Here is a 288,358-nt window from a genome sequence, read left to right as displayed (position 1 = left end):
ATAAAACAAACAGTGGGAAAAGCAGACACCAGATTGAGATTCGTAGGAAGAATCTTAATCAAGAGCAGCTCATTCACAAAGGAAGTGGTTTATAAGGCACTGGTTCGAACGGTTCTTGAGTATTGTTCATCAGTATGGGATAACTGCTAGGTAGAACTGATACAAGAGGAAGAGGAGATCCAAAGAAGAGTGGCGCGTATCGTTACGAGATAGCTTAGCGGGCCTGAGAGTGTTATCGAGATGCTCAACAAACTCCATTGCCAGACAATTACAGCAGAGGTGTTGTGCTTCGCGGATAGGTTTACTATTGAAATTTCGAGAGAGATCTTTTCGGAAAGAGTCGGACAACATATTATTTCCTCCCACATACACTTCGCGTAATGACGGCGACGAGAAATTTCGAGAAATTACAGCTAATACAGAGGTTTATCTACAATCATTATTCCTACACGCTATTCGGGAGAGGAACAAGGAAGGGAGGATGAGTGAGAGCTACCATAAGTACACGCCACCACACATCATTAGGTGACTTGCTGAGTATGAAAGTAGATGTAAAGGAATTATAATTGTTATGTCACGGAGGAGTTGTGTATAAGTGGATTCATATAATATTCTCCGTCTTATAAATGCTAAAAATGTGTGTAACATCTTATGGGAGTTAACTGCTAAGGTTGTCCCTAAGCTTACACACTACTTAACCTAAATTATCCTAAGGACAAACACACACCCATGCCCGAGGGAGGACTCTAACCTCCGCCGGGACCAGCCGCACAGACCATGACTGCAGTCTCCGTCCTATAAATCCAACTGCACCCTTGAGTTTTTACTAGTTTAATAAAATTTGTAAACTGCATCCGACACTCTACCCTCTCATCAAAAAAAAAAAAAAAACCTGTTAACGAATGACATGCCAAGGTATACGATATTCACATTCCAGTATGATGAATGTCTTTCCCCAAAAAGCTGTAGGACTGGTCTACAGTAGTTCTGTTTCACTGGTATACAGGTTGCACTGATACGTGACTATTAATTGATACTAACCACAACAGCGCAAAAAACTGTCCTAGGTTATAGAGTGACGGTGCTTGTTTTAATCCTGTATTTTACATTTATTGCATATTTTCCTTATTTTTCGCATATTTTCCATACGTGTCATAGCTTGTCAGATATACTGCATTCTTGTACGCAATGAAGCGACACATACTATAAAGTCTCAATCTATCTACAGTGTTTATGGCAACTGTCAACACTCACAGGAGACCCCCGCCCCCCATAATCGACACTTCACAAAAGCAGTTTCGGCTAGTGTCGTCCAGACATCCTACTATGCTTGGAATACATTTGGCACAGCAATATGATCAGAATGACATGGGAACGTTGAGCTGTTGCTAGTGCATCGCAGCAAAATAAACATGTCCCTCAGTCTTGGTTCCATCGATAACTTAGGGTGGATCCAAACCTAGTAAGTTGACAGACAAAGATATTTCTGCATAGTTTACTGATCTATCAATACCAATGATCGTTAAATATAATCAATAAAAGGTAAAAGAAAGAAAAACCATGGCAACGTACCTAAAGAGTTATTGTCGGTGAACCTACGTATTATCTCTAATATCCCCTTTTGTTTTATTTCGAGATGTATGAGAGTAAGTGATATAGTGAAATGTTGCATCTGTACAAACGATTTGCTTCTGGCTACGGTCCATGTTTGGGATGTATAGCACACATACAACAATCTACAGTTGCTTTTAGTACTTTCACATGTGAATCAAGCCTTTATTGATTTTTCCCACAGTTTAATTGAATCGTTCTTCATGTCACGTAGTTTGCTGTATGTCTATTAGTCATATTTTGTTAAGTACAGTGATGCTGTGTAGGGTACCCCCTGATGTCATTAGCAAGTGTTTCATTACAAAACTACAGTATTTTATGGCCTATACACTTCCTCCTGATTTTGAAATGGAATTTGCTGGCTAAGAATATCGAGTACTCCAGAAGAGCAGTGTAATTGGATGTATAACGTAGATTTCCACGTGCCTTACATTCAAATACCTGAAAAAACTGGAGATGGAAAGAGTGTAGCTCACAGCCTCTTTTTCATCTCGAAGAAGTGTACTTCTCACAGCCAACTTTCGTGTTTATATTATTGCAGAATGACAGTATCACTATATACTCGTTTTATACTCGAAAGGAGTACTCCTTGGCCATTTCCACTTTCTAGCAACGGTGTATTTGTTGCAGTGTGATGATTGTCAAATATTAAATCATAAGATGCAGACAGAGTGATGATGACAGAGTGCTTATGCCAAAGTTTATTAATAAACTATGAAATCACATATTAGTAATGCAGCGACGCGTTTCTCTTAACAATAGTTTATTTGTCGCGCTGTGGGAGTTGCTCATTCTCATACGTAAGGAGCGGGTACTTATGGAAAAATAGATTGCAATTGTAAATAGCTATGACAGGTGGAGTGCTTACAGGAAATGCCCAATATTTTGCTGCTAATAGAGTGAAATTAAGATACAAACTTGATGGTGGCAGTTTTGGACCTTCACTGTCCTAATATTAGCTGCCATTTTTAAGTAGTATAAAACTTTGTCACAAAAGTCACCTATGGGACTGATGTTTTCCGCAAATTTTGCAGCAAATGCCGTAACATCATAATATTATGGTAATTCAGCTGAACACTGTAAAGTGAAAGCGTGTATCTTGTAAATTATGGTAATATTTGCCGTCATTTTTTAAACTGGGTAACTCTGCTGCTGGGGCTCCATGATCCTTCTTGTCCCTGCAGTGTACAGAATAGGAATGATGAGGACCATGCATTTGATCTAGAAATAGATGGAGGAGGAGAGGGAGGGGGAACTAGATTCCTATTGCTCCAGAAAGATAGGGGGGATAAGGGTGACCTTGAATGTATCACATACAACAATTGCTTCAGGTGTCCCTGTGCAGAAGGGTATGGGGGTGACCAGGAAGGTGGCTTGATCAACTGTCACATGTGTAACATGATAGCCCAGACGCCTTATCTTATCACTGAACTTGCGATATGATCGTTATCCGTCTTTGAATCTGCAATGTTCCGTTACCATAAGTCTCTAACAACTGGGGTATGGCAGATATCCCAGAGTTTGCCCACTATTGACTGTTTCATTTGAAAAGCGATTAGCGCCGTTAGCATGTAGCCCATCTTACAGACGAGGTCTGTTTTTTGATGCAGGTTTGTAATGTTCTCACGATCTGATCGATAAGCCAAAGCCTCACATCCTCTGGTACAAAATTCTACCATCTTGCTGCATGCTGGTTTAGTAACTAAAGTACGCACATTAGCTATGGCTACGAAAGCCTGGTGGCGCTCAACGACTCATAACTATGGAAATCTGGATTCGACCAACCCCAGCTTAAGCGATGAAAAATGAAGTCCATAACTCCCCGAGTAAAGCCAAAGGCCTTGGACATAAGCATACTACTTTCCACAACCCACTTGTGCAGCAATAAACCACACGTGCCGCAACATGGCTGTCCGGTCAGTGACCAACAAAGTTACACAATGTACGACACTGGGGCGGTGTTACGGCAAACGACGTACGTGTCACCTGCTGAGAGCACTCAGCAACAATCCCGCACTGACTCATATAAATTTTAGCCGTAGGGAAGGCTCGGGATGGAATCAGCGAGTCTTCGAGTCAGCATACGCTGTAGTGCGGCCTTACGGCGTGAGACCACCATCGGACAACTGTAGTCCTGAAAGGACCGCCTGCTGGTGTACAACTGCAGGGACGTTGGGTGAAAGTTGAAGTCAGACCGTCCCAGCCGCGCGATCCACTCGGTGCCTGCCGAACCCTGATATCCCCAGCCAGGCGATGAGACCGGTATTTGTACCCCTGATGATAAAACGCATCTTATAATAAGTGTGTTAATTTTTCTCTTCTTCTGGTAAATTCTTAAGATGAACCAATTACTGAGTAAAGCAAAATGTTCCATAAAACGTGTAATATACAGGGTGGCGCACGAAATGTGCTACCATTTTGTTTTTGGATATAAACTTTATTGTCAATACAATCTGCAACGAACATATACTACAATGAAGAGCCGTCCATGGAGATTTGTTCTAACTCAGCACATGCTCAATATGTCCACCATTTCGTTTCCTAACTTCCTTCAAACTAACACTGAAGTTAGTGGTTACCCTACGGTACATTTCTACCGTAATTTCACTGCAAGTTTGAAGAATAAGCCTTCTGAGCTCCATTAAATCACGTGGACGTTTCGGGAAAAATTTTTCTTTTGGGTACCCTCAAAGAAAAAAGTCACATGGATTGAGGTCTGGACTGTTGGGGGGCCAATTTTGTCCGTCATTGAAGCGACCTGGAAACCTGAGTGAAATGATCCGCATGTCGAAATGCTCGTGTAAAAACTCCAACACACTGTTTGCAGTATGTGGCCTTACTCCACCTTGCATGAACCACTGCATGTTGAAGGACAAGGCAGTAGCAAGAAGCTGTGGAATGAAGCTATTGCGAAGCATGCTCAAATAACGCTCGCTGTTCACAGTTTATTCAAAGAAAAAGGGTCCATTGAGTCCATGACTGGAAATTGCTGCCCACGCTGTAATCCTCGGAGCATAATGTTGTCGTTCATGAAGCACTTGTTGGTTTTCAGTGGCCCAAAAGCGTACATTTTGTTTGTTAACCACACCGTCTAAATGAGTTGAGAGTTTCTTCCCTATCCTCCGCCCACTGAGCAAACAGTAGTCTCTGCTGCTTGTGTACTTCAGTGAGCTTCTGTGCACAGATCATCTTGTATGGGTACATATGGAGGTCACTTTTAAGAATGCGTTGAACGGAGCATCTGGATAATCCCAGTTGCACTGATGCCTTTCTAGACGATATCCCAGGACTTCTCTGTACAGCAACTCGTACCGCTTCAATATTCTCCGGCGAACAAACATGCTTAGGCCGAGGTCCCTTCGCTTCCAATACTGTTCCTTCCTGTAAAAATTTATCGTACAACCTGTGGATGGTCTTCTTGCAAGGGATCCATCGTGTGTTAAGCTGTTGTCGAAAACGCCTCTGAGTCAAAACAAGGCTTTTAGTTTCATGAAAAAGTAACACAATTGCCGATCGTTGCTGTGTCTTCCATTGTCAGCCATTGCTGCTTACTAGTCTCCTAGCGGTAGTATCGTGAATTAAACGTCATTTCGTAACTCATTTGTTTTTCCAAGCTCTGCTGGTACTACTGTAGAGATCCCAGCGGGATATCTAATGTGCGTCTTAAATTGTGAAAGAAACAATTGGTAACATATTTCGTGCGCCACCTTGTATTAAAAACCAATCAGTTCTTATTAAATGAAGTGCATAAACATTGCAAGGGAGATGTTGAAAAAGACATTCTTTGTGACATTTTCATTTTTATTGAAACTAAATATTGTATAAAAGACGACTTCCTCTTCACGTCTGTCACGTCCACTGTTACAGACGACATGACAGGAGGTATGTTTCTAGGGCTCTCTGTGTATTGTCCTATTTATTGAATAACTGACTTTAAACAAATAGGACTACAAGTCATTTGTACAATCTTATAGCTGACCACGTTAATTTATGGTGTGAGATTTTCTATACTTCAGATATATGTGTCAGGATACTGCACTCATTGTTCGAGAGTAGAACAACTGATTGCTAATCGCGTTGTGTCGTTTAAATAATTACTTTCATACAGAGTCCAAGCTGCATATCTTTTTCTAGAATTCTGAACAAATTGTATGTACATGTATCAAAAATATTTCCTTTGTTACATGTAACACGCTGAACACGACACCTGGCGAGAGAAAAGTATAAAGACCAATCTGAGGAGAAAGAGAACATTAAAAGGAGTCATAATATGCATGTATAAGACATCCAATATATTGTCGAGCATTACAAAACCGCCGGCCGCGGTGGCTGTGCGGTTCTAGGCACTTCAGTCCGGAACCGTGTGACTGTTACGGTCGCAGGTTCGAATCCTGCCTCGGGCATGGATGTGTGTGATGTCCTTAGGTTAGTCAGGTTTCATTAGTTCTAATTTCTAGGCGACTGATGACCTCAGAAGTTAAGTCGCATAGTGCTCAGAGACATTTGTTGAGTCCCATAGTCCGCAGAGCCATTTGAACCATTTTTGAACCATTACAAAACCAAATTGCAGCCATCGCCACAAGCAACAAAAATACGAGATACCAGCTTCCTTGATTAATTACTTGCTTATTAATTTCAATAAACGTGAGATTTATTGTAGGCGGATAATATCCTATCAAAATTTTCGACTTGAAATTTAAAGGATCTGTAACTGAATTAAGTGTTGCATGTTCAAAGCTCGTGGCATTAAGATGACCGCTTATGGACAGAGAGTAGCTAAATGTCGGCGCTACGGCGCTACTTCTCTCTCTCTCTCTTATTTTTATTTTTTTTATGTGGCGCGCTTCTGCTGGAAAATTCTGTAAGAAATCCAATTACTGATAATTGCTTTGCTCACACGCATGCACGCTCCGGTAAAGTTAATGACATATTTTTTTAAATTTCTAATTTTGTTATGACGAAAATTGACAAAATGAATAACATAGAGCACGTGGTGAAAGTAAAGGCTAAAAGAATGTCGAAAATGGTAACATCGTGCGGCATAGCGTCAAAATTACAGACACGACCGCCATTGAGTTTGAGGAACAATACACCCATCCCCAGTAGTTCAACATTCTGCAATATCAGATCCTCTTGTAAGTTATGCCAGTATTAGACCAAATGATGTGGGCTATTATTGATAGAATTCACGTGACATCAGTAACAAACTAAATGAACATGGCAAAAGACAGTCCGATCAAATTAAATTAAGACTTGATCATGCATCAAAAGATCAAGCAGATCAGATAAAAGTAACGCTTGACCAGATAGAAAAAGAACAGTGACATCAGATTAATGAAAACTACTCGAATACGTACGGAAACAGGAGGGTTTAGGGACACTTCGAAATTTCTGTGTAGCAACTTACCAAACAATTTCAAAATATGGTCATGGAACAGGAAGTCAAAATCAAGGAACGTTTTGATGGACAGCGTCAAGAATCAAAAATGAAGTTCCTTTTCGGCTGCGGACACAGGAAGCCCACATAAATGAATCACTTAGTAGCGAATTTCTCGTGGCTGGACAGGCTGTACGCCAAGAAGTGTTATGTGAATTCAGCGCATCGAAAGATGTTGTAAATAGTGATCTAAAACAAATTAAAGAAGAATTAAAACACGAAATACACAATGGCGCGAAAAGTAAATGCCCAGGCCAGTCACATGCGGCAAGAATTAGCCATGACCAAAGGGACCATGCATGAGTCATCTGCGCTAAGCACATACGCCGGAGGCGTTGTCGGTGATTTGCATCTGTGTGACAGACAATACAGAGAAACAGCGTGACTGGTCAGTCCATGTACGAACACTTCATTCAAACTAATAGGCAGAGGACCGCCTTTTTCAACTATCCTGTTAGAAGAAAGCCTTCTGAAACACTGACAGTTTGAGAGGTTTCTGCCGGAGGAGAAATCACCACACCCAGTCCTTTTCATGAGAGGATTCAGATGTGTATTGCCTCAATCCTGGAACGACCAACAAAAATCAGTAACAACACACATGTTACGGCCAAAGCCCGAAGACCCGCCAGATCGCTAATTGGCCGGGCATTTCGCACTTTGGCTGAGAGGATTGGCCAAAGTCCTGTTACTTGAAAGAATCGGCGTACATTCGACTTTGGCCAGCCATTTCACGAATTGACCTGAGACTGCTGGCCAAAACGCGATGTGATTGCACATACGTCGGGAAATCCCTGGCTAAATCGCACTGCGTACTGTGATGAGGCAACAATGTGCGTTAGGTAGCACTTGTCTTTCTTTCAGTGTTAACTGTGCCGTGCACGTGGTAGCTGCTACTTTTCGGAGAAGGTCCTGCCTCTGCGCCTTGTTTTTCTTCCTGGTAGATTGGATTAATTGTGAGTATTGCAACTTTTTCTGGAATTTTTGTTTGTGGTATTTGTGCATTTTTCAGATGTGGTTAGGAAACGTCGGTTAACTAGGTGAGTTGCTTTTTTGTTTGCCTGTTTTTTTTTTTAATTTATTTGCTCCCACTTCTTTCATGTGTGAAATTTCATGAAATGTGATGTAACGGCCCCCGCTCCACCCCACTTCACTTGTGCTCTACCATGGCCCTTTTAAATAAACAACATATTTACTAAACGTACTTAAAGCTTGTCTTTCATGTATTACATTTTTTTTTCTGTGAAAGTGGTCCAGTAAATGATAACTAAATTATTGTGAAGTTTATTTTAAGGAGTTTAAGAAAATTATTTGTTTGGACAGCTGCCAAATGGCTGTCTATGATCGCGGTTTTTAAAAAAAATAATTTGTTCAAATAAGTTAATACAAATTAGGTGACGATACTACCTGCCCTAATTCCTTACTCACTCTATCGGCACTCGTGTGTTTCCTCTACGGTAATCGGTGTAAAACACTCTAGTAAAAACCTTAGAACATACACGTAAACTGAAAAGCTTTTTATTTGTTTAAAAACTGATTAAAAACTTTAATAAATCATGTTTTTATTGGCAGGCTATATTAAATACTTTTTTGACACTTTAAAACGCCTTGCTTTAAACGCAGCAACCCCAAGTATGCCCTAGTATTCATGTTTGTTGCCGTCGGACAGACCGACAAAAAGGTTCTTGGAAGTAGTAGGCCTAACCGTTTTAGCAGCGCTAAAGTGTTGACCTTTTACTGATGTAGACAAACGTCACTGAACCTTACTATTCCTATGAAAGACAAAATTGTTTGTATCGCCTTCTGAGCCTTATCGTTACATACCTTCTCAATATCTAAATTTATATGATCACTAAGAGATTTCTTGTCAGTGAACTTGAGCTTAGTTTCCTTTCGCAATAGATTACCCTCTCTCTGGGACGTTTGTTTCAACTTGTTACCAGGTCAACTAACACACACATTATAAAAGTTTTGGTGCAAATTCATTTTAAATACAATAACACACATTTGTGAGTCGCAGATTTTCGTGACTGACATGTGCGAAATCGGCTGCTCTGGGAGGGAACCTTCCAAATGAAATCTGCCACTTGTGCGGCACGCCTTTCAGATCGGGGAATCCTGGGCACACACACGTATAATGCATTCAGTTCAAATTACAGTCTTCATAAAGGCTGGTCTGTACTTCAATATTGTCTGTGCTCATGATTAATTTTATAAGCAAAATGTTATCTTTTATAATAATTGGGTTTTTCTGCATTAAAAAGTTAAGCGAGATTTTAATTGCCCTCCACCTTTAAATGAGATTTGGTGGGGTTTTGCCGGACTAATATCCTCCATTTTGAGCTCACGTAATTAGTGGACGTGCGCTAAATCAGTACTCGATCACACCGGTACTAATTATTTTGTAGTAGGACCTAGGCTGATCACATGTAATACACTCCTGGAAATTGAAATAAGAACACCGTGAATTCATTGTCCCAGGAAGGGGAAACTTTATTGACACATTCCTGGGGTCAGATACATCACATGATCACATTGACAAAACCACAGGCACATAGACACAGGCAACAGAGCATGCACAATGTCGGCACTAGTACAGTGTATATCCACCTTTCGCAGCAATGCAGGCTGCTATTCTACCATGGAGACGATCGTAGAGATCCTGGATGTAGTCCTGTGGAACGGCTTGCCATGCCATTTCCACCTGGCGCCTCAGTTGGACCAGCGTTCGTGCTGGACGTGCAGACCGCGTGAGACGACGCTTCATCCAGTCCCAAACATGTTCAATGGGGGACAGATCCGGAGATCTTGCTAGCCAGGGTAGTTGACTTACACCTTCTAGAGCACGTTGGGTGGCACGGGATACATGCGGACGTGCATTGCCCTGTTGGAACAGCAAGTTCCCTTGCCGGTCTAGGAATGGTAGAACGATGGGTTCGATGACGGTTTGGATGTACCGTGCACTATTCAGTGTCCCCTCAACGATCACCAGAGGTGTACGGCCAGTGTAGGAGATCGCTCCCCACACCATGATGCCGGGTATTGGCCCTGTGTGCCTCGGTCGTATGCAGTCCTGATTGTGGCGCTCACCTGCACGGCGCCAAACACGCATACGACCATCATTGGCACCAAGGCAGAAGCGACTCTCGTCGCTGAAGACGACACGTCTCCATTCGTCCCTCCATTCACGCCTGTCGCGACACCACTGGAGGCGGGCTGCACGATGTTGGGGCGTGAGCGGAAGACGGCCTAACGGTGTGCGGGACCGTAGTCCAGCTTCATGGAGACGGTTGCGAATGGTCCTCGCCGATACCCCAGGAGCAACAGTTTCCCTAATTTGCTGGGAAGTGGCGGTGCGGTCCCCTACGGCACTGTGTAGGATCCTACGGTCTTGGCGTGCATCCGTGCGTCGCTGCGGTCCGGTCCCATGTCGACGGGCACATGCACCTTCCGCCGACCACTGGCGACAACATCGATGTACTGTGGAGACCTCACGCCCCACGTGTTGAGCAATTCGGCGGTACGTCCACCCGGCCTCCCGCATGCCCACTATACGTCCTCGCTCAAAGTCCGTCAGCTGCACATACGGTTCACGCTCACGCTGTCGCGGCATGCTACCAGTGTTAAAGACTGCGATGGAGCTCCGTATGCCACGGCAAACTGGCTGACACTGACGGCGGCGGTGCACAAATGCTGCGCAGCTAGCGCCATTCGACGGCCAACACCGTGGTTCCTGGTGTGTCCGCTGTGCCGTGCGTGTGATCATTGCTTGTACAGCACTCTCGCAGTGTCCGGAGCAAGTATGGTGGGTCTGACACACCGGTGTCAATGTGTTCTTTTTTCCATTTCCAGGAGTGTACATTCGATTCCAATTTTTCGTACCATTCTTCCGCAGGATGCCCCATGGCTGCTTCACATGGGAACGATATTCACAATGAAGGTGGCATACATGCAAATGCAGAAACGACATTTGGATGAAAACCAGGTTCCTGGACACGATGCTGCAAGGAAAAAGCAAATAATTGCGGAATAATCACAAGAGATAGACCCCGTTCTTTTATAGAGGATGTTAAACAAGCCAAAGCAAAGCAGAGAAAAGATTTTGTTGACTTTCGTCGACTAAGAAAATATGAAGTTATCGAAGTTGACGGAAAATAACTTATTACACAACAGTCTTATTTTGTATTAAGTCCATACAGAGGAGGTCTTCGAAATATTGCTCGATATTCACTTGGAAATATGACATGGAGGTCTCACACGGATGGAGAAGAAACTGCAGTTTAAGGACAGAAACGGCAGCAAAGAGATCATTACTTTGTATCTTCGCTTATGCAAGACTTCTCAGATTTAATTGTCTAATCCAAAGAAAGGTTTAGTATTCAAACCTCTAATATTTGAAGAATTTAATTCAAAATGCCAGATAGATTTGATAGACATGCAAAGTAGCCCTGACGGGGAGTAAAAGTATATGCTCAGTTACCAACATCAGTTAACCAAGTTTATATTACTACGACCGCTGAAAAGTAAAAAAGAAGAAGTTTCTTACCATTTGCTTAACATCTTTATCACTATAGGTTCTCCAAGTGTGCTGCAGTCAGATAATGGTAGAGAGTTTTCGAACCAAGTTATAAATGAGCTAAAAAGCATGTGGCCTGAAATGAAACTGGTTCAAGGAAAACCCAGACAGAGTCAAAACCAAGGTCCATCGAACGGGCCAACCAGGATGTACCAAATATAATAATGACGTGGATACAGAAAAATAGCTCAGAACATTGGGCTGCGAGTCTTCAATTCATGCAGTTCATGAAAAACCATTCTTTTCATCAAGAAGTTCAGCAGTCGCAATACGAGGCACTGTTTGGCTATAGAGCAAAAGTGGGGCTGAGCACTTCAAATCTGCCTAAAAAAATGATTGATAACGCAGTGACAGAGGAAGTCCTTGACAAAGTCGAACAAGAAATGGAAGATGCTATAAATGTGGGGACTACTCCCAGCAATGAAACTGCCGTCGTGGACATCGAACCATCAGAAACTCGAGACCAGTTACGTGACAATAACGAAGTGAAAATATTCTGTATGGTTTGTGAACAAGAATGTGTAAGTAGGCTTTTTAGGTTTTCTTATTGGTAACGCCACGTAGCGCTCCGTGCGAAAAAATCACTGGCTGTGCCGTGTGCAGTCTGTGGCTGGTTGGCATTGTTGTAATACTCGCCATTGTAGTGTTGGGCAGCGGCAGCTGGATGCTAACAGCGCGTAGCGTTGCGCAGTTGGTGAGCCGCCAGCAGTGGTAGACGTGGGGAGAGAGATGGCGGAGTTTTGAAATTTGTAAGAATTGATGTCATGAACTGATATATATATATTATGACTATTAAAGTAAGTACATTGTTTGTTCTCTATTAAAATCTTTCATTTGCTGACTCTGCTTATCAGTAGTTAGTGCCTTCCGTAGTTTGAATCTTTTATTTAGCTGGCAGTAGTGGTGCTCGCTGTATTGCAGTAGTTCGAGTAACGAATATTTTTTGTGAGGTAAGTGATTTGTGAAAGGTATAGGTTAATGTTAGTCAGGGCCATTCTTTTGTAGGGATTATTGAAAGTCAGATTGCTTTGCGCTAAAAATATTGTGTGTCAGTTTAAGCACAGTCGTGTATAATTTTTCTAAGGGACGTTTCAAATGTAGTGCAACTCGTTGTTGTATATCCTGCGGCAAAGATGTGGATGTAATTTGTGGAAGAACTAATAAAGCAGAAGAAGGATATGGAGGGAAAATTATTTGCAAACTGTGTTATAATAAACAAGAAAGCTGGAAGAAAAGGGAAGAAGATCACAATAAGTTGCAAGCATAAGGTACAAAGATGCTTAAAAATGCAGTTGCAAAATTTCCACTTGCAAAAACTCGAAAACAATGTTTGAATCAGTATACCAGATGTTGAGAGAGATAGCGGAGATGCCAGAAGCGTTCTTGCAGCTGTAATGAAAGTCAGAGGCACTTTCTACATGCTGGGAACAGAACGAGGTGTTTTCAAGTAACTATATTCCAGAAACGAGTTCTCTATTCTGCACGAGAAACTGCTTACTCTGGAATCCGTGGACAAAGAAGAAAAATCGTTACGAACCATGTCGTCTTTAGAGTCACTAACCAGTGGTGAAAGGTACAATCGATGCAACTGCTTTACCAAATGCGCCGCAAATCGGTGCAATTCAGAAATAAGAAAATATTGTGTAATTGCAAGTGTCATAAAAGCATAACTTGTTGTAATAAGTGAATATAGGTTGTGTTAAAAAAGGTTTGTAAAGTGAATGGATTTTATGAAGTTTATATTTTTGTAAGTGAGATTGATAAAATAAATTGATCGTCTACAGCATGAAATTTTACATTTCCATTCACTCTTTATTTATCTTCCGATTCTGGCCGATCTGCCTACGCCACTTCGCACACTGGCTGACCAGAACTGAAGAAAATATCGGACATTATCCCGTCAATTTACATCGATGTTGTCCGTCTCCTTACTTACACAATTTGAAATTGTTCAATCAAATCTGCTGGGATTCTTTCTTCGGAATTTGGCCGATAGGTCGTAGCCACTTCGCGAATTGACCGGCCGAATCCCGAAACCAGGAAAAGGTCGGACATTGGCGGACCAATTTAAAACGACATTGGCCACTTTGTGATTTGGACGGCCAGTTATTTCTGGCTTTGGCCGTAACATATATACAAGGAGATGCCACTCTATGGGCTATAGAAACAGCAGAAATATGTTAAACGTATGAAAAGTTCGAGAAAGTCTTGTTGCAAATGTTTATGGAAATATTTTGAACGGTATTTGCGTAAGACGAGATATTGGATGATCCCATATCACACAATGACGTAATAAAATTACTAAAATCGAAATTACTTGCAAATTTCAAAGAGAATTAATGCGTGCACAGAAGTGGACCTGGAACGGTTTATGTTGGTTCTCGATTCGCTAGACCTCATGCATGGGGATTTAAAGAGCAGTTCTGGCAATGGCGCTGTTCAACAGGTGACAGCCAGCAGAGCTCACAACAATAGTGGTAGGAATGTGAACGTACATGGCAGTGGTGTGCAGCAACACGGCTAATATATAAACATGAACAGACCGCGGAATTGAAACATCACCATGTACCATAACAACATGAAGAAAAATGATGGCAGGTATAAACCTGGGTTCAGTAACCATCCACAGGTAACGATAACGGGAACTGAAAAAAACAGACCAAGTGATGCGAGGGGCAGCATCGAGTGAATAACGCAGGACCACCCCAAGTAAACTACCGAACACGGGTTACAACCTATCTTAAAAATAATCCGAACTGGCCGAAACCTGACAACCAAAACTGGTGGCCACCTGAAAACTAAGCTATGCGATAGTGGAGGTGTCGGCTCCACCTGGCCCCTGATGGGGTCAACAAACTAGGAGCGATCGTACTCAGCTCTCCGGTTCATGTCTCGGGGTGGAGTGACGATGGTTGATGTGACACAACATAAATATGATGAGGTACAGTGATGACTTAGACACGTTTGGTGAACTACGCCAAGACCGTGAGGCATGTAAGAAACTGACAGAAGAAGTATTACAAGCTGCTGTTGATGCGATGATGGAAGGGATTCCCACTATTGCTGTTGTGGATATAGATGCCATGATTAATGTTATGGCCAGCAGCTTCCATGAGCAGATCAGTGACACAGAAAGCATATTCACCTTGATAGTGCAGAGCTACAGAATTTTTGACGCTACTGGCACGAACCACAAAACCTAAAATGGCACGCGCAGATTGAATTAAATTTGGGAAACAGAGCAATGAAGTGCATATTACGAAATATGAAAGGATTATCTGATAGCTGCATAATAGAATTGGAGGTTCCCCGTGAAAGAAACTGTGTCATTGATCTCTCACGTGGCAAAGTGTATTTTCACTACTAATGGCGAAAAAGTCATTGTAGGTTTATTAAAAACAAAAGCAGGACATGGCAGATATTGTCAGGGTGAAGCTTCTGTATAATGACGATGTACAGTCTGACTGTTTTAATGGAACAAGGTCATGCAATAATAACGTGAGTGTGAAATCCAACACGTGGTGCGCCGGCTGCTGTGGCCGAGCGGTTCTAGGCGCATCAGTCTGGAACCGCGCTTCTACTAGGGTCGCAGATCCGAATCCTACCTCCGGCATATGTGTGATGTCCTTATGTTAGTTAGGTTTAAGTAGTTCTAAGTCTAGGGGACTGATGACCTCAGATGTTAAGTCCCATAGTGCTTAGAGCCATTTGAATCAACACGAGGTGAGTTAAAAACAAGGTTGCAGAGATGCATTAAAACAGTGTAGGGCAATCACGACGCCTAACCCAGAATTGTTAAAGGTTGTCAACACAATATCTACCGCCTATTTACTTGCCCCACCCCATGGATGAAGCACTAAAGTGCAAAGAAAGAGGTAAGGAAAATATGTAGCGCAGGATGGCGTTGCCGCAGTGTATACACCGGATGCCGTGAGATCACCGAAGTCAAGCGCTGATGGGTGTGGCCGGCACTTGGATGGGTGGCCATCCAGTCGCCATGCGCTGTTTCCATTTTCCGGGGTGCACTCAGCCTCGTGAAGCCAATTGAGGAGCTACTCGACCGAATAGTAGCGGCTTCGGTCAAGAATACCATCTTACGACCGGGAGAGCGGTGTGCTGACCCCACGCCCCTCCGATCCGAATCCTCCTCGGAGGATGACACGGCGGTCGGATGGTTCCGGTAGGCCACTCGTGGCTTGAAGATGGAGTGCTTGTAGTGCTTGAAGGATGAGAAGGAAACAAAACATAATAACTCTACCAGCACAAAGACTTGGTAAGTTACGTACAGTAGCATAATATCTTTATACTTCTTACTTTATGTTATTTAATATGGTGTTTTTGTACCGATAAGTTGTAAAATAATCAGAGCTGAAATTGTCTGATATACAATACTCTTAGGTATAAGAAATTTGTATAGATTAAAAGGAAAAGTCAAAGACATGAATACATAATAGTTATCACAAGTAACGACAAGATCGTAGTAAATATTAAGACTCAAAGGATAGAAATGCATAATACTAAAAAGAACTACACCATCTAATTTATTTTATAAATAAGCAGACAAATAGTGTAGTCACTGCATGTTCAAACTATTTTCTTGTGTTTTGTAGTATAAGATTTACCTCCATATTTAAGTTTATAAAGGGTCGCATACTAGATGTGAAGACGGAGCACTACTTTCACTAATATTAATTTGTCATACACAGATGAAACAGGATGTTGAATGTACAAACATGATGGTGAACAATTACTGGTAGTGTGACGTGCAGTTATTAGCTAAGAGCGAGGAGTCAGAGGTTAATGAACAATATAGGCCGACTTGATATTAATGAAAAAATTTACTCTTGTCAAACCTGTAGTTTTGAATAACTAGAGTAATGAAGAAAACAACCTCCTTGACATAAATAAGTAAATACAAATTAAATTAAGGCCCAGTAATACCGACAGAGCACCGTGTCATTCTCAGTCCACAGACAGCACTCGATGCGAATAAGGAGCGGCATGTGGTCAGCACACCGATCTCCCGCCAGTCTACGAGACCGGAGGCGCTACTTCTCAATTAAGTAGCTCCTCAGTTTGTCTCACGAGGGCTGAGTGCACCCCTATTGCCAACAGCGCTCGGCAGACCGGAGGGTCATCCATCCAAGGACTATCCCAGCGTAAGGCCGTTGGCTCAGTAAGTAAATACAGGCTGCTGTAACTAAAACTCTGCATGAACAAGATATCTAAATAAGAAAGAGAAAAAAATTACCTGCAGTTAGTAAGTTACTACTTTCTGAGTTTTTACTTTTACGTGAATGCAAATTCGAATGTATGAAAACAGATGGGCCATGAGGGTCTTCGGTAAACCTTGGAGTCACTGACTCTCATCGCGTTGGACTGGCACATTCGTGCTATCGCGATGGTTTCTGTGTGTTTCGTTTTGGTGTTGATCTACGTTCGTTAATCCTGCAGTAGTAAAGTCGTTAGGCAGTCATGGGGACGAACAAGGATGTTCCACTAGACTTGAATGGCTCTGAGCACTATGGGACTTAACATCTCAGGTCATCAGTCCCCTAGAACTTAGAACTACTTAAATCCAACTAACCTAAGTACATCACACACATCCATGCCCGAGGCAGGATTCGAACCTGCCACCAGCTCGGCCACCAGCGGCCGGCTCCCACTAGACTTGACATAAATAAAGAAATGTTTGTATTCATACATTTAAATCGAGAAAATGAAAAGCTAAATAAAGGAACCCACGAAGACAAATCCGTACGTATCAGGCCCATGGTCGCATGCGGAAGACATAGAAATGGCTGTACAGATGAGAAACTGTCAATATAAATAGTAATGTTAAACTGCTAAGTGTGAACTGTTTATAAAAACTTAAAGGTTATTGTAAATAAGAATGAAAAATTCCGATCCATTGGGAACATAGAACAAAGAGAGCCCTAGTACCATGCAAATACATAAAACGCTAAGTGTATACTAAAGCACAAAAAATGTGTTGCATTGTGTGCAAGAATGTAACGCTAAAGTACACGTGTTAAAGAGCGAAAGACAACTGTAGATGCTCACATTAGTGATAGACACAAGTGATATATGAGCAGTGACACATGGAACTAGAACGAAAGTATGTGAAGGGGTGCCTTGCCTCGTGTGATCTCGAACAGTCAAGTGGTGAAGTGTGGAGCAAATCCAATGGCAGATTCTGCAGCAGATGGAATCTTCAAGTAAAGTAAAGAAAAGTAAAGTAAAGTAAAGCACTTCCCAGGTAGCATCTAAGTTTCTTCTGGGATGTAAGCACCACGCATACGAGTGACAACGCAGCTCAGCGGCGAGTGCTATCACCCACCGCGACAATACGGACGGCAGTGACAGTCAATTGTCACTGTACGCGCGTGAACAGTGCAGTTATGAACTACCAGGAAACTGTGATTAAAACCTACCATACGATGACACTATGAGAAGTGCTTGTGTTGATGACACTAATGAATGAAAAAAGTGTGTAACGTCTAGCGATAAAAAGAAGCTGTTGATGTGTAAATAAATATGAAAGAAAACTAATCATACTGATGTGAACTGAGACCCCAGTAACCAATACGGACCGAGTAAATAAAAGCACACACTATAAAAACAACCATTGTAAACTATTGTGCAACAAAAAGGCGATATATTTTTTGTGTACGGTAATACAAACTACGTACTGTAGAGAGCTGATATTGCTGTACATCTGTTGCAAGTAACCGACCCCGATAAGAGGTCGTTCTGGTAGTTGAGATCAACCGAGCGATCCTGTCGACGATAGAACGCGACTCTGAAGTGCTGGGAAATGCGACCGTCCGACAGCCGTCTCGCCCAAAGGCATACGAGAAAGACAGGGCGTAGCGCTTACGTCACAGCACGTGACGCTACAGGTCTTACGACTGCAAGCAGCCATCTTCGGCAGAGAGCGAGTACTTATTTCAGACTAGTTTAGTAATTCTTGACTGCGTGCTTAAATGCATCCAGGTTCTCGACAGCACATGATAGTATTGTGATCTTTAGTGGGTACCTTTTCAATAACGTATTGGTTTCTCGTCGGCTCTGCACGGAGCCAAGCGTTCGCGAAGTGTGGCGAACAAGCCGACTAGCGTGACTTCATAAGTTCGTTGCAGGGCCTGTATATCTCGTTGGTCCCGGTCTCACCTTGCTGATGTCACTCCAGTCTACCTACCCATGACGCTCATCACACAGCAAACAATTTGAACTTTTCATCGCCAGATCACTCTTATAAACAATGGTTCTACAAAACAATAACTACGTGAACTAAATTTGAAAAAAAGATTCCATAGTATAGTCAGACTGAAACATAAACTTGTAATAATGTTCGATTGCAAAAATTTCAAAGAAAACAGTACGAGAACTATTGCATTTATTAAAAATTTCAGAAATGAACGGTGAAGCATGACAGAGTGTGAAGATACACTAAAAACACTTATATAAAATGTTGTGTATGATATTTCATGAAATAAATGCCCACACCTTTTCTTATTCATAACAAGTTAATAAAATTAATGTTTATTATTTGTAATTTTTATGTAATTATGTTAATAATTCAAAATCTTTGTAATCAGAAATTATTCAGAACGAGCGAATCGGAAGGTTCGGATCGGAGTTCTATGGTCCATTTTGCCTGTCACACATCCGAATAGGCGAACAAAACAAAATATCTATTTGAATGACAGCTACAACAATTCTGACCTTCCTGAGCGAGCCAATAAACGCTCGTTTACTACATCAAAAGTCATGTCTCTTAATTTGTAAAACAAGGTGCACCTGGAATAAAACATTTGTAAGTGAATAAAAAAGCTATACTCCATCGTTATTAGTTAACTTCAGCTGAATAAGGAAGTAAGGTGCTTGCGAGCCATAACTTTCAGAATTCGTGAGGGCAATGAAGTGTAGCTTATAATAAGTGTGTTAATTTTACACTTTTTCTTTTTGTAAATTCGTAAGCTGAACCTATGTAAAGAAAAATATTTCATAAAACATGAAACATATTAAAACCATTATGCAATGTAGCCCATAGGAACTACAAGTGAGAAGTTAAAACGGCGTTATCTGTGACTCTTTCATATATTTCAGACAAATATTGTGTAGAAGAGGACTTCCTCTCTCGTCTGCCACTTCAGCTTTTATAGACAACTTGAGGTGTGTTTCCAAGTCTGTCCGTACTATTTATTGAATAATTAGTACTATTTATTGAATAATATTCAAATGGTGTCTGCAAGTCATTTGTAGAATCCTGTAGCTGATTACAATAATCTCGCATCTTGCCGTTTAAATATTACTCTCATACAATGTCGAACCTGCATATCCTTTTTTATGTCCAATCTAGTCCTTGTTAAAAGATTGTCGTCCAATCTGATACTTGTCAAAACATTTTCTACGTGGAAGTCAAAACAATATTTTCGCGCTCAAGGAATACTTTGGAACAAAGAGGATGTAAAATAAAAAAAATAAGAATAAAACATTAAAAAACGCAACTGGTGCGTTACATCGTCAAAATCCCTAGCTGGCTGGAGGGTCCTCCAACGTTTTCAGCTGGCGAGGGATACAGCTACATTGCTGGCCCAGGTAGGTTTTGGCGAGCACGGAATCAAGCAGTAGAAACTTTTGCCGTGTACAGGCTGGCAATGTCTTGCTGAAATGTAAGCCCAGGGCGGCTTGCCATGAAGGGTCACAAAAAGGGGCGTAGAATATCGTCGACGTACCTGTATACTGTAAGGGTGCAGCGGATGGCAACCGAAGGGTTTCTGCTAAGAAAAGAGATTGCGTTCCAGACCATCACGCATTGTTGTCGGGACGTATGGTGGACGACTGTCAGGGTAGCGCTCCACCGCTGTCCAGAGCTTCTCCAGACAAGTCTTTGCTGGTCATCGGGGTTCAGTTCAAACCAGACCTCATCACTGAAGGCAATTCTACTCCAGTTAACGAGAGTCTAGGCCGAAGACGTGTCTAGATTCGCCCCGGACAGTGGTGGGACACCAACCTGTCACCCACCACACGACCCGACACCCGGGAGTGACGGTATGCGGTGCTACTTCCTTTTCATAGCAGGACCCCTCTGGTTGTCGTCCACGGTGAGAGGTCCGTCAACGATGTTAGACACCCAATTTTATTGCCCTTCGTGTCAAGCCATTTTGTGCTTATAGTTGAGAAAGATGGTGTCCGCCCTCACACGTCGAGAGTTTCTACTGTTTGTCATCGTGCTTGCCATATCCTGCCTTGGCCAGCGAGATCGCCGGATCTCACCACAATTAAGAACGTTTGGAACGTTATGGGCAGATCCCTCCAAACACCTCGTGATTTTGACGATCTAACGCGCCAGTTGGACACGAATTTGCACGATATACTTCAGAAGGACGTCCATAACTCCATCAGTCAATGCCAAGCCGAATAACTGCTTGCATAGGTGGACCAACGTGTTATTAACTTGCTCAATTTATGAAGCTCTTTCTTTTGGATAAATCATCCAGTTTTTCTGATATTGTAATCATTTATCCGTTTGGATAACTCTTTCGTAGTGCGTCGTTTATTTGTTTTACAGCGTACATCAAAAGCAGAAGGCAAATGCGATCGCATCTGTATGGTAAAGATGGAACCTGACGAGGTTATTCAAAATGATTCATTTTTACTTGGAGTATGGTAGACTGGTGACTGCATCGTGCCCTCGCGCTTATGATGTATCTTTCCCGATGCAAACAATTATTAAATACATTACATACGTTTTTGTACCACATAAACAGTTTTTCAAATTTTATTCTGCCGGTAAGGAATTTTTAGTTGCAGTGTCTACGCTCCCGCCACTTGCCTTGATTGAGTAGATTGCTTTCTCGCCTGGTTAGCAGCAGAGCAAGCCCAAACCGCCGTGTCAGCATCTAACACAGATCGCACCACAGACGGGCTGGGAATGCTTACAATGCTAGGTGACTGCTCCACAGCCACGCTGGGTGTAGCGTCTGCAGTCGACTCTACAGTACAGCTGCGTGGACTGTGTGATTGACACCCATCATCCTGCACCCCCCTGATGTGCGCTCATGTCTATTATCGGAGACTTCTGAAAAAAAAAAACCAGAAGGTTGTACAGTCTTCGAGCAGCCCATAACGTCCTGCCCACCTACTTGTTCCAAAAGTCATGTTACCCTTACATCAGGGATGATATGAACAGTACCCTCCTCCACAAGCACCCTGTTATAGAATGATAATGTATCTCCAATTTATATAACATTTGAAGGCATGTCTCTTTTCCATTGTGCTCTGTTTGTGATCTGAAGTCATACAGATGTATTTGTGGTCTAGTAAATGAAATTACGCATGTTAGGTTTGTCGACTAAAATCATCGATTAATAAAAGAAAGGCTGACAGTTTTACCTAATATAATTCTACAAAAGTACTTTCTTCTACATATCGCCTAGACTGCCTGAAACTGATTTGACCAAGAATAATCATTCCTGAACTTTGTTCAAGTTAGTAGAAATGATTGAATTTCATCAAATAACGAAATCTAAAGAATATGTCACATAGGTGTTGAAACATGTATGAGCACTTTTGAAAAATTACAAGAATTAAAAACACAGAAAATGTCAACGGCAACGTCCAGTATCAGCAAGAACATTTTAATATCTTGCAGCGAAGGATTAAATATTACTGGGAAGCTGGTAAAATATTTAGGAAAAAGACTGCAAGTTCTGATGATTATATTCGTGGACTTTTACTTTTATCTCTTATAAATTTTTTCAAGAGGCTTTAATAAAATTTTTGATATAATAAATAGAAACTTTTTGGAAATAAGGTAGCTGGTGTAAGATCAGAAATGGAATGTATGTCACGAGAAACAATGAGTAAATGAATCAGCTAGAGAAGCTAAGATTGATAGAGAAGATTTTTTCTTTTTTAAGTTGATGAGTGCCAGTGACACTCAATAGGGTGAGTGATGGTGGTAAGGGTCCGTTGGGGCCCAGTGAATATACTGACGAGCGAGAAACAATACTTCATTTGATTCAGATACACATTACATTTTTATCAATGTGCAAAAGACATGCCCGACTCCAGTGACCCAGGCCGGCGAAGGCTTACAGGTGACGGCTTCCGCCCAGGTGAGAAGGCCAACGTCAGCGCCCCACGATGCTGGCGTCAGGCAGACCTTTAGCTAATGGCCTGACAGTAGGCCATAACCTTGACGTCAGCAGCGTTCCATTTTGTGCTATGACGGCGGCCTGCAGTGGCGGACGCCCGCACATAACCGGCTCAGGCTCGGCTATGACTGCTGCCAAAGCGTGTGGAGACTGCAGCGCACAGGACATGACCCGCTGACCCCTGGCAAGAGTCCGACAGAAGTTGCCATAGACAGATGGTCAGCGGTGCTGCGGCGCCAAGTTCTGCAAGGAGACTCAGCACAGGAGGGGTTTGGTTATCCAAACCAGATGAGTGATTCAACCCTCCACTGAACACAAAGAAACCGATCTAGCTGTTCTACAGCCCGCCTCCTTAGCTGAGTGATCACCGTGGCACACTGCCATGCACCGGCCTGGGTTAGATTCCCGGCCCGTTCGAAGATTACATCCACTCTGTGACTGAATGTTGTGTTCCCCTCATCGTCATTTCATCCTCATCGACATGCGAGTCGCCCAATGTGGCTTCAACTGAAAATATTTTGGTTTCGGTGGGCGAACTTCCCCAGGTGGGGAGTTCTGTCCATCAATGCCATACTGTCATTTCATTTAAACTCTTCTACGGGTATGGAGGGCCTAATTTTACACTTATCACACATTGGGGGATGACCCGCATTAAATACCTCCAGTGTTACTAGACCGAATGTGCGGCTGTTGTGGTGAGCAGCAGACTGCAACCTCACTGGTATTTAGCTTTTGGTTAACGCCCTAAATAAGAATACACAGTTTGATCTACCCAAATTGGTGCTCTGCACATACATACTTAACACACATTTCAGAACTGCCAAGGACAGAGTCCTCAAGTAACTCAAATTACTAGGGACTGAAGTATTGCCGACGATTATAATTACATATAACGGTCTGTAATTTATATCCCGATTGTTCCAGCAGTTTTGTACTTGGAAATACATAACGCAACGTGTATGTGTCATTCTAATCACAGTAAAATAGTGAGGTAGTTGCTGAAGGTGTTGAAAAGACAAGTGGCTGACGCTCTAGCACAGAGCACAACAGAGGCAGCATTACTGTTTCCAAGTACATAGAGGACTGCAGCAGAAAATTATGTAGGCTCAGTGGAAGTGTTCCATCAATGAGAACTTTTGGTGATGTCCGTCTATTGCATCTGGCACAACACGCCACAGATGAAGCTTCTGGCAGGCCGGAGTGGCCGAGCGGTTCTAGGCGCTACAGTCTGGAACCGCGCGACCGCTACGGTCGCAGGTTCGAATCCTGCCTCGGGCATGGATGTGTGTGATGTCCTTGGGTTAGTTAGGTTTAAGTAGTTTTAAGTTCTAGGGGACTGATGACCTCAGCAGTTAAGTCCCATAGTGCTCAGAGCCATTTTTTTGAGTCTTCTGTGTTTAATTGTGTCAAGGCTGCCCATCTCGACATGCACATTTAGTCCCGTCCTGGATCGTTTCTCCGTGAAGGGAGCCTATAGCAGTGACTCTGTCACAGAAGGAGACTTCCCCAGGTGACATTAAATCAAAAGCTTGTCTGCCATCTCTCGTAGCCACCGCCACGCAACAGTGAATTCAAATCAAAATCTAAAATCTCGACAACACTCAACTATGGGCACCATCGATTCTGACGCGGGATTAGAGGTTTTCGTCAACAGCCCTAAAAACAACATGATTGCTATAATATGGTAACAAGTAGCGACAGACGCGGCGGAGACGTCGCCATCGTTGCGGTCCCAGTCCAGGGAACTATCACAGCCAACAGCAACCCAGCGTCTGGCCGATAGCGTATGCTGTGTTCCTTCAGAGCACAACCGGCATTAAGTCGGAATGACTTATATCTATGCGTTGACTGCAGGGAAACGAGATCTAGCGTTTAAGAGGGACACTGGAGATTCAAATATCGCTTTGCAGTCCAAGGGGACACAAAGTTTTTGGGGCATTAGACTCGCGGAAAAGTGCTGCTGTTCTATAACGACGATACTGAATATGGATTCTGAATTTCGCATTTTGGTATTTGTGTCATTTTTCTTGCTAAATTGTGCTTTTTATAATAGCCAGTGCAACCAACTGTTGTCCAGTTTGCTGAACCTTACATTCGCTAGCTGTTCATTCAAATATTTGATTGTCTTACTATACATCTTTGTTATATGCTTCCCTAATATTTTGCTTGCAAACTACACTCAAAATGGGAATTGGATTGAGCAAATTAGTTATATTCTTTGATTTAACAAAAGGCTGACGCTGTAATTTTGCGTATGACTCAAATGTCTCTGAGCACTATGGGACTTAACTGCTGAGGTCATCAGTCGCCTAGAACTTAGAACTACTTAAACCTAACTACCCTAAGCACATCATATATATCCATGACCGAGGGAGGATTCGAACCTGTGAACGTAGCGGCCGCGCGGTTCCAGACTGTAGCGCCTAGAACCGCTCGGCCACTCCGGCCGGATTTTGCGTATGTTAGAGCATTATGGCATCAGGGCTAAAGGCCATAAGCGGTTCTTTTAGTAAGTGAAAATCGGAAACAGAAGTTTATCCACCGGAGTGAACAAGCAGGAAAAATTTTATTAAGCCTTGCATGTTGTAAATTTGTATGTCACACAGAAACTCAAATAACCACTACAGATTTCTAAAAAGCCTTAATATTATAAAATGTCACAAATGTTGTTGTGATAGACTTGGAATCTTACGTGATGGATCATGCAAACGGTGTAATGTATAACATGAGTCTACAGCTTACAGAGAACAATTTACTATTTAACCGCAATAAAACAAAGTACGTACATTTTCTGTCACAGAACTCTTGTAAAAGTGATATTTTTCTGTCGCTACAAGATCATGAGAGCAGGAGCAGAAATACCGAACGTTTTAAATTTTCAGGACTGGAAACAGTGAAAAAGTTGCGTCAGGCTATAGCTCTCAGCTGATTTTCCAGTATAACTACAGAGCGGCAAGTTAATTGTTTATCTTTTTCTGTGTTTTCCTCGTATTATATTTATTAAATTTCGTACGTGTTTTTATGTTTGAGAGGTTTAATTTTGCTGTTTTATAAGTGTAAATTCATTCAGTCTGTAGCGCAGTAGTTGCTCACTCAATAGCTCCTGAACGCATCAGAGCACAGTAGTGACTCATCAGGAGTGTAGCAAGTAGCATATCTAGAATTCTGTCTGCTTCTATAGTTCACTTCTTCAGTTAGTCTTGCTACGATGACTAAGATGTGTGCATGCCATGTGCGGACGCAGGAGGAGCTGGCCGCAGTTTGTGAACAGCTGAATTCGCTTTTCGCTACGGTCAGTCACTTTCAGGCTGCTGTCACGGGGTGTAACGGTGGTGGAGAATCTGGAGCGTCGCATGGAACACCTAAGTTGTAGCTTGTTTTGCCCATGGGCCCTGTTTCTGAGGTATATCCTAGTGCACCCGACACGGTGGATCTTCCCTCACAGCAGGATGAGAGTCAGGTAGTAACGCGTTAGCGTCGGTTGAGGCGGAGGGCCGATATGGAGACTGGCCGCTTGGCCTCGCTCATACACCCTGTGAGAGGACAGGTGGCCGTTCCTTCAGCAAGGTCCCAGCGGGCACACGGGGGGAGGGGCTTACAAGTTACTGGGAGCTTCAGCGTTAGGCGGATTATGGAGCCCCTTAGGCAGATAGCGTTAAGGGCTGGAAAGAAAGCCAATGTGCACTCGGTATGTTTGCCGGGGTTCTCATTGGAGACGTGGAGGCGGCCTTGCCTGCGGCTATCAACCGTGCAGGTTGTGGCTGACGTCGGCACCAACGACGCCTGTCGTAGGTTGGGAGATCATCCTCAGTTCGAACACGCGGCTGGCGGAGGTGGATGAGACCGCTGGCCTCGCACGCAGTGGACGAGCAAAGCTCGCAGTTTGCAGCGTTGTTCTCACATCGGGGTCTTTTGGTTTGGAGTGGAGGGTCTCAACCAAAGGCTATGTCGACTCTATAACTGTCTTGGCTGCAAATTTCTAGATCTGCTTTATCGTGTGGTGATTTGTAGGACTCCCCTTGATAGGTCAGTGGTGCACTACACACAGGAAACAGCTACTCAGGTAGCAGAGTACTTGTGGAGTGAAAATGACGATTTTTTAAAATTAGGCAGTCGTTTGAGGTGCTCTTATGAACACTCGCCAGTCGATGTGCACTAAAGGAAGTCCTCGGCGTTTGGAATAAAGATACTTCAGCTGTCATAATTTTATCAATAAACTGTTGACGTATTCGTAATAAAGTTCCCGAATATACTGCCCTCCAAGTTATTCTTGGGACCGAGAACTGGCTGAAACTTGAAGTGGAAAGCTCTGAGATATTTAGCGAGTAGTGGACTGAATATCGGAAAGACGGATTAGAAGCCATAGGAGAGGGAGTGTTCACTGCAGTAGACGAAATTATTGTCTCTATTGAGGTCAAAGTGGAGTGCGACAGCGAAGTTATTCAGTCGCATATAACAGGTAGGTGAAACCAAGTTTATTGCTGGATGTTTTTACCGGTCACCCGATACTGCTGTGATAGTTCTAGACACATTCAAAGAATGTATACGGTCAATAGCGAGCAAATACCCAGCTCATGCAACACTAATTGGAGGCGATTTTAACCTAGCAAGTATAGACTCGGATGTCTATGGATTCATTGTGGGGGTTGCAGACAGACATTCATGCAAAATACTTCTGAACACATTTTCTGAAATATGTCTTGAGCAGCTAGTTCGGCAGCACACATGCAATGGAGATATCATAGAGATTGTAGCTACAAATAGGCCAGACTTTATCGACAATATGAGTATAGAAACGGGGATTAGCGATCATGGTGTCATTATAGCAACTATGATTACGAAAGTTAATTAATCAGTCAAGAAGGGTAGGGGAGTGTTTCTGCTATATAACAGATAAGCAGTTATTAGCATTTCACTTAACGGTGAGTTGGCATCACTCAGTTCTAATAAGATAGATGTAGAGGAATTGTAGGCAAACTTTAAACAGCCTGTAAATTGTGGTATGGGGGGTGGGTTATGTACCTAGTAAGTGGATAAAAGAGGGAAAAGATACACCATGGTTTAATAACGAAATTCGGAGGATGCTGAGGAAGTAGAAGCTGTCGCCTTCTCGATCAAAAGGGAACGCACAAATGACGGCAAGCGAAGGTTAGTAGAGGTTCGTGCCTCAGTGAAAAGATCTATGTGCGAAGCATACAACAAATACCGCCGTCACACCTTAGCAGAGAACCCGAGAAAATTCTGGTCTTATGTAAAATCGCTAAGCGATTCGCCTTCCACACCACAATTCTCACATGCTCGTTCTATCTCATATGGCTTTGCAACGTTACCGCCCAGATACTTAGCGTTCAACAGACTCCCGTATGGACGACATAGAAATAAATATCCATGGCGTAGAGAAACAAATGAGAGTGGAAGGCAAATAAATCACTAGGTCCGGATGGAAACACAGTTCGATTTTAAGGAGAGTACTCTACGGGATTGGTCCTTACCTAGCTTGCACTTATCTCGAATCTCTCACCGAGCACGAAGTCCCAAGCGACTGGAAAAAAGAGCTGGTGACTCCAGTATATAAGAAGGGTAAATTACAGATCAATACCCGTAACTTCTGTTTTCTGCAGAATTCTTTAACATATTCTCAGTTCGAATGTGATAAACTTTCTTGAAACTGAGACGCTTATGTTCTCCAATCAGCATGGTTTTAGAAAGCATCGTTCGTGCGTTACACAGCTTGCATTTTTCTAACATGATACACTGCGAACTATGGATGAAGGGCAACAGGAGAATCCTTATTTCTAGATTTCCGAAAAGAATTTGACACGGTGCCCCATTGCAGGCTATTACCGAAGGAAGCATATGGAATAAGTTCACAGGTATATAAGCGGCTGGAAGACTTCTTAAATATTACCTTCTCGTGAACGGCGAGTGTTCATCAGAGAGAAGGGTGTCGTCAGGGATGCTCCAGGGAAGTGTGATAGGACAGCTGTTCTCTACATACATAAATGATGTCACGGACAGGGTGGGCAGCAATCTGCGGTTGATTGCCGATGATGCCTTGAAGTACGGTAAGGTGTTGAAGTTGGGTGACTTGAGAAGATAACTTAGACAAAATTTCTAGTTTGGTGTAACGAATGACAGCTAGCCCTAGCTGTGGAAAAATGTAAGTTAATGCGGATGAGTAGACAGATCAAACCTGTAATGTCCTTTAATTATCGGGGCGGTAACGTTGCAAAGCCATATGAGATGGAACGAGCATGTGATAACTGTGGTGTGGAAGGCGAATCGTCGACTTCGGTTCATCGGGAGAATTTTAGGAAAGAGTGGTTCACCTGTAAAGGAGATCATATACAAGACGCAGGTGCGACCTATTCTTGACTACTGCTCGACTGTTTGGGATCAGTACCAGTTCGGATTAAAGGAAACAATTTAGAGGCAGGCTGCTAGAGTTATTACCGGTAGGTTCGAACAACACGTAAGTTTTATGGACATGCTTTGAGAACTCAACAGGGAATCCCTGGAGGGAAGGCGACGTTCTTTTCGAGAAACGCTCTTGCGAAAATTTGGAGAACCGTCAATTGGAGCTGACTACAGAACGATTCTACTGTCGCCAACATACACTGTGTGTAAGGACCACGAAGGTGAGATACGAGAAATTAGCGCTCATACGGAGGGATGTAGATAGTCGTTTTTCCCTCGCTGTATTCGGAAATGACTAGTAGCGGTACAGGATTCCTTCCACCATGCACCGTATGGTGGCTTGCGGAATATCTGTGTAGATGTAGATGTAGATGTAGAATTAGACGCGTCAAATTCGGGGTCTTGCATAGAAGTTTAGCGCTGCTAACTTCACTATAACAAGCGAAAATTTGTTTGCTTTATTTCTGTACTCTATAATTTCTCGTGGTATCGTGTTTCGTAACAGATCTGCGCATTCAAAAAAGATAATCATAGCTCACAAGAGGGCCATCAGAATTAATTGTGGTGTGAGTTTACAATCCACATACAAGCAGTCTTTGAAGTGCGTTACAATTTCATCTCCCCTCTGGCTGCACTTCTCAATTACTGACTCCACGTGCTGTTCATGACGGGGCAATTAGTACCGACCACCCGCCGTGTCACATTTCTTCAATGTCGTCGTTTGAATCTAGTATGGAGAGAACGGGGTCAGCAAGTCGCTGTCCATGCGATTGTCAGCTTTTCAGACTTTGGAGCATCACATGGCTAAGTGGACATCATTACAGTATACAATATTCTACTTCTAGAAGGGGAGCAATTTCTTTCGCATAATCTCTATAGAACTCAAAAATTTCATCCCGTCTAGACGCATGTACTCTGTTGAGCGATTTTATTTGTTTTTTTATCTCGCGATTACTTATCTCAGTATCTGCCGGGTGTGTTAGTTTAGTAGAAGATTTATGATTTCGCTCTTACTAATCGGTTGTCTAACTCGCTTCCAGAAGTAGTTTTCAGAAAAGACGTTTAGAACTAGTTCACATGAATCGATGTCCCAGATGACTGTTTTAATCTCGTCACTCTCTCGTTCCATACCTGGAAGATTGAAATTTCTGCCCTATTGCGTTAGAATGACCAGAAAATTTACCTGCGATATTCTCGATGGCTCACTGAAGCCTTCTGTCACTACCGTTTTTCAGGTAGATGGTCTAGAAAAGCATTCCATTGGGGTGTTTGACTTGTCTTTGACACTTAACTTCACCCATATGGAACTGAATGACCAAAGGTCACGATGAAAGAGACACCTTTGAGGGTGTGCCGAGTATGCCATTAGAGGCGGCTATGTCTCCAATATAGATACAAGATCTGACCAGTCTGTTACAGACAGTGACCGTGGAATGATATAACTGGTGCTAGACTCATACCTACATCTACATCTGCAACTACACATACATAAAAACTCGACACACCACCGTACTGTGCGTTGCGGAGGGTACACTGTAGCACTAGCGGTCATTTCCTTTCCAAGGCAGGGCGAGAAAAAAGCGAATATCTATATGCCTCCGTATGAGCTAAAATTTCTGTTATCTTCATGGTCATTACGCGAAATGTACGGTGTCGGCAGCAGAATCGTTCTGCAGTCAGCTTAAAATCCCGGTTCTCCAAATTTTCTCAAGAGTATTCCTCAAAAAGAATGTCGCTTCTTTTCCACGGATTTCCAGCTGTGTTCCCGAAGCGTCTCCGTAACACTTGCGTGTTGTTCGCACCTACCAGTAGCAAATCTAGCAGCCAGCCTCTGAATTGCTTCGATGTCTTCCTTTAATCCGACCTGGTGCGGATACCAAAATCTCGAGTAGTACTCAAGAAGGGTTGAGTGTTATCCTTTACATATGAACCACACTTTCCAATGATTCTCGCAATAAACCGAAATCGTTTATTCGCTTTCTCCACTACAGTCCTTACCTACTCGTTCCATTTCATATCGCTTGCCAAGGTTACACCTAGATATTTAATCGGCTTTACGGTATCAAACAACACACTACCAATGTTGTATTCGATCATTATGGTTTTTTTTCCAACTCATCTGCATTAAAGTATAAGTTTCTTCATGTAGAGCTAGCTGACATTCATCACACCGTACAGAAATTTTGCGTAAGTGATCTTGTATCCTCCTACAGTCATTCAACGATGACACCTTTCCATGCACCACAGCATCATCAGAAAAAACCGCAGATTGTTGCTTACCCTGTCCGCCAGATCATTTATGTACATAGCAAAGAGTAGCGGTCCTATCACATGTCCCTAAGGCACTCCTGACGATACCTTTTTCTCTGATGAACACTCACTGTCTAGGACAACGTACTAGGTTCTGTTACTTAAAAAGACTTTGAGCCACTCACATATCTATCTTGTTTGATAGAGAAACGTTTAAAATCGCTCAAAAGAGGAAAGACCGCTGGACCTGATGGGATACCACTTCGATTTTACACAGAGTACGCGAAGGAACTTGCCCCCCTTCTTGCAGCGGTGTACCGTAGGTCTCTAGAAGAGCGTAGCGTTCCAAAGGATTGAAAAAGGGCACAGGTCATCCCCGTTTTCAAGAAGGGACGTCGAACAGATGTGCAGAACTATAGACATATATCTCTAATGTAGATCAGTTGTAGAATTTTGGAACATGTATTATGTCAGAGTATAGTGACTTTTCTGGAAACTAGGAATCTACTTTGTAGTAATCAGCATGGGTTTCGTAAAAGACGATCGTGTGAAACCCAGCTCGCGCTATTTGTCCACGAGACTCAGAGGGCCATAGACACGGGTTCCCAGGTAGACGCCGTGCTTCCTGACTTTCGCAAGGCGTTCGATACAGATCCCCACAGTCGTTTAATGAACAAAGTAAGAGCATATGGACTATCAGACCAATTGTGTGATTGGATTGAAGAGTTCCTAGATAACAGAACGCAGCATGTCATTCTCAATGGCGAGAAGTCTTCCGAAGTAAGAGTGATTTCAGGTGTGCCGCAGGGGAGTGTCGTAGGACCGTTGCTATTCACAATATACATAAATGACCTTGTGGATGACATCGGAAGTTCACTGAGTCTTTTTGCGGATGATGCTGTGGCATATCGAGAGGTTGTAACAATGGAAAATTGTACTGAAATGCAGGAGGATCTGCAGCGAATTGAAGCATGGAGCAGGGAATAGCAATTGAATTTCAATGTAAACAAGTGTAATGTGCTGCGAATACATAGAAAGAAAGATCACTTATCATTTAGCTAAAATATAGCAGGTCAGCAAATGGAAGCAGTTAATTCCATAAATTATCTGGGAGTACGCATTAGGAGTGATTTAAAATGGAATGATCATATTAAGTTGATCGTCGATAAAGCAGATGCCAGTCTGAGATTCATTGGAAGAAACCTAAGGAAATGCAATCCGAAAACAAAGGAAGTAGGTTACAGTATGCTTGTTCGCCCACTGCTTGAATAGTGCTCAGCAGTGAGGGATCCGTAGCAGATAGGGTTGATAGAAGAGATAGAGAAGATCCAACGGAGAGCAGCGCGCTTCGTTACAGGGTCATTTAGTTATCTCGAAAGCGTTACGGAGGTGATAGATAAACTCCAGTGGAAGACTCTGCTGGAGAGACGCACAGTAGCTCGGTACGAGCTTTTGTTGAAGTTTCGAGAACATACGTTCACCGAGGAGTCAAGCAGTATATTGCTCCCTCCTACGTCTATCTCGCGAAGAGACCGTGAGGATAAAAGTAGAGAGATTAGAGCTCACACAGAGACATACCGGCAATCCTTCTTTCCACGAACAATACGAGACTGGAATAGAAGGCAGAACCGATATAGGTACTCAAGGTACCCTCCGCCTGACATCGTCAGGTGGCTTGCGGAGTATGGATGTAGATGTAGAACTATTCCGTATGCTCATACCTTCGATAACAGTGTACAGTGGGGTGCGGTATCATATGCTTTTCGGTTATCTAGGAATATCGAATCTACCTGTTGCCCATCATCCATAGTTTGCAGTGTATCATGTGACCAAAGGGCAAGCCGTAATTTACAGGTCCGTTATTTTGCCTTTCTTACAAACAGGAGTCACCTGCGCTATGTTGGAGATTACACAAGAATTTGACTTTCCGAATTTAGTTTTCAGAACTCAGAGACAATGTTTAAACATGCGCGAACAGCAACATAGGACGACCATAAGTGTTTGAGGAAAGGCTGTCATGCTGCCTTCGCAGAGCCTTAAGGGGCGATCGACCGTCTGCTGTGATTCAGATCGCTACTGATGTCAATGCGGGTTGTCAGGAATTCATTGCCACCAGCACTTTTGGAAATAAATGCTTCGTATAAGCTTCAGCAGCCGAAGATCGATATAAAATTCAGTGCCTCAGCGCTTTCTCCTAAATTTTGGCCAGTGATTTGGCGGAGCTGTAATTTGGACTCATATGAAAAGGTATCCATCGTGATTATGGTCGCATGACCCCAATTAACAGACTTTGGATTCGAAATGGTAGTTGGAGCAAGACGCATGGGACAATCCATATCGGAAATCGTTAGAGGATTCAATATTTCGAGGTCCACAGTGTCAATGGCCTACTGAGAATGCCAGATTTTAGCCATTACCTCTCACCAAGGATAACGTTGTAACCGACAGTCTCGTTTGCGTAGAGTTGTCAGTGATAATAGACAAACTATAATGAGTGAAATAACCGCAGAAATCAATGTGAGACGTACGACTAAGGTAACCGTTAGGACAGTGTGGCGAAGTTTGACGTCAATGGGCTACGGCAGCACGCCACCGACACGAGTGCGTTTGCTAACAGTACGACATCGCCTGCAGCGCTTCTTCTGGGCTCGTGCCATATCGGTTGGACCATAGGGGACTGGAAAACCGTGATCTGGTCAGCTGAGTCTCGATTGCAGTTAGTAGGAACTGATGGTGGGGTTCGAGTGTGACGCAGACCTCACGAAATGATCGACACAAGTTATTAACAAGGCACTGTGCCTGTTGGTGGTGACTCCATAATGGTGTGAGCTGCGTGTATCTGGACCGTTGACTGGGAATGGTTACGTTTGGCTACCTAGAGACCATCTGCAGCGTTTCATGGACTTCATCTTTCCAAGCAATGATGGAGTTTTTATGGAAGACTATGCGCCAAGTCACTGGGCCAAAGTTATTCGTGATTGGTTTGAAGAACATTCTAGACAATTCGATCTAACGATTTGACTACCCACATCACTCGACATGAATGCCATCGAACATGCATGGAACATAATATAGAGATCAATTCGTGCACAAAATCCTGTACCGGCAACAGTTTTGCAGTTATGGACGGCTATACAGGCATCATGGTTCAGTATTTGTGCAAATAACTTTCAACGACTTGTTGAGTCCATGCCACGGCGAGTTGCTGCACTACACCGGGCAAAAGGAGATCCAACGCAATATTAGGGGATATCCTATGACTATTGTCACCTCGGTGTATAATAAATTAAAACTGTTTTTAGTTTATTGTTAATTCTTCCGGTACAGCATTTTATGGCGTGTAAAATACCATACAATCCTAGAACTGTTTATATAACATGTAGACATTTAAGGCCTACTTCGTCGCTCGTACACAAGCTTTTACCTTGAAACAGAAAAAGCGCTTTTACAATGAAACGAGCGATACTGGCAAATCAGCTGAGTTTCTTTAATGTCTGAATAATTTTACCTGTCTAGAAAATGGAAATTGATTTTAGTTTCCAATAGCTGCTATTTAAAAAGTGCTTAACTTGTTATTGATTTTTCACAATACCTCTAATTAATTTGTTTCAGTTACTGATTACCAGTATGTAGTAAAATAAAAATGTAACAGATCGACTTTTAAATGAAGTACTGATAAGATTTTCTGGGTAGCAACGCTTTTAAATCTCTGTCGAATATTCGTCCTGGGGTACACGACCGTTTTGTACCTTATATTGCATTTTCACATTTAGAAACCTCACAATTTCCCAGAGCAAATTTGTAATTTCAGAAACAAGACTGCCACACATAAAAAATGCGGTCATTTAAGAATTTAATGAGAAAATATATTAAACTTCAGAGCTAGAGGCGAGGTTACGAAAAGTGTACCCAAAAGCAATACTCTCCCTTACGTCATGAACTACGCGTTTCAGACGTCAAATCTAAAAAAAACTAAACTAAACTCCTCCCGATGAGACCATGAAGGCCCAAAGGTACCGATCGGCCGCCGTGTCATCCTCAGCCCACAAGTGTCACTGGATACGGATACGGAGGGGCATGTGGTCAGCACATCGGTCTCCCGCCGTATGTCAGTTTCCGCGACTTCTCAAAAAAGTAGCTCCTCAGTTTGCCTCACAAGGGCTGAGTGCACCCCACTTGCCAACAGCTCTCGGCAAACCGGATGGTCACCCATCCAAGTGGTAGTCCAGCCCGACAGTGCTTAACTTCGGTGATCTTACGGGAAACCGGTGTTACGAATGCGTTAAGGCCGTTTGCACGTCGTATCTAGAAAGGATTAAGAAATATGAGTTTATAGTATATTTGGCTGTCACCTCAGATGGATAAGAAATTTCGGCATTTGCCACAGACAGAAATAACAAAAGGCTCAAAGAAATGGGTCTAAGCACTATGGGACTTAACATCTGAGGTCATCAGTCCCCTAGAACTTAGAACTACTTAAACCTCACTAACCTAAGGACATCAAACGCATCCTTGCCCGCGGCAGGATTCGAACCAGCGACCATAGCAGCGCGGTTCCTGACTGAATCGCCTAGAACCCCTCGGCCTCAGCGGCCGGCGCACAAAGAAAGAAAGACAGATCTGTAAAGGAAATAGCGTACTTAGGAACCCATGATGATTCTTCGTCTGTGTTTCAGTCTTGTGATAGATTTTAGAGTCACGTGAAGAAAGCCCACTAGAGACTGCGGTAAGCAGATTTCGGCATTTTCTACTGTTTTCCTTGTTGTGAGACATGAGGTTGTGTTATACGAGTTCTAACATTTAAGAACTGCATCTGTACTACTGTGCAAAGACAAGTTGTAGTTTAATGTTGTTACCAAAAATCGCGAAAACTGCTGGACTAATTTACTTCAAATTTTTACAAGATACTCTATGGAAAAGAGCGCTCAACTCCAAGAAGGAATTATGCAACACAAACGAAAATTGATATGCATGTTTCTGTATCTGAAAGATGATATCTAGTTAACTTTCACGCCAGTTGCATGAGAGTGGCGCTAGTAGCGCCACAATGAGGACGCAAATCACGTTTGCTACAAGTACACGCTGTAATGGTCATGAGCGTTAGTTACCTTTTGAGATTTGACATGGTAAGTTTATATACGTCAAGAACGCCTTTAAGGCAACACAGAGGCCATTATCATCGCCTCAGTGCGTTTGAACCAGATCGTGTGATAGGGCTACGCGAAGCTGGATGTTCCCTTTGCAATACTGCCGAAAGACTTGGCAGGAAAGTTGCAATTGTACGTGACTGCTGGCAGCGGTACTCACGAAATATACGGTCCCAAGAAGACCGGGCTCCGGGACGGCCACGTGGCACTACGGGAAACAAGTCGGTTACTTCAAGGACATCTTCGAGGCAGACGCCCACTAGCGTACATTCTCCTAACTCCGAACTATCGCCATTTGGGACTTGAGTAGTGTCAAGCTAGAGCTCATTGGAGGGAAGGATGGAGGTCTGTTGTGTTTTCTGATGAAAGATAGTTCTGCCTCTGTCTCAGTGATGGTCGTGTGTTTGTCAGAAGGAGGCAGTTTGAGGGCCTGCAACCAACCTTGCTGTGCCCTGCACACACTGGATCTACACCTGGATCTATGGTCTTGGGTGCTATTTCGTATGACAGCAGGAGAACTCTCCTGTTTATCCCACGCACCTTAACTGCAAATTTGTACGTCAGTTTGGTGATTCGACCACTCGTGCATCCATTCAAGAGGTGTTCTCCGAAAGGGTGACGCACATGCTGGCATTCATCATTCTGGCAGTTACACCGATTGTTAATGTATCAACATTTCACATTTGCATTGGCTTATCTCGCGCTTACGCTAATCTGTGATCTTGCAATGTTAATGACGTAAATATGCTACCAAGACACATTTATTTCCGAAATTTCATTACTCTAGATGAATTATATTTTGGTGTTGCGTTTTTTTCATTTCAGAGTTTTGTAGGATATTCTAATACACGTTCAGACACATAGGTTACACATTATTAAACTATATTTGGTATATAGGTATATATACACTAAATGAATGAGAAAGTTTGTTAACAAAAATGTCGAAAACTTCTTAACGAAATTACCTCAGATTTTTTTAAAGATACTCTAATAAACGTTCGCACGGACATGTGCTACATCTGGTACATAAAAATTCTACATCTTTTATACTATATAAAAATAATTCGTTGTTTAACGTTGTTACCAAATAACTCGAGTAGATATTGTTGGGTTTATTTCAAATTTTTAAGACGATGCCCTAATAAATGTTGAGATGAACATCGGTTACACAGTTTTTAATATATACGACATATAAATCTTTATTGCTACATAAAGAAAAGTCGTTGTTTTAAGTTATTACCAAAAATGTTGATAAGTTCTTGATCGATTTACTTCAAATTTTGACACGATGCTCTAACAAAACATTCGGACGGACATAGGCTACGTATTTTTATTGTGTGTAATACGTAAAGGTATACACAATATATTAGCAGGAAACGTTGCTACAAAACATCTCGAACATATCTTTACTAATGTACTTCACATTTTCACAGACTGCTATAATAAACGTTCTGATGGACACAGGCTATATATTTCTTAAATGCAGGTGACGTATAAATCCTAGCTAAATGTAGCTATACTTGATGTATAACGACAAGACATTGATGAAAGTTGTTACCAAAAGTCTCGAAAAGTTTTTGAGCGATTTACTTCAAATTTTAACACGGTACTCTAATAAACGTTCGGATGGACATAGGATACACATTTTTTAAATATATATACGGTACATAAACACGTATGTAATACATAAAGTAGAAAAGTTGTTTCTAAAAATCTCGAAAAAATATCCTCCAATTTGTTTCCTATTTTCACACGATACTCCAATGAACATTCGGACGAACATAGGACACAAATTTTAATTTTATTTGTCATAAAGGGGAAACGTTGTTAGCAAATATCTCGGAGAGTACTTGACAAGTTTATTTCAAATTTCTACAAGATTCTTCAATAAAGATTCGGACAGGCGTTGGCTGTATATTTTTTAAATATACGTTATATATAAATGTACTTTTAATATATACGGTGGGAACGTTATTAGCAAAAATCTCAAAAAGTTCTTACCATTTTACTTCAAATTGTTACATGATACTTCGCGAACATTCAGACGACCGTAGGCGACATATTTTTTAAACAACTAAGTACAGACTTTCTGTAGAAGCCAACTGCGAGAAATGAAATACTGTGCTGTGAAAATAAGCGGTTTCGTTTTCTTTCTCGCTGTCAGTTTTAACTTAGATATCATGGCATTTAAACTATTTGACAGATTGTTTCTTCCGCTTATTTTCTTTCTCGTTATATATAATTTTAACAAAAATTGTTCACGGAACGGTGTGCTGTTTTGTTTCTTCGTAACAGTCAGTTTTAAGAGGATAGAGGAATGTTGTATAAATGGCTTATCGACTTATGTTTAGATCACTAGTATGGCATCTGAATCATCAGAAATTTGGCAATCCTACCAGCACACAGATGAAAAGTATGAGAAATACTATCACTGAAGCTAATATCCTCACAGACATGCACTAATTTCAAGTGATTTGATTTCCCAATCGAGGTATAGTTTACAGTAAACATAAACAAGGGCCAAGGTCAGAGACAGAGGGGAAGAGGAGATGGACAGAGACGGGTAGAGGGAGAAAATGGACAGAGAGACAGAGAGAGAGAGAGAGAGAGAGAGAGAGAGAGAGAGAGAAAGGGGGCGATGGACAGAAAGAGAGGTGAGGAGGACACAATGAGATAGAAGGAGGAGGACATGGGCAGTAAGAGGAGAGGTGGGAAGTGAAGGCGATGGAAAAAGAGACGAGGGTAGAGGCGGAGATGGACGAAGAGAGGAGGGAGAAGGAAATTATTACGCATATACCACTTCCATAAATAATTTGCAGTTATGAAGCATTACCTAGTCCGCTAGAAATATCTAAATTGTACGTTAGGTGAGATTAGGCTAAGTTGGAAGATATTGTTCATTTTCCATTACAGTATTTTATAGTGAGCAAAATTCCACATACTTTTAAAATCAGTCATACAACGTTCGGACCGTTAAGCCATATGTTGTCGGTAGTACATCATCTTCTACCTTGAAACAGGTCTGCCTCCACGGAACATGTAATACACTCCTGGAAATTGAAATAAGAACACCGTGAATTCATTGTCCCAGGAAGGAGAAACTTTATTGACACATTCCTGGGGTCAGATACATCATATGATCACACTGACAGAACCACAGGCACATAGACACAGGCAACAGAGCATGCACAATGTCGGCACTAGTACAGTGTATATCCACCTTTCGCAACAATGCAGGCTGCTATTCTCCCATGGAGACGATCGTAGAGATGCTGGATGTAGTCCTGTGGAACGGCTTGCCATGCCATTTCCACCTGGCGCCTCAGTTGGACCAGCGTTCGTGCTGGACGTGCAGACCGCGTGAGACGACGCTTCATCCAGTCCCAAACATGCTCAATGGGGGACAGATCCGGAGATCTTGCTGGCCAGGGTAGTTGACTTACACCTTCTAGAGCACGTTGGGTGGCACGGGATACATGCGGACGTGCATTGTCCTGTTGGAACAGCAAGTTCCCTTGCCGGTCTAGGAATGGTAGAACGATGGGTTCGATGACGGTTTGGATGGACCGTGCACTATTCAGTGTCCCCTCGATGATCACCAGAGGTGTACGGCCAGTGTAGGAGATGGCTCCCCACACCATGATGCCGGGTGTTGGCCCTGTGTGCCTCGGTCGTATGCAGTCCTGATTGTGGCGCTCACCTGCACGGCGCCAAACACGCATACGACTATCATTGGCACCAAGGCAGAAGCGACTCTCATCTCTGAAGACGACACGTCTCCATTCGTCCCTCCATTCACGCCTGTCGCGACACCACTGGAGGCGGGCTGCACGATGTTGGGGCGTGAGCGGAAGACGGCCTAACGGTGTGCGGGACCGTAGCTCAGCTTCATGGAGACGGTCGCGAATGGTCCTCGCCGATACCCCAGGAGCAACAGTGTCCCTAATTTGCTGGGAAGTGGCGGTGCGGTCCCCTACGGCACTGTGTAGGATCCTACGGTCTTGGCGTGCATCCGTGCGTCGCTGCGGTCCGGTCCCAGGTCGACGGGCACGTGCACCTTCCGCCGACCACTGGCCTCCCGCATGATCACTATACGCCCTCGCTCAAAGTCCGTCAACTGCACATACGGTTCACGTCCACGCTATCGCGGCATGCTACCAGTGTTAAAGACTGCGATGGAGCTCCGTATGCCACGGCAAACTCGCTGACACTGACGGTGGCGGTGCACAAATGCTGAGCAGCTAGCGCCATTCGACGGCCAACACCGCGGTTCCTGGTGTGTCCGCTGTGCCGTGCGTGTGATCATTGCTTGTACAGCCCTCTCGCAGTGTCCGGAGCAAGTATGGTGGGTCTGACACACCGGTGTCAATGTGTTCTTTTTTCCATTTCCAGGAGTGTATTTGCAAGTGACCTCAGTGTCTTTAATGTCTTAAGGGGGGTAGGACGTCAAACATGACGACTTGGAGTAGGAGAGACACCACAGGAAGTTTTAATTTCCACTGTCTATACTTTTAAAAATAAATTCATAATAGTTTGTCAGAATGACCAGAAAGGATTCAGGATTTACACTTATAGTAGTGGAAGTTCAAAAATATAAGAACATAATTTTTTTTTACATTTGTATTTCACCTTTTTTTCACTTACCATTGACTGCATTTGTTGTTATAGGTACACTTTTCTTCATAAGTAAGGGTGATTCTTCGATGAATTTAGCACAGCATACGTACAGGTGTATGAAACTCTAGAATGTTCCAAATCTATTAAAAACTGTGGTAAAAATTGAGATAATTAACTATAAAATTTGAGTTTTTTCTAAACATGAAGTTTAAAATGTAACAGCACATTCATGTTTTCATAAATTAAATAATTTCTAGAGTTTCATACACCTGTAGGTATTGTTTGTATGCTGTACAAAATTCATCGAAGAATCTCTCTTACTTACGAAGAAACGTGCACCTATAGCAACAAACGCAGTCAATAGAAGTGAAAAAATGATGAACTTTCACATGTAAAAAAATTATTTTGTTATTTTTTTGTACTTCCACTGCTATGATGGTGAGTCCTTAATCCTTCCTGGTCATGCTGCAGAGTTTTATGAATTTATTCGTAAATGTATAGACAGTGGAAATTAAAATGTCTTGTGGTGTCTCTCCTGCTCCAAGACGGCCCGTTTGACGTCCTACCCCCTTAACAGTTTTAAGTTTTGAAAATGGAAATTTGTATTAGATTTTAATAGCTCCTATTTAAAAATGTATTTAACGTGTAACTGATTTTTGATAATACCTCCCCTTAACTTGTTGACCTTGTTGTCCCTTGGAACACTTTCTAACGTTTGGAAAAACCTTTACATCTTCGAGTAATTTTTGTAGTTTCAGAAAAATAGTGAATACTGTTATTTAAAAATGAAGTAAGAGAATATATTAAACTCATATTAAAGAACTGGCTAGGAGGGACAATCTGAAATGTGTATCGAAGTACTCTTCCCTACCATCACACTCTATTTAATTATGTATTCATAACATTAGTAATTCTGAAAAAAAAAACAGTTTTTTGTTTTATCTGATTTTGGGAGGTAAAGATAATACTCATACTTCAGTGAAGAATGTCGGTGAAAGAAAAATTAATTCTGTCTTGTGCAGTTTTCATTACTCAGAGTCGAGTGCTCCGGTAGCAGGAATGCGACCGCTTCGGGGGCAGGGGCCGTCCTTAAAATGAGAAGTGTGTGGAGCGGCTGGGTGCGAGGTCGAGGAACTCGGCGCGCGCTGGACAGAGACGTTATTGGTAGGCGTCAGGCGGCAGACGGAGACGCGCGAGCTGTGACGTCAGGCCGTGCGGCCGGCGCGCCGTATCGACGCGAAGCGCCGCGCTGCGCTGCCAGCAGCGCACCTATCGATTGTACTTTTGCGCGAGTTGCGGCCAGCATCCGACCCGCTGCCTTCTTGCGAGGACGAGCGCTTACGCTCGTGTTAGGGCAAGTAGTTCGGTGTGACTGTTTACGTATCGACCTAATTTTAGACGTTGCTATGTGATAAAAAGCCCCAAAAACGAAACACCGCTGCTCCCGGTCACAACTTCTTTATTTACCGTCATTTTAAAGCATTCCTTCCTAGAAACTCTTGCCGTGCTTCCCATAGGCTGATATCACGAGCTGCGGGAAACTTCTAGTACCCTGCTCTTCTCAACCCAAGAAACTTACCATTGACGCCTGTACCTATTGCCCCAGCACTCTCATAAGGTCATCGACAGTATACTCTCCCAATGCACACTTAAACTAACAGCTATCTTTTCATATAAACCACGTTGGCTTTTGTCTCAACTTTCTTTCTGACTAGGACTATCTTACCCGCATCTTATTCCTGCAACTCCACAACGGTAAAAATGTTATAAAAGTGTCTGATCTTGTATGACATTCAGATCTTCTTTTCAATCTAGAGACCTATGCAGCGTCAATAAATAGCTTCCGTCACTGCCACTATCCAATGTTCAAATGTGTGTGAAATCTTACGGGACTTAACTGCTAAGGTCTTCAGTCCCTAAGCTTACACACTACTTAACCTAAATTATCCTAAGGACAAACACACACACCCAAGCCCGAGGGAGGACTCGAACCTCCGCCGGGACTAGCCGCACAGTCCATGACTGCAGCGCCTTAGACCGCTCGGACTGCCACTATCATTATTGTTGTTATTGTCATTGCTATTATTATTACTGTTATTTTTAGTGACAGAAGCAGCAGTAGTACTGCACAGGTACTGTTAAAATTAACTTTTTATTTCATAATGAGTATTATTCACCCACATTATCAGTGTAGGTAGTCATTTCATTTTAATACTATATTTAATTTTAAAATGTTAAATCGTATGTAACAATGATGTAATCAGATACTGTACATGTGAAATCTTCGTACAATGTAAGAGAGAGCCAGATGAACCTAATCGGATCAGGTTGAATAAATAAATAAAATAAATTTGTGCATGTTTTTTGTCCACCTGCTGATCCTCGCCGGCCGCAGTGCCGAGCGGTTCTAGGCGCTACAGTCTGGAACCGCGCGACTGCTACGGTCGCAGGTTCGAATCCTGCCTTGGGCATAGATTTGTGTGATGTCCTTAGGTTAGTTAGGTTTCAGTAGTTCTAAGAGTAGGCGACATCCTCTACCCTGATGATATGTCTGAACTCCCTCTGTCTGCCACCTCGAGCACGCCAGTGACAGTGTCTTGCTACCCGTAGCATCCTCCTTACCAATTCTTCTCTTCCAGGAACCCCAATAATCACTTCAAATCTATTTCACTCATATTACCTCCTGGTGCAACCAGTGGCCCAGCAAGATCCACCAGTTTAAGACCAGGCAATAATTAGAGACTATATCTCTCAGACCCACTGCCCCATGACTTATGGCTCAACATTAACAACCACCACATCCAGTTAGCTAATACTCTAGAATACTACAGACTAAACCTTGATCGTAAACTAATTTGAAATCCCACCCACTAATACTGCAATAGAAGCCCACAATACACTAAAACTATAAAACAGTTAACCGGCCACAACTGGGGTTGCAGGTTTCCCATCTACAAACCTTGATGTGACCCTTCTATGCCAATAGAGCCTGAATTTCCGCTGCATCAAGTTTCTGTCGCTCCTTTAACTCAATTCATCGAAAGCAATGCATTTCGTCTCTCTTTTTGCGTCCGCCTTTCCTCCTCCTCTCAATTCCTGTATTAGCTTGTTAATTCCCCTTTCAGATTCCATGCATTGAACACCTTTCTACTACCTGAAACTCACCAAAATCTGAGAGTAGCCACGAAACTGTTTCATCCCTGATTATCAGCTTTCGTACCCTGAGATTGTAATACCAGCACATTTCTCCAATCTTAAATCTACACGTTCTCCAAGTCTTATCCCAACGAAATATTCACCACCTCCCACTATCTGACTACGAAATCTGCACAAATATCTAACTGTACCTTCAGATTTAACGTGATATTCCTTCTCGCCCCGTGCAAGCATACTTTTTCCCCTGTTACTTTTCTTCCCTTCCCCACAGCTTGAGGTTCCTGTTCCCCATCATTTCTATCCTACATCTTTTTCCAAATCATTCTTCTACAAAACCCCTCATGACGTACTGTTCATTTCATTTTCACACTCAAAAAAGAGCACTACTCTTCCAGCACTTCAACCTGGCAGTCGCAGATCGTACACCACGTCTGCCACTATGAATGTCAAAAACTAGGAGGGCGTACTGAAAAGGAATACCTGAGAACTATGAGATCAGAAACTAAAGATTGGAAAAAAACATTTAATTTTTTATTATATAAATGACTTGTACCTTACAACAACACCTTAAGCTCACGTAACTGTTCTAACTGATGACCGCCTGTCTCAGAGCATGCGTTGCCACGGCGACTGCAATTTTGCCCCAGTCTCCCAAATATCCCTGTTGGTTGTTACACAATGAGACTGACCTCTACTAATTAGTTCGTCTTGTTTCTACTGGGGCTTCATACAACAGCGTTTTCAGATAACCTCATAAAATTCAAACGGATAGGAGTGAGACCATGCTCTGGTGGTGAGACGGAATCTCTCCTACTAATCCATCGCTTAAGGTTTATATAGTTTAGTGTTCATGGACGTTAGTGTTGAAGTGGGCTGGTCATCCAGTTTAAAACACATCCGCTCGTGAACAGTTGGTACTATAGTCGCCAACAGTTGCGGCAGTACATCATGAATAGACACCAGGTAACTTGCACAATTCAACGTAGGTGAGAGGTAATGAGGTCCTATTAGCTGATGTATAATTTCAGCCAGTAGTTGGTACATAATTATGGTTTTTAAGTCTGAGATGGACATGGCAGTTGGTTTTTTATCACTTGAGGCATGTGATACTGCAGCAGTTCCAACTACATATCGGTGATCACTTACCAGTACCGGAGTCGCACTGGTTTGCATACAAGCTGTAGAAACGCGCTTAAAGGAAATTCAGGGAGCTCATCATTCATTTGGTGGATACAGATTTGGCGAACTCGAGTTTTCTAAAGCTCAGGCAAGTGCCTGTAGTCCTCTGTGACCGTAAGCTCTGGGCATGCTTTAGCGACCAATTTGTGGCACAGCAATGGGATTCTGTGTGTAACAGGGAGCGATGATCATGACTTAACCTCCTGGATCTAATGGATTGTAATAAATTATATAAAAAAATCGCCAATCTCAAGGTGCGCTTCGCACTGATGAGACGAAAAGCTGTTGAGGCAGGACATTGATTAGTGGGCAACCTCTGGGGAATCTGCCAGATCTGAGTTTTATAAGACTTACCCAGGCTAGAAGGGACTCTGTGTCAGGATACAAGCTTATATCCCCAGCTGCTTGTGGGACCCCCCCCCCCCTCCCCCCCATGAGCCTGAATCTCTCCCTTCTACTCCCAGCAGTTCGGCTGGTCCGTTGGGCAGCATTAACACACAAACCCCAAAGTGATCTCTTGTGGCTAACCCACCTGAGACGTCTGTGAATCACACAGAAAGCAGCAATAGTAATGAGCCACATCCCGTGATTAATAATGTATTTATAGTTGTTAAACGCGCATAAAATTCGTTTCCAGAATTTCTACATCAGTAATGTTCTACGGGGACTTGCAGGGCAACTTACATTTATCAGGAGGCTGCCCAATGATACATTCCTCATTGAGACACGGAAAGTTATCCAAGTAAGCAAGCTGTTAAGTGTCAAACTACTTGGAGAATATGATATGAAAATTGAGTTGCACGTTGGGCTAAACTGTCGTGAAGGAGCTGCGCTGACCTCGGACATTAACGATATAGATACCAAAGAACTCCAACAACAGTGGGAGAGCGAATGTGTCACTCAAGTTCAGAATTTCATTACAAGGATTGATGTGAGCTCTAGAAGTCGGTATCTTTTATCCTGTCAGACAATCTATTGAGCTACCCTAAGTATACTACGGCCGGCTTTCTAAACCTTAAAGTTAGGCTGTATCGTGAGATGTAGGTTGAACTGTTTAGCATATCCCTTAAGATGCTAATCGATCACCTAGTGACCTATAGGGAACGGAAGTTCCCCGTAAGTTCACGCAAATTTAAGAGAAACAACACCGCATATATGGATGTCTTATTAAATGAAAGTTACTAGAGGAGAGCCCAATCAAGTATCAAAATGCAGGTACCGCAACTCACCGGACTAGATTAATGAAGGAACTCATCTAACAACGAAAGAGAGCAATTTGGTTTATTGCCATAAGACATCAAATAAAATACCTTGCGAAATCTGACTAAAAATAAGCTAATGTAAAACGTTCACACTACATGGCAAAATTTCCAACCATGTCCTGTCGAATTTCTTGCACATAGACAAGCTCGGGAAAATGAAAATGCACCTTATATCAGAATAATTACTATGAAACAATGACAGACTCTCTTATTCAGATTTAAATGTTCTTGCGTGGGACAGCTGCGAAAAGTGACGGGGTAGGTTGATTTGGGGGAGGGGACAAAACAGCTTGGTCATAGGTTCCATCGGATTATAGAAGGATGGGGAAGAAGTCGGTAGTGCCCTTTCAAAGGCAGCATCCCGGCATTTGTCTGAAGCAATTCAGGGAGATCACGGAAAACCTAAACCACGATGGCCGGACGCGGGTTTGAACCATCGTCCTCATGAATGCGAGTCCAGTGCGCTAACCACTGCACCACCTCGCTCGGTTCAGTGACGGGTCCCATTGTCTCAAGCTCTAAGTTCTTCATCTCAGGTTGCTTAAGACCTACTCCTGTGCGCAAACTCCACTGCCTCGCTGGCATAGCTCCTCCTGAAATCAGACGTGAGGAAGTTGCGAGTTATGAGAAAAGTAAGGCCCATCCACTAAATGGTCTTGAGCCCGCACGTCCTAGGCTGAAAATTAGAAAGAGCTTCTTGACAACTACTGAGGCTCTCATCGAGAATCCACATGCGGCAAGGATCTCGCAATGGCGGGAAAATGTCGGTGTTTTGGAGAATGGATGGCTTCAAAGGAAGAACTTCCCCCTAGACATTCGGAGAAGTGGTCAGTATGGAGGTCTCTCAATAGATTACGATCAAACACTACGCGATCCAAGACCATTCTGCAGACTTGAGGTTTCTCTGTGGACTCAGTTCTTTGCCAGTGTGGCGTTGAGCAGACTGACAGCCATTTCCTTCGATTTTCCTCATCACCAACCAACTGCACCATGCAAGACCTTATGAGAGGTACACCAAATGCACTTGATGGGTCCAATTCTTCGTCTTCTTTTGTGTAAAATTATGTACTTTTGACACGATAAATAAATAAGTATTATTTCTAATGTCTCGCATTGTGCAGTACAATGGAATGCAGGCTGCATGCACTAACTGTGTAAGGAATAGACACAGTGACTTCCCTGTTCTATACCTGCCAGGGGCGGCTTTCAGCACCGAATAAGTTAACGACTCTCCAGGCGCCCAAGTGAACTTCCCTGTCACAAATCATATTAAGAAAGCTCCCTAGAGTGCCGAAAATGAGAAGTCTTTCTCACTGTAATAAAAGGAGAGACGAAGAAGTAGAAGTTAGTAAGGCAACCATTCGTAGTAGTGAATACTGTCAGAAGTTTTTTCGCGGCGTTGAGGAATCGATTGTACTGACTACTGGGAGGTGTATATTACATTAGAAAAAAGGTTTCTTCACAGTCTGGACATAAGATGCCGAGTAAGACTATGTATCTAATTTGATGCACTGTTCTAAGTGTCAATGCTTTGATTTCATCGCCATGGTTTGCAATGGTCAGGCTACATGTGAAAGATGCGGCTCCCCTGCTACTGTTAAACATACTTCCCCATGAATGTGTGTCGATTGCTCCCAAGCCCATTCAATTTGGAGTAAAGAATGTCCCGTCTTCACAGAAGAGGAGAAAATCCAGAAATTAAAAATTACTCGTCACATTTCACAACGCACGTTTGTGAAGTCGTTTGCCTCAGCATTGAAGCAGTCCATATAGAAGACCAGTGTTGACATCCAGACTTTGACAGATGAGCAGGGAACATCAAACTGCATCTGTAATTGTAGCTGCAAACCTGCACCGATAGTACTACAATGAAGCTTTCTTGCCACTGAAATAACGGCAGTTGCAGAAACTAACGTCAAGAATAATAGCAGACACCCATGGCTGACAGCAGAAGAGCACAAGCTGAATGTTTCTGTTGAAAGGACTTTACCAATGTCTCCGAAATCCAGGCTGAGGATGAAAACAACATGCCAGAAAGACTGGATTCAAGCCCATCAGACCTTGCGACCTAGGGTCTGTCTGATGGATCCGACGACGGCCATATCATCAGTGGTATGGGCATCGACCGGCGAGTCCCTCAAGTAACCCACTTAATGCTACAATCTCCCCACCATGCAGGAACGATAAGAGGAAAGACAGAGGAAAACCTCACAGTTAAGATGGCTTCCTTACTTCAGTGGAACTTGAATGGATTCACAACACATGTTCATGTGAAGGAACTACCTCTATTATCTCGGGATAGACCAATGTCTCTGTGGCTTCGGGAGGGTTATTGTAAATTACCTGACAACCTAGTCCTACGGGCTACATCCTCGATAAAACGGACGCCCTTAGTAGAGGGAACTACAGGAAGAGTGTCAATTTTTGTAAGCAACCCATACCACTCCTCGCTTCTTTTCATTAAAACCAGGCTACAAGCAGTTGTATCAGTGCATATGTCATATGTTCCCTGTGACTGCCCTGCATGAAGTGCTATACGAAGAGGCACTGCGTGACTACCTTATTCAACTTCCCCGTCCCTTCCTCCTCTATGACGATTTTAATACACACAACGTGCTTTAGGATATTGCAGCCACCTGCCACAAGGGCAGAACAATTGGCAGCCTTCTCATGTCCTCATGTGTGTATTTGTAGAAATGGAGCACAGTACACATCTCAGTACTACAACAGGGTCGTTCGCTGCTATCCATCTCTCGGTGTACTCTTGAACTCTCGCACACACCGTTTAGTGGGAAGCGGTCGATGACTTTCGCTCAAATGATCGGTTACAGATGTGGATTCTTATGCCAGACAGTGGTACCCGAAAGAAAGCTGCCACTATGGGTTCTCGGTAGGGCAAACTGGGTGCTTTAAAGCCAACCTGCGGTTTATGTATACCGTGACAGTATCCAGGAATGGGTGACAATATTAGCCAAATGACCTACCACGCTGCTGAAGCATTTATTCGGAAGTCTACAGGCCAGCTGAAAAGGCAACCTGTCCCTTGGTGAAGCGACAAATGCCGCTCTGCAACCAGGACCAGGTGGTCGGTTCTGCGTATGTTCAAATAGCGGCCAACTGCAGAATACCTCGAGAACTTTCTCGTAGTGCGAGTGAAATGTCGCCAAATTATTATAGACAACAAAAAGAGATAGTTGCAACTGTTCCTGGTCGTCACAAACTCTTGCTCTAAAAGTACAGTATGGGAGACCGTCAGGAGGATATCTGGGAGAGGAGGGATATGTCCAGTGGCTGTTGTAATGAGGAAAGGAAGTCTCTAGAGCAACATGACATTGCAAGGACTATGGACTGCTTTCCTGCCACAGTTACCGCCGCTACCAGTTAATGTTCTGATTTCCGGTGGTACAGAGCGACTGCAGATTTGGGACTGGATTCAAACTCAACACGTCGGTCTTACTAGAACAAAATTGAGATATGTAAAGGTGATTTTCGGAGTACCCGAAGGAAGTGTGTTAGGGCCATTACTGGTTATAATGTACGAAGGGCGTGCAATACGTAGTGCAACATATTTTTTCTTGGCGAGTTTCGGTTGAAAATTGCGGAATTCGTTGCGGGACATCGTGGAATATTTAGGCTTCAGCCCCTATAATTTTATGGAATTCTGATTGGGGCAGAGCTATACTTATTCCTCAAAATGGTGTCTCTAACGGAGAAGCGTTCTAAACACGGAACTGTCATTGAGTTTCTTTTGGCGCAAAAACAGAACATCGCAGATATTCACAGGCGCTTGCAGAATATCTACGGAGACTTAGCAGTGAACGAAAGCACGATGTTGCAAAATTTGTCCGATCTCTTGCGTACCGGCCGTCTGCACACAGCTACGATTCCTGCAGCGTCGAAACTTGCGAACATTCCCATTCGAGGCGAGTGACGGATCACACACACATCGCCGCCTATCTGGACGTCTCTGCTCGTGCAGTCAATCGTCCACCAGTTCGGGTACTCGAAGGTGTAAGGCTGCTGAGTTCCTCGCCGCCTAACAGAAGACCATAAAGAGCAACGAAGGATCATCTGTACGGAATTACTTGGGCATTAAGAAACTCATCGTGTCAATTTTCTTTTGAACATCGTCATAGGCGATGAAACATATCTTCACCACTTGGAACTACAAACAAAACGAAAATCCATAGAGTGGCACCACACCACCTCTCCTCCGAAGAAAAGTTTAGAAGCTGCTTCCTCAGCCTTTAAAATCATAACGGCGATCTTCTAGGACCCAGAAGGGGCTACTCTGTTTAGTGTCCTCCCTCATGTGGCAACGTTCAACTCTGAAGTGTATTATGCTACCCTCAGAAAATTGAAGAAACGACTTCAGCGTTTTAGTCGGCACAAAAATGCAAACGAACTTCCTCTTCTCGATGACAACGCAAGGCCTCAAACAAGTCTGAGCGTACGAAAGGGGCTGACAAAATTTCGTTTGACTGTTGCTCCTCATCCATCCGATAGTCTGGAGTCCGCATCTTTAACTTCCATCTGTTTGGCTCAACGAAGGAAGCGTCCAGCGGGAAGCAGTACATGGAGGATGAGGAATTTATTGATGCAGTAAGACTTTGTCTCAAACGTCGACCAGTAGAGTGCTACAATGCAGGCATATAGGCCCTACCAGTGAGGTGGCGTAAGGCCGTGGCACTGAAAGGAGCTTATGTTGAATAATAGGGTTTTTTTAGCCGAGAGAGTGGGGAAGAAAATGGTGTATTGGAATCTTGACTAAAACCAACATGTCTTCAGAAAACGAATTTTGCATTACTTATCGTACTGCTCTATTACGTAACTGATCTAGTAGAAAGCTTCGGAAGTTCTTTAAGAATGTTTGCAGATGATGCGGTTGTCTATAAGAAATAGCAACGTCAAAAGACAGTATCGATTTGCAGATCGATCTGCAGAGGATTGATGAATGGTGAGGGCTCTAGTAGTTGACTCTGAACCTAAATAAATGTATTGCGCACATACATGAAAAGAAATCCTCTGCTGTAAAACTACACTATTGATGAGAAATTGCTGGAAACTCTATCTATTGTAAAATGTCGAGGAGTATACATCCAGAGCGACCTTAAGTGGAATGGCCATATAAAACAAATGCTAGGGAAAGCAAACACCATACTGAGATACGTAGGAAGAATCTTAAGGAAATATAACTCATCCATGAAGGGAATGATTTACAAGGTGCTTGTTCGACCGAATCTTGAGTACTGTTCGTCAATCTGTGATCCCTACTACGTAGGACTGATAAAATAGATACAGAAGATCGAACAAAGAGCAGCGCATTTCGTCATGGAATCGTTTAGTCGGTCCGAAGGAGTCACAGAAGTGCTCAAAAAACTCCAGTGGCAGAGGCTACGAGAGGCATTTTGCATAATGGAGCAATTTACTAGCGAAATTTCGAGGGAGCAATTTTAAGGAAGAGTCAGATACCTTATTACTTCTTCTCACATACATCTCCAGAAATGATCACGACGAGAAAATGCAAGAAAGTAGAGCTAATACAGAGACTTACCGACAACCATTCTCCTCCCCCCCCCCCCCCCTGCCATTCGCGAGTGTAACAGGGAAAGGATGATGTAGATGGGGATGGTGAGAGCGGGAGTCGGGACTTCAGTTACAGCATGTTGCAGCATACAACTGCTCCTTCCTAATGAGTATATACTTTGACATCGAGAAGGCCTACTATACTTGAAGGGATATTATCCTCGCGCATCTCCATGAATGGACTTCTCGAGGATGTCGTTCAGTCTTTATATGGTCCTCCCTCTCACCACACTAATTTAGATATAGAGTAGGCGACGTACTCTCTGGTCGCTTTGAGCAGCAAGAGAGTGTCCGTGAAGGTAATGTTTGAAGTGTGACTCTCTTTACCATAGCTATTAGTAGTAGTATCACGTGGGTGTTAAACGTCCTGTCAAGTGTTCTTTGTTTGTTGACGACTTGTCTGTCATTTGTTCCTTCTAGATCCTTGGAACAATTCGACAGTTGCAATTGACTATTCGGTTGTTGGAGGGCTAGGAGAAGAAGAAGAGCTTTGATTTCTCCACCGAGAAGTATGTGTGCATCTTTTTAAATTATTGTACCGTTCACGTTCTTTTTTAAAATGCCCTACGCTACGTATGGCATCCAGTGATGCCTGTAGGCTGAGGATGAAACGGCAGCCGGTCGGTACTCTTGGGCCTTCATGACCTGCTCGAGTGGAGTTTAGTTTAGTTTAGTTTTAGCGTTGCGTATGAGGCACACTGTTCTTAATGCTATATAGGTGGCGAGGTCCCTGAGCCGTAGACTTGGCTCCACATTTAAATAGTTGCCACACCTTAGGGACCTGGATAGAAGATTCCTAAAAGCACACTACATTTTAACATGTTCTGGCAACAATTCACGGGAATCCGATCGAACTTGCTTCTTCCAGTTTTACAGTGCGTTCGTGTGGTCTCGGCTTGTTTCTGCGTGCACGGTGTATGGGTCAGCTGCACCCTCTTATTTAAAATTGTTGAACTAGTGCAACATGAAGGAATTCAGCTGGTAACTGGAACATTTAGAACCAGCCCTATGCCAAGGCTTCGCGCTGAGGCTAGTGAACCGGCGCTTCGCATCAGGTGACGACTCCTCATCAGCGATAGGCCAATAAAACACACGCCATACCATACACCCCTTCATACCATACCTTTGTTCGGCCACCAACGGAAAGGACTTTTGATAATTGACAACGAGTGACGAGTCCCTATGGGATTCGCACGAACGATTGCCTGTTAGAGTAATACACTCCTGGAAATGGAAAAAAGAACACATTGACACCGGTGTGTCAGACCCACCATACTTGCTCCGGACACTGCGAGAGGGCTGTACAAGCAATGATCACACGCACGGCACAGCGGACACACCAGGAACCGCGGTGTTGGCCGTCGAATGGCGCTAGCTGGGCAGCATTTGTGCACCGCCGCCGTCAGTGTCAGCCAGTTTGCCATGTCATACGGAGCTCCATCGCAGTCTTTAACACTGGTAGCACGCCGCGATAGCGTGGACGTGAACCGTATGTGCAGTTGACGGACTTTGAGCGAGGGCGTATAGTGGGCATGCGGGAGGCCGGGTGGACGTACCACCGAATTGCTCAACACGTGGGGCGTAAGGTCTCCACAGTACATCGATGTTGTCGCCAGTTGTCGGCGGAAGGTGCACGTGCCCGTCGACCTGGGACCGGACCGCAGCGACGCACGGATGCACTCCAAGACCGTAGGATCCTACGCAGTGCCGTAGGGGACCGCACCTCACTTCCCAGCAAATTAGGGAGACTGTTGCTCCTGGGGTATCGGCGAGGACCATTCGCAACCGTCTCCATGAAGCTGGGCTACGGTCCCGCACACCGTTAGGCCGTCTTCCGCTCACGCCCCAACATCGTGCAGCCCGCCTCCAGTGGTGTCGCGACAGGCGTGAATGGAGGGACGAATGGAGACGTGTCGTCTTCAGAGATGAGAGTCGCTTCTGCCTTGGTGCCAATGATAGTCGTATGCGTGTTTGGCGCCGTGCAGGTGAGCGCCACAATCAGGACTGCATACGACCGAGGCACACAGGGCCAACACCCGGCATCATGGTGTGGGGAGCCATCTCCTACACTGGTGATCGTCGAGGGGACACTGAATAGTGCATGGTACATCCAAACCGTCATCGAACCCATCGTTCTACCATTCCTAGACCGGCAAGGGAACTTGCTGTTCCAACAGGACAATGCACGTCCGCATGTATCCCGTGCCCCCCAACGTGCTCTAGAAGGTGTAAGTCAACTACCCTGGCCAGCAAGATCTCCGGATCTGTCCCCCATTGAGCATGTTTGGGACTGGATAAAGCATCGTCTCACACGGTCTGCACGTCCAGCACGAACGCTGGTCCAACTGAGGCGCCAGGTGGAAATGGCATGGCAAGCCGTTCCACAGGACTACATCCAGCATCTCTACGATCGTCTCCATGGGAGAATAGCAGCCTGCATTGTTGCGAAAGGTGGATATACACTGTACTAGTGCCGACATTGTGCATGCTCTGTTGCCTGTGTCTATGTGCCTGTGGTTCTGTCAGTGTGATGATGTGATGTATCTGACCCCAGGAATGTGTCAATAAAGTTTCCCCTTCCTGGGACAATGAATTCACGGTGATCTTATTTCAATTTCCAGGAGTGTACATCAATGCTGGGGCAGATCTACACGTTCTCTCCTATAGAGAACCAGAGTTTTTTTTAGACTTGACACATGATAATAAATGTTGCGCTTCAAATTTTACATCGCAGTCTCTCTTTTGTGTTACTTTTTAAATAGACATCACAGCTTTAAACCTTAAGTTGTGTACACTAATGGCTTCAAACAAGGAGACTCCCTTGGCTCTTCAGTAGTGTTCCCCTACCGTGTCTTGAGCATTCGCCTTCTACATGAATGCACCGTATTTCACGCAGAGCTCCGTGGGTTCCTGAAGGCACTGAAGAAGATGAGGTGTCCTCGGGGCAAACAGTTTATCATCTGCTCCGATTCCTTAAGTGCCTTACAACCATTGTAGGACATGTACACAGCATAGATGTTGGTCAAGCTAGTAAATGACCAGCTTTACTTCCGTCAACGGTAGGGGATGCAGGTATCACTGTGCTGGGTACTGGGGCACGTGGGCGTTAACCGAAGTGAACAAGCTGACCCAGCTGCCAAGGACGTGACGTGACACAATGTGCCATTCTTCTGCAGGCTATCATGTTGTGTTCAAATGTGTGTGAAATCTTATGGGACTTAACTGCTAAAGGCATCAGTCCCTAAGCTTACACACTACTTAACCTAAATCATCCTAAGTACAAACACACACCCCCATGCCCGAAGGAGGACTCTAACCTCCGCCGAGACCAGCCACACAGCCCATGACTGCAGCGCCTCAGACCGCGCGGCTAATCCTGGGCGGCGCAGGCTATCTTGTCATATGGCCAGAGATTCATGAAGTTATGGGAGGGAGAAGTGGCTGACACTGAGGGACGATAAGCTAAAGCTGGTGAAGCCAGCTCTCTGGCTGTGGCGTACCTCATACCAGTCACTCAGGCACACACGGCTTCCTGCTCTGGCTGGAGTGTCTCCTAGTCTATAATGATTGCGGTGTGCGGATCACTGTACGTCACATTTCTACTGAGTGAATTTTATATCGTGATGAGAAGGCAGAAACGAAGTAGGTGGGACTTGCCCTCTATTTCAGCTGATGACGAGACGAGTGTGGTGAATGTACTAAGGTTTTATGAACTGTCTGGACTCCAGCCTAAACTTTTAGTTGTAGATTGTAGTATATCGCAGAGTGGGTAACTCGTCCCTAATTTTTCATCAACTGGACATCCACCACTATCTGCTGTATTATTTTCCTTCTTTCCCTTGCTTCTTTCTTCTTTGCAGTACATTGTCAGTCGGACAATAGGCGTAGTTTTTGTTGTTCTGTGTGTGTGTTTGTGCTCGCGTTATTAGGGATGTTGTTTCTGTTTCTCATTATAGTTCATGTTTTAAACGCTTCGCCCCCTTGAACCACACTCGCCTCATAACATTTTAGTATGCGCGCTAAGGACCTTGCTATTGTGTGCTGAGACCAACATATCGTCAACACAAACTGTATAAAGTTTGTTACTCCAATACTATAAGGGATAAAGCATTGACATAACGGAACTCTGATATCAAAATCATTTGGCTACATTGTTGATCCACTGCTACACCCCATTCTCTAACTTGTGAATTTTACAGGGAAACTGACGGGTGTTTATTGATGAATTTCCGAACATGAATTCACCACCTTCTACTCAGCTAACAATTATTTGTCTTCGTCGAGCGCCGTGACTAGTTATCTGTTGCCTGAACGACCCACATTCTCGAAAATTGCTAGCAATATCGGTAAATTTCTTTCAGCTCCAGTACTGCCTTATACGGATTATTCCTCTTTATAGTTTTTTGGGCTCTGCATCCTGTTACACCATACATAAAGCGCATGTCTGTAACGAATAATACTCCATTCATGAACCAGTAATGAAATGCAATCACAATGTGGACACGTCACAAAGGAATGTATACTATTATTGAAGGTAGCGCTACAAACCTCCATACAGCATTCAGTTGTCTGATACGAAACAGAAAGACTTTACGAACACAAGCACTACACGCATGGTCATTCAAGAACTCGCACCACCTGAAATATTCTTTGCCGACCATTGTTTTCTTACCACAAAATTCTCTGGCAAGGATGCTGTAGCACCTGTATAATTTTGTCACTTTGAGACGTTCTTTCTATGAAATACAAGTCGGTAAGCGTTTGTCGGATTAACATAAGTGTGTCTTTGGACCAGCACCAACAGGATCAACAGATTTTCTCATAAAAATTCTGTGAACGAGCATCTAAAGAATCGTCTACAAATACATCAGTAGTAGTGCTCACTATGCATAGACAATAATTTCGCAAAGCTCTGTACTCTGAGATCAGTAAAATTCGGTGACACACGAAGGCACGCAGAAAGTAATTCTTTTATCGCACCATCCTTGAATATGGCAAAAATGCGACAATCTTGCTTCAGTACTAAGCACTTTGCGGCATTTATAGCTCTATAGATTGAGTGCTTCAGATCTGGATCTAATTGGAGTACTGTTTTATCATTTGCAGGACTGCCGGCCGTGGTGGTCTCGCGGTTCTAGGCGCGCAGTCCGGAACCGTGCGACTGCTACGGTCGCAGGTTCGAATCCTGCCTCGGGCATGGATGTGTGTGATGTCCTTAGGTTAGTTAGGTTTAAGTAGTTCTAGGTTCTACGGGACTGATGACCACAGCAGTTGAGTCCCATAGTGCTCAGAGCCATTTGAACCATTTTTTTGCAGGACTGAGAGGTAATTTGTAGCTATAGACAAGGATCTACATCTACATGACTACTCTGCAATTCACATTTAAGTGCTTGGCAGAGGGTTCATCGAACCACAATCATACTATCTCTCTACTATTCCACTCCCTAACAGCGCGCGGGAGAAACGAACACCTAAACCTTTCAGTTCGAGCTCTGAGTTCTCTTATTTTATTTTGATGATCATTCCTACCTATGTAGGTTGGGCTCAACAAAATATTTTCGCATTCGGAAGAGAAAGTTGGTGACTGAAATTTCGTAAAAAGGTCTCGCCGCGCCGAAAAACGTCTATGCTGTAATGACTTACGTCCCAACTCGTGTATCATATCTGCCACACTCTCTCCCCTATAACGCGATAATACAAAACGAGCTGCCCTTTTTTGCACCCTTTCGATGTCCTCCGTCAATCCCACCTGGTAAGGATCCCACACCGCGCAGCAATATTCTAACAGAAGACAAACGAGTGTAGTGTAAGCTGTCTCTTTAGTGGACTTGTTGCATCTTCTAAGTGTCCTGCCAATGAAACGCAACCTTTGGCTCGCCTTCCCGACAATATTATCTATGTGGTCCTTCCAACTGAAGTTGTTCGTAATTTTAACACCCAGGTACTTAGTTGAATTGACAGCCTTGAGAATTGTACCATTTATCGAGTAATCGCATTCCAACGGATTTCTTTTGGAACTCATGTGGATCACCTCACACTTTTCGTTATTTAGCGTCAACTGCCACCTGCCACACCATACAGCAATCTTTTCTAAATCGCTTTGCAACTGATACTGGTCTTCGGATGACCTTACGAGACGGTAAATTACAGCATCATCTGCGAACAACCTAAGAGAACTGCTCAGATTGTCACCCAGGTCATTTATATAGATCAGGAACAGCAGAGGTCCCAGGACGCTTCCCTGGGGAACACCTGATATCACTTCAGTTTTACTCGATGATTTGCTGTCTATTAGTACGAACTGCGACCTTCCTCACAGGAAAACACGAATCCAGTCGCACAACTGAGACGATACCCCATAGGTCCCCAGCTTGATTAGAAGTCGCTTATGAGGAACGGTGTCAAAAGCTTTCCGGAAATCTAGAAATACGGAATCAACTTGAAATCCCCTGTCGATAGCGGCCATTACTTCGTGCGAATAAAGAGCTAGCTGCGTTGCACAATAGCGATGTTTTCTGAAGTCATGCTGATTACGTATCAATAGATCTCTAGTATAGAGAGAAGTTGCAGCATTAGAAAATTGTAGCGAAATGCAGGAAGATCTGCAGCCGATAGGCACTTGGTGTAGCGAGTGGCAACTGACCCGTAACATAGACAAATCTAATGTATTGCGAATACATAGAAAGAAGGATCCTTTATTGTATGATTATATGATAGAGGAACAAACACTGGTAGCAGTTACTTCTGTTAAATATCTGGGAGTATGCGTGCGGAACGATTTGAAATGGAATGATCATATAAAATTAATTGTTGGTAAGGCGGGTACCAGGTTGAGATTCATTGGGAGAGTCCTTAGAAAATGTAGTCCATCAACAAAGGAGGTGGCTTACAAAACACTCGTTCGACCTATACTTGAGTATTGCTCATCAGTGTGGGATCCGTACCAAATCGGGTTGACGGAGGAGATAGAGAAGATCCAAAGAAGAGCGGCGCGTTTCGTCACAGGGTTATTTGGTAACCGTGATAGCGTTACGGATATGTTTAGCAAACTCAAGTGGCAGACTCTGCAAGAGAGGCGCTCTGCATCGCGGTGTAGCTTGCTCGCCAGGTTTCGAGAGGTTGCGTTTCTGGATGAGGTAACGAATATACTGCTTCCCCCTACTTATACCTCCTGTGGAGATCACGAATGTAAAATTAGAGAGATTCGAGCGCGCATGGAGGCTTACAGACAGTCGTTCTTCCCGCGAACCATACGCGACTGGAACAGAAAAGGGAGGTAATGACAGTGGCACGTAAAGTGCCATCCGCCACACACTGTTGGGTGGCTTGCGGAGTATAAATGTAGATGTAGATCGTTCCCTTCGAGGTGATTCATAATGTTTGAATACAGTATATGCTCCAAAACCCTGCTGCAAACCGACGTCAATAATATAGGTTTGTAGTTAGATGGATTACTCCTACTACCCTTCTTAAACACTGCTGCGACCTGCGCAATTTTCCAATCTGTAGGTATGTAAGGTGTCAGGCAAATCCAACACCTTACATGAAAACCCTGACATGATAAGCAAATCCAGTAGTATGTCACATAGCTCCGAATAAATCGTGACATTAAATTAACCAAAGTAATACGAGTAACGAGTGAGCAAATGGAATACCACAGACTAACACAAGAATGCCTAAACGCGTGTCGTACCTTCCCACCGTGAGGCAGACGCAGTTCCGAGGGGAGAAACGAGGACAGGAGCCGAGAGCAGAACCGTGTTAAGCTAGAAGGCCCTACGATAAGGGACGGACACCCACGTCTCCAGCTAACCACTAGGGCTCACCACCCGCACGTTTTAGCGTGAGACTGTTTCGCGTCTCTGTTACGTCAAGGACCACCCCCCAGCCCATGTTAAAAGCTAGAGCCCTCCAGAAAAGCGGTATAGATCTTACGATAACACAAAAAGGGCCACTACCAACCGCAAGTTTTAGCGTCAGACTTTTTCGCGTGTCTGTTACATTAGGACAATCCTCCAGCCCATGTTAAAAGATAGAGCCCTCCAGAAGAACAGTAAGATCTCACGATAACGCTAAAAGGACCACACCAGCTGCAGGTTTTAGCGTGAGACTTTTTAGCGTCTCTGTTACGTTGCAAACTTTAAAAAACATTGCCCCACCACGAAAAGTATAACGTTTCTCATTGGATAGACAGAATTTTTGTAGGCGGAGCTTAAGGTTAACATTGAGACCCTGATTGGTCAGATGAAAACACAGCCAGATAGTTTTTTTAAACCAACTTCGGTAAATTGTAGTAAGGAGAAGTTAGAGGAGAGTTGGTTCCGAGACGGCGAGCTGGATGGCTGCTGCGCCGGCCGCTGCCGCCCTGACGCTGCTTAAACACCGACAAGGTAATGAACGCACGCGATGCCGCATTTTTGAGCGCATAAGGCTTCACTCAGAACTGCAGAAGTCTCATCTGTTACACCCCTTTTTTGTATAATACTAGTGTCGATCGTTAATTAAAACTCATGGTGTTCACATTTGTCACTTGAAGAACAGATCTGAAACGCGATGATTTTTCTTTTATATAGTTATTGAGAAGCCACATCAGCCACTGTAATTTAAGACAAGTTAAATAAGTAATTAAAGATAATTGAGGGTCACTGTAGACCATTTTGATAGTTGTAGACCATTTTGATAGTTTTCTCTTTTGTGAAACTTAAATTAAACCGAGATTATAGATGTGATATGGCATAGGTCATCCTTCGATCGATTGTAGAACTTGGAAACCCATTCAGGGAATATTCGTTTACATTTTTGTTGAACGCAGTTGGTTTTTACCATCCTGTATTAAAACATTTCCTTTTATCAATAGTGTAATTTATAAACAATGTTTTGAGAGTAGAATAAAACTTCCAATGGCAAACTTAACTGCTTTTTCGACGTTATTTTACCAGCTAACTAAAAATAGGAAAGCCTTGAACCCTTTCCACTAAATTTAGTTAGTATTAAGATTCTTTTACAGGGAGTGCAGTGGAGCTGCATATCATCACTAGTCTCACTGAACTCTTCTGAATTCTACATGTCATGTGTGGTCTGGCGTCTCCTTACCAGCAACAGGTCCCAGGTTCAAACTAGTTAATTCCCTAAAAAACACGCTCAGAGCGTCGTTGCGCGAAAGTGGTAGGGAGATACGATATAGTACAAACAGACACCACCATGAATGATTAGAGGTACAGATCTATCGGTGAGCGAGCGGTTGTATATGAGTGCTAAGTAGGGAGCTATTGTATCAGCGTAATCTGAAAGGAACCTAATCGGTATACAATCTTGCCCGTATAAAGCGATTTGAGTTGCTTCGCAACCCCTAAGATATCTACTTCTAACATACTCATGCTAGCACATGTTCGTGTTTCAAATTCTGGAATATTCCATTCGTCTTTCCTGGTGAAGGAATTTCGGAAAACTGCGTTCAATAACTCCGCTTTACCGGCCCAGTCGTCGGTAACAGTACCATCGGAACTGCGCAGCGAAGGTATTGACTGCGTCTTGACGCTTGTGCGTGCCAAATTTCGCGCGTCTGTAAATTTTAGCCAATCTTCGGGATTTCGCGTTCTTCTGAACTTCGCATGCTTTTTCCGTTGCCTCTGCAACAGCGTTCGGACCTGTTGTGTGTACGACGGGGGATCCGTTAAATCTCTTACCAATTTATGAGGTATGAATCTCTCAATTGCTGTTGCTATTATATCTTTGAATTTGAGCAACATCTCGTCTACATTTGCATAGTCAGTTCGGAATGTATGGAGATTGTCTTTTAGGAAGGCTTCTAGTGGCACTTTATCCGCTTTTTTAAATAAAATTATTTTGCGGTTGTTTCTGATGGATTTGGAAGAAATCGTATTGAGCCTAGCTACAATGACCTTGTGATCACTAATCCCTGTATCAATCATGATGCTCTCTATCAGCTCTGGATTGTTTGTGGCCAAGAGGTCAAGTGTGTTTTCGCAACCATTTACAATTCTCGTGGGTTCGTGGACTAACTGCTCGAAATAATTTTCGGAGAAAGCATTTAGGACAATCTCGGAAGACGTTCTCTGCCTACCACCGGTTTTGAACAAGTATTTTTGCCAACATACCGAGGGTAGGTTGAAGTCCCCTCCAACTATAACCGTATGAGTGGGGTATTTATTTGTTACAAGACTCAAACTTTCTCTGAACTGTTCCGCAACTGTATCATCGGAGTCTGGGGGTCGGTAGAAGGAGCCAATTATTAACTTATTTCGGCTGTTAAGTATAACCTCCACCCACACCAATTCGCACGGAGTATCTACTTCGACTTCACTACAAGATAAACCACTACTGACAGACACAAACACTCCACCACCAATTCTGCCTAATCTATCTTTCCTGAACACCGTCTGAGACTTCGTAAAAATTTCTGCAGAACTTATTTCAGGCTTTACCCAGCTTTCTGTAACTATAACGATATCAGCTTCTGTGCTTTCTATTAGCGCTTGAAGCTCAGGGACTTTCCCAGCACAACTACAACAATTTACAAGTATGATTCCAACTGTTCGTTGATCCAAGCACGTCCTGTATTTGCCATGCACCCTTTGACATTGCAGCCCACCCCGTACTTTCCCGAGGCCTTCTAACCTAAAAAAACCGCCCAGTCCACGCCACACAGCCTCCGCTACCCGTGTAGCCGCCAGCTGAGTGTAGTGAACTCCTGACCTATTCAGCGGAGCCCGAAACCCCACCACCCTATGGCGCAAGTCAAGGAATCTGCAGCCAACACGGTCGCAAAACAGTCTGAGCCTCTGATTCAGACCCTCCACCCGGCTCTGCACCAAAGGTCCGCAGTCGGTTCTGTCAACGATGCTGCAGATGGTGAGCTCTGCCTTCATCTCGTAAGCAAGACCGGCAGCCTTCACCAAATCAGATAGCCGCTGGAATCCAGAGAGAATTTCCTCAGATCCAAAGCGGCACACGTCATTAGTGCCGACATGTGCCACCACCTGCAGCTGGCTGCACCCTGTGCTCTTCATGGCATCCGGAAGGACCCTTTCCACATCAGGAATGGCTCCTCCCGGAATGCACACGGAGTGCACACTGGATTTCTTCCCCTCCTTAGCCGCCATACCCGTAAGGGGCCCCATTATGCGCCTAACATTGGAGCTCCCAACTACCAATAAGCCCACCCACTGCGAATGCCCGGACCATGAAGGCTGAGAATGATCCTCTGAAACAGGGCAGGCAGCTGCATCTGGCTCAGCCAGAGACAGTGCCTGAAACCTGTTTGTCAGACGCACCGGGGAGACTTTCTGATCAGCCTCCGCGGACGCCTTTCGCTGCCTGCCACGCCTTGGAACGACCTCCCAATCAACCACAGGTGAGGGCTCAGCTCCACTGCGGGCAGCAACCGGGGCAACCACAGCGGCAGACCGATATGGGGACAGACGGGACAAGGTTGACATCCCCGTGATACCCAAGTCCGGCTCCCCACAGTGGTGCCCATTGGCAACAGCCTCAAGCTGCGCGACCGAAGTCAGCGCCGATTGCAGCTGTGAGCGAAGGGATGCCAAGTCAGCCCTCATCCGAACACAGCAATCGCAGTCCCTGTCCATTCTAATCGATGTTGAACAACAGTTACTGAAACACGAGTCCGTGCCTAGATAACGCAAGCGAAACTCCCAAAGAATGTATCAACTAACCTGTACAAATGCTTAACGACTGCGCTACAATCTGCCTGAATTTACGATTACAGTAACTAAAACTCGAAATTACACCTCCTATACGAAACTCACACGCAATTTAAGTAAGAATCTACCAAGTAAACACTAAAGCGCGATGCTACAACTCTCAAATACTATAATACGCCCGAAATATATGAATTAGACAATGCAAGTACCCAAAAACACGCAAAGAAATTAAGAATTAAACTATGTAACAAATAAGTAAGCTAGGGATATACGACTTGCTGCTGCAGCTGCTTATCTAACGGCGGCAGGGAACACACGTAAATACTAAACTCTGAGAATTAGTCGGTGTATGTTTGTACGTGACAGCTGACAGTGTAGTATGATATCACTCGGGTACGAGAGGACAACAGGCTGTAACTTCCAGAAAAATGTGTGGACTGAAACTTGAATTAGAAAATAAGTTGAAAAGTGAATGCTCACATGAAGTCTCAAAAAAATTTTCTCTCTCTTGCTATTTTCGCGACCAGAACAGGGTCTATGTCCTACATATAGATGGGCATCTACCTCAAATTTTAACGGATAACACCTTCCTAATTATTAGAGAGAAACAAATAAGAGTCGTTATAACATTCCAGTGAGTAATTGAACCAGTTTATAATTAACCTTTGACTGCTATTACATTGGTATGCAAAACTTAAAGACAAAAGCAACTTTCGTATGATGTGTCACTACCAATGGAAATAGTTAAATGAAACTTGTACCATACATTGCCATAACTGCTACAGTGTAGTACAGATGAGAACTGAGAAAAATACGCAATGAGATGAACATACATGACACTTTTGTTCAAAGACAGTAATAACACTAAAGTCACCGCCATTCATGATGTTCCCCTGGATATTAAAGAAGGCGACGTGCTTCTTAATAGGATGCCTGATCACCACGGACGGTAAAGCATGCTACCATGCTAGTCACCAGGTTAGTAAGGATTTCTTGTGGGGGAGCATACCATTCCTCCACCAGTGAGTTTACCAACTGCTGCATGGTGTTGACGCATGCGGACTTGCTTCACTCACTCACTCCACCGTATCCCAAACGATCTGGAAGTGATTTAAGTTGGAAAACGGGAGGGACAGCCCATTCGCCAAATATCTTCTCATTCCGTATGCGCTGTTCGATGAGGTCGCGCATTGTCATCCATAAAAATGAAGTCAGGGCCAAAAGCAACCCCGAAAAGACGAACATTTGGAATGTGGAAGCAGTAAAGAGTAATAATGTTGTTAACTGGACACTGTACCATGTTCAAAGATTTGGAGGTCAGCACGCTAATCCAACACTATGTCTTCCCACTCCATAGCACCTGGACTACCAAAACGACCATGTTCGACAATGATTCTGAGTGGGTTACGTGTTCCCTCCAACGCTGTACGAGCGTCTTCCATAATCAATATTCAAACTGAATCGACTATCATCCGAGAGGCGCACGCGATCCCCACTCCTCGTTGACGCAGTATTTATGCTCTTGACACAATCGCAAACGGTGGTGCCGATTTATGGGTGTCAACGGAACATAAAGTACTGGTCGTTGGGCAAAGATACCAGCCCCATTGAGTCGCAGGGCCACTGTGGAGCGTGAGAATGCGTGCCTTGCAGTCCGGTTAAATGTGCTTGCAATTGCACCCGTTGTTTGACGTTGGTTCCTTTTTGCCTGTTGCACAGTGTAGCGGACATCTGCTGCTGTACTTGACCGCGGCCGATCACCTCTTCTCCAACGGGCAGCATTGCCTCTGGTTGGGCACGCTTCCCATGCTCATGAAACAATGCTATGAGTAATACCAAACTCCTGGGCTACACTCATCACACTTTGCCTTTCATCCAGTTCTCCGATTATTCTTCCCCATGTGTAGTCATCCAGTTGTTGTCTCTGGGCCAAGTTGTAATGAAGAACACCGCCACAGTGCACGATAACTGCTAGCTAATTGATACATAGTGTCTTTTCCCGTTCCTTCAGTAGCCTCGTGTTGTGGAACCAGCCGTGTTTGGCTCTATAGTCACTGTGCCTTTATGCCATGTGGCCAAAAGATTTCTGAGAACGACTGGCAGACCTCTGGCAACATGCTCCCCCTCTGTCATACATTTCCACCAACTTGTTAGTTTGTTTTGTTACTTTATGAATCTCGTCTTTATGTTTTGCAGAACAGTGTATAATTAACTGCCAGAAACGTCAGTACATTTTTTTAGTTGACCTTGTGGTATGTTAAAATTAGTCAAAGTAGACACCACACTACAAGAAATGGATGTGATCTCTAATCGTTACCACAATTAAATGAAGTTACCTGTACAACCAAGTGCAATTGGATGAGAGAGAGATGCCATACAGTGAGGTGACAAAAGTCATGGGATACCTCCGAATATCGTGTCTGACTTCCTTTTTCCCTGTGTAGTAGGCCTACCGCAACTCGACGAGTCATGGACTGAACAAGTCGTTGGGAGTCTCCTGCAGAAATATTGGGCATGCTGCGCCTATACCCATCCATAACAGCGAAAGTGTTCTTGGTTCAGGATGCTGTGCACAAACTGTCCTCATGATTATGTCCCATGTGTGTTCGATAGGATTCATGTCCGACGATCTGGCTGGCCAAACTATTTGCTCGAATTATCCAGAATGTTCTTCAAACCAATCGAGAAAACCTGTGGCCCAGTGACATGGTACTTCTGTTTGGGAACATGAAGTCAATGAATGCCTGCAAACGGTCTCCAGGTAGCCGAACATAACCATTTTCAGTCGATGATCGGTTCAGTTGGACCAGAGACCATGCCATGTAAACACAGCCCACACCATGATGGAGCCACAAAGAGCTTGCACAGTCCCTTGTTGATAATTTGGAGCCATGGCTTCCTGGAGTCTGTGCAGCACTTGAAAACTATCATCAGCTCTTACCAACAGAAATCGGGACTCATCCGACCAGGTCGCTGTTTTCCATTCAGCCACGGTACAAACGATATGGCCACAAGGCCAGGAGAAGCACTGCAGGTAAGGTCGTGCAGTTAGCAAAGGCACTCGTGTCGGTCGTTGCTGCTATAGCTCATCAACGCCAAATTTTACCGCGCTGTTCTAACGCTTCTGTTCCATGCGTCTAGCTCGAACTACCGTTTCGCGTTCAAAGTCTGTTAATTCCTGTACTGTGGCGATAACCTTTTCACATGAAATACCTGAGTACAAATGACAGCTCCGCCAAAGCACTGCCCTTTCATACCTAGTATACGTGATATTACCGCCACCTGTACATGTGCATATCGCTATCCTATGACTTTCGTTACGTCAGTGTATGTTACCACAGTGAATGTTACCACAGTTAGTCGCATGACACGAATGGGATCAAGCACGTCAAAAAAAATTCCAGACAGCAAAAACTAGAAAAATTTAATAAGGTGGTTTTAATTCTTTCGATGCTCTACATAAACTTTCCCCACTACAGTAAAATGCACAGAACGTCTATATTACTATGCGCAACTATAAAAAAATGCTTCTTTACGATGTTCTTCAGCTCGCTCGTCACATTGACTAGATTATCGGTTACGTCGTCAAAGCGTTGACCCTTCGTGTGAGTTTCTGCGCAATTTCTTTTTGAAGTAGGTTCGTACTGATAATCTCAAGTCTCGTCACCCGTGATGATTCTATCCAGAAAAGAGTTGTCTGCGTTTTCCATTTCAGTGAAGTCGTGGCAGGAGACCACGCGTCGCTGTTTTTCTTCGTCAGTCAATACCTACAGGACAAACTTGGTACGCACTTTTCTCTTCTTCAAAACATTCTGGAGAACGTCTTGAACACTTGATATAGAGATGTTGCTCCATTGACATTTGTGACTCAACATCGTTGACACGCTACACATACATGATATATTATTTACAGCTCTTAACCTAATTACTGCGAAGACGTTAGTTACATGTTAGGAAAAAAATCAGTTACGGGACTTTTTGGATGGACAGTGTTAAGAAGAAAAGACAATTATATACTAACTAGTCGCCTAATATTTACGAAGACATAAATACATCTACATATAAATGTATACTGCTGTTTTAGCTATAGAAACTAGTTTATGTTAGCTTATGAAAGTCTTTGGATAGATGTAAGTAAATGATTGTGGAAGTGTTAAGTAATGATGTACTTGTAACTGTGTACCAAGCACCGAAATTATCAAAAAATGTAAGTAAACGCACTAACAAAATGTCTTATCATGCTTACCATATAATGTACACACCACAGCGTATTTATCTTCCTGAAGCGGTCTTTTTCGGCACAAAATATCACTAGCAAACACAGCAAAAGCAGCTAACCTAATTTCATATTAATTATAATGCAACAGTAGCTGCAAATGCACCTTATCTTGGTAGCATGCTGCTGGAACGTGTTGTGCTAATAAAATATTAGTAACAAGTGACTGTTGCAGTATATATTATTTAACAAAAATCTTGCAGTACAGTTGCAGCCCTCAAATAACATCGATATAACTTGGATAAATTTAAATATGATCAATATTAAAGTCACATTTTCTCCACACAGTATTATCATGATCAGTGCCATAACTGCTTTAGAGCAGGTAGGAAGCGCGCCCTAGATGCCGTTTCCGTGGGGTGCAGTTTTTGTGACAGGCGGAGAAAATGAGGAGGGGCAACGAAGATGGAGAGCGAAGTAAAACCGGGGAGAAGAAGAAAAAGAAGGAAAAGAAAGAAAAAGATTGGCACAAAAATGAGAAGGAGGGCAAATAAGTACGAATAGGAGCTGCGGCCCGACTGCTTTATTAACTGTCGTAACCATAGTTGCTATAATGACATCATGATCGTTAATGCCTATTTCTATACTGAAGCTGTCGTAAGATCTAGTCGGTTTGTAGCTACAAGATCGAAGATATTTCCATGGCGTGTGAGCTGCCGAACTAGCTGCTCAAGACAGATTTCAGAAAATGTGTTCAAACGTATTTTCTATGACTGTCTGTCTGTACTCCCCACAATGAATCCATAGACATCGGAGTCTATACTTTGTAGGTTAAAATCGCCTCCACTTAGTATTGCATGAACTGGGTACTTGCGCGCTGTTGACCGTAGACTTTCTTCGCCGGCAGGTGTGGCCGTGCGGTTCTAGGCGCTTCAGCCTGGAAACGCATAACCGCTACGGTCGCAGGTTCGAATATTGCCTCGGGCATGGATGTGTGTGATGTCCTTAGGTTAGTTAGGTTCAAGTAGTTCTAAGTTCTAGAGGACTGATGACCACAGATGTTAAGTCCCATAGTGCTCAGAGCCATTTGAACTTTCTTCGAATGACTGTAGAATTGTGACAGCAGAATCGGGTGACCGGCAGAAACATCCAACAATTCACTTGGTTTCACCTACACCTGTCATACATGAACAAATAACTTCGCTGTCGCACTCTACTTTGACCTCAATAGAAAATTGGAAATTTGTGCTTAGTTCCTATGGGACCAAACTGCTGAGGTCATCGGTCCCTAGGCTTACACACTACTTAATCTCACTTAAGCTAACGACACAATCATGCCTGAGGGTGGACTCAACATCCGATGGAGGGAGCAACGCCAACTGTGCAAGGCGCCCGAGACCAGGCGACTACCCCCTCGACAACCTCAAGAGAGACAACATTTTTGTCAACTGCAATGAACCCTCCTCGTCATATCGCCTCTAATCTGTCTTTCTGATATACGTTCCACGACTCGCTAAATATCTCAGTGCTTTCCACAGGTTTCAGCCAGCTCTCGGTCCCAAGAATGATTTGAGCGCGACAGCTTTCGAGGAGGGCAGTAGATTCTGGAACCTTGTGACGAATACTTCGACAGTTTACTGATAAAACTTTTGTATTCGAAATATTTTTACTCTGACCGCGGTCTGGCTTCTCTTGCTTCGTATCGACTAGCGAGTGTTTATCAGAGTACCTCAAACCGTTATCTAGCCTAAAAAACCCTCTTGTCTTCTCCAAAAGCATTCTGCTACCCGAGTAGCTGGTTCCTTTGTGTAGTGCACCCCTGACCTATCAAAGGGAGTCCTACAAATCATCACCCGATAATGCATGTCTAGAAATATGCACCAAAGACCGTCACACAGTCGACGAGGCCTTTGGCGGAGACCCTGCACTCGGCTCCAAACCAAAGGACCCTGATCAACTATGGCAACAATACTGCAAATTGTGAGCCTTGCTTCCACCCCGCGTGCGAGACCAGCAGTATTCACCACCTGCGCTAGCTTAGAAGGGGCGTGAGTCGTGCTTGGGTAGCTCAGTTGGTAGAGCACTTGCCCGCGAAAGGCAAAGGTCTCGAGTTCGAGTCTCGGTCCAGCACACACTTTTAATCTGCCAGGAAGTTTAATACCGTTATTGTTGCAAGTAACGTGATTTTTGAATATGTGTTGTTCCATATTTGAAACTGTATCATACAAAAATGAAGTTATTGATATGTGGAACTTTTACTTCATTCTCAAGTAATGCTGGTCTCAGTAAACAACCAAACACGCTAAGCGGTGGAGAGGAGTAAACAAAGAATGAGGCGTAATTGATTGGAGGAGGTGGAGGGGAATTAGAGTTTTGGCTTTGGCGCCAGTTTCCGCGGTTCCGCTAATGGCCACGATGCAATGCTTTCTTTCAAGCACATTTATGGATACAGAAATCAGTCTTTGATAGGGTTTTGTGAAAAAGACATTGTCTTTTTTCCAAGCATCGAAATCTAACATCCACAAAGTATTCTATAGGTCGAAACTTACTCAGAGTCCCGATTCTAAAAAGAAAAATTATCTAGACCGAGAATCCTCTCGGTAGTTGAGCGTGAACGAACTACATTCGAATTCACATTAACTTGTGATCTGCGGAAATTTCAAATAGCTAGCATTACAGAAAGCACTCAGAAGAGCTCAACTGTACATTCTACTAATTATGTTAGTCATAGTTCAGAACGAGATCAGCGATCAAAGACAGGTAGTAACATTGTATTAAAGTGCCAAACATCCTCTTCAGTCTCAAGACGAGTAAAGTATAATTTATTTTAATAAATTGGTCTAAATTATAACTTTGTTGTGTTGGCTTCAGTGTTGCTGTGGTTTGCCTAAACTTCTTTGGCCCTGTGATGAGGATGTGCAGTCGTTGTGTGCAAGCATGTCACCTCAATAACGGCAACTGTTGTCGGTGGTAGGAAATGCTGTTCTTGCTACGTTTATATGTTGACCATAAGAGTATTTGGTGAAAGAACAAATAAAGTATTGTAAAATTCCTAGTGTATTCAAACACTGATATACAGAGCAGCTACATCAATACCTCCCACGGGTTCGGTCAGCAACTGTGATGGACAATGCCAGGATTCTCTCTCTAAAAGTCAACAAAGCATACAAAGAAATTTGATTATCACTTGCTCATCGAACAACTAGTCAAAACGAGAATGAAGCTGCTGCTGCTTATCAATGCCGATACTCTGTAAAGTGTTCCTGTGAAATAGACGATATCGCCAACCAACATGGACGCCGCAGTGCAGCCGTGGATTGTCATTAGAATTTCTTCGAGCTGGTATAGGCGCAAGAAAATCATACGTTGCAGAAAAATGCAGTATGTGTGAAATATTTATTACGAAATTTTGTGTTTTATTTATGTAGAGACAACCAGTGATCCTGAAGAGCGCTCATGTGAGTGCTGTTTAAAATAATTTTATGTTTCATAACACCGATCATTTGTGATGTCATTACCTGGTCAAGTAATAGTCTATATTCTCCCAACTGGATATCGAGGTTTATTTTATTAAGCACAAGTATATCGCCAACAAATAGCTTTAGTTTAACTGTTTAAAGTTCACTGCCGTGAGTGCAGGTTGAACAATTTATTGTTTAACTTTGACACACACTATAGCGTTATTGCACACTATCAGTGGATAATTTATTAGTTAGTTCTACACTTGTTGTGTACGTAAGTGTCTGCCTTGCTTATAACAATTGTACTTTACTAGAATTCATGTTCTTCAATTCTTGTTCAGCAAGGCTCCTATTAAAGGCTTATATGACTGCAATAATCTTTGGTCGTCTGTCAATGTCTTAGTTTTCACAATCTAAAATAATTTCTGTGTGTTCTTCTTGTTGCTATATACGATGATTCTGTCGTGGGGCAGGCAACTGCACTGTGTACAAAATCAGCAGTATATTGTTCAATAGGCGGCAGTATTTCTATTGGAAAAAAAAAACACTTAGCAATAACAGAATCGCTACACGTGAGTGCGTATGCTTTCCACGCAGCAGTCCGTCTAGTACTGAAATGACACCATACAGGGTGTGAAACACCGGCACTGGTAAGTATTTCCTTTCCCTAACTCACTCTCCCCACTCCCCCACCATCTCTCTCTCTCTCTCTCTCTCTCTCTCTCTCTCTGTCTCTGTCAGCATAGAGCGCTTCGCTCAGCCGCCTTTCTACTTGCACAATAGGGCTCCAAAAGAAACAAATAAACGTAGCCTCAGTCACAGAACAGAGAGGACGCATGTAGCTGTACTGGTTTGTCTGATAAACAGTAATTTAGTTTAGCTTCTCACGTATTTCATCGAGGCAGTGAATATTGTATTTTACTGTGTAGACATGCGATTATTAATTTACTCCGTTTTTTTTCGTAAGTTTTAGTTCATATCTGTGTGAGGGATTGCCGACAGAAGAGCCACAGCTAGTGGCTCCGTTCAAATCTCGTGTTAGTACACAGTGTATAGTTTAGATCAGGACTGTAGAGTTAGCGTATTTATTTCCTGCCGTAGCTTTTGTGTAAGCAGTGTTTCCAAAATCCATTTTTAGAAGTGAAATTTATTTATGGTTTAACAGCTAGCGGATATTTCGGTCTTACGCTGTAGTGAGAACTAGGCAGAGCAGATTTTACTGTTTGTTTATTCTCCTCGTTTATATTTTGGATACATTCCAACCCCAGTGCACCGCAGTTGGGTAATTATCTCTTTTGCGGGTGTCTGTTTGTACACTACTTGCCATTACAATTGCTACACCACGAAGATGACGTGCTACAGACGCGAAATTTAACCGACAGGAAGAAGATGCTGTGATATGCAAATGATTAGCTTCTCAGGGAACTCACACAAGGTTGGCGCCGGTGTCGACTCCTACAACGTGCTGACATGAAAGTTACCAATCGGTTTCTCATACACAAACAGCAGTTGACCGGCGTTGCCTGGTGATACGTTGTTGTGATGCCTCGTTGAAGGAGGAGAAATGCGTACCATCACGTTTTCGACTTTGATAAAGGTCGGATTGTAGCCTGTCGCGAATGCGGTTTATCGTATCGCGACATTGCTGCTCGCGTTGGTCGAGATACAATGACTGTTAGCAGAATATGGAATCTATGGGTTCAGGAGGGTAATACGGAACGCCGTGCTGGATCTCCACGGTCTCGTGTCACTAGCAGTCCAGATGACAGGCATCTTTTCCGCATGGCTGTAACGGAACGTGCAGCCATGCAGATGGGGACGTTTGCAAGACAACAACCATCTACTCGAACAGTTTGATGACGGTGGCAGCAGCATGGACTATCAGCTCGGAGACCATGGCTGCGGTTACCCTTGAAGCTGCATCACAGACAGGAGCACCTGCGATGGTGTACTCAACGACGAACCTGGGTGCACGAATGGCAAAACGTTATTTTTTCGGATGAATCCAGGTTCTGTTTACAGCATCATGATGGTCGCGTCCGTGTTTGGCGATGTCGCGGTGAACGCACATTGGAAGCGTGTATTCGTCAACGCCATACTGGCGTATCACCCGGCGTGATGGTATGGGGTGCCATTGGTTACACGTCTCGGTCACTTCTTGTTCGCATTGACGGCACTTTGAACAGTGGACGTTACATTTCAGATGTGTTACGACCCGTGACTCTACCCTTCATTCGATCCCTGCGAAACCCTACATTTCAGCAGGATAATGCACGACCGCATGTTGCTGGTCCTGTACAGACCTTTCTGGATACAGAAAATTTTCGACTACTGCCCTGGCCAGCACATTCTCCAGATCTCTCACCAACTGAAAACGTCTGGTCAATGGTGGCCTAGCAACTGGCTCGTCACAATACGCCAGTCACTACTCTTGATGAACTGTGGTATCGTGTTGAAACTGCATGGGCAGCTGTACCTCAATTCCCAGGCGTATCAAGGCCGAGGTGGTTGTTCTGGGTACTGATATCTCAGGATGTATGCACCCAAATTGCGTGAAAAGGTAATCACATGTCAGTTCTAGTATTATATATTTGTCCAATGAATACCCGTTTATAATCTGCGTTTCTTCTTGGTGTAGCAATTTTAATGGTCAGTGACGCATTTCCTCAGTTACTCCTCACTGCTTTGTTTGCATGAGGGTGGTACAAAAAGTAACAGCAAACTATTTTTTGTGAAGCCTATATTTCACTTAGAGATACAAACAAAATGTAGTTTTTCAGTGTAATTACTCTCCTTTACCATACACCTCTCATACCGTTGCTCCAACTTTTATATTCCATTCGAATAAAAGGTCTTTAGTTGTGCTCGCAGCCAAGAATGCACCGCTTCTTTAACTTCTTCATCTCTATCAAAGCATCGTCCTCTGAGAGCATCCTTAATGGGTCCAAACACATGTTAATCGGCTCAGGGCTATATGGGTATTTCAGTACTACCTGTAATCTCAGTCTCCGGATGACGGCAAGAGTTGCAGTGGCGGTGTGGGGGCGCCCATTGTCGCGAAGGATAAGAGATATTTAGAATTTATTCAATTTTTTTACTCTGCGGTATGGAGAGGGACTGTGCTTGTTGTGAGCATACTCATCGAGAATTTGTTGCTGTCCGTAAGCAGCTGGAGGCTGCAGTGGCCACAGTTGAAATGCATCTGGCTACCGCTCAAAGCTGCGGTGACATCAGGGCACAGGTGACGAGAACTACAGCATAAGGGTGTCTCTGGAATCCCCTGTTTACCTCGTCCTCACTGTGTCTTATGATACACAACATCTGATCAGATGATCTTCGCTTGAGGGTGAGTAACAGACAGTGGTGGGTTTGAGTGTCACTGGGCGGAAGGCGAAATAGGGGACGAGCCGCAGGGATCGCTCCTTACGCCTTAGAAACAGGTGTGAGGTGCTACCCAGTGTTCATAATACCTCTCAGACAGCACAAGATGCCTCTCCTGTTGAGACCGCGGCCGATGTTCCTACCCAGTCCGGACAAGTGCAGAGGACAGATATGGTAGGCATTGGGAGCTCTTAGGTAGGTATGAGCCCCTCAGGGAAATAGCATGCAGGGCGGCAAAAATGTTAGTCTGACCTCTGCATGTTTTCTGGGTGGATCGTCCATGACGTGAAGGAAGTTATGCCGGTGGATATCCAGAGCACTGCTGTTTGGGTTTTGAGGCTATCCTCGACTCTTATCGGCTGGATGGCTGATTTGGTGGAGGCAGCTAGCAACACAGGAGGATGCAGGCTGAACGGACTATTTTCAGCGTCTAATTCCAGGCTCTAACGCGGTCCTCTAGCTTGGAACAAATGGCAAAGTCTAAACCAGACGCTAAGACGTCTCTGCTATGGTATCGGATGTGAATTTCTGGACCTCCGCTTTCGGGTGGAGAATTGTAGGGTCTCCTCTTAACAGAGCCGTTATCGGCTGCACACAGAAAGCGACGTCTTCGGTAGCGGAGAATCTGTAACGTGCACTTGGGAATTTTTATGTTAGAGAAACCCCCTTGCGATATGAGACCAACTGCCAGCCGAAATCGAAGATACATTTGCTACGACGTTCTCACAGAATGCTTTTCCTCGCAGATCGGATATATGAAAGATTAATATGATATTATATTGCAGAAGCATCCAAAGAAAAACCCCAGAATTAATGTCGCTTATAGAAGGTTATAATGCCCAGATAGTATTAGGAAGACAAAGTTGGTTGAAACGGGAAGTGAAAAGCAACGAAATCTTAAGCACAATTTGGAATATTTATCGTAAACATATGTTAATTGATAGCGATGGCGACGTATTTATTGCAATAAGGAATTCGATAATATCTGACGAGGTTACCACGGATTCCTTAAGTGAATTAACCTCGGTGAGGATAAGCACCAACGTCGCTCAAAAATGGTAACTAGGTGATTTTGTAGATGGTCTGTATCTGGAGCTGTAGTGATACAGCACTCCAGAGAGAACTTGGAGAATATCTTCAGTAATTTTCCTGATTATAGGGCGACCACACGAAACAAATAGTAGAATAAGCAGATGAAATACTGAGAAGAATTTCAAGGAAATGTAACTCCTCCACCAAAGAAGTGGCTTACAAGACGCTTGTTCTATCGATTCTTGAGTATTATTCATGGATATGGCGCCCTTAGCAGGTAGGACTGACGAGAGAGATAGAGGGAGATAGATAGATAAAGAGATAGAGAGAGAGAGAGAGAGAGAGAGAGAGAGAGAGAAGATCGAACGAAGAGCGGCGCGTTTCGTCACGAGATGGTGCAGTTGGCGCGAGAGCGTTACAGAGACCCTCGACACAATCCAGTAGGAGACACTACAAGAGAGGCGTTGTGCATCTCGGAGAGGTTTACTATTAAAATTTCAAGAGAGCACTTTCCGGGAAGAGTCGGACAACATATTACTTCCTCCCACAGACATCTCACGAAATGAACACAACAACAAAATTCAAGAAATTAGAACTAATACAGAGGCTTACCGACAATGTCAATCATTATTTATACACACAATTTGCGAATGAAACAGAGAAGAAGGGATAAGCCCGAGGTACAGTCAGTCACACACCGTTAGGTGGCTTGCGGTGTATGATGTAGGTTATGTAGATAGTAAGAGACTTTCTTTTTTGTGAACATCCTGTGACGGAGACGTCTCTTTAACTATATTTTCTGAGTTCACTCTGAGAAGAGAGAACCCCCCCCCCCCCCCTCCCCACACACACGCAACATACGCACGCACACCGCTGGCTTTCTTTTCTGCTAGATTGTAATTGAACTACAAAGTAACGAAATATACTAAATTGCTTTTACTGTAAACATATATGAATAGTAGAACGAGTTGTAAAATGGGGCTAATCTCTTCGTTCAGCTCATATCTTAATTTGATTTTACAGTCGAACTAAACACTCTATACGAGACTTAAGTACATCTAAATAATGTCGGAGATGTACAGTTCATGCAGAAGTCACCCACGCCATCAATAGCTCACTCATTACGTTTCAATTCAAAGATCAAACGAAACGTATCTGGCGTAAGGAATTAGAGGCTTGCGAATACTGCCGAATCAGTCTGAGCCAGAAACGAACTGCATACGGGAAAGAAAACATTGCGATTGACAAAATGTACCGGGTTCTTTAGGTCACTAGCGACTTGCTACACTGACAACTAGAAACTGGAGGGATACGAAAATTACCGAGTCAGCAAGAAACGTCCCGGGAAAAAGACGTTAGAGTATCTCTGAGTGCGTTGAGGTTAACGAAGTGGAGGAATAATAAAGCAATCAACCAGTTACGAACTGCATGAGCGGAAGGAAAAATGCGAGTAACGAAACGGTTCAGGTAGGAATAAAACGCTACTAAGAGTCTTATGGTACATTTGTTATACAGTAACGAATATATGCTCCCTGCCGCCGTTGGATAAGCAGCTGCAGCAGCAAGTCGTATAACCCTAGCTTACTTATTTGTTAGATAGTTTTATTAATTTCTTTGCGTGTTTTTGGGTACTTGCATTGTTTAATTCATATATTTCGGGCGTATTATAGTATTTGAGGGTTGTAGCATCGCGCCTTAGTACCTGAATAGTGCAAATTCGCGTAGTCGTCTGTCTTCTGTTTTTGTTGTGAACGGCCAGTGTCGGTTGGTCAGTTAGTGTGCTCCCTGCCGCCGTTGGATAAGCAGCTGCAGCAGCAAGTCGTATAACCCTAGCTTACTTATTTGTTAGATAGTTTAATTAATTTCTTTGCGTGTTTTTGGGTACTTGCATTGTTTAATTCATATATTTCGGGCGTATTATAGTATTTGACAGTTGTAGCATCGCACTTTAGTGTTTACTTCGTAGATTCTTATTTAAATTGCGTGTGAGTTTCGTATAGGAGGTGCAATTTCGAGTTTTAGTTACTGTAATCGTAAATTCAGCAGATTGTAGCGCAGTCGTTAGGCATTTGTACAGGTTAGTTGATACATTCTTTGCATGTTCCCCCAGCGTTATCTAGGCACGGACTCGTGTTTCGGTAACTGCTGTTAAACATCGATTAGAATGGACAGGGACTGCGATTGCTGTGTTCGGATGAGGGCTGACTTGGCATCCCTTCGCTCACAGCTGCAATCGGCGCTGACTTCGGCCGCGCAGCTTGAGGCTGTTGCCAATGGACACCACTGTGGGGAGCCGGACTCGGGTATCACGGAGATGTCAACCTCGTCCCGTCTGTCCCCATATCGGTCTGCCGCTGTGGTTGCCCCGGTTGCTGCCCGCAGTGGGGCTGAGCCCTCGCCTGTGGTTGATTGGGAGGTCGTTCCAAGGCGTGGCAGGCAGCGAAAGGCGTCCCCGGAGGCTGATCAGAAAGCCTCCCCGGTGCGTCTGACAAACAGGTTTCAGGCACTGTCTCTGGCTGAGCCAGATGCAGCTGCCTGCCGTGTTTCAGAGGATAATTCTCAGCCTTCAAGGTCCAGGCAATCGCAGAGGGTGGGCTTACTGGTAGTTGGGAGCTCCAATGTTAGGCGCGTAATGGGGCCCCTTAGGGATACGGCGGCTAAGGAGGGGAAGAAATCCAGTGTGCACTCCGTGTGCATTCCGGGAGGAGTTATTCCTGATGTGGAAAGGGTCCTTCCGGATGCCATGAAGAGCACAGGGTGCAGCCAGCTGCAGGTGGTGGCACATGTCGGCACTAATGACGTGTGTCGCTTTGGATCTGAGGAAATTCTCTCTGGATTCCAGCGGCTATCTGATTTGGTGAAGGCTGCCGGTCTTGCTTACGAGATGAAGGCAGAGCTCACCATCTGCAGCATCGTTGACAGAACCGACTGCGGACCTTTGGTGCAGAGCCGGGTGGAGGGTCTGAATCAGAGGCTCAGACGGTTTTGCGACCGTATTGGCTGCAGATTCCTTGACTTGCGCCATAGGGTGGTGGGGTTTCGGGTTCCGCTGAATAGGTCAGGAGTTCACTACACTCAGCTGGCGGCTACACGGGTAGCGGAGGCTGTGTGGCGTGGACTGGGCGGTTTTTTAGGTTAGAAGGCCTCGGGAAAGTGCGGGATGGAATGCAATGTCAAAGGGTGCTTGGCAATTACAGGACGTGCTTGGATCAAGGAACAGTCGGAATTATAGTTGTAAATTGTTGTAGTTGCGCTGGAAAAGTCCCTGAGCTTCAAGCGCTAATAGAAAGCACAGAAGCTGATATCGTTATAGGTACAGAAAGCTGGCTAAAGCCTGAAATAAGTTCTGCAGAAATTTTTACGAAGTCTCAGACGGTGTTCAGGAAAGATAGATTAGGCAGAATTGGTGGTGGAGTGTTTGTGTCTGTCAGTAGTGGTTTATCTTGTAGTGAAGTCGAAGTAGATACTCCGTGCAAATTGGTGTGGGTGGAGGTTATACTTAACAGCCGAATTATGTTAATAATTAGCTCCTTCTACCGACCCCCAGACTCCGATGATACAGTTGCGGAACAGTTCAGAGAAAGTTTGAGTCTTGTAACAAATAAATACCCCACTCATACGGTTATAGTTGGAGGCGACTTCAACCTACCCTCGGTATGTTGGCAAAAATACTTGTTCAAAACCGGTGGTAGGCAGAGAACGTCTTCCGAGATTGTCCTAAATGCTTTCTCCGAAAATTATTTCGAGCAGTTAGTCCACGAACCCACGAGAATTGTAAATGGTTGCGAAAACACACTTGACCTCTTGGCCACAAACAATCCAGAGCTGATAGAGAGCATCATGATTGATACAGGGATTAGTGATCACAAGGTCATTGTAGCTAGGCTCAATACGATTTCTTCCAAATCCATCAGAAACAACCGCAAAATAATTTTATTTAAAAAAGCGGATAAAGTGCCACTAGAAGCCTTCCTAAAAGACAATTTCCATTCCTTTCGAACTGACTATGCGAATGTTGACGAGATGTGGCTCAAATTCAAAGATATAGTAGCAACAGCAATTGAGATATTCATACCTCATAAATTGGTAAGAGATGGAACGGATCCCCCGTGGTACACAAAAAAGGTCCGAACGCTGTTGCAGAGGCAACGGAAAAAGCATGCGAAGTTCAGAAGAACGCGAAATCCCGAAGATGGGCTATAATTTACAGATGCGCGAAATTTGGCACGTACTTCGATGCGAGATGCCTTTAATAGGTTCCACAACGAAACATTGTCTCGAAATTTGGTAGAAAATCCGAAGAAATTCTGGTCGTATGTAAAGTACACAAGCGGCAAGACGCAGTCAATACCTTCGCTGCGCAGTGCCGATGGTACTGTTATCGACGACTGTGACGCTAAAGCGGAGTTATTGAACGCAGTTTTCCGAAATTCCTTCACCAGGAAAGACGAATGGAATATTCCAGAATTTGAAACACGAACATCTGCTAGCATGAGTTTCTTAGAAGTAGATGCCTTAGGGGTTGCGAAGTAACTCAAATCGCTTGATACAGGCAAGTCTTCAGGTCCAGATTGTATACCGATTAGGTTCCTTTCAGATTACGCTGATACTATAGCTCCCTACTTAGCACTCATATACAACCGCTCGCTCACTGATAGATCTGTACCTACAGATTGGAAAATTGCGTAGGTCGCACCAGTGTTCAAGAAGGGTAGTAGGAGTACTCCATTTAACTACAGACCTATATCATTGACGTCGGTTTGCAATAGGGTTTTGAAGCATATACTGTATTCAAACATTATGAATCACCTCGAAGGGAACGCTCTATTGACACGTAATCAGCATGGGTTCAGAAAACATCGCTCTTGTGCAACGCAGCTAGCTCTTTATTCGCACGAAGTAATGGCCGCTATCGACAGGGGATCTCAAGTTGATTCCGTATATCTAGATTTCCGGAAAGCTTTTGACACAGTTCCTCACAAGCGACTTCTAATCAAGCTGCGGAGGTATGGGGTATCGTCTCAGTTGTGCGACTGGATTCGTGATTTCCTGTCAGGAAGGTCGCAGTTCGTAGTAATAGACGGCAAATCATCGAGTAAAACTGAAGTGATATCCGGTGTTCCCCAGGGAAGCGACCTGGGACCTCTAGTGTTCCTGATCTATATAAATGACCTGGGTGACAATCTGAGCAGTTCTCTTAGACTGTTCGCAGATGATGCTGTAATTTACCGTCTAGTAAGGTCATCCGAAGACCAGTATCAGCTGCAAAGCGATTTAGAAAAGATTGCTGTATGGTGTGTCAGGTGGCAGTTGACGCTAAATAACGAAAAGTGTGAGATGATCCACATGAGTTCCAAAAGAAATCCGTTGGAATTCGATTACTCGATAAATAGTACAATTCTCAAGGCTGTCAATTCAACTAAGTACCTGGGTGTTAAAATTACGAACAACTTCAGTTGGCAGGACCACATAGATAGTATTGTCGGGAAGGCGAGCCAAAGGTTGCGTTTCATTGGCAGGACACTTAGAAGATGCAACAAGTCCACTAAAGAGACAGCTTACACTACACTCGTTCGTCCTCTTTTAGAATATTGCTGCGCGGTGTGGGATCCTTACCAGGTGGGATTGACGGAGGACATCGAAAGGGTGCAAAAAAGGGCAGCTCGTTTTGTATTATCGCGTTATAGGGGAGAGAGTGTGGCAGATATGATACACGAGTTGGGATGGAAGTCATTACAGCATAGACGTTTTTCGGCGCGGCGAGACCTTTTTACGAAATTTCAGTCACCAACTTTCTCTTCCGAATGCGAAAATATTTTGTTGAGCCCAACCTACATAGGTAGGAATGATCATCAAAATAAAATAAGAGAAATCAGAGCTCGAACAGAAAGGTTTAGGTGTTCGTTTTTCCCGCTTGCTGTTCGGGAGTGGAATAGTAGAGAGATAGTATGATTGTGGTTCGATGAACCCTCTGCCAAGCACTTAAATGTGAATTGCAGAGTAGTCATGTAGATGTAGATGTAGATGTATGCGATATCCAGAATCTCTACTACACACCATTCTGGTACCACGTTTTCCACTGCACATGCAATCCGGTCATGGCTTTATCTGGTCCGTATTAAAGTTATGCGTTAAGACCATTTTGAGGCAGCCTGCACTGGTCCTGTGATTGATTCAACTGTGCTTATTTATGAACATTTGTAGTTTTTGAAATCGTGTGTGTTCATCATTACGTGATATTTTGAAAAATACTGGGAGTCATTTTCTACAAGGTGGCTAAACTGAAGTTTCTGTTCTTGAGAGGGTCCCATGAAAAATAAATGATCGTAGGTCATGAAACTTTGCAGAAACATTTGTAAGTACATATGGAATAGAAATAACGAATAAACTATTGCAAGAAACACATTTTAATTTCCATGTGAGATGGTTATAATCCGGTGATTTTAGTGGATACGCAGTTTGGAACGATCGACGAATGATTCGGTGTTTACTGCGTTCCTGAATAAACGAGTGACCTCAAAAGCAATGTGAGGCGGAGCTCCATCGTGAATCTAATCCGTCAAGTCCAAAGCACATCTCTGCTGTAAAGTAGGGTTCACATATCGGCGAAGCAGATCACAGCAACGTGTGCTGGTCACACTGAATGTCGTTGGTCGTTGAGGTCCGTGTTCCTCAAACAAAATTGGACCAATCATGAACCGTGACGTGAAGTGACGCTACACACTGACGTGTTCACTTCGCAGGGGAACTTCATGAACTTTTGTTGGCGGTGACGATCCCCACATACGACAATTGTGGATGTTCACTGCCCCAGTGAGCGTAAAGCGTGCTTCATCACTCCACAAAATGTTCCGAGACCACATGTCGTCGTCAACTTCAACCCTTTTAAGGAAATCCGCGCGGTCTAAGGCGTCTTGTCACGGTCTGCAGGGCTCCCCCCGTCGGAGGTTCGAGTCCTCCCTCGGCATGGGTGTGTGTGTTGCCCACAGCGCAAGTTAGTTTAAGTTTGATTAAGTAGTGTGTAAGCTTAGGGACCGATGACGTAAACAGTTTGGTCCCGTAAGATCTTACCACAAATTTAAAATTTTACCTTGTAAGGAACGTAAGAGCAAAGTGTACTCGAATGGCTGCGTCGCGTGGCAAGAGTTGGTGAGTAATATTAAGTTAGTACGGATGACATTTCACAATGGTTTGCAGCATTTTTCGAACGGTGAACCATGGAATGTACAGTTGGCGTGACACAGGTCGTGCACTGGCTGAATATTACACGTTGCTTCTAGCATTGTCAGCCAAGACAGAAGTAACTTCTACCATCGGCCTACTCCAGGAGAAAACAGAATCGTTGGATGATCGTTCCAAACTGTGTAACCATCAAGAAATCGGATTTTTGCCCACTAGTGTTGAAATTAAAATGTGTTTCTTTCAACAATTTTATTCGTTATTTCTTTTCCACATGTTCTTACAAATATTTCTACGAAATTTCCTTGTCCTACGATGACTCACTTTTTACGGGGGGCCCTCTTAAGTAGAGAAAATTTAACTATAGCCAGCCTGTATATTTGAGGTGCTGTTTCTGCAGATATACTACTAGTAGAGTTGGTAAACGATCCACTTTGTTCTGTATTCTTAATAATGATCAGTCAGAATAAATCCCTTCTGCAGGCTGTGTGATGATAATTAATGAGAATATTACATGTAATCGTCCTATGATACGTGCATTGTGGCCGACCATCGCGACTAAAGACTGTATGTGCTATCTGTACTATCTGTACTATGGATAACATGCAGACCTGATACATCAGAAAAACGTCCTTATTATGACTAGTCTTTGGTAGCAGATTTCCATTTCGCATACTACATTCTTATACAATTTCGGCGAAAAAAGTTATCCTGTTATATCAGACCCTATCGCTAGTGGCTTTGTAGCGTGCTTAATTTCAGTACTCTTCTACTGTATGAGAAGAAATCTTAAGATATATGTAGGGTGTACGAGCGAATAGCAAAATGGTACAGTGACGTTCAGAGATGAAACCAAAACACTACAGCCTGCTTTACTTACTATACAGTAAATCCTTACTACAGTAAAAGAGAGGTACCGTTTTTTTCTTTTTTTTTCGAAGGGCACCAGGACACGGGCAGCTGCTAAGTATGCACGTTTCTGATGGAAGGTATTGCTAGATATTAAACCATGTTGGGATTTGATAAGATAGATTATGTTCAAGTCTGTTGGTATGAGGGACTGATTTCATTTTACTTGTTTTTTGTTTAGCAAGTGAAGTTTAATTCTTTCATCTTAAAATTAGGATCATGAATTCAAGTTGTTCCATGACGCAGTAAACAGTCACAAGGTCGCTGTGAAACTGGTGGTTAATTTGCACTAGTTCCCTTTCGCAATCCTCAGAAGCACCTAGGTGGCAATAATGCCAATTCTGTTTGCTCTAAATTCAATGCAGAGAGAATGTTATGATGTTTTTTTTTTGCCTTAGTGTTGGAGGCCACGCGGTCTGGCCATTCCAGCTTTGACCGCAATCTACCTAGCTGGAAGTATCTTAGACACATGAGTCAAACCAGCTCCAATACCCCTGCGATCAAATGAAGAATCTGCGACTCCCTGGAATTTGCTGTATTTAAGGACGATGGACTGTCTTCTCTTGTTTATTCCTATCTCTTTGGAATTCCCATGTGAGTGTATGAACGTGGGTCATTCTCTCAAACATATGAAGAGGGTAATGTGCTAAATTCCCGTGATAAATTAACGTGGTCCATTCCGCCTTTGTGTGTAGGTAATGGTCTAAAGTAGAATAACTTTGTCTGTGTCTTTGCCTGTGTCCAATCCATTACCAAATTCTGTAATAACGTCCTGTATTTTGAGCATAGCCACCTTGTCATTTTAAGGTTACTACTTTTTCTTTCCCTTAGAGAGTTTTAGTAATTATCACGAATGTTATCAAAGATAATACACAGTGAATGGAAGCTAACAGTTTGTCACTGCATGGTCATGCCCCATCTTAGCGTATCCGTAGCGTCTACCTGGTGCTGCTGTGTGTGTGCGTGCGTGTGTGTGTGTGTGTGTGTGTGTGTGTGTGTTTCCCTTTTGGTTAGATCAGTTAGTAAATATAGGGCCTAGATGTGTTGCTTTGATAAATCGGGATCCTGTATGACCCTTGAACATACAGTGAACGACTTTACCTCTCACGACGCGAAATACAGCTCATGTAACCTTACGCATGAAGGGTCAATCCATAACAAGTGGTCCAAGAAAAGAATAATTGGTTCTTGACCACATCTGATAAACTTTATATTTGCTGGGTGAATTCCCCAATGTTTAGTAGTAACAAAAATATTTTTAAAAAATTGTTTATTATTTTGAAATGGCGGCCATATTTGTCGCAGGCCACATGCGTTGCTTCGTATTTGCAACCATCTACATTTCTTACAGTGATTCAGTAGTGGATTGTCGTAGGCTTTTCAGATAAAATGCATTTCGTTCAACACAATCTTGGGTACAAATTAGCATCATTATCACTTAGCTGAATGTATTCTTTAATATATTTTTAATAGTTCGAAGTTATCAGCCACAAATTTAAAAAACTCAAATTTTGAACAGTAGTTTTCAAAAGTAAGATTAATTTATCACTTTTAGCATTTTTCTGCTATTACACTGTATACTATAGTTGCTTTTCATAGAATATCAATGGTGAGCAGCTTAAACTTAAAAATCACACAATTTAAAAATGTTTTTATTTTTTTATTTTTTCCATTTTCAGCTTGCAATATCTTTGTAGGGGACTAGATAAAAATCTGAAAATTTCACAGTTAGTAGACCTTTATGGTATCAAATTTAAGTATACATTTCAACTATGAGATTGACTTGGAAGTTATGGAAAAAAGAGTTTGATCATTTTGTAAACGCAAATAGAGAGCAGCACTCTACGGCGTATTAACATACCACCCGCCCTGATAATACACTGATGAGCCAAAACAATGCGAGAACCAGTTTAATGGGCACTGGCCCACCTTTGGAGCGCAATACGATAGCGATTATACGTAGCATACATTCGATAAATGTTTGATTGTCTTCCGGAGATATGTGCACGTGATCTCCACGCACAGATCACGCAATTCCTATAAATTACCGGCCGATGGTTTATGGGCGCGCAGCAGATGCACGATGGTGTTCCAAATGCGTTCCATTCGCTTCAGATGAGATAAATTTGGTGGCCAAGACATTAACGTGATAGAAATGAAAGCCCCATAATAGCTGCAATTAGGTATTATATTTAATATTTTACACTACAGCCTTGGTTCAGCTTGGTTGTCATTATCAAGTATCCTTCAAACATGACACTGGTAAGCTTATCTATACATAGATCGTAACTGTTTTAGGTTATAATTTGCATTGGTACTTATGTCTAGATGGAAGTGACGACCGTATTCCATAAATAGTAATTTTTTCAGGTCTTGGTAAGTATAATTTTTTTTGTATTTACAAAATCGTAAAGAGATACATTTTTGACAAATATTTTGACAGTTAAATATTTTGACAATTCCTTACTACGATGTTTACAAATAATATACAGCTTACCATTTCGTTGGTTTTATTTTCCGTTAAATTTTATCTATGGTCTGTGAATGTTTTGTTCTCCATATGACTTTCCCTTTTCGATTCCATTATGTCAATAACGTTTCCCAGATGATATTTATGTTTAAAGTCCTTGTATTTGTTTTGAATTTCGTGTAGATGTATTTTTGTATGAATACATATTTCCAGTTTTTCGATAATATTCGTAGAAAGACCTTTCGGGATTCCGTGTAATTTTTCTCAGCTTTGTGCTCTTTAAATCTGGTGATAAAGTTTTGACCGGTCTGACCAACGTACAAATTGTTACAGTGGCCACAGGTGATTCTATATATTCCAGAAGGGGCATGTTCAGAGTTTTATACTGTGCTTGAACGTAATTTCGTCATGAGATTGTTATCTTTTACGGAAGGCAGTTGTATGTGTGAAACTGAATAGTGCATTTATCTTATTTGATAGTCATCCTAGGAAAATTGTAGGTATGGAGGCTGTTCTGTGACTTTAACGTTTTTCTAGTAAGATGTAAAGCAATATGGATTATGATGAGTTTCGGTTTTGTGAGTTTTCATAGAATTTTGTTGTTATATCTAGACAAAAATCATTTTGCAGGCTATGTAACACAGTGTTTCCACTTCTTTAGGTATAGCTGTTTGTTCTATATTTGAACTGATTATTCTATTAATCATTGAGCGGAAGAAGGTATGCTTTTGCTGTTTTGGATGGCAAGAGTTAACATTTATTACATTACCTGTGGTGGTAGGTTTTTTGAGTATGCCAAATGTGTGCCTATTGTCTTTTCTAAATTTGGGGTAAAGGCAGTTTATTGACTCCTCCACTTCCATTTCCATAGTAAATTCGATATTCTGATGGAGGCCGTTAAATGCAAATGGATATTATTGACGTCTGTATTGTTTCCATCAATCAGCATTAAATTGTCATCTACATATCTATAACATTAGATGATTTTATTAAGTATTGGCCACTATGTAATGAAAAATTTTTCTTTTAATATGTTGAGAAATATACCTGCAGTTGTGCCAGATACACAGTTTTCCATAAATACTCCAACTGATTGAATGTAAGTTCCTCCATTGAATGCAAAATAATTTTGGAATGAAGTAATTTTAAGGAGATCTATGATTTCCTAAGTTCCTGCGGTAGGTGTTTTCCTATGTTGTAAAACATTTTGTTTTATGATTTCTATTGTTTCCTCTACTGAAATCTTTTTAGTGTCAAAAGAGTAAAGTTTTCCATTAAGTGGAACTTCTATGCCTTTTATTGCCTTTGCAAAAGTATTTGCGAATTTTTTGTGGTGTATTTCTCGTTGTTTGTATACAGTCTATTAATAATTTGTTCAATTTTTTATTTATCAAGTATGTAGGGCTATTCATACACTGTACAACTGGATGGATTATAGTCAGTATTTTATTCTTTGTTTGAGCAAGTAACGTTGGCCTGCGTCGGTTCATAATAATACATGATTTCTTTTCAAATTCCGTTAGTATTGTATTGCGATTTGTAATATTTTTCTTTATTTGCGTTGCATATACGTTTGTTGGATTATCCGGTATTTCTGTAATGTAGTTAGTTTCGAAAGATGTCATAACTTTGTTTACCGAGTCATTGCGCTTTATTGTAACGGTACAATTTTCTTTTCCGGTTTTACTGCAATTGAATCGTTTGCTTGTAATTTTTTATTTATGCTCTGAGGGCAATGTGTTTTGCCTTTCGTTTTTTATTTATTTTCACTTCGTTGAACTCTTTCTCTGCAATATTTGCTAGATTAATTGTTAGTTCATTTTGCTTTCTAATTGACGGACTTGGCATGTCAGCGGCCCCTTTTTTGTGACTATTACACGTCTCATGGAACTGTTGTGTAATTTAGGTGCTAAATTATATTTCAGGCGCTTGGTAAGTAGATTAGATTCATCACCTGTCAAGTTAATATTTGTGAGATTCTTTTATCCTTGTGCGTAATTGGAATGGAGACTAATAAATCCTCCGTCGGTTTTTCGTGTAGTGTTGGATTTGTATTAGCTTATTAAACTTAGTGTTATAGGCACCTCGAATTTGTTTACTAGAATGCCATACGCATCTATCTAGCAACGCTGTTACTCAAACGAAGGTATGCTACATACAGTTCTTGGCTCAAGACTTCTTTATGGTGTAATTTGTTCTTTATTTCTTGCTTCATCAGCATTGTTATTTCACTGTTCTTGAGTTGTAGCACTTGGTTGAAGTTATTTTAATATGAACATATGATGGAATGGCTTTGTATTGTAGTCAGGGTTTACTGTGTCTAATTGCTTCTTCCAACCGAGCGAGGTGGCGCAGTGGTTAGCACACTGGACTCGCATTCGGGAGGAAGACGGTTCAATCCCGTCTCCAGCCATCCTGATTTAGGTTTTCCGTGATTTCCCTAAATCGTTTCAGGCAAATGCCGGGATGATTCCTTTGAAAGGGCACGGCCGATTTCCTTCCCAATCCTTCCCCAACCCGAGCTTGCGCTCCATCTCTAATGACCTCGTTGTCGACGGGACGTTAAACACTAACCACCACCATCTAATTGCTTCAACGAACTTCAGTAGCTTAATTTTAAATGTAGAAGTTGCAGAATATTCCCCGTTATTTCATATGACAGTATTGTCAAAATTTTATGTTCTGTTGGGTCCGCAGCACACTATACGGAATTGTAATACATAATGTAAATGAAAGCTCCAAAGGAAGCTGCAATAAAGTATTATATTAAATAATTTACAGTACAGTCCTCTTTCGGCTTAGTTACCATAATCAAGTGACACGTGAAAATAACATTGGTAAGATTATCTATACGTAAATCGCTGCTGTTTTATGTTTACATGTGCACTGCTACTTAGTTTTAGTTGAAAGTGACGACCATATTATATCTACAGTATATGTTTTCTGTTAAGTCTCGGTACGTATAATATTTTTTCTATTTACAATACGTACAAAATGCGTTTTTAACGGATATTTTTACAGTTCAAGATTCTGACAGTTCTGTAATATGATGTTGTATGTTTACGAAGTACATACTGCCTTCTAGATTGGTTGGCTGGTTTATTCAGGGAAAGAGTCAAACAGCAAGGTCATCGGGCCCGTCGGGTTAGGGAAGGATGGGGAAGGAAGTCGGCAATGGCCTTTCACGGGAACCATCCCGGCATTCACCTGAAGCGATTTAGGGAAATCACGGAAAACCTAAATCAGGATGGTCGGACGCGAGTTTGAACGGTTGTCCTCTCTAATGCGAGGCCAGTGTGCTACCCACTGCACCACTTCACTCGTTAGCCTACAAGAGATGACGTTACATTTCGTTGTTTTTATTGTCCTTTTTATGATGGGTAGATCACATAACTAATGAGGAAGTATTGAATAGGATTGGGGAGAAGAGATGTTTGTGGCACAACTTGACTAGAAGAAGGGATCGGTTGGAAGGACATGTTCTGAGGCATCAACGGCTCACTAATTTAGTATTGGAGGGCAGCGTGGAGGGTAAAAATCGTAGAGGGAGACTAAGAGATGAATACAGTAAGCAGATTCAGAAAGATGTAAGTTGCGGTAGGTATTGGAAGATGAAGAAGCTTGCACAGGATAGAGTAGCATGGAGAGCTGCATCAAACCAGTCTCAGGACTGAAGACCACAACAACAACAATTTTATGAATGGTCTGTGTATGTTTTCTTTTCCATGTGGATATCCCTTTTCGTATTTTATTATGTCAATGAAGTTTTTGTGGTAGTATTTATATTTAACGTCTTTGTGTTCGTTTAGCATTTCGTGTAGATATTTTCTTTTATGAACATATATTTCCAGTTCACGGACGCATAATGATATAACAGTAGTTGGTTCGTTCAAATTAAGCCTAAAGAAAACAACTGAACAGCGAGAATGTGTAGCCACTTTCTTAAAAATAACCACTCCTTGGTGGGATATTGGAAATACTAATACATGGTTTAAAGAGCAGAGGCTATTGAATGTTTTCCAGGGACCTGTAACTCTTAATTCAGAATATGTTCATAATTTTGTGAAACTTTTCTCTCTCGATTATGTTCCTGGCAAAATTTCACTGATGGAACAACATTACCCAGTGAATTACATCTCCTACCTAAAGGTATTACATGTGCCTTAATTGGCTTTAGCAGTAGCGCACTTTACAACTACAAAATACCTATTTACTTGCAGAAAACAATAAATACTGACGGTTTAGACGACAGATTTGGCAAATACAGCCCACACAACGGGGCAAATTGTCGTATTGCTCTGAGTTAGGTATTTGAAACACAATAAAAATTAAGTGCACAGAGTATTTTCTCTCTTGTAGTTCAGACTATAACATTTGGGAATGTTGTTATTAGTATTTCTGAATTTGATGCTACTTGTTATAAAAATCAAACGTTTAAAAAAAGCGCTGCATCGTAACATTCATATGAGCAGACGATATTTTTATGTTGCTGAAATAGAGGTAAGCACACAGCTACTTGCAGATATTAGATGAAAAATTTTTTCACACTAACTGCTGAAGAAAATTAATTCGTCATATTGTAACATATTTTTTACCACTTTGCAGACAAAACAGAAAGATTATTTAATAGTGATAACACGATAGGAGAGAGTAATTGCCAAGCAGAGAAACTTTTTGCATAAAATTCCATTATTTAAAGAACAAAAAGATAATGTCCTTAGTGACTCAAACTCTGATAACCTTCAGTATAGTGCTAGTAAGTGCTGTAGATAGTTGTTACTTTATTCTGGAGAAAATATCAAGTAAGTATTTTCGTAATCTTCATGTCGCATTGTTTTCATCTTCAGTGAAATAAATCCATTGACAGATATAAAGTCAAACCATTATAAGTTGAGAACTGTTTTAATCTAAATTCGTATCTGTGCTAAACATATTGTCGCACAAAATTACGTGCGAGATATTTTCTCTGTGCAGATATTACTTTCATAATTAGAGCCGGCCGAGGTGGGCGAGTGGGTCTAAGCGCTACAATCTGGAACCGTCCGACCACTACGGATGCAGATTCGAATCCTGCCTCGGGCATGGATGTGTGTGATGTCCTTAGGTTGGTTAGGATTAAGTAGTTCTACGTTCTAGGGGACTGATGACCTCAGAAGTTAAGTCCCCTAGTGCTCAGAGCCATTTGAACTTTTTTGAACCATAATTAGAATAAATTACGACGTCACTCACGCTGTGTAATTTCGTTGTATAGATCATAAAATGCAGTTCAATGTAGATACCTTCTTAGATCTGAAGATGAAAATGCTTTCCCTGACATCGAAACCTTTCTAAGTGTTCCCATCTATTGGTATATGAGAGCACGTAATGGAACCAGGAATATTCTCGAACTTGATCGGTTTGGTGGTCTAGGTGCTATGGTGTGAGGAGACATAGTATTACATGAACGTGCTTACTTCCAAATTTTTGAACAGGGTACACTCTCCGGTCAACGCTATTGTAACACTGTACTGCTTTCCCATGTTCGTTTTTTCTGGAGTGCATTCGGCTCTGATTTAGTTTTTATGGATGACGATGCGAGACGGCACCTAACAGAGCAGGTGTAAGAGCTCTTGGAACGACAGGATATTCGTCGAATGGAATAGCCTGTCAGTTCCCACGACTTAAATCCCATCGAACACGTGTTGTAATCCTCGAGCAAATGTATTACAGCACGTCCACATGCACTAACGACCATTTAACTGTTGTGAACCGCGCTAGTGGAGAAATAGAACGCCCTACCAAAAGAAAACCTTACCATCTATGTGGCTAGCATAGGAGCACGTTCCGGAGCATGCATTAACGTCCGCGGTGATCACACATCCAATGAACCATATACCCTCCTTTTCTAATGTCTAGGGGAGTATCGTAGATTGCGGCGACTTTTGTGTAATTACTGTATTTGTAAAAAAAGTGTCATTTCCATTCGTGTTATTCCTAACTACTTTCTATTAACTTCTGTAGCAGTTATTCCTATAACTGGTTAAAGTTTTATCGAGCTACTTGGCAGTGACACATCATGCGAAAGTTACTTTCCTCCTTCAGTTTTGCACACCAGCGTATGTGTAGACAAAAACGCTCGAATGTTCCCTGTGATAAAACATTTTAATTATTTTCTTTCCTTTTTGAAGATATTCTAACTATGTGATGACCATTGCTTCTACGTAAGAAAATATGTATGTTAACATAACTGTGCTAAAGTAAGTAATGCCTATTAAATAATTCGATCATCTAGTTACTTGTATGTTTCTGATAATATACGTATCGTTGTTGTGGAAAGAAATAATGAACAAGTGATGTGTTACGGGAATTGTATGAATTACCATTCTTGAATTATTATAGAAATGGCTTTCTCGCATGTAGATTGCTATAAAAGTCTCCTAGTTAGTGTTATTGTTTGCAACGCGTTAGTCAGTTTTGATCGCTACCCTTCTTTGGACTTTTAAGATTCCAGCCGCAGAAGATAGGGATGAAACTCCTAAGAGAATGATAAACTTCGGAACAAAATTATATACTCACAGCGGCAAACATACACCAGATTTCTGAGTGAGGACAGCTCAAGTCTACCAAATCACGGTAAACATTAGACATAAGAAACGCTGCAAGAAGATTTCCTAGACAACGATTCACGCTTAAACACAAGGACAAAAAAACCATGGCTACAGACAATACACTGTGGTGACAAAAGTGGTGGAACAGCGATATGCACATATACAGATGGCGGTAGTATCGCGTACCAAAGGTATAAAAGGACGGTGCACAGGTGGAGACGTCATTTGTACTCAGTGATTTATGTGAAAAGGTGTCCAGCATTTTATGTCCGCACCATGTGAATTAACAGACCTTGAACACGGTGTGGTAGTTGGAGCAGGACGTGTGAGATATTCTTTTCCGGGAATCGTTAGGGAATTCAATATTCAGAGATGCAAAGAGTCAAAGGTGTTCCGAGAATATCACATTTTCAGGCATTACCTCTCTCTATGGACAACGCAGCGGCCGCCGGCCTTCACTTAAAGACAGAGTGCAGCCGCGGTTGCGTAGAGTTGTCAGTGCTAATAGACAAGTAACACTGAGTGAAAGAACCGCAGAAATCAACGACGAACTTATCCGTTCGGACAGTGTCGCCAAATCTGGCGTTAATGGGCTATGGGAACAGAAGACTGATGCGAATGATATTGCTAACAGCACGATATCACCCGCAGCGCCTCTCCTGGGCTCATGACTGTATCGGCTGGACCCTAGACGACCTGAAAACCCTGACCTTTTCATACGAAACCAGGTTTCAATTGGCAAGAGCTGGTGGTAGGGTTCGAGAGTGGCGCAGACTCCAACAAGCCATGGACCCCAGTTTTCAACAAGGCATTGCGCATGCAGGTGGTGTTCCATAATGGTGTGGGCCGTGTTTACATGGAATGGGCTGGGTCCTCTGGTCCAACTTAACCGTTAATTGATCGGAAACGGAGCTCCAGCCATTCGTGGATTTCATGTTCTCAAACAACGACGGAATTTTTATGGATGACATTTCGTCATGTCAGTGAGCCACAATTGTTGGCAACTGGTATGAAGAACATTCTGGACAGTTTGAACAAATGATTTGTCCACCCATAACGCTCGACATGAAAAGCATAGGACATTTACGGGGCGTAATGAATGGGTCGGATCGTGCAAAAAATCACGCACCGGCAACGCAATTATGGACGACTATAGAGGCAGAGTGACTCAACATTTCTTCAGGGGTTTTCCATTGACTTGTTGAGTCCATTCCACGTCGAAATGTTGCATTACGCCAGGCAAAAAGAGGTCCGACACGATATTATGACTTTTATCATGTCAGTATACTACACTGAATAAGAAACACCTATACTGGGACATAATTCCGAAATACGTGAACATGAATCAACGGCTGCATATGAAAGTCTACCAAAGCTCTTGAATCAATAACAGAACTTGTATCAAAGAAAAAATGAAATAGCACTATAACAGCTGTCGTGATATAAGTGTGCATTTCTACGATGGACATCAGAAAATTATCATCGCAGATATTTGTCTTTGAGTAAGCCACCCGCAAATGATCGAGTGATACACTCCTGGAAATGGAAAAAAGAACACGTTGACACCGGTGTGTCAGACCCACCATACTTGCTCCGGACACTGCGAGAGGGCTGAACAAGCAATGATCACTCGCACGGCACAGCGGACACACCAGGAACCGCGGTGCTGGCCGTCGAATGGCGCTAGCTGCGCAGCATTTGTGCACCGCTGCCGTCAGTGTCAGCCAGTTTGCCGTGGCATACGGAGCTCCATCGCAGTCTTTAACACTGGTAGCATGCCGTGACAGCGTGGACGTGAACCGTATGTGCAGTTGACGGACTTTGAGCGAAGACGTATAGTGGGCATGTGGGAGGCTGGGTGGACGTACTGCCGAATTGCTCAACACGTGGGGCGTGAGGTCTCCACAGTACATCGATGTTGTCGCCAGTGGTCGGCGGAAGGTGCACGTGCCCGTCGACCTGGGACCGGACCGCAGCGACGCATGGATGCACGCCAAGACCGTAGGATCCTACGCAGTGCCGTAGGGGACCGCACCGCCACTTCCCAGCAAATTAGGGACACTGTTGCTTCTGGGGTATCGGCGAGGACCATTCGCAACCGTCTCCATGAAGCTGGGCTACGGTCCCGCACACCGTTAGGCCGTCTTCCGCTCACGCCCCAACATCGTGCAGCCCGCCTCCAGTGGTGTCGCGACAGGCGTGAATGGAGGGACGAATCGAGAAGTGTCGTCTTCAGCGATGAGAGTCGCTTCTGCCTTGGTGCCAATGATGGTTGTATGCGTGTTTGGCGCCGTGCAGGTGAGCGCCACAATCAGGACTGCGTACGACCAAGGCACACAGGGCCAACACCCGGCATCATGGTGTGGGGAGCGATCTCCTACACTGGCCGTACACCTCTGGTGATCGTCGAGGGGACACTGAATAGTGCACGGTACATCCAAACCGTCATAGAACCCATCGTTCTGCCATTCCTAGACCGGCAAGGGAACTTCCTGTTCCAACAGGACAATGCACGTCCACATGTATCCCGTGCCACCCAACGTGCTCTAGAAGGTGTAAGTCAACTACCCTGGCCAGCAAGATCTCCGGATCTGTCCCTCATTGAGCATGTTTGGGACTGGATGAAGCGTAGTCTCACGCGGTCTGCACGCCCAGCACGAACGCTAGTCCAACTGAGGCGCCAGGTGGAAATGGCATGGCAAGCCGTTCCACAGGACTACATCCAGCATCTCTACGATCGTCTCCATGGGAGAATAGCAGCCTGCATTGCTGCGAAAGGTGGATATACACTGTACTAGTGCCGACATTGTGCATGCTCTGTTGCCTGTGTCTATGTGCCTGTGGTTCTGTCAGTGTGATCATGTGATGTATCTGACCCCAGGAATGTGTCAATAAAGTTTCCCCTTCCTGGGACAATGAATTCACGGTGTTCTTATTTCTATTTCCAGGAGTGTATTATCAGTAAAATTACTTCCATGATATGAAAACTGACACATTTATCAAATGACAATAATCAGTTGGATATTTAGATAATTGACTTTCAATATCATCTACGACTTAAAGTCCGCCCCCGGTAGCTGTGTGGTCATCGCGTCAGAATATCCATCTTAAGAGCCCGGGTTCGATTCCCAGCAGGTTCGGAGATTTTCTCCGCTCAGGGACTGGGTGTTGTGTTGTACTAATCATGATCATTCTTTCCCATCGACGTGCAAGTCGGCGAAGTTGCGTCAAATTGAAAGACTTGCACCCGGCAAACGGTCTACCCGACGGGAGGCCCTAGTCACACGACATTTACATTTACATTACGAGTTCAAAGGTTTTATTCAGGATATTAAATAAAGAACATGGTGAGATAACTGTCCTAAATACAGTGTCAAAAGTGCCTCTAGATACCACTTTCGGTGTTAATAGGAATGCTGTGTGTGTTTTGCGGCACTTCGCTCTTTAACGCGTTATTGAAGTATGCGGTATAAATGAAGTCACAAGTCAAGATGGCGACCATTTCACCTTGGAAAGTTCAAATGTTAGTGCAGGTTGCCAATGATGTCATCAATGGGTTTTAATATATGACATCATCACTATGGTAGGAAATTTAAAATAATGGCAAGGTCATGCTGGAAGGAAATTATAAAATAGTAAGGAGGAAATATGAGAATTAAAAAATCTGATTGTACACACTTCTTTTTGCAAATTGTCACGTGTTCAGGAATATCCATAGTATTTCCCACAGAGCTATTTATAAAAGAAAAGTCCAGGTTCATGGTGTGGGTTCCTGTAGCCATGTCCTAGTTCATGAACCACGGGCAACGTATGAGTGGCCATGTAAGTGGTCCCGACAGTCGGGATACCAGTTACTCTGGAATAAGGCTGAGCATCTCGGACATATTCTGAGTCGTGGTCACCTTTGTGCTCATACGGCAAAGACTACCAAATCCACCGGTTAGTCCCTCAACAATTAGGGGGCTCGGGGCAAGTAAGGCTAGCAACCTGCTTCCCTGGTACTTTAAATATGATGCTGGCAACAATCAGAGCAAAATTCCTCGGACCTTTGAAGGTGACGGAGTCCCACCTCTAACTGACAAACCAGGGACCCCTAAGATACGACTCGGCAAACAAATGGTAATGAGATGGGGGGCTATTAATATCAATGGGGGCTACTCTAGGAAGAAGGTAGAGCTGGCAGAGGCTGCAAGTAAGATGGGGCTGGATGTTTTAGCTGTTAGTGACATTCGGGTAAGGGATGAGAAAGAAGAGGAAGCGTGAGAATACAAGGTCTATCTGTCAGGGGTCAAAGCAGGAATAGCACAATGGGGTGTAGGGCTTTACATCAGGAAAGAAATGGAACCCAGCGTAGTTGCAATAAGGTATGTAAACGAACGACTGATGTGGATAGATTTGACAGTGTCTAGCAAGAAAATTAGGATTGCGTCAATATATTCGCATTGTGAAGGGACAGATCAAGATTAGATCGATAGTTTTTATGATGCACTCAGTGATGTAGTTGTTAGAGTATAGGACAAGGACAGTGTTCTGCTCATGGGAGATTTTAATGCCAGGATTGGAAATCGAACAGAAGGGTATGAAAAGGTTATGGGTAAATTTGGAGAGGATATGGAGGCCAACAGGAACGGGAAACAACTCTTGGATTTCTGTGCCAGTATGGGCTCAGTAATCACAAACTCCTTTTTTAAACATAAGAACATTCACCGGTATACTTGGGAAGGCAGAGGAACCAGATCTGTCATTGACTACATAATAACAGATCAGGAATTCAGGAAGGCTGTGAGGGACACACGTGTATTCAGGGGATTCTTTGATGACACTGATCATTATTTAATCTGCAGCGAAATTGGTATTGTGAGGCCGAAAGTGCAGGAGGTCAGGTCCATATGTAGGAGGATAAGAGTGGAGAAACTTCAGGATAAGGAAATCAGGCACAAGTACATAACAATCATCTCAGAAAGGTACCAGTTAGTTGAATGTAGTCAATTACAGTCATTGGACAAGGTACAGGTACACAATACTAGAAGTGGCTAAAGAATATCTTGGAACAGTAGTGTGTAAAGGTAGGATGAAGCAAACAGCTTGGTGGAATGACACAGTCAAGGCAGCCTGTAAAAGGAAAAAGAAGACATATCAAAAATGGCTACATACTAGAACTCAGGTAGACAGAGAAAGATATGTTGAAGAAAGAAACAAAGCCAAACAGATAATTACAGGATCCAAGAAGAAATCTTGGGAAGACTTTGTAAACAGGTTGGAGACTTTGGGTCAAGCTGCTGGAAAACCATTTTGGAGTGTAATTAGCAGTCTTCGAAAGGGAGGTAAGAAGGAAATGACAAGTATTTTGGACAGGTCAGGAAAACTGCTTGTGAATCCTGTGGATTTCTTGGACAGATGGAGGAAATATTTTGAAGAGTTGCTCAATGTAGGTAAAAATACCATCACTAACGTTTCAGATTTCGATGTACAATGGGATAGAAATGAGGATTGATATAGGATCACATCTGAGGAAGTGGTGAAAATGGTCAATAGATTTCAGTGCAATAAAGCAGCTAGGGAGGATGAAATTAAGTCGGAACTCATCAAATACAGTGGAATGGCAGGTCTTAAATGGCTACACAGGATAATTGAAATGGCCTGAGAGTCGGGACAGGTTCCATCAGACTGGACAAAAGCAGTAATCACACCAATCTTTAAACATAGAAACAGAAAAGATTGTAACACCCACAGAGGTATCTCTTTAATCAGCGTTGTGGGTAAAATCTTCTCAGGTATTGTTGAAAGGAAAGTGCGAGTATTAGTTGAGGACCAGTTGGATGGAAATAAGTGTGGGTTTAGGCCTCTTAGAGGTTGTCAGGGCCAGATCTTTAGCTTACGGCAAATAATGGAGAAGTGTTATGAATGGAACAGGGAATTGTATCTATGCTTTATAGATCTAGAAAAGGCATATGACCGGGTTCCTAGGAGGAAGGTATTGTCTGTTCTACGAGATTATGGAATAGGAGGCAAACTTTTGCAAGCAAGTAAAGGTCTTTACATGGATAGTCAGGCAGCAGTTAGAGTTGACGGTAAATTGAGTTCATGGTTCAGAGTAGTTTCAGGGGTAAGACAAGGCTGCAACCTGTCTCCACTGTTGTTCATATTATATATGGATCATATTTTGAAAACTATAGACTGGCTGGGTGAGGTTAAGATAGGTGAACACAAAATAAGCAGTCTTGCATATGCGGCAGACTTTGTTGTGATGGCAGATTCGATTGAAAGTTTGCATAGTAATATTTCAGAGCTAGATCAGAAATGTAAGGACTACGGTATGAAGATTAGCATCTCCAAAACGAAAGTAATGTCAGTGGGAAAGAAATATAAACGGATTGAGTGTCAAATAGGAGGAACAAAGTTAGAACAGGTGGACGGTGTCAAGTACTTAGGATGCATATTCTCACAGGATGGCAACATATTGAAAGAGCTGGAAGCGAGGTGTAGCAAAGGTAATGCAGTGAGTGCTCAGCTACGATCTACTCTCTTCTGCAAGAAGGAAGTCAGTACCAAGACTAAGTTATATGTGCACCGTTCAATCTTTCGACCAACTTTAGTGTATGGGAGCGAAAGCTGGGTGGATTCAGGGTACCTTATCAATAAGGTTGAGATTACGGATATGAAAGCAGCTAGAATGATTGCAGGTACGAGTAGATGGGAACAATGGCAGGAGGGTGTCCACAATGAGGAAATCAAAGAAAAACTGGGAATGAACTCTATAGATGTAGCAGTCAGGGCAGATAGGCTTAGATGGTGGGGTCATGTTACACGCATGGGAGAAGCAAGATTACCCAAGAGACTCATGGGTTCAGCAGTAGAGGGTTGGAGGAGTCGGGGCAGACCAAGGAGAAGGTACCTGGATTCGGTTAAGAATGATTTTGAAGTAATAGCCTTAACATCAGAAGAGGCACCAATGTTAGCACGGAATAGGGGATCATGGAGGAAATTTATAAGGGGACTATGCTCCAGACTGGACGCTGAAAGGCATAATCAGCCTTAAATGATGATGATGATGATGATGATGATGATGATGATGAAGTCCAGGATGGTGGAGCTAGCCCAGCTATACTTTGTAAAACCTCCACCTCCCATCCTTTATCCACTTCTCCAGAACCTAGTACTTTGCAGTCCATTAAAATTGTGTAGCTTATCACAGTGAAGCTATTTTGGTGTTCAAATGCATCCAGACAACCTGAATTTTTCTTCCAACTATATTCAAAAGTACTTATTCAAATATATGAAAATCTTACAGTGGACAGATTATCGGAGGGGGGGGGGGGGGGGGGGGAGGGAGGGAGGGTGGTCTTCACTGTAACTAAAATCTCAATGAAACAAATTTCTTCGTTTGTTACGTCCGCAATATTAATAAAGTAGCATAAAAAGTTTTAAAAAGAAGGTAGAATACAGTGCATGAAAATTGATCCGTATTTTCTCGTTGAATAGAAGTGTTCTGCTGCCTCATGTAATTATAGAATACCCGGTCCCTATCCAGTAGAAAAATTAGATCACTGCATAGAAGCAGAACAGATTACGTTCGTTTTATGTCAAAAAATTCTGTCTGTATATAAACCCCGTAAGCGTGGTTTCGCGTAAGATGTTTTGATCATGATAACAGTTTACCTCAAACACATCTGTGCGCTGCGAGATACACTCCTCCCTCGTCCCGTTCTTCTGTTGCTCGCTGCTTTTATCGATTGTCTGCTACTATAGAGTGGAACTGTCAGTTCATGCGTGATTATTGTTTAGGGCTCTGTAATGTACAGTGGCTGTGGTTCGTAACTGGCGTGACATTGATTATTCTAATCAGTAATTCATTTTTGAGTTTCATGTCTGGTATTCAGGTCTTGGAATAGAATCCCATCATTTGAGAAAAATTATTAGTGGCGCCAGGAAAAGAAATTCCCAGAAATAAGCACCTTAATGTGCGAAGAAACTGCTAAAAACGACTTGGTATTTTACGAAGAAAGATTGCGCAACTAATATCGATAGCGAAAGTTGTACTGAACCAGGACCTCCTGCGCCTACTTCTTCTACAGAATACTTGACAGATTCCGGTGAATCTGAAATTGTTGTGGTGCTATGGTGTGTAAAATAGGCGTAGTTGAATGCGAGTGTTAACCCAGGCGATCGTAAAACCGAAAGAGGTGATAGTAATACAGTAAATTAGTGAAATCGTCAATACTGAAGAATGATTCGGTGTAATGAAAAGAAAATGTAAAAGAAAGAATTCGTGGAACTGTGTTTAACGAAATGTTTAGACTATTTTAAGAAAAAATTATATGGTATTAGTAAATCTGAAAGCGTCCAAAAATTACAAAAAAGGTACGCATCCAAAAACTTAAATTCACAAAACTCATATATTAGAGGAAAAGGAAAGAAAATAGCTATTGGTTTCCGAATCTACAGGAAATGTACTTTGTATTTTCTGTAAATTATTCAGTGAAAGTATAGAGTTAGGCAGCAAGTGTACTCCATTTTCTACCTGTAGGCTCTCTGATCGAAGAATGGAGAAGAAAAAGTCACATCTCATGAAAACAGCGCTTATCATTGCAAAAATGTAGTGACATGTTTTCTGCGATCGAAGAACGAGGAACATGTTGACAGTGAACTGCAGCATATGACTAAAGTGGAGAAAAATTATTAACGAGAAGTGCTGCGGCACGGGGTAGAAGTCGTTAAACATTTGGCAACAAGAGGAATTTCTTTTCGTTATCATAACAAAATTTTTGGATCCTCAAATAACAGTAACTACATAGGTTCCCTTGATCTAACTGCTTATTTTAACCCATGTTTGAAACAATACATCCAAGAGCACGAGGCTAAAGATTTGTGAAGAATTAATTAATCGACGTTATGGGAAGCAGGGTATTGAGTAAAATAGTTGGAGAAATTCGAACAGAAAACGATACGGGCCAGTAGGTTCAACGTTAGACACGGCACATTAAGACCATCCAGCTGTTGTAAGAAGGTACCGGTTCGAAAGAAGACTCCACGAAAGATGTTTGTGTATTGTTTCCTTGCACAGTCATAGGGGAAAGTCTTGAGACAGTTATCCTAGAGCTCTTTGACAAATAGAGTATTAGGACAGGAGATTGTCGTTTGCGATCATATGACAGTGCCAGTTACACGAATGGAAAATGTTCGTATGTATGTGCAAAGATAAAGGAATTGAATTAATTAGCATTTTACGTGCCATGTCTCGCGCACTCTTCAAGCCTCATTGCCCAAAAAAATACATATGAATACTTAGAACCAACTAAATTATTTTTCAAGTTTTGCAACGACTATATGATTTCTTTGTAGCTTCTACTTGTCATTGGCCCATTCCTGTGAAGAACACTAGGAGATTTGAGACATTGTCCTATACTAGATGGTCTTCTCGTGAGGAAGCAATACCAGGTGTTCGACAGAATTTCGAGGTCGTATACTTGTCAATTGAAGAAATTGTCAGGAACCAAGGAGAAAAGGCGAAGACAAGGAATGATGTTGAATCGCTTTATAAAAAACTAAAAAAACTGGAGATAGCTGTGTTGGATGTTTCCTCGGATGACGTGTTGTCTCGAGTGGGCAAAATTAACAGTTGATTGCGAAAGCTTGGACTGGATTTAATCATCGGGTGTCAAGCGTTGCAATCACTGATTGCGTTATTCAGCCGTCTTATAGAAAATTTTTATGAATATGAAAACCAAGCTAGAAGCTTAAATTATCATGTGTATCAAGAATTCAGCGTCGAAAGGAAAAACAAAATAAGAAGATTCCCTGTTAGAGAAAAATTAGTAGAACTGAGCGGACGTGAAAAAATTCGTGTGGCACTTATTGAAGCTGCAGAACTAGAAAAAGAAGACAAGTACTGTGAAGTAGTCGATTTTTTCGACGTCTGACAAACAATATACTGAAGTAAGAAGCTAAAAAACTCTTAACGTAAACTTCAAAACTTTATGGAAAATATTGAGTCGATCTAGATGAAGAAAGTTTCCGTTCTGAAATTCTTCATTTCTGTGAATATTTGATGTGTTCTCTCAAAGAAAAGACAGCTAACATTTCACCAGTCAAATCATATGAATTAATATAAGAAAATGATCTTGTTAATGTTTTTCCATATGTAGTTATTTCTCACCGGATTTTCTTCTCAATACCAATCGCGAATTGTGAAGCTAATAGAGGATTCTCTAAACCAGGCAATCTCACGAACAAATCAAGTGCTACAATGCAAGAAGAACGTATTTCCGTCCTCGCCTTGTTGTCAAGTAAACATAAGGTGACGAGTTTTATAGATTTCAAAGATGTAGTAGAGGACTGCGCTAGGGAGAAAGCTAGGGAAAGAAATTTTTGAGGTACTCATTTTTTATTTATTACATTTATATAATAGAGTAACTTTTTGTGTGTGTTTTATGCATTTGGAAGTTCCATTAGATACAGTATCATCTAATGCCTGCCGTGACAGAGGTCGGAGAACTGCGTATTTTCCTTTACCTTTCCTAATGTATTTTCACAGAAATATACATTTTCTAGCCCAGAACCTCGACTTGGGCTAACATGGCTCTGATCTTCACACAGATAAAAGTTGTTTACAGACCATGAACATGAAACAGCCAATCACAGGTTAGTCATCTTGGCTGTGCAAAAAACTGTGTGGATGCTCTGAAATTTTTGCGCCATGGTCAAGAGCATCTATCCAAAAAAGTATGCATGTTTTTCTCATCAAAAAGTGATTTACAGACATTGAAATGAAACAGCCAATTACAGTTTAGTCGTCTTTAATGTGCACAAAAGAATCTGATTGATATGAACTGTCTGGCACAATATTCAAATGTATTTATCCAAAAAATTACATCACGCAGCACTTCAGTATGTGTAGAGATCATTTCTGTACCATGACTGGTGTAAGCCATAATGGAGCCTTAAATTAATTATTTATCATATTTAAATCGTTCAACGATGCTCATCAAGTATCATAAGGCAGGCACGCAGCCGTCGGCAAGGCTGAAGTCACTGACTGAGCATTTTGCTTATTTCGCTGAGTCTCGTATTGCTGACATCCTGTATATTTGACTCTCGGCTTGGCGTAATATGACACACACGCCGCATTACAAATCACCCATGAGTCCTACAGATGATCTAATTTACAGTTTAAATTGCAGTTATTGGTGAGAATTGCCAAAGTAAACAATGTTATTCCTACACCTAAATTCGCCAAAATCAATGTCGAAAATTGATATCAACATAGAGTTATGGTATTAACTTCATCTTAGAGTTCAACCTGTTAGCTAAGCCTGCATGCCATACTATGGAAAATGCATGAAATTTCGATGGAACAGCATGCTGAACAGTAGTAATTCACATTTGTATAGGTAAGAATCAATAATTGCTATGCTTTCGTTGTCATACAAACATTATAGCGAGTCCATGCCAAGACATTACCTTTATCAAGCGGCACAAGACGTTTGCGACCTTCGGCTGATAATGCCAAACACTACAGTATACTATCAATGCACATTCATATAGGTAAGGAATGAGTGCAGTTGCATCCGCCAAAAATTATGTCTGAAATATGACTGTCGACTCTCAAATTAAGTGCCCCATGTTCTTACCAAGTCGCAATTATCTGTATAATTCTTGTATGACAGTACAAATCACATGTAACCTGCTAAGTAGACACTTAACAGTTCGTCATAAACCCAAACGAGAGTAATGTACTATTTGTCAAAAATATGTAATCACACATTCACTCACACACTTGCCTGTTTAATTTGAATGGTCTGTAAAGTACTAGGCACTGACTGGATGAGAGGCGATAGGGTGTGTCGTGGAAGTGTCACACAGCACAACTGGGCTAATTCTCCCAACTTGTATTTGTGATTCGTCACTCCACACAACTCCCTCTTCAACTTCTATTGCCTTTGCGTCCAAATTGCTCTCGTCTGCTCAATGAAATTATTCACAGATCGAGAAAGAAGCATTGGCTCTCGTATTTGGTGTTACAAAGTTTCATGATTTCTTGTATGGTTGTCACTTTACCATAGTCACAGACCACAAACATTTGACATCGCTTTTTCATCCGACCAAGCCTGTACCTCCCCGTACAGCCCAGAAATTCGTTCGCTGGTCTATTTTCCTCTCGCAGTACCGCTACGATATCTTGTATCGGTCCTCTGCTAAGCACGGAAACGCCGATGCGTTGTCCCGCTTGCCTGTTGCTGAGGATAGGGCATTCGATTCCTCCGAACTTGCTTGCATGTTCATTGATGCGGAAACCGATGACGTGGTCGAAACGTTTCCAACTGATTTTCGTCGTGTAGCTACAGCCACAGCTGCCGACCCTGTCCTTGCTCCAGTTCTGCGTTTTGTTGCTACGCAATGGCCCTTGTCAAAGTCACGGATCGGGGACCCGTTGGTTCGCCGATGTTTTGCTCACAAGGAGAGACTTTTTGTACGAGGTGGTGTTTTGCTGTTGGGTTCTCAAAATGATCAGTCCAGGGTCGTGGTACCACGTTCGTTACAGTCCTCTGTCTTACAGCTTATCCACCAAGGACATCGGGGTATAGTGAGAACGAAACAACTTGCTCGTCAGCACTGTACTTGGGTCGGAATCGATGCCGCGATTACAAATATGTGCTCTTCTTGCATGGCGTGTGCCGAACAACAATCAGCACCACCGCGGAAATTCTTTTCATGGCCAAACGCCACTTCCCCTTGGCAACGCCTACACATCGATTTTGCTGGTCCATTCTGGAATGCTCGATGGTTGGTTGTGGTAGATTCATTCAGTAATTTCCCTTTTGTTGTCCGGATGTCTTCCACGACGTCATCTGCCACCATCCAAGCGTTGTCCGCTATCTTTTGCATTGAAGGTCTTCCACAGACTATTGTTTCCGACAATGGCCCACAATTCATGTCCGCAGAATTTCAGTCATTCAGCAAGGCCAATGGTATAATTCAACATCTGACGTCCGCGCCGTTTTCGCCACAGTCAAACGGTGCCGCTGAACGATTGGTCAGGACATTCAAGTCACAGATGTTGAAATTGAAAGAGTCGCATTCTCGGGAGGACGCGTTATTGCTCTTTTTGTCCTCGTATCGATCACAGCCCCGAGATGGTCGGTCGCCGGCTGAGTTGCTCCACGGGCGCCCTCATCGAACCTTGATGTCTTTGCTACATCCGCCGCACCAGGTTCCTGTGCAGCGGCAGACACCTGCTTTTGCTCCAGGCGACGTTGTGTACTATCGCCACTATCGAGGTTCACGGCGTTGGCTCGAAGAGCGTATTCTTCGCAGCCTCGGACGCTCTATGTATCTGGTTTTGGGGCCTCTGGTGAGGTGCGTCGGCATCTACACTCCTGGAAATTGAAATAAGAACACCGTGAATTCATTGTCCCAGGAAGGGGAAACTTTATTGACACATTCCTGGGGTCAGATACATCACATGATCACACTGACAGAACCACAGGCACATAGACACAGGCAACAGAGCATGCACAATGTCGGCACTAGTACAGTGTATATCCACCTTTCGCAGCAATGCAGGCTGCTATTCTCCCATGGAGACGATCGTAGAGATGCTGGATGTAGTCCTGTGGAACGGCTTGCCATGCCATTTCCACCTGGCGCCTTAGTTGGACCACCGTTCGTGCTGGATGTGCAGACCGCGTGAGACGACGCTTCATCCAGTCCCAAAAATGCTCAATGGGGGACAGATCCGGAGATCTTGCTGGCCAGGGTAGTTGACTTACACCTTCTAGAGCACGTTGGGTGGCACGGGATACATGCGGACGTGCATTGTCCTGTTGGAACAGCAAGTTCCCTTACCGGTCTAGGAATGGTAGAACGATGGGTTCGATGACGGTTTGGATGTACCGTGCACTATTCAGTGTCCCCTCGACGATCACCAGAGGTGTACGGCCAGTGTAGGAGATCGCTCCCCACACCATGATGCCGGGTGTTGGCCCTGTGTGCCTCGGTCGTATGCAGTCCTGATTGTGGCGCTCACCTGCACGGCGCCAAACACGCATACGACCATCATTGGCACCAAGGCAGAAGCGACTCTCATCGCTGAAGACGACACGTCTCCATTCGTCCCTCCATTCACGCCTGTCGCGACACCACTGGAGGCGGGCTGCACGATGTTGGGGCGTGAGCGGAAGACGGCCTAACGGTGTGCGGGACCGTAGCCCAGCTTCATGGAGACGGTTGCGAATGGTCCTCGCCGATACCCCAGGAGCAACAGTGTCCCGAAATTGCTGGGAAGTGGCGGTGCGGTCCCCTACGGCACTGCGTAGGATCGTACGGTCTTGGCGTGCATCCGTGCGTCGCTGCTGTCCGGTCCCAGGTCGACGTGCACGTGCACCTTCCGCCGACCACTGGGACAACATCGATGTACTGTGGAGACCTCACGCCCCACGTGTTGAGCAATTCGGCGGTACGTCCACCCGGCCTCCCGCATGCCCACTATACGCCCTCGCTCAAAGTCCGTCAACTGCACATACGGTTCACGTCCACGCTGTCGCGACATGCTACCAAGTGTTAAAGACTGCGATGGAGCTCCGTATGCCACGGCAAACTGGCTGACACTGACGGCGGCGGTGCACAAATACTGCGCAGCTAGCGCCATTCGAAGGCCAACACCGCGGTTCCTGGTGTGTCCGCTGTGCCGTGCGTGTGATCATTGCTTGTACAGCCCTCTCGCAGTGTCCGGAGCAAGTATGGTGGGTCTGACACACCGGTGTCAATGTGTTCTTTTTTCCATTTCCAGGACTGTATATCAGGTGCGCCTCTGTCGGGATCTGCCGCTCGCCGTCTGCGTTCAGCGACGGTGCCGTCCGGTCAGCGCTCCGGGGACCCATCTACTGGCTCGCCTCAGCCCCAGGTGTTACCGATGCTTCCTTCCATTTTGCCATATGGCGACGCGCCGCCGCCGCCGCCACCGCCGCCGCCGCCTGTTCTCCCGCCGGCGACGCCCGCAGTGGACGCGTCGCTACAACCGCCGGGCGCCTCCCACGGTCACGCGCCGCCGATCGCTTCCCGTGACCAGCTGTCCTCCTACATGGAACCCTTGCCCGCTCCGGACCATACGTCGTCTTCACCCGTCGGGTGCCCCGGCCCGATGGAGGTCGACCCGTCAGCCCCTCCTGTCTCTCTGCGGGCGCATACACCGCATGTTGGCGTGCACCCTGGAGCAAGTTTTCAGGCGTTTCCTAGCTCCCCGCTGTCCGAATGGCAGGGTGCGGGTGGCACAGCCTCGCCTATTGTTAGGCTCCCCACGTCAACATGGAGTCCTCCCCACGGCGGGCGGAAGCCTTATGCCACAACCGTACGCCGATTTGCGGGGGAGGAATGTGGTGTCACCGCCAGACACCACACTTGCTAGGTGGTAGCCTTTAAATCTGCCGCGGTCCGGTAGTATACGTCGGACCCGCGTGTCGCCACTATCAGTGATTGCAGACCGAGCGCCGCCACACGGCAGGTCTAGAGAGACTTCCTAGCACTCGCCCAGTTGTACAGCCGACTTTGCTAGCGATTTGCCGAGACGATAGTTAGCATAGTCTTCAGCTACGTTATTTGCTACGACCTAGCAAGGCGCCATGATCAGTTTCTATTGATATTGTAAATCATGTAATGTCAAGAGCGACGTTCGTTATTAAGGGATTAAAGTTAAGTATTCCACCAGCTACGTCCGTTTTTCTCAAGTCTAATTCCCTTGCCATGTTCCAGACCTCACGCCAGCCTGCGTGAGCTAAAACGCGTGCATTTCGGCCTCCTTTAGTTATACGGGTTGGCTGTCCTGCCAACCACAACAAAAGGCACATACTAATGGCTTTTTTCCTGGCGACTGTCTCACAGCTGGGTGCTTACAGTGCATTACGTCAAGGTGACCTACCTTCCTTACCGAAATATTTAATACATTAGTTTCTGCTACAGTGACAGTTTGATAAAAATAAAATTTCACAGGTCGATATATTTGCGTTACAAATCTGTAGAAACAAAATCCTATAAATATAACAGTGTCCAAAAAATTTTCGGCGGCATTGTGATACATTCACGCATGTACACACATTTCATAACTCTTGAAGTACGATTCTTGGTTTCCAACACCCTTTTGTACATATCAGAGTCCCTAACCACTATTCATTACTCCTTACCTTATTACACATATAAATATTCATCGACACTTCTTCAATGTTTCATCATAATAAATACGTAGCATAATCAAATTCCTCATATAGCATCAGGTTATTGATCATAAACATATATCAACAGCATAATACACATCGTCATCGTAATAATAACATCATAACACCTCAGTCAAATCTCAAAAACGTCGTAGCTTTCTGCAATAATTTCAAAACCTAACAAAAATTCTCTGCTCATTTCAATAGTGTCATCTACCTCAAACGTACTTTAAAAATCGTGATCCCATACCAAATACATCATTTAAAGCTCTCATAGTATCACAATGGTACCGAAAAAAAATAAACAGTTCACAAAGTACAGACAAAATACAATTTAATAAGTGTGAAGTTACCCAACTGTGTAATTACGTAAACATCTGTCCCTGAAGTAGTAAAAAAATGTTTGTCTCTCTCAGTAAAATGATCAGATAGCTGTGTATTTTATGTGTTAGAGAAATATGGTACCAATGTCTAAAGTTTTATAAGCAAATACGATATTAGCTAGGGCTCCTTGAGCTTGCCACGAGGTGGCGCAGTGGTTAGCACACTGGCCTCGCATTCGGGAGGACGATGGTTCAATCCTGTCTCCAGCCATCCTGATTTAGGTTTTCCGTGATTTTCCTAAATCGTTTCAGGCAAATGCCGGGATGGTTCCTTTGAAAGGGCACGGCCGATTCCCTTCCCAATCCTTCCCTAACCCGTCTCTAATGACCTCGTTGTCGACGGGACGTTAAACACTAACCACCACCACCACCTGTGCTTGCCAAACACATGGTACACATAGTAGGAGTGTAACCCCTGAGGATTAATGTAATTATACCCTCAGGTGTTACAGATTACAGCAATGGAATGAAATGCATCACGGAAAACCTTTGTATCATTGTACTTCAAATATCTTTAAAAATAAATGTTTTAAGTACAAAATTAATCACTCAAATACTTGTACTCTAGCGCTAAACTGCGCGTCTTGTTGTAAGATAATCTCCGTGGAAGTGTCGTAGTTATCGTCCTCCGAAAGCTAAGTTCTGCAGAAGTCAATGTACTTACCTCATGATAAACAAAAGTGAAATGCTTTGCGTATAGATATCTTAGTTATTACGCTTATTGCTGTGATGAAGAAAGTACTGTGCTGTAACGTATTGTTGTGCTACAGAAAAGGCTGTCTCATTGTAGCTATACCACAAAAGTTACTACTAAAACATGTTTTACTTTCCAGAATAATACATAAAAACTGTGCAGATATAAAACAGAAACACCGCAACATTGTATATTGTCACTCATTAGTAGCGTCGTGATAAAATCGTGTAGGTGTCACATAAATTAGCCACTGTGTCATCTGGTATCTCGCAAAAAGTATTTTAAATCCAGAATGTATTTTCAAGTAAACCAAAATATTGCATTAAAATCTCATTAGCAACAGTGGTAAATGTTCGAAGTATGTAAGCCTTGTAGTCGTTACCTAATCGTGAAACTAACAAGCAAGAATGTACACACACAATAACACTGTGTCGTCTGTTCACTATAACAATGCATTCGTAATTATTGTCTAAATATGTTCCATAGGTTCTAGACTGGATAGTTAATTTTAAAACAGAGTTGCATGTTAACAGTTTCAAAGTGTGACAAAGAGTACTAGTAACGTGAAGTGAAAAAATTTTATAGCAAAGACTAAGTTAAAAAGCAGATTATCTCTCAATAAAAGGTTTTACATGTGAAATGTGGTGTAAACCTTTACTCTTCCTAGTACGCACAGTTCCAAAAAAAAAAAAAAAAAAAAAAAAAAATTGTCCAAATGGCTCTGAGCACTATGGGACTTAACATCTATGGTCATCATTCCCCTAGAACTTAGAACTACTTAAACCTAACTAACCTAAGGACATCACACAACACCCAGCCATCACGAGGCAGAGAAAATCCCTGACCCCACCAGTAATCGAACCCGGGAACCCGGGCGCAGAGTTTCAACTTCAACGCAATTATCATGTGGTATACGTCGGTAAAGAATGCTAAAATTTTTCTCAAAGTTAGCGTCTACCCTATTTTTCTCGGAGCCAGCCGGCGCACGTGTCTGCCTGCGGTGCGAGTCATTGTCTGTCTCTTTGTTGGCGCGCGTCGTTATTGGGTTTTGGAGGTCTAACTTCTATAAATTCACCTTGTCGAGAGGGCCCTGCCCTGTTTGAAACCTGTCAGTTCTGATTAAATTCTGGTCTGTTGTTACGATTATATCGTCTGTCGTCATAACGGTAGATTCCGTAATTTGTTTCTTGTTGGTCACGTGGTGGAGAATTTCTCCCTGAATCGTAACTGCGCGCTGGACCGTTGCGTCTAAAGCTATTCTGTCTCCCTTGATAATAATTATTTTGGTTCCCATATTGTCTGTTTCTCTGATTGTTTCTGTGATAGTCACAACCACGGAGAGGTGATCTTTCACTGTAATTACTACTCTGCCAACGGTTGCCATACGGGTGGTGTCTGTTTTGGTCACGATTTGTGTTGTGAGAATAGCCTTGTCGTGTCCAGTTATTATTTCTTTCATCGCGGAATTGTGACGGATGTGACCTGTAGTTGTTGTGTTCCTGTTTTCGCGTTCCGCGATTGTCAGTGTCAATTTCCAATTCTTGTAACAGTCCCTGAAAAGCTTCAATGTCATCTTTGCAACGTCCTGCCAAAATAATATGTCGTAAATGTTCAGGTAGTTTGATTAAGCAAATGCGGATGAGTTCTGACAGGCTGTATGGGTTTGACAGGTACTGATTCTTGTGCAACATGTCTTCAAAATATTTCACAAGACTGGAAAATTCAGATTGATCGAAATGTTTCATCATTATGAAGCTATGTTCTACTCGGTCTTGTGTAGCTTGAGACCAATATGTTGAGAGGAACGCATGATAAAATTCTCGTTCACTGTGACAATCGTGAATGACCGATCGCATTCTTACAGCTGGTTCATTCTCTAAGTAGCCACACATAAATTCTAATCTGTGCTCTGATGACCAGTTGGGAGGAAAACAATGAGAGAATTGATGGAGCAACGCTTTTGGATGAATGTAGATGCCAGAATTCTTAAATGTTTTGAATTTACGTGTAGTAATGAACAGCTTATAGTCAAAATCATCGTGTCGGCGAGTAGCATATCGATCATTGTTACGTCGTGTCGGCGGTTCCATCTCAAAATTCGGTGCACCTTGCCAACTTCTTTCATAATTTCCGAAATGCCCTGTGTTATTATTTTGTGGCTTTTCCATATTTCTAAGTCCCTCTTCCCGTGTTGGAGCGCGAGTGTCCTCTGAAATATGTAATTTTTGTATTACTTGTACCAACTGATCTTGTACTTCCCGGATTTCTCTTTTGTGTTGCGTATTAATTGGATTCTGATTTTGTTTGATTTCTTAATTTGTTCATACTCTTCTGTGTCAGTGATGGCTACAGGTATCGTGTCATTCAGATCATCATCTACCTTTGCAGATAAGTTAGAGAACTGATCCGAAAGTTCGGCTGCTTTCTCCGATAGTGTACTTATTTCCTCAGTGTGTTTTTCTGAACCAAGTTTCAGAGTGTCCCTTTGTGTTGAAATCGTATCTACTGTGTTCTTTAGGTTTTCCTAAGTTTTTGCAAGTAGCGTAACCGAATCGGTAGATGCAACTAAGTCAATTTTAGCCCACAAGGCCTCATGATTTTCATGAACAATGGTTTGCAGTTCTTTTATGGCTGGTTTGTGATTCTGTAACGCATTTTCAAGCCGCGAAAAAATAGGTTGAAAATGCTCACAAATTTGTGTTTTTACTTCATTACAGACTTTTTGACATTTCGATTCAATGTTATGTAATTCAGTAGTTAAATCTTATAACTTTTGAAGCTTTTGCTGTGTTTGTCTCTGATTTTGTTCCATTGTGTCTAACTGTTGCTGTGTTTGTCTCTGGTGTTGTTCCATTGTGTCTAACTTTTGAAGCTTTTGTCCCATTTGTTGCATTAATTGTAATAACAATGCACTGGTGTCTGAAACATGTTCCTCAGTGCTATTCGGCAATGCATTTGAACCGGCAATATTCGCATTTTGAAAAGCAGAAAATGTGTCTTGACTTATTTGAGAAAACGGCGAGGACGCAAAACCTGAATGTACAGTATTTGCAAGATTGTGTCCGGTCATTCCGGATTCCTGAGGCAAGCTGTTGCCGACCGATAATGCTTCCCAGTTCACTAATTGCTTCACTGCCTACACCATTATTTGCAGCCCACTCCATTTCCCTATGCACAATTACCAAATTACTACTTTGAACATTAGTTGATTCATTATACGGTGGCGCTAACACATTGCTTTCGTCTTCACTGTCATTTCTCAGTTTATTTTGGAGCCTAGTATTACGTTTTTCACACGCCATTATTGTCACAATATTTCACACGACAGCACAGAAAAGCACAATTTGAAGAGCAAAATAAGAAAACACATTAACATAGCATTGAAATTAATATCTCGTTAATTGCTAGCGCAGCTGCGAAATACTTGGTGCAAATCTACATGCATGTCACAACTGTTTCACTGTACAAGAACGAAAAACTACAACTACAAAGGAAATTCTCTCTACAATTACTCGCTAGCAATAAACAAAGGCTGCACTAATTGCACAAACTACAAGAAAAAATCTGAAGATTCCAGTGAGGTATCCTCAGCTAAGGGTCCCCTTAGAAAACTTAATTAATTATTGTGCTGATAAACCTCTTACATTATTTGATTTTCAAACAGCTGACCAGAGCTGAACGCACTCAGACATTTCACTCTTTACCTATTCTGATCAACACTAATCTGACACACAATATTTTTAGCGCAACGCAATCTGATTTTCAAAAATCCCTACAAAAGAATGGCCCTGACTAACATTAACCTATACCTTTCACAAATCACTTACCTTACCAAAACTCTTCGTTACTCGAACTACAGCAATACAGCGAGAGCCACTACTGCCAGCTAAATAAAAGATTCAAACTACTGAAGGCACTAACTACTGATAGGCATAGTTAGCAAATGAAAGATTTTGATAGAGAACAAACAATGTATTTACCTTAATAGTGTTCAAAAGTCATAATATACACTCCTGGAAATGGAAAAAAGAACACATTGACACCGGTGTGTCAGACCCACCATACTTGCTCCGGACACTGCGAGAGGGCTGTACAAGCAATGATCACTCGCACGGCACAGCGGACACACCAGGAACCGCGGCGTTGGCCGTCGAATGGCGCTAGCTGCGCAGCATTTGTGCACCGCCGCTGTCAGTGTCAGCCAGTTTGCCGTGGCATACGGAGCTCCATCGCAGTCTTTAACACTGGTAGCATGCCGCGACAGCGTGGACGTGAACCTTATGTGCAGTTGACGGACTTTGAGCGAGGGCGTATAGTGGGCATGCGGGAGGCCGGGTGGACGTACCGCCGAATTGCTCAACACGTGGGGCGTGAGGTCTCCACAGTACATCGATGTTGTCGCCAGTGGTCGGCGGAAGGTGCACGTGCCCGTCGACCTGGGACCGGACCGCAGCGACGCACGGATGCACGCCAAGACCGTAGGATCCTACGCAGTGCCGTAGGGGACCGCACCGCCACTTCCCAGCAATTTCGGGACACTGTTGCTCCTGGGGTATCGGCGAGGACCATTCGCAACCGTCTCCATGAAGCTGGGCTACGGTTCCGCACACCGTTGGCCGTCTTCCGCTCACGCCCCAACATCGTGCAGCCCGCCTCCAGTGGTGTCGTGACAGGCGTGAATGGAGGGACGAATGGAGACGTGTCGTCTTCAGCGATGAGAGTCGCTTCTGCCTTGGTGCCAATGATGGTCGTATGCGTGTTTGGCGCTGTGCAGGTGAGCACCACAATGAGGACTGCATACGACCGAGGCACACAGGGCCAACACCCGGCATCATGGCGTGGGGAGCGATCTCCTACACTGGCCGTACACCTCTGGTGATCGTCGAGGGGACACTGAATAGTGCACGGTACATCCAAACCGTCATCGAACCCATCGTTCTACCATTCCTAGACCGGCAAGGGAACTTGCTGTTCCAACAGGACAATGCACGTCCGCATGTATCCCGTGTCACCCAACGTGCTCTAGAAGGTGTAAGTCAACTACCCTGGCCAGCAAGATCTCCGGATCTGTCCCCCATTGAGCATGTTTGGCACTGGATGAAGCGTCGTCTCACGCGGTCTGCACGCCCAGCACGAACGCTGGTCCAACTGAGGCGCCAGGTGGAAATGGCATGGCAAGCCGTTCCACAGGACTACATCCAGCATCTCTACTATCGTCTCCATGGGAGAATAGCAGCCTGCATTGCTGCGAAAGGTGGATATACACTGTACTAGTGCCGGACATTGTGCATGCTCTGTTGCCTGTGTCTATGTGCCTGTGGTTCTGTCAGTGTGATCATGTGATGTATCTGACCCCAGGAATGTGTCAATAAAGTTTCCTCTTCCTGGGACAATGAATTCATGGTGTTCTTATTTCAATTTCCAGGAGTGTATATATATATATATATAGCAGTTCATGACATCCAGTCTTACAAATGTACTGTTTCGGATGGACACACGTCCAGATCATCCGTTCTCAAAAATCCGCCATCTCACTTCCCCACGTCCAACACTGCTGGAGGCTCACCTCCAACTGCTCAACGCTACGCGCTGTTCACATCCAACTGCCCAACACTACAATAGCAGACAACAATGCAAACTAGCCACAGACTGCACACAGCACAGCCAGTGATTTTCATACAGAGCGCTACGTGGCGTTACTAATATAAAAACCTAAACAGGCTACTTACAGAAGTAGTTTGTATCGTAACGAAAATGAAGTAGATACTTCCTGTGAATTAGTATCGGCAGAGCGTATTGCTGGCAACCTGAATAAAATAAAAATTGGATCATTTTACCGACCTCCGAATGCAGATGATACAGTTGCTGAAAGGTTCAAGGAAAACTTGAGTTTGATTTCAAACACGTACCCGACTCATACAAGTACAGTTAGTGGTGACTTTAATTTACCGTCGATATGTTGTCGAAAGTACATGTTTAATTCCAGAGGTACGCATAAAACATCATCCAAAATTGTGCTAAAATCATTCTCCGAAAATTATTTCGAGAAGTTAGTTCATGAGCCCACGTGAATAGTAAACGGTTGAGAAAACACACTTGACCTGTTAGCAACAAATAAGTCCCATAGTGCTCAGAGCCATTTGAACCATTTTTTTAGTAAAACAGAAGTAATTTCTGGCGTTCCCCAAGGCAGTGTTATAGATCCTTTGCTGTTCCTAATCTATATGAACGGTTTGGAAGACAATCTGAGCAGCCGTCTTAGGTTGTTTGCAGATGACGCTGTCGTTTATCGACTAATAAAGTCATCAGAAGATCAAAACAAATTGCAAAACGATTTAGAAAAGATATCTGAATTATGCTAAAACTGGCTGTTGATCCTAAATAACGAAAAGTGTGAGGTCATCCACATGAGTGCTAAAAGGGATTCGTTAACTTGGGTTACACGATAAATCAGTCCAATTCAACTCAATACCTAGGAATTATAATTACGATCAACTTAAATTGGAAGGAACACAAAGAAAATGTTGTGGGGAAGGCTAACCAAAGACTGTTTTATTGGCAGGACACTTTGAAAATGTAACAGATCTACTAAGGAGACTGTTGGAGTTCATCGAAAACGTTCAAAGAAGGACAGCACGTTTTGTATTATCTCGAAATATGGGAGAGAGTGTCACTGAAATAATGCAGGATTTGGGGTGGACATCATTGAAAGAAAGGCGTTTTTTCATTGCGACTGAATATTTTCACGAAATTCCAATAACAAAATTTGTCCTCCGATTGCGAAAATATTTTTTTAACACTGACCTACATATGAAGAAACGATCACCACGATAAAATAGGGGAAATCAGAGCTCGTACGGAAAGATATAACTGTTCGTTCTTTCCGTGCGCTATACGAGAGTGGAATAATAGAGAATTGTGAAGGTGGTTCGACGAACCGTCTGCCAGGCACTTAAATGTTATATGCAGAGTATCCATGTAGATGTAGATAGATCAACAGTCCAATGTCGGTGTCGACGGGCTCAGGCAAGGCGTAAAGCTTTGTGTCGTGTAGTAATCAAGGCTAGGCTACATGAGTGGATCTTCGGCTCCGAAAGCCCATATCGATGATGTTTCGTTGAATGGTTTGCACGCTGAATCCTATTGATGACCCGTCATTGAAATCTGCAGGAATTTGCGGAAGTGTTGCACTTCTGTCACGTTGAACGATTCTCTTTGGTCGTCGTTGGTCCCGTTCTTGCAGGATCTTCTTCCGGCCGCAGCGATGTCGGAGATTTGATGTTTTACCTGATTCCTGATATTCCCGGAACACTCGTGGGGAAAAATTCCCACTTCATCGCGACCTCGAAGATGCTGTGTCCCATCGCTCGTGCGCCGACTGTAACACCACGTTGAAACTCACTTATATCTTGATAACCTGCCATTGTAGCAGCAGTAACCGATCTCACAACTGCGCCAGACACTTGTTGTCTTACATGGGCGTTGCCCACCGCAGCGCTGTATTTTGCCTGTTTACATACCTCTATAAAAATGGCTCTGAGCACTATGGGACTTAACAACTGTGGTCATCAGTCCCCTAGAAATTAGAACTACTTAAACCTAACTAACCTAAGGACATCACACATACCATGCCCGAGGCAGGATTCGAAGCTGCGACAGTAGCTGTCACGCGGTTCCAGACTCAAGCGCCTAGAACCGCACGGCCACAGCGGACAGCTACACATCTCTGTATTTGAATATGCATGCATATACCAGTTCCTTTGGCGCTTATACTACAATTGGCTGTAAAATGTTTCTTGCTAGCGCCATATTGCATTGTTTAAACTTATGGCTTCACCATCCTTCATTATTTTTAAAATTCCCATCATCTTGATGAGATCGTGTATTCTAGGTTATCGGTGTAGTCATTGCCTCTGACATGTCAGCAACCTGAGCTGTCACTTGCTGGTGGTCGCTGTTTTGGATTGTGACATCAGTGGTATCGCATATTCTGTATCGCATTTAAGTGCCAAGTGCTCCAGGATATACACAGCATTCCTAACGTTCCTGCTAGTATTGACACGTACCTTTTACTGATTCATGATCTGAAAATTGTTGTTACTAGCAGTGACTTAGGACAGAAACATACAGACTCATTTGCATTAGCCAACTGATGTGGGACGATACGGCACTCCTGACTTTTAGAGAAATATAGGAAGAATACTTATTGATGGGTTGGGAACTATTCATGCTATTTCTATACAGCTATGTAGTAACAACAAGTAAAAATGAAGCAATTTTAACTATGGATAAGACGATATAGATATTCTGGAGAGTCCGTAAGAAGAATTCATATGATGTGTAACAACACCAGCAGAGGACTTCATATAACAGAAAAATTAATTTTTAAATGGTATTCTTTTGAAGACGACTTCTGCAAGTTGTATGTGAGTGGACATTTCGGAAGACAGGACTACAAAGCAAAAGTGCAGGATTATGAACGTGTCTCCGTCGCACAGCAAAATTACTTTCTAATTGCGATTGTTTTGAAAAACATTACTGCTTTTTGCAGGGGGATTCATACTTTAGAGGGCCGGATTACAAAGCTAACATAAAACCTTCAAAGACAGGCTACACGAGGAACATTTTAATGGAATGAGAAATTCGCAATGGAGATAATAAGCTTTATTAACGGAAATTGTCGTTACTCTCATAACTGTATGAACAGGAGTGGCTACTTAAAGGGCAGTATCAAACTTTAAAAGGCCGGATTACAAAGCTAACATAAAACCATCAAAGATAGGCTCCACGAGGAACATTTTAATGGAATGAGTAATCCGCAATGGAGATAATAAGCTTTATTAACGGAAATTGTCGTTACTCTCATAATGATATGAACACGAGTGGCCAATTAAAGGGCAGTATCGGTCAAGTAAAAGCTGCAGAGACAAGAAAAATTATTAGCTACTCATACACACAGTGAATCAAGAAGGCTTGCACCGATAATGTTGTGGAATGGAAAGTGCTATTGATGTGCGGTTTTCACAGAATAGATTGTCAGGGGCCCGTACTGTTAGCCAATCAACAGATTGTAATAACACTTAGAAAGTGAATTTTTCATGCAAACATACACTCTTTTAAACGGCACAATGGATACTGACATTAACCGACGAAAAGTAGGGTAAGATAGGATCTCAGTGGTTCTTGTTGCATGGTTCTGGTGCAAGTCGTTTATGAGATACCGTATTTTGAAAAATTCTCACACTAACACTTGTACAACGCATGTGTTAGGACACGCTAAAGAACAACAGAACACAAGTGCATACTATTTGTGTGGATTCTGGCCAGTAACGACACAACTGATCATCACTGTTTGTGTTCAAAATGGCTACCAGTCTAGTATGGAACGACTGCTGCACACGTGCTAGCATTTTAGGGGAGATGTCAGAGCGGGCTGCAGTAGTGTGTCATTGAATATCGCCGGGTGTAGTTTGTATGTCCTTATGGGCAGAAAAAAGTCTACAGGTGTCAAATCCGGGGAACGGGCCGGCCAAGATATAGGTCCTGTGCGTCCACTCCAACGATTTGGAAACAACGTGAAGACATGCTATAGTACTTCGTGCTGTACACCATCATGATGGTACCACACGTTTCTCTTAGTCCGTAGAGGAACGTCTTCCAGCATCCATGGAAGGTCTGTTAGGAGGCTGCGACGCTTGTGAGCATTCTGTGTTCCGTCTATGAAAAACGGGCCGAGCTGATGATTCTCTATCCCACACCACACGTTTATCTTCCTCCTGACGAAGCCAACGAAGATTGTCAACAGACCAATAGTGCATGTTTCGGCGGTTTATCTAGCCATAATTGGTAAATGTGGCTTTATTAATAAGCGTTACAGGCTGAAGAGGTTGATAAATAATTTTCCAGATGATTGACATATATTGGGATGTCTTATCGTATACATTGTACAAGAATGGGCTGCATTCTTCATACAGTCTCCATACATCATGGGCATGTCGGCTTTTCTGCATTAAGAAATCCCGTCGCCCAATCACGAACTCCTGCTGGGACTCACACACTAACTGACTAGCAAGTTGCAGTGCACCCAAGGAACACACAAGCATACTGTAAGAAAAAATAACAACGAAGTACCTAGGCACTATGCAGCAAAAAAGTGTCGGTGTGGAAACTTTTCAAATTGCCATACCTCGTAAACGAATAGCCCTAGACTCCTGCAACAAACGCCATTGTCATTATAATTTACCCTATTTTTAGTTTGTTAATATCAATAAGCATTGTTCCATTTTAAAATGGGTATGTTTGCACAAAAATTACACTTTCTAAGTATTATTACAATCTGTTAATTGGCTAACCCTAGAAGCTCCTCCTAACTACCAACCCATTCTGTGAAGACCGCACATCAATACAGTTTTCCATTTCTGGTATATCTGATGTGCAAGTGTCCGCCTGCTTAGGTGAGTGGTTTATCCTAGCACGGTAGCTCAGCGTGCTCTGTAGTAAAAAACTGAGTGAACGGATAAACGATGAACTTGAATGGGTGTCCTGGGACGTCCACCCCGAACAAATGCAACGAACAAAATCAGATTAAATTTTTTTTAAAAGAGTGGTTCCATGCTTGCCTCCCATGCAGCGGGCCCGGGTACGATTCCCGGCCGGATTGGAAATTTTCTCCTCTCGAGGACTGGGTGTTGTGGCGTTCTCATCATCATTTCATCCTCATCACCGGCAAGCGAGTCGCCCAATGTGGCGCCGATTGAAATAGACACGCATTCGGCGGCCGAACTTCCCCGGATGGGGCCTCCCGGCTGGCAATGCCATACGATCATTTCATTTTTTTTCTGTGCAAGTCTTCGGGATTAACACTACATGCCTCTGGTTATAATTCGCTATTCGCTGTCAATAGAAGGGCAATCATCAATTTATGATATAACCTGATGGTCCATTCCGCTAGAATCCGAGCCTGTTGTCCTCAGACGTTTGGAGTAGTGTTAGAAGTGTGTTAACATTCTCAAGAGTCTCATGACGCACACTGTATGAGAAATACATCTTAAGCGGTGGGCAGTGAGGCGCAAACTGGTCGCCTCAGAGTTCTCAGCTTGTTCTGCCTTTCCAGTGGAACCGAGCGGGGTAGAGCAGTGGTTAGCATACTGGACTCTCACTCGGGAGGGTGACGGTTTAAATCGGCATCCATCAATCCTGAGTTAGGTTTTCCGCGATTTCCCTAAATCGCTCAAGGCTGGACGGTTCCTTCGAATGGACATGGCCGTTTTAGTTCTGCATTCTTTCCTAATCCAGTCTTGTGCTCCGTCTCTGGTGACCTCGTTGTTGATGGGACGTTAAAGACTAATCTTCTCGTCCTATCGAGCGGACATTTGCAACTGCCAGGACTTTTAATAGAAACGTGGCTCAGAACCGGACTGGAAGGCTATCAATGACGTTCGTAATTGCAGCGGATGGCAGTTAATTAACAGAATGAAGAAAGTATACATGGTATACAGCCCAAATATACGTAAAAAGAATAATATTATATAATAAGCTGCATTCCTCAAGAATCTACCAAATATAGCCGATAGCCGCTTTCACCGATCAGAGAAACTACTGACATACACAGATAGTAAATAGGGAGAAGATGGATTCCCTTTAAAGGTTTTATGGCTTCCGAACGTCCGCACACTGGTGTGCTTCAAGACTCAAAGGTATGGCTACTAACAACTGCTAGACTGAGGTGGTGGTCAAGGAATACGTATTGGGACTTAAGATACGACGCTGTCTTTTGGCCACAAAGGTTTCCCATCTTGCTATGACTCCAACAGTTCCCCCGTTATGTTAGGAATCAGTCCATCATCTCCTGATTTTTATTCAGGGGTACATCTACATCTACATCTACATCTACATGATAAATGTGCAATTCACATTTAAGTGCTTGGAAGAGGGTTCATCGAACCACAATCATACTATCTCTCTACCATTCCACTCCCGAACAGCGCGCGGGAAAAACGAACACCTAAACCTTTCTGTTCGAGCTCTAATTTCTCTTATTTTATTTCGATGATCATTCCCACCTATGTAGGTTGGGCACAACAAAATATTTTCGCATTCGGAAGAGAAAGTTGGTGACTGAAATTTCGTAAATAGATCTCGCCGCAACGAAAAACGTCTTTGCTTTAATGACTTCCATCCCAACTCGCGTATGATATCTGCCACAATCTCTTCCCTATTACGCTATAATACAAAACGAGCTGCCCTTTTCTGCACCCTTTCGATGTCCTCCGTCAATCCCACCTGGTAAGTATCCCACACCACGCAGCAATATTCTAACAGAGGACGAACGAGTGTAGTGTAAGCTGTCTCTTTAGTGGACTTGTTGCATCTTCTAAGTGTCCTGTCAATGAAACCTTTGGCTCGTCTTCCCCACAATATTGTCTATGTGGTCTTTCCAACTGAACGTGTTCGTAATTTTAACACCCAGGTACTTAGTTGAATTGACAGCCTTGAGAATTGAACTATTTATCGAGTAATCGAATTCCAACGGATTTCTTTTGGAACTCATGTGGGTCACCTCACACTTTTCGTTATTTAGCGTCAACTGCCACCTGACACACCATACAGCATTTTTTTTCTAAATCGCTTTGCAATTGATACTGGTCTTCAGATGACCTTACTAGGCGGTAAATTACAGCATCATCTGCGAGCAACCTAAGAGAACTGCTCAGATTGTTACCCAGGTCATTTATATAGATCAGGAACAGCAGAGGTCCCAGGACGCTTCCCTGGGGAATACCTGATATCACTTCAGTTTTACTCGATGACTTGCCGTCTATTAGTACGAACTGCGACCTTCCTGACAGGAAATCACGAATCCAGTCGCACAACTGAGACGATATCCCGTATGCCCGAAGCTTGATTAGAAGTGGCTTGTGAGGAACGGTGTCAAAAGCTTTCCGGAAATCTAGAAATACGGAATCAACTTGAGATCCCCTGTCGATGCCGGCCATTACTTCGTGCGAATAAAGAGCTAGCTGCGTTGCACAAGAACGATGTTTTCTGAAACCATTCTGATTACGTATCAATAGAAGGTTCACTTTGAGGTGATTCGTAATGCTTGAATACAGTATATGCTCCAAAACCCTACTGGAAACCGACGTCAATGATATAGGTCTGTAGTTCGATGGATTACTCCTACTACCCTTCTTAAACACTGCTGCGACCTGCGCAATCTGTAGGTACAGATCCATGGGTGAGCGAGGGGTTGTATATGATTGTTAAGTAGGGAGCTATTGTATCAGAGTAATCTGAAAGGAACCTAATCGGTATACAAAGTGGACCTGAAGACTTGCCTGTATCAAGCGATTTGAGTTACTTCGCAACCCCTAAGGCATCTACTTCTAAGAAACTCATGCTAGCAGCTGTTCGTGTTTCAAATTCTGGAATATTCTATTCGTCTTCCCTGGTGAAGGAATTTCGGAAAACTGCGTTCAATAACTCCACTTTAGCAGCACAGTCGTCGGTAACAGTACCATCGGCACGGCGCAGCGAAGGTATTGACTGCGTCTTGCCGCTTGTGTACTTTACATACGACCTGAATTTCTTCGGATTTTCTACCAAATTTCGAGACATTTAGTATTTGGGGAACCTCGAATTAAAATTGAAAATGGTCATAACAGGTTCACCAGGAAGTCAGCTGTTAAAAATTGCCCTGGCATGAGCAGTGATCTTTAATGATCAGTGGTTAATGATGTATCGGTAGTAGAAATGGTTCATAAAACAGGCAGACATAAACAAAAGTTTTACGCATTAATAAATTTATTTATATTATGTTCACTCAATAACTGAGATATACATAACTTAGTGCAGCTGTAGATTCTTCTTTGGTGCTGAGTTATATGCACTGAGTAGCCAAATAAACTGATTCACCTGCCTAATATCGCGTAGGGCCCCCGCGAGCACGCAAAAATGCCGCAACACGATGAGACATGGATTCGACTAATGTCTTAAGTAGTGCTGGAGGGAACTGACATCGTGGATCCTGCAGGGCTGTTCATAAACCCGTAAGAGTACGAGGGGGTGGAGATCTCTTATGAACAGTACGTTGCAAGGCATCCCAGATATGCTCAACAGCGTTCATGTCTGGGGAGTTTGGTGGCCAGTGGAAGTGTTGAAACTCAGAAGTGTGTTCCTAGAGCCATGGACGTGTGGAGTGTCGCATTGTCCTGCTGGAATTGCCTCAGTCCGTCGGAATGCACAATGGACATGAATGGATGTAGGTGATCAGAGAGGAAGCTTACGTACGCGACACCTGTCAGAGTCATATCTAGACGTATCAGGGGTCCCATATCACTCCAACTGCACACGCCTCACACCATTACAGAGCCTTCAACAGTTTGAACAGTCCCCTGCTGACATGCAGGGACCACGGATTCATGGGTTTTCTCCATTCCCTTACAAGTCCATCCACTCGATACAATTTGAAACGAGACTCGTCCGACCAGGCAAAATATTTTCAGTCATCAATAGAACATTATCGGTTTTGACTGGCTCAGGCGAAGCATAAAGCTTTGTGTGATGGTATCATAAAGGGTACACGAGTGGGCCTTCGGCTCCGAAAGCGCATATCGATGATGTTTCGTTGAATAGTTCGCACGCTGACACTTGTTGATGTCCCAGCGTTGAGATCTGCAGCAATTTGTGGGAGGGTTAAACTTCTGTCACGTTCAACGTTTCTCTTCAGTCGTCGTGGGTCCCGTTATTGCAGGATCTTTTTCCGGCCGCAGCGATGTCGAAGATTTGGTGTTTTACCAGATTCCTTATATTCACGGTACACTCGTGAAATCGTCGTATGGGAAAATCCCCACTTCATCGCTACCTCGGAGATGCAGTGTCCCATCGCTCGTGCACCGACTATAACGCCACGTTCAAACTCACTAAAATCTTGATAACCTACCATTGTAGCAGCAGTAACCGAGCTAACAACTGCACCAGACACTAGTTGACTGATAAAGGCATTGACAACCACAGCGCCGTATTCCGCCTGTTTATATATCTCTGTATTTGAATACGCATGCCTATACCGGTTTCTATGGCATTTCAGACTGTAATGAGTGTAATAAACTTGATAGAAACAAATTAGCTTGAATGCTGATGCACAGTGATAGGTTCCGAATATTAGTAACTTTAGTAGCGTCAGGATACATCGATGTATTGTTCACACTGCAGTCTTCTGCACCAGTTTTTGTAAGTCTAAAGATGAACTGTATAGGTGGAGAAGCTTCGAATTGCTGCTGCTTAAAAGAAACGCCGGCCAATGTGAATCGCATGCAGTGAGGCCTTCTCAGTACCGCTGCTCCGATGGCGTGAATGCGTGGCGCTCTCCATCGGAGACCACGAGTGTTGGAAGGGCGTACTCGCCCGACGTTTCCCAGGCGGGAGATTTAAGAGTCTTTCGTGGAAATGTGAGTGGCACGCAGTGCATGGGATGCAGTTGAAAAAGATGCAGTCAGTGCCATCATATTCCCCCTCCTCCCCCCTCCCCCGCCCCCGCCCCCGCCCCAAAGCTTTGCACAATCATCACGTAGTGGGGGTGCGAGTTCTAACAAGGGAGAAATTTTTGGGATGATGCTACTGATGGAGTTCGATGAGGCGTGATGGGAGACGGTGCCAACCAACCCGCATCCCGACATTCGTCTTACGATCTCTGGGAACATCTGCGGAGAAACCGCAGGACGTCCATCCAACGGCACAGGTGGGTGCAACATTGGCGCTGCTCACGTCGCAGGAGAATGTAAAGCTGGTGCAGGATCGATGCTTTTGACTGCCATGCAGCAAACAGCGGTAGATACGCCGGCTGCGGCAGCGGCTGCTGAGGCAGCAGCCGCAGTGGGAGTCAGTGCTGCCAGCCGGAGTGGCCGTGCGGTTCTAGGCGCTACAGTCTAGAGCCGCGAGACCGCTACAGTCGCAGGTTCGAATCCTGCCTCGGGCATGGATGTGTGTGATGCCCTTAGGTTAGTTAGGTTTAAGTAGTTCTAAGTTCTAGGGGACTGATGACCTCAGAAGTTGAGTCCCATGGTGCTCAGAGCCATTATAACCATTTTTGAGTCAGTCCCATGGAAGAGTTGTCGGAAGACGCATGCCCCCGAACTGGATTACAGGAAGTGTGTCTGAAACTGATAATCTAGGTCACTATAATCATAGAAACTTCGTTGAACTTCGTTTTGAAGTTAGTTTCGGAAACGGACTGGCGAGAGTACTTGAGTTGCATCATCGTGCTCTGGCGACGACTATATAAGGGCTCTACGGGCGAAGTGTTGAGTGTAGGCATAGTGCCATAGGTGTTCAAAAATGACAAAAAAGCACTTTGCCTCGAGTATGAAGCACGAAGTTTGGGCATCTGACCGGTGAAAGTGCAAACGAAATGTTCAGCTTCGTCGTTCAACTGAGGAGAGAACGCTGCCGTTTGGACATGTTGAATTTCATTTTGTGAGAACATTTGTTGAAATTCCGACAAAGAAAATTCTGGGTCATTGTCGGAAACATCTGTCTGTGACAAACGTAAGCAAAACACAGAAGAGAGTGCTTTGATAATGGTAGCATTAGTAGACGAATGTTCTAGGCTGACAAACGGATATGCGCTGTATTCACCGATGAAAATGAACCATTTTGTGTTCCAGAAAGGACCAGAAAAATCCGTATGAACATACTTCCAAAAACAGTCAAGCCTATGTGAACTGAAAAATTCTTGGCATGGTGCTGCATGATTATCCACGTATGCGATGCAACTGGCGGTCATGTCTTCTTTATGTTTATCTAGCCCGAGCCATGTACAATACTGACGCTCTAGCTTCTTAGTTCAAACGGATCCCCAAGGTCGTCTGTGCAATAATTTCAGCACATAGTTGTTGCAAACATGTGATACTCAAGATTCGCGTTTGTTCTTTAGGAGAATGAAACAATATTGCACCATTTAGGAGGGTAAGCCAGCTGCATCTGAGATTGATGTCGTATTGTGAGGCCGACGCACCCTAATGTAATACTCGAGAAACTGTAGTGACTGATCGTGTTCAGGAAACTGTTCAATCTGCGAAGAATCACTGAGAAAAGTTTACAGTGCTTGCGAATCAGAAAGGTCAATTTGAAAACAAGAAACTTCATACTCGGCGAAATCCGAATCGTTTCCGATAGCTAAGCGACACAGAGTGTCTGCGTTTGCACGCTGAGACAAAGAGCGATAAAGAATTTCATACTGAGCATTAGAAAGAAGTAGCTTCCAACGTTGCACCATCTGTGCTGTACGATCAGGTACATCTTTCGCCGGATGAAAAAGAGCAGTCAGCGGCTTATGATCAGTCTCAAGGAAAAATTTTCTACCATAAAGATATTGATGAAATTTTGTGACAATTTATGGCTAATACTTCCTTTTCCAGCTGACTGTAGTTGACTTTGGCCTTGTTCAACTTTCTACATGCGAACGCTATGGGGCATTCCTTGTTCCCGAACCTGTGAGGTAAAACGCCCCCTATTCGATGTGATGAAGCATCAACTGCACGAACTACTGGTTTTTGCACATATAAATCCTTAAGACATAGGCGAATAAGCGATGCATATTTCAGTTTATGAAAAGATTGTTTGGATTGTGCAGTCCACTTAAAAGGAATATTTTTCGTTGGAGACGATGAAAAGGAGTGGCTATTTGCGCTGCGTTCCGAATGAATTTGATGTAGTATGTCAATTTTCCACGAACAGCTTGCAGTTCTCGTACATTGGTAGAGAAAGATAATCCCCGTACTTCCTCTAAATGCTTATTAGCAGGACGAGAGCCGTGGGCGTCTATGTCATGTCCCAAATATTCAATGTCAGCACTGAAAAATGAACTTTTCTGTAAACTACACTTGATGCCTGCATTTGTTATAACTTGACAAAGAGATTTCAAATTTTGGGGATGCTCGTGCGGTGTCTGTCCAGATACAATGATGCCATTTAAATAATTCGAACAGGGCGGAGTATTCAACGTCACGTGTCCAAGAAAGCATTGAAATAACGCAGGACAGAGGTGCACCCCCAAAGAAAGACACTGATATTGACACAAATCGATGTGCATGTTAATCACCATAAATCTTTTTAAAAGCATGTTGAAGCGGTAAGGAATCAATCACTGTTTGAAGTAACTGCAGCTTTAAAGTTGGCACAAAGCCCAATCTTCCCGCTCGCTTTTCTTGAGGAGATACCCGTTGACTTGCAGAAAAGGATTTCAAAACTTTGTTCTAATCTGCTGAGTTCAGAAACGGAGTACAGGACGAAGGCAGAAAAGCTTAGGTATTGCATTATCGTGGACCGCTCGGCCACTTCGGCCGGCATGGGAGATCAATGTGCACACATACAGACGGTGATAGTGTCGCGTACACAAGGTATAAAAGGGCAGTGCGTAGGCGCAGCTGTTATTTTAACTCAGTGGAGTCATGTGGAAAGGTTTCCGAAGTGATTATGGCCGCACGACGGGAATTGGTACACTTTGAACTCGGATTAGTAGCTGGAGTTAGGAGCATCGCACATGCCATTTCAGAAATCGTTAGGGATGTCAATTTTCCGGAGTCCTCAGTGTCAAGAGTGTACCAAGAATACCAAATTTCAGACATTACCTCTCACCACGGACAACGCAGTGGATGACAGCCTTCACAGACAAGCAGCTCTGCGTGACGTAACCGCAGAAATAATGTGGGACGTACGACTAACGAATCCGTTGGGATAGTGCAGTGAAATCTGGCAGTAATGGGCTCCGTCAGCAAACCATCGTCGCAAGTATCTTTGCTAACAGCACTAAATCGGCTGCATCGCTTCTCTTTGGCTCGTCACCAAAGCGGTTGGGCACTACATGAGTGGAAAACCGTAGCCTGGTCAGATGAGCCCCGAGTTCAGTTGGTAAGAGCTACTGGTAGGGTTCGAGTGGCGTGCAGATCATACGAAGCCGTGGACCCAAGTAGTCAACAAGGCACTGTGAAGTGGCTCCTTAATAGTGTGGTGTGGTATGAACCGATCATTGACTGGGAATAGTTATGTTCAGCTGCCGTTGGGCCTTCATGGCCTGTTCGCGAGGAGTTTAGTTTTAGTTTAGTTAGCTCGGGCTACTTAAAAACCTTATTGCCGTCGTTCATGGACTTAGTGCTCGAAGACAACAATGTAATTTTTACGGATGACAATATGACATGTCACCTGGCCACAACTGATTGCGATTAGTTGGAAGAACATTCTGGACAGTTCGAGCAAATAAATTGGGCACTCCGATTGACCGACATGAATCCCACCGGACTTTTATGGGAGATAATGGAGAGGTTATTTCGTGGACAAAGTCCTGCACCGGCAACAGATTTGCAATTATGGACAGCTATAGAGGCGGTATGGCTCAATTTTTCTGCAATGGACTTCGAACGACTTGTTGAGTCCATGCCACGTCGAGGTACTAGGAGGTACTCATGACGTATTTCACCTTTGTGTGTGTGTGTGTGAGAGATTGAAGAGCCATAGTACAAACTGAAAGAGAATACTCACAGCGTTTTTCCATTAGAAATGGTTTAACCCGGGGAGTTACACTGTCATGTGTACTGTTTAATCTCATACTGGAGAAATTCATAAGAGAGAACAAAGTTAAGAGTTAACAAACTACATACGGAATATGAGAAGTTGCAGATATGGATGGAACGAAATTATAACTAGATGTTACGCAGGAGCCAATAACATTAGAGGGTGCACAGTACTGTTCATACGAGAAAGTAAAATTTGTAATTGTAAGTGTAATTGAAGGGTTACACATTTTTGGGACTCGGCATAACCACGCACTCTCTTGAAATATTCAAGGAAGTTGCACCACGCCGTCTCGTCTACAGGATTAGAGATCTAGGAAATACAATTGATGCCATAAGCAGGTGGAACAAAGGTAAGACGTATCTCGATGTCGCCATAGTTACAGTAATACCTCTGTGTCTTGGTTTCTTTATTATTTAATACGTAACAATACGATGGCCTCAGCTCTCAGCGATTCTCTACACTGCCGGGAAAAAAGTGGAGTCGATGAATGATTACATTTACAGATCTAGCACAAGCGGGTCAGAGGCAGCAGATTTCTACTGATGCTGAAACGTCCGTATTAGTACATGGCGTGGCCTCCACGGGCGACAATGCTGACGCTAACTCCTCTGACATCCAGTCGATCATACAGATGGCGAATTCTGTCCTGAGATACTTTATGCCACGCCTGCTCGACCTTTTGTCGAAGTCCTGTAAGAGTTGTTGATTGACGAGTCACACGATTCACTTCTCGCACCATCACATACTACACGTACCCGATTGAAGACAAGTCCACAGATCGTGCTGGCCAAGGAAATTGCTGCACTTCTTGCAGCACGTTGGATTTTCAGGGCAGTATGTGGGCAATCATTATCCTGTTGGAACAAGGTATCACCTTCAAGTTGCAATAACGGCAAACGAACGAGCCTACCAACATTCTGCATGTATCGAGCGCTGGTTGTGGTCCCCTCTGGAAACATTAATCACGGACGAGAGTTATAGCTTATCGCATCTCAAACCATAAGGTCAGGGGAGAGGCTTGGACGAATACACTCTACGGGACAGCACTCACCAGGTCTACGTCGTACATGCAAACTAACATCACTTGCATGTAGGCAAAAACTGCTTTCATCGCCATTCCATTTCCCAAGTGATACCCTGACGGCACGAGGCTATCCGTGCATGTCGATGTTGTGGCGTGAGTGGACGACAGGCTAGAGGTGTGCGTGCCCATAGTCCGATTGGTAATAACCGGTTCGCATCAGTTGGTGTTGACACGTCTGGGCTCACAAGCCCACTTATCTGTGCTGTGGTAGCTGTGTGATCTGCCACTGCTGCCCTTACAATACGACGATCCTGGCGGGTGTTTACGCTACGTGTTCGTCCAGAACCTAGTGTAGGGATGGGAGAATAGTCCTGCGACCACCGGTACCAGTATCGTTGCACAACTGACAGCACATCGAACTTCTGTGGTAATTGTCCAAAAGCGCCATCCCGCCATTCGGAAGCCACTATTTGACTACTTTAAAACTAGCTAAGTTGACTGTAAGAATCACGACTGCGGGAGTGCTTCTCTGTGGCATGTTTTCCTATTTGCTTCACACGTTTGCACCGCACTGAGCCTTCTGGCTGTGATTATTCCCTATTAAAGGGTAGACTGTTGTGGTTGGCAGGAGAGCCAACACGATATTACTACAGGAGGCCGAAATGCACGCGTCACAGCTCACGCAGGCTGGCGTGAGGTCTGGAACATGACAAGGGAATTAGAATTGAGAAAAACGGACGTAGCTGGTGGAATACTTAACTTTAATCCTTTAATGGAGAACGTCGCTTTTTATAGTACATGATTCACAATATCAATACTAAGGATACTGGCGCCTTGCTAGGTCGTAGCAAATAACGTAGCTGAAGGCTATGCTAACTATCGTCTCGGCAAATGAGAGCGTAGAAGTCAGTGAACCATCGCTAGCAAAGTCGGCTGTGCAACTGGGGCGAGTGCTAGGAAGTCTCTCTAGACCTGCCGTGTGGCGGCGCTCGGTCTGCAACCATTGATAGTGGCGACACGTTGGTCCGACATATACTACCGGACCGCGGCCGATTTAAAGGCTACCAACCTAGCAAGTGTGGTGTCTGGCGGTGACACCACATAGTCAAAGTTTGCGCTCTAGTAGCTATGCCACTACGCGACGTAGAAACTGTTATCAGTACTTGTTCTGTACCCTAACTGGCATATTTCGTGGACGGGTCAAACTCGACGTCTTCTTCCAGGAGTGCTATTTTTTCCTGGCAGTGTATATTATGTGAACAAGGGAGTCTATGTTTGGGTAATGTAGTTCATCTTTGCGCGTACCTTTCCAGTGGGGACGAGATCTGGTGCAAAAGAGAACGATTCGAGAAGAGAAATCTCATTGCATTCTGTAAACCACTCCTGCATCTTCACTGACATGTTGTTACGCCACAACCCCGGCTAGGCTCGTCACACGTTAGGACACGAACATGTGTCTTCACGACAGGCTATTAACAAAGAAATAAACTACAGTATCGACAGCATCGTCGTCAACAGTACCCGGTGCGCCACGCGTTGCTCACAGCTACGCGAGAGTCGGCATTTTTAAATCGCCCGCTAGCGTTCTGCGTGGCGAGCTCGTTCTTCCACAGTTTGCTGTCTCCGATGAAAGGTGCTACGCGTACACGCCACCAGAGGACGCGAAACTGCCATGACCTCACCACGTGTGACTGATTGGTCACCATGTGTTTTGTAGCAGCTGTAGTTCACAGATTCACTGCATCTGTAAATTTGTCAGTATTGGTGCAGAAGTCTGCAGTGAGGAAAATACAGGTTAATTATAATTAAACTTTCAAAACACTGTAGAAGTAACACCACTGGTCAGAATGACGTCGAATCCTGCGCCGGAACATTTCTGCATTTATGGACGGCTCAATATTTCTGCTGGGAGCTTCCAACGTCTTGAATCCATGCCACGTCGTGTTGCAGCACTTAGCTGGGGAAAAAGAGGTTCGACAGGGTATTAATAGATATATCGTGATTTTTGTCACTTCAGTGTATCTCTCCCGTTATTTGAACCATACTTTCAAATTAAGTTTCCCGTTATAATGTCTACAACACTGATCTGATTGACAGTTTTCACTAGATTAGAAAGGTAAACGATGAAGTGCCTAACAAGGACCACTCAGAATTGGCGGTAAAAAATAGTGCGTCAGACCATGTGTGGGATGTATTTCAGGGATTATTGCCAAAATTTTGATTTTCCTCTTAGCAATATATTGAGCCATAGCCACGATGGTAAAATCAAGGAAATTCACGCTTATATGGTGGCGATCCATCAGTTTCTTTCCTCACATACTCATAACCACACATACACTGTGTACGGCGGCTTCGGATTTTGCAGTGTAAGTGTACATGTGGGAAATTCCAAAAAAAAAAAAAAAAAGCTTCAAAGGGCTCTGAGCACTAAGGGACTCAACTGCTGTGGTCATCAGTCCTCTAGAACTTAGAACTACATAAACCTAACTAACCTAAGGAAATCACACACATCCATGCCCGAGGCAGGACTCGAACCTGCGACCGTAGCGGTCGCGCGGTTCCAGACTGTAGCGCCTACAACCGCTCGGCCACACCGGCCGGCTAGGAAACTGCAACGACGGATTGATAATACTGTACTATCAAATTACTTTTGAACGGTAAAGACAACATCAAGTGTTCGGAAATAATTGGGATGTACACGACCGCCTGTAACCGCTGTGTAGATCTGTAATTAGATGGGTGTTTAGTGTTGAGAGACATAGGTTTGTAGCAGACGAGTGAAGACGATGATTCAGGAAAGCTGACTGTTAATTATAATGATTAATAATAGCAAATGACACCTACCACTTTGGAATAAAGTTCTCCATACAGCTAGGAAAGATGAATAGTTGAATTTGTGGGACTCATATAGAATTTTAAATGAAGAACCTCGTTTACTAGCAAACTGTTTAAAAGACTTTCTAAACTGTGAATCACCGAAAATTGTATTTGGTCTGGAAAAATCAAATTCCAGACTAGGGAAATTCATTAGTAAAAGAGATAGTGAAAATAATACGCGACTCAATAAATAATAAAGCATTGAGGGAAGATGGTGTGATTCGCGAAATGAGTGAACATAGACATAAGATATTTCACAAATAAAGTTCGCGCAATCCTTCCTGGCACCTACAGATATCGGATAAACGTCCCTGACGATTCACAAAGCGCTCTAATCCATCCTACTGCATAATAAAAGAGATAACATAGCCACACATTACTAATATGTGGGCAGTTTCCTACCTTTTCTAATGTTACTCAACAGAGAAGAAAATCTTGCAAACTATCTACACCGAAGCGCCAAAGAATCTGGTATAGGCAGGCGCATTCAAATACCGAGATACGTAAACAAGCAAAATACGGTTCTGCGGTCGGAAACGCCTATATAAGACAACAAGTGAATGGCGCAGTTGTTAGATCAGTTACTGATGCTACAATGGCAGGTTATAAATATTTAAATGAGTTTGAACGTGTTGTTATACTCGGCGCGTGAGCGATGGGCACTGTATCTCCGAGATAGCAATGAAGTGGGCATTTCCCAAACGACCATATGACCATTTAACGAATGTACCGTGAATATAAGGAATCCGGTAAAACATGAAATCTCCGACATCGCCGCAGCCGGAAAAAGATCCTGCAACAACGGGAGCAACGATTACCCCTTAAGGCTGACTTCTACCAGTTTTTCCAGTCTTCTGTAAATAGTTCGTGTTAGTTGTTTGCAAACATGAGTTACTAAACTGACGATTTGGTACTATTCACAACTGTAAGCACATACTTTCTTTGGAATTGGAATCATTATATTTTTCTTGAAGTCCGAGGGTCTTTCAGTTGTCTTACATATCAGGTGGAATAGCTTTATCAAGGCCGGCGCTCCTAAGAGTTGCAATAAATCTAAAAATAAATCTGAAGGAATAACGTCTACCCCAGGGGTCACGTTTAAAATTTGCTCTCTGTCGAATTTTTCAGCAGTATCATATGTGCCATTTCATCTCCATCTACTTCCTCTTCCCATTCTATAATACTGGTTCAAGTTCGCTTCTCTTGTATAGCCTTGCGGTATACTCCTACCACCTATCGTCTTTCCCTTCTTTCAAAATGGTTCAAATGGCTCTGAGCACTATGGGACTTAACATCTGAGGTCATCAGACCCCAACAACTTAGAACTACTTAAACCTAACTAACCTAAGGACATCACACACATCCATGCTCGAGGCAGGATTCGAACCTGCGACCGTAGCAGTTGCGCGGTTCCAGACTGAAGCGCCTAGAACAGCTAGGTCGTCGCGGCCGGCTTTGCTAGGTACTGAAGTACCATCTGCATTCTTCATATTCAAGGTGAACCAAAGCTCCACCGACAATATTTCGGAGGTTGCTCAGGATATTTATACATCAGGGAGCCGCGATCTCGTGTAGTTCCTTACAAGACAAGAGACAGACGTACATACAGTGTGAACCAAAACTCCACTGACCAAAGGCGTTTGTTGGCGGAATAATGTTCTCCGCAGGACCATCTTCTTCATATTTTAGCCGCTTTGGTCGCTGTTCCTATAACGTTATGGAGATGAACTCACCCAGCAGGGCAAGATCAACTGCACTGCTTACTTTACATAACACGCTCTGCAAGATGTCGCCAACTCAGTAAGTTACTGATCATATCATAGCCAGCTTGAAACGAATATCCGTGGGACGCGTGGGACGGCATATGTTTACCTTTAGTATCTTGCTCTTATCGCAGCGAATAAACGTTTACGAGTGTATATTTTATAATGTTAAATATAATATTAAGTTACCTCCTTAATTCTTGAAGGAGGACTGCTTACAGCTGCAAAATTTCTGTATATGGGCACATAACAGTCCCAGTACATAGAATTCTCAAAAAATGACCTGCATACTAAATTAAGTGCTAAACTACCTTAATATATGAAGAGTTTCAAAACTGTTCAGATAGTAGTGTCACGCCACATGTATACTATAGTTTATAGTTTTAATTCATTACTAGCAATATTAACTTCTACAGTGCACAGCCGGCCGCGGTGGTCTCCCGGTTCTAGGCGCGCAGTCCGGAACCACGCGACTGCTACGGTCGCAGGTTCGCATCCTGCCTCGGGCATGGATGTGTGTGATGTCTTTAGGTTAGTTAGGTTTAAGTAGTTCTAAGTTCTAGGGGACTGATGACCACAGATGTTAAGTCCCATAGTGCTCAGAGCCATTTTTTTTCTACAGTGCACATACTAACAAAAATATGCAGCATATTACATATTCTTAGCAGTGAAATCTTTTGGCCAAACTCTAGGATAGACATACATAGCAGAGATCCAGAACATATTAAACACTCACTGCAGATGTCATCAAGCCAACAGTGTGGGTATGTTTTCTTCGGCCGCGTCTTCAAGCTATTCAGTATCTCATTTTATATATTAGTACCTGTTACATAGTAACTGAAATTTAGAACACGATCTTTCTGTATTCTAGCTGCATACTTTCCTCTTTTTATTTCTGTTGCAACACCCTCGTGCAGCATAAACTGCGCTGTAGTCTGTGTAAGTTTATGCAACCTCTTTCCTCCATTAGCACTGCCACCGTAGTTTATAACTGATTTGTAGCTACTGTTATACAGTTTTTATATTTATAAATTCCCTTCGCAGAACTAAGTATAATGATAGGTCACTCTATGACATCGTTATTTCATATTTGTACATAAAAATATTTTTCATTTTTCTGGCAGTGTTCTTACTATACCTGGAATCATATTCTACTTCAACAGCAGCATGCTGTGATCGCTCATGTTGCCCGTTCTCAATCATAACGACGCACTCGGACAGGCTGTGTTAAGTAACAGCCCTGCTGATTATGCTGAGCGGGAGGAGGGATTTGTCCTGATGAAGTCTGCGAAAGCATAAAATGATAATACTTTATTGCAAGTTCACCGGATGGGGCACAGCCACTGTAGCATTGGAAGTGTGATAATTTTTAAATCAAAGGATTACTGAAAGATGGATCGTTGCACTGGACCAAATGATTCAGCCTTACAATACTAGCCTCCAAGGTCACCGGACATGGCTGTATGTGATTATTTCTTGTGGGGGTTTATAAAAGACTATGCTGATATACCTCCGTTAGCAACAACACTGAATGAACTGAGACATAACAGCAGCAGTGTAAGCTGTAACTCAAGACGCACTCGCTGCAGTGTGAGAACAGTTTGAACACAGCATTGATATATGCCGTGCATCTCAAGGAGGGAACGTTGAACATGTATGTCAAGGTATGAAAAAAAAGTTTCGAGTTTCTCGTTCATCAAAAAACAAAATTCATTGTATATGTTTATTAGTTTCAGAAATATAGATGTGACAAATCGGATGATTCTTTTTGATACACACTATGTACTCACTCCCCTCTTCAAGCCTTAGAAGTTTGTAAAGGCAATTTACGAACACGGTGTAAATTTGACGCCCATCTTCCTCCATCATTGAGACTTCTCCCTCCCTTAAAAAAAATTATAAACAGCAGTAGTGCATCTTTTAGATGAATAATACACCAACATTAATTCGTCAGAAGTTTGTTTCGTAACGTTTGAAAACTGTAATTACAGACGATGTGAAAACAGAGAACTAGCAAATTGGCAAAGTATCAGAATCACGGAAAAATCAAGAAACATGAACAATGTTAATAAAAAGGATAATAATAATAATAATAATAATAATAATGCATTGATTGCAACGTACAGTTTACGCATTGTCGTCTTGTGATATCTTATCTACGCCACTAGCACATTTTCTCTAAACTTTATAGATTTTCCTAATGGTATTAAAACCTGCTTTCAGAGACTGTATTTATACAACATGACCTGCCGTGCAGCCTTCGGCCTGCAAAATATACACTATCGCCAGTCGTGTTTGAACTGATGCAGTTGTGAACGAGAGGCCAGTTCACCAGCTGCACTGCACTAGAACAGCAATATATGCAGGGAAAGGTGTCATGTTTTTAGTGTTGAATTATTCAGAGCGTCGTAGCGGCGCATCAGCAGACTCGTCGGCTGCTGTTAGGGGACTTTTAACCGAAGTGTGGAGCCGCGTGAGTTATGTTTTTATAACGCTTGTCAGGACACAAAACCGCTACGAATGTAAACGTACAGACAACCCAGTTTGTTTGAACTGCGTGTGTTTCCAAGCATAATGTAAACTTTCCCAACACATGACCAAAGTTTGACTCCCTAAGCGACTGCTTATGTCACGTACAGGGTAGTGTCTGTCCTGGAAGAAAAATAATCACCTCAGATGAATGTGTTCTTCATTAATGGATTCATATCCAAAGCGATAAAGAGTGCATCGCATATATGTTAATGGTTCTGATAATTCCCTGAAAGCACTTGACAAAGTTTTGGAAAAATTACTCTATGATGTCTCACATGAAAGACATCGACTTCCGTACCCCATATGAGGCAGACAATCCTTTCAGACGTAAGAATGAAACCTAGTCTGCATCAACATATATCCCCTTCCTCCATCTCCACACCGGCCGCTGTGGCCGCGCGGTTTTAGGCGCTTCAGTCCGGAACCGCGCTGCTACTACGGTCGCAGGCTCGAATGCTCCCCCTTCCATGAATGTGTGTGATGTCCTTAGGTTAGTCAGGTTTAAGTAGTTCTAAGTCTAGTAGACTGATGGCCTCAGATGTTAAGTCCCATAGTGCTTAGAACCATTTGAAGCATCCATCTCCTCACATTTCCTATGCCGTCACATCGAAAATAACTGACTCCACGTACTGAACCAGGGTTTCATCCTGACCCACACCCATCCACATAACTATAGCCCTAGTCATCCTAACCTCTCCGTACATCACAGCCCAACTTTCACAACCAGCCTCAATTCACACAGCTATACCTCACATGTCCTTCTCACACACTACCTTAGTCTCAAATTCCTTCTTCACCCCTATTCATCACTACACAGTAACATCGATGCTGTAACCTCATCTTGCCCTCGCCCAACCCAACATATCCCCTCCCTTCCTGCCTCCCGCTGGCAGATATCGCCCCCTGTTTTCCCGAGGTTGCAGATATACGCTCATAAGCAATGTCACTTCATACATTTCTTCATCATTGGGTTGCTCAATAAGTAACTAACTTTACCATACATTTGTAATTATAAGCAATAGCTGTAGATTGACGGCCAGGCCACAGAAATCTTATACCCCAATATGAGGAATGTAAATAAAAAGTACGTCCTACCATTGTTTGTGCCCATTGATTTTGAAAAAGCCTATGATCAATTATTGCATTCCAGCCTCCAGATATACGCACTTCCAGTTTGCTATGCTCACCTTAATGAATCCTTCTCATCCAATCGTTCAGTCCTACAGTGTCTGTATGCAAACTCCTACTAGTGTACATAATAGGAGGTGTGTCCGCTCTTTCCCTTTATGAAGGCTAAAACTCTTCTGGGGACACTTTCAGCGAGGCGTGTGAATGTCTGTCGATGAATGGCTGCCCATTCTTCGTCAAGAGCCGAAACCAAAGAAGGTTGTGATTACTTACTTGTTTATTTATTTACTTCTTTATTCATTTATTGTTCACAGTTACAGCTTATTATCTGAAAAGCTAAAATACGCCACACAATTCTTGGATAATTTTAAATGCTTATATTAATTATTCACTCCCAATAATTATTTAACAGATAAATAAATAAATAATAAATAGTATTACTACAAAAATGCTGATTCTACAACTACTTTCTACCACTATAAAACCACAGTAAAATCCTTAACCAATTACCCAGCTACAAACAATGCTGTCAGTACTACAGTATCTGCTCTGTTTTTGTTCATTTATTTTGGTGCATTTAACTGTAGATGGTTGTCACCGAAACACTTTGGGCAGACGGGAGTTTGCGGCACCGGGCGTGATCCGGGTGTCAGTACATTTCGTCATCGTTTGTGTTTGCACGTGCACAGTGCGTCCCTGAGACGGGCAGTGTGTTGTATAAGGCTCCCTGGGTAAACATCTGTCAGTGCTGCCACTGTTTCACTGCACGCTCGGTGTGAATCTGCCCTCTCCATGACCATTTCTCTCGCCCATGCTCCCACGCAGCGATGCGGAATGGACCGGGTCGTTACAGTCTGATGGATTCCTTGGACGTAGGGCTGTTCGTCAGCAGCGATTCTATTGTAACAAGCGATTCCATGATTCACTTCCATGATCAGTTACATCAACGCGGTGTTCATTCTTGAGGATTTATTTCACTGAGCGATAGTCGATCTCATTTGTCTTCTCTCCATCTCTAGAACTGGTTGTCGATCCGGGATGGCAGCGTTCTGATGTGTGGCTGAATGCCTCGTAAAGTCTTCATTGCGCTTCCTGAATGCTCCTACTACAGCGTCATCTAAGATGCGCCAGGTTGATTCTCTCCTTAATGCCGCTTTGGGATCGAAATCCTTAATGACTGACGGCCGTTACTCGCTGCATCTTCGTAGAGCGCTCAGTCCCACAATTTGTTTTCTGGAGGGCCCGCACTGCTACATGCGCAACTGTCACACACCTGTATTTTGATTTTTCAATAGATACGTATCATACAGACCATGACTGGTCATATAATTTATCAGTCCACTCGACATGTTAAGGAATATAGTTTCTACTCTCTTCCTAATGTAAGGGAGAAACTCGTCTGTTCTCGTACCAGTGCCCTAAGTGTTCCATTCATTTTGCCACAGCAATAATGTGGATCGTGTTTCTAATTTTCTCGTATTGGTCTCAGTTCCAAGTAACCACCATACTTACATTTGATTAGCTTATGACAAATAAAGAGCTATCGTTCTTCCTGATATCTAAATACAAAGGATATCTTTCTAGAACTATTAACAATGGAGTAGATGCCCACTAATCTTCACGAGTTACAATCAGTTAGCCCAAACGCATGCATCATATCCTACGACAGATGCTAAAATAGATTGGTTGTGTACTCTGCTTGTTTCCAAGTGAAGTCGAAATTATCTATTTGTGACGGTTGTGATTTTGTTTATCACGTTTGTAGTAGAGATGGGTAGTTCGCGAACGAACGGTGCATAGGAACGGCTCACTTCGGTCGCGGCGGTCTACTTATAGTTCCTGGGAACGAGGAACGATCGGTTCATAGTTCACTTCGGGCGCGGCGGTCTACTTATAGTTCCCGTGAACGAGGAAACATCGGTTTATAGTTCACTAGTTCACTTCGGTCGCGGCGGTCACTTCGGCAGTTCTCTTTCCAGCCTTGGTCGCGTGCTCGTCTCAGTCTCGGTCTCCCTCGGCCGCACTCGTCGTTCTTCGCATGACCACCTGTCTCAGTTGCACTGCCGACTGCTCATAATATGTTCAGTACCCAGTTGTTCGTTTCGTTCACTGCGCTCGCCTATTTTACATGTGTTCGAAACTGTTCTTGCACATGGTTCTGGCTATTCAGGTCCACGACCGGTAATCAAAAAGTATTTTATAGTTACGTAAATTACATAAAAATTCGTTGTATGTAATAGGTACGTGTTTTTAGGTAACAAAAGGGAATATCAGCTCACCTCATTATATCGATGAACAGCAGCAGAAATACGTATAACAAGGCAAGTTTTTTGTTATTCATATTTTTTTGGTTTCATCGACTTGATTTGGCAGCTAACTTTCAATAATTTGCTTAATTTTTAGTTTAATAAAATTCATATAAAACGATTTTCGTGTATCTTTCATATGCAAAACATTACATTTTGGAAGGCTCCAATTATTTATAAGTTTGGATGTTTCCAATTTGCATTACCTGCTAGTTTGGTTTCTTTTTTAAAAAAAGAGTACGTTGTGGGTCATTTTGGTTCAGTAGGTAAAGCGGTGCCTCTCCATTTGAAAAGTCATAGATTGCCATAAAATCGTATTTATTATTATCTCAAAAACATTTGTTCAGGAGGAGCTTTCAAACCAAAAACTTTATTACTGCGAACTTTATTATTATTATTATTGCTGCATTAACTTCAATAATGCAACATAAAAACCTAATGTTTATTAAGCGTGTGACGCAAGTATGAAAAAACCACATTTTATTTTATGCTTCCATAAAGTCTCTACTTCGACTACGAACTCAGAGACAACGTGAAGTATATGTAGGGTGTAAGCGATTATTGTTTACGGCGTAGCATAGCTATGAAGTGGAAGTCGAAACGAAGAATTTTATACAAGACACTTGTGGTCTTTTAAGTTGGGAAACAGCCACCAACAGGTTTACAAGACTACATGAGCTATAGCCCATGCGCGTCGCGTGAGATTTTCATGTTCTCTTCTCCAGCTCTCTACACATCGTCATCGATTGTTTCGCAATTGTTGCTTGCATTAGCTTATTATTTCTTCACTGCCTAATTATTTCATGTTTGTCTGCTTGTTGTATCTGCTCATAACTGGCAACACATCGTTCATAATTGGCGAGCAGTCTGAACTCGGGGCCGGTTTTCCGTGCGCCACCCTATATTATTTCCCTGCGATCACCCACACGAGGCTACAGTTGGCTTAACGAGAGGTTCTGCAGAATCACAGAAATTACTTCTAAAAGTGTGTAAGAATTCTGTAATGAATAAAAACTCTATGCTCCAGGGGGGAGGCAAGTGCCCCCTCTTGATGCCCTGCATCCTTCAGTCACCTACACTACTAGTTTTCAGTTTTTCATAAGAACAATATACCAAGCACAAATGAACGGTGAACGAGTAAAAATGAACGATTCTCAAAAAAGAACGATCAGCAGTGAACTAGTTCCCAAGGATGGACGAGTTTGCCCATCTCTAATTTGTACCTTTTCTGCCTGCCTCTTCTACATGATGTGCAAAGTGGCGACTTTTAGCCAGGAGTAGTCGCAGATATCTCGTTACTGTGCTTCTTCTGACCATTAAATAGTTTAATATTATTATAGAACTTCTTCCTAGGTTTCCTATCAGCAGGGTATACACAGTTTTGTGAGGTGCTAGCCAATTTGACACTTCGACACCATCCATCAAGTTGATCAAGGGTACATTTATCTTCTATAATTCTTCTGGAGTCACCGTTACAAGAAACAACACGACATCTGCAAGTGTCACAAGTCCGCTTACGTTACCACTATAATGTAGCTTCTGTATTATTGGCTCCAATGCTACAACCCGAAACTCTGGACCACCCACACTGGTCCCTGTAGACAGCGTTCTGTTACAGTCTTCGTTATTTCGGTCCCTGGGAATAGTAAAGATGCAAGTATCCCGTGGCAGTAGCCTGTCTGGTAGTTGCACAACGATCCTGATCACAACTCCCTAAGTTGCCAGCGATGTCGATTATCATCACTAGAGCGTATGTAGAATGAGTATTTTTCGCTAGCGAGATCACCTTATTAATTGAATCTTTAGCTCACTTCCCTCTTCTAAGTCCGTAATGATGAGGGCTCATCTCTTATAGCAGTCTATGGTTTTGTAGTATCAAGCATAATAGTTTTTCAAATATGTTGTCCAGGACGCTCAGGAGGCAAACTGATATTTAGGGATCATCAGATCCTTCTCTTGACCTTTAACAATAATCATTGCTTCAGCATTCTTCCACAGTGTAGGGACTCTTGCACGGTTCAGGGACTCTTACTTGCAACAGACTTTCGTCGTACAGTTCAAGCAAGTAAATGCCTACCTGGTCGCATAAGGCATATATTACTTCGACGGGGATTCCATCTGGCCATTGTGAGTTTTTTATTTTCAGTTCTTAAAATTATTTGCCTAAGTTCTTCTTGTGCAAAGAGGCTCAAAAGTCAATTGTTTATGTAGTCTTCCCATAACATTTTTCCTAATATACGCTGGTCTTTGTCTCATCTCCTTCTTCGTAGTCAGAAAGCAATGTTTCTATTACCAGGGCAGTTGATTCTTTCCAAATGTCTGTTACCCTCCGATGATTTCTTTTGAGTGTGGATGAAACTTTTGGTGACTGTATTTTCTCGCAGACTGTTTTGGGTGGTATTCCTCAGGGTTGTTTCAATCGTTGAATTTCTGTTTTTCGTAACTCCGCCTTAAAACTATGTTTAACATACTTGTATCTATACATCCTTCAGGTTCTTTTTTATGGGGTCTTGCTGCTCTGGTATAAGTTCCTGCCTCTTCTTGTTCCACATCTTAATTTCTGCATTGTCTCGGTCTAAAAGCAAGATACTCCTCTCTCCTGATAGGTATCACCTCCCCCGTTGCTCTATGTACAGCCACTGTCGCTTCTTGCGCTTTAACATATTTATCCAGTGGCAACTGGTGCCTAAAATTAATGAGGGTTCACTACTTTTACTGCTTTATGCAATTTGCCTTTCCAAGTAATTTAATTTCTTAAATTATTTAAAATATTTATGTAGCACTAAAATTGCCTTAGTATGGTCGTGACGACGTTCATTGGGTTGAACCTCCCGTGGAGGTATATGTATAGAGAAAGTCCATCCTCCTTTCCTATTTCGTGGCAAGTCTACCTTTGACTCTCTCTTTGAAACTAGAAGCCTGCGGATCACTTCCTTTCCAGTACATAGAATGGCAAGGGCAGACAATCGGTCTTCATCCGTGGTACTTCTAAGAGACGTTTTGATCTACGACAAAGCAGAAAAGACCTCTCTGCCTCACACGTTGCCCCTGCGATAGTAGCTACTGACTTTAACATCATAACGTCACGATAAAGTTCTTGCAGATTGTTTTCAATTACAAACTTAATAATGTCTATTTCAGTTTTCATTTCTTGAACATCATTTCGAAAGTAAATTATTTATAGTTCTATTTTCAACTTAGCTTTGTTTAAAATGGTTCAAATGGCTCTGAGCACTATGGGACTTAACATCTGTGGTCATCAGTCCCCTAGAACTTAGAACTACTCAAACCTAACTAACCTAAGGACACCACACACATCCATGCTCGAGGCAGGATTCGAACCCTCGACCATAGCAGTCGCGCGGTTCCGGACTGAGCGCATAGAACCGCTAGACCACCGCGGCCGGCGCTTTGTTTAAAAATGGACAGGACTGCACAATAGCAGAATGAACTATTTCAAGAAATTTACTTTTCAAGGAACGGTATATGGGGTGGTCAAGTAAATCTGAGACCAATAAGTGGCTGGAGAATTCAAACTTCTGCTTGCTCTACTGAATTATTATGGCACATACTTCCTTTGCTGTTACATTCCTTGTTATGTACAGGGAGAACATAAATAAATGTGACAAACTGCAGGGACGTATTCCTGACTGAAATGAAGGAAAACAGGTCGTATGAATATGTGTCTGGAAACGACAACAAATCGTCCCGGAACACAGATGTTCAAAGCGGCCTCCATGAGTTTGCAGCTTATAGGGATAGTATGCCTGGAGCTTATAAAAGGGCTCGTCTCAACATCCTGTGGACCAAAGCCCTCCAAATCCGGAGTACTCACAGCCCGCCACCTCCCTGCAAGTTCATCTGTCTGAAAGGACCCATGATCACACGAACGCACAAAAAGAACTTGCAAAGTTGTGTGATGTGGTTAATATCTGTAAGGGTACTTGTTTTGGTATAGCCATACTGCCTCTCGACCTTTTCCATCTCTTTGGCAGTACATAAGCATTATCTCGGCTTGTTTCCGACATAAATGCCGGACCATTCTGCTGCTTACAGTACGCTGCATCAATCACAGGGCCTGCCATACACAAGCAACACACGAAACGTGGTCAGGGGAACGGTCATTCGTCAGCGCTGTTAAACGATCCTCGGATTGTCACCAGTGTAGAATGAAATGAGATGTCAGGACGACAGTAGATATGTTCAATTAATTTCTTTATTCATAGTACATCAGGAACAGCTTGTTGGAGGCGTCCAGTTGCCTCTTATGTGAAACAATAGATGTCCAGCATTGCTGACAGCGTAAAGAGCGAGGCCAAGTGTGCGACTACTATGACTAGTCTGGTTGCGACTGTTATGACAGCACAGAAGCGCAGCTGACGATGGCTGTGAACTTCTTCCAGCGAGCGAGCGGCTACCTCGTGACTCAAGGCAGGCTGTTCTGTCTCATGATCGAAAACCGCCTGCTCTTACTGCCTTCCAGGACGCGGTTCAAAGTGTCACAGGATCGTGGTGTAAGCTGTGATACTGAGACGAGAATTGTTTAGTGCATGAATGCCTGAGTACTTACACACAATAGGCTACGTTCGTTTTGGGCTTAAGGCATGTACTCTAAGCACTTCCTTGGTAGCGAGTAAGGAAAGGCTTCCGTCCATCCGCTAGTGTATTGCAGCATCAGCTGTTGCTATACTGCACCCAGCTGGCTGCGCTTCTCAGTGCCAGTTGGCCGTGTTTTGTTTTACAATGCATAACACTCTTGTCTGCATGTGACTGGCTCTGCTGCAACTAAGTTCCGCTCTGGCGTATTTTTTGACTGCATGTGGTCGGTACACTACATTTCCCTGCATTTTTTCAAGACACAGTCTCTCGGGTCGACCAAACTAGGTTATCCTTTACACTAGAGTTCCTGGCTATTGGATCTTCTGTTCCTGTTTTGCCTCTTAAGATTTATTCTAACAGTTGGTTCCCTTAACCCTATCACTTATCTTACACATTTCCACAGGGCCCCTTGCCTTGCTCCTTAACTCAAAACACCATGGAATTTATGGATGGAGCTCGGATGGTGTGTACAGGTACAGCTGCCCATGCAGCTTCAACACGATACCACAGTTCAGCAAGAGTAGTGACTGGTGTATTGTAACGAGCCAGTTGCTCGGCCACCGCTGACCAGACGTTTTCAGTTGGTGAGAGATCTGGAGAATGTGCTGGCCAAAGGAGCAGTTGATCATTTTCTGTATCCAGAAAGGCCCGAACAGGACCTGCAACGTGCGGTCGTGCATTATCCTGCTCAAATGTAGGGTTCCGCAGGGATCGAATGAAGGGTAGAGCCACGGGTTGTAACACATCTGAAATGTAGCGTCCACTGTTCAAAGTGCCGTCAATGCGAACAAGAGGTGAACGAGACGTGTAACCAATGGCACTCCATACCATTACGTCGGGTCATACGCCATTATGGCGATGACGAATACACGCGATGTCGCCAAACACGGATGCGATCATCACGATGCTGTAAGCAGAACCTGGATTCATCCGAAAAAATGACTTTTGCCATTCGTGCTCCCAGGTTCGTCGTTGAGTACACCATCGCAGACGCTCCTGGCTGTGATACAGCGTCGAGGTTACCGCAGCCATGGTCTCTGAGTTGATAGTCCCTGCTGCTGCAAACGTCGTCGAACTGTTCGTCCAGATGGTTGTTGTCTTGCAACGTTTCACTAGGCAACGCCGGTCAACTGCTGTTTGTGTATGAGAAATCGGTTTGAAACTTCCCTCATTTCAGCACGTTGCAGGAGTCGCCACCGGCGCTAACCTTGTGTGGATGCTCTGAGAACCTAATCATTTGCATATCACAGCATCTTCTTCCTGTCGGTTAAATTTCGCGTCTGTAGCACGTCATCTTCGTGGTGTAGTAATATTAATGGCCAGTAGTGTACACACATAAAAAATGTTTTGCATCAGCTCGGTTTCGAGAGTTCCGGAACCTGTACAGAAAGTTGAAATAGAGATCAACATAAACATCATTTCCGCCTTTTTTATTGCTCATGAAACCCACACGTTGTATGTTTTACCACCATACAGCGAGACCTTCAGAGGTGGTCGTCCAGATTGCTGTACACACCGGTGCCTCTAATACCTAGTATCACGTACTCTTGCATTCATGCACGCCTGTATTCTTCGCAGCATACTATCCACGAGTTCATCAAGGAACTGTTGGTCCATATTGTTCCACTTCTCAACGGAGATTCGGCATAGATCCCTCAGAGTGGGTGGTGGGTCACGTCGTCCACAAACAGCACTTATCAATCTATCCCAGGCATGTTCGATAGGGTTCATGTCTCTAGAATATGCTGCCTTCTCTAGTCGAGCGATGTCGTTATTCTGAAGGTAGTCATTTACAATATGTGCACGATGTGGGTGCGAATTGTCATCAATGAAGACGAATGCCTCGCCAATTTGCTGCCGATATGGTTGCACTATCGGTCAGAGGATGGCATTTAAGTATCGTACAGCCATTATGGCTCCTTCCATGACCACCAGCGGCGCACGTCCGCCCCCACATAATGCCACCCCAAAACAGCAGGGAACCTCCACCTTGCTGCACTCGCTGGACAGTGTGTGTAAGGCGTTCAGCCTGACCGGGTTGCCTCCAAACACGTCTCCGACGATTGTCTGGTTGATGGCATATGCGACACTTGTCGGTGAATAGAATATGATGCTAATCCTGAGCGGTCCATTCGGCATCTTGTTGGGCCCATCTGTACCGCGCTGCATGGTGTCGTGGTTGCAAAGATGGATCTCCCTATGGAGAAAAGTTGCGCACCATGCAGCCTATAACGCACAATTTGAGTCATAACATGACGTCCTGTGACTGCACGATAAGCATTATTCAACACTGTGGCGTTACTGTCAGGGTGCCTCCGAGCCATAATCCGTAGGTAGCGGCCATCCATTGCAATAGTAGCCCTTGGGCGGCCTGAGCGAGGCATGTAATCGACAGTTCCTGTCTCTCTGTATCTCCACAATGTCCTGACAACATCGGTTTGGTCCACTCCGAGACGCCTGGACACTCCCCTTCAGCCGGCCGCGGTGGTCTCGCGGTTCTAGGCGCTCCGTCCGGAACCGCGCGACTGCTACGGTCGCAGGTTCGAATCCTGCCTTGGGCATGGATATGTGTGATGTCCTTAGGTTAGTTAGGTTTAAGTAGTTCTACGTTCTAGGGGACTGATGACCGCAGATGTTAAGTCCCATAGTGCTCAGAGCCATTTGAACCATTTTGAACAAAGATACAATACCGCGATCGAACCGCGGTATTGACCGTCTAGGCATGGTTGAACTACAGACAACACGAGCCGTGTACCTCTTTCTTCGTGGAATGACTGGAACTGATCGGCCGTCGGACCCTTCCCCCCCCCCCCCCCCCTCCCCCGTCTAATAGGCCGCTGTTCATGCATGGTTGTTTACATCTGTGGGAGGGTTTAGTGACATCACTAAACAGTCAGAGTGACTGTGTCTGTGACACAATATCCACAGTCAACGTCTATCTTTTGGAGATCTGAGAACCCGTGTGATGCAAAACTTTTTTGATGTGTGTATTACACTTATGCGCGCGTCCGCACACACACACACACACACACACACACACACACACACAAAGCGAGAGAGAGAGAAAAAAAGATAAAAAGTGTTAAATTGTGTACGAAATCGTATGGGACTTAACTGCTAAGGCCATCAGTCCCTAAGCTTACACACTACTTAACCTAAATTATCCTAAGGACAAACACACACACACACACACACACACACACACACACACACACACACACACATGCCGGAGGGAGGACTCGAACCTCCTCCGGGACCAGCCGCACAGAGAGATAGATAAAAGTAAAGAAAATTCAAATACGGCTCCAAACTCATTCAGGAACAAATGAACGCCGACGGTATTAGGACATACACCAACATCGTTTTCGCCGCGTTTTTAGAAGTAAAAAGACATTTCTTAAACCTAAAGTGTACAATATACGGTTAACATGTATGTGCAGTGCTCTCAGAACGCAGAAGAAGAAGGATTTGTCACAACAAAGCGTGAGTGATAACACATACCCCTATATACGCACAACATTTTATCACACCATAATCACGTATTGAAAATCAAGGGAGATGCTGACTGGCTGATGAAATTCCTGTGTACATCGTTTGGTTTGCAGACGGCAAGCTATCAGTGTAGGACGCCATATAGATGGTCCTGTGAAAGCGTATAATGTACAATCAAGGGAAGAACAGAAACGAACAAAAAATATCTTTAGACGTCATTTTGTAAGATGAGTTACAACCTAAAATAAACTCACTTTTAATTGACTTTCAATACACAAAACCCACTGATGATGACATAGAGGTGCGGCAACATGTTTGGGTAACAATAGAAGACGGTGTTTTCTATAACAGGTGGCACCTAGTCCAATAAGTATAGCCTTCGAAGCCACTTGGTGCCAAGAGGAAGAACCAACACGACCCTTCGTATAGCGACACGCCATGCGATTAGGTTATTGACGTAGCGCTCAGTGTGGCTCGTCTCGTTAGTTCACAGCTGTTTGTTTAGAAAGGTGAGTCGCCTGGCGTGTCGCGAGGTACCTAGTTGACAAGCGAGGCGCGTCTGGTGTGGTCGCAGCCTCATTCTGTTGATGGGAAGACAAGTCTTGACGCTAGGCCGCGTTAAACACTGTGTGGTTGTAGCGTAGAACACGCGGTCGCGCGCCAGATCTGACAGACTGAGACCATTCAAGTGCGAAAATCACTGATGTCACATTTTCTATTTAGTTACTATTTACTATGAGTATGGATAGTATAAGCGAATTCCAAATGCAGAGAAGTATTTATATTTTCTTAGAAGACGTCAGCAATCCTCACATGACCAGTATAGCGTAATTTTCGAAGTAATATCTTCTCTTCTGTGTGTTCCATAGATAATTAGAAATACTGAAATACCATATTGCATTCGGGTTGGTGCTGTAAAGGACACAACATCCAGTTACAGTTTCGTAGGGCGAATATATGCTGTGAAGGGTATAATTGTCTTGTTGAATGTTTTAATTATTCTTCATAATACTGAAATACCACATTGCATTTGGGTCGGTGTTGAACAGGACACAATATCCAGTTACAGTTTCGTATGGAGAATTTATTTGCTGTTAAGTGTACAATTGTCTTGTTGAACGTTTTAATTATTCTTCATAATGCACAGGATAACATAATTTAAGCGCCAGGCTGTGATACAGTGCATGACACTCCACTGCCAACGTTTAGCGTGTGGAAACCAAGACAGAAGCTAAGCATAGATCGAAAATGCTCTAAAATGATAACGCTGGGACTGCAGGTATCATGAGCTCAAATCGGTACTGATGAACACACCCAGATTGTCTTACTCAGCAACACTAAATCAAATAGAGTCCACAGTCAAAGCCCAGATTGCGATGGTGTAAGTGGGTTGTGGTATTAAGAATTCGAAATGCCGTAGCTGTAATGTGCTAGTGCGTGACGATTCCGCAATCTGCGGAATCCAGTGAACCGAGATCGGCTTTGTAATGCTGCAGCACAACTGTTCCTAAACTACATTTCCACTTGAGTGCGCTGTCACACAACGGGTACTGCGTGCAGCATGCACATCAGCAGTAACTAATAAAATGGTAAGGTCACCACCAGGTTCCAGGCAATATAGTTAAGATAAGACTGGCTCTAATTACGATAACCATGCACTGTTTACAACACAGAATTGATTTACTGTTAGGAATCACAAGTTAAAGCTTACATAAATTTCTTACGATAAAACTTACAGGCCACCAACTGATTCTGGATAGAGAAGCAATGGAGCCAGGTAGCTGCATCAACATACTCGAATCTATCCACCAGCTAACGACCGATGATGGAGAAGACTTGTGTGTTGGTCGCTCATGAGGACTCACGAAGAAGTGAAGTTCATGAGGAGTATTGTCTCCAGGTTCTCTCGCACAATGGGTGTTTGTGTCTTCGAATCATGCATCATGCTACTTTAGGTTTTAATACCATTTCATGGTAGCTGTTACTTGGAAAAATATTGAATCTCTCCAGATAACTTGGCGAGAGCCAGACCCTATTTGCCTATAAGCCTTGAATGTTTCAATAATTGGTTCAAAAATGGCTCTGAGCACTATGGGACTCAACTGCTGTGGTCATTAGTCCCCTAGAACTTAGAACTACTTAAACCTAACTAACCTAAGGACATCATACACATCCATGCCCGAGGCAGGATTCGAACCTGCGACCGTAGCAGTCGCACGGTTCCGCACTAGGCGCCTAGAACCACGAGACCACCGCGGCCGCCCGTTTCAATAATTCTCCATACTAAGCAGGATATAAGTTGTGAGGTAAAGCCAGTTCTGCTGTGCTTTTGATATGATAATTAATTACATTGATTAATTAAACAGCCCCTCCCCACTCCCTTAACCTATTGTTATGCTAATTAATTTATGACCCCTGGGGATAATCTGTCCTGCTGCGAAAGCACCCCACCCCTCCCCCTCCTCCTCTACCCACCCATCTGGGAAAAGGGACACTTCTTTGGTAGCTTTGTCCCTAGTTCTGAACCTCTTTTCCCTCCTGGGAAATCCCTCCGTCCTCCTCTCCTGTCCCCCATTTCCTCCCTCCCCTCTACCAGTAGGTAACTGGAGGGAAAAGACTCTGTCTGTGTTGGAGAGGAAAGATCTCATGTCACAAAATTCAAATCAATGTTAGTAATGTATTGTTCAATCCAGCTTTGATATTCCTTATTTAATCAGTTCGCAGGACACAGGACGTATTCCACTTGGGTGAAGCTCACGTCTGCACTCCCTAGCCCCATGATGTAATAACTGTAAGTGCCAAGGAATGAAAGTAAGTACGATGTATTAAATGCCACTTTTGGTCGCCAGCGTGTGTGTCTGTCCAAAGCACATGCATCTCCATGCTGCAGAGGTCAGACCGCTTCTTCCAGGTGCAGACAGTTCTGAGTAAGAAACACTGTTACTGCTCTGTATCGGGACTGCTTGCAGCAGACAGTGACTGTGTCTCTGCCACGTGCTGGCCATAACCCATGCAACGCAAACGATTGTGAAGGCAGCCCAATGGATAATGAGTAGTCGTTCACAATACAGCTGGCCAGAGGGCACTGCGAGCGCTGTCGTTAAGACTACATTGCCCGCCTGCATTTTAATCTCCTTGAGGAATTCGTGTTACTGTACGTCGGCCTACTTTGTTCTAGAAAATGGTTCAAATGGCTCTGAGAACTATGGGACTTAACTTCTGAGGTCATCAGTCCCCTAGAACTTAGAACTACTTAAACCTAACTAACCTAACGACATCACACACATCCATGCCCGAGGCAGGATTCGAACGTGCGACCGTAGTGGTCGCGCGGTTCCAGACTGTAGCGCCTAGAATCGCTCGGCCACCCTGGCCGGCTTACTTTGTTCTCACAGCCTTGATCAATCCATCAGATGGCAGCATACCTTTGGTATCTGATACCTGGGGAAGTCATGTTTGTGTCTGGTCTCAGAACGTGTGCACTATCTGAAGTGGTTATTTCCTGTTGGACAAAGCAGAGGATGGTGGCACCCTTTGATATTCGATACCTGGGAGTTCCCACCAAACCACCTACGCTCTCTCTCAAGTGATTACTTCCTGTTGTTAACACAGCTGTGCCCCAAACCCGTACACTAAGGTGTTCTCCCTGAACGTTGTGTTCCTATTGCCTAATGCTGAATCAGTGAAGGTATATGCAAGTAAATGCCACCCACACCCCCAGTCGACTTCATTCTGCCCTGGTCTCTGACTACGTTCAGTTGTCATCGTTAGTGCATTGAATTTTCGGTAGTGATGTAACAAGAAGCGGTCAGCAGCAGCAGACAGCAGCAGCGCCAGTGGAACACGCCCTAGGCAAGGAGAATTACTGCGTAAATACATATAAGCATATATTCAAATCGATAACTCCAAGATTTTTTTTTTTTTACAGTTTAGTCACTAAGAATTTCATTGTATTGAATGCATGCCTTCTTCTTACCGTTTCAGCATATATCTGCCAAATCGTGGATCAGTGGGAAGCTCAGACGTAGCAGCGGCAACAGTAACAGCAGCATCGCAAGTGTGTATACTTTTCTTCTTTGTAGTACTGCAAAGATATATTCATTAAAAGATATCTTTCTTTCTAAAATTTCATTATAGTGTTGTCTGAGACATATTTGTTGTTGTATGTAGATGATTTCGAGAAAGAGGAGCAGGGAGGGGTAGAGGCTGTATTGCCTTCCTCATCACAGCTATCTTTTAAGTGAATATTTAAAAAAAGTCTGAGTTTGGTGTGTGTATACGTTTTCATTTTGTTAAATGAATATGTTTCAGATGATTTCGGCCTGCCGGATCTATGGACCCAAAGGTCGCGAAAGAATAGTGACATGCTGAAATGAGTGGATGAGATGGAGAGGGAGCTGCGTGGCCATGAGGACATGCCAGAGGTGGTTCCCAGTGACGTGAGGGATACGTCATAGAGCAATATAGGTAATTCCCATACATGGTTATACTGCTTGCATAAAATCAATGTTTATAACTATGTACTTGTCCGCCCCCGGTAACTGAGCGGTCAGCGTGACAGACTGTCAATCCCAAGGGCCCGGGGTCAGAGATTTTCTCCGCTGAGGGACTGTGTGTTGTGTTGTCCTAATCATCATCATTTCATCCCCATCGACGCGCAAGTCGCCGAAGTGGCGTCAAATCGAAAGACTTGCACCAGGCGAGCGGTCTACCCGACGGGAGGCCCTCGTCACACGCCATTATTATATACTATATACTTGCAGTTGGGTAACGAGGGCAGTGAAAAAACAACCATCTAGAAGAGGTTCTGTGAAGCGTGCACATCCATGTATGTAGGACGCCACTCATTGCTGCATGGGAAGCCACAGCCCCCCTCCCCGCCCCCCACTCCCCTGGCGGCACCCCACCCCCCCCACCACCATCTCCACTCTGACGTCCATGGGACAGCCATCCTCAGGCAACTACCTCAATTAGAAGAGCTATATGAAGCTTCTTAGAATGTAGCTGATAAGGAGACATGTATTAATTTCAAAAATGAAACGGACCAGGCTTGTCTTGCATGGTCTATACTGGATTGCGAAAGAAATATTGAACAGAATTCAGGGCCCACAACTTGATACAGCATAGGTATTGAAGCTCTTAAGAGTTATAACTTTGATTCTATCAAGTTCCCTGTCAAGATCCAGGTCATACCTCAATTGGAAGCGCAGAATACTGGAATATCATATCATGTTTGTAGCCTAGAGAAACGTAATTGAAAAGAGCAAAACAAGCACGATATATATATATATATATATATATATATATATATATATATATATATATATATATATAGAGAGAGAGAGAGAGAGAGAGAGAGAGAGAGAGAGATAGTAGTCGGACCCCTCAATTTCTCAGAATTTTCTGGTGAGTGTAATACGCATGCTAACATGCTGCTATGATCTGATGGAAACAGGCCTCAGTATGTTGGGATCAGGGACATGTCCCACCTCCTATTCTCCCAAATGAATAAACATAAGTGTAAAATACATATTTGCTTAATGTGTCTCAGTTCCTTTTCTTCAGACAAGTTATTAGCAAATCATCTAGTACTTCCAACATCTAGCATTTCCAAGCACCTGGTTTGGGGGGAAGCGGTGTTGATAAGCTTTACAGCGACAACAGTCCCTTGACCAAATAGAAAAAAATGAGGATTTGTAAATGAAGGAGATTAACTGCGATATTTGTGAGCTGCCGTTAGAAAAGGGACAACTCCTCATAGGGACCACTGTCATCTTACGGAGAAGTTCTATGGTACCGCCCATAACAAATGCGACTTGAAGTATCAAGTTCCACACCATATTCCCGTTTTATTTCGTGATATAAGCAGGTATGACGCCCACATTCTTATTGAGCAATTGGGTGATTTTGGTATATATATATATATATATATATATATATATATATATATATATATATATATATGTGTGTGTGTGTGTGTGTGTGTGTGTAAGTGGTGTAAATATCTGCACATCACATTTATGTCCATCGACAAGAACTGTACTTGTAAAATATTTGCGCACCATGTACAAAATGGTTCAAATGGCTCTGAGCACTATGGGACTTAACATCTGTGGTCATCAGTTCCCTATAACTTAGAACTATTTAAACCTAACTAACGTAATGGCATCACACACATCCATACCCGAGGCAGGATTCGAACCTGCGACCGTAGCGGTCACGCGTTTCCAGACTGAAGCGCCCAGAACCGCAGGGCCACACCGGCCGGCGCACCATGTACATTGACAAAAAGAAATTATATGTCAGAAATATGTACACTCACCTAGCATGTTATCTAAATTGAATGATTTTTATGTTTTATCTGCCGCTAGCTATCCAAGGCTGATTAGTTTTAAATTGAAAATGTGTATGTATACATAGTTTGCAGTCCATCAAAACTGTTGTTGTTTAAAAAACATGTAAGTGCTACCACTGGGAGTGTGGAATTTAGTTGTAGTGTAAGAATAATCTAAATCATTCGATTTAGCATCTATATATATATATATGCAAATTGTAAATATTTCAGCCAATGATATCTTTTCGTTATTGAATATTTCAGCCAATGATATCTTTTCGTTATTGAATATTACAACCAAATTGTATCTAATAACTCAAATTGTTTGTGTGAGAATTTCGTTACCATACGTTTTGGGTGTTGTTATTTACAAAAAACCTATCCCAGTCAGATATATTAAGGATATGGAGGACACAACTGGCATTGGGTTTTGAAAAAGAAAGTGAAGTTAAACATGAAAGATAACAAAGTATGTTGCATGGAACTACACCTGCTGTGCAGCACAATTTGGCTTTTGGGTGGCAGGAGTTACATGTCTGCTTCCAAAGACATGTCTAAAATTACAGCACCATTAGTTGAAGAAAACCACAGATGCAGTATCTGAGAAAAGCTGTATTCTATCAAGAAGGGTGAAAAGAAATCGTACACAGACTGTGAAGTAAAAATTCGTACTCCTCCATGTTCACATCGTTGAAAAACCTCGGTGGTATAGAGTTTGCTGAGAACGCCTCTATTATACTGGCATCGTCTGTGTATTTTATGAATGCAACCACGTTAAATATGAACTGGCTACGCTCATCATCATAAAAACTCCGAACTTCTGCACTGATGTTCATACCTTGAGATGCCACTGTGAAATGCTCTGGGTATGGCTCAGGAATGTTTACTTATACACCTCATTGTACAACATTGGTGAGCAGGCAACAGTTAATCATACATTCATGTAGACCTAGAGAATACACAGTAGTGTGTTCTGGGAAATTTGCCAAAGGTTTAAATTTAATTCGAACACCTACTGGTCCAGATTTAATTAACTCGTTCCGTTCTGAGCAGTCTATTAGCATTATTGGCGCCAACTCCTTGAATTCCCTTGGTCTGAATACACATCCACCCTCTTCACAGTATGAAGCATGTCATACGCTAGATTGTATACGTTTTCATTGCACTGCAGGTGTAAATTGTCATATGCATCGAACTGGGAGTTCAGGTAGACTCTGATATTAGTTAACCTGCAATTGTAAAATTTGGTGGAATCATCTATTCGTCTGTAACGCAAGTACGATAAACCTGGGCATCTTTAGTTGAGCAGAGGCTTTAAAAGCCCACGTTTGACTGCTTGGAGTCGCTAGCACTAACTACTCGATAATTTCCCATGAACGAAAAATGATAGTAGAAATGCAACGACATTCAGAACTTTTGAAGGCTTCAAACGTTGCTCATCCGATACATTGATGTGTGGCCTTTTCCATATTATGGTATTATTCGTGATCTCGTTCTCCTGTTGAGCTCCTTGAATGTATGAGTTGTTACCCGTTGCTCTCTGTACCAGAATAAGGTTCAGATAAGCATTCAGAACAATTAGCTGCGAGTATCCCATAAGTAGTTGTAGAGGTAGACATTCAGTAAATCTCTTGTACTCTTGCGCTGTTCTATCCACTGTCTCGCCTATTAACGATCCAGCATTCTCCAATCGTTCAAACCCGAAGGAGCAGCAGAGAGACACATTTTAACACTTGATGCTATGCCTACATTGTGTTCATCATCAATCTCGACCCCATTAAGTTCGTATCATATCTCATGAAACAGCAATGTTAAAGCATTATGTGTAAGGTTCGATGCCACTGTAGGAATACCATCTATTTTTGTGTGTGATTCCTCAAGATATATGAAACTCTTGCCTGAGAGGGTTAAAGTGTCTTGGTGTTGGGTGGTAATCCTAGTTTCATCGTTGTTGTTAAACGCAGTTGATGCACAAGGTTTATGCGAGATGTATTTTTGGTGTATAACACACTTGTCATATTCCAATACTCTTGTTATATATAACGATGTCATTGGGAAGTTTCATTCCTACTGTTTTAAGAACCTTGTTCGCATGTGTCATCGCCTTGTCGCTTTGTTGAAAAGTGTCACGCTGTGCACTGTGCACGTTGGTCTTATGCCTTACACCCATCCTACCTTCGTTGACAATATGAGGGTGCTAGGGAGCTCTGACTGGTAGAAGGTCTCTGCCACTGCTTCCGGTATCCCAGCAAGGCGGGGCCTTTGTTCTCGCCGGGAGGTTGTAGTGGCTCCACTGAAGGTTCTGGCCTGATAAAGGCCGCCCCCGCTTTCTTTCTTGACTGGTTTGTGCACATTGGCGGTCACTGGTCATGTCAGTGAGTTAGTTATCATGGCCCATAATACGTAGCTTCAGATAGTCCAATGTCTGAACAGTTACTGGAAGGGAAATAGCCTTGGTAGGGGTCTAAACGATCTTATACCCTGTTCCACCTGATGGGAGGAATCCGTAAATTATATGAATCAGTCTGTTGTTGAGATAAGAGTTTTATACTCAGCATGGGTTTGGTTGACAGGAAGTACATCTACTGGGTGGTCGGATCTTAGAAATTTATTAATGTCGTAATTCAAAAACTGTTATTTTGTTAAACACTGTAGCCGTCCAACTGAACCTTTCTGGTTAAAGTCAATTGTTGCATTCGGTGTCTTCATATCAGACTGAACCCCTTAATGCCAAGCATCACTAAGTTGCATCGTGCCAAAGCAGCACTAATAAATGAAAGGATAATTGTTAGTAGGGTCAGTGACGAGAGGTGCAGATTCCACAAGAAAGCTACCAACTGTTCTGACGTGTGCTTCCATCTCTTGGGTGTTTCCGGTACTTCTAGAGCGACTTGGTGTTCACCTCTTTGTTTACGCCACATACACGAGATGTTATCAAATGGCTCTGAGTACTATGAACTGCTGAGGCCATCATCCCCCTAGAACTTAGAACTACTTAAACCTAACTAACCTAACGACAGCACACACATCCATGCCCGAGGCAGGATTCGAACCTGCAACCGTAGCGGTCGTGCGGTTACAGACTGTAGCGCCTAGAACCGCTCGGCCACTTCGGCCGGCGGGATGTTATCGGCATTGATTGTACCACTACAACTAGATACAGAGGGAAGTTCAGTTCTGAAAATTATTTGCTTGTTTCGCAAAATCTTTGACTTGCCTCAGATCTCATTTTGATATAATAAACTAGTTGTATGCGCAAGTGAGTTCGAAAATACTCTGTTGCAAAAACGCATGATTAGTCATTTGTGTACTTACGTAGGAACATACAAGTGGTGAAATCAAGTGAAGTGAAGACAAATATTTTCATTGATTTGTATCAGCAGAGTGCTTCAGCGACCAATTGTGGTCGCTATTTACGTGTACACGGTCAATCAGGAGGAAAGAGACATGGTTTGAAGTGTTCTGAACAAAAAAAACCTCACATGGATATATGTCGGCTTCCGAATGCTTTCGTAGATAGAACACATTTAATGCAAATTGTTATTAATATTCTGTATAATTCAAACATTGTCATTGTTTACAGTGTACCACGGTAGTGTAGAGGATGCTGAGACTAATAATTTCACACAGAACGTTTGCGATCTATCAGCTACATGAAATGGGTCTACAATAACTACCTAAAATACAGCGCATGCGCGTCTTCCAATGTTTTCAGTATTCTCTCCCTCTCTTCGTGCAAACTATTAGTCCTAGAGAAAAAAGGAATAGGAGGATTTTTTGTAGGATATGTAATGTAGTTTAATTTTGTACTGTGACATGTTTTCGCTGTGTTTAGAGTTATTCGAGAAAAACGTACAGAAGTGATATTAAATGTGTTCTATCTCGGAAGACATTTGGAATGGGGCGTATGACCATATGAAGTTTCTTGATAAGAATCACTAGTACATCATCCGTCAAAGCATTTACCTTTCCTCCTCGCTCAGCCTCTAAATACTCCATTAAAAGTTACCAATAATTCATATCAGTATCCTACCTGAACACTGCTTTGACGTATTATATTTCATTTTTAATGCGAGATGGAAATTCTAATGTACTGGTAATATTCTGAAGCTTTTATATTATTAGCGACGGATCCCCTAGGTTTTATGTTCCACAAAATTCAAATGCAGATTTAAAAGCCCGTGTACCATCGACAGAGTGGAACTGTACTAGTTTCAAACTTCCCGGTAGGAGACAAAGAGAATTAATAAACAGAATTCAAATCCAGACTAATAGAGCTACTATGAAAGCAGGAAAAAGACATCGCAACTAAAAAGAGAAATAGGCCCTCAGCCAGTATAGAGGCAGGAGTACATTAGGGTCCAACAAAACTGGTTCCAGACAACTTTACCAGAACGTATGAAAGGTCATTGGCTTCAGGTTACATACACAAGTCAGAGTTATAAGAGACGAATTTTAGAGAACAGACAAAAATTCATGCATACGAACTGTAACGTTCATCTATGTGTATACAGCTTTTTCTGGGAATTTCACGAATTACTCTATATCGTTCCGAATTTTTCCTTTTTGAATTATGTAGATCCGGTCAGTATATCGACAAAATTTTAAATGATAGTCTTATTCTACATAAAGTGTTGTGAAAATTTCTCAGTTTTCGCTAATATGCGACATACCAAGTTATCCCTGACTGGTATAACCTGTCTTGGTTTAACCTTATGCACTCTATAAACATCGTTACTGTTAACAAAGTAGAAATTTATTCCGTTATTAACTGGTCAAGTGTACCGATGTTTGCGCGTAGTACAGTCCCTTTGGCAGACAGTTTGAAAGAGTCGTTTCAATAGTCAATATAGTATGCATCAGGTTCTATTTCCACAATTTCTTTACTTCCAGGTGAAATTTACTGTTAACCTCTATGATATTCGGAACGCTGTTGTATGTCTCCTGCCCAATAATCGCAATACGCAAGTCCACGTTGCTTAAATCAAGCGGTGGGAAGTAATTCAGAAGTAATACTGAAGATCGTTCTTTAAAAGTCGGAGTATACGACAGTGCATCTGCATCTCAACTGATGCGTGGATGCTTAATGCACCTCGTTATACAGCCTTCTTCGTAAACATTAGAAGGAACGTGATGTACAGATTCCCATACAAGTAAGTATTAAAGTCTTGGTGACGATACAAATTGCAGAACACACGTCTTCTGTCGGTGAAGTACCATTGTAACCCTTGCGATGGCTGCAGGTCTCCAAATGAGTCCAAATAGTGTAGGTTATTTGTATTTTTCTTAACATACGCCACCCAGTGTGTTCCCGGTCCCCCAGCAACATTTAAATTCACAATTCCACATTCTCCAGATTTCCACAGAGTCTTCGGTTATATTTTCCGCATAAACCCATCATGGAATCTTGGAATACTGAATTTTTCTCTGACAAACCTGAGCAGATCCGTATTTGTAAGCGGTCTATTCTGTAGGATAGCTAACTGACTTTTTATTTTTTTTTTATTTGAAGATACCTAATTCTTTCTCGCATGGGTGCAGGTATAGTTCTTTTCCTCCAGTTGCTGCTTCCATAATGCGGTTATGTCTTCTTGCTTCCTCTAGCTGCTTCTGGGGGTTCTGTGCCTTGTTGACTGTTCTGGCTATAGCCGCTACACCGCTAGCCAGTGAACCCATCCCTGAGAGACCTACGAGGGCAGGAATGAGGAAGGGGATAGTTCCGCCTGATGTCTTGGGAATCGGCTGAACACAGGATGCTATAACCGGTCCTTTATTCTTCAGGGCGCTTTTAGCTGAATATATTGCTGCCAAGACACAGTTTTTTAAACACCCCTGCCATGGCTTCTTCTTCTTCATCGTTGCCTTCTTCTTCTTTAATGCACGACGAGCAACGTTCATTACTTGCTTCAAATTCACACCCAAGCGTAACTTAATTTGACCACGCATAGTTTTATCAACTACAAATGCTGCAATGCATTGTCCTACACCAATTACCTTTCTCGTATGTATTGCTTTGGCTTTATCAGATAAAATTTGATCCACAACGTTACATTCTGGAATATCTTTATGTTTTGCTTATACAATGTCGTGTTCCAAACATTCCTCGTCATGCACATTAATCACCTTATCACCACGTGCCAAACGTTTTTGAGGCTTCAATCAGATGCGATATCACAGCGTCAATCCAGCTGTTTTGTGTTGTATGAAAACCAAGCCATTCAACTAGTCCTGTCCTATGACATTCTCTATGAGAAACACATGTGGTTCTGAGCTCGGTGTAAAAGCTTCCTGAAATATCAGTGACACTGATATCCTTTACGACTTAAGTTCTGGACTTTGTTCTCCGTACTTCGGAAACTGTTATTATCTCACTCGACCAGTTTGGGAGGTATCACTTCTAAAATGTTGTCTTGCGTTTTGAGATAAATAGCAAATTATCACATTAAATTTCTATTTACGTGAATCCAGCATTTTAATACGATATTACACTGTATCCATAGGTCCATTATCACGAAAATCGATTGGTTTCATTTTTATTGTGCTGTGTTTGGTGCGATTATACTGTGCAATTATTTCTGGCAAGCCATTTGTTCATTTGTATGAACCGTGAAGAATAAAATGCATCGCCCGCATCTCGTGGTCGTGCGGTAGCGTTCTCGCTTCCCACGCCCGGGTTCCCGGGTTCGATTTCCGGCGGGGTTAGGGATTTTCTCTGCCTCGCGATGGCTGGCTGTTGTGTTATGTCCTTAGATTAGTTAGGTTAAAGTAGTTCTATGTTCTAGGGGACTGATGACCATAGATGTTAAGTCCCATAGTGCTCAGAGCCATTTGAACCAATAAAATGCATCCACATTTGAACTTTTATTGTTCAGACGTTCCACGATTCTCGCCTTCAGGTGTGCAAGTGTTGAGTAGTGTCGAATTTCATACTGCTGCATCACGTTCTTGAAATAGGTATTGTAAAACCCTTCACTCTGATCAGCTTGGAGACTGTACAGGCATCGATTTGTTCCTGTTTGCAACAAACGCTCAAACACCTCCGAGACATCTCTCCCTGTTTTTGTATTAACAGGTAATGCCCAGGCAAATTTGGGGTATGTATCATTAATCTTAAAATATATTTGACTGCTTTACTCGGCATGAGAATATTCCCCTTAATCTACAAGATCATCCTGGCGTAAGTCATCCAAACCTTTTAATCATAACATGCCTATGAGGGTATGTTTTGTGTGCTAGTTTGTACAGTCATATAGCTACTGTCTCCACACGTATTCGATTACATTTCTCTCTCTAAGCTCAGAGATTACTGAAACAACCTCATTCGAATGAGCAGTATTACCAGGAACAACTGATGCCATGAGCAGTCGCATTCAACCTGTTGTCTCATTGGGATCGTCATAGTAAACAGACTGCAGGGGTTTTTGCTGACTCTTTTAATCAGGATGTCAGTACCATCACTAACACGATCCTGAACTTCTAACAGAGGTTCTATAATGGTTTCGTATTTCGCAGTGGGGTGGTTTTCCACTTTTATACGTACACCAGTACATTGCAGTATTTCGCCATAGATCTCCAGATCTTTGGGTGGATAATTTACAGTTTTTGTGAGATTTAGAAAAATGAGGTTAAGTAAGTTGTGTGAAATTCCCTGTCATCAATTTGTACTGTTGTTTCCTTTGAAGTAACAGACTGCATGACCAACTTGAATTGTTTTTCATCACTGACACCGAATGTTTTGCCTATTCTCGCCTCGGTGTGATGATTAATGAAACTAGCAATGCCATCGTAATACAATAATTTCTCTGAAAGCACAACCAGAGATTCAGTAACTGGCTAAAGGTTGGTATTAGTGTCTACTGTTGATCCAAATGTCCTAACCTTAGCAGTCGTTGCTTCTCCCAAACAGTCTTCCGTGTCATCATGACCTTATGCTTAATCGACATCTTGTTATACACTAAATGGATTCCTTGACACAGTGCACCTTATACATTCCGTACAGTTACATCAACCTTTACAGTCAAGTTGCATGTATTCGTTTCAGATCCATCAACCTTTACGGCTAAGTCAACTACTTTCTTTCTCGGAATGATTTGTGTGTTCGTCTCTAGTTCCTTAACACTAGCATCTAACTCCGTCGTCAGTTTCAGAAGGGTCTGGACATAAGTTTTTAAGTCCATAACTTTCCGTTCGAGAGGCTGAAATATTCCATCTATGTACTGACTCATTCCGTGTCTATGCATACCTACCCTCTCGGGCTGAGTGTTGACATATGTGCAAACTTGTCCATGGTGTGATGTAACCTAACGTTCTCATCACTTTCCTCATATCTTTATATAGAGAAACTACTGGAAGTTCCGTCTATGCCTACCATCATTCAGTTTGCTTGACTTAACAATAGCAAGAAACCCATAATATGTGTGATTCCAGAAATCTGCGTATATCTTTTCAGCATCATTGAGTGACATGCCGGTTCCTACATCTGCCCAATAAATGTGATTTAGATTCAAATATTCTTGTTTGAAAGCTATAATGAGATTTGCGTTGTCCCACACCAACTGTTCCGACAATCTGGAATATGGACTTAAATAAAACACATCAGCATCCATATAATGACCAAAACATAAATATCGTTTCATCGTAGTTTTCTACTATAATATCGTCAAATACGAACACAGTGTTTGGCTCTACTTTTTCTGGTGGAGTAATTTATCTGCTTTGACTGGATGTCATGCATGTTGGAGCATCTACACGCTGCAATACCTTTTGCAGCAGCTGATACTTGGACTGCAACGGCGTTTTTGAAAAGACATACACATGCTCAAAGCGCACTCCATCTGAGTATGTTAGCAGTGACGTAAAACATTTGCCTTACCGCAGTTGGAGCGCCCTACAATTAGCGCTCATGTATTAGGTTCAGTCTTTCCAACACAAGGGATAACAGCATCCATATGCCGAATATTGTTGTATTGAAGAAGTGTTGCCGATAAATGGATCAAACTCCAGATCTTACCATTAGTGACTCGCCGTTGTACATAGATCCTTAAGTCGCAGTTTAACACTTCTCAGTGCATTTTCAATCAGTTACACAACACACCAGTCGCTGTCCATTGATGTTCCTGTATCAATATGTAAGCGCTTTGCATGCTAGTTGTTAAATTATAAGCTGAAGTTAAAATTACCAGAGCACTGGGAGGAAACAACAGCTTCTCATCCACCACATCATCACTTTGGCCTTTAAGCAAAGCCAGAATGCCCTGGGATGGTGCGTTTGTTGGAGACCAGTACTGACCTGAAGCCTGTGTCATAGGGCGCTCAGCACAATTCTTCTGAGAGTCGAGGATTGATTGGGTGTCATCATTAGACAAATCGACTAGTGGGATGGATAATAAAAGCTTCTTGTCCTGATTCAACATGCGGGTCAGGAGCACTACAGGATCCCACAGTGCTGATGTCGCTGCTGCTGATCCTGACAGTCTGGGTCCTGACAAGCCTGTGGTTGCTGCTGGTCCAGGCACATTGGAGATCACTGCCAGTGTAGACATGTTAGAGGCCACTGAACAAAGAAGAAGAAGAAGAAGAAGAAACAATAACAATCCTCAAACAAAGACATGGAGTTGAACAAATCCATGGAGCAGAACTACCTATACTTACTTCTACGCTTCTTCTACGAGATGGTAGCAGATGAGGATCTCATATGCTTTTGACGTCTCATGAACGTTCCACTGACTGAGACCAGGGGCTACCGCTTCCGCCTTGTAGTCCTCACGTTATGATCACATAAATGGATGCCATGTTCCTGTGCTACTATTGACGCTCGTCAATTTTCAGGTGGGGGGAGGGGGGGGGAGTGGGGAATTCTGCATTCCTACTGCCCTCTTTGGCAGTTTCGTGAACTAGCTCAGATGAGGCCAATACGCTGAGATGATAGTTGAATAGAAATGGACTGACTAGCCATTTCAAGAAATATGAACAGCTCCAGCACAGGCAGTAGTCTCTATGAGTTGCAAAATGCATCACCATTATTTACTGAAAAGTACTCACCCCACACTCATCCATTATCCCCTCCTTCCATACCTCATGTAGGAGGCTAGGAACACAGTCCTCGGTGGTAAGCTTACAGGTAACACCATTATTAAACTTCAGTCTCAATATCTCCTCAATTGAACACATTGTGATAGTAACTTCTCAGGAGAAGACCATATACTAAGACACTGCAATAACATAGTTGTGAAGTGAGCTAAAATATCTAGCAAAATGAATACTATATCACAACATCTCTAGTTCTTTTTTATCATTACCATACGAGTGCTCCATTCTCAGATCCTATCTGACAGTTCAACAAAGACTGAGTGATGTAGTGGTGGAAGCCAACTGAAATGGTGCTACCACCTGGTGGCGACACGTGTAACTAGAGCCTCTCTTGTGGCCTGACCTCCATGGTTTGTAGATGTGCACACTCAGTGCACGGACGACAGACAAATGTACAGGCAACCCAAAACAGCAGCTAATATATTGCACTTCACTCCATTACTTAGTGTTTGCAGTTATTACAACATGTGATTTGGGGATGCAGACATGAGGCCTACCCAAGTGGGGGGAGGGGGAGCTCTATACCCTGCAAACAGGTGAAATAAAGAATATATTATTGACAGTGATTTGAATTTTGTGTTGTGAGATCCTCCCTCTCCCACGAATTTCTAGGTGGTGGAGGGGAGGAATTAGGGGAGGGTAGGAGAGAGCTGAGGAATTTCGCAAGAAGGGGGGAAAGAGGCCCAGAAGTGAGGATGGGGTGAGGAAAAAGTATCCCTTTCCCGAAAGGAGTTTGGGAACAGAAGGAGGAGGAGGGGGAGGGAGAAGGGTGGGACTTCCTCAGAAGAATGGATTATTCCCAGAGGTCATAAATCAACTCCAAGGGGTCGCAAATCAGTTAGCACAACAAAACTTATAGGGGAAGGGAGAGGGATGGTTTAATTTATCAATTCAATTAATTAGAAAATGAGTTTGATATCAGAAATGTACCAAAACTGGCTTTACTCCAGTATTGGTATACACAATTCCAGGCTATGATAAATTGCCTTCCATTTCAGGTGGACTCCAGTATTCGTGGCGTACAATGCAGGGTCGATCACAGGCTGTGGTACCACAGGAGTCCTGGCTTCATCCCATCGGCGAAATTTCGTCCTGCTGCATACGTTCCACCTTTTTACAAAAGGCTATTATGGCTCTCCAAGCTCCCACCATGTCTGGCGAACCGCTTTCTATTGGCCTCTGTTCTCACGCCGCTTTTCACCGTTTCTATGGCACCCTGCCATTAAACTAGCTGTTCCCATATTTATATGTTCCATTGCATTACACACACAGAAATTCGAGAATCAGTATACCTAAGGCTTAAATGACGAGATACAAACTGTCAACCCTTTTAGCAGAGCGGGTGTTTATTTTGTATAGACGACGAACGGGCATCCCCATGTGACGTGTTCGCCGCGCCATCTGGAGTCATGGACCAAAGACTATATCAAATACAAAATACATACCATACAACTAATATCGCCACCACTCTGTTAGTCAGCGGGCATACTGCCGGAATGGCGAGATACTAGACCTTCTGTCAACATACTCTTGTACCGTATCTACATCCAGTTTTCTGATATTGGCACTGTACATTTTAACAAACTGGCGGTGGATCGCTATTAATGAGGGAATTTTTAGATGCCTAGACCTTACTGCACTACGACGACCTTTCGTTACGCATGTTTATTACGTATCCACCAAAATGCCAATGTAACATTCACATTTTGTGTTTAGCATTCATAAAAAATAAAATCGTTCCGTGAAAGAGTGGTGCCAGAATCTATTTCATAATAATATGAAGATTATGTTGAGAAAGGTCCAAGCAACGTGCATCAAAGAACGCATATGACTGAGTGCATCTGTGGAGTAAAGATAGCGTTTGAGAAAACTGTTGAGCAGTCAAAATATTATTCATGAAAAGTGTTTAATAAGTCAAGTGAACCTATAATGAGACACAGAAGGTGAAGAAGAAGGAGGTGAACATCTTCAGAGTCTAGGTAGCAAGGTACTGGCGAATACGCTTAAAGTTCACACACCCGTGATTTACAGGGAACTGCTACGAGGGCTATCCACAAAGTACATTACGTTTTGGAATTAAAAATAAATGAAGTATAGGAATTTTTTTTAATTATATACAGGTGAAAGCCACACTTAAATACTACTTTTGTACATAGTTGCCATTTAAATTAAGGCACTTATCGTAGCGATGGACGAGCTTGGAAATTCCTTCGTCGTAAAATTCGGCCGCCTGTGCCTTCAACCACGTGGTTACCTCTTCTTGAAGCTGTGCGTCGTCATCAAAACACTGCATAGCCAACCACTTCTTCATTGCTGGGAATAGGTGGAAGTCGCTCGGTGCCAGGTCGGGACTGTACGGCGGATGAGGAAACAACTCCCACTTAAAAGATTCGAGAACTTCGCGAGTGGCATTTGCCGTGTGGGCCCGGGCGTTGTCGTGAATCAGCAAGATCTTTGAGCCCAACTTTCCCCTGCGCTTGTTTTGTATTGCTCTTCTTTGTAGTGCCTTAATTTAAATGGCAACTATGTAGAAAAGTAGTATTTAAGTGTGGCTTTCATCTGTACATAATAAAAAAATTCCAATACTTTATTTATTTTTAATTCTAAAACGTAATGTACTTTGTGGATAGCCCTCGTATTATTTTAAGTCTCAACCTGCATGCAGAGGGGACAATGTTCTAGTCATCTTCCCGCCACTCTGACTGAGAATTTCCTTGATTTCTGCGACTCACTTCATGATTGCTACTTAATCAATGTTGCAAATGATTCCCTCTACCATTATTTTCCAAATGACCTAATTCTTAGTTTAAAGTTACTGCGACGAAGAGGATATTGTAATCTCATATAAACTTCCGTACAGATTATTATTATGCAGTGACAGTGTTGGAGGATTAAAAAAACCATTTACTGACCTCGTAACAGTTCATCTGAACATGGTACCTGAATGAAAACTCATGGCTGAAGAGCCGGCTTCGCTACGTAATAGGCAATCCTCGGATAATGGCATCTTCCTTATAGGGGCGTCAGTGCTTTCAGTGTAACAGGAAATGAGCTGCGAGATGTATTTATCGACCGCGTCTCAGATGAGGCTTCAGCGCCAACGTTTCGCGCGAAATAGACGGCTGTTGCGTTGTACTGCAGTGGTACAATTGTAGTATTACACAAGCTACAATTAGTCTAACAAGACGCTAGCTAGGGCAGCCTTCTGCTGAACACAGATCTTGTTCGTACGTTGGTCTCTCTATTACTTTGTTTGGCGTTATATATTTCACCTGCTCCACTCGGTTTGCGCCGCCACCAGTGGACTGCTATAGATTAAAATTACGATACACTTAGCATGAATATGTAACGTTACTTAAAATAAGAACTAATGGTACTTGCTTGAAATAATTTATGGAAAATGTAAATGTGAAAGGAACGACTGGGATTTGAATCACAGCCCCCCCCCCCCCCCCCCCCCCTCTAAATTGAATCCGGCAAGTTAACTACTGCGTCACCTCTTTTGGTACCAGGCCACAGGATAAATTATAAAACGAGTTTAGAACTTTCATCTCGTTATTAGCACAAGAGTCATGAAACAACATAAAGAAAGGACACAGATAGAATGGAACGATCGTGACTGGAACAGTTAAAGACTGGCTGAAGGGTCTCCCGGGTGCAGCAGTTCGTTGTCTACATCTGCATATTTATTACACAAGCCCTTACACAATGTGCAGCTGATGGTACTTCATAGTGATATCAGCACTTTTATATGTTACTGCCTATGCGCGATATACAGTGGTGACATCAGAACTATCACACGGTCTTCCCCAAACACCGCTTACCTAAATTTATCTAAGGTCTCGCGGGACGTCTGCCAACTTTTTTCGCAAATATTCCCATGTAAGTGTCCCGAGCACTTGTGTTAAGCTTCCACATGAACTATACCAACTTTTCACGATTCTTGTAGAGTATCTCTAAATTGTCTGGTGCCTGATCTCATGTCTGTTTCATGAGGAGCAATACTCTAGAATAATTCGCCCGAACGTCCTATATACAATTACATTTACAGATGCACTGCACTTTTCCAGAACCTTTCCAGCAAATCCTCCATTTCCAATGTCTAATATGAGTATACGCAAGGGGAAGGAGTAATCCTCGGCCAGGTAGTGGAATACTATATTTTTATGGTGAAATTTCTTTACGTTATTGTAGTTCCTGTGTTGTTAAGAAAAGCAATGCAATATTCCTTCAGACATGCATGCATTTGCCGGCCGAAGTGGCCGAGCGGTTTTAGGCGCTACAGTCTGGAACCGCGTGACCGCGACGGTCGCAGGTTCGAATCCTGCCTCAGGCATGGATATGTGTGGTGTCCTTAGGTTAGTTAGGTTTAAGAAGTTTTATGTTCTAGGGGACTGATGACCACAGATTTTAAGTCCCATAGTGCTCAGAGCTATTTGAACCATGCATGCATTTCCACGGATGCAACTACAGCCGTTATGAAATACATGAAAATTTTTCACAGCTCCGAATATCGACAACCGTCAGCCGAATAAGCGAATGACAGCAATGACAATGTGTGCCGGACCTGGACCCGAACACGATTTCGCGCTTTACGAAACCTGTCGCCTCAACCGCTTTGGCTGTCCATTAAGATACACGGCCAGACCCAAACTTCGATATGGCATCGTTTCTGAGTCAAAACCTGTATTCGTGAACACATTATGTAATTCCCGTACAGGGAATGACACTGTTATTAAAATTCGCTACCCGATATCGACAGATAAGTGCAATATTGCAGTACCTGTGTTGTGAAGAAGGAAGGTGCAAAGTTCCTTCGGAATTGTGTGCATCGTTCTTCTTACCAACACAGGTACCGCAAATAATATTTATCCTCCGATGCCGCGAAGGACGCACAATCAAAGTATCATTCCCTGCATGGGAATTACATAATGTGTGTACGGGTATAGGATGTGAAGCAGGAACGACGGTACATGGAAGTTTGGCTCTGGCCCTTGGTTCTGCGGTTAAGGCGACAAGCTCGCGTAAAGCGGGAAATCCGGGTTCGAGTCCCGGTCAGGCACAAATTTTCGTTGTCATTTCCTTAAAAAGCTGTCAGTTGTTCGTATTTGCAACAGCGAATACATTTCATGTATTTCATAGCGGCCATAGTCACCGCAGTTCCTGTTTCTCCGGACATGCATGCATGTCCGAAGGAACAGTGCATTGTTCTTTTTCACAATACAGGAGCTGTAGTATCGTATTCATCCTCCGATACCGGCCAGCGACTTTCAATTACAATGCCATCCCCTGTAGGAGTAACACATAATGTGTGTACGAGTGTGTTGGGTTTGGCCGTGGGTTGTACACGGATAGCCACAAACGGTTAACACAGACGGTTGTACAGACGATGGTTGTTCGTATTCGCAACTGCCAGTATATTTCATGCCAGATTATGTTTCGATGTAGTCCATTTTCCAGTGAACAGTTTCCTACCCTGGTGGGCGATTCTGGAAGATCTGTAAAATATGACAGTCACACTGGAAGTGGTGAGCAAGCCTTTCTTAAGTCTGCGATTCCAGCAATCAGGGCCGGTACAAGGCCCGAGTGACACCAGCCTCCGCTTGGGGCGTCAAAACTTGAAAGGGGCCCCACAGGTTCCACAACTGCCAGGTTTCTGTACCACAACAAGTAGTAGCCACGTGGAGTGCGAAGGTGAGTGGGCGCCCAATTGCAAGACTTATATAAAATGCGTATAAATTAATAGTGCCAAAGTGACATAGATCTAGGCGTGCGAGGTGCAGGGAGGTGGAATGGTGGGCGCCAAATGGAAAGTTACTGGTGTAGAAGTATGGTTTCAAACCGCCGTTGTTGTCATTAACTTCAATTCCCTAGCCAAAGGCAACTTTTTTTGTAGCCGGCTAACAGATTACGGAACATTTGACTATTGGTATGATGGGAATGGTTAAATTTTGGCCTTGGAACCGGTCTGTGTGTGTGTCAGCGAAACGCTGACGGCAAAAGTGGCAACTGTCCCTCTTAGACAGTGTTTTGCGCTATAAGGGCAGGTTTGGTGGGAAACCTACACTGCCTGACAAAAAAGTAAAGCGTCCAGAAGGGGATAAAGACAGGAAATGAATGATCGCGTGCTGTTATTGCGCTGATCACAAAATCAAGTGGAATTTACAAGTAACTTGGCAATATTAGCCCACTCATCAGTATGACGTTACAGGTTGTCTGGCCTCCATGCGTGCACTGATTCGGTTAAGAAGGGTGCCATAAAGCCGTTGTATTCTCTTCTAAGACAAGCTGATCCACAGCTGTTGTAACTGGACGTTGATATCTCAGATACTGGCTCTGGGACTCAGTAGGCGTCTGGGAGGGTCCAACACATTCTCTATCGGGGTCAGATCTGCGGATTTTTCTGGCCACTGGAGGATCTCAACAAAATGATGACAGTTCATGGAGACAAGCCCCATGTGTAATCGAGTATTGTAAGGGTAGATATATATTAGAAAGAAGATCACAATGCACTTTCTACGAAATAGATATAGAAATAAGCGAAAGCGGGATTGAAAAACGAATCAAATCCTTCGATAGAGAAGAGGCTACTGGTTCAATACTCGGTATTTAATATGCCTCGGTATTTAATATACTCCTCTTCTAGCACCAGTTCATCGTGCGTTACTTGAAGAACCGACCGTGCCACGTGACTGGAAAAAACCGTAGCTCCTTTTCTAAAAGAAAGGTGTGACACTTGGAACACTGACTTCAGTTTGTTGGCGATTTAGGGAACGTATTCTGTACTCACGTATGATGCGGTTTCTGTAGATTCCTATGACAGGTATCTGAAACAGAGAGATACAACTTGGTTTGTTCATTCTTTAGTCGCGGAAGGCAGTATATAACGAAATTCAGGTAGATGCCACGTTTCATGAGTTACACAAGGTCTCCGGTACAGTATGCGACAGGACCAGTAAGTTGATCTGAACGGAGTCTGGCATGCCTAGAGGTAGCATGATAGGGCCACTGATGTTCACGGTATGTGTAAATGACATGACGGACAAAGTTTTTAGGCAAATGAGGCTGATCGAAACCAGGAGGCACCGGGAGAGGCAGGTTACACCACACAGCTCTCCGCAGCATCCGAGGAAGGTCCTTGGGACGAGGCAGTGATGGGGATGACATGATGTTATTATTGTCTATGATGTATTTCAGTTAGTTATAGAGTATAAAGAAACAGACATAAGGGAAACGAGCCTTAGTTAAAAGTTAGAGTTTACAGAAAATGTAAATACTTATCGGAAAATATGTCGACAGGAATTTGCAAAGGGTGACCGAGCGGTTCTAGGCGCTACATTCTGGAACCGCACGACTGCTACGGCCCAGGTTCGAATCCTGCCTCGGACATGGATGTGTGTGATGTCCTTAGGTTAGTTAGATTAAAGTAGTTCTAATTTCTAGGATACTGATGACCTCAGAAGTTAAGTCCCATAGTGCTCAGAGCCATTTGAACCATTTTTGAATTTGCAAAGATTAAGCTTCTTAGAACTGACAACATAATATGAATATCGATCAACAAATCAAACTGTAATAAGTGAAACACGGAAGATACATGAAGAGCAGGAAATTACTCCTACAAATGCTGATAATATCAATGTTGGCAAAAACGACCTGTCAAATTACGTAAATGATTACATAATAGACGCTTCCCAAGAATAAGGAATAGGCAGTATCGGTTGCAAAACGGATTAACGTAGAGTAATTAACGTAGAGTAATTAAATTTCGGGAATACATTTGTCTAGATAACATATTTAAGTGATTAGCATTGCAAAATCACAGGTTAATACAAACACGAGATGAGCCATTGCACACGTGAAATGCTGGTACGTTAATAACCGAGGTAACTGCCAGAATGTGAGCATGCAAATGTGCATGCATTGTGCTTTACAGCTGCCGGATGTAAGTTTGTGGAATGGAATTTCGTGCCTGTTGCACTTGGTTGGTCAATAAAGCGTCGATTAATGTTGTTCGTGGTGACGCTGGAGTTGTGTCCGGTAATTTCACATACGTTTTAGGTTGGAGAAAGATCGAGCAAGCCAAGACAACATGTCGACACTCTCTAGACCATCTTGGGTTACAATAGCGGTGCGTGGGCGAGCGCTATCCTGTTGGGAAACTGACAACATAATATGAATATCGATCAACAAATCAAACTGTAATAAGTGAAACACGGAAGATACATGAAGAGCAGGAAATTACTCCTACAAATGCTGATAATATCAATGTTGGCAAAAACGACCTGTCAAATTACGTAAATGATTACATAATAGACGCTTCCCAAGAATAAGGAATAGGCAGTATCGGTTGCAAAACGGATTTTTATTTATTTAATTTGTGACGCATTTCACTCCCAGAGGAGAGTAGTTAGACATCTGGGGGAGGGGGAGGGGGAACAAGTTTCCTCAGTACACATTTATGGTTCAAATGGCTCCGAGCATTATGGGACTTACCTTCCGGGGTCATCAGTCCCCTAGAACTTAGAACTACTTAAACCTAACTAACCTAAGGACATCACACACATCCATGCCCGAGGAAGGATTCGAACCTGCGGCCGTAGCTGTCGCGCGGTTCCAGACTGTAGCGCCTAGAACCGCTCGGCCACTCCGGCCGGCTACACATTTATGATCCAGGAATCAGCTATAAGGCTACATTGTCAGTTTAGTAAAGCAATTGGGTATCTACGGCCTGAGTTGTGAAAAGAGCATAAGCAAAGACAAAGTCACAGAGTAAAAACACTCGAGGACCACTGGCAAGTGTACAGAAAGTCCCGCAATCACCAAAAATAGCACGTCATCCATTAAAATTTACAGGACATATCCACCGGCTAAAAGTACTCCAGGGTTAATAGCTAGAGTACAGAACTTCCTGCAATCACTAAAAATTGAACGTCGTCCAATAAAATATACAGGACACATCCACCTACGGAAATAAATAAGAATATGTTTCAACAATTAGTTTAAATTTCACGAATCAGGACAAACTAAGGGTTTGCACACCAGCATACAACATGAGATTAGTTGCACCTAATGGGCATGAGGTAGTAAAGACCTCAAATGCAGAATGTCAGATGACGTAGATGATGTACAAATGTCACTTACAATTCGTACTGCTTCGCAAATTGCAAAGCCTTGGCTGAATTTATCATACATTGGGGGTGTGTTCCCCTAAAGATTAGAAATATAGAAAGTGATACCTTTATTCAAGGGTGGAAATTACCTACGCATTCCACTCCTCTCGGCTTCCTCTAAAGCAATCGAGGGATTAACGAAACTACGAATCGCCAAGTACTTAGACAACCACAGCTTACTGAATTACAATCAGCATGGCTTTCGAACAGTTACAGGCAGAGAAACAGTTGTAAATTATTATAACGAAGAAATGAATAGCAATCTGGATAAGAACAACAATGTTGTAGGAGTTAATTTAGACCCTTATAAAGCTTTCGACACAGTTGATGATTAACTTTTTTTAGGTAAGTCGCATAAACAGGCATAAAAGGAAACTAGTGCGTTCATCACATTCGCTAAACATGTTACAGGTTGTGGAGCTCACATCAGCTCATGTTCATCACAAAATCAGACTAGTATCTGATGCAAGGAAAGTCGAAATAGATGTAACCCAGGGCAACTTTTGCGAATGTATGCTGACAAAGATTTAAACTGGAAAGACCATGTTATTAATCTCTCCCAGCGACTGAGTACTGTGTGTTTTGCTACGAGAATAATTTATAAAGTTTGCTTCTCAGATGGTGGTACAATGTCTAATTTTGGTTACTTCTAGTCCCTTGTAGCTTATGAAATAGTTTTCTGGAGTAAAATTAATAGTCGATTAAATTAAATTTTTACGTTAGAGCTATTCTGATATTGTCACATAGCCCGGCTGTGCCTCACTGCAAGCCCCTAATCAAAAAATTGGGCCTTTCAAAGGGCACGGCCTATTTCCTTCCCCGTCCTTCCCTAACCCTAGCTTGCGCTCCGTCTCTAATGACCCCGTTGTCGACGGGACGTTAAACACTAATCTCCTCCTCCTCCTCCTCCTCAAAAAATTGGGTCTGCTCTCCTTGTACTTGTACAAATGTGTGATGATGTAAAGAGGTAGACTTGGTGACCTGGTAACCAACTCCGATTCCCACAGTCATAATACTCGCAACTGTGATGATTTCCATTTAGAACAAGTTAGAACAATCCATACTCAGAGAAATGTGAGCCACCTTTGTACCATTCTTTACAGAAGTTGGAGACGGGAGCGACTTTTAGATCTGAGTTAAAATCATTTTTTGTTGAGAAATGTTTCTACATTGTAAATGAATATATTAGTGTATACCGTTTCTAGGCCCTCATTAATAGTTGGGTACTTTTGTTTCTGTTAACAAATGTATCTACTGGACAGTGTTTGTCTTTACAAAGACCGTTTTCGCTCTTGGTTTACTGTTTCTTCTGTTTCAATTGTGGTATAGTATACCTCCGCTGAGAAGAGATCTGGTGCTAGCCTAAATGTGATGAACCAAATAAAATCGTATGTTTCCAGAGACCCTTCCAAGTCTGAAACATCTATGATTTATTTATGCAGACTGAAGTGACGAATGAAAATTTGTGCCAAGCCCGGGATTCGTTCTCGGCTTTCTTTCTCGCGAGTCATATGCACCAACCACTACACCATCCGGCACAGTGGTTTTGCACAACTGCACGGACTATTCTAGGATGCCTCCCTCCTTAATCCAATTATCCATTCACGCCTCAGCCCACTTGGTACTCTCCTTAAACGCTGCGTCTGAAGCTTGAAAAGGTTTCTGAAACTGTATAGTTTCACTTAATTTAAGCTCCTATGCCCAAGTTTCAGGCAGAATCCTCCTTTTCTTCGATGCTGAGGTGCTATTCCAATAAGGTTGAGGAGCCTCTGAAATGCCGGTCGAGCGTAGGAGAAGTCCAATGACGAGGTGTGGATAGGATTTTGGATTGAGGAGGGAGGTGTGCTAGAGTAGTCTGTGCCGTTGTACAAAGCCACTGTGAAAGGGTGACGTAGTGGTTAATACACCTGGCTTGGGGGCAGAAGACCCAGGTTCCAATCTTGCCCTTGGTACAAATTCCCATTCGTCACTTTAGTCTGCATTAATACATCTAATTGTGATGGTTATACTGTGAGCAGGTTTTTATATGCTCGTGCATTGTACTTTTTAGCATTCTGCGTAATGCCCTCATGCGTTTCATTATTAGAGGGACGCTTTGAATGAAAGTTTCATGATTAGCCTACATTTCTGATTGGCTTATTTTCATACATCTGGACAAAGTTATGTAATTTGTTCATACGTTTTCACTCCTTCTGTAGCATTTTTATGTTCAGTATTTCTTATTATCTATTTGCATTCTGGGGCCGGCCGGCGCTTCAGTCTGGAACCGCGCGACCGCTACGGTCGCAGGTTCGAATCATGCCTCGGGCATGGATGTGTGTGATGTTCTTAGGTTAGTTACGTTTAAGTAGTTCTAAGTTCTAGGGGACTGATGACCTCAGATGTTAAGTCCCATAGTGTTCAGAGCCATTTGAACCATTTATTTGCATACGGGAGGACTGGGATTTAATCCCCGTCCGGCCATTCTGACTTGGGGGTTCTACGGTTTTCCCTTGTCGCTGACGTGAATGCTGGAATAGTTCCTTTGATTAGGCCATGGTCTATTTTCTGCCCTAGCTTCACCTTGTACAGTCCTATGTTGTTAATATTTTATGTGTATGTTATTTCTGCAATGTTTCTGACATGTACGATACTATTGTACTGAATAATCTACGGACGAATAAATAAATAAATAAAAATAAAGTAGTGGTAGATACAGTTAGGTGTGGTAGTGGGTGCAGACTTCAATAATAATAGAAATAATTTTACGGCTGGAAAATAGTTGGTGGCCGATGAATAGGAAAAAAATTACGTGTTGATAATAGTAATTTGTAAAAGTGGCCGTGGTAGTCTAGTGTATGGTGTACTCGTGTCCGACCCTGGAGGTACCGGGTGCAATCCCAAATGGTATCAGGGACTATCCATGGTTCGAGTCTCTCCAGAACAATTCTATACCCACCCAGCCTGCTGTCAAAGTGCGTAAGGGGGTCCTTTCCCGGGGAGTAAATGGCAACTGAGACCACTGACCCGTCACCCTTTCCCTCCTAGCGGCACGGAGATCAGAAAGACTACATGCCCTCTACTGCAGTTTAGCCGATAGTTCAGTCATGCGTTGGCATCACAGATAGTAATTTGTATAAGAATGGGTAAAGCTTGTGTTTAATTTATAGGCTCAGGCTACAATGTAATAAAAAACGAAAAATAAGTACATTGCAAAGACGGCGAAGACGCGAACTGGAAGGTAGTATATTTAGAAACTTTTTATGAAGTACGTAGGGACTTGCAAAAGATCAGAGCCTGGTGCAAACATTTCAAATACTGACATTTGACTCTAAAGGTTAAGAAATGTAATGCAATTCACGTAAATCGGCGATCCTAATATCGTTTGACTACGTGATCGGCGATCAGCCCTTAGAATCAGTCAGAATCTTCGAAAAATCTAGGAGTTACGATGGAACGATCACATAAATATTATAAATATCGACATGGGGCGGGGATATACCACATTCAGATTTATTGGAAGAATACTAATGGAGTATAATTAACGCTTGAAACAGGGCATTTACAGGAAGCTCACTCGACAAATTCTTGAGCATTATTTATCACCCTGTACCACTAATCATGCTGGGTTAATGGAAGTAATAGAAAATACTGAAAGACGAGCTGCATGATTTGTCAGGGGTATATTTAGGCAGTGTGAGAGTGTGAAAGGCTCAATAAGAGAGAGAGGTTGAAAGAAAGATTATGCTCAAGACGTAGAGCTCGTAGAGCCTTACTCACAAAATTCTGGGGGCCTCCATTTCAGAACAAATCAAGAAATATGCTACTTCCTACAACACACATCTCGCGTAATGACTACAAGCTAAAGTAAGAGAAATTCAGGCCATTTCAGAAAGGTGCCGACATTCTTTCTTCACGCATATCATTAGTAAAAGGAATAGGAAGGGACGAAAGTGAAACTAATACACTGTTTACCCCGTGCTACGCAGCATACAGAGACATTCGAAGTGGAGATGTAGTGTAAACACTGAGCATTTGTTCTGGCCACGCAGTGAAGTCGTTACATCCACTGACGGAAAAAATGTAACACCAAAGAATAATTAACGTAGAGTAATTAAATTTCGGGAATACATTTGTCTAGATAACATATTTAAGTGATTAGCATTGCAAAATCACAGGTTAATACAAACACGAGATGAGCCATTGCACACGTGAAATGCTGGTACGTTAATAACCGAGGTAACTGCCAGAATGTGAGCATGCAAATGTGCATGCATTGTGCTTTACAGCTGCCGGATGTAAGTTTGTGGAATGGAATTTCGTGCCTGTTGCACTTGGTTGGTCAATAAAGCGTCGATTAATGTTGTTCGTGGTGACGCTGGAGTTGTGTCCGGTGATTTCACATACGTTTTAGGTTGGAGAAAGATCGAGCAAGCCAAGACAACATGTCGACACTCTCTAGACCATCTTGGGTTACAATAGCGGTGCGTGGGCGAGCGCTATCCTGTTGGGAAACAGTCCCTGGAATCCTGTTCATTAATGACAGCACGAAAGATGGAATCACCAGATCGACACAAAAGTCCTGGTGTGTGGGATAACCAGCAGAGTACTCCTGCTGTCATATGAAATCATAACCTAGAACATAGTTCCGGCTTGAGTGTAGCAAGCATGTCCTTAACTGGCTTCCTTCTAACCAACACACGGCTATCACTGGCACCGAGGCAGAACCAGCTTTCATCAGAAAACACAACAGACCTCCGCCCTGCTCTCGCTTGATACCACTGAGGTCGCAAATGGCGATGGTTTGGAGTCAATGAGATGCACACTATAGGGCTTCTGGCTCGGAGATGTCCTTGAAATAACCGATTTGTACCATTTCGTTGTGTTATTGTGCTGCCAACTGCTGCTCAGATGGATGCTGCATAAGCAGTACGATGGATCAGAGGCACACGTCGAACACGATGGTCCTCTCCCTCGGTACTTCCACGTGGTCCTCCGAAGTCCGATCGTCTTGAGACCGTGCATTCCCGTGACCATCGCTGCCAGCAGTCTTACTGAAATATCGCAGAAGGAACATTCAGTTGCTCGTTGCCCTAATACACGACCTCCCCGGCCGCGGTGGTCTCGTGGTTGTAGGCGCTCAGTCCGGAACCGCGCGACTGCTACGGTCGCAGGTTCGAATCCTGCTTCGAGCATGGATGTGTGTGATGTCCTTAGGTTAGTTAAGTTTAAGTAGCTCTAAGTCCTAGGGAACTGATGACCACAGATGTTAAGTCCCATAGTGCTCAGAGCCATTTGAACCATTTGAACACGACCTCGTTCAAACTCAATGAAGTACTGATAATTGCATCTATGTTGCTTTAAATGTATTCTTGACTTACATCAACTCGCCAAGTCGAATCTCAAAGATGACTTACAATCACGAATTTTGCATCGTGTATTTCAAGCAAATCTGATTTGCATCCTCACTGTGGCGCTACTAGCACCACTCTTATGCGAATGGTGCGAAATTTGAACAGACAACATATTTGAGTTGTAGAAACACACCTACCAACGTTAGTTTATGTCTCAAAACTCCTTGGTTCAAAAATGGCTCTGAGCAGTATGGGACTTAGCTTTTGAGGTCATCAGTCCCCTAGAACTTAAAACTACTTAAACCTAACTAACCTAAGGACATCACACAGCCGGTCGGAGTGTCCGAGCGGTTCTAGGCGCTACAGTCTGGAACTGCGCCATCGCTACGGTCGCAGGGTCGAATCCTGCTTCGGGCATGGATGTGTGTGATGTCCTTAGGTTGGTTAGGTTTAAGTAGTTATAAGTTCCAGGGGACTGATGAACTCAGAAGTTAAGTCCCATAGTGCTCAGAGCCATTTTTTTGACATCACACACATCCATGCCTGAGGCAGGAGTCGAACCTGCGACCGTAGATGTCGCGCGGTTCCAGACTGTAGCGCCTAGAACCGCTCTGCCACTCCGGACGGCTCCTTCTTGGTGCTGCGATTTTTTCCGTCAGTGTAATGTCACTTGCCACTTTACCACTTCCCCCATCCAGAAACGCATATATTCCAAAATTATTGTGAAGGATGTCAACATTTGATTCTTTCCTTTACAAGCTCCTCTACATACTATTTTTACTATCTGGGTCTCAGAACATTAATTCATGGATGTGATGTGAAGAGTTAACTTCCGGCTGTCAGAAAAGTCTGTATGTGTCGCGGAGCCTGTAACGGAAAGGATGGCAGCAGTCCGATTAAGGCATGTGTAATGTCTTGCATCTGCCAGACCGTAACAGTTTGGGTGGTGGACGACTTAATACACATGTTCTGTCTTAACACCAGTAAAACTAATGACTCGTCTCCCCCATTCATGTCACCATCAGAGCCTGGTAGGTGTGTGAAGGCATCTGCCTTCCCATGGGCTCACACAAATTTAATAAGAAAAAGATGTCACACAACGGATAACTAATAATACGGGGGTCGCCCTATCAAACACGAGACATGGGTGTTGTACATCACAAAATGTAAATAACAGAGTGACCAAATATCTATGTCAGTTAATATTGCTTATTGATATATGATTGACCCTTCAGTGTCTCGAGAAGAGTGGTAGATTCGCAAAATGTTCCTAATCTTAACAATACGCCTACGAACGTATGGTAATACAGTACTCACACACCACACTCCTTTACGAACCTCCGGTTTCTCATCACTCAGTTTCATCCATAGAATTCCCACCCTCCCCACCCGAGGTTCCCTCCGCTACTAACCCCATCCCTTCCAGCAGAGACCCAGGCTATGTTGAGCTCCAAACCGCCATCGCGAGGTTAAAACGGGTGCTGCGGACGCGGAATGAAAACACTGCCATATATGGCGAGGAAGAGAACACTAGTGACGTCACAGCCAGCAGTGCGGCTATATAATGACGCGGCCATGGTGACACAGCAGTCATTCTTACCACTTGACAATGACTGAGGAGAGCTCGGTCGAAAGCTCGTGAGTTTTTAACAACCTGACGCGGCTGGAAGCCCGAGAAAATTTTATGAAGTATTTCTTATAATCAAAACAATAAAGTCAAAAGATTTAATATAAACAAGTCATTACCGTGTCTGTCCTGATAGCAGTATCACTTTTCTTCCTAGTTCTGCTCGATATGCAGGGTGTTACAAAAAGGTACGGCCAAACTTTCAGGAAACATTCCTAACAAACAAAGAAAGAAAATATGTTATGTGGACATGTGTCCGGAAATACTTACTTTCCATGTTAGAGCTCATTTTATTACTCCTCTTCAAATCACATTAATCATGGAATGGAAACACACAGCAACAGAACGTACCAGCGTGACTTCAAAGACTTTGTTACGGGAAATGTTCAAAATGTCCCCCGTTAGCGAGGATACGTGCATGCACCCTCCGTCGCATGGAATCCCTGATGCTCTGATGCAGTCCTGGAGAATGGCGTATTGTATCACAGCCGTCCACAATACAAGCACGAAGAGTCTCTACATTTGGTACAGGGGTTGCGTAGGTAAGAGCTTTCAAATGCCCCCATAAATGAAAGTCAAGAGGGTAGAGGTCAGGAGAGCGTGGAGGCCATGGAATTGGTCAGTCTCTACCAATCCATCGGTCACCGAATCTGTTGTTGAGAAGCATACGAACACTTCGACTGAAATGGTTCTAATGGCTCTGAGCACTATGGGACTTAAAATGTGAGGTCATCAGTCCCCTACAACTTAGAACCACTTAAACCGAACTAACCTAAGGACAACACACACATCCATGCCCGAGGCAGGATTGGAACCTGAGACTCTTGAGGCAACGCGGTTCTAGACTGAAGCGCCTAGAACCGCTCGGCCACAACGGTCGGCTCGACTGAAATGTGCAGGAGCTCCATCGTGCATGAACCACATGTTGTGTCGTACTTGTAAAGGCACATGTTCTAGCAGCACAGGTAGAGTATCCCATATGAAATCATGATAACGTGATTCATCGAGCGTAGGTGGAAGAACATGGGGCCCAATCAAGACATCACCAAGAATGCCTGCCCAAACGTTCACAGAAAATCTGTGTTCATGACGTGATTGCACAATTGCGTGCGGATTCTCGTCAGCCCGCACATGTTGATTGTGAAAATTTATAATTTGATCACGTTGGAATGAAGCCCCATCCGTAAAGAGAACATTTGCACTGAAATGAGGATTGACACATTGTTGGATGAACCATTCGCAGAAGTGTACCCGTGGAGGCCAATCAGTTGCTGATAGTGCCTGCACACGCTGTAAATGGTACGGAAACAACTGGTTCTTCCGTAGCACTCTCCATACAGTGACGTGGTCAACGTTACCTTGTATAGCAGCAACTTCTCTGACGCTGACATTAGGGTTATCGTCAACTGCACGAATTATTGCCTCGTGCATTGCAGGTATCCTCGTCGTTCTAGGTCTTCCCCAGTCGCGAGTCATAGGCTGGAATGTTCCGAGCTTCCTAAGACGCCGATCAATTGCTTCGAACGTCTTCCTGTCGGGACACCTTCGTTCTGGAAATCTGTCTCGATACAAACTTACCGTACCACGGCTATTGCCTCGTGCTAATCCATACATCAAATGGGCATGTGCCAACTCCGCATTTGTAAACATTGCACTGACTGCAAAATCACGCTCGTGATGAACACTAACCTGTTGATGCTACATACTGATGTGCTTGATGCTAGTACTGTAGAGTAATGAGTCGCATGTCAACACAAGCACCGAAGTCAACATTACCTTCCTTCAATTGGGCCAACTGGCGGTGAATCGAGGAAGTACAGCACATACTGACGAAACTAAAATGAGCTCTGACATGGAAATTATCGTTTCCGGACACATGTCCACATAACATCTTTTCTTTATTTGTGTGTGAGGAATTTTTCCTTAATGTTTGGCTGTACCTTTTTGTAACAAAATGGCTCTGAGCACTATGGGACTTAACAGCTGTGGTCATCAGTCCCCTAGAACTTAGAACTACTTACACCTAACTAACCTAAGGACATCACACACATCCATGCCCGAGGCAGGATTCGAACCTGCGACCGTAGCAGTCGCACGGTTCCGGACTGCGCGGCTAGAACCGCGATACCACCGCGGCCGGCTTTTTGTAAGACCCTGTATATAGTTTTTGTGACTATGACGTCTAGTTTTCAACTGCTGCCAGCCGCTGCGTTCGAACATTTGCGTTCTAACTGTTCGGCGAACGTGTGTCCAATATTAATTAATAAAGCATTTGGAGTCGGATGACGATAAAGGTATTCCTGGCCCGGAGTCACGTACAGTTCAGACTACCCGAAGAGTTAGGATAGACGAAATACTAGCTGACATGAGACACGGAGCTAGATGCATAGTAAATGCTTTAGATGTCGTTTGTTTTTGTCTTCCAAACAACGTCTTAAGGAATGAGAAAGACCCACCGTGGTTTAATAGCCATGTTAGAAAACTGCTACGTAAACAAAGACAGCTTCATCAAAATTAAGAGAAGTCAAAATCTAGCTGATAAACAAACGATGAAGGACACAAATATGAACGTAAGGCGAGCAGTGACAGAATAACTTTGAAAGTAAAGTTTTGTCCACCGATCTGAATGAAAACTGTAAGAGATTTTGGTCTTATGTAGTAATACTAAGCAGTTCGAGGTCATATATTTATTTGCTCACAGACCACCTTGGCACCAAAACGGAAGGTAACAGAAAAGGTCGGAATACTGAGTTCGGTCTTACAAAATTGTTTCACTACGGGAGACCGTAACATATTCCCTTCTTTCAGTCATCGTACGACCGTCGAAATAACAGATATTGAGACACCCAACTGCAGAACAAGAAAGCAACTACAATCGCTTAATAGTGGAAGTCATCACGGCCAGATGACATGCCTACAGGATTCTACAAAGATTATGCGAAATAGCTTGCTCCCTTCTAGCAGTAGTATATTGTAGATCACTGGAGCAACGATTGGAAAAATGCACGGGTCATTCCCGTTTCCAAGAGGGGCCGTAGGACAGGTGCAGACATTTACAGACCAATATTGTTGACGTCAATCTGTTGTAGAATTGTAGAACATGTTTTACGTTAAGGAATAACGACGCTTTTGGGGAACGAAAATCTCCTCTATACAAATCAACAAAGATTCCGCAAACAGAGATCTTGCAAAGCCTAGCGCCGTAGACAACGGCCGTAGGACAGGCGCAGACATTTACAGACCAATATTGTTGACGTCAATCTGTTGTAGAATTGTAGAATATGTTTTACGTTAAGGAATAATGACGTTTTTGGAGAACGAAATTCTCCTCTATACAAATCAACAAAGATTCCGCAAACAGAGATCTTGCAAAGCCTAGCGCCGTAGACAACGGCGCTCCAGTTGATGCCACTTTTGTTGACTTCAGGAAGGCATTTGATACCTTACCGCAAGTCATTTTAGTGAAATAATATAAGCTTATCGAGTATCGGACCAGATTTGCGTCTGCATTCAAGACTTGCCTGCAGATAGAGCTCGACAGGTCACTCTTAACGGCAAAAAATTGACAGATGTAAAGATAATATCCGGATCACCACTAGAAAGTGCGATAGGACCACTATTGTCTACACAGTGTGTATGAATGATCTAGTACAAAGCTTCAGTTGCTCTTTAAGACTTCACAGCTGATGCGACGCCAAGAGACAGTACTGATTTGGAGAATACAGAATGATCTAACGAGGATTGATGAACGATGCAGGCTGTGGCAGATGACCTTGAACGAAAATAAATGTAACATATTGCGCGTACATGGGGAAAGAAAAATCACAACTGTACAACCACAATGTTGATGAGAAACTGCTGGAAACTGTATCTAGCCTAAAAGATCTTGGGGTAACTATCCATATCGACCTTAAGTGGAATGACCACATAAAAAAGGTAGGAGAAGCAGATGCCAGGCTGAGATTCATAGGAAGAATCTTAAGGAAATGTAATGTATCCACTAAGGAAGCGGCTTATAAGGCACTTGTTCGAAGAATTCTAGATCATTGTTCATCAATATCAGTTCCTTATCAGTTACGACTCATAGAAGTGATCGAGAAGAACCATCGAAGGTGGCGCGTTTCGTCATGGAATCGTTTAGTTGGTGCGACAGCGTTACCGAAACGCTCAGCAAACACCGTTGACAGACGTTACAATAGAGACGTTCTACATCACCGAGAGGTTTACTAATGACTTTTCGAGAGACTACTTTCTGGAAAGAGTCGGACAACATATTATTTCCTCCCACATACATCTCGCGTAATGACTACAACGAGGAAATTTGAGAAGTTAGAGCTAATAAATAGACTCAGAGACTATCATTCTTCCCATGCGCGGTTTGTGAATAGAGTACGGTAGAGTAGGGGAGGGAAGTAGGGGTGGTACGAGCGTGACTGTCAGTTAGTGGTACCAGAAGTACCCTCAACCACACACCATTAGGTTGTTTGAGGCGTATGATGTAGATGTCGACTGATTAATTGTGAAAAACCACGTGCGACACGAAACTACATAAACTGTAATATTACACGTCATCTTATTTGAAAGTAGATAACAGTTGCTGAGTTTGTTGCCCACATTTGTCAATAAGTAACTATGTTAGTAAAATCACATGTTTCAGTTGCATTTCTTCTGTGAACACTTAGCACGTACAACTCACATAAGCTTTCCTTCACGCATTGTAGAACAAACCCACAGTTTTACTCTTCCTAGAGTACAGAAGAGAGCTGATTTGTGCATGTTATAGCAGGCAAAGCAAAATAAATTAATACAGCCTCTTCAGAGCAGGAAAAAGCTCTGTATGTTTTTTAATAATATTAGTGGTGGATAGATTTACAGGTAATTGTGTTGTCACAAAACAAAAATCACATCTCAGTGCAGCTTCCGAAGAGAAGTTAACAGTATTATAATATTTCTGAGTTGCTTTGGCTCAGGAAACACTTAGCTTTGCCGAGCTGTAAATTATCAAGTACACATGTCACAGCAGAATAAACGTCTTGTAAGCAGCTTAGATAAGACAAAATACTGGTACCCATTCAGTGCACAACCAGATGTGAATACGTATAAGAAACTGCAGGGTGAACCTAATCACTACTGTGATTTAAGAACTCCCGTGAAAGACAAGTTACAGTACTGGTAGCTACCTCCATAGCCTCGCAGATGTGTGTCGGAAGTGAATGTGTTAACAAAAAAGATAACACAGCCAGAGAACTCACCTTATCAGTGGACTCTACTTCTACACTCAAGACATTTTGGGGCTGCACTTCGGACAAAGTATGTGCCGATTTTGATATGAACTGGTACCCTCCGTAAAGAAGTATGTTATGAGACCCCAATAGACTGACTATGGTAATAGAGCAATATGTTGGACAGCAGCCACCCAAGTATTGAGCGTTAGAAGTTGGCACAATCCAGAATATTTCTTGTTGTTGTGATACTCTAACTGCCTAACGAAGTTGGGATGGTTAACTGAATAGTAACAGTAATTTTACGTCTATTTAAATGCATTCTACAATATGAGACATAAGTTTTTAGCACACTGAGTGCACGTTCACGAGGACGGCGGTTAAAACCCCCTTCCGGACATCCAGATTTAGGGTTCCCGAGATTTTCCTAAATTGCGTAAGACAAATGCCGCCATGGTTCCTTTGAAAGGGCAAGGTCGATATCCTTCCACAACCTTCCTTAATCCGATCCTTTGTAACGGGACGTTAAACACTAATTTTTCTTTTTTATTATAAGACACGATCACCAATACTTAATAATTAATGTTTTGAATGTCATTTTTTCTTCTACTCATTGCGTTGTACTGTAACTGTCTTAATTTCATTTTGAAGTTCCTTGTTTGCTTCTGTCTGTATATTCGGGCTAATCTCAGGATCTACTTCTGAGATTTTGACCCGGTTTTGACTAATAAATCGATTAATTCACGAGAAAACTCGTGTACATAATTTTATAAATATCTTGCTGAAACTAGCTGAACTAATATGAATTAAATTCCTGAGCTGCTGTTAAAACAATATCATTTCCTTTTAACGGTACTGATGCCGCAACTGCAGACAACAGCGGAGCCTGTGCAGAAAATTCGAATATGACCTGGTTGTCTACCGGTAAAGCTCGTGCCTGAAAGCCGGAAGGTCGTGGGATCGAATACCGGTCGGACTATGAGTTTTCCCTGTCTTTTAACCTAGTGTTCACCTCTCAGTGATGTGGACATTCTCCAGAAACGGAACATGTTCCGGATTTCATGCTAAACTGTGGGTGTTGTTGGCTTGGCTTGGCTTAGGGGTCAAGTGGTGAAGGAAACTAAAACGCCTTGGAATCGAAACCCTGTTGTACTACGGATTTCTTAATCTTTCGCTTTAACCTAATCTCTCAGTGACCTGGAGGATCATCAAAAACGAAACGTGCTTCGAATTTCATTAAACAATTGGTCGGCTTTTCCCCGTTGGCTAACTGACAAAGAAGACGCAGTTCGCCGAAGTGCCGTCGTATTGGAAAACTTACAGCAGGATATTGAGTCGCACGAAAGAATCTTTAGATATATGTATATATTCTCCTTTTCTACACGTGTTCAAATTTCAAGTCTTCGCCGCGTTTTCCTGTCTACATATGAAGGCTTAACTCAGGAAATACTGTGGGCATTCTGTTAAGGTTTCCACAAATAGATAACTTGATTCGCGTGTACAATTTATTACATTTGCTGAAAGTTTGCTGAAATATCATGAATAACAGTCCCCCGGCGCGGTTTTTTCTATGTGTGGGTGTATGAAGACATCCCCCTCCGCCCACCCCTCCCGCCTCCAGGAACTACTGCAGATGTTCTGATACTCGCGGCGCTCTAGCACGACCGCCTAGTCGACAAATGAGCGGCCTTTGATGCAAGGCTCGCATTGCTAGTGGGTTGCAGTCGGGCACTCCACTCACGCTTTTAGACGCAGCAGTACGCCTGTAAGTGGTGTGTGCTGCATAAATCGTGTAATTTACATGCCAGTGGTGATACTCAATCACCTAACGTTTCTACCTGATTTTTAATCATAATTCTATGCAGTTGCCTTAAACAAATTTACCGCTACGTCAGAGAAGTCGTCCAGCCGTACATGCCCAGTGCTACTCGTGCGAAGCCGGGGCGGGTCGCTACTGTTATTGTAGAATGTTGGTTAGAACCTGGGGCCACAAGAATACTTGATCCCGGTCGGATGCGGCCCGCGGGCCGCAGCTTGACTACCGCTGCTGGGGACGCTGTAAAGTTGAAGGCTCTACCGTCCTGTGCTAGAGGTTAAAGTCCTTCTCCTCTAAATCCGAGTTATTTAGAAATTGGTTCTGCTGACGACTTGTGATGCATTTTTTTCTATTTAAAATATCAGTTTCTGACTCTTCCCGAGCCACGCCGGCCGTGAAAAATGTGAATGGTTGTTGTTTCCGGCTTTAGCATTCTGAATTCCACGTGGTTAGCCTGAACGTCCCGTTGACAACGAGGTCATTAGAGACGCAGCAGAAGTTCGTATTAGGGAAGGACGGGGAAGAAAATCGGCTGTCCTTTCAAAGGGATCATCCCGGCATGTAACTGAAGCGATTTAGGGACATCATGGAAAGCCTAGATCAGTAAGCCCGGACGCGGGTTTGAACCGTCATCCCCCGAATGCGAGTCCAGTGTGCTCACTCGGTAAATAAACATAATACATTAAAATAACTCACCATGTTTTCTTGAGTAGGGTACATCTCCCACCAGCTTTATGAAATGGCGCTACTAGGAATACGCGTACCAATGGCGATTTATAATTTCTTATGGTGTTACCAGCAGTATTTTTATAGCGTACTACATCTGTGTATCTCGTGTTCATCTTCGCCTTGTTTACTCGTTTCATCATACTGTGGAGGTAAAATCCTTTTTATGTCTGAATTTGTACCTTGTTACGATTATGTAACTTGGGACTAGGGTACGTCTTAAGCTAACGTATGCTCTGAATTGTCAAAACAAACTGTAAAATAGCATTTCCAGTGTTGAAATGGCAGTATGGGCACGTCCCAAAAGCCAATAAATTAAAAAAAATAAATGGCAAAACGTACTCTTCGACGTCTTCTCGTAATGAAGACGACAAAGTTGGTGTGAAAGCGATCACTAAGGCATAGGGCAGCGCACACCCCACAAATCTCGTGTTTAGCTAACGTTGGAGACTACGAAGGGGAACCTGATTTCGCTACAGTTGGGCTACGCCTCGTAAGCACCTTTACAACTATACCTCCAAGAAGTCCTTAAGGAAGTCTGCACGGTGTACAAAATTTGCTTCTTTCCGCCAATGTTTGATCCGCATACAGCAGCTGGAAGGAAGAAACAAACGAATGAACCACGTGCTCCATAATCGAGCGCCTGGTGTTACACTTTCTACAGAGAGGATGCTAACTGTTATGGCATTGTTTAACTGCGATCAGCCACAATGCAACAACTGGCTAAACGAGATGTTTTGTGGAATCATTGGAAATCACTTCTAGAAATGTATGAGAATTCTGTAATGAATAAAACTCTGTACCCCACATTTCCCTCTTGCTGCTCCCACCTCCCCCTTCCTTACATCCACCTATGGTGGAGAGGATATTTTCTATCGCCTCGAAAGGCTGCCAACATTTAGCCACGCGTGCACCGTGAGCGAAGTTGATCAGAAAGTGTGGCTAAAAATTACGACACGGAAGAAACAAGATTCAGTGAAAGCGCATTGTAAAGACGCTAATGTTCAAGCACTCCTATGTTATTTAGTTCTCACTGACACACGTAAGACGAGATGTCGCCATGTCACTAGATCTCTGAAACTGAAGGCAGCCGTAAGCAAAAGGCGATATTTATCTATCACAACTTGGTTATACTGTAGATCTCTGGGGTTGCTGGCAGTTTTAGTCGAAAGACAGTCAACAGGAGGGTCAGAGATATGTGATAGTCATAACTCAGGACGGCAAATTGTAGTTACGTTGAAATTTAATATACGTGCATTGTTTTAAATCTGCAGTGCCGACTTGTTCCTTTGAGTTAAAACAAAATTCTCTAGAAGGTGCCGGAACGCCGTTCGGGAGCGTTCTGAACGAAGTTAAGCCCTGATCTGCCGTAGACTGCGACAAATCAGCTGTCTGCTGGATCTTCGGACCAGTTCTCTATGTCGAGTGTTCTCTTAACGATATTTCGAAGTACTCTCCCCCACGTCCCAAGTGAAAGTGCATTCTCAACCGCCACAGAGTTCTTTCTGCTCCCTTAACGTCCGCACAGATTCAGTATGTCAGTGAAAAAGGCTCCGCAAAATGCTGGCCAATGATATTATTTTTAATAAGACAACTACCTCCCCCGCAGGAAAGATATTACAACATTAACCAAACTCACAGTTCTTACTTTGTTCTGAGTTACTCTCCTATTCCTCAGGTAAATTTGTTACTTCAGCCTATGTGCTCATCTCCACGTCCTCATTCTTGGAGATTGACAACTGCTGGGTTCCTGCCCGCTACCAGCATAATGCGCACCGTGCGATACCGGGTCAGAGTTACATTCACAGATATCGTATAACATAGTTTGATAAACAGCTGCACTCATGGAGCGTCTCAGTTTTTGCTTCCAGTGCCATCTGTCCTAAACACTCTTTAAAGGAACCTTGTACTGCACTATCGAGTCACCTTACGAGAATGCTGGGTGACGGAAGAGATCAGCTTGTTTCATCCCCTCAGGTTTTCCTATGTAAGGCATGCCGCAACACCTATGGGTGTTGGTCCGAACACCAAGTCTCTGTCCTGGGCCACTGTGCTCAGCCTGGCTCATCAAGTACCCAGCTAAACTACACAGAAAATTACACGCAAAACATATACTAGGAAAGAGAAGGAACGTTTGCCATGTTCATTACTCATACCTCCAGGGAAAAATTTACACAGATAAAGTTGCACTCAGGGTCATCATCAAGCAAATTTGTGTCATTGGGCTCTTCCACATTCGATGGAAATGGTTGGTCGGTACGACTTGAGAAAGGGGTCTTTTGCCAAGGGAACATTATGTTACACACAACACTCAAATATTCTGAAATCCATCACATCCATTCATTCCAAACACTGGCGTAAGAGGGTCGAAAATTTTATTTCAGAGAATTCAGTGGAGATCAAAATGATCTCGACAAGACTCAGTTAAGTTCATAGTGTCTTTAGTCTGCTTCCACCAGAAACCACCATCTAGCAATTCAGTACATTACCTTCACTCTTAGACTAACACAACACCATACCATGACTAGAAATTCAAGCCAGTAAATAAATGTCACAACACTCAATTTTTCTGGCATTGCTAATCTTTAATACATCTACGGAATGCATATACATGCAATTAACAAGTCTAGGTTTATAAATAAATCGTGTCTTTTCACTCAGTCTCGAGAAGTGTACCTTCAATTACTAGTTCATCATGAGATGGCTAACATTGTTCATCTTAATGGTATTTTCACATGATAGTCCTCGATAGCTTACTTTCCAACTATCACCTGCCTCCATTCACCACTTACAGAAGCAGATTCATTTGCATAAAACTGTATTCTGAGCACCTAGTCCACGGAATGCACTATGTTTGTCCATGATTACATGTAAAGAAGAAAGAAGCGTATAGTTCATTATGCCACAGGAGCACCAAAAACGTCAATTTTCCTGATGTAGACCCATGCACACAACATCGTATCAGCAACAATGTTTTTCTGTGCGTGTTCGGCATGTGTTTGACGCTGTTTACATCTTAGATGAGAGGTGAATAGGCGGGTCGTCACAGACCCCAGGTGCCTTGTCCCGGCCTCCTACTGTATATCACACATAGCCTGCTGGCGTTGCCCCACTGTGGAATGAGGGTTGGTGCGCACGCCGTGCATCCTTGATTCTCTGGCGGGGTATCCTCCATCACGTGCTGTAAGTGAGTTGGCCGAGCACTGGACGGCTACTCTTCTCCCCCAGTACAGGGACAGTGAAGGGTCCGCTTCCACCAACAGCTGCTGGCACAGTAGATCCTCCAACCGATCCTTAGCAGTGGTACATATGTATGACAGCTTTTCTCGTTTCTCGCCTCCACATCCTGTCTTGTACTCCCTCAACCAGTGTGACAAAACTGGCGTTATCTACCATCATTACTAATACAATTACATTTATGTAAATTTTTTTCAGCGGCTAATTTGATACCTTCCTTCTCGGGTAAAACATCAGAGGATGTGAATGTTTTCATTGGTGACGTACGTAGTACGGCTAGACTGTGTGGCTGGTCAGATGAAATGTGTTTGCAAATGGAGAGGTTGCGGTTAGTAGGTGACGCAAAGACTTATGTGGCATACCACGAAGGATTAAAGGATGCTACTACGTTCACAGAGTTGGCTGAGGGATTATTAAAAAGGTTTAGGAAACAAAACAGTGCCAGATTATTTAGAGAAAAATTGGGGATGATGATGCAAAAAAAACGGGTGAAACGGTAGAGGAATTTTCAGACAAACTTACGAGAACGAATGCGCACACGTATGAGTTAACGCAAGATGCGAGTGCAAATGAAGTTCTATTGAAAGAAGCAGAGAATAGAGCTTTAGACTCATTTTTCCGAGGGGTCTCGCTGGATTTTTCACGCCAGATACGGATAGAAAATCCAAGTGACTTAGCAGCAGCATTGCGCGTAGCTACACATTTGCAGGAAGTGGATAGCGCCACTAGAAGTCGCAATGACAAGAAAATGTTTTCGCCTTCCTAAGAGTGTTACCGTTGTGGGAAGCAAGGTCATTTTAAGGGACAATGTTGGGAACCGCAGTGTTTCAACTGTCATAAAATAGGGCATAAGGCACGGCAGTGTAAAGCCAAGAAACTGGTTAATGATACAGCGGGGAAAAAGTGTTAAACGAAAAAGGGAATGTTCGTGGCGTCGGGAGGCATTCCTAATAAAAAGAGGTACTCAGAGAGTGCACGAAGAGGCGGATTGTAGTTTGATGGTTTGGATAAAAGATAAGTGGCGAAGAGTTTTAGTGGATGCTGGAGCCCATGTATCAGTTGTCAGTGTGGACCTCGTGGGCAAGAAAGGATTGGAAGCTCCGAGATACAGATGATAAAAAATTAGATGCACTAGGGACAGCACAGCTCAAGTTTAAGATAGGGAACGTGTGGTTCCCGCAACAAATGGAGATGTTGTCAACTGTGGGACAAGGACTTTCAGCGATACTTGGGTTGTACTTTCTGATTAAACATCACGCCAAAACTGACCTTTTGCAACATACGCTGGAACTCGATGGAAACTTGTTCTCAATGGGTACAGCTGTTGCAAATGTTTCAGAGTCGCTAGGTGCACCGATAGCTAAGGTGATACCAACTAAACTGCGTACAAGTGCATTATAGGTGATTTCGTGTGACAAAGTACGGCCGGACGGGGTGGCCGAACGGTTCTAGGCGCTACAGTCTGGAACCGCCCGACCGCTACGGTCGCAGGTTCGATTCCAGCCTCGGGCATGGATGTGTGTGACGTCCTTAGGTTAGTTAGGTTTAAGTAGTTCTAAGTTCTAGGAGACTGATGACCTCAGCAGTTAAGTCCCATAGTGGTCAGAGCCATTTGAACCAATTTGACAAAGTACGAACAGGTACAGGGAAGTTGATCTGGGTACCGGTGGATGTCGATGTGCCACAGCAGGGGTTCTTCTTGGTAGAGCCACTACCGAGTAATGAAGTTTTAGACGGAAAGCATTGCTTTATTCGTAAGAGTGTATCACGGGTAACGGACATAAACGGGCAGTTTATGGTTCCGGTGAGTTTAGATAACTTCGGGCGGGATGATGTCGATCTGCCGAAGGGATTAGTAATAGCCACAGTAGAGTTAATGGATGAAGAGGACATGGATAGTTCGAGGCTAGACTATGATGTAAAGCAAACTGTCAGCACGTTTGCACTTCGAGACAAGATAAATCATTTGAGAGGAAATGATCGTTCGGGTATGGAAGCATTATCACTTAAGTATAAAGCATTATTTGAAGCACAGGGTACGTTACCTGCTACACCGATAACACAGCATCGTATTCCGACAGGGAATCACGCTCCGGTGTATCGTAAGCCATACAGACTACCGATACAATTACAACCAGTAGTAGAGCAATTAATAGAGCAACAACTGGAAGATGGGATAATCCAGCACAGTAATAGTCCTTGGTCTAGTAGCGTGGTCGAAGTTCCGAAGAAGACACCGGACGGGTCGAAAAAATATTGCTTTTGTTACAATTACAGACATTTGAATGAACGGACAGTGGCGGACGTATATCCGATTCCGAATATCACAGACACGTTAGTCAACCTAGGGCGGTGTAAATTTTTCTCCACTATGGATTTGCGAAGCGGTTATCACCAGATTGAAGTATGTCCGGAGGACAGGCCAAAAACAACATTTACGACGCATTGTGGTCACTTCGAGTATAAAAGAATGCCGTTTGGACTAAAAAACGCTCCAGCAATATTTCAGAGGTTGTTGGTTGGAGTCCTTCACGGGTTGAAACCGTAAAAATGCATGGTGTATCTGGATGACATTATAGTTTTTTGAAGAGATATAGCGCAGCATGTGGAACGGTTAGAGGAGGTGTTTAAAAGATTACAGGCAGCACGGCTAACATTAAGTTTGGACAAATGCCATTTTGCACAAGTACAAGTAAATTATCTCGGGCATGTTATCAGTCAGGACAGGGTACGGACAGATCCTCGTCTCACTTCCGCAGTACGAGATTTTCCGGTTCCGCAAACGGTTAAACAGCTGCAATCGTATATTGGTCTTGCAAGCTATTATCGGAAATTCGTACAGGGGTTCGCAGAAATAGCGAGGCCACTTACTGAGTTGCTAAGAAAAGGTGTTATCTTCCAGTGGACGTCAGAGTGCGAGAAAGCATTTCAAGAGTTGAAACGGATACTGGCATCAGATCCAGTTTTGAAGTTTCCAGACTTTTCGAAGGAGTTTATACTACAATGTGACGCGTCTAATCACGCTCTTGGGGTTGTACTTGGGCAAGAAATTGATGACAAAGAACATCCGATTGCGTTCGCGTCTCGTCAACTTAACAAGGCGGAACAAAATTACTCCACGACGGAGAAGGAATTGCTAGCGGTGATATACGGGATTTCGTACTTTCGATGTTATCTGTACAGTAGAAGGTTTAAGGTTGTGTTGGATCACTCAGCTCTGAAATGGTTATTAGGTCTGAAAGTCCCAGCGAGTAGGCTAGTGAGATGGGCGCTGAAACTCGATGAGTTCGATTATGAGGTAATTCACAAGCCAGGTGTGAAACATGCCAATGCTGACGCATTGAGCAGGAAAGATGCAGTATTACAAGTAACAGGGGTGACAGAAAAAGAGTGGAAAATGGCACAAGTCGTGGATAGTTATTGCCAATTGTTCAGAAAGCAACCGCAGTTCCTAGTACAGGACGGGTTAGTTTGCAGGTCAACGAAATTCGGCCCGCGCATCGTCGTACCAGATGCGTTAAGATCTGAAGTTTTGCAACAGGCGCATGACCATTTTTTGCAGGACATGGCGGGAGAAGAGCTAAGGATAGACGGATAGTGGTGAAGTTTTGGTGGAGGACACGACGTCAAGACGTGGACGTGTACGTCAGGAATTGAGTGCCATGGGCACAGCGTGCGGACTTGAGCCATCAAAAGATTCAGCTTCAACGATTACCAGAGGCAGACAGACCTTTCCAACAAATCGGAATTGATGTATTAGACGCAAAAATGGTTCAAATGGCTCTGAGCACTATGGGACTTAACTACTCTGGTCATCAGTCCCCTAGAACTTAGAACTACTTAAACCTAACCAACCTAAAGACATCACACACATCCATGCCAGAGGCAGGATTCGAACCTCCGACCGGAGCAGTCGCGCGGTTCCGGATTGCGCGCCTAGAACCGCTAGACCACCGCGGCCGGCTGTATTAGACGCATTTAATAGGAGTGCAGCAGGGAATAAGTATGTGTTAACAGTGATTGACCACTTTTCTAGGTATTTAGTCATGGTCGCATTACCAGATTAGAAAGCAAGTACGGTGGCACAAGCTTTACTTAATAATTGGTTACTCAGGTATAGGATACCTCAGTCATTAATCTCAGATCAAGGTACTAATTTCATGTCTGATCTGGTGAAGCAACTGTGTAAGTTACTGAAGGTAAAGAAACTACGGACGAGTCCATTCCATCCGCAAGCAAACGCACGAACGGAGAAAGTGAATCGCACGATCGCTAAGATTTTGAGTCAATATGTAAATAGTCAACACACCGACTGTGATGTGTACTTGCAATTCGTAATCAGTGCATATAATAGTAAGGTACATACGCCGACAGGATTGTCGCTGTACGAAGTGGTTTATGGGCGGAAGATGCCATCACTTTTCGACATGCTTCGTACAAGGGTGGGAGCAGAGGGCGAGCTTGTAAGGCAATTTGCGGAAACCCTTAAAGCAGTATGGCAGAGAGTTAGACCAGCTAACACGAAAACTTTGGAACGACAAGAACGGATGGGAGGTACAACGAGGAAGTTACCACAATACAGAGTAGGCCAATGGGTGCTACTAGCTAATCCGTATGTTCCAAAAGGGAGAACCAAGAAGTTCACTAACAAGTTCCAGGGACCGTACCAGGTAATGAAAATCACCTGTCAATATAAAATTACAATTGCCTACCAAGACAACGTTGGTTCACGTTAGTAGAGTTAAGCCGTTCCAGGGGTACTTCTCCTTCTGGCAGAAAGCGAACAGAAGCACCAGAAGCAGACAGTAAACCGTGTATTAAGTATAGGTTGCGTTCGAGGGATGTGTAGTTAGCAGTAATTATAACGTGTGTATTATTTTTGTGGACGGACTAGGGTTATTTTATTGGTATTAACGTGGAGTGATGGGAGTTTTTTCCTTCTCTCTCCATTCTGTAGGTGACGCAGGATGGGGTACAAGTGGATAGTATAGGGCGTAGCCCTCTGGCAGCTGGCCAGGTACAGGATATGCCGTTGTGAAGTGGGGTGTTGTTCGGGAAACAACCGGATGTGGTCCTCACGAGTCACGAGTGGACTCAGCACCCTCCAGGTAAGGAACGAGATGCGGCAGCTACAGGAGGTGGTATCGAGTGTGGAAACGGTTGCAGCTAAGAACGGAATGTTACGGGACGTGCAAGAAGTGTACGAGGTTTTGGATAGGTCGTGTGAGGAAATAAGGGAACAACTGCGCCAAGTCGTGAGCATGATTCCAGGGAGGAGAAAGAGAGTAAATGGCGCAAATGGCACTGAGCACTATGGGACTTAACTGCTGAGGTCATAAGTCCCCTAGAACTTACAACAACTTAAACCTAGCTAACCTAAGGACGTCAGATACATCCATGCTCGAGGCAGGATTCGAACCTGTGACCGCAGTTGTCGCGCGGTTCTAGCCTGTAGCGCCTAGAACCGCTCGGCCACCCCGGCCGGCCTAAAGAAAGTAAAGAGTGGTTGGTTGAATGCAGGTGGGAACTTGCTGAAAACAATTTTTGGAACAGCGGATAGAGACGATATTGAGATACGGGGATTAGGTACAGAGTTGTTGAATGTGACACGCGTGGTGCGTGGGATGGCTACAGGGTTACGAGCGTATATACACTCCTGGAAATGGAAAAAAGAACACATTGACACCGGTGTGTCAGACCCACCATAATTGCTCCGGACACTGCGAGAGGGCTGTACAAGCAATGATCACACGCACGGCACAGCGGACACACCAGGAACCGCGGTGTTGGCCGTCGAATGGCGCTAGCTGCGCAGGATTTGTGCACCGCCGCCGTCAGTGTCAGCCAGTTTGCCGTGGCATACGGAGCTCCATCGCAATCTTTAACACTGGTAGCATGTGGTGACAGCGTGGACGTGAACCGTATGTGCAGTTGACGGACTTTGAGCGAGGGCGTATAGTGGGCATGCGGGAGGCCGGGTGGACGTACCGCCGAATTGCTCAACACGTGGGGCGTGAGGTCTCCACAGTACATCGATGTTGTCGCCAGTGGTCGGCGGAAGGTGTACGTGCCCGTCGACTTGGGACCAGACCGCAGCGACGCACGGATGCACGCCAAGACCGTAGGATCCTACGCAGAGCCGTAGGGGACCGCACCGCCACTTCCCAGCAAATTAGGGAAACTGTAGCTCCTGGGGTATCGGCGAGGACCATTCGCAACCGTGTCCATGAAGCTGGGCTACGGTCCCGCACACCGTTAGGCCGTCTTCCGCTCACGCCCCAACATCGTGCAGCCCGCCTCCAGTGGTGTAGCGACAGGCGTGAATGGAGGGACGAATGGAGACGTGTCGTCTTCAGTGATGAGAGTCGCTTCTGCCATGGTGCCAATGATGGTCGTATGCGTGTTTGGCGCCGTGCAGGTGAGCGCCACAATCAGGACTGCATACGACCGAGGCACACAGGGCCAACACCCGGCATCATGGTGTGGGGAGCGATCTCCTACACTGGCCGTACACTTCTGGTGATCGTCGAGGGGACACTGAATAGTGCATGGTACATCCAAACCGTCATGGAACCCATCGTTCTACCATTCCTAGACCGACAAGGGAACTTGCTGTTCCAACAGGACAATGCACGTCCGCATGTATCCCGTGCCACCCAACGTGCTCTAGAAGGTGTAAGTCAACTACCCTGGCCAGCAAGATCTCCGGATCTGTCCCCCATTGAGCATGTTTGGGACTGGATGAAGCGTCGTCTCACGCGGTCTGCACGTCCAGCACGAACGCTGGTCCAACTGAGGCGCCAGGTGGAAATGGCATGGCAAGCCGTTCCACAGGACTACATCCAGCATCTCTACGATCGTCTCCATGGGAGAATAGCAGCCTGCATTGCTGCGAAAGTCTGATATACACTGTACTAGTGCCGACATTGTGCATGCTCTGTTGCCTGTGTCTATGTGCCTGTGGTTCTGTCAGTGAGATCATGTGATGTATCTGATCCCAGGAATGTGTCAATAAAGTTTCCCCTTCCTGGGACAATGAATTCACGGTGTTCTTATTTCAATTTCCAGGAGTGTAGAACAAACACAAAAATTATTGAATACGGATCTGGGACAGGTACAAGCGCGATTGGATATAGTGGAAAGGAAGCTGGAAATGGCTAAATTGCTGCGGGAACTGGTTAACGGCACTGGTGATGCACGAGTGAGGATGGATGAATTGCGAGAGGCAGCACATCACGCATTTCAGGTGAGTGTGACTTTGATGTCACCAGAAAATTTCAGACAGAGTCAGAAGCAGTCAGAGGGAGAGTGTCCAGAGGGGGTAGAGCACGTAGTGCCGATAATTGAAGCGACTGTGTCACTTTTCTATCATATGTCTAGGATTAAGGTAACAACGGATCTAGTTAAGATATATATAGAGATTAGATTTTCAGTAACTGGTGTGGGGAGACAGTATCACCGTTACACAGTTCATCCTCATCCGGTCAGATGGGAGCGCATGGGGAAGGGCGTACAGTTCAGGACGCAGGAAGTTTTATGAATTCCTAAGGAGGGGAATACTCATAGTACTATGTCGAGTTTAGAGTTGAGTAGATGTCTAACGGAGTCAGTTTCCATTTGTCCATCACGCGTTGTTTTCACGGGCAAGGGATTATGTGGGATCCAGTTATTTAGGGCAGAAGCAGAAGCTTTGGAGTGTCGGAGAATAATAGTGAAGCTACGCCACATTTTCAGCAAGTTGGGAGGCATTGGTTGTATTCAGTATTCGCTGTGTAGACGATATCAGCCAAGTGTTATGACAATGGGAATTGGACATCAACCACGGAGATGGAATAACGGGACAGTGTTTTGCTCATCAACGGGACAAATTGTGAAATAGTAGGGGATCGTTTCAGTTTACCAGTGACAGTCATGGGAGTCACCAAGGTTACAGATACTCATCTGACGTTGTACTGACCAGATGCGTCATTCAACATTGCTCCAGGAGAAAATTTGACGTATATTAACAAAACCTTCGAATTTACACTATTGCATACGATAGATAAACTAGTAGATTCGGAGAAAGGTCAAATTTCAGTGCAGCAATTATTAAGGCATGTGGACGAGTACGATACCAGGCGGAAACGTAGTAGTGTGACCACTGGTACTTCAACCAGTACTATTGCCGTGTTGATTGTATTTACCGGTGTGGTATATGTCTTATTAGAACGGAGGATTCAGCATGTTAATGCAAGACCGCTCCATGAGATTTCTGTAGAATGGATTACCAGTAGGGCATGAGTCAAGGCAACCTGGATGTATATAGGGAAGAAGCAGAATATAGGCTAGAACAACAGTTAACGTATAGGGTAAATTCGGGGACGAATTTAATTTTTAGGAGGAGGCAGTGTTGCGGCCGCATGTAGTAAGCGTTGCTTCATGGAGAATGGCAAAACAGAGGCATGCCGGCGACCGAGGCGTTGCGAAGTAAGGACGCACAGAGAGCCCTGCTGACAGCAGCAGTCTACGAACAGGCTGACGCAAGGATTCACACAGACCGAGCGCCGAGCGAAGCCTGGAGGGTGCTGAGTAAGCGGAAGTGAGGCCAGCACACTAAATTACGCTGCAATATACTGCGGGAGTAATAACAAAAAGTTACCACCGAGGGTGAAAAACGTAGTCCTGCCGGACATAAATAGTGGAGCGCAGGCAGCAACAGACAGAAGCCATTAGGAAGCAGTTCGGATCTGAGGACGAATGTTCAATCCTTGTAGGTGACGATTCCGGAAGTCAGTTTCAGCTCGCAGGAATCATCCGTTCGCCGCTAGATGTCAGCTTCAGCTCTGGGGGTCGGCTCGAGTTCGAATGGCACCATGGCTGACTAACTACAGCGAGAACTTCCAGCATGACTGGCCGCAGCGCGGTCTTGGTCAGAGGTGCCGCCGGGGACTGATGCCTGGACTTCACGGTAACCCGGCCCCACGGCGCGTGGTCCGTCCATGACCGGACCCCGCGGACATCGCGACTGACGGCTTCATTAAACAACATACTTTTCCTTTCCTTTTTCACAACATCACTGTAAATACTTTTTGACTATAATCATACGTGGCTTTTCATCTCCTTCAATTATATTATCGTAAACTCAGCAATTAAAATACTTCGACTGTTCTTTGTATTCAAACATTGATCAGTCTATTCAAAAGGAATGATGTTATATATGTAACTGCTGGCCGGCACAAAGTAAATAACCAGGGAGAGCAAAGTTTCACTGAACTAGAACCTAATAAGTCGCCAGCTAGTTACCTAATGTGGTACAGTATTTTACAACTGCGCATCAAATAAAGCGTCAATACCTAAGTGGTGTTCACTTTAGGAAAAATGAAACAAAAATTTATACAGCAATGGCAAACGACATGACCTCAAGTTCAAGCATACGAATATTAACTATGGTAACATATAGAAATAGACAATACTTTGTTTTTTATAAGGGAACTGTAAGACAGACACACAATCTGGTAGTTAAAGTAGAAAAACAAATTTTGAACTACAGAAATACAAGATGACGACTAGTCAGCGGAAGCAAAACACTTGCCAACGCATTCGTAACTGACGTTTATCTTCCCGCAGCACTGTTTTTGCAATGCACACACTGACAGATGGTTGCAGCAGCTGATTTTGACGTTTCTGCTCTTGCTGAGGACCCCAGGCGGGCACGGAAGGCGTCAATAGCTGTGTAACACAAACTCGTGCGTGGCAAGAGGGAGTTCAGTGGAGCGTGGCTGCGGTGGGCAGCAGCGAAGCTTCAGGGGACAAGTGTGCAACTCTATTGCGCCGTTGACTCTCACTACATGCAGCAGGGGGCGGGGTGGCACTGAACACTGATGCCAGACTCCCGTCCGCAGTCAGCCAATGTGGCTCAGTGAATGAACGGAAACCAGAAACCAAAGTACGCACAGTAACACTGCTGCATTAAATCCCAAAAGTCCAGAGGAAAAACACGTTTTGCATTCTGCATAGTAAGTTTTTTTCTTTTATTTAACTTATGGACCCTGACGTGTTTCGCCTTCGTTACAAGGCATCTTCAGTGAGTGTCCTGTAATATTATAGGACTTTTTCGATTGCACATACAGGATACCGTCTGCACATATACATTATTGAAGTTGTTCTATTGAAATGGAAACATACTTCAGCGTTTACTTCATTATTTGTAAGCCAAACATCTTTCTCTCATGTGGTAAACCGCTTAGAAGTTTTCAGTTTTCCTTGTCACTACTTTCGAAATACAGCACTGCAACTGTCAATTTGAGTGTTGAGGGTGGCATTCGTTCTCATAAGTGTCGCCAACTTTCTCATGTTTTGCTTTCAATAGTTTTTTTTTGTCACTCTGAGTGTGCTGATTTGAGTTATGGCTGTGTGTCTGTGTATATTTTTTCTTACTTTAACTATTAATATCTTGAATACACAGTATTAATGTTCCACAATTATTGGGGAACATTAATACAGTGTATTCTAGTTACTAATATGTCTATGTTCCTCCAGGAACCGACGGAATATTCCGTTAGTATTATTCTGTTTTATTATTTACGCATTTTTACATGTATTTTTTATTTTTTATTTTTATTTAATTTTTTGGTAATTCTTATTATTATTTTCTTTTTTTTTTGCATTTTCCATTTACATTCTTTGGAGAGAAATGAGATTTCTGATCATCTATGGGATTACTGTCTAATATATATACAATCAGCGTAAACAGTGAGTGATTAGTCATATTCAGTTGGTCTATTAGTAGTAGTTTCTTTTTAGCTTTTGTTTCCTATATGTGGTAATTTTCTTGTAATGTTAGGAGGTGACTTTCATTATTTATTCTGACTATTTTCGTGTCTTTCCCTCTTGTAGTATGTTCTTTATTATTTTCTCTTAAATATTTCACAAAAGTTGTATGACTTGTCCCATATCTCCATGCTCTGATATGTACTTTGTAGCAGGTGTCGAATGTTCTACTGATTTGTCCTTCTCGTACATACCTTCCATCACACGTTTTGGTAGTTGGTATATTCCTGATTTATGATACATGACTCTGCTTTTGTTATTTTTGGAATGAACTGTCTGTTTTGAATACTATCCTTATGCCTTGTCTTTTGAAAATGTTTGTTTTCAAACGACAAGACGTAAACAAAGCACGGAATTATGGGACAAGCCACTAAATTTCTGAGGAACATTTAAGAGAAAACAATCACAAACTTGCTACAAGACAGAAAGACATGAAAACATTTAGAAAAAAAAGAATGAAAGACACCATCTAATATTACAAGAAAATTACCACATAAACAAAACAAAGACTGAAGAGAACTTACTAACAAATGACGAAGTGGCGATTAGTGACTACTCACTGTTTACACTGACTGATCATATAATAGACAACAATCCCAATAGATGCCACAAATCACATTTCTCTCCTAGGTATATAAAGGAAAAATGCAAAAGAAAAAGAAAATAATGATAATAATAAACAGTAAAAAATAAAACAAAAAAAATATTTGTGGAAATAAGGAAATAAATAATAAAATAAAACACACACACACACACACACACACACACACACACACACACACACACACACACACACACAGAACTTACATCAGCACACATATAGTCTTAGAAATAAAGAATTGAAAGCAAAACCTGAGAAACGTGGCTGCACTTACAGATGGTTCCGTTTTGTTATAAAAACTTCAGTGTCCTGTTTTAAATCTATAAGTTGTACGTGCAAATGATAACCTGTAAGTGCAAACGAGAATTCGTGTAATATTTCTGGACACTCACTCAAGATGCCTTGCAACGCAGAAAAACGCATCTGGATGTACAAGTTAAAAAAAAAAAAACTTTATGTGAAGCATACAAAAGGTGTTTTTCTTTTGAACTACTGCAATTTATATACAACTGCTGCGAAAATTGCCTCCAGAAGAAACTTCTACATTAGATTCTAAGCGTTGCAATTATAAAATGCCAAAAGGCAGAAAATTTCACTGTTCACTATAATGGCAATCTACATTGGTGCTAGCCTAACACATATACCGTATTTTAACACAAAAATTAAGAAATTACTTAACAAATCACAGTTCATAAGAATTTGGAAGTTCTTTTATTCGTGAGCGCCATTTAGTCTTCTTGAAGCTGTAAAACATGCACAAACGCAGCATTGTGCATATTGTCTCCCTCTTCTTTGTTCTCCTCTTCCACTGCTCTATATTTATGTCCTCGTAGCGTTCAAACGGCGAAATGACAGTTTAGCTCTGCCTGTCTTGCTTAACGCCATTCTGCATACATACGCCTGATTGTAGATGCTAGTTCCAGTTTCATTCCACTTCTTCTTGTGTTTCTGTCAATAAGTAGGTTTCTCTCCCTGTGATACTAGTATAAGCCAGCAGGTAATCTTAAAGAGATGTAGGAGATCCTTATTAGTTTTGTATTACACGTAACATCTTCTGGAATTAACGATCCGAATATTCTGTGTCTTCTGACCAACGCTTCGCAGTGGGAGATTAAATGTGGTGCGGTTTCATCCCCGTCACCTCACCGCATAGGCTACACTTAGACACTGTTCTGCTACACCCATCTTGTACAGAGGTTTCCTAAAGTTTCCATGGCCAATCGTTAGTCCTACTATGAGTTAAATTTGCCTCCTATCCAACTCCAGAAGCAGAGTACTTCTCCTGAAACATTTATTCTTCATCAATAGCATTCCATGTTTTTGTTATGGACCTTAGACCAATATTATAATTGCTACCTCCTGATTCAGATACATAATTTTGATTTTACCATCGACTCAGTAATGGCTAGGACAGGTTCCGACCCAACAAATGGAGTCGTTCCACCTGTCCTGGAAACCTTATTAACTTGCTCATGGCCACTAATTCCTGAATGAGAAGGGACCCACAGCAGAACGGCTTCAAGGTGTTCTGTAACGGTCTTTGGTAGCGTTGCAGGGCCAGACAGAGATTTCATAGCTGCTTGGCTGTCTGAATGAATGTAGATGCCACGATGTTTGTAGCACTTTCGCAGATTCTCCTCCGCGGCCAGTTTTACTATAGAGATTTCTCTTTCTAGTCTATGTTCTACCCCGTACACTCTGGTCCCAGCGCTTTCGTCAACTTTCGACTCCTCAGTAAACCTGATTGTGTTTCCTGAACGGTAGCGTGATTCCTTACTCCACTGCTCACTACTTCCTACTGTTACTCTGAAGGGTTTATTGAAGCGGCTGGGAGTTATTGTATGTACAGTCAGTCGGCATTTCTGCTACCATTCCTGCGTTTACCATATCACAATACTGGTGCGGAATTCAGGATATCCTAAAATTTTCACGTTTCTTTCCCAATCTGTAACCTGTATGCCCCTTCCACTGCATCTATTGTGAACTAAAGGTGAAATGGGGGCACATCCAGCATGGTCTCTATTCCAGCAGTGGGTGCGATGGTAATTTCACCTGTGATGGCTAAGCAGGCCAATATCTGCACCTTGAGAAGCTCATGAATAGCTGCTCTACTAACTTGCATGGAACCGTGTTCCACGACCTCAACATTACCTGTGGTCACACACATACGGAACCACAAAATAAAAGGCCCATTAGGCTTTGCACACAGCCGCATATAGGCAAACACAAACACAAACACAAACACACACACACACACACACACACACACACACACACACACACACACACACACATTCAAGTATCCATATACACAAAAAGGAAGTTAGCTGTGGTAAGAGAGATATACTGTATGTATATGACATTGCTTTCACAGTTGATGCCACTACTACATTTAACTGAGATTGAAGACTACAGATGTATATTTGTTAAAATAATACTGTTTTCTGACATCTTAATGTAATTATCAACATGAACCGTGCCCACGAAATACTAGTCTCAACGTGCAACAGTAAATGCGTGCTTGGATCTGGCTAAAAAGTAAATTTTTCCCATTATTTGCCTCACTGAAATTTGAACTCGTAGAAAATTGTAATAGCATTTATTTTGAGAGATTAAATTAATTGTCACTGTAAAAGTGTGTGGTGAGCAGATGACGTGGTGATGTCAGTCAACGATTAGTTACAAAATGCACCAGCGCTTCACTAACAAGATTGTTATGAGAGGCTAAATTATTTATTAACTGCATTGCAGTAGAAAGCCTCCGAACTGCGTTAGGAAAATGCGCATAGTTTTCATACGTTCCAGTTTTGCTGGAAACGGCCCCACAGTTATTTTTGCATAAAACAACAGCTTCCATATTCCACCTACACGGAGAAGCTCGCAGCTTAACGGTATCTCAATTCTGTTTTGTGCTCGGTCGATCGAAACGCACGAATTGCGTACGAAGCAGCTTCCACTGGAATCGAATTTTGAGCGATCGCCACAGAACTAGGTTGGACACTGGACAGAATTACCTTTCCTTGTACAAATGCGAAGGAACGTTCATAGTGGCCTAAGGTTTTTCATTTCGTGAAGAACATGCCAAGAGGCACATGTTTGCCTTGGGTCTTCTATGGTGTAGTACTCAGTTGGTAAGACGTGGGTCAGTATCACTGCACGATTGAATTGTTAGCTTTCTGCTTGCAACTAGGGCAGGTATTATGAATTCATTAACATATAACAACAGAAGCAAGCATCATTCTGATGATTGTTTTGAACACCACAGTGCTTCACTAGGCGTTGTCCTGTTGGAGGTGTTATGCTATTGCCTTTGAACTGACTGACCTCAGCCAGCTATAGGAGGACTTGCGGTTGAATGTGGATTCCGAACAAGGTGAAACTCGGCTTTTGCACATCATCATACATTGCCAGAGGTAAAAGAAACGATAACTGATACGTTAAAGTCCTAAGACTGCCTGGTGGTCGAACTTCACACTTTGATGGCATTTAACTCGCGAGCCACCAACCTACACAACACAACATACACTGAGGTGACAAATGTTATCGCATAGCTACAGATATGTTGGACCTCTTTCTGCCCGGCGTTCTGGAGCAACTAGACGTGCCAAGGACTCAACAAGTCGTTGGAAGTCCCCTTCAGAAATACTGAGCCAAGCTGAATCTATAGCTGCTCATAATTGCGAAAGTGCTGCCGGTGCAGGATTTTGTGTATGAAGAGACATCTCGATTATGTCCTATAAATGTTCGATAAGTTTCACGTCAAGTGATATGGGTGGCCAAGACATCCGTTAGAAGTTTCCAGAATGTTTTTCTAACCAATTGCGAAGTCGGCCGGTGTGGCCGAGCGGCTCTAGGCGCTTCAGTCTGGAACCGAGCGACCGCTACGGTCGTAGTTTCGAATCCTGCCTCGGGAATGGATGTGTGTGATGTCCTTAGAATAGTTAGGTTTCAGTAGTTCTAAGTTCTAGGGGACTGATGACCTCAGATGTTAAGTCCCATTGTGCTCAGAGCCATTTGAACCAACCAATTGCGAACAACCACAAAAATCCATTGTTGTTTGGGAATATGAAGTCCATGAACGGCAGCAAATGGTAGCCGAACATAACCATTTCCTCTCAATGCTCGGTTCTGTAGGGACTGGCGACCCAGTCCATTCCATGTGAACACAGCCCACACCATCATGGAGCCAGCACCAGCTTGCACAGTGCCTTGTTGAAAACTTGGGTTCATGCCTTCGTGGGGTCCGAGCTGCACTCGAACGCTACTAATAGCTCTTAACAACTGAAATCGGGACTCATCTGACCATGTCACTGTTTTTCAGTCGTCTGTGGTCCAACCGAGATGGTCTCGAGCCCAGGAAAGGCCCTCAAGGCGATGTCATGCTTTTAACAAAGGCACTCGCGTCGGTCTTGTGTTGCCATAAGCCATTAACCCTAAATTCCGTCGCACTGTTCTAATGGATATGTTCGTCGTACGTTCGACATTGATTTCTGCGATTATTTCATTAATTGCTGCTTGCCTGTTAACACTGACAACTCTACTCAAATGTCGCTGCTCTCGTCGTGCGGCCATAGTGACGTCGGAATCCATTTTGCATGAATCACCTGTGTACAACTGACAGCTCCGCCAACGCACTGCCGTTGTATACTTAATGTACATGATACCACAGCCATCTGTGTATGTACATATCGCTATCCCATGACTTTTATCAGCTTGGGCTAATGAAGCTAATTTATAGTGGGTATGCTGCATGCTTGACTGACGGAAGTTGACTGATTACACAGGCCGACGGAATAAACCCTCACTTAGAATCATGCCTTTGTGGTATACTTCTTCCAAGAGCTTCATGACCTAGTTGAGACCGACAGCTGATCCACAAGTCGTGGTCTGCTGGCTAGCGTCGCTGTCTCTAGATCGCGATGCCCGGGTTTGATTCGTGTCTAGGTTGGTGATTTTCTATGCTCGCGGACAGAGTGTTTATGTTGCCCTTATTATTTTAACCCATATTCATCTATGCGCATGTCATCGAAGTGACGTTAAATACACTCCTGGAAATTGAAATAAGAACACCGTGAATTCATTGTCCCAGGAAGGGGAAACTTTATTGACACATTCCTGGGGTCAGATACATCACATGATCGCACTGACAGAACCACAGGCACATAGACACAGGCAACAGAGCATGCACAATGTCGGCTCTAGTACAGTGTATATCCACCTTTCGCAACAATGCAGGCTGCTATTCTCCCATGGAGACGATCGTAGAGATGCTGGATGTAGTCCTGTGGAACGGCTTGCCATGCCATTTCCACCTGGCGCCTCAGTTGGACCAGCGTTCGTGCTGGACGTGCAGACCGCGTGAGACGACGCTTCATCCAGTCCCAAACATGCTCAATGGGGGACAGATCCGGAGATCTTGCTGGCCAGGGTAGTTGACTTACACCTTCTAGAGCACGTTGGGTGGCGCGGGATACATGCGGACGTGCATTGTCCTGTTGGAACAGCAAGTTCCCTTGCCGGTCTAGGAATGGTAGAACGATGGGTTCGATGACGGTTTGGATGTACCGTGCACTATTCAGTGTCCCCTCGACGATCACCAGAGGTGTACGGCCAGTGTAGGAGATAGCTCCCCACACCATGATGCCGGGTGTTGGCCCTGTATGCCTCGGTCGTATACAGTCCTGATTGTGGCGCTCACCTGCACGGCGCCAAACACGCATACGACCATCATTGGCACCAAGGCAAAAGCGACTCTGATCGCTGAAGACGACACGTCTCCATTCGTCCCTCCATTCACGCCTGTCGCGACACCACTGGAGGCGGGCTGCACGATGTTGGGGCGTGAGCGGAAGACGGCCTAACGGTGTGCGGGACCGTAGCCCAGCTTCATGGAGACGGTTGCGAATGGTCCTTCCCGATACCCCAGGAGCAACAGTGTCCCTGATTTGTTGGGAAGTGGCGGTGCGGTCCCCTACGGCACTGCGTAGGATCCTACGGTCTTGGCGTGCATCCGTGCGTCGCTGCGGTCCGGTCCCAGGTCGACGGGCACGTGCACCTTCCGCCGACCACTGGCGACAACATCGATGTACTGTGGAGACCTCACGCCCCACGTGTTGAGCAATTCGGCGGTACGTCCACCCGGCCTCCCGCATGCCCACTATACGCCCTCGCTCAAAGTCGGTCAACTGCACATACGGTTCACGTCCACGCTGTCGCGGCATGCTACCAGTGTTAAAGACTGCGATGGAGCTCCGTATGCCACGGCAAACTGGCTGACACTGACGGCGGCGGTGCACAAATGCTGTGCAGCTAGCGCCATTCGACTGCCAACACCGCGGTTCCTGGTGTGTCCGCTGTGCCGTGTGTGTGATCATTGCTTGTACAGCCCTCTCGCAGTGTCCGGAGCAAGTATGGTTGGTCTGACACACCGTTGTCAATGTGTTCTTTTTTCCATTTCCAGGAGTGCAGAAGTGCCTACACCAGGTGGCCGAATAGCCACAGACCGTGTTTCGTGGCCAAGACTGCAGTACGATTACTTAACGCATTGACATTAAATGCAGACCCATTCGGGTGTCGTCCCTGTAGAGTTGCCGGGTATTCTGGTTCGGTTCGTTGCCTTACAGAGTGCTAAAGAAGGTGTCATATGTACGAAGTTATAAGTGAGGCGGAGCATCTTGAACTGCAACCAGTAACCAACGTAAAATATTCGTAACCACGAAGTATATGCAAAGAATAGTTTGTAAACTTGAATGTGAAATATTTCAACTTGCCTGCTACCTGCTCACCACCTGCGGCTTCACTAAGCTGCAACTTAGACGAAAGCTGAAAAAAAACCTTTCGTGTAGTACACACGAAGGCGTGCTAAAAAGTAATGCTCCACCTTTTTATGTGAAAAACGTTAAGGCTTCAAGCAAAGCAAACCTTATTGACGTGCTATACCTTTATTCATCATGACAACATAGTTGCAGCCCTCTGCCGTTACAGACCTCCGAAATGTGGCGTGTAATATGGGAGTGTGTGACGTACCTACGTCGGCGCTTGAGAAACACTGCGCTGTAATCGAGTTTCGAATTCGAAGAGTTCGTCCACACATGGAAAACCCTCTCCTTTAGCATGATACCGCCAGTCCACCCGAGCGGTGACATCTGCAACAATCCGCCTTGGGTTCCTTGTCATCGATCATCCTCCATACAGTTCCGGCTTGACCACATCCAGTTTTCATCTGTTTCCAAAACTTAAACAAAAGCTTCGAGGACTTCACTATGATAGTGATGAAACGGTAGAGGCAGAGGTGAGATTGTAGCTCCATCAACAAAGTCAGACACTCTACAGTGACGGTATCAACAAACTGGTCTCTCGTTGGGAGAAATGTCTTTCGCTGGGGTGAGTATATTGAGAAATAAATATATAGACCCACTGATTACAGATGGCGGCTGTACCGCATACATAAGGTATAAGAGCAGTAATTTGGTGGAGCTGTCATTTCTACTGACGTGACTCATGTGGTAAGGTTTACGACGTGATTATGGGTGCACGACACGAAATAACACACTCTGAACGCGGAATGGCAATTGGAGCTGGACCCATGGGACATTCCATTTCGGAAGTCGTTAGGGAATTCAATATTCTGAGATTCACAGCGTAAAGAGTGTACCGAGAACATTCTGAACGATTCGAGCGGATGATTTGGCCACCCAGCTCGTCCGACATGAATCCCACAGAACATTTATGGGACTTTAACGAGAGGTCAGTTCGTGCACAAAATCCTACAACGGCAACATTTCTGGAGTTATGAACGGCTACAGAGGTAGCATGGCTCTGAGCCGCGGTAAAAATTGCTGTTTTGAAGAGCACACCGCAGCGCGTAGTGTGAAGTAGTCGCCCTCCGTTTTGTGGCGGTGGCGCCGCTGTGGCAATCGCAGCTTTGGTGTCTCCCTCTGGTGGGAAAGGGGAATGGTTGCCTGTTCAAGTGCATTTAAGGGGCGCTATGAACTCGCCAGTCGGTCAGTCTGGGTCAGTCTCTCGTCCCCAGCTTGGTAACCTGTCTCTCGTCCACATTTGTTAGGCATTTAGTGTCTGTCTGTCGTTCGGAGTGCTAGTATGTCTGTCGTTCGGATCAACCTTTAAAGCCGGCAAAATGAGAGTTTTTCCACTCCGCCAGTAAGAGAACTCAGCGAGTGATCGCCCGGTTAGGCCGCCAGTCTACTCGAGTTGGCTCAGGCAATGGTCAATGGCGGTTGGATCGATCGGTTGGTCGGTCGCGCACTGAGACACAAGATGACTTGTCCGTCTTGAGCGTCGGCGGATTTGAGGTCGCTACGTGAGTCCAGTGGGCCGCGGCGTCTAGCGAGGGGTAGTGACTTCGCGGTCGACACGAGAGCAACAGCAGTCAACCCATGACATCAGTTTGGCTGGAGCAAGCTGCGACGCCGTGAGAGGGGGGAGATCGGCGCGCCTTCCTACATCCGTTAAAGCGGCTGGCTCGGGAGAGCAGTTTGGGGGTGCTGCACCAGGTCTTCTCGAGAAATCGCAGTTTATTAGAAGTTAAGTGTTGTTTGATTTATTCTTGTTAAATTCTAGTTGTTTTCTTGCTGAGTTCACCAGCCGTTTTGCTTTGGGGTCGTCCCGCCATTCTTCTCCGTTTGCCCACCCTTGTGGAGTAGGGGCGGGTTAGAGCAACATGCGGTTCGGGTTGTTCGGTAATCTCCCTATCAATGTACCGTACGTTAGTAGCTGCCTCTGTCATGTTTGTCAGATTTGGTGTGTTAACGAATTTATTGCTTGGAGTGTAACGGCCTGACACCTGAAATATGTTTTGATCTTTGGAAACTTTGATATTATTGCCTATGATATTGAGAGACGGTATCTGTGTACTGTAGAGCATCTTAACTATTGTTTGGCCAACCTTGTAGAATTTTATATAAGATTGCATTTCATGGGCATTTATTTAAATGATCATTTTAGTATATAAAGTTACCACCTTTTCACTGTGAGACTTTTCTTGGAAGTTAAAATCAAGTTGCACCATTGGTGACAAGGTGTTTTGCACCATTCCCATCCCTCCTACGGTGGTGCATAGTTTGTGTGCTTGTGTAAATTGGTAAAACTCTTAGTTTAAAGTAATCTGGTGTGTTGCCGATTTGCACCAGTGTAGGCTTTCAGAGGCAGTTGTGAGCAGTCGTAACTACGGCCGTGTCAAAAGGGAGCGGCATGGTTCTCTGCCCGAAAGCTCATACAGTCAAAATTTGTTTCTTTCTGCCTCTGAATAAATTGTAACTTTGATATTTAGAGGGTGATTTTTGATTGTAATTTTAAATCTGTTTCTTTTAAAAATGCTTTTAGGCACTATTGAAGTGAATAACATTTCCATTTGTTAAAAGGAATTTGGTTATCATTTCATCAGTTACTTCCTGGCAACTACTTCCATGCTTACATAGTGTGATTAAATGTGTTAATGTTCTTGATGAAACGCTAGTAAATAAAATAAATTCTTAAGAATATTCTTTGAAAATAAATCACGGTTCAGGCTCAATATTTCTGCAGGTACCTTTCACCCTGAAATAAAATGGTTCAGATGGCTCTGAGCACTATGGGACTTAACTGCTGTGGTCATCAGTCCCCTAGAACTTAGAACTACTTAAACCTAACTAACCTAAGGACATCACACACATCCATGCCTGAGGCAGGATTCGAACCTGAGACCGTAGTGGTCGCGCGGTTCCAGACTGTAGCGTCTAGAACCGCTCGGCCACTCCGGCCGGCCACCCTGAAAGATCTTAAATATGGTGTCACTCACATATCACAAACTTGAAATGATGTGAGGTAAATCTCTGTGCTTCATAAAGATTCGAACCGAGCACGCAACTGGATTTTTAACTGAGCGCAATAAAAATGTCAGTTACAGAAATCGTAAAACTAGCTCGGGTGATCAGCTGAGAGGTGGAGTAGTCTTGTCGCAACAGTTCAATGACTTTCGTATCCGTCATCGATAGGCGATGTGCCACTATGCCGTGTTGTGAGTATCTGCATAGCCATAGCCGCTAGACGACTGACCTCTCCTGTGGGCGGGCAATCATGAGCTCTCGAAAGAGGATGCGCGCTGGTGGTGGGGGAACACGGCGCGCCCCTGGTGCGGCCTCAATTCCCGGTACCTGTCCATTCTGTTAGCGGACGCCACCGCTTACAGAACGGAGCGCAATTGCGAAAATACGTCAGGAACGCTCCGCTCTGAAGGTAGTGTCGCGCGCGCGCAGAATGAACAGATACCGGGAATCGACGCCCGCACCAGGGCCACGCTGTGTGGCGTGGCAACTTCTTCCGGACGCGCATGATTCAGCGACCTACAGAAGTGATCTATGCGCCTCAGCACAGATGCACTCTTCGTCCGAACTCTTCCGGGGAGCAGGATGAGGCTGCGAGCAATGACTGTAACGGACGGGGGACGATACTTCAGTAGTGTGTGAAATGTTGGGAATTTGGATTGACGTCAAGCGTACTCAGATAGTTTAAGCGATTACGGTGACCGCTCATGTAAAGCGGAAAATTCGGGTTCGAGTCCAGATCTGGAAATAAAATTTTATTTGTCGCCACTGAATTTATTCATATGCCCGATTACGACTGAGGTCGGAATTTCATTTTCACCAAAATTTCTCTCTTTTCCTGGAAGTCCAAACTGCCACGTATCGTTATCGTCAACAATGCGCGAAGTGAAGTATAAATCATCATTATTTTTCCTCAGTAGTCTGCCATGTGTAAGTTATAGATTGTAATTACATGTTGAAGAATTTTGTGCAATATGAGGATTCAAACCTAGATATTTGCGTTTTGTGGAGACCTTGAGTAGTTTTCAATTTAGAGGAAACATCGAAATCATGGGACTGTATCGTCTAGAAGAGGTCAAATCACGTGACAGTGGAGATCCAAGTTCGAATTCTAATCCAGCTCCAATATTTTCAACATTTTAAGTTCACATACAATAAGAAATACGTGTTGTTGTTGTCTTCAGTCCTGAGACTGGTTTGATGCAGCTCTCCATGCTACTCTATCCTGTGCAAGCTGCTTCATCTCCCAGTACCTACTGCAACCTACATCCTTCTGAATCTGCTTAGTGTACTCATCTCTCGGTCTCCCTCTACGATTTTTACCCTCCACGCTGCCCTCCAATGCTAAATTTGTGATCCCTTGATGCCTCAAAACATGTCCTACCAACCGATCCCTTCTTCTAGTCAAGTTGTGCCACAAACTTCTCTTCTCCCCAATCCTATTCAATACCCCCTCATTAGTTACGTGATCTATCCACCTTATCTTCAGTATTCTTCTGTAGCACCACATTTCGAAAGCTTCTATTCTCTTCTTGTCCAAACTAGTTATCGTCCATGTTTCACTTCCATACATGGCTACACTCCAAACAAATACTTTCAGAAACGACTTCCTGATACATAAATCTATATTCGATGTTAACAAATTTCTCTTCTTCAGAAACGCCTTCCTTGCCATTGCCAGTCTACATTTTATATCCTCTCTACTTCGACCATCATCAGTTATTTTACTTCCTAAATAGCAAAACTCCTTTACTACTTTAAGTGTCTCATTTCCTAATCTAATTCCCTGAGCATCACCCGATTTAATTTGACTACATTCCATTATCCTCGTTTTGCTTTTGTTAATGTTCATCTTATATCCTCCTTTCAAGACACTGTCCATTCCGTTCAACTGCTCTTCCAAGTCCTTTGCCGTCTCTGACAGAATTACAATGTCATCGGCGAACCTCAAAGTTTTTACTTCGTCTCCATGAATTTTAATACCTACTCCAAATTTTTCTTTTGTTTCCTTTACTGCTTGCTCAATATACAGATTGAATAACATCGGGGAGAGGCTACAACCCTGTCTCACTCCTTTCCCAACCACTGCTTCCCTTTCATGCCTCTCGACTCTTATTACTGCCATCTGGTTTCTGTACAAATTATAAATAGCCTTTCGCTCCCTGTATTTTACCCCTGCCACCTTTAGAATTTGAAAAAGAGTATTCCAGTCAACATTGTCAAAAGCTTTCTCTAAGTCTACAAATGCTAGAAATGTAGGTTTGCCTTTTCTTAATCTTTCTTCTAAGATAAGTCGTAAGGTCAGTATTGCCTCACGTGTTCCAACATTTCGACGGAATCCAAACTGATCCTCCCCGAGGTCTGCATCTACCAGTTTTTCCATTCGTCTGTAAAGAATTCGCGTTAGTATTTTGCAGCAGTGGCTTATTAAACTGATAGTTCGGTAATTTTCACATCTGTCAGCACCTGCTTTCTTTGGGATTGGAATTATTATATTGTTCTTGAAGTCTGAGGGTATTTCGCCTGTCTCATACATCTTGCTCACCAGCTGGTAGAGTTTTGTCATGACTGGCTCTCCCAAGGCCGTCAGTAGTTCTAATGGAATGTTGTCTGCTCCGGGGGCCTTGTTTCGACTCAGGTCTTTCAGTGCTCTGTCAAACTCTTCACGCAGTATCGTATCTCCCATTTCGTCTTCATCTACATCCTCTTCTATATCCATAATATTGTCCTCAAGTACATCGCCCTTGTATAAACCTTCTATATACTCCTTCCACCTTTCTGCCTTCCCTTCTTTGCTTAGAACTGGGCTGCCATCTGAGCTCTTGATATTCATACACGTGGTTCTCTTCTCTCCAAAGGTCTCTTTAATTTTCCTGTAGGCAGTATCTATCTTACCCCTAGTGAGATAAGCTTCTACATCCTTACATTTGTCCTCTAGCCATCCTTGTTTAGCCATTTTGCACTTCCTGTCGATCTCATTTTTGAGACGTTTGTATTCCTTTTTGCCTGCTTCATTTACTGCATTTTTATATTTTCTCCTTTCATCAATTAAATTCAATATTTCTTTTGTTACCCAAGGATTTCTAGCAGCCCTCGTCTTTGTACCTACTTTATCCTCTGCTGCCTTCACTACTACGAGGGTCGGTCAAAAAGTAATGCCTCCCATTTTTTTTCTACTTAAAAAAATTAAGTTAAGTGAAAAATTTGAATTTGGCGCCATTCCTCAAACCTTCTTCTGCAATCCACTGCAGTAGTAACTTTCTGTGTCAACAGGTGGCAGCACAGCAGAAGTTTGTAAGATGGCCGACATCGATGTTCGTTTGAGACAGCGTTGTGTGATTGAATTCTTGAATGCAGAAGGTGAAACGCCCATACGCATTCATGAAAGACTGAAGAAGGTGTATGGTGTTGTGACAGTGGATGTCAGCACTGTTAGACGATGGGTTCGTCGTTGTAAGGAAGCTGAAGGGCAAACACCGTTGACTAACGAAAAGCGGAGCGGCAGGCCGGTGAGTGCAGTGACTCCACACAACATTCAGCAAGTTGATGACATCATTCGTGGTGACCGTCGGGTGACTGCAGATGAAGTGTGTCGCATTATTTCTCTTAGTAAAGGCAGTGTGATCACGATTATTAAACAATTGGGGTGCTCAAAAGTTTGTGCACGGTGGGTTCCAAGAATGTTAACGGATCAGAATAAAGAGGCAAGGAAAACAATAGCCTCCCAACACTTGCAGCGCTTTCGTTTGGAGGGAGATGAGTTTCTGAAAAAAATTGTGACCGGGGACGAAACATGGGTGCATTTTTTTGAACGCGAATCAAAGAGGCAGTCAATGGAGTGGCGTCACACAAGCTCGCCGAGGAAGAAAAAATTCAAAACTGTGCGATCGGCAGGGAAAGTTATGGCAACAGTTTTCTGGGATACAGTGGGTGTGATTCTGGTTGATTTTTTGGAGCAGGGATGCACAATAAATTCTGTTCAATACGTCACAACCCTCAAAAAACTTAAAGCACGTCTTCAGCGAGTTCGCCCAACAAAATCAATGGCAGATGTTCTTCTTTTGCATGACAATGCAAGACCACACACCAGTCGTCACACCTCAGACGAGATTGTCAAAATTGGATGGGAAGTTTTGCCTCATCCCCCATACAGCCATGACCTGGCACCATCAGACTTCCATCTGTTCGGGCCACTAAAAGAAGCTCATCGTGAGATTCATTTTGAAGATGAGGAGGCCGTCAAAACATCCGTGCGTCAATGGCTCAGGAAGCAGAGCTGTGATTTTTACCGTGCTGGGATACATGCCCTTGTTCAAAGATGGACCAAAACTGTAGAGATGGGCGGAGATTACATTGAAAAATGACAAAATGATCCTCAATGTTTTGGTTTTCAACCAATGTAATTGCATTTAAATTTCCTGACAATTAAACGTAGAAAAAAAATAGGAGGCATTACTTTTTGACTGACCCTCGTACATCCCTCAGAGCTACCCATTCTTCTTCTATTGTATTTCTTTCCCCTATTCCTGTCAATTGTTCCCTTATGCTCTCTCTGAAACTCTGTACAACCTCTGGTTCTTTCAGTTTATCCAGGTCCCATCTCCTTAATTTCCCACATTTTTGCATTTTCTTCAGTTTTAATCTACAGGTCAGAGTCCACATCTGCCCCTGGAAATGTCTTACAACTTAAAACCTGGTTCCTAAATCTCTGTCTTACCATTATATAATCTATCTGATACCTTTTTGTATCTCCAGTGTCAGTGTCAGTGTCAGTTCATTAATTTTTGTTTTAGAGCAAGAACGGTTTCTGGTGACAGACTTTCTATGTAATAATAACTGAAATAAAATTACACAATGGCCGTCTGCATGAACTGGAAACTTTGTACGATTCGTAAATTTCTACAGAAAGTGATTCTCTCAAATGGCTCTGAGCACTATGGAACTTAACATCTGAGGTCATCAGTACCCTAGAACTTAGAACTTCTTAAATCTAACTAACTTAAGGACATCACACACATCCACGTCCGAGGCAGGATTCGAACCTCTGACCGTAGCAGTCGCGCGGTTCCGAATTAAAGCGCCTAGAACTGCTCGGCCACCGCGGAGAAAGTGTTTCTCTCCATTCACCGATTCTGGTGCTGTGTGTAATCGTGGTCTGGTAGTAAACGTTACCCAGTGTAACTGCAAAGTCGTCACTTCGATAACAATCATTCATTTATCTTCTAAATCATATTAAAAGTAAAACTATCGCTGTTATAGAAGCTCACTGAGTTCCATCTGGATTCAGAAAGTGCATGCCTGAGGCTACCAGCCGCCTGGTAGCGGCCGTCATTCTCCCAGATGAAATAAAATGTCGTGTGGCTAGGGCCTCCCGTCGGGTAGACCGTTCGCCTGGTGCAAGTCTTTCTATTTGACGCCACTTCGGCGACTTGCGCGTTGATGGGGATGAAATGATGGTGATTAGGACAACACAACACCCGGTCCCTGAGAGGAGAAAATCTCCGACCCAGCCGGGAATCGAACCCGGGACCTTAGGATTGACATTCCGTCACGCTGACCACTGAGCTACCGGCGCCGGACATTCTCCCACATGTTGGTGACCATCACGTCTTGTGCCTATGATCTACACTGCATGTGAAGGGAGCAGATGAAGCTTGACATTTGTGCCGTGTATGGAATGAGTGCCAATTGAAGCATTCAGCTCAGAAAATTATTTTCTCGTAGTAGCGCTCTGACGTCGATAATTCGCCATTCAGGAAGACAACGAGCTTTAATGAAGAACGTCTTTATGCTTACCGGTATGGTGCACTTCAGTGAACCAGACATTTATCAAATTCAAATCTACAGAAGACAGCTCTGCATTTTTACTTAAACGTCATCAGTCACTCAAAAAACATTCCTATCTTATAACGTTACAGCTGACAGGATATCATGCCTTTATGTTATCCACATAAAATTATATTAATAGTTGAGAACCACAGCAAAAAATCTCCTCAAGTAACGCACAGTGAGTGAACACAAGAGGTAATACGAGGCCGTTCAGTAAATAATGCAGTATTTTTTTTTTGTTAAAGCAGATTGCTTTTATTCAGGATTCCAGTACGCCATATTATTCCCCATTCTTTTGGCTACACAACTCTATTTTTCAACACAATCTCCGTTCAAAGTGACGGCCTGAGCTACCGTATTAGCAGGGCCTGTGTGCCCTTATGATACTATTCTACTGGTCAACGTCGGAACCAACGTCTTGCTGCATCAGTAAACTCCCCATAATCCACGTGTGGCTTCCCGCGGTGTGAGACCTTCATTGTGCCAAACAGATGAAAGTCGGAAGGTTCGAACTCTATGCTGTAGGCTGGATTAGGAAGAACAATCGAATGAAGTTTTCTGAGCACATCTCGTGTGCACAAATGTGTGTTAGGCCTTGCGTTGTCATGAAGAAGGAATAATTCGTTTGCATTTTTGTGGCAACGAATATACCGAAGCCGTTTCTTCAACATCTTGAGGGTAGCACAGTACACTTAAAATTTTATCTTTGCACCTTGACGAAGGACATAAACAGAACCCCCCTTCAGAGTCGAAAAAGACTGTCGCCATGACTTTACCAGTAATGGTGTGTCTTTGAACTTGTTCTTCATAGGAGAAGTGGTGTGGCGCCACTCCATGGTTGGCCGTTTAGTTTCCAGTTACACCACTGGCCATTAAAATTACTACACCAAGAAGAAATGCATGTTATAAACGGGTATTCATTGGACATATATATTATACTAGAACTGAAATGTGATTACATTTTCACGCAATTTGGGTACGTAGATTCTGAGAAATCAATACTCAGAATAACGGCCTTAATACGCCTGGGCATTGACTCAAACAGAGCTTGGATGGCGTGTACAGGTACAGCTGCCCATGCAGCTTCAACACGATACCATAGTTCATCAAGAGTAGTGACTGGCGTATTGTGACGAGCCAGTTGCTCGGCCACCATTGTCCAGATGTTTTCAGTTGGTGAGAGATCTGCAGAATGTGCTGGCCAGGGCAGCAGTCAAACATTTCTTGTATCCAGAAAGCCCCGTACAGGACCTGCAGCATGCGGTCGTGGATTATCCTGCTGAAATGTAGGGTTTCACAGGGATCGAATGAAGGGTAGAGCCACTGGTCGTAACACATCTGAAATGTAACTTCCACTGTTCAAAGTGCAGTCAGTGCGGACAAGAGGTGGCCGAGGCGTGTAACCAATGGGACCCCATATCATCACGCCGGGAGATACGCCAGTATGACGATGACGAATACACGCTTCTAATATGCGTTCACCGCGATGTCGCTAAACACGGACGCAACCATCATGATGCTGTAAACAGAACCTGGATTCATCCGAAAAAATTACGTTTTGCCATTCGTGCACCCAGGTTCGTCGTTGAGTACACCATGGCATGCACTCCTGTCCGTGATGCAGCGTCAAGGGTAACCGCAGCCATGGTGTACGAGCTGAAATTCCATGCTGCTGCAAACGTCGTCGAACTGTTTGTGCAGATGGTTGTTGTCTTGCAAACGTTCCCTTCTGTTGACTCAGGGATCGAGAAGTGGCTGCACGATCCGTTACAACCATGCGGAAAAGATGGCTGTCATCTCGACTGCTAGTGATACGAGGCCTTTGGGATCCAGCACGGCGTTCCGTATTGCCATCCTGAACACACCGATTCCATATTCTGCTAACAGTCATTGGATTTCGACCAACGCGAGCAGCAATGTCGCTATACGATAAACCGCAATCGCGATAGGCTTCAATCCGACCTTTATCAAAGTCGGAAACGTGATGGTACCCATTTCTCCTCCTTGCACGAGGCAACACAACAACGTTTCACCAGGTAACGCCGGTCAACTGCTGTTTGTGTATGAGAAATTGGTTGGAAACTTTCCTCATGTCAGCACGTTGTATGTGTCGCCACCGTCGCCAACCTTGTGTGAATGCTCTGAAAAGCTAATCATTTGCATATCACAGCATGTTCTTCCTGTCGGTTAAATTTCGCGTCTGTAGCACGTCATCTTCGTGGTGTAGCAATTCTAATGGCCAGTAGTGTAGAAGTAATGAGCCCATGTTTCGTTACCTCGGACGCTATTCGACAAAAATTGTCACGATCAGCTCCGTAATGCGCAAGCAACTTCGCACATATGGTCTTTTGTTGTTCTTTATGGTTTTATGTTAAGGCGGCGAGGAACCCAGCGAGCACACTCCTTTCTGTACTGCAACTGAGGGACGAGTGTGTCAGCACTACCAACAGAGATGACCAGTTGATCAGCGTGGTGTCCCATTGTGCGCTGTCCATTACCTCGGATGAGAGTGTCCGCACGTTCCAGCATTGCGAGAGTCACAGCTGTGTGCGGCCGACCGTCACGCGAGAGATCGGACAGATTTGCGCGACGTTGTTGCGATGATGACAGACGCCTCGCGCAACGAGTCACCGTGATTTTGTTCATTGCCAGGTCTCCTTAGACATTCTGCAAAGGCCTATGAATATCTGCAGTGCTCAGCATTTCTACCACAAAAAGAAACTCGGTGACAGCTTTCTGTTTGGAACGCACCCCCATAACAGGCGTCACTTTGAAGGCTACGTGTAGCATCGTCACGTATCGGAACTTTATGAAACTATAGAGGCTGAAGTCGGAATATGCCAGATGTCCCACAAAAAATTCCACGTATTGTTAACCGAAGGTGGCCATTAAAAAAAGTGTTGTATTAATTATTGAGCGCCTCTCGAATTTGGAACTATTTATTGTCTAGTACGAAAATCGTCCCAGAAGTAAGTTCATCGCTACTTGCATTTGTTGTCAGAATTTGAGACAGTTCCTACATTTTAATCTCATTTTAGTTCCTGACGTTTCATACTAATGGCTCCATTATGCCATCAGAATACTTGTATGAAAATTATTGTCGAAGAGTATTTGGTAGACCACTCTACTAACGTAAATATTACTCCCTTTTGAGTTGAATATTACTGAAGAAAGTGACGTTAAATTTAAGGTGAGTCTATCTGCTGACGACTTTCTGAATAAGTTCCGAACAGCTATGTTGCATGCCTCATATATTTTTAAATTATTGCGGTAGCTGAAAATCAGCGCAGAACCAAGACTTGTATAAGGTATTTCACTGTCATCGGGAATCACTCTTCTTGCCTGCACGTTCTCCACCTTATTAGTAAAATAGCATAGTGCTCATTCTGGCGAAAAACTCAGTGTCAGCAAATCAGTAAACAAGAATGTGATATTGATAGGAATTCTTGATAGGAAACTGACTATTGGGCAGTCACATGGAGATCTTCCTGCATTTTACTATGTTTCGCATGGGGTCTACGATAAGAATCTGGTATCACACCTTGCTGCAATATCTCAAATTTACTGGTGCTTCTGTAATCGTCGATTTCTTCGAATGACGTAGAACTATCCTGCTATCCACTTCTTTTTCGGATGAAATATTCTGAACAGTTCTTACCTAATATGTGACTATGAATCAAAAAATTTAATCTCTTCTAATACAGGAAAGCAATTACCGCATACGTTATAATTTCGATTATATCTCACCAGCTGAAACTGTCTCTCTCTCTCTCTCTCTGACGTAGCCGCTGCTGCAGCATTGACAGAGTATTCACTTCAGTGTCGTCTCGCAAAAAATGTATCATGCTGCTCGTTTCCTGAAATTAATACAAGTATAGCCATAAGTTCGAAATCACTAAAGAGGTGGTATAATTCATGTCACTTATCTTCATTAATGACCACAACAAAATTTAGAAACAAAATCTTAAGAATATGTAGTTGTCGATTTTCTTCGGATGAAGAGGTGCACACCTGGGTACAATTAGTTATGTAGGCAACCGCAGACATTTTTCCATGAAGGTTTTGACCGTCTTGTCTCGCGGCGGTAGAAATGTATTAAAGGCTATGACGATTAGTTTTGAAATAATAAACAGTTTACTTACTTTTTTCCGTGCACCTCGTTTTCATTTCACTGCCCCTTACATTAGGAGAGAATTGATGTAGAAAGTGCTATCTTGAAAGAGTTACTAAGCCTTGCCATTAATTTCCAAGATGAAATGATATTACAGTTAACGTTACCCGCTGAGTCAGATTTAGCGACAAGTACTGTGGTACTTAGAGCAGCTGTATGTTCTAATAATTACATGTCGGATATTCTCATATGAATGTTCTAATAGCCTAGAGCTGTCTGAGGAAGGCTCGTTCATCAGGCACTTTTCGCTTTTATCAGCGAAACATCACCACCTGTTATACCGTAAAAATCACGAGCAGATAATATTTTCTATTTTTTTGGTTCTCGTGGACTGAATGACAGGTTTGCTTAAGGATGATATATTTGAGATGTTATTATCAGCGTTTTGTGTTCGTTGCATTATATCATGATCACAACGGCCACCCATTTCATGTAATCAGGAGCTGGGATCAAATTTGCACTGTACTCATTCAACTGATCCATTTTATTCATAGCGTTTTGAGTCTGAATTTTCGGTCACTGCACAAGTTTTCCTTGGTGTTTTGATTTGAAACTTTATAAAATTCGAAGTTTATGAAATTTCTTTCTGGAAGTTCGTGTTTTGTAATTAATTTTGTGTAGACTTTTCATTTGTGTTATTAGCTGTCGAGGGTGGTGTCTATGAAAGCATTATTAAGGAAAATTGTTTTTAAGTGTTCAATGTTAGACAAAAAGTTACTTATCCATATTGTTAATAGCACCTGGTGATGCTCTGAAAAGCAAACTGCTTTCATTAAATGAGATTTACAGGTTTCAGCGCGCTCAAGACAGGAAAATAGATATAGCTACGACAACTACTGAAAAGGCCGGCAGCCCTAATAATTTCCCTGCTTACCTATGATCTTCTGGTTGGAGTTGGTGCATTTGAATAGTATGATAACTACGCTTATGGTCTGAATCATAGTTACAGAAATGTAAACTCATTAGCCTGTATATCAGGTATTTTAGCTCTCGTCAACACCCTGGCATGTGGAGTCGCTGTGTCTTTGAAGTGCGAGCTTCTCAGTAGTGACCCAGCTCAGAAAGCACTTCAGCGTTGGAAATGTGATCATCCTTCCCATAGTCTAATGGGGACGTGGCAACCTTATAGAATATGATTGGTAACTCCGTGACCGTCGATTTACACCGTTGAGTAGTTCACAATTAGAACCGCTCGGCCACAGCGCTCGGCTTTATCATGTCATTTCATATAAACAGTCTGAGTGATTCTCAGTTAAGGTAAACATTTGGTTATCAAATTTATCATTTGATTCTATGCATAATTTACAACTAACATTGTATTTTACCTTGCAAATCACCTGTGTTATCAATCACTAAGACAATGAGGGTGTACCGCAAGCAGTAATAGCTCACAGGCTATGTGGTAACGTGGCAATTTCGCGAAGCAGAACACGCATTAGCTCTTAGTTTCAGTCTTGTGGAGACCTAGAATGCCAGCTTTTTGCCTCCTTTCATACCGAGCTACAAGCTTTCAGACTGAAATCAGAAAGGAAATCTTACTTCTCCATTTTGAGCCTTACCGCAACTTTCACTTAGTAACCTCTAGATCTAAAAGTGAAAAACTTTACACACTGGGACAGGGCACCCTTGTTAAAACTTACTTTTTTCTTGTTATACTGCCATTATTTTTTGTTTTTTGTGAATACGCAATTCGATTCATTTATGTGTGCACTGAACGACTTGTTAACTGGTTTGGATGGACATAAGCGACATATTTTTTAGTATATGTGGTTAATAAATACATACACTATACATAAAGGGGAAACGTTGTAAGAAAATATTTCGAAAATTACTTGACCTACTTAGTTGAAATTATTACAGAAGGATGGAGGCTTAACATGTATTAAATAACAATGTCCAGGTTTTATATTAAAAGACACTGCGAGAAAGAAAATTCTGTGCTGTGCCGTGAAAATGTGCGGTTTCGTTTCTCACTTGAAGTCAGTTTTAACTACAACACCGGGGCACTTTAAAACGTAAGACTAATTGTTTCTCCAGCATATATTCTTTTCCCTTACGTGTAATTTTAATAAAAAAATACATAGACAAACATTGTGCTGTTTTGTTTCCTACCTCGCAGTCGGTTTTTACAGAAAACAAGAAAACTGTAATTATAGCTTACCGTTACAGGCCAGAATCGCTGTAAAAGATGTCTGAAAAGCCCACGCCTAGATTCGCGGGTGATGGGGCAGGGGTTCTTGGTTTAGCCTGGACAAATGGCCATTAGTATAGCCAGTCCAACGTCTCTCTTATTGTAGCTATGGTATACAGTATATCACACAAGATTTAAATGACGAACCAATGCTTGCACCCAGGCACATTGGGTGAATCTATTAATTCCTTGTACAAAGTAATAATAATAATAATAATAATAATAATAATAATAATAATAATAATACGGCTGAAGTAAATGTTCAGCTAATGACATCATCTTTACGTGCACTGTTTGGGTTTTACGTGAAAAAAAAACAGCCAACTTCTTTCGCATTTTAGCTGCAAAAACAGTCTCCCTTAAATAACTCCAGACGGGAGCCAGACGAACTGTTCAAATTTAGTCCACCGGTGTATCAGACCTTGGTCGAAGATACGTTTCAACCATTTCGAAAAAATCTTGTTTCGTTTGGATCTTACGTGCAAAAGACACGTTTTTCTGTGAAGTTTTTGAAGCTCGCCTCTTCTTTACTTTAAACTTGTACGAATCGGTTAAAACTTTCCACGAAGCAAGATAAATGGATAAAGTCAAAACGAATTTGTTTTCTCCAATAATCTTTATGCGGTGTCGAAATACGAGGGTTTAAAGTCAGGATAAGTGATGCACGTAAAATCCGTTCTAAAATAAACTGAATCCATCAACAGGAGGGATCTCCCACACCCTCTATACCACTGATAAAAATCGATTTATCCATTAATCTTAAGCGACTTCAATTCAAAATCAAGGATTCGTTGAAAATAACAATAAACTAGGCTCAAGATCAGAGAGAAGGAGAAGAGAAGATGGACAGAAAGGGTGGAGGAAATGGATATAGAGAGGGGGAAGGATGAGATGGCCAAAGTGAGATGGAAGGAAAAGTTGAAGGGAGTTAGGGGGAAGGAACGGATAGAGAGTGGGGGAAGAACTACATAACGTAGCTAGTTACAGGTTCTCTAAAACCCGAAACCCTTTGGGGTACAGTCGTTTGACAATGCACAATTGATACCAGTACAGACAACTAGACAACACTGCTTTTATGCCAGTCAGTCCTGGTCTAAATCAATACCGCGATATGACAAATATTAGGAAACATGTTATTAGAGATGAGACAGTCCCTAACGCTTGTAATTAAATTTCATTACAATAAGTTACAATGTTGAAGTCTTATCACACTCATTCAATGACATGACGAGTTGTTGTCTGTGATCCGAATTTGAACCGTCAATTAACCAAACAACGCTTGCGTGTCTGATCGAGACTCGACAGGTCCTAAAAGACGTAAAACATCGACGTGTTCACCAGTATCGGTTCACAAGGCCAAATATCCGAACCTTTAAATAAATGACTTTACGTTCAGTACTGCACTCGGAACCTCATGAAGCTGACATTAGCCCTGAGAAGTAGCCACGAATGGTGAAAGGTATGTAACAAAGTACAACATACATGTGTGAAACACCATGAAGTAAAGTTGTCGTGACGGTCATGGAGTAGAATCAAGTACCTATAGGAACTGTTAAATAAACACAATCAGATGTCAGATAATAAATATGTAACGTGATACTGGTACCTGAAACGACGATACAAATAATATTTTCCTGCCAGGGATTCGACATCTTTCGCTATTCTCCTATAGCCACGAATAGGCACGAAATATTTCTTGTTTCTTCACCAGTAGCGAGATGAGCATATGCTTGGCTAGAATTAACGAAGTGAATAGTTCTGTCAAATATAAAATTCCCTTTCACAAGTAGTTCAGGTCTTACTGTTCGTAGAGACCTGGTGGAGTTTGGCATCGTGAGGAAACAACGAAATGATGGGACAACATTATCTGGAAGGCTACAAATCAAGAGAAAAATTAGAACTTGAGCTCGAATCCCATAAATCTCAAGGACTGTGAAACAACTAGTGTAGGAAAGCTTACTAGAGACAGAGATTCTGCTAACATCGACTTATGCCTCTGACAACCAAAACTACTGCAACTCGATTCCTGACAGTAGCGAATGGACATGTTTAATGTTGATTTGGAACCACGGCACAGTCCTGTGTTCTTTACTTGGTGTTACTGGAGGTGAAGAATGTACGTTTGTGACTGTTCAAATGGTTCAAATGGCTCTGAGCACTATGGGACTTAACATCTTAGGTCATCAGTCCCCTAGAACTTAAAACTACTTAAACCTAACTAACCTAAAGACATCACACAACACCCAGCCATCACGAGGCAGAGAAAGTCTCTGACCCCGCCGGGAATCGAACCCGGGAACGCGGGAGTGGGAAGCGAGAACGCTACCGCACGACCACGAGATGCGGGCTTGTGGCTGTTAAGAGCTGGTACTCACAGCGAGAGTAGAACCCACACCTTAGCCATTAAAATCTAATCTCAGTCAAATCAACAACCGGATTTCACATGTGTTAACATGATGTTTTTGCCATAATGGGCTACGAAGCACATGGTACGAGAAGTTTTGACTTCCACTTGAGTAGTAGTTGTGGATAACCTAACCGTGGCCTAGTAGTCATCGTCTTGCAGTGCAAACGCAAAGCAGTGGTATCAGACACATCCTTTTCTTCTCGTTTTTAATCGTGTGACGTCTGACTGCTAAGAGCATAAGTCTGACAGTAGATCATAGACAGTTTCTTTCATTTTCTAACGAGCCAATTATAGACAACCCTTGAGGAAACATGTCTCTGAAAGGTCTCATGGATGTCTGTCATGATAAGACCAAATTGAGCGCCAGCGGCCGCTTGATACAGACCACCGTCCACCCAAGTAATTACGATGCATGGGGCATAGAGCCTATGACCTCCAGTGGGACTCTTCTGTGCTCGAATTAGCAAGTATAACAGTATGTAACGTTGCGTATGATGTAATCATATAATTCAGCATGCTCCATGGCGATTCTGTATGGTCTGTTGCTGTAAGCGTATTTAACAAAGATCGCATTTTATTCAAGTCTGTAAATTAGACTGTGCCATGAAAAGTTGAATATTTCTGAATTTCGAAGAAACGAGGAGCGTCGTTTATGAATTAGGAAACGAAGTGTAGAGCAGAGTGAATTCTAACATTCTGTGACAGCCCGCATCTCGTGGTCGTGCGGTAGCGTTCTCGCTTCCCACGCCCGGGTTCCCGGGTTCGATTCCCGGCGGGGTCAGGGATTTTCTCTGCCTCGTGATGGCTGGGTGTTGTGTGATGTCCTTAGGTTAGTTAGGTTTAAGTAGTTCTATGTTCTAGGGGACTGATGACCATCGATGTTAAGTCCCATAGTGCTCAGAGCCATTTGAACCATTCTGTGACATTGTGTTCTGTTTGTGTTTAATAAAAGGGTGAAAGCAGTGGAAGCAATTCAAAACGCCCGTGCCCTGTTGAAGTGAGTGCTATCGAGAAAGTAAAATTGTATCACAAGTTTGTACGCGTGGCCATCCCCCGCAGGAAGCATAGAAATACTTCTTTCATAAATAAAACACCATTTTCCTGCTTTGCTGCCACCAGGAAAAGGCGGTTTCATTTATAAAACAACTATTTCAAATTGTACCATTTGAAGTACTTTCGTTCTGAGATAAGTTAATTACCGCTATCAGCAAAACAAACAGGCATTGATGAAGGACGTTTCTGCAGTTTACTAATATGACCATTGACAGTGTTTCCAATAACGTGAAAGTGTGACAACCAATTAACCACCGTGCCACTATTGCCTTAAGTAGCCGTATTGAGATAGAAAGAAATGAAGGAGGATTCCAGTAAAACGTCTTTTCGTAAACGATATTAGACGCGAAGCAGAATCTCGAAATGGGACTAATGGGGAAGGAACTCTTATGTGACCTTTAAAAAGGATTGATCCTGGCATTTGCCATAATAAATTTAATAGGGTCACTGTAAGCCTTAATAAGTGCGGCCTTATGTCGATTTGAAGTACTGTATGATAACTTCATAAGGAGAAAACAGTGGATAAAACATAACAAACATTATCTCAAACGATGACCTGTATAGTCTATAAAATGTATTGTTATCGATATACACATGGTGGCACAAAGCAGGTGTTTTGTGTTACGGTTCGCTCCACAATAGCTTGTTCTCCGCAGTTGATATTTGCTGCCAACAAATTAAGTGGCCTGCAGTCACAGCGCAACAAATTCCACCTGGAAGACAGCACCTAAGAGCTTGGTTGTCAAACTCACCTACCGCATGTCTGCTGATCTGGCACCCACATGTGATTACCTTTCTGGCGGCTTGTAGATCAACTACTAAGAAAGTTTTATTTTTGGCTACCGCACTTTAAACACGGCTTAACTCATAATCAGCAAGTCGCTAAATGCTTGGGATTAAAAAACTACCTCCACGTCATCAGACGGTGTTGATAACGAGGTGGAATATACTGTTGAAAATTTATCTGATATTTGTCTTTTTTGCTCAATAGCCTAATGGAACACTCTGTTTATAAGGGGCATTCAAATGAAACCCAGTCACTAGCTTAAATTAACAGTAAAGATTTTATTAACTCAAAAATGTAGCTATACCAAGTACACATATTCAAAAATAGTCACCAAAACTGTTGGCACATTTGTCACATTGCGGCACTAGCCGGTCGATTCCATCCTTGAAGAAGCTAGTGGGTTGTTTTCGGATCCAGGCCAGGACCCAGTCTCATACTTCGTCGTCCATTGCGAATCGATGTCCGCGAATAGCTTGTTTTAGAGGTCCAAACACATGAAAGTCACACGACGAAAGGTCGGGACTGTACGGTGGTTGATCCAGCGTTGCTCACCGAAGCTGCTGCTATGTCGTTTTCACCGCATTGGCCGCCTGTGGGCGGGCATTGTGATGCAGCAGGATAACGCCATTGGACAACATGCCTCGGCGTTTCGACTTGATTGCTCGTCTAATGTTCCGTAAAATGGCTTGATAATGCTGGGCATTGATAGTGGTTCCCCGTTCCAGGAACTCGACAAGCAGTGGGCCCTAGTGGTAAACAAGAAAAAAGAAGAGAGAGAGAGAGAGAGAGAGAGAGAGAGAGAGAGAGAGAGAGAGAGAGAGAGAGAGAGAGAGAGAGAGAGGACATTATGACCTTACCAGAGCTGATGCACACGGCCTTTCATTTCTTAGGAGGTGGTGAAGCCTCATGTTTCCACTACTCGCTCCGACGCTTGCTTTCCGGTTCAAAATGGTGACACCATGTTTCTTCACCTGTGACAATGCGCGACAGAAAGCAGTATTCCTCTTCATGATAACACTGCAGTTGACTCAAAGATAGCGCCATTCGAGTATTACGCTGTTTGGTGGTCAGTTGGTGGGGAACCCACTGCGCAAAGATTATTCGAAAGTTCAAATGTTGATGAATTGTGGTGGGGGCGGTGCCATACTAACACCCAGTAACCGATGGATCTCGTCCACGGTGGTTCTGCGGTTGTCCAAGGCTAAAGTATTCACTTCCGCAACCATTTCCGGCGTGATAACATGATGATCCTGTCCAGGACGAGCATCGTCTTCCAGTGACTCGCACCCCTCAAGGAATCGTTTACGCCATCCTGCAACACTTGAACGACTCAGACTGTACTCACTGTACACAGCCTTCATCCGTTAATATATGTCACGGTCCCCAACTCCCTCTGCCGCCAGGAATCGAATCACTCCTCGTTATTCCTGCTTACTCTCCTGCATGTTCGGTAGTGGACGATAACTTGTGTGATGTGACCACCTTCTCTCCGGCGTGAAACCACATCGGCGCTATGCAACATCAAACGGTGCGCACGCGTCAGTCTCTCTACCAATAAATGGCGCCTCCATACCCGCTGTTACGTGGTGCCCCCTTACGTGGAAGGCAAAGGTAGTTTTTTATTTTTTTTACTTTATTGGACTTCGATTCCTCGACCCCCAGAAGAGGAGCGGGCTGGCAGCAGCACAATACGCCGCTCTTCTGCCTACAGAAAAGTTAAAAAACAGAATTAGGAGATATAACAAAAAAAAAAACAGGCGATAAAAACGGTGATTGTTAAAAACTGAAACAATGCGAAAAAAGTTGCGAAGAAAATATAAAAACTAAAGGTTGGTTATGCTGATTAAAACACATAGTAAGTAGACAGGTACAATTAAAAAATACGGCGACAGTCTGGTTTCCGTCCGCAACAGAAACAGACCTAGCGACGGTATGTTGGCTGGTCGCAACACTGACAGGGGACGCACAACACTGAACACTCACTTAAAATAGCACTATAGAGGTGACACAGCGGCAGATGGGGGCAGGGGGAGTACCTGGACCGATGAGAGGGAAAAAGGGGGGGGGGAGGAGAGGAAAAGAAAAAAGGGGGAGCCGATGGAGGGAGAGGACATAGAAAGAGGCGGGCAAGGTACACACGAGAAGGAGTGGGGAAAGCAGTGGAGGGGAAAGTAAAACGACTCAGGGAGAGAAGGGAGTCAGAGAGAGGGTAGGAGGGGAAAACAGGATGGAAGGGGGGAGAGGGAGCCCAGGAATAGGACAGAAGGAGGGATGGTGAGGTGAGGATCAGAGTTGATAGGAGGGATAAATGGAGGGAGAGAGGGCATCATCTGAGAGGGGGAGTCGTGGAAGCCACCTTGGGAAAGGAAAGGAAGGTTGTAGAGGTCGAGGGTAGGGGGGGGGGGGGGGGGCACAATAATGAAGGCGTGACAGAAAGCGGGGTTGAAGAGGAGAGGAGCAACCAGGGGATAAGGGGGATCAAGTCGGCATGAGGTGTAGAGGATGCGGATGTGTTCTGGGAAAAGGAGCAGGTGGGGGAAAGGGATCAGGCCATAGAGGATCCACGTGGGAGATGGGAGATGTATATGGCAGGCAAGACTGACTGCATGGCACTCGAGGATCTGGAGGGACTTATAGAATTTGGAGGGGTGGGGTGGATATCTAGGCAGGACTGGCATAACAGATAATGGGATGGATTAAGGATTTGTAGGTGTGGAGGTGGCCAGAGAGGAGTTATGGAGTTGGAGGCGGTTGTGGGATTTGGATTTGATGGAGCGAAGATGAGGGATCCAGGTGAGGTGACAGTCAATGGTGAGGCCAAGGTAGGTGAAGGTGAGGTAGAGGCGGACAGGACGAGCGCAGATGGTAAGGGAAAAGTCAAGGAGCCACAAGGAGCGAGTGGTGCGAGCTACGATGATTGACCAGGTCTTGGAAGGATTGTTTTCAGGAGTCACTGGTTACACCATGTGGCAAAAAGGTCAAGGTGATTCTGGAGAAGGCGTTGGGACTGTTGAAGGGTAGGAGCGAGGGCAAGGAAAGCGGTGTCATAGGCATACTGCAGGAGGTGTATTTGAGGGGGGGGGGGGGTTGGGGCATGCCTACGATGTACAGGAGGTAGAGGAGAGGGGCATACCCACGGAGGGGTAGAATGTGCGGGAATCGGTGTTATGGATGGTAACATAAGAGGGGTGGAGGGAGAGGAAGGAGGCAATCAACCGGTCATAGTTGATAGGTAGGAAGTAGGTCTGGAATTTAAGCAGGAGATGGGGATGCCATACACAGTCGTAGGCCTTTTAGAGGTCAAGGGAGACAAAAATGGCGGAGCGATGGGAGTTGAGCTGGAGGGAGAGGAGATGAGTGAGGAGCAGGAGTTGGTCATCGGCAGAGAAGGAAGGTCGAAAGCCACATTGGGTGTTGGGAGGTGCTGGTGTCGGTGGAGGTGGTGATGGATGTGGCGGGTAAGAACGGACTCCAAGAGCTTGCTGAACAGAGGTGAGACATATAGGGCGATAGAAAGAGGCATCAGGTGGAGGCTTGTTGATTTTGAAGAGCATCGGGATACAGGAGGTTTTCCACACATCGAGGTAGAAGCCAATGGCAAGGATTACGTTGTAGAGTGTGACAAGGACTGCATGCAAGGAGGGAGGGCAGTGTTGATATTGCGGTAAACTCGATCGTGGCCGGAAGCGGTGCTGCGTTTAGTGCGGAGTGTGAGGCTGATGTCCTGTGTAGTGATGGGAATGTTAAGCTCAGATGGTGGTGTGTAGTCCAAGCTAGGTGCAAAGGGAGGAGGAGATGTATCCGTGCGTTCGATGACGTCAGGGAAGAAGGAAAAGTCCAATTGGCGATCATCTGGAAAGGAAAAGCCATCGGGTTGGTGGGAGACAAAGTGGTTGGCCTTACTGAGGTTGTCAGGAAAAGGACGGTCATCAAGAAGGAGAGGGTACTGAGAGGTAGAGCGGATTTCAGTAAGGCGGCGGAAAGCAGAGCAATACCGGGAAGAGTTTATTGGGAGTGTGACATTGAGTTGTGTGCATGTCTGTCGCCAGGCACGGCGCTTCTTCGCAATAAGCATGTAGCGGATGTGTCGTAATTGTAGGTGGTGGATGAATATGTCCCGGTCACGAGTGCGGACAGATCGGTAGAGGCGACGGGATTCACGGAGGACGGCCTGTGGGGGGCAGGGCTGGGCGATGAGGGTGGATGGCTTTGGTAGGGATATGGGTAGCTACGACGTCAGATAAGGTCTGGTGGAGGACGGCAGCGGTGCTGAAAATGTCATGGCAAAGGTAGACGCACTGACCAGGTTTCATTTAAATAACCTCATGTATGTACTACGCTAATTCAACTTGTGTCTTACCATAACATCATACAACTAATTCCTATCTTAATTAAATGTGAAGTCTTTCGACATACTCAAGTAGCTTTACCAGACTACAACGTAAATACGACAATGTCGGTGTGAGAGTACCTGCTTGTAGATCTGTCACAGATGAGGTAAAATATTATTCTGGCATCAGTTTGGAACTGAGAGCTACTGTCTCTTACTCTTTACAGTGCGTCGACATTTTCATGGAGCAATGGAACAGTTGCAGTGTTCATTGATTCCTCAGTGCGCTTGTGATGGTTAATACAGGTAATTGGCAGTGTAGACAACGAGATTAGTTGTAGTTGCTGTGTGTAAGTAATCTCTCCTGTCTGTAAACATATATTTCATTATTCGATATCACGGCAAATTGGAATCTGTTCAGAATCTTTGATTGGTATACCACGAATATATAGAGTGAAAATTGCAAGGTAATTGACTGTCATTCCAGGAAGTGCCAAAACTATCACAGCGTGACCAGACGTGTTCCAAAATGTTTTCTTGACCCTATCACAGTCGTAGCGGGACGATTATGTCTCCACAGCCAACGCCTTTCTTGAGTGGTCTAACAATTTAGGAGTGCCTCTTAGGCATTCACGATGTAGCGAGCTAATTACTTTCCCTATGACGTTATGAGCAGCATTACAGTATTTATGGTGAGGGAGAAGAATGGAAAGTTGCACAGACCACCGCAACACATATGAAAGAAAATAAACGGAATCCACTGAGTTACAGATTCATTTCATCGACATCTACATGTAATAGTACATGTGAACAAATTCTTTGGTTCAAATGGCTCTGAGCACTATGGGACTCAACTTCTGAGGTCATTAGTTCTCTATAACTTAGAACTAGTTAAACCTAACTAACCTAAGGACATCACACACATCCATGCCCGAGGCAGGATTAGAACCTGCAACCGTAGCGGTCGCGCGGTTCCAGACTGAAGCGCCTAGAACCGGGCGGCCACTTCGGCCGGCGAACAAATACTTTGTTCCAACGTTGCCGGCCGGTGTGGCCGAGCGGTTCTAGGTGCTTCAGTCTGGAACCGCGCGACCGCTACGGTTGCAGGTTCTAATCCTGCCTAGGGCATGGATGTGTGTGATGTCCTTAGGTTAGTTAGGTTCAAGTTGTTCTAGGGGACTGATGACCTCAGATGTTAAGTCCCATAGTGCTTAGAGCCATTCGAGCCATTCTTTTTGTTCCAATGTTATGCAATACCCCGAACTGTTGACATCAAACTAGTATGAATTTGGAAAACACTACTCGTGAGAGACACAGCCGGCACTTTATTCGCACGATGTACTGCGTATAGCGTCACTCAAATTGATTCTATATTTTTAGAGTTCCAAAAAGGCTTTTGATATCATTCCTCATAAGCGGCCTCCAATCACATTGCTTTCCTATGGACTGTTGCCTCTGTTATGCGATTGGTGACGCGATTTCCTGACTGGACGGTCACAGTACACAGTAATGATAGGATGTCGCTTCGCGAAATTGAAGTGACGAGTGTGATTCTACAACTAAAGTGATGTCAGCCTACAGCTATTTCTAATATATACTAACGATTAGCAGATCATTCAGAACATTTATCTTAGATTTTCGACCGTTAATGCTGTCGCCTAGCTATCTGTTCAGAAGAGCAAAGCAATTTGCAAAATGGTGTTGAAAATATATAAAACGTGACAGTTGAACCCAAAAAATAAAATGTGTGATAGTCTCCTCATGAATACCAAAACAATTCCGTTAAAGTTCACTTGCACGATAAATCATTACATTTGTAGGCTGTCGATTCGAGAAAATATCTAGGAGCTACGATCATGAACAACTTAAATTGGAACCGTTATATGGAAAATATTGTGCGGAAGGAAAGCCAAAGGCCGCAGTTTATTGGAAGAATACGTAGAACATGCAACTACTCAGTTAAGTGATCGCTAACAACACAGTTGCCCGTCCTCTTCTTGAGTATTTGTACACAGTGTGGGATCCCTACGAGGTAGGACTGGTGAAAGACACTAAAAAATTCGTTTTGTATTTGGTTGATCGATAAGGGGCGAGAGAGCTAAACACATGTGGGTGCCAGATTGAGAGAAGTGCGGTAGTATGTTTGACAGCCAGGTTCCTAGGTTCTGTCTTCCAGGTCGCATTTGTTACTATGCAACTGCAGGCCATCTCATTTATTGGCAACAAATGTCAACTGCGAAGCACACTCTATGATGAAGTAAAGCGTAACACAAAACACCTTCTTTGTGCCACCATGTGTATTTCAGTAATTATACATTTTGTGGACGTATACAGGCAAACGTTTACGATAATATTTGTTACGGTTTACCCACTGTTTTCTCATTATGAAGCTACCATACGGAACTTCAAATCGCCATCAAGGCACACTGATTTAGGTTTACGGTGACCGCTTTAAAGCTATTACGACAAATGCCAGGATCAATCCTTTTAAAGAGCACAATAGACTTCTTTCCCCATCTTTCCAAGTTTGAGATACTGCTTCGGGTCTAATTTCGTTTTCGACGAGACGTTATATTGTAATCCTCTTTCCTTTCATTTAGTCTCAGTATGACTACTGAAGGTAAGTGTCATACGAAGGTTAATTGATCGTAGCACTTGCCAGTTATTGGATAGTAAATCGCAGAAATTTCTTTCATCATTTCCTGTTTGTCTTGCTGAATGTGTTGATTAATTTATCTCAAAACGATAGTACGTCAAATGATACAACTTGACTTTCTCGATAGCACTCACTTCAACAGGGCACAGGCGTCTTGAATCGCTTCCACTATTTTCACCCTATTGTTAAACACAAACAGAACACAATGTCACAGACGTTAGAAATCACTCTGTTTTACACTTCGTTTTGTAATTCATAAAAGACGCTCCTCATTACGTAGAAAATAAGAAATCTTCAAGTTCTCATGGCAGAGGCTATAGTATAGACTTGAACAAAATAAGACCATAATTAAATACGCCATACAAAATCGCTACGGAGCATGCTGAAACAGCATTATATGATACACAACGTTACGTAATGTTATACTTGCTAATTCGAGTGCAGAAGAGTCCGCCTGTAGATCATAGGCTCTATGCCCAAAGCGGACAATCACATAGACGGAAGTAGTCTGTATCAAGCGGCCGCTGACTGATGGCGCTGAATTAGGTCTTGCCATGACAGATACCCGCAAGCCCTTTCATAAACATGTTTCCGCAAGGTTTTTCTATTAGTGGCTGGTTATAAAATGAACGAAACTGTCACTGACCTTGTGTCAAACTGATGCTCTTAGCACACAGACGGAATACAGCTTAAAAAAGAAACGAATGGGATGGGTTTGATATCATGGCATTATGTTCACACTGCATGACGATGACTACTAGACCACGAATAGGTTACTCACAACAAAAACAACTCAAGTGGAAGTCAAATCTTCTAGTACCGTGTGCTGTGTACCCCCTTACGACAAAGACATGATGGTAACACGTGTGAAATTCTGTGGATGGTTTGACTGAGGCCAGTTTGTAATAGCGAAGGTGTGGGCTCGATTCCTGCTATGGGTACCAGTTTTTATCAGCCGCAAACAGACGCTCTTCACTTACAGTAATGTCGAGTAAGAACGCAGGACTGTGCCATGGTTCCAAATCAACATTAAACATGTCCAGTCGCCACTGATTGGAACCGAGTTGCAGTAGTTTTGGCTGTCAGAGGCAGAAGTCGCTGTTTGCAGAATCTGTCTCTAGTAAGCGTTCTTGCACTAGTAATGTTATTTTAGTTCACGAATCATTCGTCTTGTAAGGTCATAAGACCTAATTTATCATTTTAAGTGACCTTGAGATTTCTAAAATATTAACAGTGGACTGCGAGTCGAACTCAAGTTCCAATTTTTCTCTAGATCAGAACCCTTCGAGATAATATTGTCCCATCATTTCGTTGTTTCCTCACGATGTCAAACTCCTGATGGTTTCCACGAACAGCACGATTCCAAACTACTAGTGAAAGGGAATTTGATAGCTGACATATAGTGTGTGGTCAATAATGACTGTATTAATGGAGCTGGAGTCCCAGGCAGCACAGGAGTAGTCAATCATGTGAACATTTCTGTACTGATGAAGAAACAATAAATACATCATGTATTCTCGTAGCCATAAGACAGTAGAGAAAGATGCCGAATCCCTGCCAGGTAAAAATCATTTGTATCGTCGTTCCTTGTTCCAGTATCACGCCATGGGTGACCACGTTTTATATATGACATCCAATTCTGATTAGTTTAGAATTCATGTAGATACTGGGTTCTACTCCAGATCTGTCCCCACAGTTGTACGTAATGGAATTTCACACTAATGCATTGCACTTTGTTACATAGCGTTCTTGGTTACTTCTCAGGGGCAATATAAGCTTTATGTGGTTCCCGGTGCAGTGCTGAACGTTGTTGTTGTTGTGGTTTTCAGTCCTGACTGGTTTGATGCAGCTCTCCATGCTATTCTATCCTGTTCAAGCTTCTTCATCTCTCAGTACCTACTGCAACCTACGTCCTTCTTAATCTGCTTACTGTATTCATCTCTTGGTCTCCCTCTACGATTTTTACCCTCCACGGTGCCCTCCAATACTAAATTGGTGATCCCTTGATGCCTCAGAACATGTCCTACCAACCGATCCCTTCTTCTGGTCAAGTTGTGCCACAAACTTCTCTTCTCCCCAATCCTATTCAATACTTCCTCATTAGTTATGTGATCTACCCATTTAATCTTCAGCATTCTTCTGTAGCACCACATTTCGAAAGCTTCTATTTTCTTCTTGTCCAAACTATTTATCTTCCATGATTCACTTCCATACATGGCCACACTCCATACAAATACTTAAAGAAATGACTTCCTGACAATTAAATCTATACTCGATGTTAACAAATTTCATTTTCAGAAACGCTTTCCTTGCCATTGCCAGTCTACATTTTATATTCTCTCTACTTCGACCATCATCAGTTATTTTGCTCCCCCAATAGCAAAACTCCTTTACTACTTTAAGTGTCTCATTTACTAATCTAATACCCTCAACATCATCCGACTTAATTCGATTACATTCCATTATCCTCGTTTTACTTTTGTTGATGTTCATTTTATATCCTCCTTTCAAGACACTATCCATTCCGTTCAACTGCTCTTCCAAGTCCTTTGCTGTCTCTGACAGAATTACAATGTCATCGGCGAACCTCAAAGTTTTTATTTCTTCTCCATGGATTTTGATACCTACTCCGAACTTTTCTTTTGTTTCCTTCACTGCTTGCTCAATATACAGATTGAATAACATCGGGGAGAGGCTACAACCCTGTCTCACTCCCTTCCCAGCCACTGCTTCACTTTCATGCCCCTCGACTCTTATAACTGCCATCTGGTTTCTGTACAAATTGTAAATAGCCTTTCGCTCCCTGTATTTTACCCCTGCCACATTCAGAATTTGAAGGAGAGTATTCCAGTTAACATTGTCAAAAGCTTTCTCTAAGTCTACAAATGCTAGAAACTTAGGTTTGCCTGCCCTTAATCTTTCTTCTAAGATAGTCGTAGGGTCAGTATTACCTCACGTGTTCCAACATTTCTACGGAAGCCAAACTGATCTTCCCCGAGGTCAGCTTCTACTAGTTTTTCCATTCGTCTGTAAAGAATTTGCGATTGCATTTTGCAGCTGTGACTTATTAAACTGATAGTTCGGTAATTTTCACATCTGTCAACACCTACTTTCTTTGGGATTGGAAATATTATATTCTTCTTTAAGTCTGAGGGTTTTTCGCCTGCCTCATACATCTTGCTCACCAGATGGTAGAGTTTTGTAAGGATTGGCTCTCCCAAGGCCGTCAGTAGTCCCAATGGAATGTTGTCTACTCCGGGGGCCTTGTTTCGACTCAGGTCTTTCAGTGCTCTGTCAAACTCTACACGCAGTATCGTATCTCCCATTTCATCTTCATCTACATCCTCTTCCAATTCCATAATATTGTCCTCAAGTATATCGCTCTTGTATAGACCCTCTATTTACTCCTTCCACCTTTCTGCTTTATCTTCTTTGCTTAGAACTGGGTTTCCATCCGAGCTCTTGATGTTCATACAAGTGGTTCTCCTATCTCCAAAGGTCTCTTTAATTTTCCTGTAGGCAGTATCTATCTTACCCCTAGTGAGATAAGCCTCTACAACCTTACATTTGTCCTCTAGCCATCCCTGCTTAGCCATTTTGCACTTCCTGTCGATCTCATTTTTGATACGTCTGTATTCCTTTTGGCCTGCTTCATTTACTGCATTTTTATATTTCCTCCTTTCATCAATTAAATTCAATATTTCTTCTGTCACCCAAGGATTTCTACTAGCCCTCGTCTGTTTACCTACTTGATCCTCTGGTGCCTTCACTACTTCATCCCTCAAAGCTACCCAGTCTTCTTATATTGCATTTCTTTCCCCCATTCCCGTCAATTGTTCCCTTATGCTCTCCCTGAAACACTGTACAACCTCTGGTTCTTTCAGTTTATCCAGGTCCCATCACCTTAAGTTCCCACATTTTTGCAGTTTCTTCAGTTTTAATCTACAGGTCATAACCAGTAGATTGTGGTCAGAGTCCACATCTGCCCCTGGAAATGTCTTACAATTTAAAACCTGGTTCCTAAATCTCTTTCTTACCATTATATAATCTATCTGATACCTTTTAGTATCTCCAGGGTTCTTCCATGTATACAGCCTTCTTTTATGATTATTGAACCAAGTGTTACCTATGATTAAGTTGTGTTCTGTGCAAAATTCTACCAGGCGGCTTCCTCTTTCATTTCTTTGCCCCAGTCGATATTCACCTACTACGTTTCCTTCTCTCCCTTTCCCTACTACCGAATTCCAGTCATCCATGACTATTAAATTTTCATTTCCCTTCACTTTCTGAATAATTTCTTTTATTTGATCATACATTTCTTCAATTTCTTCGTCATCTGCAGAGCTAGTTGGCATATAAACTTGTACTACTGTATTAGATGTGGGCTTCGTATCTATCTTTGCCACAATAATGCGTTCACCATGCTGTTTGTAGTAGCTTACCCGCATTCCTATTTTCCTATTCATTATTAAACCTACTCCTGCATTACCCCTATTTGATTTTGTGTTTATAACCCTGTAGTCACCTGACCAGAAGTCTTGTTCCTCCTGCCACCGAACTTCACTAATTCCCACTATATCTAACTTTAACCTATCCATTTCCCTTTTTAAATTTTCTAACCTACCTGCCCGATTAAGGGATCTGACATTCCACGCTCCGATCCGTAGAACGCCAGTTTTCTTTCTCCTGATAACGACATCCTCTTGAGTAGTCCCCGTCCGGAGATCCGAATGGGGGACTATTTTACCTTCGGATTATTTTACCCAAGAGGACGCCATCATCATTTAATCATACAGTAAAGCTGCATGCCCTCGGGAAAAATTGCGGCTGTAGTTTCCCCTTGCTTTCAGCCGTTCGCAGTACCAGCACAGCAAGGCCGTTTTGGTTAGTGTTACAAGGCCAGATCAGTCAATCATCCAGACTGTTGCCCCTGCAACTACTGAAAAGGCTGCTGCCCCTGTTCAGGAACCACACGTTTGTCTGGCCTCTCAACACATACCCCTCCGCTGTGGTTGCACCTACGGTACGGCTATCTGTATCGCTGAGGCACGCAAGCCTCCCCACCAACGGCAAGGTCCATGGTTCATGGGGGGAGGGTGCTGAACGTATCGTCATTTATTTACAGTTTCGGGCATTGGCCTTATAAACAGATGCTGGTGAACACGTCGATATTTTACATCTCTTTATGACTCGTCGAGTCTCCATCAGACACGCAAGCTTTGTTTGGTTAACAGCGGATTCAGATTCGGTCACGTACAACAACTTGTCATGTCATTTAATGAGTGTGATAAGACTTCTGTAGTGTCACTTATTCTACTGGAATTTAATTTACAAGCGTTAAAGACTGTCTCATGTCTAATAACGTTTTTCGGTATTTGTTTTATGACAGTATTGGTTTACAAGTAGACTGACTGCCATAAAAGAAGTGTCCTCTAGTAGTCTCATGTGGTACACATTGTGTATAGTGAAACGACTGTACTGCAGAGGGTTAAATGACTAGCGACACAGCTATGGTATGTTGGTTGCATACAGTATGGTGCAGCCCACATATTAGAATTCAGTGGTCGCCCCGCTTTCCGTGCTATCGAGTGTACAAAGGGAGAGGCATGAGGAGATGGTCAGTCCGCGGCGGTGGGGTAGGGGGCAGGAGGGGAAAGGAAATTACGACGTAAATCCAGTTCCCATACATATTTGCTGTGCGGATTACGTTAATTTTGATGCTACTGTTGAAATGGATAATGTGTTTGAAATTGGTTCTGATTTTTAAAGCCTATTATGCACTATTCTCTACTCTTTTTTCGAAACTAGTTCCAGTAGTTGGAATTTCCGCTGATTGGTCCTCGGTCGTCTGGCATAAATGTATGTCTGGACAATCCTTTTAGCTGTCTTTTTGTAGACGGCAAAAGTGATGCCGTTCGCGTAGGCTAAAAAAACACTCCTGTTATTATATATCTGGAGGCCCTGCAGTCTTTAGTGCAATTTGGAGGACAGGTTCAGCACGTATTGTGTACAAGGTAACCGAAAGAGCGTAGTCTTGGCCAGATGAACCCTTAATAGCGATGACGCCGTAATTTGTCCGTTAGCTTTAATCCTCGAGTAAGTGCGCATTAAAATTCTATGCATCATTTTGATGAACTTCTCATATAAACCCATCTTTCCCATTGTGTTTAATAAAAAGCCTGTGGCTGATTCTATCGCATGCCTCGTCGAAGTTCTGAAAAATGAGATAATTTACTCTGGTACATCGAAGTGAGAAACGCAATATCCCAGTATTCTGCTAATAGATTGGACCTAGTTCTACCTGTGGCAGTATTGGGTTGAAACTGGCCTTGGAACTTTTGGAGTATCAGCTTCAGTCTGTTTGTAGTTGTCTCAAGGAAGTTTTGTAACCAGCATTAAGTAAAGTGATTAGCCTAAAATCTTGGAAAACAATTAATAGTTCGTCCGTGAAGTTGTGAGAAGCGAAAGATTCGTAGTCATAAGTTTTGTCTCCATTAGTCCATGGAGGGGCGAGCGGTTCTAGGCGCTACAGTCTGGCACCGCGCGACTGCTACGGTCGCAGGTTCGAATCCTGCCTCGGTCATGGATGTGTGTGATGTCCTTAGGTTAATTAGGCTTAAGTAGTTCTAAGTTCTAGGGGACTGATGACCTCAGAAGTTAAGTCCCATAGTACTCAGAGCCATTTGAATCATTTGAACCAAAACTGACCTTAGGATTCAAAAATGGTTCAAATGGCTCTGAGCGCTATGGGACTTAACATCTGAGGTCATCAGTCCCCTAGAACTTAGAACTACTTAAACCTAACTAACCTTAGGACTTCACACACGTCCATGCCCGAGGCAGGACTCGAACCTGCGACCATAGCGGTCGCGTGGCTCCCGACGGAAGCGCCTAGAACCGCTCGGCCACCTCAGCCGGCCCTTCGAATTCAAGAGGGTATCCATCTATATCGACTACCTTATTCTGGGCTACGTTTTGACAGTTTTTCGAATATGTTGGTAGCTAAAATTTCTTAACTGTTCTCCATTACTTCAGGACTTAATTACTCTTCTTCATTAGCGTTTGGTCATGTTTCCTCTTATAGGGTCATGAAACATGGGATCACGCGCTTCTTGAAGACTTCCTGTGTTTCTTAATGTAGATAGACGTCTGATAACTGACTGATCAGCTTTTTGTTCGGCCTTTTTGTCTTCTCTTATTATGCGAAACCTGAAAAACGTCATAGTTATTGCGTGCTCGTAGTCTCCTCCCTCATTGGCATTGTGTTTGTATGGATGTAATTTTACTGCTGATTTGCTTATTTTAACACTGTTTTGTTCTAGTTTATCTTATCTACTAAACAAATCTCTAAGAAAAGTAAAAATAGCACTCTGAGGTAATTCTGTGCCACGAGCTATCTCCTTAGCAAAATTTAAATTTTTTAGTTTAATTTACAGCTTTGCATGTTCCATGCATGAGTGTACACGTCTTCAACATAGTACGTGATTGAATAAACATTATTTTGCCGCTAGTTCCTAGAAAAGTGAAACATTTCATTGCCAATTTCCACATGCTAGAGGAAGAAGCTTAATGAAATAAAGAGTACACAATAGTCCGAAAAACTGACAGACCACATTTCCTCATTTGTCACGTATTTCCTTATAGAATTGGAAACATTGATTTTCTCTCGTCTGTTCTCGGAGTTGCTTGAACTAAAGATAAAAATACTTCCACGGAGGAGCAGATACGTCCAGGTGTCACCCATGGCCAGCCCATTTATTAAAGTTTTTAAATTCATCGCAGCAACTAAAATTATAGTGTAGCCTTCGTTGAGGGTTACAGAATTAGAGTAACATCCATCCTCCTACCCATGAGCACTGTACGATAGAAACTTGCGAAAGAGCGGATTATATCGTCTCTGAAGAACTTTTTTAGACACATTGTGTCATTTGCAGCTGAATATTTACAGATTTCAACTAACAACTTTTCTTGTCCCTCTGCTGCTGTACCTTGACCATTTTCCACTACTGCTTTCATTACGTATTGTCTGCATCCCTCAAATACGATTACCCTACGCCAGGAATTTCTTGTGTTGCTTATTACCTCACAACCTTCTATTGGATTTAGTTTAGTTGCCATTGTCTCTTGTACTAATATTTCAATGTCCGCTGCAAAGTGATAATCTTGTAATGTCTGTAGTCTAACGGGCGGTTATCTGTTGTTTATATACTTCTGTGCAAAGCTTAAGGACGAACTAACTTTCAAGTGACGTGTCACTACCAAACAACACAGCTCAATGAAATTTCGATCACAGACAGAACGAACTGCTGCAGCATACCAAAGATGGTAAATGAAAGGAATTCAAAACTAGAAGAACTGGAATCATACTTTTATTCAAAGACAATAATTACACTGGAGTCATCGCAATTTAAAATGTTCCTATCGACTTTAAAAAGAGGCGTACCATGGTTCTTAATAGGGCGCGTGATTAACACAGACTGTAAGGCATAGTTTGCAACATGCTTCCACGCTGGCCACAAGGTTAGCGAGGAGCTCTCGAGATAATTCATACCATTCCTACAGTGGCTTATTTGACAAAAGCTGGATGATCATTGGTTCATGTGCAAGTGCAGCAAAACATCTCCTCAATGTATCCCACGTGCTCGATGGGATTTAAGTTGGATGAACGAACAGGCCAGCCTATTTGCCTAATACCCTCTCATTCCAAGAGCTTCTCCCCCTTGCGCTCTTACATGTGGTCATACATTGTCATCATATAAACAAAGTCAGGTTCAGATGTACCCCAGAAAAGATACACGTGGGAAAGGAATAAGTGTCACAATAAGATTGACCGATGATTGTACTGTGTTCAAAGATTCGGAGGTCCGTAAGTCCAAGCAATATTATGACTCCTTAGGCCATAATACAGGGTGCGTCAAAAAAATGTATACACACTTTGAACTGTCATAGGCAATTTATTTCCCGTTCTACAAGGTTAAATATCTGTGAGAAAGTAATGTTATATTTCTTCAACAGGTGACAACAGTGGAAAGGAAGTAACTGCAACATGGCGGACGTGCGTTTGAGCTTTGAAGCACGGAAGCAGATAATTAAGTGGTACTGGAAGTTTGAGAATGTAGCTGCGGTTCGAAGAGAGTGGAGAAGTGAGTATGGTACAGAACCTCCTTCAAGGTTAACAATTACACGTCTACGGGACAAATTCGAAATTCATGGAACAGTGTGTGATGTGCATAAAGGTCGATCAGGGCGACCTCGTGCTACAAGTGATGATTCCACAACTGCCGTCTTGGAACTGTTTCAGCGTTCGTCTCAGAAATCTTCAAGGCAGGCGGCACGTGAGACTAATGTAAGTGTTAGTAGTGCGCTACGCATTCTGAAGAAAGGCAAGTTTCGTGTGTACATTCCAAGGCTGGTGCAACAGCTAAGTGACGACGATCCAGATCGAAGGTTAGAATTTTGTGAATGGGTTCAGGAGATAGTGAGACGTGAACCGGGATTTACGGGTAGCATAATTTGGTCGGATGAAGACCAATTCAAACTCAATGGGACTGTCAATAGGCACAATTGTGTGTACTGGGCTGAAGATAATCCTCACATTACAGTTGAAAATGCTGTGAATTTGCCTGGTTTAAATGTGTGGTGTGGTTTGTCTGCAAGGGGACTCATTGGGCCTTTCCGCTTTGAAGGTACTGTTACTGGAGAAACGTACCTAACAATGCTTGCTAACTCCATATTCTCTGCCATTCGTGGATTATACGGTAATGATGAGTTTTATTTCCAACAAGATGGCGCCCCGCCACACTATCATAGGGACGTACGAGCATACCTGGATAGGACGCAGGGGACCAATCGAGATTCCTGCACGCTCTCGAGACCTCACACCGGTGGATTTCTTCTTATGGGGCACAGTAAAAGATGAGGTGTAGAAACCTAAACCACGCAACCTGGACACACTTTGGAATGAGATTCAGGCGGTGTGCGCAGAAAGCTCATTGGACACTTCGGTACTATGTACGGAATCAGTGGTGACTCGTACTCGAAGGCCACCAGTTTAAATATTAATCACATTTGCAAAAGCACATTTATTTTTCCAATTGGACTTTAAGCTTTTTATTTCCAGAAATTTAACATTGTAGAACGGGAAATAAATTTTCTGTGACGCTTCAAAGTGTGTATACATTTTGTTGACGCACCCTGTAGATGATGATGATGAGGTCCGATACTCCTTGACAGAGGGTAGCGGACGATGCGGGAGACCCGAACCGCCGTACTAGGCAAGGTCGTAGCGGAGGTTGTATGCCATTGCCTTCGTCCGACCGTAATGAGGATGAATGATGATGCTGAGGACGACACAACAACACCCAGTCATCTCGAGGCAGGTGAAAATCCCTGACCTCGCCGGGAATCAAACCCGGGACCCCGTGTTCGGGAAGCGAGAACGCTACCGCGAGACAACGAGCTGCGGACTTAGGCCATAATAGGTGGACCACCAAAACAATCATGTTCGAGAATGCTGGAGGTAACCTCATACAGTGAAAGACCGGAATACATAATGCACCCAGGAACACTGTCGAATATGATAGTCTTGGTGGTCCAGGTGTTATCGTGTAGGTAGGCATAACGTTGCACAGACAAATCTTTCAACACAGTACATTCATAATGCACCCAGGAACATTGTCTAATGTGATCGTTTTGGTGGTCCAGGTTTTATCGTCTAGGGAGGCATAATGTTGCATAGGCATACTGACCTGCAAATCTTTGGAAACGGTACATTCATAATGCACCCACGAACACTGTATAACGTGATCGTTTTGATGGTCCAGGTGTTATCGTGTAGGGAGGCATGCTGACCTGCAAATCTCTGAACACGTTGCATTCACCAGTCAACATTATTGTGACAGTACTCTGGGATGCTACTGCTCCGTTTCGTTTAATTAGTCCTTTTCTACGTTGGAATAGCTTTCGTTTGATAGTGAGGCACTGGACTGAAACGATAAAGTTTGCATGTAATAGCTATTCAATAATCAATGGTGCACTATATACTTTGTGACAAGATGGTAATGTATTGAAATTACAATGTGCTGAGTGGATGGGTAGCCATTGGTACTGACGGTTCATTCTAACTTATAAATGGCCGGGGATTGGCGACAGACGCTACACGTGGGGCACATGAACTGGAATAATTTACCATATCTACCTATACGCTCACACATGATGTTAACATGTAATACGTACAAAATAAAGTACATTTATATAAAAATTACACGGCAATTAAATACATGATAAGCCTGCATTGCACGGAAGGCACAGTGCACACTGTGGTGAAATGACGTTTAATTGTTTGTGTGAGCAACACTTTGATTTACAGATTTTGAAATATTTAACGTGAAAAGTAAAAGTTAACTAAATGTGCCATTGAAACGTCACTTTGTGTAGTTAATATTTTACTTCGCCATCTCACATTAAAAGGAACCGCTTTCACTGGAATTATTTCACCACACTACATCTGCAGAATGATGATGAATTCAGCTTATTACCTTTCTAAGTCAGCTTCGTTGTCTTTTTCACAGCACGTCGTAAATCTGTCTCTTAAAGCTGGTTTATAGTTGGTATAAAACCTCCTTCATTTTTCAAACACTGAATCTGGTACCAACTTCTAGTTTCATGAATGTGAAATATGAAAGGACTTTAACACACGGAGGATAGGATCGGGATTCATTCTCTACTTACAGAAAGAAAAGAATAAAACGAAGTACATTCCTTTATCCACTAAACATTCGATTCGAACCACATCTTAGAGAGAAATTGGCTTTACAAAAACAATTCTTATCTTCGCATGGCAGCGTAGTGTATGTGCATTCACTATTTGCACAATACTTGTCGTCGAGTCAGCCAGCAATTTTGTGCCTCATTTGTTGATGCTATGTAATTTCGACAACTGCAATAAGTTCGATATTTGGCTCCATTCAACAGATCATATTCCAGGTGTGTTGCTGCTTCCTTCACGTAGATAGCCAACCAACATCCCAAGCCAAGGTTCTATGTCCATTTTCATTATTGCATGATCTGGCTGTTAAACCACTAGAAATCTGGCTACAGCATTCCACGACGACGATGTACTACTGCGATATAATTGGCGAATCAACGGCAGCATTTATTCACAGTTTGTGAGAGACTGCGTCCGCTTCTGCTCACTAACGAAAGATTTCAGAAGGTTGACTCATCCAGAGGACTCACAAGCAAAACTCTCTGAAAAGTGGGGTAGAAACCCAACCTTTGGTTTTTTCGGTTTTTCCTACAAATGACGTACATTATTGTTCTTCCTAACGTTTTAATCTCTCGTTATTTATTTATTTTATACACAGTATTATTTAAGTACGAAACATTTTTGTTATGAGTGAGTACTATTTGAATCATAATGGTCTATATAGTTAATTATTTACAATATTTGTCAGTAGGTGGCAGCATCGTACAGCACCATGCAGTTCAACCTGTAATCTTCCATCAACTCTTACTGCTGACAATAGATTGTGAAAGCGTGTATGAAGGTAATACTCATTTGGGCGTCTACATTAAGTTAGATGCTCTCCTACTTACGAATCTAGCCAACGCGAAGAAATGAAAAGTTATGATTAGAATCGTTACAGCTCCTGTCCAATATGCGTCTTTTCAGGTGTGCATTCACCCCGACTTAATTTTTATGGAGAACAATACACGACTGCATTTAACTTCGCAGGTGGAGGAGCACCTGGAACAATAGGATGTTCGTTGAATGGTCTGGCCTATTAAGAATGTTCCGCCTGTTTGGCGTCCAAGGAACCATCACAAATTGCAATGACGTCAGTGTAATTATTGTCTTTGAAAAGAAATGCCATTTCTGATCCTCACACTGTGGCAGTTCTTTCTATGCATGGTCCAAGTTCCATCGCGCTATACTGCCTGTCAATGACTCATCACGTGAAAGTTAGTCTCGCACTTAAATTTTGCATAGCAGTTGTGGCGGTTCCACCTGCTTCCATTTCGTTGTTTGGAGATCATTTGTTGTCCTCGGTGTCCACGTAGTGCGTTGCTACACTGGCTTAAAAATGGGGTTTGTGGATTCCGACGCTGACTACTTTAAATGATGTATCCGACAGTTGACAAGTACGTTTTTCAGTACTTTAATTTCACTGTTCACAACCCCCTGATAATACACATTCACATGGCTAGTTCACTATTGTTTAAACTTTCCGTAAGCCTCATTAATAGTTAGCAGGTGAAGCTCCACATACTGCTACAATAGTTTCTTGTTGAACATCTACGAGCAGTAAAACTTAACCACAAAGTTCGCAGTTCTTGAAGAATAATCAGGTACGTTTTGGGCAGACACTGTCACTGTTTAAGCGCCGCCTAATTGTTTAACACTGATTACACTGTTAAGTTAAAGCATTGTTGTTGTTCTAACCAGCACAGGTTACTCGTCTGAAACTCGATCGTGGACTGACTGTTTTGTGAACAAAATTCGGGCCCTTATATATCCTCACAATAATCCGTGCTGAAACTACACATTGTTCGAAGTTTAATTTACAGAAATTACAATTACAACTAAGCTAATTCAATTAACTGAATACATCGAAAGATTCGTTCTTTTTAACAGTTTCTTCTACCACGAGGTTTAGGCCGAATTATTTGTTTAAATCATGAAATTAACAAATACAGTTATGCAACAATACTTTTGGCAAAACTGTTAATTACTCTGGAATTAATTCAGAGCTGGTTTTGCTAACATCTTCCCGACTAGAGCCAAATAGATATTTAAATATTGCAAGCATTTCGTCTTCCAAATGTTTACAATTATTACCGAACTTTTATTTGTTTATATGTCAATGATAGAATTTACGTTACGAAACAATCACTGATTTCACCCTACAACAAACGGTACTAACTAGAAATAGTCAAAATAAGTTAGAAAATCAATTACATACATAAAACTAAGCACAAAATTAGATCTGTTGTTAATTTAAAACTGAGGGTTAACCTTTCTCTTTTATAGAAATGCAGCTCATATTCATGTATGCTAATGGTAAATAGTTAAAAGTAACAAAACGAATTTAAAGGAGACAGATGGCAAAACAAAAGGGGAATTAAAATTATCCCAGCTTGCTTCGTCACACAGTGTATTAAGCGTCTCAATATTGTAGTCTTTCATGGTTGTGTAACGGTTTTTACTCTTCCCTGTCACCAGCCCATCGAAAAGGCTTCTGCGGAGGTTGAACGCCATTCGCATCCATACGTCCTTCAGCAGTGTCCTGTCGAGTCACATCGTCCTGCTCTGTCTTTTGTGTAAAATCCTCCTCTGTGTCCAAGATACCTAAGTCCCAAAACCCTTTCTTACCAACCTTTCTAGTTCTTTCTAGTTTCATTCGAACTCAGAATCTGATCTTCTCTTATGTTTGTTCCCTCATCAGGCTTTGATTTTTTTGTTCTTCATTACGTTTTGCATTTATGTCTGTTTTCATTCTTGCACGCTGCGGATTTTGAATGTCATCGGGTTTTGGGCTATTGCTATCGTTACGGTGTGTTTCCTTTTTTCTCCCTTCGTACCCTGTACTATCGGTTATTCGCCACTGGTGTCAGTTAGGTCTTAATTCGTAAGTATCTTGGTGCGAGGGTGTTAGTGTAGCTACATCGCGCTGTTATGCACTATCTCAAGGAAGTCTTGTCTGAGTTTGATACGATGCTTTGTGTTGCGGGGTCTCCTCAAATTTATTCTCATTTGCCCCCCGTTTTGCACCGATGTGTAATTATTTGGGTGTCGCATTTCGACCTGCACTTTCGAAGCTTTCAGTTTTCCTATATTCTTTCATTTGGAACGCCACAATCGATTTCGGTGTGTTGGTAAGCCATAGAGATCATAAACGGTGCGAGTCCGAGACCAAAGTTGAGTGTTGCAAGCATTAGAAATCAAGCACTGCTGGTACGTCACGGCTGGACCGGCTTCCTTCGTTCTCGCTGTAGCTCCGCGAATATGACGAGTCTGAGAGCGGTGGCGCTGCAGTCGCTTCCTACTGACTCACTCGTTCCATTACTAAAGCTTCCAGACGTATGTCAACAGTGGAGAGTTTTGAGTAGCATTTTTGAAAATTGGCTCCTTTTGCCAAAGCTCAGTACAGTTTACAAAGAGTCACCTCACTAACATGCTGATACTGTTATAATTACGGCGGGATTCTGAGAAAAGTGTTTTGTTAAACAAGTAACAGAGGAAATGACAAGTCAATAGGTTATGGCTAAAAAAATGGCTCTGAGCACTATTGGACTTAACATCTGAGGTCATCAGTCCCCTAGAACTTAGAACTAACTAAACCTAATTAACAAAGGCATCACACACATCCATGCCGGAGGCAGGATTTGAACCTGCGACCGTAGCGGCGCGCGGTTCCAAAAATAGCTTATGAAAAAGCTCTTCATCAGCATAAAAATAAACGTCTAATTTTGTTTACCTATGTTGTTTGCAAACCAACAAAAATTTCCCTTTTATCATGGATGACCCTTAAAAGATTGCATTACCACATTTGCAACAAAAAAAAAGCAACAAAAAAACTGTGACTTCATGGATATTGCGCTAGATAATGAAGTAACGCATATTAAACGGGTGTTATTTGTGACTCAATGACACTCATGTGCTGTGTCGTCCGGTACATTAAAGAATCGAGTAAAATCCATTCATCTATGTCTACATCATGCTCCGCAAGCCACCTAATGGTTTGTGCCGGAGGGTACTTTTTGTACCACTAGCTGTGTCCTCCAACCCTGCTCCACTTGCAAATAGCTATTGGGAAGAATGATTGTCGATAAGCCTCTATATTGGCCTTAATTTCTCTTATTTTCTCCTCACGCTCATTACTGGAGACGTATGTATGGGGAAGTAATATGTTGTTTGACTCTTCCGGAAAGCACTCTCTCTAAATTTCAGTATTAAAACTCTTCATGATGCACAAAGCCTCTCTTGCCAATGGAGTTTGTTGAACATCTCCGTAAAGCTCTCATGCCGACTAAACGATCCTGTGACGAAACGTACCACTCTTCATTGGAGCTTGTCTATCTCTTCTATCAGTCCTGTCTGGTGAAGATCCCAGACAGATGACCAATACTCAAGAATGGGTAGAACAAGCGTCTTATAAACTTCGTGGATGAGTTACATTTCCTTAAGATTCTTGCCATGAATCTGAGTCTGGCAAATGTTTTTTTCCAATATCTGTTTTATATGATCACACCACTTACAGTCACTCCGGATAGTTACTCATATATTTTTATGGCAGATACTGTTAGAAGGGGGTCAAGGTTCATTTCAGCACTTGTTGTTACTGTGGGTTGCATACATCAGGGGCAGGTATGCGCTCACGGCCAAACTTGTTGTTCTCCTTTGATTGACAGAGCATTAACCTATTGTCCTGCCAAAAGGATCCTTCCTTTTGATTGGCAGGTCCTTAACCTATTGTTCCCCAGCCCCCTCCCCTTCCCTCTCAACCCATCAGGAAACCTTTAATCCATCCACTCTTCCTCACTGATACAGGTACACTTTCAGGTTTGAATTATACGGATAGCACCCTCTCACTCTTATCAATTTGATTGACTACTTAATTAAATTGATCAATTAATTAAACCCTCTACGTCTGGTAACCCCCCTCCCCCCCCCCCCCATTGTGGAAACTGGCAGGAAAAAGACTCAGTTGATACGGCCATTTAGAAGGAATCCGATTGCAGCGTATGGAATACACTGCAATCGAACACAGCAAGACATGATCAATATGCTGTCCACAGTTTTCTGCCACAAGTTGAAATCGAAAAACAGCATTATTCCACAGCAGCTCGAAGTTTCTCGGAGGTAAAGTCAGAATGCGTTGCACAGTGCGTGCCTTCAGTTCAGTTACGACATTAATTGAGGCACTGAACAAACCATATTTGCTAATGATATTTTCATGGATATTAATAAATGGTTTAAAGCCAACTCACTGACATTAAACTTCGAAAAGACTCACTATATGCAATTCAGAACCTGTAAAAGGTTTCCACCCAGCATATGCATAAAGTACGAAGAAGTGCAGATAGAAGAGGTTGACAGTCTTAAATTCCTGGGATTACAACTTGATAATAAATTCAGTTGGGAGGAGCACACCACAGAACTTCAGAAACGCCTTAACAAATCTGTATTTGCAATTCGAGTGTTAGCAGACATAGGCGACATAAAAGTGAAAAAGCTTGCATACTTTGCCTACTTTCATTCCATAATATCATATGGTATAATATTTTGGGGTAACACTTCAAGTCAAACAAAAGTTTTCAGAGTCCGAAAGCGTGTAAGACGTATTATTTGTGGAGTAAACTCACGGACGTCTTGTAGAAACCTCTTCAAAGAACTGGGTATACTAACTACTGCCTCTCAGTATATTTACTCCTTAATGAAATTTGTCCTAAATAATATATCTCTTTTTCCAACAAACAGCTCAGTTCATACATACAATACCAGGAACAAAAATGATCTGCACAAGGACTTAAAAGCACTTACTTTAGTTCAAAAAGGGGTCCACTACTCAGGAACGCTCATCTTCAACAATTCGCCAGCAAACATAAAAAATTTAGTTACAAATGGAGATCAGTTTAAAAGGAGCCTGAAAGACTTACTAGTGGCCAACTCCTTCTACTCCATTGACGAATTTTTTAATAGAAACAAATGATGTGTTGTATATGTTTATACTATTAGTATTGTTATTTCAGCTTAAAAAAATAAAAATAAAAAATAAAAAAGGTGACATGTTCCACATCCATGAGGATGTCCTCAACACAGATCTATGGAACGAAAAACTAATCTAATCTAATCTAATCTCAAAGATAACCCCACAGTCAGACGTTACACGGATTAAGATCACGTTATTTGGACGGCCAGGCTATAGGGAAATGACGGTTGATAATTCTAGCACTTCCGAAATGCTTCTGCAGCAGCCAATTCACTCGCTATGCAATGAGCGAAGGAGCGCCATAAAAATTAATTCTACCCATACGGTTGAAGGACTGAAATGACGTTGGTGCGCGGAAGACACTCATAACGCTTACCAATGACGGAATAGGTAACAGGACCCGAAGGATTCATCTCCTCGAAAAAATACAGCCCCACGATAAACGAAGCCGTCAACCGCATCACCCAGTAACATTTGCAGAATGAACTGGTAGCGGTTGATGTGCGTCCGGATTTTCTGTTGCTCATATTCTGCAATTCTGCGTACTGATAATTCTTGGAGATGGAAATAGGCTTCGTCTGTCCACAGAATATTCAATGGACATTCATTATCCAGTTCTGTGCGAGCATGAAATTCCAGAGCGAACGCTTGTCTTGCTGGCAGGTCGGCAGGAAGCAACTCCTGAACATGGGTGATTTTTGTATAGGTAGCAATACAGGCTGTTTTGTAGAATTTTATACATTGTGCTCGCAGGTATATCCAACGTTTGGGCAATTGCCCGTGCACTGCATATTAGCACACCACTGTTCGACCCCTATTGAAATGCTGTGGCAACATTTTAGACATACTTGAGGTCACTGGTTTGCTCTCTCTGCCCGGTTCCTCTTCAAAAGAAACTGTCCTTTCGAATTTTGTAATAACTTTCTCCAGACTCTTAGCATACATCGGACAAATGCCTCTTTTGACATTCGCGAGTGTCCGGAACTTCTGAATGGCTACTGGCGCACAGTCACCGTTCTTGTAAAAGAGCTTTACCAGCAGCATGTGGGCCATCATGTAGACAGTCATTTTAGGCGCCTCGGACGCAAACTGAGAAATAACCGTCTGCCACCAGTCTGTTGGTGACCGTACTGTGACTCGTACAGCGACATCTATTGTTCAGATTTTCGTTTTTTTTTTCTATGACGTTTTCCCCGGCGTCACCAACATTCTGTTCAGATTTGATGTCATTCCGAGCAGTGGTTCTCTTTCCACAGCCTTTTGAAACTGAAGCTTTAATTATGGCCACCATATATCGTACGAGAACAGGTTTTGGGGGGGGGGGAGTGTGGTGAAAATTTGGACTGAAATTTGGATCGCGAATACTCACAGGTTGAGGAACGCTGTATTATGCTCTCTGTTCGGAGGAAGTCTAAAAATTATTTTGAAATACACACACTTTCGGCAAGTTACCTAACCTGTGACGACATTACAAGAAAAAAAAGACACGAAGATGAGGTGTGTTCTCTGAACAGTGGTTAAACATTGAAATAAATATGCGCTTGGAAAAGTTACAAAAATGAATGATACGGTGCATAGCTCGCTACTGGCATTTAAGTGCAAGTTATCATTACTAAAGGAATTCGCAGACTTACGTGCTTGACTTACTAGTAGCACATATCGGTAGCCTCGTTCCATTATTGTTGTACACAGAATTCTATCTTGGGCAACCACAGAGATTGCTTTAAGATACCGGTACATAATTAGGTTTATTAAAAACGAACCCGTCATCATTTGACGATACTTACAGTAATGTGACAACTATTTGTCGTCTTTTATCGGAACTTCAAGAAATTCCTGAGAGACGATGGTACATTGCTTGGGCGTTTCTACAACTAGGGGGCCTTTAGACTGTATCATTACATTCAAATAACATTATATCATAATATTGCTTTAATTCCTGAATAGTATCGACGTCAGTAACAATCCAACTCAAAAGTGTTTAACAAATCTTTGTTGCTGTCAACAAATAAAATGCCATCCACAACAATAGGGTCCAGACGACTTATGTTCTTAGGTATAAGTGCCAGAGAAAGTATTGTATTTTCATGTTTTTTCCACCATCAAAGAACATAAGTTCCCGCCTCTGCATCCTTTATCGTAGCAGCGATTGAGAGGTACAGCAGTAATTCTCGGTGTTTGTCCACATAGTCCAGACGTCTCTGGAATTTCAACAGATGCGGCTGTTTCCGTGGGCCTCACGAACCTTCACGTGAACCGCAATAACAAGAAACACCGGACCATAATTTGTAACGACATTCTCACGTAATCATATTTAAAGATCATAGAATTATAGGCGTATATGGTCACCTGAAATGTTTACACATAGAGTAGCACCAGCCTCTTTGACAACATTGGCTCTGTTGTCAGTGTTCAACATCAAAAGATCACGATATGGGGCAGTGGCGGATACAGAAGGGGTGCGTGCAGCGTCCGCCTCCCCCTCCCCACCCGTTTGCTGGGTCGCCGCATTGCCACCCGCGCCGCGCCCTCATATTGATTGACCTATTGACGACGTACGTAACCAATTTTCAAAGACGAATAGGAGTATAGAACTCATCATTTAAGATTTGAGGAAGAGAACCACAACTGTAACTTTTTTGTATCATAAGATTCCATTGTCTTATATTGTGTATAATCAGTTTAAATAAAACTTTCTTAAACTTTGTTTATGACTCGATTCTTTTTTGTTACGGTAAAAGTAAAGGTAGCGCAAGATATCTTTAGCGCCCCCTCCTTGAGGTTTTTCTGCATCCGCCGTAGTATGGGAGACACAAAAATGTAACGTTCTTATGGAACAAGTGCAGTTAAATCTTATCATTCTTTCTGTCCATGTAACTTCTGCATCTGCATTTAAGTATTGCCATGGCATCACTGTCTAATTCACTAGGATACAAGTGATCATCCAGAAGTTTACAGTGCCCTAGAAGTACCAGATGGAGGGTTGGATGGTTGTCTGGTTGCAGACCGTTACAAATGCGTTTGAATGGCTTGAGGAACTTTATAAGCTCGTTTCCATGTTCACGTATTATGAAGTCTACTCACCTCTTTTTGTGGGAGCGACTATTTAACCTCGATCAGATTATTACTTGCTGAAACCAGCATGTCTAACAAGGTGTTCCACCGGGCTTCGACCTCTTGTTTGAGTGATTTCGTGAGTTTCTTTCAAACACCAACTCTGTTGCCATAAATCAGTAGCGCTTTACACAAGTTTATTGTTTCTTCCACACGAGCTAGCTCTGACTGAGATACTAAAAGACTTCAAAGTATGCTTGAGTACAGTGCTAAGACTGTGACCGGAGCAGGGAAGTCTAGTGATGTCTTCCAGAGCTACCAAAATATTTGAATCTTGATTGTTACCCAAGGTGCTGACTTCATTAGATCCTCAGAAATTTGCAACGACTGAAACGGAGAACAAGCTCGGATAAAATGTTAATTGCTGTTCTTTCCTCATCGGGAAAAAGGGTGGTAACATTATTCTGTTTTCTCCGCATGACATGTTTCAGTAATCATGGATACAAGTAAATGAGGGGACAAGGTTCGTTTCAGCGCATTTTGTTAGTGAGCCATGTCATTTTGCTTTCTGTACGGTTTTTAGCCAAAGGACAAATAAAAGCCAATGTAATTTTTTATGCCATTTTTGGCCCCAGGAAAATTAAAAACCGATTTTTCCCTTCCGATGTGGTACGACCTTGCCATAGTAAATGAGCTTGCCTAACTACGAGTGCCACAGATGTTGACTGCTGAACTTGTGGAGTCATGCACTGCACATTGAACAATACGGATGGTGCACTATGCAGCTCCAACCTGTAGCGAACCACATTCACATTAAGACGCTTACAGAACATCTCTCAGTAAAATATTCGTTACATTGAAACTTCCTGGCAGATTAAGACAGTATGCCGGACCAAGGCTCGGACACGGGATCTTTGCCTTCAAGGGCAAGTGCTCTACAAACCGAGCTACCCAAGCACAACTCAAGACCTCTCCTCACAGCTTCAATTCTGGCATTACCTCATCTCCTACCTTCCAAGGCAAAGGTCCCGAGTTCGAGTCTCTGTCTGGCACACAGTTTTAATCTGCCAGGAAGTTTCATATCAGCGCACACTCGGCTGCAGAGTGAAAATCTCCCATTCGTAACATTTTGTTTCATGACGTTTTTCCCTCCGTCCATAAAATAATGTTCAAATTTAACGTTATTCTGATCAGTGGTCGTCTTTGTGCAGCGTTTTGAAGCTGCAACTTTCATTATAGACACATTGTATATATGTAATTTATTTTGAATACGTTGACGTTAAAGCTACAAACCCTACAATCTACCAAGAATAGGTATATTTATTGCTATTTCGGAACACCGTCTGCTACATAGACAAAACCCGAATTCATGGGGCTCTGTAGCTCTGTCTTACACGTAGCGCGGGAAAACACCTCTGAAGGTCATTCAACTGCCGAAGAAGTCTTTATTAACATCGTGGCTAGTGGCGAAGTCAAAAGACATTGAATTTTGAGCAGGGGTGGGTTGACAAGTTTTCTGCACTGAATACAAGAGCAATTCACATCTAGTACAATGTTCATCAACCTGCCTTCACGAAACCGGATTCTCTGCGACGGCTATTTTGAAGACAAAGTATAGATCTCAGCTAACATAGAAAGAGAGCTCAGAGTTTCTATTTCTAATACTAAGCAATGCTTACAGAAGCTTTGCTCTGAATGCCACGCCCAAGGGAGTTACTAATAATTACAAAACTTGTTTTTAATTTTGCACTGAAAAGTTAATTATGAAATTCATAGTGCAGTAGTGATACAGTCCTATTTACAAGTGCATTATGATCTCCCAGCCAAATATACCATACGATCATTTCATATTTCTTAACAGTGTAAAGGAGAATTTTATTTTTTTATTATGTCAGAATATTTTTGCTTTTCTTTCCTTTCAGTAACATAGTTAACTTTCGTATTTTTTTTCCTTTTCTATAAATAGCCCCCCATCCCCATTCTCGTAGGAACTCAGTTCTACTATACATTTTCATAATAATAAAATCCTTCTGGACGAAAAATTTCGGAGCCGGCCGCTGTGGCCGAGAGGTTCTAGGCGCTGCGGTCCGGAACAGCGCTGCTGCTACGGTCGCAGGTTCGAATCATGTCTCGGGTAAGGATGTGTGTGATGTCCTTAGGTTAGTTAGGTTTAAGTAGTTCTATGTCTAGGGGATAGATGACCTCAGATGTTAGTGTCATAGTGCTTAGAGCCATTTGAAATACTCCGGAAGTAGAATAGTCTCCATTTGCATCTCCAGGCAGGGAGTGCTCAGGATAATACTGTCAATAGAAAAAAATAGTGTGTTATATGTCAGCATATAAAGTATCACATCGCTGTAACTGAGCAGGTATGCCAGTGAATATGCAAAGAGGAATGGATGGGTTGAATTTAAATAGAGAGGGATTGAGAAAAGTGCTGTGTAACAAAGAATTGGATTTCTGCTCAAGTGGATTTCGGGTCATAGTGGTAATATGGCAGTAGATCTAAAAAGGAATAAGAAAATAAGAAAGTGGATAAGCTACTAGCAACAGCATAGTGTTACATAACTACGAGCAGAAGGCTGTCGCCACTTTCCTCTGCCAGAAGCTGAAAAACCGGCCTAGCGGACATGATTGAAGTCTCTTCCCTGGAACTAAACCACGTTTGTTTGCCACGTATCTAGCCCCGCTGCCTTCTGCTGGGACTGGATAATAGTAGACGCAGCATAACTTGAGGTCCAGACCGTCGCAGTGGTCACATGGTTTACGCCGTTCTTGCGTCCGGCACTGCGCCGCTTCTTTAATCTACGCTATCAAAATTAATGTCCTATCTCAACAAAGCTGTGTTGAACGGCCGTATAAACTGCCTGCTCCAGCTCTACAGTATCTATCACAGTCCACAGCCACCATTTAGAAGTACTCCACCCCAATCGCAGAGCTGATACGGCTCATCCAGTCTCATCTACTACTGGACGTTGCTTCTTCCAGCTGCTGGACTGCGGGCTGCGCCTAGCAGTGATGCTCCCTGCGTGATGACTGGGTGTTGTGTGATGTCCTTAGGTTAATTAGGTTTAAGTAGTTCTAAGTTCTAGGGGACAGATGACCGCCGGCCGCGGTGGTCTCGCGGTTCTAGGCGCGCAGTCCGGAACCGTGCGACTGCTACGGTCACAGGTTCGAATCCTGCCTCGGGCATGGATGTGTGTGATGTCCTTAGGTTAGTTAGGTTTAAGTAGTTCTAAGTTCTAGGGGATTAATGACCACAGCAGTTGAGTCCCATAGTGCTTAGAGCCATTTCAACCATTTTTGAACTGATGACCATAGATGTTAAGTCGCATAGTGCTCAGGGCCATTTGAACCATTTTTTTATGCTCCCTGGAGTTGAAATGGTGGTCATTTGTTCACAGTCTGCGCTTTGGTTCCTTCTGTACTGAACCCATCACAGCCTGCGTTTGCTCTAAATGGCAGGACTCGTTCAGATTAGAGTATGCTGCTGCAATATGCCCTCCACCTGTCCGGACCCGAGCATCTGGACTCAGAGTGATTTCTTAGACCATAGTGCTGTCTGTAAGGCGTCAGTCCCAGCGATACGTTTGACATGTAAGAGATATGGCCATTTTACTATAAAGTATGACGAATGTGTCTGGTTGCTGGTTAAGACTGACTTGTGTTCCAGGAGCATTAGAATGAAGTGTTTTATCAGTATGGTTTCGACAAATGTAGGAACACGAGATTCTATACTGACACTAAGACGGATAATGTTACAGAGCCTCATTCAGTTAGGTGATGCTGAAATAATTAACTTAGGAAAAGAGATTGTGAAAGTAGCAGCGTTTTGCTATTTGGACAGAAAGTCGCGGAAATAAAGTAAATGTAACATTTAAAATGGAAATACCATGTAAAAATATATCAAAAATATAAATTTTTGAACCCTGGATGTAGATTTTACATTTCTGTGGAGAATAATTTATGAATACTGGATATAGATTTTATATTTATCTGGAGAGTACTGTTATATAGAAGTGAAATATGGATGATAAAAATTACAGACAAGAAGAGAATAAAAGCATTTTACATGAGGTGTTACAGAAGAGTGCTGAAGGTACTTAATGAAAATATAGAGCCTGAAATTGGGACTAAAAGTGCTTAATTGCAAAACTTGACTAAAGGAAAAGATTAATTGATACGACACATCCTGAGCCATCAAGGAATAATTAATACCTTAATGGAGGGGAATGGTGAAGAGAAGTATAAGTTAAAATACATTGATGAAGACGAAGGCTTGAATACAGTAAGCAGGCTCAAATGGTGTTCCATCATCTCTTGCGCGTTTATCTGGGACAGCAATATTACGTCTCACGATATTTCGCCTGATAACCGTAGAGCCATCGTCAAGGTGAAGAGTAGCTAAATTAAGACCACTTGGCTTTAGGTTGCTGTAATTACGCAGAGATGAAGCGACGAGCAAAGGACAGATTAGTATGTACAAGTGCATCAAACCAGTCTTTGAACTGAAGAGTACGACAGCATAAACTCAAAGTTATATGTATATCTTTCGTAACTCCTGCAGCAACGGACGAGGATATTAACACGCTGTCCGCAAGTAATTACACTGGAGTTGACTCATGCTGACAGAGGTCTACGCTACGCTCATAGAAATTGCTGTATGCCGAAGCCAGCCACGTACACTCCCCTATGTTTAAGCCCAGCGCTAGCCACGGCCAGAAGCCACTTTCAGCACCGAGTTGTCAGTGATAATACACTCTAAAGGGGACCATCACACTTGTTACGGAATTCTGATGAGTCTCGGCTATGTTTACAGGGATCTGTCCTGAGTAGCTGGCTAGTAGCATTCATGCAACAGCGCCTAGTTTTTCGAGGAAATCGATGTTGGGGTTTCATGCGTATCACCTATGTCCGTAATATCAATCATGTTTCAACCAAGCTAGCGTAGTGCAGTGACTAATGATGCGTGTTACCACGCAGACGGTATGGTTTCAAATCACGCCCGAGTACGTTTTTTCAATTTTATACTACAGTGTGTCATTACGTAGTGTACGTCATGCAAAATTATTCAGAAATTATACCACCCTTATGCGCTCCACTTTCCCAACTCTGTGATTTTAAGTTTTACAGGCAGGTTAAAAGTTTGACGAAAGAAATCGAAATGCTCCCAACTTACTAAAGAGCAATAGAGAAACCACTTTGACGGAAGGTTCTATAAGAAATACATTATTTTACTCAGTATCAATTTAGTGCACGTTCTTTCATAGGAATGATCACATACTCGTCGTTCACATCGGAGTTGATCGAAGAAAAAACAGTCTTTTAGAATTTAAAGAAATTGTGTTGAGTGTGCTCCCTGCCGCCGTTGGATAAGCAGCCGCTGCAGCAAGTCGTATAACCCTAGCTTACTTATTTGTTAGATAATTTCTTTGCGTGTTTTTGGGTACTTGCATTGTTTAATTCATATATTTCGGGCGTATTATAGTATTTGACAGTTGTAGCATCGCGCTTTAGTGTTTACTTCGTAGATTCTTATTTAAATTGCGTGTGAGTTTCGTATAGGAGGTGCAATTTCGAGTTTTAGTTACTGTAATCGTAAATTCAGCAGATTGTAGCGCAGTCGTTAGGCATTTGTACAGGTTAGTTGATACATTCTTTGTGTGTTCCGCTTGCGTTATCTAGGCACGGACTCGTGTTTCAGTAAATGTTGTTAAACATCAATTAGAATGGACAGGGACTGCGATTGCTGTGTTCGGATGAGGGCTGACTTGGCATCCCTTCGCTCACAGCTGCAATCGGCGCTGACTTCGGTCGCGCAGCTTGAGGCTGTTGCCAATGGGCACCACTGTGGGGAGCCGGACTCGGGTATCACGTGGATGTCAACCTCATCCCGTCTGTCCCCAGATCGGTCTGCCGCTGTGGTTGCCCCGGTTGCTGCCCGCAGTGGGGCTGAGCCCTCGCCTGTGGTTGATTGGGAGGTCGTTCCAAGGCGTGGCAGGCAGCGAAAGGCGTCCCCGGAGGCTGATCAGAAAGCCTCCCCGGTGCGTCTGACAAACCGGTTTCAGGCACTGTCTCTGGCTGAGCCAGATGCAGCCGCCTGCCCTGTTTCAGAGGATCATTCTCAGCCTTCAAGGTCCGGGCAATCGCAGAGGGTGGGCTTACTGGTAGTTGGGAGCTCCAATGTTAGGCGCGTAATGGGGCCCCTTAGGGATATGGCGGCTAAGGAGGGGAAGAAATCCAGTGTGCACTCCGTGTGCATTCCGGGAGGAGTCATTCCTGATGTGGAAAGGGTCCTTCCGGATGCCATGAAGAGCACAGGGTGCAGCCAGCTGCAGGTGGTGGCACATGTCGGCACTAATGACGTGTGTCGCTTTGGATCTGAGGAAATTCTCTCTGGATTCCAGCGGCTATCTGATTTGGTGAAGGCTGCCGGTCTTGCTTACGAGATGAAGGCAGAGCTCACCATCTGCAGCATTGTTGACAGAACCGACTGCGGACCTTTGGTGCAGAGCCGGGTGGAGGGTCTGAATCAGAGGCTCAGACGGTTTTGCGACCGTATTGGCTGCAGATTCCTTGACTTGCGCCATAGGGTGGTGGGGTTTCGGGTTCCGCTGAATAGGTCAGGAGTTCACTACACTCAGCTGGCGGCTACACGGGTAGCGGAGGCTGTGTGGCGTGGACTGGGCGGTTTTTTAGGTTAGAAGGCCTCGGGAAAGTGCGGGATGGGCTGCAATGTCAAAGGGTGCTTGGCAATTACAGGACGTGCTTGGATCAAGGAACAGTAGGAATTATAGTTGTAAACTGTTGTAGTTGCGCTGGAAAAGTCCCTGAGCTTCAAGCGCTAATAGAAAGCACAGAAGCTGATATCGTTATAGGTACAGAAAGCTGGCTAAAGCCTGAAATAAGTTCTGCAGAAATTTTTACGAAGTCTCAGACGGTGTTCAGGAAAGATAGATTAGGCAGAATTGGTGGTGGAGTGTTGGTGTCTGTCAGTAGTGGTTTATCTTGTAGTGAAGTCGAAGTAGATACTCCGTGCGAATTGGTGTGGGTGGAGGTTATACTTAACAGCCGAATTAAGTTAATAATTGGCTCCTTCTACCGACCCCCAGACTCCGATGATACAGTTGCGGAACAGTTCAGAGAAAGTTAGAGTCTCGTAACAAATAAATACCCCACTCATACGGTTATAGTTGGTGGGGACTTCAACCTACCCTCGGTATGTTGGCAAAAATAATTGTTCAAAACCGGTGGTAGGCAGAAAACGTCTTCCGAGATTGTCCTAAATGCATTCTCCGAAAATTATTTCGAGCAGTTAGTCCACGAACCCACGCGAATTGTAAATGGTTGCGAAAACACACTTGACCTCTTGGCCACAAACAATCCAGAGCTGATAGAGAGCATCATGACTGATACAGGGATTAGTGATCACAAGGTCATTGTAGCTAGGCTCAATACCATTTCTTCCAAATCCATCAGAAACAAACGCAAAATAATTTTATTTAAAAAAGCGGATAAAGTGCCACTAGAAGCCTTCCTAAAAGACAATTTCCATTCCTTCCGAACTGACTATGCGAATGTAGACGAGATGTGGCTCAAATTCAAAGATATAGTAGCAACAGCAATTGAGATATTCATACCTCATAAATTGGTAAGAGATGGAACGGATCCCCCGTGGTACACAAAAAAGGTCCGAACGCTGTTGCAGAGGCAACGGAAAAAGCATGCGAAGTTCAGAAGAACGCGAAATCCTGAAGATGGGCTAAAATTTACAGACGCGCGAAATTTGGCACGTACTTCGATGCGAGATGCCTTTAATAGGTTCCACAACGAAACATTGTCTCGAAATTTGGTAGAAAATCCGAAGAAATTCTGGTCGTATGTAAAGTACACAAGCGGCAAGACGCAGTCAATACCTACGCTGCGCAGTGCCGATGGTACTGTTATCGACGACTGTGCCGCTAAAGCGGAGTTATTGAACGCAGTTTTCCGAAATTCCTTCACCAGGGAAGACCTATATCATTGACGTCGGTTTGCAGTAGGGTTTTGGAGCATATACTGTATTCAAACATTATGAATCACCTCGAAGGGAACGATCTATTGACACGTAATCAACATGGCTTCAGAAAACATCGCTCTTGTGCAACGCAGCTAGCTCTTTATTCGCACGAAGTAATGGCCGCTATCGACAGGGGATCTCAAGTTGATTCCGTATTTCTAGATTTCCGGAAAGCTTTTGACACCGTTCCTCACAAGCGACTTCTAATCAAGCTGCGGAGCTATGGGGTATCGTCTCAGTTGTGCGACTGGATTCGTGATTTCCTGTCAGGAAGGTCGCAGTTCGTAGTAATAGACGGCAAATCATCGAGTAAAACTGAAGTGATATCAGGTGTTCCCCAGGGAAGCGTCCTGGGACCTCTACTGTTCCTGATCTATATAAATGACCTGGGTGACAATCTGAGCAGTTCTCTTAGGTTGTTCGCAGATGATGCTGTAATTTACCGTCTAGTAAGGTCATCCGAAGACCAGTATCAGCTGCAAAGCGATTTAGAAAAGATTGCTGTATGGTGTGTCAGGTGGCAGTTGACGCTAAATAACGAAAAGTGTGAGATGATCCACATGAGTTCCAAAAGAAATCCGTTGGAATTCGATTACTCGATAAATAGTACAATTCTCAAGGCTGTCAATTCAACTAAGTACCTGGGTGTTAAAATTACAAACAACTTCAGTTGGAAGGACCACATAGATAATATTGTCGGGAAGGCGAGCCAAAGGTTGCGTTTCATTGGCAGGACACTTAGAAGATGCAACAAGTCCACTAAAGAGACAGCTTACACTACACTCGTTCGTCCTCTGTTAGAATATTGCTGCGCGGTGTGGGATCCTTACCAGGTGGGATTGACGGAGGACATCGAGAGGGTGCAAAGAAGGGCAGCTCGTTTTGTATTATCGCGTTATAGGGGAGAGAGTGTGGCAGATATGATACACGAGTTGGGATGGAAGTCATTACAGCATAGACGTTTTTCGTCGCGGCGAGACCTTTTTACGAAATTTCAGTCACCAACTTTCTCTTCCGAATGCGAAAATATTTTGTTGAGCCCAACCTACATAGGTAGGAATGATCATCAAAATAAAATAAGAGAAATCAGAGCTCGAACAGAAAGGTTTAGGTGTTCGTTTTTCCCGCTCGCTGTTCGGGAGTGGAATAGTAGAGAGATAGTATGATTGTGGTTCGATGAACCCTCTGCCAAGCACTTAAATGTGAATTGCAGAGTAGTCATGTAGATGAATGGAATATTCCAGAATTTGAAACACGAACATCTCCTAGCATGAGTTTCTTAGAAGTAGATACCTTAGGGGTTGCGAAGCAACTCAAATCGCTTGATACGGGCAAGTCTTCAGGTCCAGATTGTATACCGATTAGGTTCCTTTCAGATTACGCTGATACTATAGCTCCCTACTTAGCACTCATATACAACCGCTCGCTCACCGATAGATCTGTACCTACAGATTGGAAAATTGCGCAGGTCGCACCAGTGTTCAAGAAGGGTAGTAGGAGTAATCCATTTAACTACAGACCTATATCATTGACGTCGGTTTGCAGTAGGGTTTTGGAGCATATACTGTATTCAAACATTATGAATCACCTCGAAGAGAACGATCTATTGACACGTAATCAGCGTGGCTTCAGAAAACATCGCTCTTGTGCAACGCAGCTAGCTCTTTATTCGCACGAAGTAATGGCCGCTATCGACAGGGGATCTGAAGTTGATTCCGTATTTCTAGATTTCCGGAAAGCTTTTGACACCGTTCCTCACAAGCGACTTCTAATCAAGCTGCGTAGCTATGGGGTATCGTCTCAGTTGTGCGACTGGATTCGTGATTTCCTGTCAGGAAGGTCGCAGTTCGTAGTAATAGACGGCAAATCATCGAGTAAAACTGAAGTGATATCAGGTGTTCCCCAGGGAAGCGTCCTGGGACCTCTACTGTTCCTGATCTATATAAATGACCTGGGTGACAATCTGAGCAGTTCTCTTAGACTGTTCGCAGATGATGCTGTAATTTACCGTCTAGTAAGGTCATCCGAAGACCAGTATCAGCTGCAAAGCGATTTAGAAAAGATTGCTGTATGGTGTGTGAGGTGGCAGTTGACGCTAAATAACGAAAAGTGTGAGATGATCCACATGAGTTCCAAAAGAACTCCGTTGGAATTCGATTACTCGATAAATAGTACAATTCTCAAGGCTGTCAATTCAACTAAGTACCTGGGTGTTAAAATTACGAACAACTTCAGTTGGAAGGACCACATAGATAATATTGTCGGGAAGGCGAGCCAAAGGTTGCGTTTCATTGGCAGGACACTTAGAAGATGCAACAAGTCCACTAAAGAGACAGCTTACACTACACTCGTTCGTCCTCTGTTAGAATATTGCTGCGCGGTGTGGGATCCTTACCAGGTGGGATTGACGGAGGACATCGAGAGGGTGCAAAGAAGGGCAGCTCGTTTTGTATTATCGCGTTATAGAGGAGAGAGTGTGGCAGATATGATACACGAGTTGGGATGGAAGTCATTACAGCATAGACGTTTTTCGTCGCGGCGAGAGCTTTTTACGAAATTTCAGTCACCAACTTTCTCTTCCGAATGCGAAAATATTTTGTTGAGCCCAACCTACATAGGTAGGAATGATCATCAAAATAAAATAAGAGAAATCAGAGCTCGAACAGAAAGGTTTAGGTGTTCGTTTTTCCCGCTCGCTGTTCGGGAGTGGAATAGTAGAGAGATAGTATGATTGTGGTTCGATGAACCCTCTGCCAAGCACTTAAATGTGAATTGCAGAGTAGTCATGTAGATGTGTTTTCCGGCATCACTCCTGAAAAATGCGTGTGTCTGTAAGGTATTAGCTTTCATTAAGTGTGCACACTGCTTTACTAGTTGGTGTTTCGGTTGCGTCTACGACAAATACCATCCCCAAGTGGTGCAAGTGATGCAAGTGCAATGCGACTTAGACGTTTTTGTCATCTATTATGTAAAAAATGCAGTACTCTTTTGAAAAAAAGTTTGCTGTAATGATTGATGTGTTAATGAAATTACTACCACTGAAATGACTATTTTTCAATGATTCTGCACGACATATACTATTCTATGATACTCTACACGATAAAACAGAATATAAAAAAATAAAAACACACAAGCCGGATTTCCTGCAATTTCCGGCGAAATTTGGCGAATGGCTACCTAGATGCCGCGCTGCATTAGCCGAGCGGTCTCAGGCGCTGAGGTCATGAACTGTGCGGCTAGTCCCGGCGGAGTTTTGAGTCCTCCCTCGGGCATGGGTGTGTGTGTTTGTCCTTAGGATAATTTAGGTTAAGTAGTGTGTAAGCTTGGGGACTGATGACCTTAGCAGTTAAGTCCCATAAGATTCCACACACATTTGAATTCTTTTTTTTTTTTTTTGACTACCTAGAGCTCTGGTGTCGAGCGATACACCTCCAATACCACGTCTGTGAATGATTATAGGTTCGTCGTGTGGTGAAATGTTTACAAGCATGGGGACAATACAATGCATCAGGACTATAGGAAAAACTGAACACGAAAAAACCGAAGTTCATTTCAACTGTTACGATACTTGACCATTAAGTAGTGTGCTACAAGGAAGCATGGGTGTTGACCAAGGGCATCGTGAACGAAACTCTGGAGATGAAAGAGACTGGTAGAAAAACCTGTGGAAAACCAAGAAATTGTAGTTTTTTGATGACTGAAATTCATGTGCCGCGTGATTCGTGTCTTTGAAATGCTGTTGGTCGGTGTTTAAGAGTGTGAAAGGGTACCGGAAGTTCATTGTTTACATCATACACCTGAGCCTGTGTATTTCTTATACTCTCTGCACAGACCAAATATATCAGTAACGAAGATTCATCTGTCTCTGATAAGAGAACTAGCATCACTTCACAGGACAGATTGAAGGGAAGTTGAGAAATGGAGACGCTGTCATGGCGAGAACTACTATTCTTTACTGGGATACATTTTTCATATATTTTTGTGAATCAACATTCCATGATAAGTGGGCTAACGGATAGATCTTAGTTTGTTCTAAATAGGAAATGTGCTAATAAACCAGATATCAATCCGAAACATGTCGCTCAAGAATATAATTTGAGTTATCGTTGAAAGAAAGATTACCAACCACAGAAAACTATGTGGGAACATAAAGTAAGTGACACCTTGTTTTAAAAAGTTAATAAACCAGTGCACACATGTAAAAAACAAAATAAAATATATTTACATAACTTTTCTAATACTGGTCTATAGACAAACACTAGAAGGAAAATTGGAAACACATTGACCGAAAGAAATCGCAGCACCAAAAAATAATTGATCTTGAGTGTAGAAATTTCGGGAATACATGTTTCTAAGTAACATATTCAAGTGATTAAAAATGCAAGATCACAAGCTACTGTAAACGCGAGATAAGCCATTGCTGGTACATTAATAACCGGTATAATCGCCAGAATGATGAATCCAAGCATGCAAACGTACCTGCATTTTGTTGTAAAGATACGGGGTGTCAGTTTGTGGGATGGAATTCCATTCGTGTTGCACTTGGTCAGTCAATACAGGGATGATTAATGCTGGTTGTGGATGACGCTGGAGTTGTCGTCCGACAACGTCCCGTATGTCTTCGTTTTGAGACATATCTGGTGATCGAGCAGAGCATGTAGGATTACAACAGCGGATGTAGGCGAGCGTTATTCTGTTGGAAAACACCCTCCTCCCCCCCCTCCCCCCCGGAATTTCTGTTCGGGAAGGGCAGCACAGGAGGTCGAATCACAAAATTGACATACAAATTTCGTTTTAGAGTGCGTGCGATAACCGCAAAGGGGTCCTGCAGCCACACGGGATCGCACTCCAGACAATAACTCCAGGTCTTAGTCCAGTGTGTCTACCACGGATTGTTTTCAGGCCCTCAACTGGCCTCTTCTCCAACATACTGCCATCACTTTCACCGATGCAGAACGAGCTTTCATCAGAAAACACAACAGACCTCCACCCTGCACTACAATGAACTCTCGCGTGGCACCACATAAGCCGCAAATGGCGGTGGTTAGGGGTTAGTGGAATGCATGCTACAGGACGTATGGCTCGGAGCCATCCTTGAAATAACCGACTTATAATAGTTCTTTATGTCACTGAAGTGCCAACTGATGTTCAGATTGATGCTGCAGATGCATGCAGTACGATGCGCCAGAGCCATAGGCCAAACAAAATCGTCTTCCCTGTCTGTAGAGCCACCTGGCAGTCCGGTGTCCGGTCTTCCTCCAACCGTCCATCTACATCTTCATGACTACTCTGCAATTCACATTTAAGTGCTTGGCAGAGGGTTCATCGAACCACAATCACACTATCTCTCTACTATTCCACTCCCGAACAGCGAGCGGGAAAAACGAACACCTAAACCTTTCTGTTCGAGCTCTGATTTCTCTTATTTTATTTTGATGATCATTCCTACCTATGTAGGTTGGGCTCAACAAAATATTTTCGCATTCGGAAGAGAAAGTTGGTGCCTGAAATTTCGTAAAAAGGTCTCGCCGCGACGAAAAACGTCTATGCTGTAAGGACTTCCATCCCAACTCGTGTATCATATCTGCCACACTCTCTCCCCTATAACGTGATAATACAAAACGAGCTGCCCTTCTTTGCACCCTTTCGATGTCCTCCGTCAATCCCACCTGGTAAAGATCCAACACCGCGCAGCAATATTCTAATAGAGGACGAACGAGTGTAGTGTAAGCTGTCTCTTTAGTGGACTTGTTGCATCTTCTAAGTGTCCTGCCAATGAAACGCAACCTTTGGCTCGCCTTCCCGACAATATTATCTATGTTGTCCTTCCAACTGAAGTTGTTCGTAATTTTAACACCCAGGTACTTAGTTGAATTGACAGCCTTGAGAATTGTACTATTTATCGAGTAATCGAATTCCAACGGATTTCTTTTGGAACTCATGTGGATCATCTCACACTTTTCGTTATTTAGCGTCAACTGCCACCTGACACACCATGCAGCAATCTTTTCTAAATCGCTTTGCAACTGGTACTGGTCTTCGGATGACCTTACTAGACGGTAAATTACAGCATCATCTGCGGACAGTCTAAGAGGACTGCTCAGATTGTCACCCAGGTCATTTATATAGATCAGGAACAGTAGAGGTCCCAGGACGCTTCCCTGGGGAACACCTGATATCACTTCAGTTTTACTCGATGATTTGCCGTCTATTACTACGAACTGCGACCTTCCTGACAGGAAATCACGAATCCAGTCGCAGAACTGAGACGATCCCCCATAGCTCCGCAGCTTGATTAGAAGTCGCTTATGAGGAACGGTGTCAAAAGCTTTCCGGAAATCTAGAAATACGGAATCAACTTGAGATCCCCTGTCGATAGCGGCCATTACTTCGTGCGAATAAAGAGCTAGCTGCGTTGCACAAGAGCGATGTTTTCTGAAGCCATGCTGATTACGTGTCAATAGATCGTTCCCTTCGAGGTGATTCATAATGTTTGAATACAGTATATGCTCCAAAACCCTACTGCAAACCGACGTCAATGATATAGGTCTGTAGTTAAATGGATTACTCCTACTACCCTTCTTGAACACTGGTGCGACCTGCGCAATTTTCCAATCTGTAGGTACAGATCTATCGGTGAGCGAGCGGTTGTATATGAGTGCTAAGTAGGGAGCTATAGTATCAGCGTAATCTGAAAGGAACCTAATCGGTATACAATCTGGACCTGAAGACTTGCCCGTATCAAGCGATTTGAGTTGCTTCGCAACCCCTAAGGTATCTACTACTAAGAAACTCATGCTAGCAGATGTTCGTGTTTCAAATTCTGGAATATTCCATTCGTCTTCCCTGGTGAAGGAATTTCGGAAAACTGCGTTCAATAACTCCGCTTTAGCGGCACAGTCGTCGGTAACAGTACCATCGGCACTGCGCAGCGAAGGTATTGACTGCGTCTTGCCGCTTGTGTACTTTACATACGACCAGAATTTCTTCAGATTTTCTACCAAATTTCGAGACAATGTTTCGTTGTGGAACCTATTAAAGGCATCTCGCATCGAAGTACGTGCCAAATTTCGCGCGTCTGTAAATTTTAGCCCATCTTCGGGATTTCGCGTTCTTCTGAACTTCGCATGCTTTTTCCGTTGCCTCTGCAACAGCGTTCGGACCTTTTTTGTGTGCCACGGGGGATCCGTTCCATCTCTTACCAATTTATGAGGTATGAATATCTCAATTGCTGTTGCTACTATATCTTTGAATTTGAGCCACATCTCGTCTACATTCGCATAGTCAGTTCGGAAGGAATGGAAATTGTCTTTTAGGAAGGCTTCTAGTGGCACTTTATCCGCTTTTTTAAATAAAATCCTGTGACCATCGCTGCTAGTAGACACGTACAGTGGCTACGTTACTGCCAAGTCCTTCTGCAGTATCGCAGAAGGAACATCAAACTTCTGGTAGCTCTATTACACGACCTCGGTCAAATTCAGTGAATTGCCATCGTAAGATCTGCAAAGCATAGCTCAACATCTTCAAGCACACCTAAATCAGATGTAAGGGGCTGTAGTCCAATTTAACATAAACATGAACTATACCATGAAGTATAACGTACCTTCTGCAGTACATTTAACTGAATCTTGAGCAAATGCATCTTATATTCTGTCTCGTCATAGAACGAAATTTCATAAACATAAGAACAATAGTGTATCACCAAGTCAAGAGCAAAATTAATATTACATAAAGCAACGTACATATTACTCTGATTATGCAAGCTCATGTTGTACATTATCAAAATGACTGATATTCTCATGTAAAGATCATAGACGTTACAACCATCCACCAGGTGGCACTATGGTAGTAGTTACAAACAAAAATACGTAACGTAATATAGAGACAAGCCAACGATCCGAGAATGTTACATTGCAGACATACAATAAATTAATAACCCCATTAGAGTACGTTACACATGTTATAAAATCTTTTAGCTGTCTTTATACAATCAAAATACTTACTCTATCTACATGTAGTTCGACGTTTAGGTACTAGCGTGGTGCTCGAGGTCTTGGTGTTGAAGATACAATTGACAAGACCACAGGAATAAATAGCGTAATCCTGCAACTTGCTATGTAATACAATCAGAATAAACTTTCTATACAACGTATTCATGACAACTGTACAAATAGGGCCACGTAGCTTGCTACACATAATTCGCAGTGAATTAAGTTCTCAACTTGTAGCTCGAGATTTAGGTAGTAGCATAGTGCGGGAGGTCCAAGTGTGAAGTAGGAACTGACAATGACAAACGGAACGAACAACATAGTCCCAAGCCAGCTAAACGATATTTCGCGTATTTTCTATACTTGTGATGACGTGTTTTTGTTAGTTCTGAGGGGAACACTTTATATTCCTTTTGAAGTTCCTTCATATTTGCTTAAATGCGGCGAGGTAACGATCATCAGTGTATGGTTACCGAGGCTTCATTCTGCCTGCATTTTATGACATGTATAATTTAATTGTATTTGTTTCAATAATACAAACATTCCATATGACTGGCTTCACTACTTGTGTATTAAACGATATACTGAAAGTACAGTGCTTTCTGTTATGTTTTTAAGGTCGTTTTAAATTTTAGATAATGTTAACTTACAATTACTATAACAAAATAAGTGACACGTACCCTGATTTGGATTATTTATTTCTTGTATGTCTGCAGGTAAGTCTTTATACGACCCCACGTATTTGGGATTTTAACCACTACCACAGTGTCACCTGGTATCGTCTATGATGTTTACTTGACAATCTCAGTCTTCATTCTGATAATGTACGAAGATGAGCTTGTATAATCAGTGCAAAATGAATGTTGCTTTATGTAATATTTATTTTATGCTTGATTTGATGGTATACTATTTTTCTCATGTTCACGAAATATAGGTGTACGATATGATACGATACAAGATGCATTTGGTCACGATTCAGTGAAATGTGCTGCAGGAGGTATGTTATACACCATTGTACAGTCAATGTTTATGTTAAATTGTATTACACCCCTTTGCATCAGATCGCAGTGTGCTTGAAGATGTTGATATATGCTCTAAAGATCTGATGATGGGAATGTAGTTTTCTGAAACCGGCCATCATAATGAATGCTGTACAATAGCGATATTGACTGTTTGAAGTTGTACTTCTCTTTCTTCATTACTTCTTATTTTCGTTCTTGTCCTTTCCTTCAAAGACTGGAGCTTTGACCTGTTCCTGTCTCCTTCCATCTTTTCCTCGACCGACGTCTTAGGCTCTTCCCAGTCAGGAAAACCGATTGTACTGCGTCTTATCCATATGATTTTCTCATTCTTTCCTGCAGTCGGTTATCTTATCATTCAGTGGAAAGACGTTTAGCGCCTGACCGATATATTTATTCGTTATATCTATCTCTGAAGGAACACGAAATATACGTACAGCACACAATCTAGACCTCTGCAATCGCCAACCTAGAGCTCAGGCACTGATCACCTAGCCCACAAGCACTACATAACTTAGACCTCAGGTTTCAAATAACCTAGACCTCAGGCCCTTCATGACACAGATCTCGGGAAATTTCTCACCTGGTGAGGAATGACTACTAGCCAGACACACGTACGGTGCATGTAGTATCATTGTAATTGCTGTCCGTGTGTAGAATAGGGAAGGCGCGCAGTGTATCTGCGTTTTACTGAGTACAGATTGTGACGGCACGACCTGTCGGATATTCGAAGTGTGCTGTGGTAAGTGTCTTCAACACGTGGCGAAAGCAAGGTGAAACCCCGTCCAAGCGTCGTGGGGTTGGGAGGTCACAGCTCATTATAGAGCCGGACGTCGTATACTGTACAGCCTAGTAAAATAGGACCGGCGGCGAACTGTAGTGTAACTAACATCAGACTTTAATGCTGGGTGGAGTAGACAAGTGTGTCTGAACACACAGTGCACCGAACACACCTAACGATGGGCCCCCGCAGCCAACGACCCACGCATGTGCCAATGTTAACCACCACTGAAATGAGTATGTGACCAACGGCACTGGACGTTGGAGTAGTGGCAGAGCATTGCATGATCTGATGAATACCGATACCTTCTTCATCGCCCCGATGGGTGATCGCATATCCGTCGGCTTCCAGGGAAACAGCCCCTTGAAATCTGTACTCATCTAAAGAGACAAGCTGGCGGCGGCTCCATTATGCTATTGAAAAGATTCAAGTGGGCATCCATGGGTCCAGTGGAGCTCGTGCAAGGCACAATGATGGACAAGAAGTGTCGTACACTGGTTGCAGACCACGTACACCCCTTCATGACGTCTATGTTTCGCGACGGCAGTGGCATTTTTCATCAAGATGATGCGTCATTGCGCAAGGCCGGGAGTGTGATGGAGTGGTTCGGGGAACACAGTGTCGAGTTCCAATTGATGAACTGGCTCCCCAGTTCGCCATATCTGAACGCAATCCTTGCATGCCACAGATCGTCGCCGCCGTTATCCGTGCCAAAGGTGGACACACCGGCTATTAGGTAGGTCGTCACAATTTTCTGGCTGATTAGTGTACAACTTCTAATTATATGTGTGTCGGCAATGAGAGGTGACATTTCCTGTTTTATAGAGACACAGTTTATTAACAGTTTCAGTCCCCTTGCGCTCCACGTCTACTTATTGATGTCCTTTCGCACGTAAAAGGTGTTAGATATTTTCAGGTGATTGAAATTTGCAAAATTTCTGAGCCCTTTTCGATTGGCGCTCTCATAACGTCATCCAGCTACGTTTGTCATTAGTATGTTGTCAACTTCAGCCGTTAAATATCAAATGGTTCAAATGGCTCCGAGCACTATGCGACTTTACTTCTGAGGACGAAATTTATTACATCATAATTATTAGTTTATGCAGACTAACTTGTGGTTCCCGAAGGGGGATTGTAATGATTAACTGATCTTGCCTAGTAACATTAACCAGCCCACCCAGTTAGCTGTGTGGTCTAACGCACCGCTTTCCGGGCGGGAAGGCGTGCCCGACCTCGGCACGAATCCGCCCGGCGGTTTTTCATCTGCCTCGACGAATGTGGGCTGATTCCCCTTATTCAGCCCCAGTTACACTCGATCGGCGATTGCTGTGCAAACACTGTCGCCTCGTACGCTCCCTGCCGCCGTTGGATAAGCAGCTGCAGCACCAAGTCGTATACTCCTAGCACACTCATTTCTTACATAGTTTAATTCTTAATTTCTTTGCGTCTTTTTGTTACTTGCATTGTTTAATTCATAAATTTCGGGCGTATTATAGTACTTGAGAGTTGTAGCATCGCGTTTTATTACCTGAATAGTGTAAAATCGCGTAGTATCCTTCCGCCGCCAAGCAGTGTGTCAGCAGTGCGCAAGTAGCAGCATTACTGCATTTACTAGGCAATCTTGTATTTTAATAACCGTTTAAATTTTGTGCCGATTTGTTTGCGCTCTCTGTAGATTAATTCAGACGTTCTTTGCACAACAGTTTTTAGCATTGATAGGGACTGCAACTGCTGTGTTAGGATGCAGGCTGAGTTGGCATCCCTTCGCTCCCAGCTTCAGGCAGTGTTGGCTTCAGTCACACAGCTTGAGGCTGTTGCCAGTGGGCATCACAGTGGGGGTCCGGATGGGGGTCTGTCGGGGACGGCCAGCTCGTCCCACGCATACCCCAATCGGACTACGGCTGTGGTTGCTCGGGATACTGCCCACATTGAGGCTGATCCCTCACCTGTAGTAGAGTAGGAGGTCGTCTCAAGGTGTGGCAAGGGGCGAAAGACATTCCGGAGGGCTGAACGGAAGGCCTCTCCAGTTTGTCTGACGAACCGGTTTCAAGCTCTGTCTCAGGCTGATACTGATCTTCGGCCTGACATGGCTGCTTGTCCTGTTCCAGAGATTGCCCCTCAGCCTGCAAGATCCGGGCGGTCGCAGAGGGTGGGCTTACTGATAGTTTGGAGCTCCAACTTCAGGCGCGTAGTGAGGCCCCTTAGGGATATGGCAGCAAGAGAGGGGAAGAAAACCAATGTGCACTCCGTGTGCTTACCAGGGGGAGTCATTCCAGATGTGGAAAGGGTCCTTCCGGATGCCATGAAGGGTACAGGGTGCACTCATCTGCAGGTGGTCGCTCATGTCGGCACCAATGATGTGTGTCGCTATGGATCGGAGGAAATCCTCTTTGGCCTCCGGCGGCTATCTGATTTGGTGAAGACTGCCAGTCTCGCTAGCGGGATGAAAGCAGAGCTCACCATCTGCAGCATCGTCGACAGGACTGACTGCAGAGCTTTGGTACAGAGACGAGTGGAGGGTCTGAATCAGAGGCTGAGACGGTTCTGCGACCATGTGGGCTGCAGATTCCTCGACTTGCGCCATAGGGTGGTGGGGTTTCGGGTTCTGCTGGATAGGTCAGGAGTCCACTACACGCAACAAGCGGCTACACGGGTAGCAGGGCTTGTGTGGCGTGGGCTGGGCGGCTTTTTAGGTTAGATGGCCTTGGGCAAGTACGGAAAGTGCAACAGCCTCAACGGGTGCGGGGCAAAGTCAGGAAATGCGGGGACCAAGCAGCAATCGGTATTGTAATTGTAAACTGTCGAAGCTGCGTTGGTAAAGTACCGGAACTTCAAGCGCTGATAGAAAGCACCGAAGCTGAAATCGTTATAGGTACAGAAAGCTGGCTGAAGCCAGAGATAAATTCTGCGAAATTTTTACAAAGGTACAGACGATGTTTAGAAAGGATAGATTGCATGCAACTGGTGGTGGAGCGTTCGTCGCTGTTAGTGGTAGTTTACCCTGTAGTGAAGTAGAAGTGGATAGTTCCTGTGAATTATTATGGGTGGAGGTTACATTCAACAACCGAGATAGGTTAATAATTGGCTTCTTTTACCGACCTCCCGACTCAGCAGCATTAGTGGCAGAACAACTGAGAGAAAATTTGGAATACATTTCACATAAATTTTCTCAGCATGTTATAGTCTTACGTGGAGATTTCAATTTACCAGATATAGACTCAGATGCTTAGAACGGGTGGTAGGGACAGAGCATCGAGTGACATTATACTGAGTGCACTATCCGAAAATTACCTCGAGCAATTAAACAGAGAACCGACTTGGTGACCTACTGATAACAAACAGACCCGAATTTTCGACTCTGTATATGCCGAACAGGGAATCAGTGATAATAAGGCTGTTGCAGCATTCCTGAATATGGAAGTTAATAGGAATACAAAAAAGGAGGAAGGTTTATCTGTTTAGCAAGAGTAATAGAAGGCAGATTTCGGACTACATAACAGATCAAAACGAAAATTTCTGTTCCGACACTGACAATGTTGAGTGTTTATGGAAAAAGTTCAAGGCAATCATAAAATGCGTTTTAGACAGGTACGTGCCGAGTAAAACTGTGAGGGACGGGAAAAACCCACCGTGGTACAACAACAAAGTTAAGAAACTACTGCGAAAGCAAAGAGAGTTTCACTCCAAGTGTAAACGCAGCCAAAACCTGTCAGACAAACAGAAGCTAAACGATGTCAAAGTTAGCGTAAGGAGGGCTATGCGTGAAGCGTTCAGTGAATTCTAAAGTAAAATTCTATGTACCGAATTGACAGAAAATCCTAGGAAGTTCTGGTCCTACGTTAAATCAGTAAGTGGCTCGAAATAGCATATCCAGACACTCCGGGATGATGATGCCATTGAAACAGAGGATGACACGCGTAAAGCTGAAATACTAAACATCTTTTTCCAAAGCTGTTTCACAGAGGAAGAGCGCACTGCAGTTCCTTCTCTAAATCCTCGCACAAACGAAAAAATGGCTGACATCGAAATAAGTGTCCAAGGAATAGAAAAACAACTGGAATCACTCAACAGAGGAAGGTCCACTGGACCTGACGGGATACCAATTCGATTCTACACAGAGTACGCGAAAGAACCCCCCTTCTAACAGCCGTGTACCGCAAGTCTCTAGAGGAACTGAAGGTCCCAAATGATTCGAAAAGAGCACAGGTAGTCCCAGTCTTCAAGAAGGGGCGTCGAGCAGATTCGGAAAACTATAGACCTATATCTCTGACGTCGATCTGTTGTAGAACTTTAGAACATGTTTTTTGCTCGAGTATCATGTCGTTTTTGGAAATCCAGGATCTACTCTGTAGGAATCAACATGGATTTCGGAAACACCGATCGTATGAGACCCAACTCGTTTCATTTGTTCATGAGACCCAGAATATATTAGATACAGGCTCCCAGGTAGAGGCTATTTTTCTTGACTTCCGGAAGGCGTTCGATACGGTTCCGCACTGTCGCCTGATGAACAAAGTAAGAGCCTACGGAATATCGGACCAGCTGTGTGGCTGGATTGAAGAGTTTTTAGCAAACAGAACACAGCATGTTGTTATCAATGGAGAGACGTCTACAGACGTTAAAGTAACCTCTGGCGTGCCACAAGGGAGTGTTATGGGAACATTGCTTTTCACAACATATATAAATGACCTAGTAGATAGTGTCGGAAGTTCCATGCGGCTTTTCGCGGATGATGCTGTAGTATACAGAGAAGTTGCAGCATTAGAAAATTGTAGCGAAATGCAGGAAGATCTGCAGCGGATAGGCACTTGGTGTAGGGAGTGGCAACTGACCCTTAACATAGCAAATGTAATGTATTGCGAATACATAGAAAGAAGGATCCTTTATTGTATGATTATCTGATAGCGGAACAAACACTGGTAGCAGTTACTTCTGTAAAATATCGGGGAGTATGTGTGCGGAACGACTTGAAGTATAATGATCATATAAAATTAATTGTTGGTAAGGCAGGTACCAGGTTGAGATTCATTGGGAGAGTCCTTAGAAAATGTAGTCCATCAACAAAGGAGGTGGCTTACAAAACACTCATTCGACCTATACTTGAGTATTGCTCACCAGTGTGGGATCAGGTCGGGTTGACGGAGGAGATAGAGAAGATCCAAAGAAGAGCGGCGCGTTTCGTCACAGGGTTATTTGGTAACCATGATAGCGTTACGGAGATGTTTAACAAACTCAAGTTGCACACTCTGCAAGAGAGGTGCTCTGCATCGCGGTGTAGCTTGCTGTCCAGGTTTCGAGAGGGTGCTTTTCTGGATGAGGTATCGAATATATTGCTTCCCCCTACTTATACCTCCCGAGGAGATCACGAATGTAACATTAGAGAGATTAGAGCGCGCACGGAGGCTTTCAGACAGTCGTTCTTCCCGCGAACCATACGCGACTGGAACAGGAAAGGGAGGTAATGACAGTTGCACGTAAAGTGCCCTCCGCCAGACACCCTTGGGTGGCTTGCGGACTATAAATGTAGATGTAGATGTACTCTACCACGCAAACATTGGGGGTTACACTCGTCTGGTGTGAGACGTTCCCGGGGGGTCCACTGGAGGTCGACAGCACAGTAGCCCTGGGATCGGTGTGGGGCGGCGGTGGGATGAGTGGACTGCTGCAGCCTGTAGTGGGGCTGTGTACCACTGAAGGCTACTACGAGGACGAAGCCTCTCAGTCGCTTCTAGGTCCTCAGTTCCCTACAATACAATACACTACAACTGGGGTTCCGAACAAAATTTTCTCGAGGACCCCCTCGTCGAGCATGATTGGTACCTTGTCATATCACAGTATCAAGTACCTAAAGAAGCCAAATTAGAAGACTTTTTCTACGTGTTCTATTTTTGGTACTTAGGAAAAACATTGACATATGCATTATTGAAAAAATATTGAGCTTAAAACTGTTTTTCAATTTATCCATCATTGTTATTGTTAAATTTTTGATTATTACTCAAAATCTTTGTCTTCAAACCTGGGTGTTTAGTATAATAAACTCCTTAAAAACTATGAACTGAAAATGACAAGAAAAACTTAAAACTGAGTGTATTGCTCTTTCAAGTGTACTACACTTGAGATTGCTTTGAGTAGATATGTGTGAAAAATAAGAAAACGCTAATTTCATACAAGGTATTATTTATTTGAAAAAATACAGTTACAACAGAGTACTCCATCAGTATACAGTTAATTTTAATTTTCAGTCCTTAATGAGATGAGTTCAATCTGACCTTTGAGTCCATTACTTCTGAAATATTAGGTTCCAAATTTGAAACTTTCACTCTGAAATCCAACCGCATGTCGAGCCGATTCCTATATTTGTTTTTCATGAAACACATGGAAGAAAATGCTTGCTCACACCGAATGTGGATGCAAATGGAAGGACCTTTTCCATTGCCTTATCTCCAAGTCTCTTGTAGCCCTTGGGTGCTGATGCTCAGAAGTCTGTAATTTTATCACCGATGTAAATGTTTATCATCGTACCACAGCTGCAGAGATCCACAAGTTGATCTTGCTCTTCTTCAGGGAGGCCTTGGATTTTGTCTATTTCTTCGTAGCTGAAGGTATTTCAAATCCATCTGTCGTCAAGGTCAGGTTCAGGGAAATACTCTCTAAAGGTGGTGGCTAGGCTGCATAGATGCTCGGCTACATTCATCTTGATCTGGTCAGACAAACTCTCCTCCGATGGCTCCAAGAATTGTTTTAAAGTAGAAAAGTTAGTGACTCGTCTTCTATCCTTTATTCCCCGATCTGGTACTTTTTGACCATAGCACTAATCTTATCCTCAACTTTGAACATGTCTACATGTTTTGCTTGTAAATTCAAGTGTAACACATTCAAGTGTTCAAACACATCATCTAAGTACGCAACTGAGCAAAGCCAAGAGAAGTTAGTGAGAAAATCAGCGTACTTTGTGTCAAGAAGGAAGACACGAACCTCGTCTCATAGTTCAAAAACTCTTGGCAAGATCCTTCCTCGAGAATACCATCTTACTTCCGTATGAATAAAAAGTTGCTCATGCTCACTGCCGATCTCTTTACGCAACAAAGAAAATAATCTGGATCGCAGATGTCGAGTTTTAATGTAGTTGATGATTTGAACTACTTGATTAAGTATCTTTTGCAAAGGTTCAGCTAATCTTTTGGCTACTAAGGATTCGCGATGGATACAACATTGAGTCCATTTCACCTCAGGGGCTACTGCTTTCATACGAGCTAGAAGCCCTATTTCCTACCAGCCATTGACTTTGCTCCATCCGTCGACAAGCCTATACATTTTTTCCAGGTGATATCATGTTCACTGAGATAATGCAGTAAAAATATCGTCTGCTGTTGTATGCAGTAGCTCGCATGAAAAACGAAAATCTTCGAACACTTGGTCCTCCCATAAGAATCGTGCGAAAACCAACATTATAGCTTTTTTTATATGTCTGTGCTTTCATCCAATTGTAGAGCGTACATGTCACTCATGAGAAGTCTAGCCAGCAATGTTTCTTCGATGTTAACTGCCATATCAGTAATTCGTCTTTGAACAGTATTATTTGAGAGCGGGACAATTCCTATTACCTTAGCAGCTGCATCACCTAATATTCTCTTGCAAAGTATTATTGCTGATGGCAGTTCAAGTTCCTCAGCAATTATGTGGTTACTCCCACATTTAGCAACAAGCTGAGCCACCTCGTAAGACGCAAGGGTTGCATTTTCATTTGCATTTGCACCACAGTGTTTGGTACTTGTTTTAAGAGATGTTTTCAACTCTCCTAATTTACTTTTGAAAAGATCTAGTGACTTACATTTGTACTCTGGATGCTTTGTTTGAAAATTGCGCCGGAGTTTTGCTGGTTTCATACATTCATTCGAAAGTCTTTCATCGCAAATTACACATTGAGGTTTAGGCTGTTGCTCAGGTCCAGTGAACGTAAAACCGTTTTCCAAGTAATCAGAGTTATATTTTGTAATTTTTCCAGTAAGCTTAACACTGATTTTGGAAGGGTTGAGTTCAAGGGACGCCGACGATTTAGGTTGAATGGACACTGACAACTTCGGTTCGAGAGTCACTGACTTACTTGCTTGAACATCAAATGCATTATCTTGCTCTTCATATGTAGGCCTTTCTCGTTTTAACGAACCACTTTTTAACCAACGGTACATTTAACTGTAGCTTCCACGAAAAACAAACGCTTTACAAACACTACTGTTTTATTACAGAATATTGAATATGTAAGCAACGCGGTCTGTGAAGGCACTGGCAATAAATTAACAATGGCCGATTGTCATCTGAAATGCAAGTTTCTGTGTAAAGTGACTGTCAGTTGTCAGCTGCAAAGAGGCAACGCATGCAGTCTAACGGCATACAGCAGAACTATTTGCCTCTATCTACCTCTAGTTTTGTGCTAGAGTGTAGTAGTGTCAGTTGGCTCTAAGAAGACGCTAGACGCAGAAGTTAGCGCTTGCTAAAACTCTGCTCATGCAGGAAGGGCCAAAACAAAAATTCTGTTATCATACGAAATATATTTAATATATTTTTTATTCTAATAGCATCTTGCGGAACCCTCTGGCATAGCTCGCGGACCTCTGGGGGTCCCCGCACATCCTGTTGGGAACCACTGCACTACAACATTAACAAAAAAAAATGGCTCTGAGCACTATGAGACTTAACATCTGAGGTCATCAGTCCCCTAGAACTTAGAACTACTTAAACCTAAGTAACCTAAGGACATCACACACATCCATGCCCGAGGCAGGATTAGAACCTGCGACCGTAACGGTCGTGCGGTTCTAGACTGACGCGCCTAGAACTGCTCAGCCACGCCGGCCGGCACAACATTAACAGACTTTGCCTTTCTGTGTTAGAAGTGCGAACGGATGAAACCAAGTAGAAATTACAGCTGCTATATTTCAAAAAGATATGAAGCTCTACTACTAGACTTAATGACGATGACCTCCTCTTGGATAAAATATTCCAGAGTTCAAATAGTCCCACGTTCAGATTTCCGGGGGGGGGGGGGGGGGGGGGCATTCCTCAGGAGGATGTTGTTGTCAAGAAAAACAAAACTGGTGTTCTACGTTCAGATAGTTGGACGATACCTCCCTTAATCAGTTACATAGGTTGCAAATTTTTAAAATAGAAACGGAGAACTTGAAGTGTGGTAGCAGAGACGACAGGGTATCAGGCCATATGAATAAAGAGGTCTAAACACAAAATTGTGGTGATGAAAGAGCAGGTCAAGTAATGGATAAGAAAACAGGAATACCGGTAAGCCAATACATACAGAAGAATGGACGCATTACCGTAGCCAAGATAGTTCGAAAGCCAAAACGCATTACGCTGGTACAATTTTATTTTCCTACTAGGTGCACAGATGCGGGAAAAATAAATTATTCAGATCGCTAAGGGGACTGGAATCCACAGTAGGAAAAAGAAGTGAAGGAAAAATAGTAGTACGATATGGACGAATGTAAAGGAATGAAAGGAGTAGTCTACTATTAATTTTGCACAGAGCACAACTTCATCATTGCGGGACAGACGAAATAGTTTCACATTTCAAGAAGAATATAATAATTTACGTTTCAAAGAAAGCAAGTGCAGACTGCAATGAATACTACTGATGTTTCCCTCTTTTGGGTGCTACCCTTTTTTCAGGGAGTGTACGAGGGTCGGTCAAAAAGTAATGCCTCCCATTTTTTTCTACTTAAAAAAATTAAGTTAAGTGAAAAATTTGAATTTGGCGCCATTCCTCAAACCTTCTTCTGCAATCCACTGCAGTAGTAACTTTCTGTGTCAACAGGTGGCAGCACAGCAGAAGTTTGTAAGATGGCCGACATCGATGTTCGTTTGAGACAGCGTTGTGTGATTGAATTCTTGAATGCAGAAGGTGAAACGCCCATACGCATTCATGAAAGACTGAAGAAGGTGTATGGTGTTGTGACAGTGGATGTCAGCACTGTTAGACGATGGGTTCGTCGTTGTAAGGAAGCTGAAGGGCAAACACCGTTGACTGACGAAAAGTGGAGCGGCAGGCCGGTGAGTGCAGTGACTCCACACAACATTCAGCAAGTTGATGACATCATTCGTGGTGACCGTCGGGTGACTGCAGATGAAGTGTGTCGCATTATTTCTCTTAGTAAAGGCAGTGTGATCACGATTATTAAACAATTGGGGTTCTCAAAAGTTTGTGCACGGTGGGTTTCAAGAATGTTAACCGATCAGAATAAAGAGGCAAGGAAAACAATAGCCTCCCAACACTTGCAGCGCTTCCGTTTGGAGGGAGATGAGTTTCTGAAAAAAATTGTGACCGGGGACGAAACATGGGTGCATTTTTTTGAACCCGAATCAAAGAGGCAGTCAATGGAGTGGCGTCACACAAGCTCGCCGAGAAAGAAAAAATTCAAAACTGTGCGATCGGCAGGGAAAGTTATGGCAACAGTTTTCTGGGATACAGAGGGTGTGATTCTGGTTGATTTTTTGGAGCAGGGATGCACAATAAATTCTGTTCAATACGTCACAACCCTCAAAAAACTTGAAGCACGTCTTCAGCGAGTTCGCCCATGGCAGATGTTCTTCTTTTGCATGACAATGCAAGACCACACACCATTCGTCACACCTCTGACGAGATTGTCAAAATTGGATGGGAAGTTTTGCCTCATCCCCCATACAGCCCTGACCTGGCACCATCAGACTTCCATCTGTTCGGGCCACTAAAAGAAGCTCATCGTGGGATTCATTTTGAAGATGAGGAGGCCGTGAAAACATCCGTGCGTCAATGGCTTAGGAAGCAGAGCTGTGATTTTTACCGTGCTGGGATACATGCCCTTCTTGAAAGATGGACCAAAACTGTAGAGATTGGCGGAGATTACATTGAAAAATGACAAAATGATCCTCAATGTTGTGGTTTTCAACCTATGTAATTGCATTTAAATTTCCTGACAATTAAACGTAGAAAAAAAATAGGAGGCATTACTTTTTGACTGACCCTCGTACGTCAATTGATGTCTAACTCTTACGTTATTTCTATACAACGTTCAGTAATTTTAAATTGATATTGAACTGTGCCATATTTTTAATTAACCCGCAGTCCAAAGTTTTAATAGTTTTTGTCTCTATACCTATTATTCTTTGCTGGAAATAATGCTTCTTTTAGTTCTCAAAGACACACTGAAGAGCCAAAGAAACTGGTACACCTGTCTAATATGGTGTAGGGCCCCGCGAGCATGCAGAAGTGGCGCACCACGACGTGGCATGGACTCCACAAATGTCCGAAATAGTGCGGGAGGGAACTGACACCATCAATCCTTCAAGGCTGTCCATAAATCCGTAAGAATACGAGGGGGTGGATGTCTCTTCTGAACAACACGTTGCAAGGCATCCCTGATATGCTCAATAACGTTAATGTCTGGGGAGTCTGGCGGCCAGCAGAAGTGTTAAAAGTGAGAAGAGTGTTCCCGGAACCACTCTGTAGCAATTATGGACGTGTGGGTTGTCGCTATGTCCTCTGGAATTGCCCAAGTCCGTCGGGATACCCATTGGCCATGAACGAATGCAGGTGATCGGACAGGATACTTAGGCACATGTCACCTGTCAGGGTCGTATCTAGAGGTATAA

Source organism: Schistocerca gregaria, chromosome X (genome assembly GCF_023897955.1).
Source record: "Schistocerca gregaria isolate iqSchGreg1 chromosome X, iqSchGreg1.2, whole genome shotgun sequence".
Classification (NCBI taxonomy): Eukaryota; Metazoa; Arthropoda; class Insecta; order Orthoptera; family Acrididae; genus Schistocerca; species Schistocerca gregaria.
The sequence above is the reverse complement of the archived record's forward strand: the minus strand, read 5'-3'. Positions refer to the sequence as shown.